General features: G+C 46.1%; 2 protein-coding genes across 2 annotated transcripts; one reads left to right on the top strand and one right to left on the bottom strand.

Annotated features, from left to right (window-relative positions):
* The first annotated feature begins 5534 nt into the window (after positions 1-5534).
* Positions 5535-19963, top strand: LOC147097514 (uncharacterized). The gene is made up of 2 exons (XM_085972476.1): positions 5535-6239; positions 15699-19963. The coding sequence occupies exons 1-2, from the start codon at positions 5879-5881 to the stop codon at positions 15878-15880; spliced, it is 543 nt and encodes a 180-aa protein (XP_085828602.1). The 5' UTR covers positions 5535-5878; the 3' UTR covers positions 15881-19963.
* A 27963-nt stretch (positions 19964-47926) lies between these two features.
* Positions 47927-221206, bottom strand: otud7a (OTU deubiquitinase 7A). Its single transcript, XM_085972475.1, has 15 exons — positions 221086-221206; positions 134368-134433; positions 134124-134249; positions 130002-130137; positions 121697-121851; positions 106899-107069; positions 103286-103504; positions 87765-87866; positions 87550-87677; positions 84091-84203; positions 67634-67761; positions 65646-65795; positions 61520-61634; positions 52627-52711; positions 47927-51647 (listed from the first exon to the last, which is right to left on the bottom strand). Exons 5-15 carry the CDS (start codon positions 121779-121781, stop codon positions 50265-50267), a joined length of 2679 nt encoding a protein of 892 aa, XP_085828601.1. The 5' UTR covers positions 121782-121851; positions 130002-130137; positions 134124-134249; positions 134368-134433; positions 221086-221206; the 3' UTR covers positions 47927-50264.
* Positions 221207-288358: the final 67152 nt, after the last annotated feature.

The following is a 288358-nucleotide window of genomic DNA, read 5'->3' as shown; positions in this document are numbered from 1 at the left end:
TCTGGGTCTGGGGGTCTGGGTCAGGCCGCTCTCTGGGTCTGGGGGTCTGGGTCAGGCCGCTCTCTGGGTCTGGGGGTCTGGGTCAGGCCGCTCTCTGGGTCTGGGGGTCTGGGTCAGGCCGCTCTCTGGGTCTGGGGGTCTGGGTCAGGCCGCTCTCTGGGTCTGGGGTCTGGGTCAGGCCGCTCTCTGGGTCTGGGGGTCTGGGTCAGGCCGCTCTCTGGGTCTGGGGGTCTGGGTCAGGCCGCTCTCTGGGTCTGGGGGTCTGGGTCAGGCCGCTCTCTGGGTCTGGGGGTCTGGGTCAGGCCGCTCTCTGGGTCTGGGGGTCTGGGTCAGGCCGCTCTCTGGGTCTGGGGGTCTGGGTCAGGCCGCTCTCTGGGTCTGGGGGTCTGGGTCAGGCCGCTCTCTGGGTCTGGGGGTCTGGGTCAGGCCGCTCTCTGGGTCTGGGGGTCTGGGTCAGGCCGCTCTCTGGGTCTGGGGGTCTGGGTCAGGCCGCTCTCTGGGTCTGGGGGTCTGGGTCAGGCCGCTCTCTGGGTCTGGGGGTCTGGGTCAGGCCGCTCTCTGGGTCTGGGGGTCTGGGTCAGGCCGCTCTCTGGGTCTGGGGGTCTGGGTCAGGCCGCTCTCTGGGTCTGGGTCAGGCCGCTCTCTGGGTCTGGGGGTCTGGGTCAGGCCGCTCTCTGGGTCTGCGGGTCTGGGTCAGGCCGCTCTCTGGGTCAGGCCGCTCCCTGGGTCTGGGGGGTCTGGGTCAGGCCACTCCCTGGGTCTGGGGGGTCTGGGTCAGGCCGCGCCCTGGGTCTGGGTCAGGCCGCTCCCTGGGTCTGGGGGGTCTGGGTCAGGCCGCTCTCTGGGTCTGGGGGTCTGGGTCAGGCCACTCCCTGGGTCTGGGTCAGGCCGCTCCCTGGGTCTGGGGGTCTGGGTCAGGCCGCTCCCTGGGTCTGGGGGTCTGGGTCAGGCCGCTCCCTGGGTCTGGGGGTCTGGGTCTGGGGAGTCTGGGTCAGGCCGCTCCCTGGGTCTGGGGGGTCTGGGTCAGGCCGCTCTCTGGGTCAGGGGGTCTGGGTCAGGCCGCTCTCTGGGTCTGGGGGTCTGGGTCAGGCCGCTCTCTGGGTCTGGGTCAGGCCGCTCCCTGGGTCTGGGGGTCTGGGTCAGGCCGCTCCCTGGGTCTGGGGGTCTGGGTCAGGCCGCTCCCTGGGTCTGGGGGTCTGGGTCAGGCCGCTCCCTGGGTCTGGGTCAGGCCGCTCCCTGGGTCTGGGGGTCTGGGTCAGGCCGCTCCCTGGGTCTGGGGGAGGCCGCTCTCTGAGTCTGGGGGTCTGGGTCAGGCCGCTCTCTGGGTCTGGGTCAGGCCGCTCTCTGGGTCTGGGGGTCTGGGTCAGGCCGCTCCCTGGGTCTGGGGGTCTGGGTCAGGCCGCTCCCTGGGTCTGGGGGTCTGGGTCAGGCCGCTCCCTGGGTCTGGGGGTCTGGGTCAGGCCGCTCCCTGGGTCTGGGGGTCTGGGTCAGGCCGCTCCCTGGGTCTGGGTCAGGCCGCTCCCTGGGTCTGGGTCAGGCCGCTCCCTGGGTCTGGGGGTCTGGGGGAGGCCGCTCCCTGGGTCTGGGGGTCTGGGGGAGGCCGCTCTCTGGGTCTGGGTCAGGCCGCGCCCTGGGTCTGGGGGTCTGGGTCAGGCCGCGACCTGGGTCTGGGGGTCTGGGTCAGGCCGCTCCCTGGGTCTGGGGGTCGCCGCTCTCTGGGTCTGGGGGTCTGGGTCAGGCCGCTCCCTGGGTCTGGGTCAGGCCGCTCTCTGGGTCTGGGGGTCTGGGTTAGGCCGCTCCCTGGGTCTGGGGGTCTGGGGGAGGCCGCTCTCTGGGTCTGGGGGTCTGGGTCAGGCCGCGCCCTGGGTCTGGGGGTCTGGGTCAGGCCGCTCTCTGGGTCTGGGGGAGGCCGCTCTCTGGGTCTGGGGGTCTGGGGGAGGCCGCGCCCTGGGTCTGGGGGTCTGGGGGAGGCCGCTCTCTGGGTCTGGGGGTCTGGGTCAGGCCGCGCCCTGGGTCTGGGGGTCTGGGGGAGGCCGCTCTCTGGGTCTGGGTCAGGCTGCTCTCTGGGTCTGGGGGTCTGGGTCAGGCCGCTCCCTGGGTCTGGGGGTCTGGGTCAGGCCGCTCTCTGGGTCTGGGGGAGGCCGCTCTCTGGGTCTGGGGGTCTAGGTCAGGCCGCGCCCTGGGTCTGGGGGTCTGGGTCAGGCCGCTCCCTGGGTCTGGGGGTCTGGGGGAGGCCGCTCTCTGGGTCTGGGGGTCTGGGTCAGGCCGCGCCCTGGGTCTGGGGGAGGCCGCTCCCTGGGTCTGGGGGTGGCCGCTCTCTGGGTCTGGGGGGTCTGGGGGAGGCCGCTCTCTGGGTCTGTCTCTGCCGGGTGCTCGTGTCTCTGGGCTGTTTTGGTGCCGGTCGCGAGTGTGTCTCTGCTCTTTCACAAAGCCCCAGTGACGCAGGAGTTATAAATAGTCCAGAACGAAATGTTCTCATATCAGTAAAAGGGTCAGAAAGGGCGAGTACAAACAATACAGGCGCTGAGAAAAACAGTCTGAACAGGAAAAAGAAGCCGAGAGTCAGTCTGTAACCACAGCGAGTCCCTGCCCTGAAATAACCAGCATTTAAATAGCGAGCGCCCCGGCGTGTTGTTGGCAGCGAGCCGCTCCCTCCCAGCCAGTGAGGGGCAGGAACTCCGGGAAACAGCCCAGGCTCCGGCCCCAAACCCCACAGTGGCCGCAGGGCTGGCTCACCAGCTGCTGTCTTCATTCACTGAAACCTTCATTACTGCCCCGGCTCGACCGCCTCCTCTCCAGAAAGCACCCACCCTGGGCCGGGGACACTTCGTCGGGCTCTGGGCGAGGCTCTTCATGTCGGCTATTCCACTGTGGTAGGCAACACCAACTGAGCTGCACCCAACGGGCTGATTTTCTGCTCCCTAACCCAGGGGACAATTGTAATCCCTTAATGCACTTGTAAAGCGCTTTGGGGCATCCAGAGGCTGTGAAAGGCACTATATAAATGCAAGTCTTTATTATTGAAGGTCTATGAATACCAGCAGAGGAGGTGAAGATCACACACTATTAAACCTTAGTATTTTCAGCAGATTCTCAAGAGTTTCTATGGAACACTGGTGAAAGAAATTGGATTCAAATTTCACCTGCTGTTAAATATTTCAGTTACTGCTCCACCCATCTCTTCTCAGATCATTCCTCCTCTTGATCCTCACCCTTAATCCTATTCACAGCTCCACAGTCTGGCAGTGAAATATCTGCATAGGAACAGAAGGAGGCCATTCAGCCCCTCCAGCCTGTTCCGCTATTCTACTGGATCATGGCTGATCTGTATCTCAACTCCATTTACCTGCCATTGCTCCATATTCCTCAATAGCCTTACCCAACTAAAATCTATCCATCTAAGTCTTGAAATTTCAATTGATCCCCAACATCCACAGCCTTTTGAGGGAGAGAGTTCCAGATTTCCACTACCCTTTGTGTGAAGACGTGCTTCCTGACATCACTCCTGAACGGCCTGGCTCTAATTTTCAGAATCAAATCCCTTAATCATTTTAAACACCTCGATTAGATCACCTCTCAAACTTCTAAACTCGGGGGAATACAAGCCATCTTTATGCAACCTGCCTTCAGCAATATAACTCGTTATCTCATGCCAGTATGTCGTACAATAACAGATTTATTTTCTCCAGAGCTACATTTACATTCAGTGTTTTGCTAGGACAGCTCCCTGTCATTATTCATTTCCCCATTGCTCCTCGATGACACACCAACTGCAGTGAAGGGAGCTTGGCTTCCACTCCACTCCGGCCCTCCCGTGCGCTGCTCTGAATCGGACCAGGAGTTGCAGAGGTCCAATCTCACAATGTTCCTGCCTCCCAGTGTCCAACCCACCTTGCCTTCTCTGCTTTCCTCCACCACAGGGAAATAGAAGTAAGATTCACCCCTAGGGCTGCGGGGGCTCCACATATTCACCCCCCAGGGCTGTGCGGGTTTCACAGATTCACCCCCAGGGCTGCGGGGGCGCCACAGATTCACCCCCAGGGCTGCGGGGGCTCCACAGATTCACCCCCAGGGCTGCGGGGGCGCCACAGATTCACCCCCAGGGCCGCGGGGGTTTCACAGATTCACCCCCAGGGCTGCGGGGGCGCCACAGATTCACCCCCAGGGCTGCGGGGGCGCCACAGATTCACCCCCAGGGCTGCGGGGGTTTCACAGATTCACCCCCAGGGCTGCGGGGGTTTCACAGATTCACCCCCAGGGCTGTGGGGGCGCCACAGATTCACCCCCAGGGCTGCGGGGGTTTCACAGATTCACCCCCAGGGCTGCGGGGGCGCCACAGATTCACCCCCAGGGCTGCGGGGGTTTCACAGATTCACCCCCAGGGCTGCGGGGACGCCACAGATTCACCCCCAGGGCTGCGGGGGCGCCACAGATTCACCCCCAGGGCTGCGGGGGTTTCACAGATTCACCCCCAGGGCTGCGGGGACGCCACAGATTCACCCCCAGGGCTGCGGGGGCGCCACAGATTCACCCCCAGGGCTGCGGGGGTTTCACAGATTCACCCCCAGGGCTGCGGGGGCGCCACAGATTCACCCCCAGAGCTGCGGGGGCGCCACAGATTCAGATCTATATATTCTGACATTTTATCTAACATTCAGATTCCTAGTTTGTGCTCATCGAGGGAAGGGCTGTTGTCAACAGGAAATGGAACACACAGCCACTCCCACCTCAGGTAAAGCTCCCCCTCATCAGGGTACGGGATAGATTGGGATTATGGACAGCTTCTAACCTGTGACTGGGGACTCGAGTGTGTAGCACCAGATTGAGCAATGTTATTGTAGTAAATCATTTGTAACGCCTCCATCCCCTCATCCCCTGCCCCCATACACACAGCAGCATTGTCCCCACTGACAATCCTCTCTTGTTAAGCCTGCGGTACACAAGCCCTCCGCTTGTTCTGCCTGCTGCTCTTCATCTCATGACTGCCGAACGCCACTGGAGAGTCGAGGCATCTCCGAGTTTGGGAAAAAGCAAACACTTGTCTTGCCAAGTGCCAAACTGGAACCGAACATGGCAGCGATTTAGAGTGCAGCCCTCACACTCCCCATACCTCCATATCTGGAATCCAACACCCAAACGGGGGAGTGAACTGATGCACTTGTCCCGGACACTGACAGAAAATAATTGAACGTTTTGTTAAATTACCCGAGCCCCTGCAATCCGGGTTACATATTGGCTGAATGGTGGGAAGCAGAATGTATGACCCAGGTCACACACTGACTCACTGGACAGGACAGGGTTAAGGGATAAACCTCGCTCCTCATCTTCCTGCGTTCTCTGAACAGCAGGAAAACAAATTGAAAGCTAGTAATGTGGGTGAGAATTTAAACAGGGAACATCTTGTCACGAGAGCTGGCGTGCGACAGGGCCATTAAACTTGCCTTGCCCCTGGTGATGTAGTTAATGATAGGGGACCTGCTCCACACCGACACTCTCTGACATGCAACCCCCTTTCCAGGGCAACAGAACCAATCAAAGTGCAGCCTGTGGGAGTGACGGCCACATCCCGCCCCTAACCTGAGACTCAAACTAATAAGGCAGATCCCATTTTTTTGATACAAGACAAAGGCTGGCAGATTATTTTTTCTTTTTTTTACAAAAAACCTTACAAACTAATTATATTTTATCTAAAAATTTGCCCCTAAATTGGCTTGGAGAGGGGTTCTTAACTTGGATGAGGCTGATTCTGGGTTTGTGCAGATATTTTTGTTTTGTGCATTGCAATATTTCCGGGAGTCTGGGCGTGTTCAGTCGGTGCATTGGGTCGGCTCTCGGCACTGAACAAAGGGGCTCGCTGCTGGGGGCTCTCGGATGAGGAATGGCGAGCGCAGCTTTCGATCGCTTCGCTGCCGAGTGCCTGGTCTCCATGTCCCGGACCGCGGTGGATCACAGCCCCGGCCAAGCAGCCAGTCCGCCGGGGGACAAAGGCAGCCTGGCCGCCGGGCTGGTGCTGGCCGGGGTGCCGAGCCAGCCCGGCCCCTCGGCTGATGTGAACCCGCAGGAGGTGGCGAGGATGGAAGGGAAGGGCAGCCCGGAGCCGGCCGGACAGAGGGGCCAGAGAGGCAAAGGGAGAAGCGGCCAGGAGCGGCGGCCCAGGAAGCACCGTTGTCGGTACGCGGGCTGCCAGAAGGTCTACGGCAAATCCTCGCACCTGAAGGCTCACTTCCGGACTCACACAGGTGAGTGAGTGCCGCCAGGCGCAGCTACCAGCGGAATCCGCGGGCAATTTTAACCCAGCCCAGGAACTGACGGGAAACGGGCACAACACTGGTTTACTCTCCACCCAAGTCAGTGGAGGCGAATATTGGGCGGGGCGTAAAACCCGGTGCTGCGCTCGATCCCGCGGGTTTCCCCCGCCCGCCGAGTTTGGTTAAAATTACGCCCATTTAATACTGGTTACAACCCCGTGTTGGACCGATTGTAAGCGCACGGGAGGGTATAGTAAATCCGCGCAACACCGGTACCCCAGCCTGAAACAGCGGCCCCGCTCACAGGGCACCTGCCGCTCCCCATTACTGATGAGATTTGTGATTTTAACAGAAAAATGGGGCAGAATTGCAAAAATACATTTAAAACAAAAGGTAAGAGAGACCTGGAATCGCTGTGATAAAAACGGAATTTAGTTCAGCCACTAAACAGGGGCCCTGATAGATTAGTCATTCAATTTATAAATCACAAACTCAGTTTATACAGTAAACAATCTAAAAATACGGTTCAGTAAATTAAACTCTTCAGGCAAATGTACAAGAAAGAGTGACGAAATGTTTGTTGCAAGACACCCATTTAATCCCCACCCACTCATCTCGCTCACTTCCCCTCCTCCTATCTCTCCCCCTCCCTATCCTCTCCCGCCCTTCCCTCTTTCTCCCTCCCTCCCAGAGACTGCCTTAGGGTTTGGGGCAGGGTTTTGTGATCTGGGGGCGGTGCCTTAGGCCCTCCAGGAGGTACCAGATTCCGCTGCCCAGGGGACCAATCCCATCTCTGCTGAGCTGGTAAATGGATATTCCTGCGTAATAGTCCTCTCACGCCCATTTACTAACTCGCCCCCTCTGCATTAGAGTGAATATACACATTCCTGTTACATAAACACGAGAGGAATTGCTGCAGGAAGTTTTTATTGATTCGGGAGCAGCAATTTCTAACATTTCAGATCACACCAGTGCTTTCAAATGCTGGAGTGTTTTGGGTTTATGTAAGGAAGGATAGTGAAAGGAGGGTATCTCCAGGTCTGGAGACACTGCCACCACCTGCTGGGGCACAGGTGAGTGTTCCTCCAACAGTTTGAACTTTTCCTCAGTCGATTGCTGAGCTGGGTGACACAAGAATGCCCTATACTCGCAGGCCCATGGTTACTGGAGTACATACAAACACGCTCAACAATTGATATAGATTTAAAGAAACACAAAATTGAGACTTTAGTGTTGAGCAAATACATCTGAGAAATATAAATAAATTCAGAGAGATGCTTAAAAAGTTGTGTGTTGGTCTAGCAGTTTGTAAATCAGACAAGGAGTGGGCAGGGGATGCACCAAACACTCAGACCTTGGGTTAAGTGCTCGTGGTTAACGGTTTAGATAAAACAGCAAGACACAGGCATTTTATCGACCTGAGCTAACCAGAGCACTCCGCTCTCCGTGCATCTTCAACCCTGCCTGCTTCCCAAGAAAGGGTTAAATCCTTTCGGGAAGAATTTGTCTCGCCAAAGGAAAACAACCACCGAGACAAAATGAAATTATAGATTCACACAAGAACACACTGAAATAATTTCCTGCTGTATTTAAAGAGAAAAAACGTGGCAAACGGTTTTCTTCTTTAGGAGGGACGTGAGCCAATGAGCTATTGCCATCACCGTGACATCACATGCGGGTGCTGGGATGACATATTTTGCTCTGGTTCTTTACAATCGTGTAGTGATGTCAAACTGGCAGGGGGATTGTGATATACTTCAACAAATTAGTATCAAGAGGGAGGAGGTATTAGCGGTTTTAGTGGGCATAAAAGTGGATAAATCCCCAGGCCGAGACGAGATGTATCCCAGGTTGCTGTGTGAGGCAAGGGAGGAGATTGCAGGGGCTCTGACACAAATTTTCAGATCCTCTCTGGCCACAGGGGAGGTGCCAGAGGACTGGAGGACAGCTAACGTAGTCCCATTATTCAAGAAGGGCAGTAGGGATAAACCAGGGAATTACAGGCCAGTGAGTCTTACATCAGCGGTAGGGAAATTATTGGAAAAAATTCTGAGGGACAGAATTAGTCTCCACTTGGAGAGGCAAGGATTAATCAAGGATAGTCAGCATAGCTTTGTCGGGGAGATCATGTCTAACCAATTTGATTGAATTTTGAGAGGGGGTGACTAGGTGTGTGGATGAGGGTAGTGCAGTTGATGTAGTCTACATGGACTTCAGTAAGGCTTTTGACAAAGTCCCACATGGGAGACTGGTCAAGAAGGTAAGAGCCCATGGGATCCAGGGCAATTTGGCACATTGGATCCAAAATTGGCTTAGTGGCAGGAGGCAGAGGGTGATGGTCGAAGGTTGTTTTTGTGACTGGAAGCCTGTGTCCAGTGGTGTACCGCAGGGATCGGTGCTGGGACCCTTGCTGTTTGTAGTGTACATTAATGATTTAGATATGAATGTAGGAGGTATGATCAGCAAGTTCGCAGATGACACGAAAATTGGTGGAGTGGTAAATAGCGAGGAGGGAAGCCTCAGGCTACAGGACGATATAGACGGGTTGGTTAGGTGGGCAGAACAGTGGCAAATGGAATTTAACCCTGAAAGATGTGAGGTGATGCATTTTGGGAGGACTAACAAGGCAAGGGAATACACAATGAATGGTAGGACCCTAGGAAGGACAGAGGATCAGAGGGACCTTGGTGTGCATGTACATAGATCCCTGAAGGCAACAGGACAGGTAGATAAGGTGGTTAAAAAGGCATATGGGATACTTGCCTTCATTAGCCGAGGCATAGAATATAAGAGAAGGGAGGTTATGATGGAGTTGTACAAAACGCTAGTTAGGCCACAGCTGGAGTACTGTGTGCAGTTCTGGTCGCCACACTATAGGAAGGATGTGATTGCATTGGAGAGGGTGCAGAGGAGATTCATCAGGATGTTACCTGGGCTGGAGCGCTTCAGCTATGAAGAGAGACTGGACAGGCTGGGGTTGTTTTCGTCAGAGCAGAGAAGGCTGAGGGGGGACCTGATTGAGGTGTACAAAACTATGAGGGGCATAGATAGGGTAGATAGAAAGGAACTTTTCCCCTTAGTAGAGGGGTCAATAACCAGGGGGCATAGATTCAAGGTAAGGGACAGGAGGTTTAGAGGGTATTTGAGGAAAATCTTTTTCACGCAGAGGGTGGTTGGAATCTGGAACTCACTGCCTGAAAGGGTGGTAGAGGCAGGAACCCGCACAACATTCAAGAAGCATTTAGGAAAATGGGATTAGAATAGACAGGGCTTGATGGCCAGCATGGACACGATGGGCCTCTTTCTGTGCTGTATAACTCTATGACTCTATAAAAGTTTGCAAAATCTTTTTTTTTATTTTTTAAAGAAGCTGGTTCCCCATTAAATTCCTGGTTTGGTGCAGTGCATAACCTCCCAGACCTTGTGGAGTTTTAACTCCCTCTCCTCCCCTCCTGTCTCTTCCAAAGACACAGACTCTCACTGGGTTACAGTTCAACGGGCACTGAGCCATTCCTTAGACAGGCCAAAGCAGCCCGCTTGATTGGCACCCCATCCACCACCTTAAACATCCACTCCCTCCACCACCGGCGCACCGTGACTGCAGTGTGTACCATCTACAAGATGCACTGCAGCAACTCGCCAAGGCTTCTTCGACAGCACCTCCCAAACCCGCGACCTCTTCCACCTAGAAGGACAAGGGCAGCAGGCGCATGGGAACACCACCCCCTCCAAGTTCCCCTCCAAGTCACACACCATCCTGACTTGGAAATATATTGCCGATCCTTCATGGTCGCTGGGTCGAAATCCTGGAACTCCCTCTCTAACAGCACTGTGGGAGTACTTTCACCACATGGACTGCAGCGGTTCAAGAAGGCGGCTCACCACCATATTTCTAGGGCAACGAGTAATCACAGAATCACAGAAACCCCACAGTGCAGATAGAGGCCATTTCGGCCCATCGAGCCTGCACCGACACATATCCCACCCGATCCCCGTAACCCCACATATTTTAATCCCCCTAACACTAAGGGTCAATTTATCATAGCCAATCAACCTAACCCGCACATCTTTGGACTGTGGGAGGAAACCGGAGCACCCGGAGGAAACCCACGCAAACACGGGGAGAATGTGTAAACTCCACACAGTCACCCGAGGCCGGATTCGAACCCGGGTCCCTGGCGCTGTGAGGCAACAGTGCTAACCACTATGCCACCGTGCTGCCCGAGTAATGGGCAATAAATGCTGGCCTTGCCAGCGACGCCCATATCCTGAGAATAAAGAAAAGGACAGTTGGCTGTTATTCGACCATGCAGGGCATCACACAGAGTTTGATCCTGCTCTCGCCCAATGTTCACACACACACACACACTTTCCAGCAAGTGATCAGGAACAGGAACCCTGGCCAATTTCCTCCTTTTAACTTAGTGGCACCGAGGCCAATTCTCACACTCCGTTGCTGCCCTGCTGCCTCAGCATAGACCAGGGATTGAACGTGGACCCTTCCCCGGTTTGTACCAGACCCAGCAGCAGAAGGGGTGGGTGGTTTCATTCTGTGAAGTTTCATCATCTTTAATATTTCCCCTCCTCTTGCATTTGTTGACCCTTGCCTCCTTAAGGTATAAAAATAGACAAAGGTCAACAATTCACACTGTACTTTTGTAAGTAAATTGTCAAATAATCAGTGACCTACCTGTCTGGTTCATCAAGGCACAGCTGAATTGAATTGCTTCTGTGCTCAGGTACTGGGAAGCCAGTGATGGCCTTTGTGTCTTCACATGATTCCTGTCATTCTGCAATGACATTTGTAATTAATAAAATTGCCAGACACTGTGTCCCGACGATGCTGCCCCTTTAAGAGGCTTGGTGATACCATTGGCTGATGACATTCTGTAACAATTCTGTAGCAAGTGTCAGCAAAAATTGGGGCAGATATTAATACTAAAATGGGATGAGAGTGAGTTGGTAAGATCAAATGGGCCGACAGGTCTTCTTCACCCAAACCCATCCTGCTCGCCTGGCCGGCCTCCCAACTCGCACCCTGCGTAAACATGAGCTCATCCAAAACTCTGCTGCCCGTGACCTAACTCACACCGAGTCCCGTACACCCATCACCCCCTGTCCTAACTCACACCGAGTCCCGTACACCCATCACCCCCTGTCCTAACTCGCACCGAGTCCCGTTAACCCATCACCCCCTGTCCTAACTCGCACCGAGTCCCATTCACCCATCACCCCCTGTCCTAACTCGCACCGAGTCCCGTACACCCATCACCCCCTGTCCTAACTCGCACCGAGTCCCGTACACCCATCACCCCCTGTCCTAACTCGCACCGAGTCCCGTACACCCATCACCCCCTGCCCTAACTCGCACCGAGTCCCGTACACCCATCACCCCGTCCTAACTCGCACCGAGTCCCATACACCCATCACCCCCTGTCCTGACTCGCACCGAGTCCCATACACCCATCACCCCCTGTCCTAACTCGCACCGAGTCCCGTACACCCATCGCCCCCTGTCCTAACTCGCACCGAGTCCCGTACACCCATCACCCCCTGTCCTAACTCGCACCGAGTCCCGTTCACCCATCACCCCCTGTCCTAACTCGCACCGAGTCCCGTACACCTATCACCCCCTGTCCTAACTCGCACCGAGTCCCGTTAACCCATCACCCCCTGTCCTAACTCGCACCGAGTCCCATTCACCCATCACCCCCTGTCCTAACTCGCACCGAGTCCCGTACACCCATCACCCCCTGTCCTAACTCGCACCGAGTCCCATACACCCATCACCCCCTGTCCTAACTCGCACCGAGTCCCGTTCACCCATCGCCCCTGTGCTCGCTGACCTACATTGGCTCCCAGTCCAGCAAAACCTCAATTTTTAAAATTTCATCCTTGTGTTAAAATTCCTCCTTGGCCTCACCCTCCCTAACCCTGAGATCTCTGCACGCCTCCAAATTTGGCCTTTTACGCATCCTCAATTTTAATCGCTCCAACTTTGGCACCTCTCTCTCCTCTTTTAAGACGCTCCTTAAAACCTACCTCTTTGACCAAGCTGTCAGTCACCTGTCCTAATATCTCTCTGTGCTTGGTGTGAAATTGTGTTTGCTAAAACTCCTTGGGCCGTTTTACTATGTTAAAGGCACTATATCAATGCAGGTTGTTGTTGTAACACAGTTCCCCACCCCCCCCGCCTTCCTGAATGTCAAAACGTATAAAAACACCACAGCCAGCAGGTGCGAGAGTCAGAATGATACTGGAATTACTGCCCCATCATTCTGCCTGCAGCACAAACAGAATCATTGGATAATATCCTGCTTTATTTACTCAGGCATCTCATGAAACCCAACGCTGTCAGTTAGCTAAAGTAACTCTGGTTTTTCATAATGTGAGGTGTCTGCTGTTGGTCATCAGACACTCCTCATTGTTTTGATGTCTGCCCCTCACTGAGGAGCTGGGCTCTTCCCGTGCTCCCTGCCCTTTAATTGAAGTAAATTATTTTTTGAGATAAAAAGACTCGACATTCCACAAGATGCCTGTAAAACCCTGATCAGTGTTACCAGGGCCAATTTAAACCTCATTTAAAATGCCTTGCATTTATACAGTGTTTTATCATGACTCAAAGCTTTACTTACATTGAATTACTTCGAAGTGTTGCCGCTGCAGTTTTGTTTTTATACTGTTTGGATCTTTTCAGATTGCAAAGTACCTCTGGGGGGGCAGGGAAAAGGGGGACAGCGCCTCCCAAAATGCTGTGGGTGACTTGTGCAGTTGGAGAGAGCCATTAGGATTTGGTGTCAGTGGCATTTTGTCCCTGCAGGGCAGGGAGTGACTTACTCACTGGAGTCAGTTCAACACATGGGATTAGGTGTCTGACTGGCTATGCTCATGAAGCATTGAGAAATCGGCCCAGAAATTCGTGTCGGGGGCCCCCGACCTACATTTACCTCGCTCGCCGACAGTTGAAGCCTGAGCCTGCGTGGATTTCCTGTCTGTGGCCCGGTTCAGCTCCCTGTGCTTGCGTGACCCAGCGGCGTACTTAGTGCGATGAGTCGGCTGGGATCACGTGAGCACTGGGCAACCAATCGGAGGATGCAAAAGTTCATTCATGAGTTTGACAGTAAGAACCGTCAAACTCATGAAAACTCCGGGCGCCCAAAACAGTACTTAAACTTGAAATAATTTTTTTTTTAAATCACACTATTTAAATGAACTTTCAATAACTTTAAATAACTATTTTAAACAATAATTTAAATTTTTGAAAAAAATAATTTTATAAAAAAATCGGGGCTAAAAATACACTTACCTTACTGTAAAGTATTTAAAAATAATAAACCTGTGGAAAAAAAATTCTAATTTTAATTAATAGACCACTTACCTTTTAAAATTAAGTCCTTACGTCTGCTTTTTTAAAGTGTAAAAAGTGGAGGCCTTCATGCACGGGCAAACCTGGGGGGAAAAAAGGAATTTCAGCGCGCACGCGCAGACTCCTGCATGCACGCGTTCGACCTCTGAACCCCTTGGTTCAGAGGATCGGAAATGCCGGTTTTCCGCGCATGCGCTGTGCATGCAGAAAACCGGCAATTCCATCGGTCCCACGCGTGAGTACACGGTGCTTACTCGCGCGTTGGGACACTAATTTCTGGGCCAACATAAACAAGTTGGTGCAATATATACTGAAATACCAGTTGTAGGACCACAGAGTGTGTAATTTTACCTCCCACCACCACCCCCACACAACAATCTTTTGTGCTGTACAACTATTTTTTACTCTGTATCTAACCCGTGCCGTACTTGCCCTGGGAGTGTTTGATGGGACAGTGTAGAGGGAGCTTTACTCTGTATCTAACCCGTGCCGTACTTGCCCTGGGAGTGTTTGATGGGACATTGTAGAGGGAGCTTTACTCTGTATCTAACCTGTGCTGTACCTGCCCTGGGAGTGTTTGATGGGGACAGTGTAGAGGGAGCTTTACTCTGTATCTAACCCGTGCTGTACCTGCCCTGGGAATGCTTAATACTGATACCTAGGGGGGAATTTAACCCCCAAAAATAGGTGGGTTGGAGTTGGGTGGGTGGTTAAAGAGTTAAGAAACGGAATTCCGACCCCAACTGCCCACTTCCGGTTTTAATGGAGGTGGGACAGCAGCCAACCCGTTCCCAGGAGGCCGTGCGCTGATTTAACTATTGCAGTGAGGCTCTGTGCCTCATGGTGATCCACCATTACAAATTTAACTCTGGCTGGTCAGGTTTCCCGGGCCTCGGGGAACCCACCAGCTAAAGGAAGGCAAGGACTGCAGGATCCAGGAGGTAAATGCATTTTCACTTATCTCCTTGATCCAGCGTCCCTGCCTCACCCACCCCCCCGGCGACCGGACACCTCCGGGGCCCCATCCCGAGGCCTACGATCTTCCCCCCACGAGGCCTCCAATCTAACCCCTTCAGCCCCGATGCTCCCTCTGGCCCTGATCATCCTCCGGCTCCCGACCAGCAATCTCTCCCTCCTCTCTGCAGCCTAGTGCCATAGACCTACCCGCCTGCAGCTAGCCAGCCTCTCCATCTGGCTGGCTGCGGGTGGGAAACAGAGCTTTCAAATGCTAATCAGGTCCTGCTGTTAAATTCGGCTGGGCCTGCGGGAAACCCGTTCTCCCGACCGCTTTCTAGCCCCCTGCTCCCGACCCATCTCCAGATTAAAATTCCGGCCATAGTGTCTGAAGTGGGAAATGTTCCATTCTCCACCACCAACAGCCCTTATGATGAGCGAAAATTTCACAAAAAAACCAAAATGGACGTTCGCCCTAATTTACCCCATCAGAGGCAGCCCTGATTCCATAACTGCACCGGGTGTACAAGTTTATCCTGAGCATGCACTGTGCTGTCAGATGGGCTGATGGTGATGGATTCTGGTAATTCAATGCTGAAGTGGTCAGACTCCCCTGGTGTGATACTTAGCCACACCGCCCACAAGGTCCCACGTTCCGTCCCTGGCCTGTGCTGAGTTTGGTGATGCCAGCCTGCAAAGTGATGGAGGCCACAAATAGCCTCAGCAGCCCTGGGTTTGGGGAGGGGTAGAATCAACAACTTGCAGTTATATGTAGGGAAACGGCCCAAGACGCTTCACAGGAGAGTAATCAGACAAAAAGTGACACCGAGACAAAGGAGATATTAGGACAGGTGACCAAACGCTTGCTCAAAAAGAGTTAGGTTTTAATCAGCCTGTGAGAGTGTCAGGGGAGAGTAGGATACAGCTTGGCTGTGATGTCCCAATGATAAAACAGCTTGGCCAGGCTCACATCTGGAAATTGGATGCTTGGGTGAGGTGCCGGGCACCTGTGGGACCTTTACCCCAGTGAGAATCAGTACTGGGGAGGGGCAACACCTGGGCTGTAGAGGTGGTGGGAGGAACCCGAACTTCACCGTCTCGATTATTAGATTTCTTTATTTAAATTCCAGGTGAGAAGCCTTTTGCGTGCACTTGGCCGGACTGCAACAAGAAGTTTGCCCGCTCCGATGAACTGGCACGACACTATCGCACCCACACGGGCGAGAAGCGGTTCAGCTGCCCCATCTGTGAGAAACGCTTCATGCGCAGCGACCACCTGATGAAGCACACCCGGCGCCACGCCAACTTCTAGCCCAGCATGCTGAAGAGAGCGCACAGCTCGCGACCCGGCTCGGTCAGTGATTACAGCCGATCGGACGCTTCCAGCCCAGTCCCGAGTCCCGCCAGCTCGCCCTAAACACATCTGTGCCCCGTGTCTGCCTCGCCTAACCTCCTGACAGTCGTACTTCGCTGTGAACGTGAAAAACAGAAGGGAAATGAAATTGGTTGATGTTGAAGAGGCAGCGTCACGGCTGCCGTATCTTTCAGAAAGAGCACGGCTTTTAAAAAAACACAAAACAACTACGTATTCACCTCAGGACAAGTTACTGTAAAAAAAAAAAAAAAAAAAAAAAAAAAAAAAATTAAGACTGCACAATAGAGAAAGCATTGTGTGGCTCAGATTTAACCTGGTTCAGTTTTTTCCCTCAGGGATGATTGCAAGTTTCTCCTGTACCACCGCCTTACCTTAAATATTTGCACTCTCTAATTACATCGTTTTCACATTAGATATGGGGGGTGGTGGGGGAGCTCGTAGCTGGACTTCTCTGCTGGAATCTGTTCTTTAAGTTTTAATGCTTCTAGCAGAAGTGTTTATCGTGGGCTGTTTTTACCTAAATGCTCTTCCAAGTTGCATCACCAGTTTCACCGGTGGCTGAGCAGAGAAGAGGGATTGCAGAGGCATTAAACGCCTAGTGACCCGTCGCCCCCCCAGTACCAAGCATATCACTTCCAGTAGGTAATTGCACAACAATGCACGAGGCGGCGAGATCAGATCTCTCCTCCTCTTGGGTTATGAAGTTACAAGCTGCCAGTGATGGTTGTTTTTCCTGCTACCCACACCCCTTCAACCCCCCCCCCCCCACCAAAAAAAAATTAGTCCGTAACATAGTTCATAACATTAAATCTCCAAGTGTTTGTACAAACAAAAACACAGAAGCCATTCAGAAAAGTTTTTTAAATATTTTAGAAAATAGTTTAAGTGCCGTCAGATGTAGCACATTGTATACTCCAGGTTATTGGTTGCTTTGTGGAGTGAATCTAAGTATATACATTCCAAAGGAATCCATGTGGACCTGCGTACGTACTTGCTTTGCATGGAAGCTGTCGTCTCCGGTCCCTTGTGTTTGTTGTGTTGATAGGGCCAGTGTAGCACAATAGGTACTTGATTCCGAGATCAGATAACTTTACTCCTGTACCTCTCACACACTCCGGTAGTAAATGTGTCTGAAACACAGATACTCGGAGGTAATTTGCTTTATTTATATTTGGGTTTCTATTTAACTGTAAAATGCAACAGGCTGGTCCTTTAATTATTAAAAAGAGGAAAATGTACGGTTAAGTTGAGTGGTAAAACATTTATTGTATGTGTATGATAGAAGTTGAATTAGTGTCACTGGCTTGTTATTTAAAAAAATGTAAACTGGTAAATGCAAGATTTACTTTTTAATTTGTGTTAAGCCACAAGAATTTACGGTTTCTTCTGAGATCTGTCCCTTTCCATTGAAGATTTTGTCTGCATAATTATCAAAACGCCTTTGGATTCTCTGAATTGTTCATTCACGTGATTTTTTGTTAACTTTCTCCTCTCCCCCTGAAGGTGCCGACTCTCGCTGGGGTACCGGTCACACGGGCACTGGCAGCCCTCCATTACCTCACTCACATGGCCATTCTTCGTGAACCTACACTGTCAACATCGGCAACTCTTTAACCATGAAGGGCACCACTACCAAATGCCCGCAAGCAGGGGTCATAGCAGAGTTATCAGGAACAGGAAATAATACCTTAACTGCCACTCCGGTCACACACCCGCTAACTCAGAACAGACTGGGGATTAAACGTGGGATTAAATTGGAACCCTGTTTGGCTTAGTATTATACTGGCCAGTGTATTAAACCCACTGAGAAATCTAATCACTTCAGATGTATGAATAATACCTTGTTATGCGGCTGTGGATTGTAACTGGATACAGACCAGTCGCTTTGTCACGTAACAGGTAGTGAGGTGAACTCCCAGGGCCACTGAACAGTCATGCTCGTGCCTCAGATAAGTGTCGGTTTTAGTTTTCAGTCCAGAGCATTGTAGGCTGGTTTCCTGCTAAAAATGGGCTCTGAGGAGACTGAAAGCCCCCAAGGTGGCCGACTGTGGGAGAGCACGCTGAGCTGGGAGCAGGCTCCCAGGTATACCCAGTATTGCCGTCACCTAGGAGGGAGTGCAACAGGATTAGAACAGGAGAGAAGTATTCTTTAAAATTTCTAAAACTAGACCAGGAGTGGGCTGGAGCAGTGGGATAGACAGTGCCCTTTCACCTCAGATTTGGTTCAAATCCAATTCAAACTGGGGTTAAAATCTCCGATCTGGTGGTTGGAAGCATTTTGAATGGAATGAGTTTCAGATTCTCAGTATAGTTCCTCGTGGCTGTGGACTAAGATTCCCAAACTCATTTCTGCTGCTTTATCACAAATTGGCAACCTCACTCCCAAATGGAAAAAATACAATAGTGTAGAAATCTAGAATTAGCTTTACTCTGTATCTAACCCGTGCTGTACCTGCCCTGGGAGTGTTTGATGGGACAGTGTAGAGGGAGCTTTACTCTGTATCTAACCCGTGCTGTACCTGCCCTGGGAGTGTTTGATGGGACAGTGTAGAGGGAGCTTTACTCTGTATCTAACCCTGTGCTGTACCTGCCCTGGGAGTGTTTGATGGGACAGTGTAGAGGGAGCTTTACTCTGTATCTAACCCGTGCTGTACCTGCCCCGGGAGTGTTTGATGGGACAGTGTAGAGGGAGCTTTACTCTGTATCTAACCTGTGCTGTACCTGCCCTGGGAGTGTTTGATGGGACAGTGTAGAGGGAGCTTTACTCTGTATCTAACCCGTGCTGTACCTGCCCTGGGAGTGTTTGATGGGACAGTGTAGAGGGAGCTTTACTCTGTATCTAACCCTGTGCTGTACCTGCCCTGGGAGTGTTTGATGGGACAGTGTAGAGGGAGCTTTACTCTGTATCTAACCCGTGCTGTACCTGCCCTGGGAGTGTTTGATGGGACAGTGTAGAGGGAGCTTTACTCTGTATCTAACCCGTGCTGTACCTGCCTGGGAGTGTTTGATGGGACAGTGTAGAGGGAGCTTTACTCTGTATCTAACCCGTGCTGTACCTGCCCTGGAAGTGTTTGATGGGACAGTGTAGAGGGAGCTTTACTCTGTATCTAACCCCGTGCTGTACCTGCCCTGGGAGTGTTTGATGGGACAGTGTAGAGGGAGCTTTACTCTGTATCTAACCCGTGCTGTACCTGCCCTGGGAGTGTTTGATGGGACTGTGTAGAGGGAGCTTTACTCTGTATCTAACCCCGTGCTGTACCTGCCCTGGGAGTGTTTGATGGGACAGTGTAGAGGGAGATTTACTCTGTATCTAACTCGTGCTGTACCTGCCCTGGGAGTGTTTGATGGGGACAGTGTAGAGGGAGCTTTACTCTGTATCTAACCCCGTGCTGTACCTGCCCTGGGAGTGTTTGATGATACCTGAATTGAGTAAGTCTTTGAGACAAAAAGACCACCGCCTCCCAATAAAGAAATGATCACCAGATTTCTGGAGAGTCAAAATTCTCTGTTTTATATATAAAAAAGAGAGTATCAGCCAACAGTAGCTGTACTGACATTAAGAGCTGAGCTGTGTATTTTAGCAAGTGTGATCCTTTGGTGCTTGTACTGCATATTGATGTTTTGGGGATCTGGAGCCTAGGATTCGATGAGAATCTCCCTCTCCAATCTGACGTTTATCTTTGAACTGACCAGTCGCCATCTGTTCAACTTTCCTCAGTGCCTCGTGTGCACATGGCGTGTAAATAATTCACTTTTATTTTCATTAAACCATATCCAACTAGAGAGAGCCATGCAGTGACTCACCGCACGGATCCAATCATTACGCAGGGAATCGCACTTCACGATGCCGGCGCTCACTGCTCTGTCGCTCTGCTTGTACGCTTTTTGTAATGTTACTTAGTAGATCCACTTTGTGATTATTGTCCTATGCAAAATTTAACGAGTAAAAATACATTTTCTTAATACATTATATGCATGGTTAGCGAGGGTTTCATTTGAATAAATTTGTAAATAAGGAGAGTTTCTGTCTGTCAGACCCATTTGTTATTGAGAACTACATCTTTGTGCGAGAGCAGTAACAGCAAATGGCCCCAGTTTGGCACCAGCTGCTTCTGACGTCACCACACTGTGGAAATGTCCCAAAAGCGGCGACTCTGACCAGAATTCAGGTTCCACGGGCACTCGGCACCCTCCAGTACCTCACCCCCGTGGCCATTCTTCATGTGAGCCCAGAGAGAGAATGTCCAAAAAGCTATTTAACTCAATCATAATCAACTTTATTGTCATTGTTAGTGCACAAGTGCAGTACAACGAAATGTAGGCTTGCGGCTACACTGCGGTGTCCATCACACCTCCCTATTCCAAGGGCACTGACGCAGATATAAAATCAGCCAAGTGTAATGCTGAGAGACAGGGCAGGGAGATAACAACAGAAGGGCAGTTGGAGAGATGAAAATAGAGATAGAAAGTACAAGAAGGACAAACAGATCAGAGAAAGAGAGGGAACTGAGAGCAGAAAGAGGAACAAAGACTCAAATACAATGCGTCATCTTTCAAATAAAATCTTGTAAAATAGGAAATGGACAGGGTGAATTCATGGATATACAGTACAAGAGGTCAGTGCCCATGGTATCCCCTTTCCTCTTTCTATACCGTTCACTTTCCGCACTGCATTTATATTCCTGATAATCCAGCATCAAATGATAATGGGAAAATAACAGAATATTTTCTGGTTTGAAACAATTTTACACTCAACAGCTCGCAAACTGCCATCTTGCAGACTGACTTCACTATCAGTACAAGAATGATACTAGAGTTAAGGGAACATCTCTACAACCTCCTATTTAAACTGATAGATAACTGAACTAATTCTGCATTTCTTGAATCTGAGGGTATAACATGTTAGTTTATCCCAGAACACGAGAAAAACATTTTAAAATAGAATGCTACCAGGTACATTGACAATTCTTCCTGGAATCATAAGGTCTTAAGAAAGCTTGGAATGTGAAATGGCCACTCAACCCATTAGACCCCTTATGTCCAATCTATGGTACCATGGACTCTACCCACCCAACTGATGTCCTTCCACAGCCCATGTAAAAACTGTACTGCAGTGACTTTGATCATTATTCTGTGTTCCTTTACTTCATTTTATCTCTTGCGTTCTTTGAAGCCCAGGATACAGAGTAAGATGGTAGGCCTGACCTGCCAGGTTGAAAGTAGATACCTGGCGTTTAGCAACTCTGGAGAAGGTAAAGAATCATGGGGTGAAAAGTAGGGGAGGGGTGCTCTTTGATTCCATAAATAAAACACCATTACAGCTTTAGCGTAGATGTTCTATAAACAATATCATTTTGAAGTATAAATAACACACAAGTGTTTATTAGCCATCCATCAGTTCTCTGTCTCCATGCTAGGCTTTGTATCTTGAAGCAAAAACAACAGAGTTCAAAATTATTTAATTGTGAACTTATTTGGAAAAAAATTGACAATTTATTCTGTAGTTTGTTTTCAAATCATTTGGAAAAACAAAATTGCTGAGCAATCCTTTTAGACAATGAAGAGACATAGCCTGGCACTTGTACAAATAAAATTCTACTTATACAAGCTGGGAAATTCTGCCACATTCCCTCCCAGCTCTTCCTGCTCACTGGTGCTCTGTGTTTCACCCAGTGATATACCCCGAGTCTCATTAAACTCATCCCAAATGGGTGTATCTGGGCTGCTACTTGAGTAAGTAAGGTGCCATGACAGAGTGGGTGAATCAGGTGCTAGAATGGGCACTGTGGAGCTGCCAGGCTGCTCATCAGATATTTCTTTAAATGTTCAGCGACTGTGAGGGGCACAAAGAACCTTTATTTTAGGAGGGTGCACTCTAATGTGCAAATCAGAAGCTGTGACTGAGCAATGAAGGAGAGCTTTCAAGTAATCAATGTCAACCCAGCAAAATCTCAGTACTGTAAGCAACCCATCCCATACCAAGCTCAACCTGACCACTCTCCTCCAATTTCTCCATCTCCCACTGCCTACCTGGTCTGTCTATCAAGGAGTTGTCGAGCTTCCTCCTCATGTCTACTGGAGTGCCTGATGCTGTTCTGCCACCCGTGGCTATGCTCAGCCTTGGATTGTGCGCATGCTTCTCCTTTGCAAAAGACACAAGGATTTAGACGTGCAACAGACTAATTCACAATTTAATTACACACAGATGTATCAGAAATTCCATTGTAATACAGTAAACTCTTGTTTAAACGGCACTTTATCATCCGGAATACTTTAATAACCGGCAAAATAGATAGGTCTCAATACAAAACAACACCTCAAATAACCGGTAATCTTGCCGAATCCATCCAGCACTCGTTTTGCCGAGTCCGAGTCTCCCGCGGTGGCAGAGTTGGTGATGGTGAGTGGAAAAGCAGCACCGTGGTGGGTATACCTCTCTGTTATCCAGAAGTTTTCATCAACCGGCACCATCCTGGTCCCATCGGTGCCAGATAAGAAAGAGTTTACTGTAATTCTTTCAAGTGCTGGCAATGTAGCAATCTCTTCACTCAAACACTGAAATGTGATAAAGGTGATTCGTGAGGGTATCTTATGCTTAATAACTACACTATCTCATTCATCTCTTTTACTCTGTATGGTCCTGGATGGTGTGGAGGCGAGTCATGCTTCCAGCAGTATTCCTTCTTCTTAGGCAGTCCCTCGGAACCGATGATGACTTGCTTCCACATTAAAAATGAGTTCTCAGGTGACTGATGAGTCCAATGCGGGACCTACAGTCTCTGTCACAGGTGGGGCAGACGGTGGTTGAAGGGGCGGGTGGGTGGGGTGCTTGGGTTGACGTGCGCTCCTTCCGCTGTTTGCGCTTGGCTTCCGATTGCTCCCAGCGAAGAGACTCGAGGTGTTCGGCACCTTCCTGGATGCTTCTCCTCCACTTTGTGCAATCTTGGGCCAGGAATTCCCAGGTGTTGGTGGGGATGTTGCACTTTTTCAAGGAGGCTTTGAGGGTGTCCTTGAAGCGTTTCCTCCGCCCACCTGGGGCTCTCTTGCCGTGCCGGAGCTCCGAGTAGAGCGCTTGTTTCGGGAGTCTCGTATCGGACATGTGGACAATGTGACCCGTCCATCGGAGCTGATAGAGCGTGGTCAAAGCTTTGATGCTGGCCTGAGGGAGGACACTGACGCTGGTGCGCCTATCCTGCCAATGGATTTGCAGGATCTTGCGAAGGCAGCGTTGGTGGTACCTCTCCAGTGCTTTAGCGACGTGCGTGGATTCTTCAGCGCAGTCAAGACCACCTACGGCCCAAGCACCCAAGGTCCTACCCCACTGCGGGCCAAGAACGGAGAAGTACTCATCAAGGACAGGGAGGCAGTCAGAGCCTGCTGGAAGGAGCACTTCGAAGATCTCCTTAACCGAGACTCTGTGTTCGACGTGAGTGTCCTCAACTCCATCCCATAGCATGCAGCAGTATTCCAGTAACTGAATGGGAACTCATGCTTTCACTTACCTTAGTGAACCTGGTGGGGTCATTGAATAGCCGTATATGGGGTGTTAAAATGGCATTGACTGCCTGAATCACCTCACTCCAAACTCCTGAACCTCCTTTTCCTGGGGCTTCCTTTCCTGGATGCCAATGAGCCTTGATCTTCTTTCCCTGATCTCTGCCAACAGCTTCAGACAATCTTGGGGCTTTGGCCGTTGTAGACCCTCTACTGCTGCTCCTCCTTCTGCCACTGCACTTGTAACTGGAGCTCCAGCTCTCTCCTAACTGCAATGTTTTGCTGCTGGCCCTTTCAGCTACAACAACCAATGTACTACTGCAATAACAACAGAAAACGCTGGGAAAACTCAGCAGGCCAGGCAACATCCATGGAGAGAGAAAGAGAGTCAACGTTTCAGGTCAAAACCCAGGCCTGCTGAGTTTTTTCCAGCGTTTTCTGTTGTTATTTTGGATTTCCAGCATCCGCAGTATTTTGCTATCGTATTAGTGTTTGGTTCACTGCCACCCCTCTTCTAGGAATGTACTACAGCAGTTCGACCCGTTTCCCCTCCCTCAGGCAGAGAACCCGTGAGTAAATCCATGAATATGTGGTTAGGTGCCTGCGACATCATGTGGGGGGATGGAAATCCTACCAACTCATCCTTTCCCTGTGGAATTCATCACCTCCCTCAGTCCCTTGCTCCTGCAATCTGCAGGATTTCAAAATCCAACTTCAGTTATCTCCGAGGGTTCCCTCTGTCATAGAGTTATACAGCACAGAAAGAGGCCCTTCGGCCCATCGCATCTGCGCCGGCCATCAGGCCCCGTCTAATCTAATCCCATTTTCCAGCACTTGGTCCGTAGCCTTGTATGCTATGGCATTTCAAGTGCTCATCCAAATGCTTCTTGAATGTTGTGAGGGTTCCTGCCTCTACCACCCTTTCAGGCAGTGAGTTCCAGATTCCAACCACCCTCTGGGTGAAAACGTTCTTCCTCAAATCCCATCTAAACCTCCTGCCCCTTACCTTGAATCTATGCCCCTTTGTTATTGACCCCTCTACTAAGGGAAAAAGTTCCTTTCTATCGACCCTATCTATGCCCCTCATAATTTTGTACACCTCAATCAGGTCCCCCCTCAGCCTTCTCTGCTCCAAGGAAAACAACCCCAGCCTGTCCAGTCTTTCTTCATAGCTGAAGCGCTCCAGCCCAGGTAACATCCTGGTGAATCTCCTCTGCACCCTCTCCAAAGAAATCACATCCTTCCTACAGTGTGGCAACCAGAACTGCGCACAGTATTCCAGCTGTGGCCTAACCAGCGTTTTGTACAGCTCCATCATAACCTCCCTGCTCTTATATTCTATGCCTCGGCTAATGAAGGCAAGAATCCCATATGCCTTTTTAACCACCTTATCCACCTGTTCTGCTGCCTTCAGGGATCTATGTACATGCACACCAAGGTCCCTCTGATCCTCTGTCTTTCCTAGGGTCTTACCATTCATTGTGTATTCCCTTGCCTTGTTAGTCCTCCCAAAATGCATCACCTTGTGGCGGATCGCCACCTAAACGGGCGCAATCCACTTTTCCGTCCGTGGACAATAAATCGGAGACCTTGCCTTTAAGAAGCATGCTGCCTTTAAGGCATGACAAAGGAGCGGGCGTCGCCCTCAGTGTGTACTCAAAAGCGCGGGCGTCGCCCTCATTGAGTTTTCAGGTTTAGCAGAGAGAAGAGCTGGGGCAGCCATCTCTCAAGAGAATGTAATAAAAGCCATGTGTTCCTCAGATCGGTTCGGCCTCCATCCGTGTTCCGCGGCAGCCTCAACATTGGTGACCCCGATGCTCAGAACGTATTCCGAGCACTGCAATGGCGGACACGAACGCAGTTTCCGTGAAACTGCCGGAGTTTTGGGAAAACCAGCCCGAAGCCTGGTTCCTCCAAGCTGAGTCCCGATTCCGGCTGCGACACATCACCACAGATGGGACGAAGTATGACTACCTCGTCGCATCACTCGGTAGCTCCACAGTCACGAAGGTCTGGATAGCGCTGCAGAACTCACCAGAGGAGGGCAAGTATGCACATCTTAAGGCTGCGCTCCTTAAAAAATTTACGACCTCGACATACCCGCGAAACTGCCGCCTCCTCAACCTTCCAGGCCTCGGTGACGCCTCACCGTCAGACCTCCTCTCTCACATGCTCTCACTCACCGACAAGAGCCCACCCGGGTCCCTCTTCCGCACGCTGTTCATCCGCCAGCTACCTCCCAGCATCCGCCCAGCGATCGTGGCGTCCGGCCTCACGGACATAGAAGCCCTGGCCGATGAGGCCGACAAGCTGCTGTCCGCTCACTCCAGCCGCGACGTCGCTCCGGACCTGGCAGCCACAGCCTGGGCGCGCCCCTCACCGGCCACCATGCGGCCACAAGGCCCAGCCACGGGGCCCACGCGCCCCACAAACCCGGGCTGTTACTACCACGCACGGTTCAGCGCCAGGGCACAACGGTGCACACCTCCCTGCTCCTTCAAGTCCGCCCCCGTAACAGCCCCCGCGATGACCGTGGGCCACGCGGGCTCCCTGCTGTACGTCACGGATGACAAAACCGGCCGCCGGTTCCTGTGCGACACTGGAGCTCAGCACAGCATCATCCCGGCCTCTGCCCTCGACATCCAAAAGGGCGAACGAGGACAGGCGCTGGCTGCCGCTAACGGCTCGGACATCCGGACGTACGGCACCCGCACAGTCACCCTCGACCTCGCTGGTCGCCGCTACCGATGGGAGTTCATCACTGCCAAGGTACTCTCCCCTCTCATCGGCGCAGACTTCCTGTGCGCCCACGGCCTACTGGTAGACATCCCTCGACACCGCCTCGTGGACATGAACACCATGTCCCCCATCCTGGGCGCCATGGCCCCCCATCAACATGGCGTCACAGTGCCACGCCCGTGCCACGGATGACTACTCGGCACTCCTGGCCGAATTCCCGGCCCTCACCAACCCGACCTTCTCCGCGGAGGTCGCCAAACACGGGGTGGAACACTTCATCCCCACCACAGGCCCCCCAGTGTACGCCCACGCCCGCAGGCTGGACCCGGCCAAACTGGAGATCACGCGGACCGAGTTTGCCACTATGGAACAGCTCGGCATCATCCGCCGCTCCAACAGTCCCTGGGCCTCCCCACTCCACATCGCCCCCAAACCAGGCGGGGGTTGGCGCCCCTGCGGGGATTACCGCCGCCTCAACGACGCCACCACCCCTGATCGGTACCCCGTGCCGCACATTCAGGACTTCTCGGCTAGACTGGCCGGCCGCTCAGTCTTTTCCAAAGTCGACCTGGTGCGCGGCTACCACCAAGTCCCCGTCCACCCCGCGGACGTCCCCAAGACGGCCGTAATCACCCACTTCGGGCTTTGAGTTCCTGCGGATGCCCTTCGGCCTCAAAAATGCGGCCCAGGCATTCCAACGGCTCATGGACTCAGTCCTTCGGGACCTGAAGTTCCTGTTCGTCTACCTGGACGACATCCTGGTAGCCAGTTCCTCCAAGCAGGAACACCTCGAACACCTTCGCATCCTGTTCGGGCGCCTCAGCGACCACGGGCTCATCCTCAGCCCAGCCAAGTGCCAGTTCAGCCTGGACAAGATCGACTTCCTCGGCCACCACATTACCCATGCTGGGGCCATTCCCCTGCCCACCAAGGTGCAGGCCGTCCAGCAATTTCCCCGCCCCACCACCATCAAAGGACTCCAGGAGTTCCTCGGGATGGTGAATTTCTACAACCGCTTCATCCCCAAAGCGGCGTCCCTCATGAGGCCCCTGTATGAAGCCCTCCGGGGCAGGAGCGGCAAGATGGCGGTCGAATGGACGGCAGACGTATCAGCCGCCTTCAACTCCACCAAGACCGCGCTCGCCGACGCCACCCTGCTCGCGCACCCACGGCCCAATGCCAGAGTAGCGCTCACCACGGACGCCTCCGACCACGCGGTCGGCGCCGTGTACGAGCAGTGGGTCGACGGTGCCTGGCAACCACTTGCCTTCTTCAGCCGGCAACTACGCCCCCCAGAGGTCAAGTACAGCACCTTCGACCGCGAGCTCCTCGCGCTGTACCTGGCGGTCCGCCATTTTCGGTTTTTGCTGGAGGGCCACCCCTTCACTGCGTTTGTCGACCACAAACCCCTGACATTCGCAATGGCAAAGACAACCGACCCCTGGTCCGCCAGGCAGCAGCGCCAGCTCGCGGCAGTGTCCGAGTTCACCACGGACATCCAACACGTCTCCGGCCGAGACAACGTGGTAGCCGACTGCCTCTCCCGCCCCGCCATCCACGCCGCACACCTGGCAGTCGACTACGCTCAACTCGCAGCAGACCAGCTCACGGACCCTGATCTGCTCTCCGCACCGACCAACCTACCAGGGCTACGCCTGGCCGACGTCGCCTGCGGCCCGACCGCAGTCACGGTCAAGTGCGACATATCCCTATCTCAACCTCGGCCCGTCGTCCCAGCGCCGCCGGGTATTCGAGATTCTCCACAACCTCTCCCACCCCGGCGCCCGCGCATCCATCAAATTGGTAGCCAACCGCTTTGTCTGGCGCAGCCTTCGCAAGGATGTGCGTACTTGGGCCAACTCCTACCTAGCCTGCCAACGGGCCAAGGTGCAGCAACACATGAAAGCACCCCTCGAGGAGTTCACCGTCCCTTCACGTAGATTCGACCACATCCACATGGACATCGTCGGGCCCCTGCCGCCGTCGCAAGGCCACACGCACTTGCTGACAATCGTCGACCGCACCACGCGCTGGCCCGAGGTAATTCCACTGACCTCTACCACCATCGCCGACATCGCCAGAGCCTTCGTCAGCACCTGGGTCGCACGGTTCGGTGTCCCCTCCGACATGACGTCGGACAGAGGTCCGCAATTTACCTCTGAACTCTGGACCGCCATCGCACGCAATCTCGGGGTGACCATTCACCGCACCACAGCGTACCACCCCCAAGCCAACGGACTGTGTGAGCGGTTCCACAGATCCTTGAAGGCATCTCTTCGAGCCAGCCTCCAGGACGGCGCCTGGACCGACCGACTCCCGTGGGTCCTCCTCGGCCTGCGCTCCGCGGTTAAAGAAGACCTCCACGCATCGGCAGCAGAGCTCGTGTACGGCCAGCCGCTGCGCGTACCCGGCGAGTTCCTGCCCACCGCCACGACACCCTGGTCAGCCGACCAGCAACGCCACGACTTCGCCTCACCGGCGCTACAGTTCACCCCGGTGCCCATTGCCCGGCACGGCGAATCCACCTCACACGTCCCGCTAAGCCTGCACCAGGCACGGTTCGTTTTCGTCCGGCACGACGCCCACCGCGGACCTCTTCAACCCCCGTACGACGGGCCCTACAAAGTGCTACAGGCTGGGGACAAATTTTTTGACCTACAAGTGGGCGACAGGACTGAAAAAGTGTCGGTTGACCGACTCAAGCCAGCACACTCAGAGCCCGGTGAGCAGGTCCCAGTAGCTCGTCCACCGCCACGCGGCCGACCTGCCCTCAAGCCAGTACACCCGGCTGCTCCACGCCCGGCCGTTCCACGTCCACCGGCGTCCTACAAGAGCCGCTCCGGCCGGCCCATCAGACCACCGCACCGTCTCGTCCACACCTCCTAAGCGGATTCTGGGGGTAGCTGTGTGGCGGATCGCCACCTAAACGGGCGCAATCCACTTTTCCGTCCGTGGACAATAAATCGGGCACCTTGCCTTTAAGAAGCATGCTGCCTTTAAGGCATGACAAAGGAGCGGGCGTCGCCCTCAGTGTGTACTCAAAAGCGCGGGTGTCGCCCTCATTGAGTTTTCAGGTTTAGCAGAGAGAAGAGCTGGAGCAGCCATCTCTCAAGAGAATGTAATAAAAGCCATGTGTTCCTCAGATCGGTTCGGCCTCCATCCGTGTTCCGCGGCAGCCTCAACAGCCTCACATTTTCAGGGTTAAATTCCATTTGCCACTGTTCCGCCCATCTGACCAACCCATCTATATCGTCCTGCAGACTGAGGCTACCCTCCTCGCTATTTACCACCTCACCAATTTTCGTGTCATCTGCGAACTCTGCTCTGCTGTATCATTGGTCACCTTTATCGCTGCTTTTCAATGTACCTCATCTTCTCTGTTGGTGGTGTCTGGGCCTTGGCCCTTCACCAGCAAAAGAATCTCCGAGACTAGGCAGCAGTTACTCACAGGTTCGCGGAAGGGCCACACTTGATGCGTTAACCTGTCTTTTCTCTTTCTGTGTATGTGCAACATTTTCGGTTTTATTTCAAGATCTGCAATATTTGTGGTTTTACTGCATATCTAAGGACATTGGAAGGTTTCCTGTTTGTAACAGAGCTAATACTGTTCTAGGCAGCGTCTGCAGTCAGACAGAAATTACTTGTAGTAATTCCAAAGCAATTTAAATATCAGAACAGTTTCAACATACTGTACAACAGCTTGAATTTAGCAATAATAATTAGTGAACACAAAAGGACCCTGCACAGGAAGTTAAGGAGGAAGTGAGTAGAGGCCTGACTGCACATACCCTGCTTGTTTTCTAGACAGGTCTCAAGCCCAGCACAGTTTAAAAAAAATTGTCCATGGCAGTTTGGTAAGGCAGCATTTGTTGTACATCCTTAGTTGCCCCGAGAGCACTAAATGTCAACCAGAGTGTGGAATGGAGTCACATGTAGGTCAGATTGGGTAGGGATGGATGGCAGGTTCCTTACCCGAACAGCAGTGAACCCGTTGGGATTTACAAAAATCTGGTCAGTTTTGGTCATCTGTCCTGGTGCCAGCCCATCAATTACCAGATTATTAAATTACATTTCGTTACTTACCATACATTAAACTCTCAATCTCTGGGTTGCTATTCTAGTACCATAGCCACTGCACTACCGTAACCAGTTTCTCTATGCTGTTGTCGTTCTTTAGTTGTGATGCATTTTCTGTGGCACTGAAATGCACTCAGTTGCTTCACGCGATCATGATCAACACTAGACAAAGGCCGGGTGTGAGATCTTCAGTTAAGAATCGTATGTCTGAGGCGTCGGGTTTCATCAGAAACAGAGATGGTTAAAAGCAGCAAGGTGTGTCCGAGCCATGGGTTGCTGGGGATGGCCAACAACTTGAATTGCTGGAGCGCTCCCCACATGCAGAGAGGGTTTGTAGGGCAACAGACAAACGGGACACTGAGCAAGGGAAACAAAAAGTCGGGGCGGTGAAGAGAAAGGTTTTGGGAGGTTTTTGAAAGCAGCAAGGGAGGTGACAATGTGGCGGGATGCTTCAGGTGCAGACACTGAATGAAGCAAGGGATAAGGAGTAAACCGGTTAGAAAAGCAAAGGGTGGATGGATGTAGCCGTGCACAGCTGGAGATTACTGAGCTAGGATGGGTGAAGCCATGGACAGATGCTTAAGTGATGATGAGGACCACAGAATTAATTTGCTAGGGCATAGGGACCCAGTGGAGCTTGGCAAAGACAAGGTGATGCAGGAGAATATGTGGGCTGTCTCATTCTGAATATCTGTGGAGAGTGGTGAGGAGACTGGCAGTGAGAACATTGAAGAGGCTGAACCTCGAGGTGATAAATACCTGGATTAGGGTTTCAACCGCATTGGGGTGGAGGCAGGTGATATTTCAGAGGTGGATCCTTAATCACGTAAATGATGTGACGGCCCTTGAGAAGCAACAGAGATAATTCCAGGTATAAAGATTCGTACCTCTGGGTAAAGGTTAAGGAAGGTGAATCAGCTTTACTTTGAAAAGAGAAGGCTTCAAGTTGGCATTGGAACTGTCCCACGTGGTACTGAGGTAGAGGCTGGAATAGAGGTATGACAGTGGACAGAGTCAGGTACAATTTCCCACCTTTTACACCATTTCTCTGGGGTTTCTGCTGATCTTTTGCTGAAGCCCCTTTAGTTTTGTCTGTAATAGAGAAAAAGGAACTTCCCGTTGAGTTGCTTTCACCCCAACCATCACAAGGTTTTCACTGTGATTTTGTAAGGAAATGAAGCTGGTCTTTTAGCAGCGTTAGGCAGACTCTAACCACACAACCAGGAACTAAATTATTCAATACTAAAAAAAAGTTCATTCTGTGACTTGTTCACGATATCTATTTAAAGGGAAATGTCAAACTCATGGAATCTTTGGGGCGGTTCAGTTGTGGAGTAGCCGGCAAGACTCATCTTGGCCAAAGTGGCGTAGACACAAGGTCTTACCACCGCGCTCTCTCTCTGCCAACTCAAGCTGCCCATGGGCACTCTTCCTGTTAAAGTAATTAGCATGAACTGATTAGCCAATAAAAGCTGTGCCTTCGAGTTACATAGCAACACTTCCTCAGTGTCACGTGTCTGATGTAGGTTCGGTCAATCTGGAGACTTCAGAACACTGATTAATAGACTGAAACCCCGATGCCGAGTTCTTCAGCCCCATCATAATATTACATTCAGAACATCATGGTCAATGGAACTGTGAGGGTGATTAAAGCAACCCCTGTGGAACATGCTTGTTCCTTTATCATCGATCTATCCCATTTATCCACCAATTCCCTCAATCCTTCCCTCTCTCCAAATGCATCAGTTGCTGCTTTTCAATCCTTCGCCATGTCCAACAAATTGCCGAAATCAGTTTGTTAATTCCCTCCATAACATCTTAAAAACTTCAATTAGACCATCTCAAATTCTCTTCAAACCTTCTTCAAACTCTTCTCCAAAGTAAACAGGCATAATTTCCTTAATTTTAAATTGCAGTTATCCAGAATCATCTTTGTTGACCCTCTATCCTCTCTCAAAGGCAATATTTTTTTATGATTAGATGCCAAGAACTGAACACAGTGCTCCAGACAGGCTCTGAACACCAAACACAGCAACAATACAATCCTCTTAAGCTTTGCAGTAATTATCATTTATTTTCTCTAAGTTTTGTGATTAATTTGAGGGACCTTAACACTAGTGAATTCAACACTTTCTATTTCAGGCACCCAATATTCGCAAACACTCCCAGGGCTGATACAGCACGGGTTAGATACAGAGTAAAACTCCCTCTACACTGTCCCATCAAACACTCCCAGGGCAGGTACAGCACAGGGTTAGATACAGAGTAAAGCTCCCTTTACGCTGTCCCATCAAACACTCCCAGGGCAGGTACAGCACGGGTTAGATACAGAGTAAAGCTCTCTCCACACTGTCCCATCAAACACTCCCAGGGCAGGTACAGCACAGGTTAGATACAGAGTAAAGCTCCCTTTACACTGTCCCATCAAACACTCCCAGGGCAGGTACAGCACGGGTTAGATACAGAGTAAAACTCCCTCCACACTGTCCCATCAAACATTCCCAGGGCAGGTACAGCACGGGTTAGATACAGAGTAAAGCTCCCTCTACACTGTCCCATCAAATACTCCCAGGGCAGGTACAGCACGGGTTAGATACAGAGTAAAGCTCCCTCTACACTGCCCCATCTAACACTCCCAGGGCAGGTACAGCACGGGGTAGATACAGAGTAAAGCTCCCTCTACACTGTCCCATCAAACACTCCCAGGGCAGGTACAGCACGGGTTAGATACAGAGTAAAGCTCCCTCTACACTGTCCCATCAAACACTCCCAGTGCAGGTACAGCACGGGTTAGATACAGAGTAAAGCTCCCTCTACACTGTCCCATCAAACATTCCCAGGGCAGGTACAGCACGGGTTAGATACAGAGTAAAGCTCCCTCTACACTGTCCCATCAAACATTCCCAGGGCAGGTACAGCACGGGTTAGATACAGAGTAAAGCTCCCTCTACACTGTCCCATCAAACACTCCCAGGGCAGGTACAGCACGGGTTAGATACAGAGTAAAGCTCCCTCTACACTGTCCCATCAAACACTCCCAGTGCAGGTACAGCACGGGTTAGATACAGAGTAAAGCTCCCTCTACACTGTCCCATCAAACACTCCCAGGGCAGGTACAGCACGGGTTAGATACAGAGTAAAGCTCCCTCTACACTGTCCCATCAAACATTCCCAGGGCAGGTACAGCATGGGTTAGTTGCAAAATGAAGCATCATCCCAGGCGAAGAAGAGCATCCCTACTGCAGTGATATTTTCCCCATTCCCATGGCTTCTCAGAGAGTTAGTTCTGGGTTAGGATTAGTTTGGTGCTGGATTCACACCTGTCAGGAACTGCCAATCTTATTTCACACAAGCAGCATTACAGCTAAATGGGGGAGGCAACGCCACATGCAGGCCCCTCAGTGTGAGGTGGAGTCATAAACATTCCTATTGATGCCTAAAGTACAATTTAATGAGTATAAATTACAACATAGCCCCTGGTAAGCTCCTGTGCTCCTCCAACAGTCTTATTCACACTATTCAGCACAATGTCTACAATCGCACTGTGATAAAGCGATACCCATGACAGACACATCAGCTGAATGAGGCTCTTCATCCTGAGGGTTAACAGTCTCTTAACAGACTTCACTACCAGATCCTGCAGGCTTTGATACAACTGATGTTTACAAATGCTCGCCCCTCCTCTCCTGAAGATGCTAACTCTTGCTAGGATATAGTTCCCCAGATGTCAACCCACTTCAACTTGTCAACTGGTCATTCTTCATGTGTAAGTCTTGATAGAAATTTTAAAAAACTATCAAACACACTCAAACTTTCAATTTTATTATTTCAAATATGAAATGCTGCCCCCACATTATATTCAACTGTAGGGGCATCACCCAATCCTGTCCTTCGCCCAATATCCACACAAGAGAACTGTTCTAAGGGATCATCAATTGTGATTAAGGATGAGTGGCCGGGCGCTACGATCAATGCCAGTGGCCAAGCTGGTCATCTTTCATCTGTAAGTCTTGATAGAAATTTTAAAAAAAAACTACCAAACACACTCAAACTTTCAACTTTATTATTTCAAATATGAAATGCTGTGCTGGCTGACATCAGCTAACCCCCGTTAACTCTGTTTCTTGCTGCACAGAGGCTGCCTGACCTGCTGAGTGTTTCCAGCATTTTCGCTTTTTGTATCAGCTAACTCAGCACTGACTGAGGGGTCTTTTGGTCTGTCTCGTGTAGTACTAGACAAAGCTGTGTCTTCACCCTCTTGGCCACCAGGAGAACTATAAGGGTATATTCTTGATTTGCAGTCACTGGATTATGAGGTTTAGTATGAAAGACACAAACTGAATGCTAAATAATTGGGAAAACTGACGCAAGGGTGAACTTCACGTTGTTTAATGCAGTGCCATCCAGTGTCTGACCAGATTAGATCAGCAGCCATCAGTGGGGATAGACAGGGATTACTGTTGATAGTTAAATGCAAAACCCGATAGAGAGAAAAGCCCCACAGTTGTAGCTGAGGAATTAAAAGCAAAATTGATTCTAGAAATCAAGCTTTACTATAACTCTGACTCCTCAGAGTCCAGGTTTCACAGTATTAATCTCTACTCCCTATTTTGCCCTGCTAATAATTAGTCGTACCAACCATCACTGGTTAACGTTTACTCCTCTTGTTTTTGAAAGCAGTTTTTCCTATTTTTTGGGTTTCCTTATCCCTTCCTCTCGTGTAATATACTACCAGCATCTATGGAGCAGTTCTGTGTTCCACCTCATTCTGGTGCAGTACACTTGTACATCAACAGATGGCACCATTGAGCCACCTTAAAGAAATTGGGCTAACGCTTAAATTAATAATCAGTCAATAAACTTCAGCAGGGCTCTCAACTGGGTTCACGGTCGGCCTTTAGAACTTTTACCACATAGCAACTAAATTTCATTTGATTTCAATTAAGGCTACATTTTTCATTTATTTTGTTTGAAATCAGTAGCACTCAGCAACATGTTCTTAAAATAACTTGCATTGATCTAGTACCTTTACCATAGTAAAACGTCTCAAAGCTCTTCGCAGGAGTGTTAGCAAACATAAATTGACACGGAGTCACATAAGGAGATATTAGGACAGGTCAAAGAGGTAAGTTTTAATGAGCATCTTAAAGGAGAGAGAGGCGGAGAGGTTTAGGGAGGGAATTCCAGAGCTTAGGGCCCAGGCAGCTGAAGGCACGGCCGCCAATGGTGGAGCGATGAAAATCGGGGATGCACAAGAGGCCAGAATTGCAGGGGCGCAGAGATCTCGGAGGGTTGTTGGGCTGGAGGTGGTTACAGAGATCGGGAGGGGCAAAGCCATGGAGGAACTTTAAAAAAAAATTCTCATCCTTGTGTTCAAGTGTTGCCGGACTGGGAGCCAATGTAGGTCAGCGAGCACAGGATTGATGGGTGAATGGGACCTGGTGCGAGTTAGGATACAGGCAGCAGAGTTTTGGATGAGCTTAAGTTTACGGAGGATGTAAGGTGAGAGGCCAGTCGGGAGAGAGTTGGAATAGTCTAGTCTAGAGGTAATAGAATAAAATAAGCACAATGCAATTTTATTGAGAGAGAGAGAGAGAGAGAGAGAGTGAAAAGGATAGAAAGATTACCTGGTTTGACGTATATGTAGCTCCAATCACATGCCAACGTGGTTGACTCTGAACTGTCCTCTGAGGAAGCTGAGCAAGCCACAGTTATATCAGACTGCAGTGGTTCAAGGTGGCCCACCCACCCCCTTCTCAGGGCAACTAGGGATGGGCAGTAAATGCCGACCTTGCAACGTTGCTCACATCCTCAGACTGGATTAAAAACCGGCAGGAAGGCATTTAAGTAATAAAGATATTGTTAAGGGACACTATCTGAGGGTCACTATGAAGTAGATTGTTTTTTATATTGGAGGAGGAATAGATTGATTGTGTAAAATGCTGTAATCTCCATCTTTGTTACTGTTCATCTATTTATGGTTATTAAATCCATTCTGAATATTTGTATCCCGAGCTGTGATCTGATGGTGTCTTGCTATACCACTAGATATTGGGTTTTTAAAGGCAGTCTCGTACAGGAGTGATCTTTGGCACTGAGCACAAGAGACATACACGAGTAAAGCCTCAAATAACAGTGAGGGACGATAGAATGATAGATAGATAGAAAAAAAAACTTTCATTTCTACAGCGCCTTTCATGACCTCTGGACGTCCCAAAGCGCTTTACAGCCAATGAAGTCATTGTTGTAATGTGGGAAACGCAGCAGCCAATTTGTGCACAGCAAGCTCCCACAAACAGCAATGTGATAATGACCAGATAATCTGTTTTAGTGATGTTGACTGAGGGATAAATAGTGGCCCCGGGACACCGGGGAGAACTCCCCTGCTCTTCTTCAAATAGCACCTTGGGAGCTTTATCAGCATATTGTCCAGATGAGGGTGTTTCCTCAAATGCTTTGCCCTATCTTGGACATAGCTGCTTGGGAGATATTTGTGCTTCATTTTGACTGTCCCAAAGGGAGTTTAGTCTGAACAGCACCTGGTGTTGACCAGCACTGGGGTTGATGCAATAGCTTTCAGGGTAGTCTGGAGACATCTGAGCAGAGATGTCCCTGCTCGAAAGGAATCTCACGTTACTCAGCTCATAGTTACAAGACTGATGGATAATTCCTTGTAGGGATCGGGTGTAGTATGATTTACAAAGAAATTGTTGATGAGCAGTGCCTTGGTACCGACATTCTCTTACGTGCTAGCGTTCTCTTAAGTGTAATTGAACAACTGCCGTTGAGGGTCACAAAAGGGTCCTTGGGGCGAACCACTTCAGGTAACGGTGTTTCCTCAGTGGCACTTGGTGTGGATGGGTATTCAGCAGCTGGGCATGACTGGATGTCTTGGGCTTACTGTGCTTCTCTATTTTGATCTGAATAAAGCAGGGAACCTGGTACAGTCATTTGTAAAAGGTGCGTGTTGTGAGCCTGAAGCAAATTTGACAAGCTGCAGTGCTATGTTTAAGTGACAAACATTTTATATAACATTAGCATCAGGAATTGTAAATGGATTTCTGCATTCTGCAGTTTTAAAGCCTTTGGCAAATAGCTCCCAGACCAACTCCTGACTGCCATGACTTGGATGAAAGAATAGAGTTGTACATCCAAGTTTTCAGATGACATTAAGTTAGGAGGAACAGTAAACTGTGTAAATGGGAACAGGAATTTATAAACAGACAGATTAAGTGAGTGGGAAAACTGTAGCAGATGGAGTTCAATGTGGGGAAGTGTGAGGTCATCCACTTTGGATCCAAGAAAGACATATCAGAATATTTTCTTAATGGCAAAAGACCAGGCACTTTGGAAGAGCGAAGGGATTTGGGTGTTCATGTACACAAATCATTCAAAGGCAGAGGAGCAAGAGCTCCACTTGCCCAAAAAAACAGCCACGGATGACTAGAGGTAAGACAGCATAAAACTAAAAGAAAAAGCATACAAAAATGCAAAGAATTGCACAGATCCTGGCGAATGGGAAAGATACAAAGAACAGCAAAGGGTCACAAAACAGATAGTAAGAGCTGCAAAAAGGGAGTAGGAAAAGAAACTTGCAAGGGATATCAAAATCAACACAAGAATTTTTGCTATTATATTAGGAAAAAGAGGGTAGTCAGGAATAACGTTGGCCCCTTAAAAACTGAAAGCGGTGATATTGTCAATGATAATAAGGAAATGGCGGACATGTTGAATAATTATAATAGCAAAATACTGCGGATGCTGGAAATCTGAAATAACAACAGAAAATGCTGGAAACACTCAGCAGGTCAGGCAGCATCCTTGGAGAGAGAAACAGAGTTAACGTTTCAGGTCTGTGAAACCTTTGTCAGAACTGGAAAAAGTTGGAGATGTAACAGATTTTAACCAGGCCCAGATGCAGAGGCAGGGAAAGGGGAGGGGAGGAAGGAACAAAAGGGACGGTCTGTGATAGGGCGGGAGGCAGGAGTGGTTAAATGCTGCAAATGGGAATGGCAGAATCATCAACAGCTGCTGCCTGAAAACAATAGGGGCAGAGGTTATGGTCTGAAATTGTTGAACCCTATGGTGGTTCTGGGAGGGAGGGAGGGAGAAAGGGTAAGAGCAGAAGTGCGGGAAATGGAACGGACACGGTCGAGGGCCGTGTCAACTACGGTAGAGGGGAATCCTCGGTTGAGGAAAAAGGAAGACATGTCAGAAGCACTAGTTTGGCATCGTCAGAACAGATGCGGCGGAGACGGAGAAACTGAGAGAATGGAAGAGAGTCATTGCAGGAAGCGGGGTGGGAGGAAGTGTAGTCCAGGTAGCTGTGGGAGTCAGTGGCTCCCAGAACCACGATAGGGTTCCCCTTTGTCCTCACCTTTCACCCCACCAGCCTCCACATTCAACGGATCATCCTCCGCCATCTCCAGCGTGAACCCCCCCCGCCCCAAACACATCTTCCCCTCCCCTTTCAGCATTCCGAAGGGACTGCTCTCTCTGCGACACCCTGGTCCACTCCTCAATCACCCCCCAACAGCCCCTCCCCACGGTCCCTTCACGTGCGAACGCAGGAGATGCAACACCTGCCCTTATACCTCCCCCCTTCCCACTGTCCAGGGCCCCAAACACTCCTTCCAGGTGAAACAGTGATTTACTTGTACTTCTTGCAATTTAGTATACTGTATTCGCCGCTCACGATCTGGTCTCCTCTACATTGGGGAGACCAAACGCAGATTGGGTGACTGCTTTGCGGAACACCTCCGTTCAATCCGTAAGGGTGACCCCGAGCTTCCGGTCGCCTGTCACTTTAATTCTCCACTCCACTCCCACTCTGACCTCGGCCTCTTTCACTGTTCCAATGAAGCTCAGTGTAAGCTCGAGGAACAGCATCTCATCTTTCGATTAGGCACTTTACAGCCTTCTGGACTCAACATTGAGTTCAACAATTTCAGACTATAACCTCTGCCCCTATTTTTTCAGGCGGCAGCTGATGATGATTCTGCCATTCCTATTTGCAGCCTTCCACCCAATCACAGGCTGTCCCTTTTGTTCTTTCCTCCCCTCCCCCCTTTCCCTGCCCCTGCACTTGCTTAAAATCTGTTACATCTCTAACTTTTTCCAGTTCTGACGAAGGGTCACAGACCTGAAACGTTAACTCTGTTTCTCTCTCCATGGATGCTGCCTGGCCTGCTGAGTGTTTCCAGTATGTTGAATAATTACCGTGTGTCAGTATTTACAGTAGAGGAAGAGGGTAGCATGCCAGAAATCCCAAGGAAACTAATACTGAATCAGGGACAGGGACTCAATAAAATTAACTTAAAATAACAGTAATGAAGAAAATAATCATAATCAACTTTATTGTCATTGTTAGTGCACAAGTGCAGTACAACGAAATGTAGGCTTGCGGCTCCCGAGAGTGTACATTTAGATTAAGACATTTAAACATTCAACATACATTTGGCTTGTAATACATTAACATAGACATAATAAAGTGCATTGGCAGATGTGCAGGCTTTAGAGTTTATTTGTGGAGTTCAGTAGGATGACAGCCCTGGGAAAGAAGCTGTTCCTAAATCTGGTTGTTCAGGTGCGAATGCATCTGTAGCGTCTCCCAGATGGCAGGAGGGTGAACAGACTGTGGCTGGGGTGGGTAGGGTCTTTGATGATGGACCGTGACCTCCGTAAACAGTGTTTCTGGTATATGTGCTCTATGGCCGGTAGCCGGGTGCCGGTAATGCGTTGGGCAGTTTTGACTACCCGCTGCAGGGCTTTCCGGTCATAGGAGCTACAGCTGCCATACCATACTGTGATACAGTTCGTCAGGATGCTCTCTATTGTGCAGCGGTAAAAGTTAGAGAGGATCAGGGGTGACAGGTTACATCCCTTCAGCCTCCTTAGGAAATATAGGCGCTGCTGGGCCTTCTTCACCAGAGAGGAGGTATTGAGGGCAATGGCAATAAAGAGTGACAAATCCGCAGGACCAGATGGTTTCCATCCCAGGGTTTTAAAGGAAGTAGTTGAGCACATTGCAAATGCCCTAACTATAATTTTCCAAAGTTCTCTCGATTCAGGAACCGTTCTTTTAGATTGGAAAATTGCGCATGTCACTCTGCTATTTAAGAATGGCAAGGGGGAAACCAGGGAATTATACACCAGTTAATCTAACATCTGTTGTTGGGAACTTACTAGAGTCTATAATTAAGGATAGGGTGACTAAACACCTCGAAAATTCGGAGTTGGTCAGAGAGCCAGCATGGATTTGTGAAAGGTATGTCATGCCTGACAAACCTGATTGAATTTTTTGAGGTGACTAAAGTAGTGGACAGGGGCATGTCTATGGATGTTATTTATATAATAAAGTCCCACATAAGAGACTGTTATCCAAGGTAGAAGCCCACGGAATTGAGGGCAAATTATTGACCTGGTTAGGAAATTGGCTGAGTGGCAGAAGACATAGAATAGGGATAATGGGTAGGTACTCAAATTGGCAGGCGGTGACTAATCGTGTCCCGCAGGGATCTGTGTTGGGGCCTCAACTATTCACAGTATTTATTAACGACTTAGATAATGACATAGAAAGTCAGATATCCAAATTTACCGATGACACAAAGATAGGCGGCACTGTAGGCAGGGTAGATGAAAGCATAAAATGACAAAGGGATATCGACAGATTAAGTGAATGGGCAAAACTGTGGCAAATGGATTTCATTGTAGGCAAATGTGAGGTCATCCACTTTGGATCTAAAAAGGATAGAACAGGGCACTTTCTAAATGGTGAAAGGCTAAAAACAGTGGAGGTCCAAAGGGATTTGGGGTCCAGGTACATAGATCATTAAAATGTCATGAGCAGGTACAGAAAATAATCAAAAAGGCTAATGGAATGCTGGCCTTTATATCTGGAGGACTAGAGTACAAGGGGGTAGAAGTTATGCTGCAGCTGTACAAAGCCCTGGTTAGACCACACCTGGAGTTCTGTGAGCAGTTCTGGGCACCACACCTTAGGAAGGATATATTGGCCTTGGAGGGAGTGCAGCGTAGGTTTACCAGAATGATACCTGGACTTCAAGGGTTCAGTTACGAGGAGAGATTACACAAACTAGGGTTGTATTCCCTAGAATTTAGAAGGTTAAGGGGTGATCTGATCAAAGTTATTATATTAAGGGGAACAGATAGGGTAGATAGAGAGAAACTATTCCCGCTGGTTGGGGAATCTAGGACTAGGGGACATCGTCTAAATATTAGAGCCAGACCTTTCAGGAATGAAATTAGGAAACACTTCTACACACAAAGCGTGGTAGAAGTTTGGAACTCTCTTCCGCAAATGGCAATTGATGCTAGAACAATTGTTAATTTTAAATCGGAGATTGATAGCTTTTTGTTAACCAAAGGTATTAAGGGATATAGGCCAAAGGCAGGTATATAGAATTAGATCGCAGTGGGGCTGGGGGGGGGGGGGGGGGTTTGCAGGCTCCTGAGAAACTTGACAGACTGAGTATTTGATACTATAATGTCTGCCTAAACTAACCAACTCCAACAGAGGCTGGAGGCTGTCCCAAAATTAGGCAACAAGATGCAGAATTCCTTTAGCTTGGGAAAAACAAAGTGGTGCAATGGCACAGCACAGAGCAGTATACAATGCAGGAGTTGATCAGGTGCAGGGGTGCCCATCTGTACTATCAATATGGACTCTTCATGTGCACTCAGCACAATTTCCCCAGAATCTATCGCACCAAGCTGTTCTCCTGGGGCGTGCAGAGGACTGGGGCATGATGAACAAATCTGTAACAAAATACAATGCCTTGGAAGTAAGTTTACAAATTCGGTTTTGAAATGAACCTGCAGGAAAGCTTAGCTTTGTGACGTTAAATTTCATTACACCAATCTGATTTATCTCAGACAACAGAAGATTTCGGAACAAATTCTGAATCTTAAAGAAAGTATGTGCAGCACTACAAACGGAGAAGCACAAAGGCTGCTGTCCCCAGAGACGGTCACTCTCCTTACATGGGTTCCTTGGAGCTGTAAGATTCGCGAAATTTTCATTAAATAATCACGTAGGAAAATAGGGTTAATAAAACAGCTTTATTGACCAAAAGAAGCTTATACAGAGAAACCTTTGATAAAAGGGCACACAAAATGGCCGCCAGACCTCGTGACCAGCTTCTGGGACCATTTGAATTTCTGTTACTGCAAGCCACAGGCTTGTGGATTGAGGGCATTAAAAGCCCGCGAAAACCAGTTTCGGGAAGCCGAAACTCATGGAACTGAGTATACATATTGATTAGATTATAAGTACAGGACAGATTTGGGTGGCAGGATGAGACCCATCAAGAAATGGGCGGACAATTGAACGAACGCTTTAACCCATTACACTGTACAAAGAGAAGCCGTTTAACAGCCATCCAGGGCAATCTCCAGACCGATCAATATACAAACCAAGTTACGGTAACAAAGCAAAGACATTATCGGCCCAGGAAGGCCAGTTCAGCTATTACCGACTCCCGTTATGAAGACAAAACACCCCTGCAGAGAGTTCTGCCCGCCAAAATTATTACAAAGACAGGACTATGATTTGGCGGGAGATAAGAATGTTCCAAAAAAAGTATAACTGTGGATTGAGTAAAATCCATCGGTACTTCGGTTCGGAACGTGTTCGGTTCGTGGTTCGGTAAACGGTGTCCAGTGGGGTGTTCAGCCGTGTGTTCCGCGACTTTGGGAGGTTCGGCCAGGCAAGGCCCGGCCACGACGAGAAGACGAGGAGAAGAATTCGGCTTGGAAGCCAGCTCGGCCAGGCAAGGCCCGGCCACGACGGGAAGATGACGAGGGAGGCCCGGGTACTTTTGTCGGGAGATCATCGACGACCCAGGCCGGAGAAGACGACACTCAGGTCCCGGAGTGTGCATCCAGTTCTTCAACATCACATCGGTAACAGATCCATCCGTGGCGAGTGCTCACCAAGGCTGTATCGGCTGCCTCCATCGCAGGAGAACCAAGAGGAAAACAAGCTGCGCCAGAAGCTTCCAAACCCACGTGACGACGGAAAGCTGTGTCGAAAGGCTGCAAAGCCTTTTTCGCAATTCTTAAAGTGGTGAGCATAATCCCGAGTCCCTCAAATCAAAACTTAGTTAGGTTTAGGGGAGGGGGTTAAGGGTAATTGTAATGTGTTACCCCTTTTACGATGTGCCGTGTGTTCCCCATTTCTATAGAGTTAAGTTTATAGATGTGTGCATGCTTGTAGTTGCTTTAATCTGTGCATATGACATGTATTTTATGATGCTGCAAACTGTTCAATAAAGGCATCCATTTCGTGCTATTCGACCTGGTCTATTGAGTTTCTCTGCACTACAGTTCCCTGCACCTAAGTCCAAGGTCGAGAACCGTAGGGGCGAGTGGGTCGAACCACTCATGGGTAATTATTGCAAGAAGCCTGGCAGGAGACCAGAGCAAGCAAGAGAAACCCCCTACAGAGCACTGTGGATTATAAAGGGGCTGCGGAAAGTTACACCACCCTCTCATCATTTATTGGGTCCAATTGCCCATTTGAGAGGTCATTTAATAAATCAGTCATAAAAAAAAAATGTCTGACAGCTACTCAAATCAAGCAGCGAATTATTTTTCTTCAAAAGAACCTTTGTAAGTTTCCAAATCCAGAGGACGATGGAAAGCCTGGCAATCTTTAGATTTTAACAGATGGTGAAAAGCGCAGTTGAGCCAATAAAGTAATTTTACGAGTGGCAAAATCACCACCAGCTCCCATCCATCTTAAAGGATAAAAATTATTATAATAAATAAATGATGCCCAAGTTTTTTTTTTTTCGAACAACAAAGGTCCATCCTTGTCGATGTATATTTCAGACATTGTACACCAGCAATATTGCAGGACTAACAGCCACATTTATATTGGAGGGGAGGGAAATTCCACAGCATTACAACAACCGAAAAACTGAGTGCACGAAGCAGTTCTCCAGTGTAAATGGGCCCTACCTGACCTGGGACTGCTTGATGCTGATTCTGGATTTAGAAAGGGGGAAGTGTTCCAATCTCCAGCACTGACACTCACCTTAAATGGGATAAATTAATAAATTAGCAAAGATAGGGTCTCATTTTTACAGTACAATTACAGTTTTGTTCAGAAATTTGACAGTTACTCAAGATTGAAGTGATGAATTTATTGCTGTTTTATTTTTTGGTTAGCCATACCTCTTTCAGATCTCTACCAGATAAGAAGCTGAACATCGAGCATGCTGTGCAGAGTACACAGCCTGCATTCACAACGATAAATGATCAGGGAGCAGAACCCCCAAACATTATGGGCTTGTTACAAAATGCTGCAGTGCTTGCATCTGAAAGTAGTTAGAAATAACATCAAAATATTCTGACTGTCAAACAGGCTAGTGCTTTTTCCTCCTCTCAAGGCACTGGCTCCTGCCATTGGAGTGCGGTTGCACCATACGCTTGGGTACATTGTGTATTAGCCTAGACACTGAGGCTGAGAATTTGCTCACCTCGGTGGGTCCGGGGCTGGTGACGTCGGTGGCGGGTCGCAGCCCCGCTGCTGGCGACGTCGGTGGCGGGTCGCAGCCCCGCTGCTGGCTCCATCCCGCTGCCTAAAATGAACTTACCTTAATACAAAAAGACTTGCATTTCTATAGCGCCTTTCATGGTCACCGAACGCCCCAAAGTGATTTACAGCCAATGAAGTACTTTTTGAAGTGTAGTCACTGTTGTAATGTAGGAAATGCGGCAGCCAATTTGCGCACAGCAAGCTCCCACAAACGGCAATGTGATAATGACCAGATAATCTGTTTTAGTGATGTTGGTTGAGGGATAAATATTGGCCAGGACACCGGGGAGAAACTCCCCCTGCTCTTCTTCGAAATAGTGCCATGGGATCATTTACATCCACCCGAGGGCAGGCGGGGCCTCGGTTTAATGTCTCATCCGAAAGACGGCACCTCCGACAGTGCAGCACTCCCTTGGAACTGTACTGAGTGTCAGCCTAGATTTCTGCACTCAAGTCCTGGAGTGGGACTTGAACCCACAACCTTATGACTCAGAGGCAAGGGTGCTACCAACTGAGCCACTGGCTGACACTTAATGGGGCTGGTTAAGCCCGCCCAGTGTGTTTCTCGGCCCAATGAGATGGAGCGGGTCTGGTGACGTCATTCATGACGCGTCTTGAGCCGGTTTCCTTAAAGGGACCATGGCCACCTTATTTTTCACGTTTGTGCTGTCAGTGTTCTACAGCATTGAGGTGCTGCAAACACTGAATCACTGCAGAGGTGCAGGGCTGCACCAGGTTCTCCCATGACTCCCTCCATATGCTTATGGAGGGACAATAGCAAAATACTGTAGATGCTCGAAATCTGAAATAGCAACAGAAAGTGGTGGAAACACTTAGCAGGTCAGGCAGCATCGAGGAGAGAGAAACAGAGTTAACGTCTCGGGTCGAACCCTTCGTTCTGATGGGTTCAACCCGAAACGTTGATTCTGTTTCTCTCTCCTCAATGCTGCCTGACCTGTTGAGCGTTTCCACCACTTTCTGTTGTTATTTCATGCTTATGGAGGGAGTCAGTGTACACAGGGAGGGGTCCTTTTCCCTTCTCATGGTCAGAAGAGACCTCCCCAGGGGACCAAAACAGCCTGGTTGCACACTGCACAAGCAGGGATGTCGTCAGGAGGACCTGGGTGCAGTGGCAGAAACCTTTCAATGATCTCATTAGATCACGAAACATTAGTACAAAGCCACACTCACCTTCATTCTCCTGGCCTTTCATCACAGCCCCATCATTCTGCCTTCCCTACCCTACCCCTGCACATATTTACTCACACCAACTTATCTTGTACCTCCACCCATCCCTCCTTCTCTATCTACATTATCACATCCCCATCTCACTAGCCATCCCTCACACTCACCCTCAACCTAGTGCAATCATACTAACTAACAATACACAAGGGTGTTTTATCCAATGTCCATGTAAAGTTTGTGTTATTGTGCTGTCAAACACCGAAACCTTGATTTTCAACACTTTGCGTTTTTGGACAGATTTGGAGGGGGCTTAGTGAGTTGCAGTGAATGGTGAAACATAACAATGGTGCGAAAGGAATGGATTGGACATTGTAGGGATGCTTTATGGTGTTGGTGTGGGGTGGTGCCAACCTGGCGCATCATGTGGCAGCCAGGGTGTACAGCGTCAAGTGAAGTAAATCTGGCCATGCTGAGGCCATACCTGGCCTCCCGGGCAGCAATGTGCTCAGGTGCTGATGCCCTCTGTCCTGTGTAGCATCAGGTGATTGCGGAGAAGGTTGGTGTTGTTGTTGGTGCTGATATTGGTCAGATTCTGAGGACCAAGGTGAGACAGTATAAAGGGCACCCATGTTGATGGAATAGATGGCAGGTGAAGTAGAGATGACAGAAGCATTCTGTCAATAGTGAGAGAGTTCTTCCAGTGAGGTGAGTGGATGGAGAGTGGAAAGCCTGCAGAATCTGTGCTGGAAATGGACCGAGAAACAGCTTGTGGCTGAGGAAAGTGATCATCTGTCAGGTGGGAGCTTTTACTGTACACCTGAAGCTATCAAGTAATCAGCCGGAGCAATGGCCATTCAACTCCCGCCTCAAGTTCACAGAGGTGGTCCCCGAGCAGCATGGACCCTGTGGGCGAGCAGTTAAAGTGAAAAGGTATGGTTAAAAGGATTATTAAGGGTCTGTGAACAACCCAATACAGGTAGACTACCCTTTATCCGAACTTCCGAAAACCGAAACCCTCCAAAAACCGAAGGTTTTTTCGTTCAGCGTAAGTCGTGCGCACGACTTACGCTGAACGAAAAAACCTTCGGTTTTTAGAGGGTTTCGGAAGTTCGGATAAAGGGTAAGTCGTGCGCACGACCCCCCGCCGACCCCGACGCCGACCCCGACCCCCCCCCCGCCGGCCCCGACCCCCGCCGACCCCGAACCCCCCCGCCGGCCCCGACCCCCGCCGATCCCCCCGACCCCGAACCCCCCCGCCGGCCCCGACCCCCCCGCCGACTTACGCTGAGCGGCAGCGTAAGTCGTGCGCACGACCCCCCCCGCAGACTCCCGCCGACCCCCCCGACCCACCTTCCGAAATCCGAAATTCTCCAAAAACCGAAACACGGCTGGTCCCGAGGTTTTCGGATAAAGAATAGTCTACCTATAGTTGGTTCAATTGGGTCGCCCACCTCTGCGGGTTGGATTGGATCGGAGATCACACATGCGCCATTGGGAAAGGCGCATTGCGGCAGGTCGACAGTGGGGTCCCGACCCGCTGCCAAAAAAAAAATCTAATTTCCCATCCGACCCGGCCGCTGATCCCCCGGAAAATTCCCCCGATTGTCAGCAGGCTACTCAAACATGGGAGAATACCACAGCAGAGCCTGATCCTGTCCTGACCAGACCGTCGCCTGTACTTTACAGCAGGGGTCAGTGGATGATGAGGAGCAGGAGGCCTCTATGATTTTTCCTCTCTGGCCCTAGGGTATTAGGCCAATATCAGTGGCCCAGGTGCTGCTGATCTGGCTGAGGTATCAGAGCGCGACAGCAACTCCCAACAGAACGTACAAGTCAGACAATTCGCTTAACAAACCTCACTTGAAACAATGACGCTTTCTCAATTCTAGAAAGGTACGGAAAACAAAACAGTGCAATGCAGAAAGTCAGAATAACATGGGTTTTAATTTTTCAGTGCAAGTTGGGTGACAAACATTTAAAACAACGTAGAATACCATGATCAAACAAGGAAGATAGTGTGTCTCCCATTGAATATCCTGTCTGATAACAGCACCTATCATATTAGCCTCAATCCATTATTTATCTTAACACATGACTTATGCCAGAGATCTGGTCTTTGCATTAGGTTTCAGCAGTTTCTTGAAAATGAGATTCTTGGGCTTCTCACTGTTTGGATAATCTTAGGATGATATAAAGAAAAAAATCCAGGAACAATCAATCAGAGTTAAACGAAAGCTACTATATTGTTCAATGTTTAAAAGGACCTTATCAAGTTTCCTGAACTCACTGGCATTCTCCACAAGTCAAAATGTTTTATCCTTTATTGAAATGTCAGCCACTCCCAAACTGGTTCCTTGTTCTGAAAACAGACAGGCAAAAATAAGGGTGAATTTTCTTTTTCTTTCTGGTTTTGTACTTCAAGGTTTTGGTGATGAAAGTCTTTGAACCCTTTCCTGGCCCTGAAAGTTCAAAATAATCAGTAAAATATTAAAAAGTTAACCCAAACTTCTCTGCTTAAATTTCCATGGGAGATTCCATCGCCTCCCTCCCTATCCCAGATGTAGGGGAAGTTCGACATCACACTCCCGGGGAAACAAGCCAGATCACCTTACTCCACTATGGAGCAGAAATGAGCATCTTCACACACACTGCTGGGGGTTGATATCCTGTCCGAGTGCAGCTTGGGAGAGCCGAGTCATTGAGTAATATAAACAGCAAAGTTAACACAGAATTCCCATGATGGCTTAAATGTGAGTTCACTGGTATTTATATTCTCCACTGCACTTTTTGGTTAATTAAATGGGCAGTGAAATAGACCCTGGGTATAACACTGCCAAATGGGAAACTTACATGAGTCCAACGATCATGGGAAGGAGCCAAGAGGAAACCCCATTGCCTCATTTTTGCTTTTGTCATTGTGTGCATAGTGCTAAGATTATTATGGAAAGAAATATTTCAATGAGTTTTATTTTCATACTAAAACAGAAAACACAAAATCATTGAAAATAAAAGCAGCACAGAAATAGTCTTCCATTATTAAAAGAACGCTAGTAGACGCTCCATGGCATGATTCACAGGAAGTCTGGTTCTGGAGCACTGTTGTGATGTTTAGCTACTAACCTAGTCTCCCTTTAAGGCCACTGCTCTAATACGCCCTGTTGGTACGTGGTAGGAAATGACAAATCCAGGCAGTTGCAACTGCTTGTGAATTTTTGACGTCAATCACAGGGCAAGTGTAACTGCTTTTAAATTTCTGGGTCCAGGTCAGAAGAACCCAGCAAATTGGCTTTCTTCCTCTTTTCTACAATTGCTTTGCATTTGTAACAAAGTGTGATGTCTGCAGTGTGACGGATGCACACAAGAGATACATAGATATAGTGTGCAGTCGGGCTTGAGAAATTCTAGGCTGAAACAGCAAAGCAAATGACCGCAGTCACTGCAAAGCGAAGCAACAGATGCTTCACAGCACAACAAAGGATCGAGGCCATATCGAAACATTGGAAACAAGCTCCGGAAAAACCCATTTCTCAAATGAAATTGCATGTTTACAAAGTATCAAAATGTATGAACGCGCGAGCCACTCCTCAAGTCCACTAGAGCTTATAAACACACATTACATTGCTCTACCGTATGCCTCTACTTAGTTTCTGCAATTAAATCATCTATTAAAGTGGCAACTGTGTTTTTTTTAATAAAAAGCGCAAAATATTGCTTTGCAGCACGTTTGTGAAAATAATATAAAAATAATTTCTATATTACAATTTTTTAACTTTTGCTTGTAAAGTTCCGTCGTAATGCATCTTCTAGTTCACAAACACATAAATAAACGGTTATTTTCTGCTATATGTCACCATATCACTTTTACATTGGTAACTAATGTGCAAATCATCTCCTGGCATTTACTTTGCAGTAGTGTAATTAAAAAAACATACATGTAGGAATATAATCAACTATTTGGTAACAGTCCATGGAGTAGCAACACGAAAAGGTCTCACATCGCCCCAGGATACCGGGCAGGAATTAGGGGCTGGAGCATCAATCCTGAAGCGACAGATTCATCAAAAGGGTTGAAAACCGTTCTAATATATCCGACTGCAGCACAGCTCCCGGACCCTCGAAATGTAATGAACAGACTTTCCTTCATGGTTTAAAGACTTATAAATAGACGCTCTACTTATTAAATTGCTCCATCAAAATATTTGTAATTATGGACTTGGTTAATACGGAAAAACTGGAACAAAATCTTCCATACAATCTTAATAGTCAAATAGACTTGTTTCCTCTTTCCCTGCGTTTGAGCTCCTCTTTGTAGCAGTAGGAGCAGTAAAACTCTGTCTCCGGGCGGCCGTAGAAGGGGCAGTTGTGCTGTTTGCATCGGTTTTGTTGTAGGGAATAAGGGGGAGCTGCCATGCTTCGCCCTTTGGTTTTCTCTCCGCTCTGCCACACTGAGGGTACGTCCTCATCTGCATATTCTAAGTAGTCACTAACATCACCGGTACCAAACCCATTGGTATATGTGTGACTTTTGTGTTCGGGGGGCAGCAAACACTTCAGAGGCTCCATGGTTTCCACAGTGGGGAACCCCGACAGACCCGCAGGGCAGTAACTTTGATAAGACAGCGAGCGATTATGCTGCGGGTAAGTTGCGCATGTTTTCAGAGAGCCGATGACGGGCGGCTGATTGTCAGCTTGGTAGCTCGATGGCTGAGACTTCACCTCCGACACGTGGATGACATGCCTCAACAAAGCTGGCGTGTGGGTGAAGTGGGCAGAGGCGAGTGTGCCAGTTTTGGGGGTTCCACTGCTGTGTGGTGAAATGATCTCGGTTGTCTGGTCACTCCTTTCCTGTGGTTTCGAGCCCAGCTGACCCGTATGGCTTTGAGAAGAGCCTTGAAGAGTGTCATCCTGAGAATTTGGTTCCGACTTGCTTCTCTGAGACGGTTCTTGCTCCACCTTTTTACATGTGGAGTTACTGGATGCTTTTTTCTCTGCCTCTTTGCGTTTTTGCTCCTGCTCTGCATTGAAGCGCTCCTGAGCGGTGGTCAAGTAATAATTGATCATCTCCTCGTGAAATTGGTGCCTATGGCTGGTCAACAGAAGACCGGCAAAAATGAACTTCCTCTCTCCTTGCATAGCAGCTCTCAGTATGTTGAGGCTGAGTTTAACATCAGTGCTGTACTTCCACTGGTCACCTTGTTTCTCTACCGGAGATTTAACTGAGACACTTGACTTGTCAGTCGGAGATGAACTCGCAGATTGTGAGGATGACTCCTCCTTACTTCCTTTACGAGATTTGCTGGATTCTTTCTTCTTGACTTTCTCTGCAGTCTCTCCATTCCGCCCGTTGCTGGAGTTTCCCCGACTGATCTTTCCATGTACCAGTCCTCCGAGCCCTCCCATGTTCTTCTTTATTTTAATCCCCAGGGTTTTGCTAAGGGTCCCAAGTTTGTTTGCAACAGAGTCCGTCCTGTTCTTTTCCTTGTCCTTCTTTTGTTTATCTCCTTTCTCCTTTTCTTTCTGGTTTTTGTTTCCATTCAGATTGGAGTTGCTGCAGATGGAGTCTCTGTCTGACTCCATCGAGTCAGCCAGTGAATGGACATCTTCCCCTGCTGAAGCGGTTGGTGATTCTGGCTGGGCCAAAGGTGCCTGTGAGTACAAACAATTCATAAATAAATTCAACAAAAGCTTATCTGACCCACACTACAAGACAAAACCATTTAGAAAAATAACTACATGATCTGTATATTACAACCTGACTGATGTAATAGTTTTCTTCCACAGTTTACGCAATATTTGGTAATATTACCAACTACCTCACCCAAAGTGGCACTCTGTGTGTAAGCTTAGACAGTAAGTGCCAGCAGGCTATATGACCACAGGCAGACTCACAACTGTGCTCACCTGGCATCTACACATGCACTGTCCATAGAAGTCACTGGTTAGTAATCAACAGCAGGATCCCTGGATGACTTTCCTTTCGCTAGCCCAAGGGTATAGAATCCCAACTGCTGCTGTGGCTGAGATGAGCTAACTCAGCAGAGACTGGGGATTGAACCTTCCTGCTCTGCGTGGCTCAGTTCTGCACTGTGAGGGGTCAATAGCCATTGAGCCATAAGCAGAGATCAGACTCCAGCATCTCTTTCACATCAGCAGATACCTGCTGCAAACCAGGTAAAGATTGTTTTAGCTAAAGTTGGTATTGTGGCGATAGGATGGGAGTGAAAGTTTATATCTACATATGTGCACACAGAAAATCACACTAACAGTAGTAAAATCATTTACGTAACATTAAAAACTAATAGCCTGGAAATGTCATCAAGTAAAATGGTACAAATGGTAAATGCAATCATAGCAAACTCTTTTGTTCACTCTATGGAGGCATTAACTCGCTGAAAATAAACAGGGCAACACCTCCATTGAAATAGCAGAGAAAGGAGTATCAAATGCATGAAGCGTTTTCACCATGATATTACTCAGGGTAATTTATGGTGTAATTCACAACAATCTTTCACATGGAGTAAAGAAATCTCTCTTGCACAGTATCACTGGAGCAATGTTATACGAGCCATATAAAATCAGAGCAAAAACCTCCGTCCCCTCCACCTTAGTGTGAGAAATACTTCACCCTTGTTTCAGCAGGAATACAAATCCAGGATACATTCATATAGCTGTGCAGTAGGTGAAGCTTCGCTTCCAGGGAAAGGATCAAACTGGAAGAAAAGAATACACTGTGACAAAACATCCACACGGAAAACAAATGGATTAAGCTTGAAAAGGAAAGCAACCGTCAGTGGTAAATCTAACAATCCCAATGACCAAGCTTTTTGGTCACTTACCCTAATTTATCCTTATGTGGCTCAGTGTCAATTTTTTTGTCTTACAATACTCCTATGCAGCGCCATGGAACATTTTACTATGTTAAAGGCGCTATATAAATACAAGTTGTTGTTGTTGTACAGGACTCCTTTCTAACCCAATATGTAACAAGTCCAACAAGGGAGGATTTGCTATTGGATCTAGTTATGGGGAATGAGCCAGAACAGATAAGAGAAGTAAAAGTTGGGGAACATATAGGCAATAGTGACCATAATATAATGTGCTTTAAGATGACAATAGGGAAGGACAGAAGAATTATAAAAACCAAGTTAATAGATTGGAGAAAGCTGATTTTGAGGGGCTGAGAATAGAACTTGGGAAGATAAAATGGGCAACAATATTGGCAAACAATGATGTAGAACGACAATGGGAAACATTTAAAACGGTGTTCAACGGAGTGCAGGAAAAATATATTCCACTAAAAGGAAAGAACAAACTAAACACTAATAAGACTCCATGGATGAATAACGATATAAGGAAACAACTACGGTTAAGGAAAGAGGCATACATTAAGTACATAAACAGCAGAGAAGTACACGATAAGAGAGAATACGAAGGGATTAGCTGAGAAGTCAAAAAAACAATTAGGAAGGCAAAGAGGAACTATGAAATTAAATTATCAAGGAACATAAAACAAAATAGTAAAATATTTTACAGACACATCAATAAAAAAAAAGGAAGGTTGGGATGGGAATAGGGCCATTAAGGGATGGACAGAACAATACCACAGGTAACGATAGGGAAATGGCAGAAATATTAAATCATGATTTCGCTTCTGTATTTACCAGGGAGATAGAATAGGTGGACATGACATTCGATGATGAGATGAGTAATGAAATAAGTGCATTTAAAATAAAAAAGGCGATATATTAAATAAACTAATCAAGCTCAAAGAGGATAAAACCCCTGGTCCAGATGGCTTGTATCCACGCATTTTAAAAGAATCTAGGGAAGAGATAGCAGAGGCATTATACACATATTTAACATTTCATTTGAAAAAGGTGTAGTGCCAGAGGACTGGCGGATACCTAACGTAATACCTATATTTAAGAAGGGGGATAGAGCATGTCCAGGAAATTATAGACCAGTCAGCTTAACATCGTTGGTAGGAAAAATAATGGAATCCCTACTAAAGGAGAGAATAGAAGAACATCTAGAAATGAAAAGTATAATAATGAATAGTTAGCATGGATTTCAAAAGGGAAATTCTGGCTTGATCAACCTTATTGAATTTTTAAAATTTGTTCCTGGGATGTGGGCGTCGCTGGCAAGGTCAGCATTTATTGCCCATCCCTAGTTGCCCTCGAGAAAGTGGTGGTGAGCCGCCTTCTTGAACCGCTGCAGTCCGTGTGGTGAAGGTACTCCCACAGTGCTGTTGGGTAGGGAGTTCCAGGATTTTGACCCAGCGACGATGAAGGATCGGCGATATACATCGAAGTCAGGATGGTGTGTGACTTGCAGGGGAACTTGGAGGTGGTGGTGTTCCCATGCGCCTGCTGCCCCTGTCCTTCTAGGTGGAAGAGGTCGCAGGTTTGGGAGGTGCTGCCAAAGAAGCCTTGGTGAGTTGCTGCAGTGCATCTTGTAGACGGTACACACTGCAGCCACGGTGCGCCAGTGGTGAAGCGAGTGAATGTTTAAGGTGGTAGATGGGGTGCCAATCAAGCGGGCTACTTTGTCCTGGATGGTGTCGAGCTTCTTGAGTGTTGTTGGAGCTGCACTCATCCAGGCAAGTGGAGAGTATTCCATCACACTCCTTACTTGTGCCTTGTAGATGGTGGAAAGGCTTTGGGGAGTCAGGAGGTAAGACACTCGCCGCAGAATACCTAGCCTCGTGACTGCTCTTGTTGCCACAATATTTATGTGGCTGGTCCAGTTATGTTTCTGGTCAATGGTGACCCCCAGGATGTTGATGGTGGGGGATTTGGCGATGGTAATGCCATTGAATGTCAAGGGGCGGTGGTTAGACGCTCGCTTGTTGGAGATAGTCATTGCCTGGCACTTCTGTGGCGCGAATGTTACCTGCCACTTATCAACCCAAGCCTGAACGTCGTCCAGGCCTTGTTGCATGCGGGTATGGACTGCTTCATTATCTGAGGAGTTGTGAATGGCACTGAACACTGTGCAGTCATCAGCGAATATCCCCATTTCTGACTTTATGTTGGAGGGAAGGTCATTGATGAAGCAGCTGAAGATGGTTGGGCCTAGGACACTGCCCTGAGGAACTCCTGCAGTGATGTCCTGGGGCTGTGATGATTGACCTTCAATCACCACAACCATCTTCCTTTGTGCTCGGTATGACTCCAGCCAGTGGAGAGTTTCCCCCCCCCCCCCCCCCCCGATTCCCATTGATTTCAGTTTTACAAGGGCTCCTTGATGCCACTCTCGGTCAAATGCTGCCTTTATGTCAAGGGCAGTCACTCTCACCTCACCTCTGGAATTCAGCTCCTTTGTCCATGTTTGAACCACGGCTGTAATGAGGTCGGGAGCAGATTGGTCTTGGCGGAACCCAAACTGGGCATCAGTGAGCAGGTTATTGGTAAGTGCCGCTTTATAGCACTGTCGATGACACCTTCCATCACTTTGCTGATGATTGAGAGTAGACTGATAGCCGGATTGGATTTGTCCTGCTTTTTGTGGACAGGACATACCTGGGCAGTTTTCCACATTGTTGGATAGATGCCAGTGTTGTAGCTGTACTGCAACAGCTTGGCTAGAGGCGCGGCTAGTTCTGGAGCACAAGTCTTCAGCTAGATAGCCGGGATGTTGTCAGGGCCCATAGCCTTTGCTGTATCCAGTGTGCTCAGCCGTTTCTTGATATCACGTGGAGTGAATCAAATTTGCTGAAGACTGGCTTCTGTGATGGTGGGGACCTCAGGAGGAGGCCGATATGGATCTTCTACTTGGCACTTCTGGCTGAAGATGGTTGCAAATGCTTCAGCCTTGTCTTTTGCACTCACGTGCTGGGCTCCACCATCATTGAGGATGGGGATATTCATGGAGCCTCCTCCTCCAGTTAGTTGTTTAATGGTCCACCACCATTCACGACTGGATGTGGCATGACTGCAGAACTTTGATCTGATCCATTGATTGTGGGATCGCTTAGCCCTGTCTATAGCATGCCGATCTGCTTTTTAGCATGCATGTAGTCCTGTGTTTCCCCAGGTTGGCACCTCATTTTTAGGTACGCCTGGTGCTGCTCCTGGCACGCTCTTCTACACTCCTTATTGAACCAGGGTTGGTCCCCTGGTTTGGTGGTAATGGGAGAGTGAGGGATATGCCGAGCCATGAGGTTACAGATTGTGGTGGAATACAATTCTGCTGCTGCTGATGGCCCACAGCGCCTCATGGATGCCCAGTTTTGAGCTGCTAGATCTGTTCTGAATCTATCTCATTTAGCACGGTGGTAGTGCCACACAACACGATGGAGGGTGTCCTCAGTGTGAAGACGGGACTTCGTCTTCACAATGACTGTGCGGTGGTCACTGCTACCAATACTGTCATGGACAGATGCATCTGCTACAGGTAGATTGGTGAGGACGAGGTCAAGTAGGTTTCTCCCCTCGTGTTGGTTCTCTCACCACGTGTCGCAGGCCCAGACTGGCAGTTATGTCCTGCAGGACTTGGCCAGCTCGGTCAGTAGTGGTGCTACCGAGCCACTCTTGGTGATGGATATTGAAGTCCCCCACCCAGAGTACATTCTGTGCCCTTGCTACTCTCAGTGCTTCTTCCAAGTGGTGTTCAACATGGAGGAGTACTGATTCATCAGCTGAGGGAGGGCGGTAGGTGGTAATCAGCAGGAGGTTTCCTTGCCCATGCTTGACCTGAAGCCATGAGACTTCATGGGGTCCGGAGTCAATGTTGAGGACTCCCAGGGCCACTCCTTCCTGACAGTATATCACTGTGCCGCCACCCCTGGTGGGTCTGTCCTGCTGGTGGGACAGGACATACCCAGGAATGGTGATGGAGGAGTTTGGGACATTGACTGAATGGTATGATTCTGTGAGTATGACTATGTCAAGCTGTTGCTTGACTAGTCTGTGGAACAGCTGTCCCAATTTTGGCACAAGTCCCCAGATGTTGGTGAGAAGGACTTTGCAGGGTTGACTGGGCTGGGCGTGCCGTTGCCGTGTCTGTAGCCGTTGCCGAGGTCAATGTCGGGTGGTCCGTCTGGTTTCATTCTTATTATTTTGTTTTGTAGCGGTTTGTTACAACCGAGTGGCTTGCTAGGCCATTAAGAGTCAACCACATTGCTGTGGGTCTGGAGTCACATATAGGCCAGACCAGGTAAGGAAGGCAGATTTCCTTCCCTAAAAGGACATTAGTGAACCAGATGGGTTTTTTCTACAATCCGATAAGTAGGGTTGCAAAGGGGTGGAAAGTTTCCGGTAAATTTCCGGAAATTTTCCACGGGAAGTTTAGCTTGGGAATTTTGCCCAAAAAAGCACATGCTAGCATAATATTGTTTTTTTTGTATTTCTTTCTTTTTTTTCTCCCCACAGGTCCTCTCTTAAAATTACTAACAGAGATGGAATCTTAATTATTAGGGAATTTCTTAATCAATATATGTTTATCTTCTTACTTGGCTTGTTTTAATAATTACAAGTTTTGTGTGCGACTGTGAACAAATGTGTCCTGATTGGTTGGATGAGTGGATGAGCGATTAGCTCCCTCTATTTGTAATATTTGCATATCGAATTGTGATTGGCCTGCAGGCATCTGTAAGACTGCTATAGTTTTTTTAAGATCCGGGTTAGGGGTCCTGAGGGAAGTCATTTTGTTTTCTGCTGATGTTGTGATGATGCAGTAAGTAAATCAGACTTTATACCAAATAAACCAGTTACTTGTTGAACTCTGTTGTCCTTCAATTTAAAATATACAAAATAATACACTATTGGTGATGTAGCGTTGTGTGTGTACAGGTCATGCTTCCATCACATGGAGCATCAGCAAAAATGTACTCACCCTGTTGCAATCGTGCTGATCGACCGCAGTTCGACACAGAGATGAATGCCCTTTATTTCTCTGCATAGAACAATGCCACGTTTACCGTCGGATGTGTGGAAGCATTTTACCCCAGGCATTAAAGATGGAAAGACTGTGTACATGTGGAAACACTGTAGAAAGCCATATGTAAAGAGTGCCACAAAGATGCAGCAGCATTTATCCAAATGCAACAACTTCACTCAAAGCTCACAGCAGTCAGCCCAGAGTTCCTCTGCTTCCATTCAAGAAGATGATGGTTCTCATTCAGCATCAGGCTCCTTATCATCAGCAACTCCTGGCCCACTTGGAAGGTTCTTTGATACAATGGATAACCATAGCCAGAAGAATGCAGATGAGTGCCTTGCTCGAGCTGTATATGCAACAGGCTCACCCCTCCTGCTCACAGCCAATGTGTACTGGAAGAGATTTTTCAATGTTATTCGCCCTGCATACTGTCCTCCCACCAGACATGCTTTGTCTACTTATTTGCTGGAGGCTGAGTATAACCGAGTCCAAGGAAAGCTCAAAGAAACGATAGCGATGGCAGACTGTGTTGCAGTTATCTCAGATGGGTGGTCAAATGTACGAGGGGAGGGCATCATAAACTACATCGTCTCCACTCCTCTCCCAGTGTTCTTCAAGAGCACAGACACGAAGGACAACAGACACACAGGCACATACATTGCTGATGAGCTGAAAGCGGTCATCAACGTTCTTGGATCACAAAACGTCTTTGCAGTAGTTACTGACAATGCTGCGAATATGAAGGCTGCTTGGGCTCAAGTGGAGGAGGCCTACCCTCATATTATGTCTATTGGGTGCGCAGTTCATGGGCTTAACCTGCTCCTCAAGGACATCATGGGTTTGAGAACCATGGAAGCACTGTACAAGAGAGCCAAGCAAGTTGTTAAGTATGTCAGGGGAAAACAGGTAGTTGCAGCAACCTACAACTCCAAGCAAATGACAAAGAACAAGAACACCACACTGAAGCTGCCCAACAACATTAGATGGGGTGGTGTTGTCATAATGTACAACAGCCTTCTGGAGGGTAAGGAGTCGCTGCAAGAAATGGCAATATCCCAGTCTGGGGAGATGGAAACCACCATCAAGAAAATACTGCTGGATGATGTGTTTTGGGAGAGAGTGGTTAGCAGCCTTAAACTACTCTCACCAGTAGCATCTGCAATTGCTCAGATTGAAGGAGATGACGCTGTCTTGTCAGATGTTCTCAGGCTTTTTACTGATTTAAAAGAACAAATCAGCATTGCTCTACCCACATCCCTGCTGCTCAAAGCAGAGGAGAAGGCAATTGTTCAATTCATACAGACGCGTCAAGAATTTTGTGTCAAGCCGATTCATGCTGCAGCATACATGCTGGACCCAAAGCATGTTGGGAGACCAATACTTTCTGGAGAACAGATCAACAGCGCTTACAGTGTGATTTCTACCCTCTCACACCATCTCAATCTGGATGTGGGCAAAGTTCTCTACCAAGCAAGGTCTTTGGAATGGGGATGGGATATGGGAATCATGCAAGCATATCCGTGCACATACCTGGTGGAAGGGACTTTGTGCATCTGAGGCCCTGTCACCTATTGCATCGGTGATACTCCAAATCCCACCTTCATCAGCAGCCTCTGAACGAAACTGGTCACTTTTTGGGAATACAGGTATGCATACAAAGGTGCGTAACAGGCTGACTAACAAGAGAGTGGAGAAACTGGTGGCTATCCGGGCGAACCTACAACTTATTGAGCCAGATACAGAAGTGTCCACCACACAGCTAGACACTGACACAGAGGAGGAAATGGACACGCCAGAGTCAGAGAATCAGGAGGAGCAATGAGGAGTAGAAGACTCAGAAGACTCATGAGTAGAAGACTCAAAGGGACAAAATAAGGACAAATTACAGGCTAAATAAGCTGACGCTCTTTTTATTTTATTTTAGATGGGTCTTTTTTGTGGGGGTTCAATAAAGTTCAAAATTATAACCTAAATAAAGTTTTGAAAGCCTGTTTTTATTTGTATGGAACAGTATGTCTATTTTGACGACAAAGATAATATAAGGGTCAGAGACAAAAACGATCAGTGTGCAAAAAAACTCAAAATTCCCATAAATTCCCCAAAATTCCCATGGAAAGTTTCCTCTTTTAAAAATTCCCAGAATTTTGCAACCCTAATGGTTACCATTACTGATTTTTTTATTCCATTGGATCATTAGTCCAGTGACATTACCACTATGCTACCGTTCCCATTGAAGAGGTAACAGAGAGAGTAGACAAGGGTAATGTAGTAGATGTAATTTATCTAGATTTTCAAAAGGCCTTTATAAGGTACCACATAGTAGACTAATGAATAAGGTCAGAGAATGCGGAGTCAGGGGACAAGTAGCAGAATGAATTGCTAGCTGGCTGCAAGACAGAACGCAGAGATGGGGGGTAAAGTTCACAGTGGCAGAAGGTGGGGTAGTGGTGTTCCACAAGGATCAGTGCTGGGACCACTGCTGTTCACAATTTACATTAACGATTTAGACTTTGGAATCAAAAACACAATTTCTAAATTTGCAGATGATACCAAATTGGGGGGATAGTCAACACTGAGGAGGACTGCAACAAATTACAGGAGGGCATTAATAAACTTGCAGAATGGGCAAATAATTGACAAATGAAGTTCAACACAGACAAATGTGAGGTATTACATTTTGGTAGGAAGAATAGGGAGGTAGGTCACTTATCACTTGGAGGGTGCGAGTCTAGGTGGGGTAGAGGAACAAAGGGAACTCGGAGTACAAATACACAAATCACTAAAGGTTGCGACGTAGGTTAGCAAGGTCATTAAAAATGCAAACCAAGCACTAGGGTTTATTTCTAGAGGTATAGAATTCAAAAGTAGGGAAGGTATGCTAAACCTGTATCGAACCTTGGTTAGACCACACTTGGAGTACTGTGTGCCGTTCTGGTCGCCATATTATAAAAAGGACTTAGAGGCACTGGAGAGGGTGCAGAGAAGATTTACAAGGATGATACCAGAAATGCGAGGGTATACATATCAGGAAACGAAGAACAGGCTGGGTCTCTTTTCTCTTGAAAAAAGGCTGAGGTGTGACCTAATAGAGGTCTTTAAAATTATGCAAGGTTTTAATAGAGTGAATAGAGAGAGAACGTTTCCACTTGTGGGGAAGAGCATAACTAGAGGCCATCAATATAAGATCGTCACCAAGAAAACCAATAGGGAGTTCAGAAGAAACTTCTTTACCCAAAGAGTGGTGAGAATGTGGAACTCGCTACCACAGGGAGTGGTTGAAGTGAATAGTATAGATGCATTTAAGGGGAGGCTGGACAAACATGAGGGAGAAGGGAACAGAGGGTTATGCTGATAGATTTAGATGAGGAAAGACGGGAGGAGGCTCGAGGGGAGCATGGTGTGGTTGGGCCGAATGGCCTGTTTCTGTGCCGTATATTCTATGTGATCCTAAATTGAAAGCGTCCACAACTTGTAAATGAACAATTACTCCATATAAAGTTATCACTGCATTCACTATTGGATTGCAGGGCTCAAAACTACACATATGTTTGGAATCATTATTAAATGATTTGTTATTCTCAGAGACAAAAGATGATGCTTTGAAATCAACATTATAGCCCATCAAATCCACTCACTTGGCCAGTTTGGTGTTGTCATTGTCATCCTTTCCCCATTCCCAATCTTTCTTGGGATCCATCACAAAGTGCAAAGGTAGCAGTTTGTGTTCTGAGTCAGTCAAGGGAATTGCCGCTAAATGACAAAAAGCATTAGCACATCATGTAGAATAAAACTGCCAATTTAAAGATTAGTAATTTCTCTTCAAGTTCAAGATAAGGCCATTTATCTGCAAGGAGATACTTTTTCCTACTGTCGATTTCCCTTTGCAATCTTCGAGGACCATTAAAATTACAATTGTGAAGGTGTAATCTTTTTTGAATGCATTTCATCTGTGTCTCTCAATGGCTACCACTCGATAGTGCAGACACACGACTTGCTTCCAGATTTGTGCCAAAGTCACATGCACGCAGATTCACAAGAGTGTGATCTGTATTCAGTTGCACACCAATTTCTTCCTCGAATGTGAGGACATTGAGCAGAAGCTATGCTGTTTACTCACAGGTGGGAATGGGGATCACCATGGACAAGATCAGGAACTTGCTGTGCATGGAATCATCTGTGGGACTCCAAACTCAGTCACACCAAATCAAACTGTGATCTATAAATGGTACACTCAAATCAATGCACTGGCTTCAGCAGACAGATACAACATTAGGTTGAGCAGGATCTCTGCCAACCAAATAAAGTATCTGTACAAACAGGAGGAGGCTCTGCATTCATTTCAAATGAGTTTAAACCACACATACACACACAGAAGGCACAGTAACAAATAGAAAGCAAAATGCTGCCAACACGCAGCAAGTCAGCCACCTTCTGCAGAGAGAAAAAGGCCAGGTTGAGGAAGGAACCGTATAAAACGGCAACCTGGCCTTTTGCTCTTTACAGATGCGGACTAGTCAGCTGTGTATTTCCAGCATCTTCTGTTTGCGTTTTCAACTTTATCCTTTGTTTGATCATTTTACCTGTATTGAACCTAGTTTTGAAAGAATGGTTTCAAACGACTAACTGAAGTGCTATTTTCCATTTTAAGACACTTAGAGCAGATTCCTCCACTCTCTTTTGTTGTACCAACGTCAATGTGCAAATTTATTCAGGAAAAACAAACTTCAGTTATACAGCGTCTTTCACTACCCGAGGATGTCCCAGCGCTTTACAGCCAATTAATTACTTTTGAAGTGTAGTCACTGTTGTAATGGCAGCCAAATTGCACACAGCACGATCCCACGAACAGCAATGTGATGACCAGATAATCTGATGTTGGTTGAGGGATAAATATTGGCCTGGATACTGGGAAGGACTCCCTTGCTCTTCTTTGAATAGTGCCATGGAATCTTTTACATCCACCTGAGGTTTCAGGTCAATCATCAGAACTCTGACGAAGGGTCATCGAAACGTTAACTCTGTTTCTCTCTCCACAGATGCTGCCTGACCTGCTGAGTATTTCTAGCATTTTCTGTTTTTATAATGTAAAGACACATTTGAAATGTTACATAAACTTCACCAGCAGATGGCGGCAGACACTAAATCATTCTAAATTGATGATCAAACTAAAACCGAGTGCTGAGTGACCTGCCCTGCTGAGGGTTTCCAGCATTTAATGTTTTTATAACTAAAACTGGAGCTAGACTGAAATTTCCATTAAGTCAAGTTAGATTTTACAGACTTTAAATAAAAGTGGAAAGTATTTTGTTTTTACACAAAATCTTTATAATAAAATCTCATGTCTGTTGTGTACACGCAAGTCGTGATCATTGAGTCTGTTTGTCAATTTCCATCTTCCTCACAGGTCTCTGCTTTTTCCGTTCTAATTGGCTATATTCTACTTTTATTATTCACCAGTCATATTGTGCAAAAACCTTTCACCCCATTACACTCCACCAAAAAATTCAATCACCTTGTGGCAAAAAGAAATTGCCCAGTCACAATGCAGCAAAACTGTTTTCTCCGGAGATACAGCTGCCACGACAGTCCTTTACAGCATTGGAGGAGAAATACAAAACTGAATGGTATTAAGGCCTGCGATGAGACAAGTTAGGTTTTAAAATAATTGATTTGACAGTAGTATTGCTTTAAATATTGCAATTCTGAGGTGAGTAGATCATATATTCCCAAGAATGAAATTGCATGGAGATGACAAACCTGCAACACAATATGTAAACACATCTGGGGCGCCACAAGCTTTGGACTTAATTTAGTAAGCCTCTGCCGCACTCTGTACCCACATTTCTTGTGTCTGGGCCTCCCTCTCAGGCCCCTCTATACTCCACTGTGTCTGGGCCTCCCTCTCAGGCCCCTCTATACTCCACTGTGTCTGGGCCTCCCTCTCAGGCCCCTCTATACTCCACTGTGTCTGGGCCTCCCGCTCAGGCCCCTCTATACTCCACTGTGTCTGGGCCTCCCTCTCAGGCCCCTCTATACTCCACTGTGTCTGGGCCTCCCTCTCAGGCCCCTCTATACTCCACTGTGCCATCCTGGCGATCCACCCACATTTTGCTCCAAGACTCCGTCCGTTCCCTGTTCTCGTATTCTGCCTCTGCTCTGCACCAGAGTTTAACTTGCATTTTATTTAATCCGTTTTCTACTTTAAATCAAGCCAGCTGTCCAACACTCAGCCCAGTTATTCAGACCTCAAACTTCAATCTGGCAGTCGCATGCACCGTAAGCTTTACCACTGGCCTCTGCTCATACCTGACCCGACCAGACATACTGCCTGACCTCCTCCTCAGCCCACAGAAAATGCTAACCCAGCTTAATACCTTGTGTTTGATGATGTTGCAGTTTGTGAGTATGCTGATGCTTGCAGTGAGAGAGCGAGTACTGTGCGTGTCCCAGCTGGCATTCTAAAACATTACCACATTCAGGCATCCATGCCATGGAATAATTCTATTCTATTGTTTCAGCTCAGACAACGTTTACTGAAAGCTATATATGACCAGAAAAGCAAAATGAGGCAGTTACTCGAACAGTAGCAGCAGCTGATCAACCAGCAGCAAATGCAGCCTGGGCTGTACCAGATAACAGGAAACTACAGGAGAAAAACTGGGACTGCTGGAAATGAGGGGAAAAACAGAACATGCTGGAAATGCACAGCAGATCCATCAGCATCTGAACTGAGAAAACACACAGGCTAATCTGTCTTTTCTCTTTCAGATGCTGGCACTTCCAGCATTTTCCTGTTCTTATAATTAAGGATAGCACCATGTACCGAGACTGTGCACAAACCATTACCCATTATTATTTAGTAATCACTTCAGGTTTTTAACAGTTCTTGTTTAGATCATTTATGAATTTGTTAATGTATATAATTTGAAATACTGTACTTTAGTTCCCAGCACAGAACTATAATGCCCTTATCTCATGAGACTTTTTCTGCACTTGAAGCTCATTTTCCACTATGTCCCACAAACAGACACACTGCGACTTCTCACCCTCTTCTTCAGAAAGCAAAGCTCTTCCTGTGGCTTGAACACATAACTTTGTCTCAGAGGTGGGAGTGCTACCACTCCGCCAATATAAATGAAACTACCACTCCGCCAATATAAATGAAACTACCACTCCGCCAATATAAATGAAACTACCACTCCGCCAATATAAATGAAACTACCACTCCGCCAATATAAATGAAACTACCACTCCGCCAATATAAATGAAACTACCACTCCGCCAATATAAATGAAACTACCACTCCGCCAATATAAATGAAACTACCACTCCGCCAATATAAATGAAACTACCACTCCGCCAATATAAATGAAACTACCACTCCGCCAATATAAATGAAACTACCACTCCGCCAATATAAATGAAACTACAACAGTCGGAAAGCAGACTCATGAGCTTGAATCTTTTTCTGACTTATTCTGTGAAAATTAGTTTATAACATTGAATAATTGGGAATTACCTGGCTTTGTCCAAGTTGAATTAATATTTAAGGCCTGGTGTTGAACTAAGAGCCTCCTTGGGTCTGCCTCTCCAAAATTCAAGGTTATTTTGAAAGTGGAAAGTGTGCTTGAATGATCATCATATAACCATTGTGTCGTACATTTGTGAAACTGCCCTATAATCTTGGTAGATTATAAATTGGTCAGTCGGGGTTTTGGGTATTGTATATTGGCATTAGACAAGAAAGTACAACTCCTTTACCTTGTTCCCTTTGTTGGTCATTCTGTTCCATAGACACCAGAGCAGAGAAATGGGCCTGATCATAGGCTAAGACTAAAGGTGAGCAGTGACATCTGTTAGCAGGTACTTCCAGAGGTAAGTAAATCCCTCCAAAAGGTATCGGTGCAAATGCTGCAACAACAAAAAAGTACAAACATTTCTTCAACAGACAGAAGAGTTTAATGTGAAAAGCAGAAACAGGAAATACCGGAACAGGCCCTGAAAGAGAAAGACAGGTTAATGTTTCAGGTGGGCTCTTCTTCACAACAGCCTGATGAAGGATCCCAGTTCAAACAGTAACCGAACGTTTCTCATTCAGGTACTGACTGGCCTGCTGTGTATTTACAGCACTTTGTGATTTAAGATAGTTTATTGACTGGAACACTGACCACAGCATTTGTTGCATTCTGCATTATAGACCTAAAGCACCATTTGCAGGCTGGATAAACAACCCAAAGTGCTAATATCAAATAATGATTTCCATTCTGTTGAAGAACTGAAACTTTTCCGGTCTAACTGGCTGCTCGAGTCTAACTGTGCCTGTAATAGTTTTAAATTACCTGCGCTTTAAGTAATTGGCTTGAATAACATCACTAGTATTGATTTTGACGGCTTCCACTCAGTTCCAAAATAATTAAAATATCATGCAGCTCAAATCTATGTAAAATAGCAGTGTAATGGTGAGAAGAACAAACCTATTGTGAAGTCGATGTTACTGTGTGATGACTGGAGGACGAGGAGAAGGAAGAAGCAGTGCAAAAATATGAACATGTCTCACAATGACGAGTCGTGAATCCATTTGATTTACACGTATATTTTGTTTAGTTCAACAAAGTATGGAGCCTTTTTAGTAGCTGGCAACGTGCTAAGCAGACCGATATCCTTTTTATACAAGGAATGGATTCAGTTGGTCAAACTGAGTTCTGAAAGAGCACCTTAATGTTGGGTAAGCTGAATGGCTTTTTCTTGTTCCTAATTTCTTAATTCTGATAACAATCTACTGATGGTTTTACACTGAACATTATTCTTGAGATGGACTAGCTCTTCTTCATTTTCTTGGAAGATGGATTGTCTTGGTATGTATTCCCTAATGTTTAAAGCTTATTGTCTCCCTCCCCTCACCTGGACAGGTACCAACTGTGGCCAAGAGTGCAGGTGGCATGCTCTTAGGCCTCCCATGCCATCTTACAACTGGTGGTAAACGTGTGGTTAACACCACAAGCAACTCCCCCTCTGATTTCACTCCTGCTGCATGGCAATGCCTGGCCTCTAACTCCATCTCCACATGCAGTGTGGCTCAGATTAGGAACTCGGAAGTGAGAGGCTGAATCTGTACCCCTTTATTCCAGCATGCTGCCCCTCAGGATTTAACCCCTCAGCTCCACCACCAGCTGGTGCACAATTTTGAGGTGCCTATGTACAGCTCAGTGTCAACAGTTCCTATTACTTAATATTTGACGCTACTGTTCCGCTTGTAGGGATGCTTAAGATTTTGTGCTTGACAGCACTTTCTTGTGAGCAGGTTAGTGATGGTGCAGGGCATGGGGAGACTCTAGAAAGCAAACAGAAAGGATGTTTTTATTTTTGGAAGGTACACATCCTTCTATGAAAACACACCATCTTTTTCCCCTTCCACTTTTGCCATCAGTGCTTTTCTGGACAATGCATCCGGGGAATGGGTAAAGTCCCCTCTCCCAGGCAAATGCTAATGACTGCGGAGAATGACCTGGTGAGACCAACCCCCACCCCCCTGCTTAATTTCACATGAAGAAGTGTCTAACCTTTGCTTGGTGCCTTCCCATGTGACATAGCTAGGGTTCCACGGGAACTCAGACAACGGGCCAATCTAACCTGCTCCATTCCACGGTGCTGCTTGGTGGAATACTGTGTCACCTGGGGAAAATTACCTTGAAAGAATAAAACAGAAACAGAAACCCACCATTGTGGCGAGGAAGAAAGGTCAGACTAACCTTCACCTCCTGAATCCCTTAGCATTGTATCCGCAACAACAACTATTGGTCTTCGTAATACGTGAGCCAAAACAAACACATGGAACTCCTCTAAACTTTCATAAACTGGATCCTCGGAGTTGTCCACACTGTGAATAAAAAGACCGATTACCCAACAGTTTTATACAATTCTCAACAATATCTTACAAATTCACGAGACAAGTCTTTTTTCTTCAAATTATATTTTACCTTTTTTGTTCCAGTCAAGACGAGGGATGTTACTGCTGGAGTAGAACATTTTCCCTTTCAGGAGCCAGTGCCAGCATCAAGCACACCCAAGTCTGGTATAGCACAGCCAGGTGCAGAGTAAAACTTGTTCTATCATGTCCCAACAAAGTGTCTCAGTCCCAACCTCAAGACATTTTTTCCATTTCAAACACCAACTATCCTTGTTAATTGGTGCCACATTAGGGGCAGTTTTGAGCTGTGGGCCTGTATCCACTGGGAACTGGGTTGAGACTGCTCAAACTCATTTCACATAAAACGCTTGCAGCTAGAACACAGAGCAAACTTTTCATCTCATCAGTCTGGGCAGGATTTGAACCTGAGCCCACAGGTCAATGGCCAGTGTTTAACCCAATGCACCACCTGATTCTCAAACAAGCATTTTCTATTAAAGATTTAAGGCTGCAAGCTTTTCTATAAGCAGTCTGTATTAACAGTAGGCAACTTCAAATGCTACAATTAGAAAATGCATTCTATTAGTTACCTATAACAGGATCATGAGCCCAAGTCTCACAATGGGCACTACATCTAATAGCACTAAATCTCTACATGAAGTATGCTTAATAAAACAAACCTGTAGACCTCCCTGAGTTGTAAGTTTCAAAACAATGCATATTCTGGAGTGCAGGTAGTGTGTTTTAAGTTCACTCATGCTTGAAGTATTGATGCACCCTTTTGTAGCCAGCTGAAGTGCTTTCCGTCCTGAGGGTGGGATATTACAGGTAATGAGATGTATTTTATTTTATTTCTTCTCCAATTCTAGTTTGCCCTCTCTCAGCATTCTGCACCATTTTGCCAGTGCAAGGTAACCTGACCAAGTGTTAATGCTACTCAGTACCCAGCTGTAGAGAGATGAGAAAGTGTGGTACAGGACAGCTCAACCTCCGATTCTCCTCCTTTCCCCAAGGGCTCAACCGGGACTCCACTCACGCACAGCCTCACCCTGATTGCCTAGCCATGATCAGAAATGAACTGTGTGGGGAAAGTTTAGGAGCAAACCAGCTGCAGCTAATGATCCTTAAATGAAAGCGGTTGCAGAATTTAGTAAGTTATTCTGCTCCATGTTTATGTCAGCAGGTTGACATTTTAACAGAACATACGACAGGGATTTTATGCTACCAAATACACCACTGAAAATTAGCTATCCTCCTCTAAAGGAAGAAGCATTAAGCCGCTAGGAGAATGGAGACCCTCTTAAGCAGGCTGTATTCTTACTGTGCAGAACAAGACTGTAACATCAAATAAGATTATGTGCACAATTCTGCTTGGATGGCATCCTGTTCAAGTCACAATCAGTTGCAGTCAAACATGATAGGAGCTGCTAGTTACTCCGAATCACCCAATGCAATAATCAGGCAGGCAACCAATATTCTGGTTCTTCTGTCAGTAGTAACTGGAATCAGATCAATTTTGTTATAGTCTGTCTTAGATCTTTGAGCGGAGTTGCAGGAAATTTGGCCTATAAAAAACATTAGCATAATGACCCTAGTTGCCCATTGGGTATTGGTTAAATAATAGCCCAATTTTGCTGTTGTGTATCTTATGACAACTAAGGATTGAGGAAGCCCTGTGACTGATAGTATGTACAGATGTGCCAGACTCAGCTGTCCTTCTATTGCACTGACTATAACTTAAAGCTCATTATTTAACACAAACCTGGCTTTGCTTCCTCTTGGATAATGAAGATGTCTACAATGTAGGTGCGGCAAATTGGCAAGTATGGTGCCCATCAGCAGATTGGCAAGTATGGTGCCCATCAGCAGATTGGCAAGTATGGTGCCCATCAGCAGATTGGCAAGTATGGTGCCCATCAGCAGATTGGCAAGTATGGTGCCCATCAGCAGACTGGCAAAGTTCAGAGGCCAGAACAATAAAGCACCGTGCTGCCCACCGACAGATCGCATGAATTTGTTTATTTTCTGGTGTTGTGGTAAACTTGTTGCACTTTGACAATGAATTGACCCAGTTTGCTGAGACTGATCAACTCCTTTGTAAGTCGTATAATCAATTGGTGTGACGGCAAAGAATAGATCAATTTTAAAAATACACATACATTCATTAACCCTTTCAGTTTCACAGACACCCATCCAAAACACCCAATATAAAGCTTCCTAACTAAAAGCATTGATATTTCCCTGGCTTTAAAAGACTGCACACTACTGTTGGAGGAGAGTGAGGATGAGTTGTCCCAGGTCCCGAACAGTTGTTTGGAAGAGCTGGAAAACAACCCAAGGTGATTTTTCCTTCAGTTTCCCTGTGGGAAAGTGCATAGGCTCTGCTCATTGTCTCCCAGGGTTAACTCTGGATCCTACAATGCATCAATAGTGCTACCGACGGTATTCCATACAAAGCCAATGACTATTGCTGGGTACTGTAAAGTCTGTGGTTTGTATTGTAAATAATACACAGACTCCAAGATTAACAAACAAAACAGGTCTTTACTATTCAGAGGTTCAGGCGATTCTGCCCTAGTTAACGTATCACAACCCTTATATACTGGTGTGGTCACTATCGGTATTACAGTATACATGAGCCAACAAATAGTGCCACACCTAAAGTAGTGCTCTTAATGGCGAACGGTTACATTCTATAGTTCCCTTAAAGGTAAACGGGTACATACACTACAATCCTCCCTTTTTAGCTTTTTACTTACAGAATCCCGTTAAACATACAATCTTCAACTTTATATAAACAGTTTGCAGATATACTCTCGATGGAGTCAACGTCATATAACAATTTACAGATATACTCTCGATGGAGTCAACGTCATATAACAGTTTACAAACATACTCTCAGTGGAAACAGTTTACAGGTTCAGTCTCTGTGGGAACAGTTCATAAATTCAGTCTCTGGTATTAATTCGTCCCAGACAGCATCTTTTTGGTGTAGCCGGTTCACATGGTAAACGTGACTCCTCCATAGCCTTTTTAACAGCTTGTACTTTCGTCCTGTTGAACCAGCAGTGCGGACTTATACAACCCACTGGCTGTCTTGATAATGTCCCCGGATTTTTTTTACAAATTTAGCACCTTTCGTAGTGTTCGGACTGAGGTAGTAGAAGTAATAATATTTTAAACAGTTATTATCTCCGGCTTCTTCTTTTTCTTTTCTGCCTTTTTGAAACTCTCGAAGCTCCTTTCTCGGCGGCCAGCTGTAGCGCCACCAACTCTCTATGTTCCTTAGACCTTAAGTGCTTCATCCGCATTTCAGCACTTTGGGAGTTTTCAATCACACTTTGGGCAGACCACCTCCTCGTAATATTCAGTGTCACTCAACAGGTCATGGTCACATTCGGGGTCATCCTGAGTTAGTCCATCGAGAGGCCCTTCTACTTCTTCCTTACCCAACTGGACGCTAGCCGACTGCTGTTCCTTCTCTATCTCTCTTTCTTTAAAAGACTTCCTCATGCGTTCATATTCATTCCACTCCTCCAGGGTTGTCTGCCATTCCTTCACTACTGACCTCAATACCTCCCCTTCCATCGAGGATTGAGTTATCAGGTGATTTAATCCTTCTATCGCAGCAGCTGTTTCCACATCCAGACATCTCTCCTGAAGAGACTTGTTCATGTGTTCAGCTTCCTCCAGCTTTTTCTGCTCCAAACCCCTCTCCTTTGACGATTTAAGCTCATGTTCAGGGCCCATTCTTACGATCTCTGTGTTTCTTACAGTTCCCTTTTCTTCCACTGAAAAGATTCCCAGTTGAATCTGTTCTTCAAGTCGTTGGACCTCGGCCATTGCCGCTTCATATTTATTTTGTGTTTCCTTTAATAATTTGACGAGTTCTTGGACATCCTGTATTCCCTGTTCTGTTATGTCTTCCACCACTAATTTTTCCTCTATGGATTGAATCCCTAACGATGAGTCAGCCTTGGCCTGGAGCTCATCAAACATCTCCTGCAGTCTTTGTAATTCTTGCTCCTGTTCAGACTTTTGTTGTTCATATGCTTCCAGTAAAACTAGCTTTTCGGAGGTTGCCAAGTTAACCCCTTCCAGGATTGTAGTCTGAGCCTGTTCATACTGTTCTTTCAACTCGTTACACTCTGCTTGCAACAAGTCGTAGAGATGAACTGGAATACCATCCTGACTTCCTGAAGATTCCTCTTCCTTTGGATCGTTCTGTGCATATTCTAGTTCCTGAACAGCCTCAGGGAGATGTGATTGGTACTTGGCCACGATGGCTCTATGGTCGCTCTCTGCTTGAGCTAGCTGTCTCTGTTGTCTTTCCAGGGTCTCCCATTCGGTGTCCCAGAACTTTTTCATCTTTTCCATCTCTTGTACGAGACGGGCACTCAACTGTTCTAATTGTCGTTGTACTTTGACATAAGTTTGGGACCGAGCTCGGTGTTCTTCCGTCGTGGATGAATCCTTAGCTTGAGCAGGCTCAGAATTCTCTGTCAACCTGGGGTTCTGCTCTACAGCTTGATTTTGCTTGGTAACATGGGTCTGCCTGCCTGTCTTCGATTCCTTTCCCCTCATCAGCAATTCCCTTTTTGCCTCGTCTTCCATGTTTACATTGGTCGTCACGTCATCCATTTCAGAATCTGAGCTGATAGCTTGCACCGAGTCCTCCTTCCCTATGGCTTTTAGGTAGTGCCATTCTATGTTTATTTTCTGCATCCACTCCCGCCCTAGGAGTGGTGGTCCTCCCTCAGGTAATACGTACAGATTCATTCGTGGGTGTTCTTTGCCCCTATCTCTCACTTTGACTCGTATTTTTCCCATGGGGTATACATTATGCCCCGTGTATGTCTGTAATACGAATTTAGTATTTCTTAAGGGTATGTGAGAGAATAGCCGGTGGTAGTCCTTTTGGTTGATGACTGATACAGCTGATCCCGTGTCCAGCTCCATTCGTACTTGGACTCCAGCTATTTTTAGTGTGACCCAGATCGTCTGTAGATCAGTTACTTTACCCACATTGTGGATTCTCAGACTATCCAGCTCCTGGCTGTTTGGGTCTGAGTCTGAATTTTGTTCGTCTGAACTCTTTTCAGCCACCTGATGCACCTTGTTGTACTTTTCTTGTGGTGGTGGCTTCCTTTGCTTGTTGGTCTTCTTTCCGGACCTGCATACCTTCGCGATGTGACCCAGTTTGCCACATTTCCTGCACTCTTGGTTCTTAAACCAGCACTGATTCTGGTCGTGCGTTGTCTTTCCACAACGGTAGCATTTGGAAGTGCTTGCAGTAATTTGGTCCACCCCGAGTGCCGCCGCCTTTAGCTGCATTTCCGCCGTTCCTTTCGCTGCAGCTTCGTGCGATGAAGCTATGAGGACAGCCCTGTCCAGTGTGAGGTCGTTTTCTTCCAGAAGTCGCTTCTGCGTTCCTTCTTTGGCCAAGCCGCATACGAACTTGTCCCGCAGCACCTCTGTCAAATTCCCTCCAAACTGGCAGTATTTCGCTAGCTTACGCAGTTCGACTAAGTATTCCGCATTGCTTTCATCTTTCCTCTGGGTTCTTGCGTAAAATTTAAATCGTTCAGCCAGCATCAACAGTGTGGGGTTCAAGTGATCCTTCAGCACTGCTACGATCTCTTCGAAGGTCTGGTCCACTGGTTTAACTGGTGCTATTAGATGTTTCAAAAGCCCGTATGTTTTTGCTCCCATCGAATTTAACAAAGTTATTGCCTTGTCGTCATCCTCAATTTCGTTGGCTTTGCAATATATTTCTATGCGTTCCACATACGTGGCCCAGTCCTCTATCTCAACATCAAAATCATTAATATTTCCTCGCTTAGGCATCTTCTCTTCTCGAGAACAACACAAGTATTTCTTTACTTATTATTGTTTTTCTAAGATGGCGGTTTCCCGCTTCTGTCTTCTTCCCCGGCGGTTTTCCCGCGGAAAATGGCGGCTTTCCCGCGCTTCTCGGCTCTCCCCGCCCACTTTAATGGCGGTTTTCCCCGCGCTCTTCTGTTCTCCCCGCCCACGGCAATGGCGGTTTCCCGCTTCTTCCCCTGGCAGGAGGGGTACACTTTCCCCCGCGGGCGATGGCCGCTGGCTACCGGTCCCCAGCCTGTGCGTCGGCTTCAGCGCTCTCCGCTGGCTTTCAGACCCCCAGCCCGCGCGTCGGCTTCAGCGCTCGCCGCTGGTTTTCAGATCCCCAGCCCGCGCGTCGGCTTCAGCGCTCTCCGCTGGCTTTCAGATCCACAGCCCGCGCGTCGGCTTCAGCGCTCTCCTTCCCGCGGCAGGCAACCGGCTCCGGGTACCCCCGATGACGGCGGACAGTTACAGCCTCTGAACTGGCTCTCGGCCAATTCCCGATTTCTCGGCTCTGTCTCACCCGGCCTGCTCCCGGTCTCGGCGCCTCTGGACCCGACTTTGTCTGGCTCCTTTCCCCCTCGACCGTGGTCGAGTGTACCGCCCTTATCCTCTGGTTTTACTCCTTCCTTATTTTCTTTTACTGTTCCCTTACTCACAGTCCGTGGCAGCCTTGACTCTCTTGTCGATCGGCTCGCTCCTCACTGTGGCAGAAGGGACCGTCAGTGCCTGTTGCAGATGGAAGTTTTCAATGCCAAAATCTTCCTCTTTGCTATCGCTGCAGCCTCGAGTTTTCACCCAGCAGAACGACGAGGGCGGGTGCCTCACTTCGACGCTCCTTAGTTGCTTAGGAACTACTGTTGCCGCAGGGTACGATCGGCCTCGTCGCCATTGTAAAGTCTGTGGTTTGTATTGTAAATAATACACAGACTCCAAGATTAACAAACAAAACAGGTCTTTACTATTCAGAGGTTCAGGCGATTCTGCCCTAGTTAACGTATCACAACCCTTATATACTGGTGTGGTCACTATCGGTATTACAGTATACATGAGCCAACAAATAGTGCCACACCTAAAGTAATGCTCTTAAAGGCGAACGGTTACATTCTATAGTTCCCTTAAAGGTAAACGGGTACATAAACTACAGGTACGATTCCATTGGTGCTGGCACCTCTGCTCCATATGCAAGCCTACAAAGTGATTGTACCAACCATGAAGAATCACAAAAGTTTACAGTATGCAAGGAAGACATTTGGCCCACTGTATCTGTGCCAGTTGTTTGCTTCAGCAATCCAAAACTAATCCCACAGGCTGTTCTCTTGGCATAGTCTTGTATCTTCCTCCACATCAAATGTTTATCTACTCTTCCCTTATAAGATGAGAGATCACAATGGAGCCAGATCCTGTTCTTACCTGACTGCACATACTCCCCTATCAGCTAGGGTTAGTGGAAAGTAATCGCGGGCAGGAACCCCGTCTGATCTTACCCATTTTGTAGACTGGGGCCCTGAGGTCACCTGTGGCACCATTATTGTTCCCAGACTGAGATCAGCAAACTCAGCACAAACCTGGGTTCCAATGTGCATGAATTAGTACTATACTGAACAGCACTAGGCCAATGGGGAAGCCCCATGTTATATGAGCAGTTACTCAGTATTTGAGCACGTTGCATCATATTCATGTGTCAGAGCTCTCCAAAAATCAGGACCAAAAGAAAACAATGATAACACCGACTGGGACATGGGAGACAGCCACCAGAGAAATAAACGACAGGCAAGTAGATTAGTGTCTGTTCCTTTAACCCAGGCCTCCTTCACTCCACCACTGGTGGCACAGCCTTCAGTCGCCTGGCTTCTACCCTCTCGAATTCCCTCCCCAAGACTCTGTGCCTTTCTCCTTGTAAAATCTTCTCCAAACCCAACCTTCAATCAAAAGTTTGATCCCCTACCTAACCTCTACCTTCCTGGCATGGTGTGCGGTTATGCCCAAGAATGGCTTTGGCTCATTGTTTACATTAAAGGAGCCATATTGTTCGAGTAAAGATTTTACTAAGGAATGCAGACAGATTTTACTCAATATCATAAATTTGTTTTCTTTATAAACAGTGGTCCTTGGAGTATTCTTTTGAATGAATTGGTAAAAATGACCAGAGGGTATATTTTAATAAGAAATAAGATAAAGCCAAAAGCAAACTTCCATCTCAACAGCACACCAAACGGCACTGAGGGATGAGGAGAATTGACAACAAGAAATCCATACAACAAAAATCCTAAACTCTTTCTTTTGTAGACTTCAAATTAGAATTAGAATTTTGTACTACAGTATATATCTATTCCCACCACATCGGTGTCAATTCTTGAAGCACAAAGGGTTTAATTTCTTAGGCACAGGTGAAAAACAGGTGAGCAGCAATTGAAAATCAGGTTGGTTGGGGGAGGGGGGGGGGGGGGGCGGGGTGGTACCTTGGCCGTCCCATTGGACTGACTGATAACATTTTCATGCAGGTCTGTAAAAAGAGCGAGCTGCCCCCCTGGCTAAACAGGCAGGAGGCTGCTTAAAAACCAAGGCCCTACGCTGGTTAAAGAACCCCGATTACAATTCTTAGGTACAAATGGACGAAGCGTCCATTCAGTGATCAGCCTAACCATTTGTCCTTAAAGGGACTGCTGGAGGCTTCTCAAAAAAGTGTTCAGGAAGTGCTTCTCCTTGGCCCACAAAAATAAAACTCCTGCCTACTGCCAGCGCATTCAAGGCTCCTCCCCTAGGATTGCCTTCCCCCCCATGCACCGCCTCCCCGACCTGCCTGCTGGCTCAGCGTGGGAGCTGACCAATTTCCTGCCCTCCCACAGCCGTTGAGCAGCAGTAGAGCACCCGCTTGGTGTCTGCAGCTCGCTGGCGGGATGTTACCGCCAACACCCACGGCCAGAAGTCAAAGATCGCTCCCATTTAACTTTCGATACACAAATCACTTAATCAATACTCAGAAGGTGTCAGCCGTGGCTCAGTGGTATCACTCTTGTCTCAGAAGGTTGTAGGTTCAGGTCCCACTCCAGCAGCTTCAGCACACAATTCAGGCGGACACTCCAGTGCAGTACTGAGGGAGTGCTGCACTGTTGGAAGTGCTGCCTTCGGATGAGATGTTAAACTGAGGCCCTCTTCTCTTTTAGGTAGATGCAAAAGATCCCAAGGCAACATCAATAAAAAACAGAAGAGCTGGTCAATGTTCCCTTTAATTTTTTTTGTACTGAGCAGGCCATGAACTCCTTTGAGCGCAACCGTTTCGTCTGTGAGCAAATTTTTACAACAACTTTTACAACAATGGCAGCAACAGCAAACACTTAAAAGCATATGTACAGTAATGCCATATTGCCACCCCACTGTCTCAAATCATGAGACAATCAGACAAGTTTCTATACAAGTTTAACATAACTTCTCTGCTTTTGAATTCTATAAATGAACCCCAGTGCTTTATTTACACTTTTATGGCTTTTTTAACCTGTGTTGCTACTTTTAATGATTTGCGAAGCTATACCCCTAGATCCCTTTGCACCTCTACCCCATTTAGACTCTTATTTTCCAAGGAGTAGGTCGCCTCCTTATTGCTCCCACCAAAATGCACCACCTCACACTTATCTATATTGAAATTCATTTGTCATTTACATGGCCATTCTACAAGTTTGTTTACGGTAGAATTAATTGAAAGCTTTTAGTTCATCATGTACAAACTCTATTTAAAAATAAATTACTTGTCAGAAGTGACTGGGATATAAAAGAACTGCATAATAATGCATTAATGCTTCAGAAACGTCACTCAGTTACACGGTTAGGCATCGACAAACAATCCAAAAGCCCAAGGTGAGCTGAAAGAGGCATATCTATTTGTGCAATTTGTATTCATTTTAAAGTTTTCAACATATTAGCCCATCCCCTCATGTCACTATAGCAATGACTGCACAAGCAGCAGAAGCAGTGGCTTTCCTGTGGCACTGTCGTGCTGTACATCCACAAAAGTAATTAGAATATTAAACACAATGCAACCAGACAACCAATAAATATGAAGTGCTGTAGTTTTTTAGTTCATAGTATTAAAAAAAGAATTGAACAAAAACGGGTATCTGTATTTTCAACTTCAATCACTTCCATTAATAAACGTGGTCTTGAATCAGCACACCCACCATGTAACATGTCAGAAATGCAGTGCAGAAAAACACATGCACAATTTGCATCACCGAATTAAAAACAAAAAGCAGGAAAAGCTATGATTTAACACAAATAAACATTCATCTTTCTTCTTGGACAGGAGAACCAATCAGACTGACTTGGAAATGTTTACTAATTTGTTGATGTAAAGAAGTTAATTTACAAATTTCGCTTCTGCTGTTTTTCTCTCAACCACTCTCCACAATATTAATCCCTGCTCTTATCACGAAAAGTGTTGAATTATTTTAGGCACTTCCCAATTAAACTAGTGGGAAACAAACTTCATTGTACTCTCAATTTTTAATCTCTTATTTCAAACATTTACACCAAATCAAAATTGTACATCAGGTTAATCAAAGTATTTTCCGTGTCTTTCTCAATAAACAAATAGTCGTTTCTTCTAAAGTAGCTTCCTGCAATTTTTATACATCATTACACAACTCGTTACTATTAATACTCCATTGAACTTTTAAGAGGAAATTTATATTTACATTATTCCTGGGAATTGTTCGGACTATAGAACGACAGACAAAATAAAATGGTATGTGTTTTTCCCCTTTTTTGGTTCTCTTCCTAAACATCTTAATGATATTTCTTTTTAAAGTCAATAAAAAGAAATATGTAACTCCTACAAATTCTCCCTTGCCCTCCCCCTCCTCAAAAGCATGGTTGCATGTTTGTGTAAAGCTACTCACTTCAGTCAATCATTCAAAATCAAATATTGAGAAATTTAAATTTTAAAATGTTTTAAGCAATTCAGACCCTCTTTAAAAGCGTTTGGACTTCAAGGTTGAAACTTGTTTAGATGAGAGGATAATTGATTTTTGTTTCTTCCAAAATCATATTCAAAACTTTGGGGGGAAAAAAGTGTTAACACTCATTTTTTGTGAAAAGTTCATAAAAAATCTTTAAATTCATTCAAGTCGCATTGCAGCTTTGACAGAAGATGTTGCTCCAAGTTTCTCTTTCCCTCTTCAACGCGGTCATTAAACATACAACAAAAAAATAACAAATAAACTCTAATTCGCTACCACAGGGAGTGGTTGAAGCGAATAGTATCGATGCATTTAAGGGGAGGCTGAACAAGCATATGAGGGAGAAGGGAATAGAGGGTTATGCTGATAGATTTAGATGAGGAAAGACGGGAGGAGGCTCGAGTGGAGCATAAACTGGTTGGGCCGAATGGTCTGTTTCTGTGCCGTATATCCTATGTAATCCTAATTCCAAGCAGCTCAAAGAAGAAAGTGAATAAAGCAGTTAAACTTCCTAAGAAGGCGGTGAGGTCATCTATCCTCGGCTTTGGCGATGAGTTGGGATCAGTTTGAGAAGTTGTTTCCTCTGTTTCTGCTGCCGTTCCCTCCGTCTCTCACAGACTCTGAGGTACAAACAGGGACACAAACTTTTCCCCCTCATAACACGATTTAAATAACCCTGATAGACTATCAAAAAGAGGACAACACCTGGCAAAATTTAACTGTAACTTACTGCGGGACATTCAACATCACTTTCCCATATTTATTTCCGGCTTTAAACAATTTTCTGAATTAAAAAAAAGTCATTTTTGTATCACTGGGGGCCTAAAACTTGTTTGCTTTAGCCTCCTTCCAGTGGCCATTCTACATGTGCTGTGCCTCCACCTGTGTTATTTCAAAGTGCGGCCGCCGCTCATTCCCCGGAAATGGACTACACGCGTCTGGACCCTCACCCCCTCTCTGCCCCGTCCCCCTCCCTCTCCCCAGTCTCTCCCCCCCCTCTGGTTTCTCTCTCTCTCTCCCCGGTCTCTTTCTCTCTCCCCGGTCTCTCTCTCTCTCTCTCTCTCCCTCCCTCCCCGGTCTCTCTCTCTCTCTCTCTCCTCCGGTATACCACAAGCCGGCACAGAAGGCTACAAAGGCAAATAATTATAGTGCGGGGGATTCTCCCGCTGTCCAGCTGAAAGTTCAAGGTGTAAGGGAGAAAACCAAACCCATGAACCATCGGAACACACACGTCAAGCGCTGCAATTGGGATCGGCTCGGAGGTCGCAAGACTCGCAAATGGGTCTGTCTGGCTTCCCGGGGCCAGTGTGTATTGGGCCCCTTCCCCACTCCAGCTGCTGTCCAGTTCTTTGCAGGGCCTTTCAAGTGAAGTGCACGGGAGCTCGGGGATCAGTGCGTGTGCGCAGCCGTGCACCTTAAAGGGAACAGTGGATCTGGTCATTTATCTCGCTGCTGTTTGCGGGAGCTTGCTGTGCACAAATTTGCTGCAGTGTTTTGCTACATTACAATAGTGACTACACTTCAAAAGTACTTCATTTGTCATGTGGGACGTCCCGAGGCTGTGAAAGGTGCTATAGAAATGCCAGTTCTATTTTCTGCATTCAAAAACCTAAATTGGGAAACTTAAAAGTGACTCATTTTTAGCCTTCACGCCAGCACAAGGCCTATACTTAGGTCTGATCATACTAAGGATATTATTAACCTGGGTTTTTGGTTCTGTTTGTTTTCCGTTAAATAAACCATGCAGTATTTTTTGAATTACGGCTTTCTCCAAAACAAAGAAGAAATAATCAATTAACAGATAAAAAGCAATAGAGGTGCCACAGAGATGAGAACATGTGTAGGACATTTTGTTCCATGTTTAAGAAAATATTGCAGAGCCGGATAGATCAAGCAGATCCCAGGTTCTACCTCCAAACTGTGCTGCTTTAGCTGATCAGCTGGGCCTGTGGGGAAGGCAGAGTGATTCTGGAGGAGAGGGAGAAATCAGCCAAAGCTCTCTTATCCTATGGAAAATGCATCAGCTAAGGACAAGAATAGGCTTGGCTATGTTGCCCTCTGTGGTCAAATCCTGTCTAGCCTGAAACATTAAGGCTGACTGGAGGGCAGCTGGCACCTGTGGACTGTAGGCCAGAATGAGTCGGCACCCTTAGGAGAGGAGAGGAAAGATTGGGAGGGGAGAAAACCAGAGATAATTGGGTAAAGAAAACAAAACACAAAAAGTAACTGACTGGATCTGCAAATAACAGTAACATATTGTATAAATTCAACTCTTCAACCCTTCAATCCTTTCAGTCCCAAAGAGGGAGTTGAGTGCAGAACTTGATGTGGTGAGTCTTGCAACAGCCAGCTACCCAGATAGGCAGGAGTATTTAAAAAAGTGAAATAAAAGTGGGTGATGCAAAATAAAACTTAATCTAATGAGTTTTGTTTACTTTCCCCCTGTGGTCTGCCACTATTGTCTGAACTCTGCAGCAGTACACAATAAGGTTCAGAATGCACTAACCACAGCTAACAAAGCACAGCATTAGCTTTTCCTGTTCATTTTGTATCCATTCCTGTTTGCTTATAAAGACAGTCTACTGTACAATCAGTGCTGGCAGAAATGCATTCCTTAGTTCAATAGTCTGACTCTTTAAATGGTGAGAAACTTTCAAATGTTGGTATTCAGAGAGATTTGGGTGCCTTCATGCAAGAAACACAGAAAGCTAGCATGCAGATACAGCAAGCAATAAGGAAGGCAAATGGCGTATTGGCCTTTATTGCAAGGGGGTTGGAGTATAAGAATAAGGAAGTCTTGCTACAAATGTAAAGGGCCTCAGTGAGACCACACCTGGAGTATTGTGCACAGTTTTGGTCTCCTTATCTAAGGAAGGATATACTTGCCTTGGAGGCGGTGCAACGAAGGTTCACTAGATTGATTCCTGGGATGAGAGGGCTGTCCTATGAGGAGAGATTGTGTAGAATGGGCCAATACTCTCTGGAGTTGAGAAGAATGAGAGGTGATCTCATTGAAACATGTAAGATTCTGAGGGGTATTGACAGGGTAGATGCTGAGAAGTTGTTTCCCCTGGATGGAGTGTCTAGAACTAGGGGGGCATTGTCTCAGGATAAGGGGTCGGCCATTTAAGACCGAGATGAGGAGGAATTTCTTCACTCAGAGGGTTGTGAATTTTTGGAATTCTCTGCCCCAGAGGGCTGTGAATGCGGAGTCTGAGAGTATATTCAAGGCTGAGATAGATAGATTTTTGGACTCTAGGGGGAATCAAGGAATATGGAGATCAGGCAGGAAAGTGGAGTTGAGGTTGATGATCAGCCATGATCTTGTTGAATGGCGGAGCAGGCTCGAGGGGCTGTATGGCCGACTCCTGCTCCTATTTCTTATGTTCTTATGTTCTCTGTCTAGGTTTACATGTGAAGAATGGTCATTAGGGTGAGGTATTGGAGGGCGACGGACTCCTGTGCAATCATAACCCAGCAAGAATCAGCAAGGAAAGAATTTGCAAACAAACAAACAAATAAATAAATAAATAAATAAATAAATAAAGAGACTCTCATCTACGGCAGTCTCGTTAGAATGCAACGTCATGAAATGAAATGTCACTTATTCAATCCCAGGTTTCAGTTCTGATTTATTGGCTGATGTTGTTGGGGACTGTTGGCCTTTCAACAGTAGCAGCTGATTAATGTATGACATCAGCTGTAGTGTGAGGAATATGGAAACACAATGATACCGCATTGCATTCTAACATCTCACATCTAGCAAACACTGGTGGAAAAGATTTATTACCACAATTACAAAAGGTCAGGTCAGTGAAGATCAAGTATTGAGGGGAGGGGAGAACAAATGTATGCAATTAAATTTAGCTGCAGTGTGCCACTGACCTTTTTGTCTGTTTCAGAACCAATAAGAACGGCACTACTAAACCTCCAATATTATGCAATTAGATTTACATACACAATTTAAAACCTTTTATAAATACAATTTTAATTCAATTTTTGTGGTAGACTGGCTGAGGAGGGAAAAGGCTGTTTTTTTTGTAAATTAAAAACAAGGCTATACAATTTTTTCATGGTAAACAGAGTTTCATTATTATGTTATATATATATATAACCATTATATTTAAACGGTGCAATCTGTGCCCCATGTATTCAGTCTATTTCACTGATTTTATGTAATGGAACCATACAATGGGTAGCACTGCCTGTTGAAGTGTTCCTTTGAACAGAATGGAAGTATTCTTGAGCTCCACTGTGCAAAGAGCAGAGACAAAGAATTCTGCAGAAAATAAACTTTGGAGAATTATAGATTTAAAAAGACTTGCATTTATATAGCACCTTTCATGACCTCAGGACATCCCAAAATGCTTTACAGTCAATTACATACTGTTGAAGTGTAGTCACTGTTGTAAGGCAGGGAAACGCAGCAGCCAATTTGTGCACAGCAAGCTCCCACAAACAGCAATGAGATAAATGATTAGACAATCTGTTTTAATGAGGTTGGTTGAGCGATAAATATCAGCCAGGACACCGGGAAGAACTCCCCTGCTCTTCTTTGAAATAGTACCATGGGTTCTTGTACATCCCGAGAGCGCATGTGGGGCCTCGGTTTAACGTCCCATCCAAAAGACGGCACCACCGACAGTGGTGAGGTGTCAGCCTAGATTATGTGCTCAAGTCTCTGGAGTGGGGCTTGAACCCATAACCTTCTGACTCCGAGGCAAGAGTTCCACCACTGATCCAAAGCTAACCTTCAGATTAACCACTTATAGGTCTGTGTCACTACTTGCTAAACTTCCCATTTCATTTTCTAATCTTTCATATACTTGCCCTCTTTTTTCCCCACTCTCTACATTAGGCTCCTGTATAAATGATCAGTACTCGGCATTTTCCATGTAGATGTGCATCAATGTCGGGTACAACACCCTTTATAGTGACATTATACGGCACAAAGATAACAATTTCAGTTTAAAACTGTTTAATATCAAATTTTGTTCCTCTTCCTCATTGCATTATGACTTGCCAATGGCTGCTATTCCACTGATGAGTGCAGCTGACGTTTCTGAAATAATCTTTCCCCACCACTAGATGCCCCTGGTTTCTGTTGTAAAAACACTACAGAATTTGATATAGTGACAGATTCAACCTGATCTGAGCTGCACTACAACCACCACCAAAAGCATTAAATCTGATACAGAAACAAGTCTGATGCCCTGCTCTAAACTGCAGTTTGGGTTTATATATTTGCTCATTAGTTACTAGTTGGTCACCATCTGTATGGCATAAATTGTGGTTTGAAAATAAGTGATTTACATTATGTAAAAAAGAACTGTGTGTGGTCCTTGTATTTAAACTGGATAACTACAAAAAACACAAGGTCAGAGATTGGAAGAAGAAACTCAAATAATTGGAATTTGTTGCAATCGCAGACATGCTAAAATTAGTATGAACAGTTAAAGTCACCAAAGTAGCCACTTACCCACCACAGGTGCCTGTATTCTTACTGTAGTGTGTGCGAGGCTCACTGGAAGCCAGTTTAAGCAGCTCATTCCACTCTCGCTCCCACTCCTCTTCAGTGTAAACCAAACCAGACTAGTTCGCCAAATGAGAAATAGACACATCATTTAAATTTGAGGCCACATTTTAAATGTGTTTACATAATTGAATATTTAAGTTGTTAGGAAAACTATGATTTAACAGATACATCATACCTTGTGCTGGCATGTCTACATTGCAGAATCACTGATATTCTGAATTCACCCATTTTACACGGTTAGGGGGCAATTAGATGCTGGCGGCAACATTGAAGCAACAGGTGCAAGACTGTGCCTGTACCGTGCGTGAAGCTGCTTCCAGACCCAGTTCTTTACTTCGCTGTATATGGAGCTGCCACAATGTTGGGAAAAGATCCATAAAGGCTAGCAATCCTGTTGCTATCTTGTACAATTGGGCCGACAGCTCAGCCGCAGCCAAAACAAAATAGTGCCCCCACAATGTCTAGCACTGTTAGTGGCAGAGATTTATGTTTTCTGATGTCGGTGCTTTGCCCCCAGAACAGTGAGAAATTATCTCTTGTGGCGGAGCAAGTCTTTGGCAGTGGAGACACTCGCATCACCTTGTTTATATTGCAATGCCGCCTTGGTGACATGGCTGTAATACAATTGACGTAAGAAAACTACTAGGCACTTGGTCTAAGTATTAAACAAGGCTTTCATCAATTGATTTTCAACATGGAGGTCTAGTTGTGTCCTTCGCTAGTTCCTGTTAAAGAATGTCCTCAGCAAGCTGGGCCCATGCCCAAGTATTTATACTCGCCCTGGACAGCGCCACCAGCAGGCCGCCCAGTATCATTTCATAAGTAATTTCCACATGAATGACAAGATTCATGTCAACAATCAACGTATTAGTGGACACGGGGACATTAGCAAAGTTATACTACATATGTATTTTTAGGGCTAGAACTGCAACTCCAAATATTTTAAATGTTGTTGAGTAAAACTGTGTAATGGAAACAACTGGCATTACACACCTATCTTATTTAAATAAAATCTCAGTGCAACAAGCTTGCCTAGTTTTAGTGACAAGTCCATTATACAAAAGCTATTTAACAGTCAAGATCGGAAAATCTTTCAACAAATTCTGAATTCTATTTGATAAGAAGTAGCTTAGACATGTGACAGGAAGTAGCTGTGTGTTCAGGTGGTGTTAACAAGTCAGGGAAACTAACCACATTTTGTTCATTGCAGACAAGTCGTCAGGTTTTCTAGCTTCATGCAAACAAGAGATGTTAGAAAACTTGAGATTTACTCAATAATGTAAGGCTTGTTAATGCATCAACGTCTTGACTATATACAAAGAAGCAAGCATAAAACTATGCTTAACGTAGTCCACAAATAAACAAGCTATCAACTTTATGTGAATAGGATCACTGAATCTATAAAAGATTACTGAAATGTACAAAATGTGGTTATCTCGTTCCATTACTTCTGGATATTAAATAAGATTAATGCTCAATTAAAATATGATTTTGAAAGGCAAATTCTCTCCCTCATCCCTCAGATTGGCATTTATAAGTCACAGAAGTGTTTGGGTGGCAAAATAACTTCTGAAATGAATGCAGCATCACCAGGCCGATTGCAACTCATCTTGTTCAGAATGCACTCAACTTACATTAAAAATTGATAAATTTGTCTGACCAATGTTATGTAGATAACGATACAAATGAAATAGTTTCCAAGTTGTCAGTTGTTCCAAAGTTAACCTTGACAGCAGTCTCATCACTTGGATATGGACTTGAACAGGATCACTGACGAGAGTTGTGGACATGTCTAAAAGTACCTTGCACGCTTACCTTACTGAGTGAATACGAATATGAATTTCAACATAGATAAGTGTGAGGTATTACATTTTGGCAAGAAGAATGAGGTCACATATTACTCAGAAAATAAGAATCGAAATGGGGTAGAGGAGCAAAGGGATCTGGGGGCATAAATATATAAATCACTAAAAGGTTAACAAGGCCATAAATAAAAGCAAACCAAGCACTCAGGTTTATTTCTAGCAGGACAGAGTTGAAAAGTAGAGAAGTTATGCTAAAGGTGTATCGAACCTTGGTTAGATCACACGTGCAGTATTACGTACAGTTCTGGTCGCCATATTATAAAAAGGGTATAGAGGCATTGGAGAGGGTGCAAAAAAGATTTACAAGGATGATACTAGAACTGCGAGTGTATACCCATCAGGAAGGGCTAAACAGGCTGGGTCTCTTTTCTCTTGATAAGAGAAGGCTAACCTAATAGAGGTCTATAAAATTATGAAAGGTTTTGATAGAGTAGACAGAGTATTTCCACTTGTGGGGAAGAGCAAAACTGGAGACCATCAATGTAAGAGTCACCAAGAAATCAAATAGGGAATTCAGAAAAAACTTCTTTACCCAGAAAGTGGTGAGAATGTGGAACTCACGACTACAGGGAGCGGTTGAGGCGAATAGTATAGATGCATTTAAGGGGAGGCTAGATAAGCATACGAGGGAAAAGGGAATAGAGGGTTATACTGATAGTTAAGAGGAGGAAGGATGGGAGGAGGCTCGAGTGGAGCATAAATGCTGGCATGGACTGGTTGGGCCGAATGGCCTGTTTTTGTGTTGTGTATTCTGTGTACTATGCCCTTTGGGCAGTCTCATGATCATTCAAATATGACTCAATTGGGTTCAAATTCAGAGATTGGGCAGATCACTACAGCGCACAGAAGGGTTTTAAAAGTTTCAACACATCAGCATGGGGAAAATATATTTGTTGTACAGTCTAGTTGCAGAAGTGGAATATGCAGCTTAGGACAATGTCCTTGTTAGCCTGTTTATCGCTATGAAATATGGGTCCCCCCATATCACAGCTGATCTGGAATCTAAGATAATGAGGATGTAGGTTTCCATAAATGTTATGGCAATACTGCAGTACAAAAAAGCCAGTGTAGAATATACTGCTAGCCACTCACAGATTCCATTCTGCAGAGAACTGAGACTTTAATCTCCATTTTCAGAAAAGATTCCGCATCACTATCCAAATATGCTCACTTACAGCTCATTGTAGCTAGCTACAAAGCTTAAAAAGACTAGTCACAACAATACCAAAGATCTGAAGAATGGATGGAAATATCAGCCGTATATATCTGAACTGGTGAAGTATGTGAACTGGAGCTATCTGACATTGTTAAAATCTATAATGCAAAAATATGCTGCATAAAAATTCAAATCATACCCGAGACCAAAAATATTAAAGTTCTGTGAGGAAAGTAGAATGCGTTACTACTCTACCATAAGCAAGGCTCATCCAACTGTGAGCTTTTTCCAAATGTCCCATTTTACTTTGTGCCTAATGGCTACACTGTCACTAAAATTACAAAGCCAAAAAAGACAGCAAGGTCCATTGTGCGCACCAACCTCCTTATTTTGCTGCGTCTGTTGCCACCTCCATCTTCTCTTCAATGCATCTCTTTCTGTGCCCTTTTTCATCATGGTATAAAGAGCTTTTCGAAGCATCAGGTCTCTATCATGGAAACCCCACATACCTTAAAACACAAATAAAAGCTTCTTTAAGTCAAGCCTCTGAGCAAACTGCAACAAAATAAATGGGATATACTTTATGTATATATTACCTAGAGAAGCTGCGTGTAAGAGACAGTTCCCATCCCCTGTTGTTGCTAATGGCAGAAGACGCTTGCAGCTTGAACAAACAACTGACCACCAATTTAGCCGACCTGTAAAAATAGAAAGGCAGTTCACAAGTAGCACAGCAGCATCGTTATCTGTTGAATTTTACACAGCTTGAGGCCTCACACTATTCGGCAGGGGTTCAAATTTATTTTATTTGGTGGCATACATAAAGTTAGTAGCAATAAATGAACATTCATCTCTTCACTTTAGTTGTTCACCATCACACATTTGTGGTAGCAACATTAATGGGCAGTGACAAAAAAGACATGCCTTAAGTTGTCAATTTAATGTGACATGGGTTGGAGAATTATAAAGCATTAAGATATCAAAAAGTCAAGTGATATCATAAACCACACTAGTGAAGATTGATCAGTGTCAATGTCATCTCAACAGGTTATATCCTTGAAACAGCCACGATATGCAATACTCTTTACAGAAGTTTGTATTAAAAATTAATTTCTGTAATTTTATTCCATTCTCTCCTGAAAACACCAATTCTTGTTGGAGTATGGATCCACAGCATGGTGAGGGAGTAGCCATCCTTCATTTATAAGCCTACAGAGTGAATATTAGCTGGCTATTGTGACTGTAAGAGCATCACAGCAGAGGCTGATCCTCCCCTCACCTCACAACCACACACAAACCCTTTCCAGCAGGGGTCAGTGGATAGCAGTTGTGAGCGGGAACCCGGACTGATTCCACCCCCCACACCCTTGTCCAGAGGGCTGAGGTGAACTGTAGAATCTCACTGCCACTCCAGTAAAGATCAGCTAACTAACCACACCCTGGATACTAACTTTGAGGTGTCTGGTCTGTACAGCTTAGATCTCCACTGATTGGTGCCTTTATCAAGCAGGCCATCACAGAAGCTATCCAATCAAGTCACATTACTTAAGGCCCAGACTGGCAGCTATGTCTTTCAGGACTCGGCCAGCAGTGGTGCTACCGAGCCACTCTTGGTGATGGACATTGAAGTCCCCCACCCAGAGTACATTCTGTGTCCTTGCTACTCTCAGTGCTTCTTCCAAGTGGTGTTCAACATGGAGGAGTAATGATTCATCAGCTGAAGGAGGCGGTTGGTAGTAATCAGCAGGAGGTTTCCTTGCCCATGCTTGACCTGAAGCCATGAGACTTCATGGGGTCCAGAATCAATGTTGAAGCCTCCCAAGGCCACTCGTTCCCGACTATATACCACTGTGCCACCACCCCTGGTGTGTCTGTTCTGCCGGTGGGATAGGACATACCCAGGGATGGTGATGGAGGAGTTTGGGACATTGAAAGGTATGATTCTGTGAGTATGACTATGTCAGGCTGTTGCTTGACTAGTCTGTGGGATAGCGCTCCCAATTTTAGCACAAGTCCCCAGATGTTGGCGAGGAGGATTTTGCAGGGTCGACTGGGCTGGGTGTGCCGTTGTTGTGTCCGTAGCCGGTGAGGAGGTTGATGCTGGGTGGTCCGTCCGGTTTCATTCTTATTGTTTTTCGTAGCGGTTTTTTACAATTGAGTGGCTTGCTAGGCCATTTCAGAGGGCAGTTAAAAGTCAACCACATTGCTGTGGGTCTGGAGTCACATAGGCCAGACCAGGTAAGGACGGCAGATTTCCTTCACTAATGGAGATTAGTGAACCAGATGGGTTTTTAAGACAATCTGATAGTTCCATGGTTACCATTACTGATACTAGCTTTTTATTCCAGATTTATTTCATTAACTGAATTGGATTTGAACTCACGTCTCCGGATCATTAGTCCAGGCCAGTAACATAACCACTATGCTACCGTTCCAGAAGCAAGATAATACATATGTAAAACTTGTGGCCCTTTATCAGAGCGATCATAATATGATCGAGCTCTCAGTCGAGATGGAGAGTGAGGAAATTGAATCAGAGACTAAGGTCCAGAACTTAAATAAAGGGAATTACGAGGGTATGAGACGGGAATTGGGTAAGATTGATTGGGTGGTGTTTCTGGGGGGATTGACAGTGGATAGACAATGGCAAGCATTCAAAGATAGAATGGAAGAATTCCAGAACATGTTTATACCGGTTTGGCATAAAAATAAACCTAAAAAGGTGACTCAACCGTGGATAACGAGGGAAATTAGGGACAGCATAAAATCAAAAAAAAGGGCATATCAACTGGCAAAAAAAGCACCAGACCGGAAGATTGGGGGCAGTACAGGATACAGCAGAAGAGGACAAAGGGATTAATCAGGAAGGGGAAAATAGAATACGAAAGTAAACTTGCAGCAAAAATAAAGACAGACTGCAAAAGCTTTTATCGGTATATCAGGAGGAAAAGACTGGTAAAATCCCAAGTCGGTCCCCTGCAGTCCGATTCGGGAGAATATATAATGGAGAATAAGGAAATGGCAGACCAATTAAACTCATACTTTGGTTCTGTATTCACAAAGGAGGACACAAATAACCTCCCAGGAATATCGGCAAACATAGGGACTAATGAGAGGGAGGAGCTGACAGAAATTAGTATCTCTAGGGATATGGTGTTGGGTAAGTTGAGGGGACTGAAGGCCGACAAATCCCCGGGGCCTGATAAACTACATCCTAGGGTACTTAAGGAGGTGGCCCTGGAGATAGCAGATGCTCTAAGGATCATCTTCCGGAACTCCATTGACTCGGGAACAGTACCCGTGGATTGGAGGGTAGCTAATGTTACCCCAATATTTAAAAAGGGGGGTAGAGAGAAAGCAGGGAATTATAGACCAGTAAGCCTTACATCGGTTGTGGGCAAAATGCTAGAGTCCATTATTAAGGATAAAATAGCGGAGCACTTGACAAATGGGGAAAGGATCGGACAGAGTCAACATGGATTTACAAAGGGTAAATCGTGTTTGACTAATCTGCTGGAATTTTTTGAGGAAGTAACTGGTAAAATAGATGGGGGAGAGCCAGTGGATGTGGTGTACCTTGACTTCCAGAAAGCCTTCGATAAGGTTCCACACAAAAGATTATCATGCAAAATTAAGGCTCATGGAATTGGGGGGCAAAGTATTAACGTGGATAGAGAACTGGCTGGCGGATAGAAAACAGAGAGTTGGAATAAACGGCTCGTTTTCGGAGTGGCAGGCAGTGACCAGCGGGGTGCCGCAAGGATCTGTCCTGGGACCCCAGCTGTTCACAATATATATAAATGATCTGGATCAGGGAATTGGATGCAATATTTCCAAATTCGCTGACGACACTAAACTAGGAGGAGGGGTGGGCTCTGACGAGGATGTCAGGAGGCTACAGTGCGATTTGGACAGGTTGGGGGAATGGGCGGATACGTGGCAGATGCACTATAATGTGGATAAATGCGAGGTTATCCACTTTGGGGGTAAAAACAGGAGGGTAGATTATTATCTAAATGGCAATAGATTGGGAGATGGGGAAGTGCAGAGGGACCTGGGTGTTCTTGTGCACCAGTCACTGAAGGAGAGCATGCAGGTGCAACAGGCGATCAAGAAGGCAAATGGTATGTTGGCCTTCATATCAAGGGGGTTCGAGTATAGGAATAGGGATACCTTACTACAGCTGTACAAGGTGCTGGTGAGACCGCATCTGGAGTATTGTGTACAGTTTTGGTCGCCCCATCTGCGGAAGGATGTTCTTGCCATGGAAAGAGTGCAACGGCGATTCACCAGGCTGATACCTGGAATGGCGGGAATGACCTACGAAGAGAGATTAAATAGTTTGGGCTTGTACTCACTGGAGTTTAGAAGATTGAGAGGGGATCTCATCGAAACATATAAAATTATGGCAGGCCTGGACAGGCTGAATTCAGAGAGAATGTTTCCAATGGCCGGGGAGCACAGAACCAGGGGCCACAGTCTAAAAATAGCGGGCAAATCATTTAAAACAGAGATGAGGAAGAATTTCTTCACTCAAAGAGTGGTGAGCCTGTGGAATTCCCTGCCACAGAGGGCTGTGAAGGCTAATTCAATAAATATTTTCAAGAGAGAATTGGATATATTTCTGAAGGCTAAGGGGATTAAGGGTTACGGAGAAAAGGCGGGGACGGGGTACTGAACTGGTAAGATCAGCTATGATCTCAGACGAGGATCAGCCATGATCTCATTGAATGGCGGAGCAGGCTCGAAGGGCCGAATGGCCTACTCCTGTTCCTATCTCTATGTTACTATGTTACAATTTCTTTCTCTGGCACTTGAGCTTTGAATGGTTGCCCACCCCCTGCACTATAGGGGGAAATTACACAAGCTGATGCACATCAATGTTGTGCTATATACAGTTTGAAATTTCTGCCACTGCTACTTTAACTATAACTACTGGTATTTACCTTTTATGTAAAATAGCTCCTAAACACAACACAAGGACAAAATGCACCATTTTACTACTGCCTTTTCTTGCAGTTGAAGTCGATAATGGCATCAAAATATGTTGATGGGGTGAGATGAAGTAAGGTGGGAGGAGGCTCGTGTGGAGCATAAACCCCAGCACAGACCTGTTGGGCCGAATGGCCTGTTTCTGCGCTGTAAATTCTTTGTAATTTTGAATCAAAATGCTATTGTTCCACATGATTTTGAAAGTTTGGTACAGTGTCAGTGACTCCACATGTGATTATATAGCATTAGTGCCATAACTGAAGCATTAATGATGTTTAGTAATGCATTCTAGCTGTATATTTCCAGTTTTCTTAAATTAATAGATATTTTTTCATGGCACGCTACAAATATCATTGCAAGGTCATGCTGTGATCCATATCAGCAATCAAGCTGGGAGATAAATTTTCTTCTTGAACTATTTGTCACAAGCTCACGTCAATGTTACATTAATTTTATGTCACATCCATCAATCTGTATCTATATATCTAATTGACAGTCAAGGTGGTAGATGCATTATACAAACTGTAATAAATATTACACCATATTTATTACTATTGAAAATTAATGGGCAAGATATCAACTAAACTGCACCAGTCTATTTCAGAACTCCTCGCTTATTACTGTCTATTCTGTCCTTTGGTAAAATGGACCTTAAACAAACAGATATATTATGATTTATTTAGACTCATATGAGAGATCTTTTTCCCCAATGGTCTCTATAAAGCTATTCATCACTTAGTAATGTCCTTGAATATATTCAATGTGATGAACAGTTGTGCATGGAGAATATCTAAAAATGCAGAATAAAGCTAGTTAATGTTGTGGCCTCTGCAATGCCAGTATTTGTCACCAAATTTAGTTTGGTTAAAACGATTCCAGATCAAAAAACCTAAAAGGGCAAATCTGATACCTGGAGCAGATCAATACCAAATGATGTACACATGTCCTGTGACCCTATGACATTACAATATTTTAAGTTTGGTAAGAAGATCAATATCACTCTTCCAAAGTCTTAAAAATAACTCTGTTTGAAGACTATGCATTCATTAAACTAATGTCCCTATCCTCGGAGCTAAACAGACTGTGATGAATCAGTGTTCTTCGTACTCTGAAGGATTAATTGTTTACCTGCTTGCTTTGCTCTGAAGTCAGTCAGTCAAAGTAAAGGAACTCATGATCAGCCTAACATCAGTAGTAGGGAAAATGCTAGAGTCTATTATAAAGGATGTGATAACAGAACACTTAGAAAATATCAACGGGATTAGACAAAGTCAACATGGATTTATGAAAGGGAAATCGTGTTTGACAAACCTACCGGAATTTTTTGAGGATGTACAGGAAACTTCACGATATCCGGCACCGACGGGACTGAGCTGCTGCCGATCTATCAAAACTTCTGGATAGACCAGCGCTAATGTTGAAGGATACGGAGGTTTTCATCTCCGTATCTGACAACAAACACTGTTGCTTAGCAACAGCTTGTAAACACTTGGCCTGTACCTTGGAAGCGTCTCTGAAGCTGTTGCTAAGCTACAGAGATGCTTTCCAGAGACTGACTGTTTAAAAAAAAAAAAAAAAAAACGCTAGAAGAAAAAAAAACCTAACCAAAACAGCTGCTGATTTCTGCCATTAGATCGAGGTTTCCGGACATACAACCTCCGGATAAACCAAAGTTTCCTGTAACTGGTAGAATAGATAAGGGAGAACTAGTGGATGTGGTGTATTTGGATTTTCAGAAGGCCTTTGATAAAGTCCCATATAAGAGGTTAGTGCGCAAAATTAAAGCACATGGGATTGGGGTAATATACTGGCCTGGATTGAAAATTGGTTAACAGACAGGAAACAGAGAGTAGGAATAAATAGATCTTTTTCGGGGTGGCAGGCGGTGACTAGTGGGGTATCGCAGGGATCAGTGCTTGGGCCCCAGCTATTCACAATATTTATCAATGATTTGGATGAGGGAACCAAATGTAATATGTCCAAGTTTGCTGACGACACAAAACTAGGTGGGATTGAGGGTTGTGAGGAGGATGCAAAGAAGCTTCAAGGCAATTTAGACAAGTTGAGTGAGTGGGTAAATACATGGCAGATGCAGTATAACGTGGATAAATGTGAAGTTATCCACTTCAGTAGGAAAAACAGAAAGGCAGAGTATTATTTAAATGGTGATAGATTGGGAAATGTTGATGTACAAAGAGACCTGGGTTTCCTTGTACACCAGTCACTGAAAGCAAACATGCAGGTGCAGCAAGCAGTTAGGAAGGCAAATGGTATGTTGGTCTTCATTGCAAGAGGATTTGAGTACAGGAGCAAGGATGTCTTACTACAGTTATACAGGGCCTTGGTCAGACCACACCTGGAGTATTGTGTGCAGTTTAGGTCTCCTTACCCAAGAAAGGATATACTTGCCACAGAGGGAGTGCAGCAAAGGTTCACCAGACTGATTCCTGGGACGACAGGACTGTCGTATGAGGAGAGATTGGGTCGACTAAACCTGTATTCACTAGAGTTTAGAAGAATGAGAGGGGATCTCATTGAAACGTATAACATTCTGACAGGGCTAGACAGACTGGATGCAGGGAGGATGTTTCCCCTGCCTGGGGGGTCTAGAACGAGGGGGTCACAGTCTCAGGATACAGGGTAGGACATTTAGGACTGAAATGAGGAGAAATTTCTTCACTCAGAGGGTGGTGAACCTGTGGAATTCTCTACCACAGAAGGCTGTGGAGGCCAAGTCACTGAATATATTTAAGAAGGAGATAGATAGATTTCTAGACACAAAAGGCATCAAGGGGTATGGGGAATATGTTATTGAGATAGAGGATCAGCCATGATCATATTGAATGGTGGAGCAGGCTCGAAGGGCCGAATGGCCTACTCCTGCTCCTATTTTTCTATGTCTATCAGATGCAAATGGACTTGTGTCTAGCACATATCATGTGGTTCAGGCCAGGGGCCATTTTACCTGCAGGATGCCCACTGACAGCCCAGATGCAGAGTTTCTCACAGCAGGGCGTGGTCCTCAAAGTGTCTTACAGAAGGAGTTGATGGACAGATAACTGCCCATAGGAATATATTTTGACAGCCTGATACAGCTCCTTAGGTGTTTCAGGGCCAGCTGAGATATATTTTACACCTTCAATCTTCATCGGGACAGATAATTCCTCACACACAAAAACAATAACTTATATTTACACAGTGCCTTTAACGTAGTAAAACGTCCCAAGGTGCTTCACAGGAGCGTTATCAAAAAAATTTGACACCGAGCCACATAAGGGGATAATAGGGTAGATAACCAAAAGCTTGGTCAAAGAGGTAGGTTTTATGGAGCATCTTAAAGGAGGAGTGAGAGAGAGAGAGAGAGAGAGAGAGAGAGGTTTATAGGGAGGGAATTCCAGAGCTTAGGGCCTTGGTAGCTGAAGACATGGCCACCAGTGATGGAGTGATTAAAATTGGGGATGCATAATGAATAATGGTCAACGTGTGCTATTATAGGAGTTAGTAAAGTGTTGTGCATTTTATTACTTTCGTATCAGAGAAATAGGCGCAATTTGAAGTTCTGTAAAAAAGTGAATTGGTTCATCTACAGAACTGGTCTTTGGTACAGAGCATGAGAAAAATATCTGGCGCCCAAATGGAACATGTCTTTAATACAAAGATTGAAGGTGGACAATGGATTCTTTTCCCAGAATCACCAAAATTATAATTGTGTCAAAAACAAGCTTCCTGCTCACCATGAATGAACCCTGTAATGGCGAATCAGAATACATCAAACAGTGAACACCCTTAAGCTGTTTAAATATACTGTATTGGGGAGAATCTGATACAGAACTATTATACTTTTGACAAACTCCACGCTGATCTGTTCAAAGTCGGAAAATATTCACCCTGGTCTCCTTCACTGATGCTTTGGTTTATAAAGGTGACAAATCTCAGTGGTGGAAAATGAATAATTACTTACTATAAGTAGAATCTTCTTCATTCTTCGATTGAAGTTCAACCTTCACAGGTAACTATTACTAGCCATCCACCGGGGAAATTGCCAGAGGACACTTCCCTTTACGAAATGTCCTTCCTTTGAAGATTATGCAACCTCTTTCTGCTCTATATAAAATGAGCCGCACTCAGAGACTCAGCACCAGCTCTTGTCCTAAAAGCAGCGTGCTGACCAAACCTTTAGTGGGACCACAAAAGCTTTGGTAAATCAGTATTAAGAAAGCTCCAAAATTCACCAGCTCAGGAGGAAGAGGTTCAAGATTCAGAGGGAATTCTGTACATGGAGGTTGAACTTCAATCTAAAGACTCAAAATATTCTATGCATCTATTATCCTTCATTTGTTCAACCTTCACAAAGTAGAAACATAGCAAAGTAGAACAGAGTCTTGTGGTGGGCTTCTTCGAAACTAAATTTTCAGGCCTGTTTAGAACATTGATACAGCAAAGTGCAAGGAAACACACCTCGTCATAGTCACTCAATGTTCTAACCTCTGCTTAATAATGAGTTTAACTAGGACTTTTCCCAAAACACACAAACAACTGCCTAACGCAACAAAACCTCTGTTTCGCCCACCGAAAATGTTAAACACTCTCCACAGTTCTGTTGGCAGCACTCTCATCTCCAAGTCAAAAGGCAGTGGGTTCAAGCCCCACTCCAGGACTTGAGCACATAATCAAGACTATTCAGTAGAAATACAATGAGACAAGTAGAACTCTGACACCATTATCTTCCAAGACAAATGAAATACAAACAATATGAATAGCAATATGTGGTTTGGTTAATGGATTGTGCATTCTCAGCTCCGAGTCAGATGGCTGTTGGTTCAATCCCAATATTTGAGCACATAATTGGATTGACTGTATGTAGGGCGTGGTGTATTACTGGGAGGTGCTGTCTTTCAGATGAGGCCCTGTGGTTTAGGTGGATGTTAAAAATTCCATTCCAGTATTTGATGAGGAGCAGGGAGGTTTCTCAGTGTTCTGGCCAACATTCTTACTTCAACCAACACCACCCAAAATAGATTAACTGGCCATTCATCTCATTGCTGAAAATATTTATTCATACCTCAGATTGAGACGACGTCATATTCTGAATGTGTTGGAGAAATGCAATCGGATTGCAGCGGGTATAACAACAGCCTCATTTTTAAGCTTGCACAGTTCTAATTTAATTACATCAGTTCTTCGGGGGAATGTTGAGAAAGCAGTTAAAAAAGCTTATGGGATCCTGGGCTTCATAACATAGAAAAATAGGAGCAGGAGTAGGCCATTTGGCCCTTCGAGCCTGTTCCGCCATTCAATCTGATCATGGCTGATCCTCTATCTCAATACCATAATCCCGCTCTCTCCCCATACCCCTTGATGCCTTGTGTCTAGAAATCTATCTATCTCCTTCTTAAATATATTCAGTGACTTGGCCTCCACAGCCTTCTGTGGTAGAGAATTCCACAGGTTCACCACCCTCTGAGTGAAGAAATTTCTCCTCATCTCAATCCTAAATGTCCTACCCCATATCCTGAGACCCCTCGTTCTAGACCCACCAACCAGGGGAAACATCCTCCCTGCATCCAGTCTGTCTAGCCCTGTCAGAATTCGATACGTTTCAATGAGATTCCCTCTCATTCTTCTAAATTCTAGTGAATACAGGCCTAGTCGACCCAATCTCTCCTCATACGACAGTCCTGCCATCCCAGGAATCAGTCTGGTGAACCTTCGCTGCACTCCCTCTATGGCAAGCATATCATTTCTTAGGTAAGGAGACCAAAACTGCACACAGTACTCCAGGTGTGGTCTCACCAAGGCCCTGTATAACTGTAGTAAGACGTCCTTGCTCCTGTACTCAAATCCTCTTGCAATGAAGGCCAACATACCATTTGCCTTCCTAACTGCTTGCTGCACCTAAATAGAGATATAGAGTACAAAAACGTGGAAATTATGATGAACCTGTATAAAACACTGGTTCGGCCCCAACTGGAGTATTGTGTCCAATTCTGGGCACCGCACTTTAGGAAAGATGTGAAAGCCTTAGAGAGGGTGCAGAAAAGATTTACGAGAATGATTCCAGGGATGAGGGACTTCAGTTACGTGGATAGACTGGAGAAGCTGGGGTTGTTCTCCTTAAACTAGAGGAGATTTGATAGAGGTGTTCAAAATCATGAGGGGTCTGGACAGAGTAGATAGAGAGAAACTGTTCCCATTGGCAGAAGGATCGAGAACCAGAGGACACAGATTTAAGGTGATTGGCAGAAGAACCAAAGGCAACATGAGGAAAAACTTTTTTACTCAGTTAGTGGTTAGGATCTGGAATGCACTGCCTGAAAGGGTGGTGGAGGCAGACTCAATCACAGCTTTCAAAAGTAGGTGGATAAGTACCTGAAGGAAAAAAAATGCAGGGCTATGGGAAAAGGGCATGGAAGTGGGACTAGGTGAAATGCTCTTGCAGAGAGCTGGCACGGGCTTGACGGGCCGAATGGCCTTCTTCCATGTTGTAACCATTCTATAATTCGATCATTCACATTTTACATATGGATGTGATTAAAATAATTTACCACTCCAAATGTTCTTTTTATGCAACTTCAAACCTTCGTGAAAGTCTGGTGATGCTATTATCTGAACTATGATGTACTTAGTGACAGCTTCTGTAATCTGTCACCTAGTACAGCCTATTAAATGGGTACACATAATAAATACCCGATTGATATAGCTCAGGCTTTGGATTAGATTCCTTGAGGGTCCAATGGGAGAGTTCCCCTGAAACAGTCGTTGTGGTCAAGTTTTGTGGGAAGGAAAGGAAGTTGTACAATTCGAGGGAATTAGTTCATGTTCTTTAGAGCTCTCTGGATTCTGGACTAATTACACACAAATTTAAGGGATGTTGGAATCAGACAAGTTCTCTTCTGCAAAAAAAAGTAACAAAGACTGTTAGCTGACCTTGGAATCACCAAGCCAATTGAAGATGCATTCACTCAAACCCCAAAAAAGCATGCGCACATACACAAACAAACTCAGACATGGAAAGAAAGTAATACAGGTACATGAAAGTATCACATTGAAGAAACTACCTCCTTTGAAGATATTTATACACTAATTCTTGGGAAAAATAAACAATACATCTTTCTTCTCACTTTCATTTTCTAGCTTTAACCTTTGTGGAGACACTGGTGTATCCTTTGGGGACGTGAGCACAGCTGCAGCATAGCCAGGGAATCCACCAGGAATTGCTGAGTCAGTTGACAAGATATCAAGGGACTTAATTTATTCGGAGTTACGGAACATTAACAACAGAATGTTAGGCCCTCAAGGAAAAGAAAGGGTCCTGTGAAGGATATGTGAGGCTAACGACAGGAGGGTTCAGGGAACAGATGGCACCAGAAGAAAATTAAGGACTCTGTGAGCCACCTGGCAATGGTTTTTGATAACTCAAGCTAGCATTCTGCATCAGTACGCTTTAGCTTTGGTCAAACTCAGTGAAAACACCGCTCCTGAGCAGCAGCTACCACTGCAAAGATCTGACTTGCACTACTGAAACACATTCAAAGACACAGAAAGGCCAACAGAATCCTTGGTTTTGTATCAAGAAGTATAGAATTTAGAAGCAAGGAGTTAACGTTGGAACTTGTACAAGACCCAAGTTTGGCTTCACTGGTAATAACACTGTGTACAGTTTTGGTTATATGAAAGATATAAAAGTAATGGGAAAGATCCAGAGGTCACTAGGCTGTTACCAAGGATGGAAGATTACAAGATTAAATTTATGAAGAGAGACTTAAGAAATTAAAGCTTTTTTCCACAGGAGTTGAAAAGATTAAGGGGTGATCAGATAGAAGGTAACCACAAACAGAATTGTAAGGGATATTAGAAAAACATTCTTGACACATTAGGCAGTTAGAATGTGGAATTCTTTGCTAAAATCATTGTTGAGGCAGTGTCCATACATTCTTTTAAAAAGAGATTAGACGTTTGAAAGGGAAACATTACAACAACAACCTGTATTTATATAGCGCCTTTAACGTAGTAAAACGTCCCAAGGCAGTTTACAGGAGAGAATATCGAACAAAATTTTACTGGTATAGGGAGTGAGTGGGATTAAACTAGGTGTCTGATGTGGAGAAAGACACGCAGACTTGATGGGTCGAGTGGTCTGTTCCTGTCTATTAACATTCTATGTTTCTATGATCATGAACTCACAAAAAAAATGGAAATACAGTGTTAAAACATCTGTAGATGCTAGAAATAACCAGGCAGGTACAAAGAACACCAGAATCACAAAAACAGTGGCTCTTTAATGGAATGAATATTTGAGCCTCAAGACAGATCTTCATCAACTGTCCAGATGTCAGTTACTCCAATCCAAACCATCACCAAGATAGAAATGCTTCACACTCAAAGACAGAAACACTTCCAAGACTGACTACATGACACCTCCCACTCCTCCAACTGGATTTGGAAGTAGCAACTAAATCAATTCCAGTTCCAGAGCATTCAAAAAACTGGAATCAGCTGTGGGAGAGGAGCCTAAGCAATTGTAATCCTTCATGTCAGGGACCCAACAATTTCAAATCAACTGCAGATACGGTGACCAACTACCTAATGTATTAATAACAACTGCATTCCAAGGCAGTGCAGTCACAGTTAAAGAATGTTTTCTCTTAATAAGAACCACCCCTCAGCTCAGGGGTGGAAAATTCCACTTATTAACTAAGGACTGAGTTATTTTCAGTTTTAGCAAGCTGACAAACAATGGAATATGCCAGTTTGCAAATTATAATAGTTTGCTTATCCTTCACCTGTAATCCTTCAACATTTGATTTCTGTTTTGTTGTCACATTCGATCCTTTGAGGCAGCTACTCCCTACACACTGACCAACCCAAAACCAAAGTATACTTTTAGAATTCAATTTTAGTTCCAAGTAACTGTCTTAAAGTGTGAAAAGTTTATTCAGGAAAAGGAAAACAAGTACTCACAAAGGTATTAAGAGTCTAGACAACTTTTCCCAAGCAATGCAATATGAAACTTGTTTTAGGAAATTTAGGGTTCCAAAATGTGTTGAGTGGGCAACACCAGGCTACACAATTGTCAATTTTATTCAAATTATTAAAGGTTACAACTGGGAAAAACAACAACTTGCATTTACATAGCACCTTTAACATAGGAAAACATCCTAAGGCGCTTCATAGGAGCGGAAATCAGACACAAATTTGACACTGAGCCAAAGGAGGTGATATTAGGGTGAGTGACTAAAAGCTTGGTCAAAGACGTAGGTTTTAAGGATGGTCTTAAAGGAGGAGGGGGAGTTGGAGGGATGGACCAGGCACTTTGTGTGTTTTTAAAAAAGAACTAAATGAGGAACACAATATAAATCACAAAGCATTGATTTTGAGGGATAGGCTGCATAGACCTGGCAAGCTGGTTGGGGTTTGATTTCTGACCTTAGTTTGAAGGTTTCTGGTAATTTTTTAATCTACAAATCATACCATTTGAAACTTACATTTTTTCCCCATTGTTTGATTTGGTGCTTTATTTTAACATGCGTAACTTCAGAAGTTGCACTGGGGACTGCAAATGCAAGACAAGCAAGATCCCTGATAAGACTTAAATGCTGCACAAAACTGATTGTGGAAATGGTACAATCCTGGACAAGGAAAATATTCAGTAACCAGTTAACTCCAGTGTCCAAGAAAATTCCCAACTCTTGACAAGGAAGCCTAGATATTTGATAAAAGTTTTTAATTCATTGCAAATGAGTTTTAAATGAGATATTAGACTTGGGATAGCTAACCGTTTACGTAGTTAGTGAAAAAGTCAGAGCAAATATTAAGCAGGCTTTTTCTTAATGAAAGGAGGTAAATATACTCCTATATCAGCAATTCAAAGAGTCCAGAAGTTACTTTGCTTTCTGTTAAGACATAAAAATGGAACATAATTTTTGTGCATTTTTCAGTTCTAACTTAAATTCTATCATTGAAAAGACAAATTATCTATCGCCAAACCCTTCTCCCAAAGGAACTATCTAAAAGATCTGAATATTTTGTTAATGTTATTTATCAAACATTTAGATATTCTTCTATCTGTGCAGTGATCTTGGTTGTACATAGAATTTACAGCACAGAAACATGCCATTTAGCTCAACTGGTCTATGTCGCTGTTTATACTCCACACAAGCCTCCTCCCACTCTAATTACCGCTTGCCGCCCTGCCCCCACATCCCTCTCTTCCCTTCTCCCTCATCTATGGATTAAGCCTACCCTTAAATGCATCAATGCTCTCTGCTTCAACCACTCCATGTGGCAGCGAGCTACACATTCTCACCACTCTGTCAGGAAACTCCTCAAATTCTTTATTTGATCTGATGATAGTGACTACCTTATATTTATGTCCCTTTGTTCTGGACTCACCCACAAGTAGAAACAGTTTCTCCACGTCCATCCTATGGAACCCCTTCATAATTCAGGTCTCCTCAGTCTTCTCTTTTTCAGAGAAAACCACCTCAGCCTGCTCAATCTTTCCTAATAGCTACATTCTCTCAATTCTGCTAACATCCTTGTAAATCTTTTCTGCACTTTCCCCAGTGATTCAATATCCTTTTTGTCATATGGAGACCAGAACTGTACACAGTACTCCAAGTGTGGTCTAACCAAGGTTTAATATAAATGTATTACCTCCCTGCTTTTGTTTTGAATCCTCTAGAAATGAACCCGTCCTTTGTACTCTTTTGTCGCCATATCAACTTGCATTGCTCCTTTTACTGATTTATATATCTGTATTTCCATATCTCTTTGCTCCTATACCGCATTTAGTTTCTTACTTTTCAAGTATGTGGCTTCCTTATTCGTCCTACCAAAATGAGCCACCTCACAATTCGCTACATTGAATTTAATTTGTCATTTCTCCACCCACTCTAAGTAGGTTTATGTCTTCCTGTATTTTAGTGCAGTCCCCCACATTAGCAGCTAAATACCAAATTAGGACACCCATACCGCTAATTTGAATCCAAATCATTTATGTATATGGTAAGCAGCAGCAGTACCAGCACCCTGTTATATCACTTTATGCACCAAAAATCACCAGCACCTCATGCCAGCTAATAAGAAATGTCCAAACACTTGACCTTTTAAGGCATTTTCTCACCTGCCTGTTCCAAGGCGACCATTGTCGACTGTTCAATCAAATCTCGTTCAATAAAGCTTCGGAAATCTTCACTGTATACATTTAAATCAGGCAGCTGGAATGTATAAATGGGCATCTCTAAAGGAAACTGCTCACTACTGCATTCATTTGCCACGTGTGATCGAGCGAGGGACACAATGGCCGAACTTGCATGAGAAATTCCTCGTGAGAGGCGTTTTTCTATATTGGATGGAAAAAAAATCAATTATAAAGTACTAAAAATGCAAATTCTGATTGGCTAGAAAATACCTAGAATCAGCAACTTGATTACAGTGGAAAGGTGCAAAAAATAGAAATACAATCTCAACTGCACAAGAGGATTCAAAACCACTTCCGCAGGGAGTTGCCATATAAAACCGATTGTTAAAAAATTCACTTTTCCCTTCACTTTTAGCAAAAAAATTTAAAACATCCACGATCATCCAAGGATGCAAACATTTTGATACCAATATTTGGATATAGATGGTTAATATGTTTTGTCAAAATGATACTGCTTAAGTCGGTAATTTATTTTAACAGAGCTGCCAAAATGCAACAATTTGTTAATATATAAAAAACTCAAAAGAGCAGCTTTCTTGTTTAGGTCCCGATTGAAAATGAGCTTGGCAGAATTAGAGCACACCATTATAATAATATACTGTTTAGCATGTTGTAATGAGGGCTGTTATACCCAGATCCACTGGGCATACATTATAAATGCTGGCATTAAAATCAATTTCACCAATGTTTTCATCATCAACATTTAGAACATCTGTACTTTCAGTACGAGCCAATTCAGAACCACATTATATCCCACTGTGCAACAGTGATTGTTTTAACGCGAGTAAGGCTGTACTTCAACACAAATACTTTGCTATCTGATCAAAAATGCTTTAGTTAGATAGGTGATGCAAACCTTACACAATCCCAAGAGTGGAATCAAACAAGACAAAAAAATCTCCGTCCATGAGCATTTAAAATTTGGTATCAAGGGAATACTAAAAAAAAAAATCAGGATGTATCCTGTTCACAATATAATACATGCATATTCAAACATCTCTCTTTGCACCTAGGCAAATTGAGAGAATACAAGAGAGAAATGGTTACACCACCACAGCGTTGTTAAACATTAAAAGTAAAATAAATCTGTACAGCACTCAAAGGAGAATTCATGTATGAAACTTGCATAAATTTTGAAGGGATATTAATTTTTCCTGGGACTTTCAGTTGCTATTTTCTGTTCTTAATGAAAAATGTGCACTCTCAATTCCCACGAGTCTCCTGGATCTAAAGTCAGAGTGACAAAGCAATCCATCATCTGTAACCAGGTTCTGTGTTAAACATGTTAGTTAAGCCACTGTGACCGGCAGTGGAGACTCTTGGTAATTCTGCAGGCCCCAGCACACACTCACAAATACAAAATGGCAGCACTGAAGAAAGATTTTTTTAAAGTTAAAAACAGTATTTTGTCAGCCGTTTGCGACAGAACTGCTGATCAGCAACTTTTAAAGCCATCAACTTACAAATGCATAGGGGAAAAAAACAAAGTGTTTGTTGTGACTGCAGTGTCTAGAAAAATTGGCAATGAGCCCTGTCCTGCTCCAGAGCAACATTCCCCGTCAGCCAATGCAGAGCAACATAGATGGCAGTGATGGAAAGTGCCCCGTCCTCAGTAACATAGGGTAGCATGGCTGAAAGTGGGTTGCGGCTGAAAACACAAGGGAAAGGAACTGAAATTAAAAAGTACATAAAAACAATAAAAATGATAGAAAGAAACAAGGAGTTAGCTCATTCAGCAGTTTAGCCCACACTAGCTGTTCAATAGCCTATTGTATTCAAGCCAATATGTACTGAAATAAGGGACAAGGTAATTTGTTCCAGATTTAAATACACCAGGATATTCATACTAGCTATTAATGATAGATGGGACTTTGATTTGAAATTTCACATATTCTTAGGCAGTGCTCCTAATCGATGTACAGTTGGAGACTAGCATGCAGTGCACCTGCTGATGCCAGGACATGATTGATGTAACAAAGGAGAAGTTCACACCTCCAGTAACATCCAGGGTCGAAGTTTTTACTTCACTTCCCGAGAGCGGCTGTTGGAGGTACAAAGTACGATCCTCCAATGGGAACCAGCAGCACACTTCCATAGGATCATAAGCAAGGATTAATCAAAGAGTTATTCATAGCTAGATGGTGCTAATTCTGCACTGTCAGCAGGGAAGCAGTGCTTGAAAGAAGTACGTTTTTGAGACAGGGCTATGACATTGCAGCCACATCTCCCCAGCATGCACTTTCTGCAAGTGCAGCTCCCCACTGGGAGTGCAGGATTAGCCCTATAGTTGGTTCAAATGGATAAAGTGACTTAACTTTGAGAAATGTATAATATAACTATCAGGATGCAAAATGGATAAATTACAGTAAAACTGAACTGTTATAATTGTTCATGGTGTAAAAACCTTTACAATAACTAGAATTATTGAAATGCAGAATTGCATTTTGAGAGACAGATTCTGCAGCATTTATGGGAAAAGCCATGAAGGAATTCAGCAGTTGGCTGGAGATTTTGTTCGCTGCAAAGATATGAAAAACACAATGAAAGCTGCAAATCAGAATACTGTAGCAACAGAAAATGCATGAAAGTACACAAAATTCCATCAACTACTAATATGAGGTACGGCAGCATAGTGGTAATGTTACTGGACTAGTAATCCAGAGGTCTGGAATAATTATCCGGAGAGGCAGCTGGGGAATTTAAATTCAGTTAATTAAATAAATCTGGAACAAAAAGTTAGTGTCAGTAATGGTGACCATGAAACTACCGGATTGTTGTAAAAACCCATCTGGTTCACTAATGTCCTTTAGGGAAGGAAATCTGCCGTCCTTACCCGGTCTGGCCTATATGTGACTCCAGACCCACAGCAATGTGGTTGACTCTTAACTGCCCTCTGAAATGGCGGCTCACCACCACTTTCTCAAGGGCAATTAGAGATGGGCAATAAATGCTGGCCTTGCCAGTGACACCCGCATCTCATGAACGAATATTTTTAAAAAAAAGTCCTTTTATACTGGTGCTTGTCTAGTTTGAATAATAGGAGAACAACACCTGTGCACAAGCTGTTGCGTTTACATTGCTAAAAGCAGGTCCTTTAACCATATTACCTAGAACAATGTTACCCTGCCTTTCCAAACAAGTTCACTCACACTTGTTCACCTGTTGGACAGTTCTTTTTCTTGCTGCTTGTAGAAGCTTCCTTCATTGAACACATGGGTCAGGTTCCTAGTGTAAACTTGCCTAAGTTGCTCAACGTCATGCAGAGCTGCACTCAACTCCCAGCTGGGGAACCAGAACACAGACACCACTCTCCCACGATGTGAACTAAACAATTACCAATGTAAAACAGCAAAGACAGGCTGTTTTGAGTAAAAATCTTTCTGATGCCAATAGGCCTACTGTGCATTTCCAGAATTTTCTGTTTCTATTTTGTAATTGCAGGTGTTCAGACACTACATTGTAAATGAAGCAAGATTGTTAAAATTATTCAAAATACCTGTAGGAACAATGGGTATTTACAGTTAAACCACATTACCTTGAGCAATCTCATCCTGTCTCTGCTCACACTTGTTCACCTGATTGGACAGTTCTTTCTCTTGTTGCTTGTAGAAGCTTCCTTCATTGAACACATGAGGCAAGTTCCCAGTGTGAACTTGCCTAAGTTGTTCAAAGTCATTCAGCGCTGCACTCAGATCCCAGTTTTTACCTACAAATATAAAATTGGTCCTTATTATCCAAATGTAATTGGTTTGCTATCCAGAGGGAAAAACATCAACTAGTTTCCTTCCTTGCTCCTTTATTTAAGATACAAACCCTTTGGGGACCAGGTTAGCATTTCTTGCTACTTTAAAACAAATTCAGAACCAACCAATGCAGAAATGTTTGTTCATTATGTTTCTAAGATGTCTATTTATAATAAATAGTTGTATACACACCTGTTATATGATCACTGATCAATAAAATTCTAAAAGTGCGCAACTCATTTATAAATATGTAATAAGTGATGCTAACTGTTTATCAAAGCAAATTAACAAGGTAACATAATGCATCAATATCACCATTGGGCAATGATTCACTGAGCACAGTATCAGTACTGTGCAGAACACTTGACATTCACAGTTCCCATATGTAGCCTTGGCTCAGTGGGGAGCACTCTTTCCTCTGAGGCAGAAGATTGTGAGTTCAAGACCCACTCCAGAGACTGGAGTGCATAATCTGGGCTGACACTTCAGTGCAGTACTGAGGGAGTTCTGCAATCTGTCAGAGGGATAGAATCATACTGCACAGGAGGCGGCCATTTGGTCCTTCGTGCATGTACCGGCTTTTTGAAAGCTATCCAATTAGTCCCACTCCCCTGCGTGCAAATTTTTCCTTTTCCAAGTAGTTATCCAATTTCCTTTTGAAAGTTACTAATTAATCTGCTTCCACCACCCTTTCAGGCAGCGCATTCCAGATCACAGCCACTCGTGTAAAAACAAATCTCCTCATCTCCCCCTCTGGTTCTTTGGCCAGTTATCTTAAAGGTGCGGTCTTTGAGAGGAGATGTGAAACCAAGGCCCTTCTGCCCTCTCAGGTGGACTTTAAAGATCTCATGGCACCTTTCAAAGAAGAGCAGGATAGTTCTCCCGCTGTCGTGGCCAATATTCATCACTCAAACAACATCACATTATCTGGTCATTAATCTCATTGCTGTTTATGGAACCTTGCTGTGCGCAAAATTACAACAGTGACTACACTTCAAAAGTATTTAATTGGCTGTGAAACGCTACAAGATATCCCAAAGTTGTGAAAGGCATGACATAAACACAAAAATACAAGATTGTTTTTCTTTCTCATCGACTCAGATGAAGGTTCTTCGGCCCATTTGATCTCATCCTTCCAAAATATCAACCCTACAGTTTCCCCATTACAGTAGTTCGCTGTTTCTTGCATCAGCCCAGTGTCCTGGCCTCAAGCACCTTTCCTTGAAACCTGTTCAGCTGTTGATCACTCTCCAGGTAAAGAAATACTTTCTGGCATCTGTCCTAAAGTTACTGTTCATAAACCTAAAACTACACTCGCTTGTGTACCTGCAATTATATGTTCATTCATTCTGGCTAGTACTGGCAATATCCTTCAGTTTGTATAATAATCATAGCTCATGGTATTAGAGGCAAGTTTAAGTTTTAAAGTATCTAGTAATGCTTCTGAAGATAAAGTCAATAGGTTGGGTTGCAATTCCGGTCAGGGCGGGTGAACCTTACATTCCCTTTTGTTGTAAACCTTTGCCACATTTACAAGTATGGAAAAGTTCTATTTTACACAGCTACTGTTGAAGTTACATCAGTGTTTCCATATAGTTTCTAACCCATAAAACTGAATTTGCTGTACGATACCAGTTAATGCTTTTGTAAAAATGTAATATGCACATGGTGAATTTCTAAACTTTAAGCACATCATCTTAACTAATTTACAATTTAGAATAAAAACAGGGGACAATCAATTGAAAACTTTACAAGGGAAAAATGAAGTTCTCAAATCTCTCCCATGAAGCCTGGAGTTTAGGGGTACAGTAGTGTAACATTTGTGCTACTGAACTAGCAGTCCAGAGGTTGTCAGTTGAAATCACACCATAACAAGTTATGAGAATGAATTCAATTAATCCGGTATATTGTAGGCTGGCGTCAGAAAAGATGGTGTGGAGATGTTGGACTGGGGTGGACAAATGTAAGAAGTCACACAACACCAGGTTATAGTCCAACAGCTTTATTTGAAATCACAAGCTTTCGGAGCGCTGCTCCTTCTTCAGGTGAAGTGGAGAAATGCATAAAGACACAGCTTATATAGTCAGAGAATCATGTCAGATGTTTACAGGTAACCTTTCCAACCTTTCCAAAGATGACAATGATAGCTGTTGTAAAATCCCAACTGATTAACTAATGTCTTTCAGGGAAGGGAATCTGCCACTCTCTACTCAGTCTGGCTTCCAGGTCACTACATAAGGAAAAAAAGCATAATCTGTAAACTGTTAAATAACTTCAGCACCCTTAACTTAACGATGTACAAAACATAGAAATAAGCATTTTTTGACACTTAATGTAAATATTTCTCAGCTGCGACTTGGGTAAAGGAATAATAAGTGAACAGAACTTCCTGGCAAGTATGAATACATTTTCATCTTATTAAACTGAGGAACACAGTAGATAAACTAATAAAGACTATGGACAGATGTGTAAGAATTCTGTATTATACATAAACATGGCTGTACACGTGTGGTGAGCTTTCCCCATGTTACATGCTTTGATTAACTATGTACTCATCAAACAGTGAGGTGTCAGTGTAGGTGCACAGAACACACTTCTATTGCCCCCATCCACCCCGTATCAGTATTAAGTATTTGCATGTAATGTACATAGGATATACGGCACAGAAACAGCCCATTCGCCCTAACCAGTCCATGCCAGTGTTTATGCTCCACTCGAGCCTCCTCCCGTCTTTCCTCATCTAAATCTATCAGCATAACCCTCTATTCCCATCTCCCTCATATGCATATCTAACCTCCCCTTAAATGCCTCTATACTATTCGCTTCAACCACTCCCTGTGGTAGCGAGTTCCACATTCTAACCACTCTCTGGGTAAAGAAGTTTCTTCTGAATTCCCTATTTGATTTCTTGGTGACTATCTTATATTGATGGCCTCTAGTTTTGCTCTTCCCCATAAGTGGAAACATTCTCTCTGTATCCACTCTATCAAAACCTTTCATGATTTTAAAGACCTCTATTAGTCACCCCTCAGCCTTCTCTTTTGAAGAGAAATGAGGCCCTGCCTGTTCATCCAATAGGGGTTCAATGTATAGGAAAACCTCATCTACTCTGCTCACACAATACGTCTGTACCTCAGAAGAGCGCTCCCTATTACTCTGCGTTTCCTGCCATAGCCATCCTGGTACTTGCGTCAGACTGCCAATCTGAATTAAGGGCAGTTTTGTGATGTGGACTTGTGTCTATTTCAAAGAGGTGGGAGGATCATTTAAATTGTGGTTGCAAAGGTGAAAAGACTGTACAACACCTAGCAGTTCCCTATAACCTTCCTCCAAAGTGAAACAGGAACAGGCATAGGTCATTCAGCACAGGAGGCGGCCATTTGGCCCATCGTGCCTGTGCCAGCTCTTTGGTAGAGCTATCCAATTAGTCCCACTCCCCTGCTCTTTCACCATAGCCCTATATTTTTTTTATCCCTTCAAGTATTTATCCAATCTGTTCCACTATTCAGTTAAATCCTGGCTGAGCTGTACCTCAACTTTTAATTATATATCAGCAGCCTCACGTTTGTGGGACATAGCAGAGCATCCTTCAGGTAAATAAAAGCAATTAGCAATTCTAACCTGAAGTTTAACCGGACTGCTTATTTCCAGTTAATTTCTATTCTAAGTAAATTGTTAATGTTGAAATTAATATTCAACATAAACATCAAGTTCAGTAACTACAACAAACATAGGTTTAGAGAAGTACAAGACCCTCGTGTTAATGATTAATTTTGTTTTAATTTAATATCAAATATACTGTAACTGTATGAGGTACTTGACGCACAGGTTTTAACACGACAGTGTTACAATGACAGCAAGGCGCTCAGCATTCAAAGCATATTTATATCATTCTGAACATGTGGATATGACAGAACCTTTGGCTGCGTGCCAAAGCAACCTGCCGAATCTTTTTCATTTGATGCACATACCAAAATATTTCTAATCTTCTGTACAATGTGATGCGTTATCAATATGTGATGTAAGTCTGGCATCTGAAAATCGCAGAAAGCCATGTAAATACACAGAAACTGAATTTAAGCTTCTTACTGGAACAATTCATCCTCGACTGTAAAATGGACCCTCAAGAACATGACTCGAAGACTTATCAGTAAAATGTTTGCATACCATATGATTCCAGTTTTTGCTTTACATTTCAGTTTTACAGCCGTTACTTTGCCCGTGTTGTCCAAGTTTATTCATCTCTTCAATGAGATTACTTAGGAAAAAGTAAAAAAGTGTTCTGATTTAAAACCTTATAATCAAGGTTCTACAAAAAACTAGTTCTTTGCAGATTTGATTGACTCTATCTATATTAATAAACAAGAAGAATAAAATATCCGGCATTAGAGAATGTTCCCTTAAACATGACAATGTTTGAGCAATCGAGCTTTGCTATCTTGAGGCAGCTTGTAGTAGGATTAGCATAAAGTTGGTTTACAAATGAGGCCGTAGGTTCCTTACAATGACACCCTTGCACCATTAGTGTCAGCTGTGGCTCAGTTGGTAGCACACTCGCCTCTGAGTCAGAAGGTTGTGGGTTCAAGTCCCACTCCAGGGACTTGGGCATATCATCTTCTTCTTAGGCAGTCCCTCGGAACCGAGGATGACTTGCTTCCAGGTGACTGATGAATCCAATGCGGGACCTACAGTCTCTGTCGTCACAGGTGGGGCAGACAGTGGTTGAAGGTCCATGTCTCTGAAGCATACAGCAGGGCAGGTATCACTACTGCTCTGTAGACCCTGAGCTTAGTGCTGGGTTTGAGGTCCTGGTCTTCAAACACTCTCTTCCTCAGGCGACCAAAGGCTGCACTGGCACACTGAAGGCGGTGTTGGACTTCGTCATTGACGTCTGCCCTTGTTGACAGTAGGCTCCCAAGGTATGGAAAGTGGTCCACGTTGTCCAAGGCCTCGTCATGGATTTTGATAATCGGGGAGCAGTACTGTGAGGCGGGGGCAGGTTGGTTGAGGACCTTTGTCTTACGGATGTTTAGTGTAAGGCCCATGCTCTTGTATGCTTCAGTAAAGGTGTTGACAATGGTTTGGAGTTGGCCTCAGAGTGTACGCAGACGCAAGCATCGTCTGCATACTGTAATTCGATGAGAGAGGATGGGACGACCTTGGATCTGGACTGGAGGCAACGGAGGTTGAACAGTTTCCCGTTGAGAAGAGCATTGGTGCGATGAGAGCCTTGCTTGACCATGGTCCGTACGTGAATTGGGCCTGTGGTGGATCCGTTGGTCAGGATCACGGCTTGCATGTTGTTGTGAAGCAGGCGGAGGATGATGACAAACTTTTGAGGGCAGCCGAATTTGAGGAGGACACTCCATAATCCCTCACGGTTGATGGTGTCAAAGGCCTTTGTGAGGTCAAAGGCGGCCATATACTGCATTTCTCTTGTAGTTGACGTGCGGTGAAGATCATGTCCATTGTGCCCCTTAGTGGATGAATCTGCATTGCGACTCTGGGAGGAGCTCTTCAACCACTGGGAGAAGGCGACTGAGGAGGATTCTTGCAATGACTTTCCCTGTGGCAGACAGCAGGGAGACTCCTCTGTAATTACCGCAATCGAACTTGTCACCTTTCTTGAAGATGGTCACGATTACAGCGTCTCTGAGATCCCCTGGCATGCTCTCCTCCTTCCAAATAAGAGAAACGAGTTCATGTATTCGCGCCAATAGTGCTTCTCTGCCATGTTTTAGCACCTCGGCGGGGATTCCATCTGCTCCTGAGGCCTTATTGTTCTTCAGTTGTTGGATGGCCTTTTCAACCTCGCTGGGCTGAAGTTGTGCTGAGATGGTGGCGGGTAGCATGCTGTGGGATGGAGTTGAGGACACTCGCATTGAAGACAGAGTCTCGGTTAAGGAGATCTTCGAAGTGCTCCTTTCAGCGGGCACGGACTGCCTCTCTGTCCTTGATGAGTACCTCTCCGTTCTTGGTCCGCAGTGGGGTAGGATCTTGGGTGCTTGGGCTGTAGGTGGTCAAGACCACTTGAGCACATAAAGCTAGGCTGACACTCCAGTGCAGTCCTGAGAGAGTTCTGCACTGTCAGAGGTGCCTTCTTTCGGATGAAACGTTAAACCGAGACCCTGTCTGCTGCTCTCTCAGGTGGATGTAAAAGATCCCAAGGCACTATTTCAAAGAAGAGCAGGGAGTAATCCCTGGTGTCCTGGCCTATATTTATCACTCAATCCACATAACAAAAACAGATTATCTGGTCACTTTCACATTGTTGTTTATGGGACCTTGCTGTGCGCAAACTGGCTGCCACGTTTCCCACATTACAACAGTGATTCCACTTCAAAACTACTTTTTGACTAATTGACTGTAAAGTGCTTTGAGACGTCCGGTGGTCATGAAAGGCACTATATAAATGCAAGTCTTTCCTTTATCTTTGAAACATCAAACTATTCCTATCTAGCTGAGAGAAACTGTTGCTAATATCTGAAGAGCAGTCAGTTTTATTATTTAGGGCTGTGCAGCAAATGCTTGTGTAAAGTTCATCTTATAGAAACTTACGGCTGTTGTCTTGAATCCCAATGTAATAAGCCACCCTCAAAACTACTGAGAGAAGTGCAAACACCCTATTGATACTAGGTGCTTTTGATAGGGTAGCTCCGTGTTAAACTATTGGCAATTTTCTGCCCATTGTACAGGTCTGCATAAAAGTGAATATTTTTTTTCTCCAAATGTAGCAGATGCACACTGCATGAAACAAAATTCAAACCCAGCTGTACTCTATTTAAAAAAAACTATTTCCTCTGGTGAAGGACTCTAGAAACAAAAGGGCATAATCTTAAAATTATGGATAGGCCATTTAGGAGTGAAATCAGGAAGCACCTTTTTACACATTGGGAAATCTGGCATCCAATTCCCAAAAGACTGTGGATGCTGGGGGGCCACTGAAATTTTCAAGACTAAGGTCGATAGATTTTTGCCAATCAGTGAAGTGATGGAAGGAGTCATTAATAGTGCCATCAAGCGACACTTCCCTCTCCTGCCACCTTTACTAACAAGGAGGACAGGAGCAGCAATGTCGCGGGAACACCATCACCTCCAAGTCACACAACATCCCGACTTGGATTCGCATCATCGATCCTTCATCATCACTGGATCAATATCCTGGAAGTCCCTACCCATTGTGGGTGCACCATCACCACAAGAAAAAAAGAGACGGCTGAGAGGTGACCTAATAGAGGTCTTTAAAATTATGAAAGGTTTTGACAGAGTAGACAGAGTGTGTTTCCACTTGTGGGGAAGAGCAAAACCAGAGGCCATCAGTACAAGATAGTCATCAAGAAATCCAATAGGGAATTCAGGAGAAATTTCTTTACCCAGAGAGTGGTTAGAATGTGGAACGCGCTACTATAGGGAGTAGTTGAGGCGAATAGTATAGGTGCATTTAAGGGGAGGCTAGATAACATATGAGGGAGAAAAGAATATAGGGTTATGCTGAGAGTGTTAGATGAGGAAGGATGGGAGGAGGCTTGAGTGGAGAATAAACACCGGCATGGACTGGTTGGGGCGAATGGCCTGTTTCTGTGCCGTATATCCTATTATTCTATTTAAGAACTGCAGCTGTTCAAGGAGAAGGTGCACCACCATCTTTTTGGGGCAACTAAGGATGGTCAATAACTGTGGCTTTGCGATTGTTGCCCACATTCCATAACATTTTTTTTTTAAACAATGAAGCCTCCCTTATCCAGCCTTACACGATACAGAAAGCTGAGACTCTAAAGAGTTCACAGTTATTACTGGGTGGGGGAGAGGGACAAGTATTTTAAAATTACTGCAAAATGCAATATCCGTCATGTTTTATCACACCACATGAGCTTATGTTACCTTGCCTACTGATTTCTACTGTAAATTCGGAGCAGCAGGGAGCAGCGAGGAGGAGCCCGGCTTAAAAACCGGCGGCAGTTGCGAGGCGTACCAAATCAACAGCAGAGGAGAGGGGTAAATAGTAATCAGTGTGTGACGTCACCAGGGAGCAGCTGGTGCAGTCGGGAGAGCAGGAGGCCAGTAACTCTTATATAGGTGGAGCTGTTGCTAAACCCGAAACACTACAGTGTAGTGTCTCCCACCCTTCCACCTCCTCTAACCTTTTAGGGGTTAGGGGAAGTTGAAAAGGTAGGTTCAATTTATTTTATTTCAGGAGCCTAACCTAGGTGGAAAAGGTTCCAGGACAGGAGGCGGCAGTGAAAATACAACACCAGAAAACAGGTAGGTGACTGGTTGGTGAGTACTTTCACAAACTTATTCTAAGTAGAATTCAATAATTAAGCTAAATCGTAGTAAATAAAAAGGTATTGTAAGGGTTAAGTCATGGAAGGGCAGCTCAGACCCGTGTCATGCTCTTCCTGTGCCATGTGGGAAATCAGGGACACTGTCCCTGACAACTGTGTGTGCAGGAAGTGTGTCCAGCTGCAGCTCCTAGCGGACCGCATGGCGGCGCTGGAGCTGCGAATGGACTCACTCTGGAGCATACGCGATGCTGAGGATGTTGTGGATAGCACATTCAGTGAGTTGGTCACACCGCAGGTAAAGGCTAGCTCAGACAGTAAATGGGTGACCAAAAGGCAGGGTAAAGGCAGGAAGGTAGTGCAGGAGTCACCTGCGGTCATCTCCCTCCAAAACAGGTTTACCGTTTTGGGTACTGTTGGGGGAGATGACTTATCAGGGGAAGGCACCAGCAGCCAGGTTCAGGGCACCATGACTGGCTCTGCTGCACAGAAGGGCGGGAAAAAGAGGGATAGGGCTATAGTGATAGGGGATTCAATTGTAAGGGGGATAGATAGGAGTTTCTGTGGCCGAGACCGAGACTCCAAGATGGTATGTTGCCTCCCTGGTGCAAGGGTCAAGGATGTCTCGGAGCGGGTGCAGAGCATTCTGAAGGGGGAGGGGGATCAGCCAGTTGTCGTGGTACATGTAGGTACCAACGATGTAGGTAAAAAGAGGGAGGAGGTCCTACAAGCTGAATTTAGGGAGTTAGGAGCTAAATTGAAAAATAGGACCTCAAAGGTAGTAATCTCTGGATTGCTACCAGTGCCACGAGCAAATAAGTTTAGAGAGAGTAAGATAGATAAGCTAAATACGTGGCTTGAGCAGTGGTGCAAGGGAGAGGGATTTAAATTCTTGAGGCATTGGAACCAGTTCTTGGGGAGGAGTGACCTGTACCAAGGGGACGGTCTACACCTGAACTGTGAGGGAGCCGATGTCCTCGGGGTAATATTTTCTAGGGCGGTTCGGGAGGATTTAAACTAATTTGGCAGGGGGATGGGAACCTAGGTAGTGGAAAAGAGGGAAGTCATATGAAGTCAGAAATAGATGGTAGAAAGGTGAGAAGCAATAAGCAAAGGAGAGAAACACAAAGGGCCAAACTAATTCATAATGAGAGTGTGAAAAAAGCAAGCCTGAAGGCTTTGTATCTTAATGCTAGAAGCATTAGGAACAAGGTGGATGAATTAGTTGTGGAAATAGAGGTAAACAAGTATGATTTGATTGGGATTACAGAAACGTGGCTGCAGGGTGGGCAAGGCTGGGAACTTAACATCCAGGGATATACAATATTTAGGAAGGATCGGCAAAAAGGTAGGGGAGGTGGGGTAGCATTGCTGGTAAAGGAGGGGATTAATGCAATGGAAAGGAAGGATATTAACTCGGATGAAACGGAATCTGTATGGGTAGAAATGAGAAATAGCAAGGGGAGGAAAACGTTAGTGGGTGTGATATATAGGCCTCCAAATAGTAATATGGAGGTGAGGGAAGGCATAAAAAGGGAAATTAGAGAAGCGTGCGATAAGAGCACAGCTGTCATCATGGGTGACTTTAATTTACATATTGATTGGACTACCCAAATTAGTAAAAATTCTGAGGAGGAGGAATTCCTGGAATGTTTTCGGGACGGTTATCTGGACCAATATGTCGAGGAGCCGACTCTAGATCAGGCCATTTTAGACTGGGTATTGTGCAATGAGAAGGGACTTATCAGCAATCTTCTTGTACGAGGCCCCTTGGGTCAGAGCGATCATAATATGATCGAGCTCTCAGTCGAGATGGAGAGTGAGGAAATTGAATCAGAGACTAAAGTCCAGAACTTAAATAAAGGGAATTACGAGGGTATGAGACGGGAATTGGGTAAGATTGATTGGGTGGTGTTTCTGGGGGGATTGACAGTGGAGAGACAATGGCAAGCATTCAAAGATAGAATGGAAGAATTCCAGAACATGTTTATACCGGTTTGGCATAAAAATAAACCTAAAAAGGTGACTCAACCGTGGATAACGAGGGAAATTAGGGACAGCATAAAATCAAAAAAAAGGGCATATCAACTGGCAAAAAAAAGCACCAGACCGGAAGATTGGGGGCAGTACAGGATACAGCAAAAGAGGACAAAGGGATTAATCAGGAAGGGGAAAATAGAATACGAAAGTAAACTTGCAGCAAACATAAAGACAGACTGCAAAAGCTTTTATCGGTATATCAGGAGGAAAAGACTGGTAAAATCCCAAGTCGGTCCCTTGCAGTCCGATTCGGGAGAATATATAATGGAGAATAAGGAAATGGCAGACCAATTAAACTCATACTTTGGTTCTGTATTCACAAAGGAGGACACAAATAACCTCCCAGGAATATCGGCAAACATAGGGACTAATGAGAGGGAGGAGCTGACAGAAATTAGTATCTCTAGGGATATGGTGTTGGGTAAGTTGAGGGGACTGAAGGCCGACAAATCCCCGGGGCCTGATAAACTACATCCTAGGGTACTTAAGGAGGTGGCCCTGGAGATAGCAGATGCTCTAAGGATCATCTTCCGGAACTCCATTGACTCGGGAACAGTACCCGTGGATTGGAGGGTAGCTAATGTTACCCCAATATTTAAAAAGGGGGGTAGAGAGAAAGCAGGGAATTATAGACCAGTAAGCCTTACATCGGTTGTGGGCAAAATGCTAGAGTCCATTATAAAGGATAAAATAGCGGAGCACTTGACAAATGGGGAAAGGATCGGACAGAGTCAACATGGATTTACAAAGGGTAAATCGTGTTTGACTAATCTGCTGGAATTTTTTGAGGAAGTAACTGGTAAAATAGATGGGGGAGAGCCAGTGGATGTGGTGTACCTTGACTTCCAGAAAGCCTTCGATAAGGTTCCACACAAAAGATTATCATGCAAAATTAAGGCTCATGGAATTGGGGGGCAAAGTATTAACGTGGATAGAGAACTGGCTGGCGGATAGAAAACAGAGAGTTGGAATAAACGGCTCGTTTTCGGAGTGGCAGGCAGTGACCAGCGGGGTGCCGCAAGGATCTGTCCTGGGACCCCAGCTGTTCACAATATATATAAATGATCTGGATCAGGGAATTGGATGCAATATTTCCAAATTCGCTGACGACACTAAACTAGGAGGAGGGGTGGGCTCTGACGAGGATGTCAGGAGGCTACAGTGCGATTTGGACAGGTTGGGGGAATGGGCGGATACGTGGCAGATGCACTATAATGTGGATAAATGCGAGGTTATCCACTTTGGGGGTAAAAACAGGAGGGTAGATTATTATCTAAATGGCAATAGATTGGGAGATGGGGAAGTGCAGAGGGACCTGGGTGTTCTTGTGCACCAGTCACTGAAGGAGAGCATGCAGGTGCAACAGGCGATCAAGAAGGCAAATGGTATGTTGGCCTTCATATCAAGGGGGTTCGAGTATAGGAATAGGGATACCTTACTACAGCTGTACAAGGTGCTGGTGAGACCGCATCTGGAGTATTGTGTACAGTTTTGGTCGCCCCATCTGCGGAAGGATGTTCTTGCCATGGAAAGAGTGCAACGGCGATTCACCAGGCTGATACCTGGAATGGCGGGAATGACCTACGAAGAGAGATTAAATAGTTTGGGCTTGTACTCACTGGAGTTTAGAAGATTGAGAGGGGATCTCATCGAAACATATAAAATTATGGCAGGCCTGGACAGGCTGAATTCAGAGAGAATGTTTCCAATGGCCGGGGAGCACAGAACCAGGGGCCACAGTCTAAAAATAGCGGGCAAATCATTTAAAACAGAGATGAGGAAGAATTTCTTCACTCAAAGAGTGGTGAGCCTGTGGAATTCCCTGCCACAGAGGGCTGTGAAGGCTAATTCAATAAATATTTTCAAGAGAGAATTGGATATATTTCTGAAGGCTAAGGGGATTAAGGGTTACGGAGAAAAGGCGGGGACGGGGTACTGAACTGGTAAGATCAGCTATGATCTCAGACGAAGATCAGCCATGATCTCATTGAATGGCCTACTCCTGTTCCTATCTCTATGAAATCAGTCAATTACATGAACATTCAGGAAATTTTGTATTGCTGAACGTTACTTAGAAAAGGATATGCAGCACATGATGCTTACGATTTCACACCAGTACGCTGAGGCCTCAGCAGATTCTGGGAGTGAGTAACTGAGCAGAGAAGGAATGTGTCAGGTTTGAACCCTCCCCCCACTCCATGCCAAGTTGGCCGATCTCAAGCAGGGCAGCTGTTAGGACATGAAAACTGGCCTCAGTAACACTGAGCTAAAGGGGGGAGAGAGAGAGAGAGAGAGAGGGAAGCATTCAGGAATCCAGCTCCTGACTGACCTCCAGTGACTCCTGCTGGAAGATGCATGCATGTGGATGCTGGGGAGAAAGGGATCAGGCTGGACTATGATGCACACATAACCACGTTGAATGCCAGCACTCAATGCCCAGGCTTACACAAAGTTTGGCCACTGAAGCAAGGTACCAGAAAGCTGTCAGTGCTTATGACACCATACTCCAGCAGATGCTGATGTCTTCATGACAGAAGAGGAGAGGGGAAAGCTAAATAAAACAAGCACAATGTACAATTTTTTGTTGACACATTTGACAGTTCAGCGCTCAAGGGTGTCAGAGTATTAGCACTCTTGTTATACAATCCTGATACATATTGAGCTACATTTTATTAGGCACCCAAGGAATTTCAGACATGTGTATAAACCAATATTATTTAGATGGAATAGGAATCATCCCAGCACTATTTCCATCTACTTATCAAAGCTCAACTCTGCTACGATTCTTTATAACCTTAATATGAATTAATTTTGATGAAATTCAGTTGATAGTAGCAATATAAAGACAAGGAATCTTACAAAATTCACTTTGTATGGTTCAGAGTAATTTTACAGACAAAGAAAACTAAGTGAAGTACTATTTTTGTGTTATTCATTTTCCAGAATCCTGTTTTTAAAAAAATAATAAATCTGTATCCAGGACCACCTGCATGCATACTGTAGTCAGTCAAAGGATCACTTGTTACGTTATCACCCATGGGCTCACCAGACTGCAGTACAAGCTGTTAAAAGCATTGGCTCACTACAATACTCTCTTTGGTACAACAGGAATGTCAACAAATCTCCTGTCGCCAAGCAGATGGAGAAGGCAGCCTGCTGCAGGTCAATTTGATGGCTGCTAGATGATGATCAATAGCAGCCCAGTGAAGTCTACCCATCTGATTTCCCTTCCTGCCCTCGTAAAAGGAGGTGCCAAGGTGTCTTCCCACAGCAGCCAGGCTGAGATCAGACTTCTGCAGTGGGCGATCAAGTTGCATGTTACCACTTTGTTATATAGATCATTTGTGTTCCCACGTCTTTGCAGTATCCCAAACGCTTGTATATACACAATTTTTTTTTAATGTAAACTGTATGACATAATAACTCTTTTTCAAGATCATTAGAATTCTCCTTCATTTTCACATCACACTAGCCCCAAGATCAATGTTATTCTGATTACATATATCCAGAAGCACAATAGGTGGTGTAAAGAATGTATTACTGCTCTGATTGGCAAGGCGACAGCTCCCCCCAATCTAATTTCCCAAGAGCCCACTCAAAATCATTACTTCATGCTAGTTGAACAGGGCTGGAGCTCTCAGAGTATCGAGTGATTATAGGAACAACAAAGTAATTTTGTGTCAATCAGATGGACAAGAAACCCTCAGGGTCGATGTCTTTGTCAATAATATGGCCCCCAATATCATTCTGCCAGCATATGCTCTTCCCCCAAGAGAGGTTGGATGAAGGCCCCTGGCGTGAATATGCAAACCACATGCTCATAAACCGACTTCTGCTGTGAAGACATCAATATCTTCAAGTGGAAACAAGAATGGGACCAAGATTAAACATTTAATTTAAAAGCTACATATACACGTACACATATATACACACACAAATTCTGACCACAGTGAAGTAAGGCAGTTTCAAAGATTAAATTTATTTTATACTTTTGCAGAATATGAACAACTAGTGTGAGAAGCAATATTCTGCATTGTAACACACGTTAATGTGGCAGCATAGTAAGCAAATCTGCCTATAGCCAACCAGAAAACCACACTCCGGAACAATACAGTTAGGTTAAGAAATTCTAAACATTGGAAATAATATATATGGCAAAGGAAATTGAAAAAAATGTACAACATAAAAATATTCTACCCTTCTTCATTAAAGATTACACAGCCAACAATGAACAGTTAACAATATTTGTTCTTCAGTATTGAACTCACCTTCCAGCAGGTCTCTTGCCAGACCAGGTTCTGCCCCCGTGGACCGAACAAAGTCTGACAGGACCGCATCCATATCAAGAGTCATGTGATCATGTAGATGCACTACCTGACCCACAGCAGAACTGGTTTTGGTCGCCAGGCTTTTAGTCGGTCATCTGTTGAAAAAAAAATAAAGAAAATAAGAACAGTTTCCAGGGCATAAAAAACAAACTTTGCATCAATCCAGGAGGAGTTCATGACTACTTCCCACTGACTGCTGCAGTCAGTCAGAGAAATATAGCATCCCTCACAGAATTACTTGCTTGTTTTCTGCTGCTGCGAAGTAATATGAATGCAGCAGCTCACTCCTAACTGTTTGTACCATCCAGTAGCTGTGAAAGTAACAACCCCACCAGTGTGTGACAATGACTCATATCTGAGGAACTAAAAGAATAAAGAAAACAATCCACAACTGCAAACAGCATACAGCATAAAGTTAATGACTGCTCCATTTCACCGGAATAAGTAATTAAGAACCAGAATTAAAATCCAAAGCAACTGTTTCATAGCCATTAAAAGCATGCCTGTATCACACATACAAAGGCAACATATTGCAAATGCTGGAAATCTGAAATATAAACAGAAAATGCTGAAAATACTCAGCAGGTCAGGCAGCATCTGCGGAGAGAGAAACAGAGTTAACGTTTCAGGTCAGTGACCTGACGAAAGGTCATCAACCTGAAACGTTAACTCTGTTTCTCTCTCCGCAGATGCTGCCTGACCTGCTGAGTATTTCCAGCATTTTCTGTTTATATGCCTGTATCAGATATTCAGTACTGATTGTTTAAGCAGATGAGAGTGTAAACCAAGCTATTTGATAGGGCTCTTATTTCAAGAGCACGAGCAACTGCATAACTTGCACACGAATAAGTCACCAGTGATTTACATGACTCAGTCACAGCAGATTAACTTCTTAAAAACAGAATTTGATTTCCAGGATTCTACCTAAACAAATTTAATGAAGGAAGCTCAAACTTCACTGACATAAGCTCTATACAGAAGATCTGCTTTGCTGTTCCCAAGTCTGTAATAAGGTTTGATTCCATTTCTAAAACTGCTGCCTGTTGTTTTTTGTTCAGCTACTGGAAGACTCAGTTGTACAGCCAAATGTGAAGAGGTGCTATAATGGGCCACAATTTTTGTGGATGTGACATTATTCAGAATTCAAGACAAAATGTACTAGCGAAAGCTAGCCCTATGCCAAAGGACAAAAATGTAGATAAGGAAGAGAAAGGGCAGAGGACAGATCCTTGGTGGACCCTGAAGGTGTCAGTGCAGGGAGAGGGAAGAGAAGACATTGCAAGAGATGCACACTGCGTTCAAATAGGAACCATGCAAAGGTGGTCCCATGGAGCTGGGGAAAGAGGTATTGGAGGTGGATGGCATGGTTCACCATAACGAGAGCACGAAAGAAAGAAAGAAATGCATTTATATAGTGCCTTTCATGACCACCGAACGTCTCAAAACACTTTACAGCCAATGAAGTACTTTTTTTTAAATTTTTTTATATAAAGTGTAGTCACGGTTGTAATGTGGGAAACGCAGCAGCCAATTTGCGCACAGCAAGCTCCCACAAACAGCAATGTGATAATGACCAGATAATCTGTTTTTGTTATGTTGGTTGAGGGATAAGTATTGGCCAGGACACTGGGGATAACTCCCCTGCGCTTCATCGAAATAATGCCATGGAATCTTATACGTCCACCTGAGAGAGCAGACGGGGCCTCTGTTTAATGTCTCATCTGAAAGACAACACCTCCAACAGTGCTGCATTCCCTCAGCACTGCACTGGAGTGTTAGCCTCACTTTATGTGCTCAAGTCCCTGGACTGGGACTTGAACCCACAACCTGCTGACTCAGAGGCTAGTGGGCTACCAACTGAGCCACAGCCGAAGAGAGATAAAGCACCATGATCATAGTGACAGAAGATGTCATTCAGGACTTTAGCTAGGGCCATTTTAGTGCTGTGTAAAGGGTGCAAGCCAGACTGCAGAGATTCAAACAAGGAATTTCAGGTGAAATGGGTATGGAGCTTATATGCAACAGCATATTCAAGGAACTTAAAAATAAAATGGAGGTTGGAGATGATTCAGTAGCTGGAGAGGACAGATAGTGCAAGTGAATTTTTAAGGGGAGTGAGACAGCGCCTGAGAAAAAGGGAACATTGACAACGTCAGACAGCATGGGGAACTAAAAATGGGGGTTGAGGCATGGCGTTAATCTTTACCTTCTAGTATGATCCTGGAGGAACAGGTGGTTTCAGCAGTAGTGAGTGAAGCACAGTAGCACTTAATGTGGTCAAGCCAGATCTGGTGATTGATTACTAGGCCAGTTGTACATCTCGTACATTCGAGTTTATACCCCTGACTTGTGGAAGCAAAAAGGGGGGATGTAGCAGAAGGAATGACCGGCCAGAAGGAGATGGTGCTTGAACTACAGGGCACGAGGGTATCAAAGGCAAAAACAAGGAGGCAATTAAGCAGGCTAACAGAGCAGAGGTGCTATGACAAATGACAGGCCAAGGGCAAGGAAATTGGGAATTTCTATATGAGTTTGTTATGGAAATGGGCAGTTGTTTCCATGGGTGAATGTTGAGAATAGTGGGGATTAAAGGAGGGTAGGAAGATGTGGGCAGTAAAAGTGAAGTGGTTAGAGATTGCTTCAGCAATCCAAATCTTTGGTGCAGAGAGCCAAAGGTGATGATGAAGTCAAGGAGGTGCCCAAGTATGAGTGGGGGAGTTTAAATAGAGGGTGAGATTGAGGGGGGAAAGGAGGATGATGACGTCAGAACAGAGGAGGCAGAAGCAGTTGTGCTGTGGTTATGGTATCACTGAGGGTGAGGAGTCACCTAGTGCAGAGGCTGAGGGAAGAGAGAGGTAGGTTGACATCTTAGTACAGCTTAGGAGCAGTGGAAAAAAAAAAAGATTTTAGAGCGGGACGTGAAGGATAGAAAAAGATTTCGAAAGAGAAGGTGCCATGCTAACATGCATGCTAAAAAGCGGAAGCAGCATGCTATAGACAGGGCTAAGCGATCCCACAATCAACGGATCAGATCAAAGCTCTGCAGTCCTACCACATCCAGTTGTAAATGGTGGTAGACCATTAAACAATAAATGGGAGGAGGAAGCTGCATGAATATTCCCAACCTCGATGATGGTGCAAAACACAAGGCTGAAGCGTTTGCAAACATCTTCAGCCAGAAGTGCCGAGTTGATGATCCATATCGGCCTCCTCCGGAGGTCCCCACCATCACAGAAGCCAGTCTTCAGCCAATTCGATTCACTCCACGTGATATCAAGAAATGGCTGAGCACACCAGATACAGCAAAGGCTATGGGCCCCGACAACATCCGGTTGTCGTGAAGATTTGTGCTCCAGAACTAGCCGCAACTCTAGCCAAGCTGTTCCAGTATAGCTACAACACTGGCATCTATCCAACAATGTGGAAAACTGCCCAGGTATGTCCTGTCCACAAAAAGCAGGACAAATCTAACCCGGCCAATTACTGCCCCATCAGTCTACTCTCAATCATCAGCAAAGTGTTGGAAGGTGTCATTGACTGTGCTATCAAGCGGCACTTACTCACCAATAACCTGCTCACTGATGCCCAGTTTGGGTTCCGTCAAGACCACTCGGCCCCCAACCTCATTACAGCCTTGGTCCAAACATGGACAAAGGAGCTGAATTCCAGAGGTGAGGTGGGAGTGACTGCCCTTGACATCAAAGCAGCATTTGACCGAGTGTGGCATCAAGGAGCCCTAGTAAAACTGAAGTCAATGGGAATCGGGGGGAAAACTCTCAACTGGCTGGAGTCATACCTAGCACAAAGGAAGATGGTTGTGGTGGTTGAAGGTCAATCATCACAGCCCCAGAACATCACTGCAGGAGTTCCTCAGGGCAATGGCCTAGGCCCAACCATCTTCAGCTGCTTCATCAATGACCTTCCCTCCAATATAAGGTCAGAAATGGGGATATTTGCTGATGACTGCACAGTGTTCAGTGCCATTCACAACTCCTCAGATAATGAAGCAGTCCATGCCCGCATGCAACAAGACCTGGACGACGTTCAGGCTTGGGCTGATGTGTGGCGCGAATATTACCTGCCACTTAAGTACCAGGCAATGACCATCTCCAACAAGCGAGAGTCTAACCACTGCCCCTTGACATTCAATGGCATTACCATCGCCGAATCCCCCACCATCAACATCCTGGGGGTCACCATTGACCAGAAACTTAACTGGACCAGCCACATAAATACTGTGGCAAAAAGAGGTCAGAGGCTGGGTATTCTGCGGCGAGTGTCTCACTTCCTGACTCCCCAAAGCCTTTCCACCATCTACAAGTCACAAGTAAGGAGTGTGATAGAATACTCGCCACTTGCCTGGATGAGTGCAGCTCCAACAACACTCAAGAAGCTCGACACCATTCAGGATAAAGCAGCCCGCTTGATTGGCACCCCATCCACCACCTTAAACATTCACTCCCTCCACCACCGGTGTACTGTGGCTGCAGTGTGTACCATCTACAAGATGCACTGCAGTAACTCGCCAAGGCTTCTTCCACCTCCCAAACCCGCGACCTCTTCCACCTAGAAGGACAAGGGCAGCAGGCACATGGGAACACCACCACCGCCAAGTTCCCCTCCAAGTCACACACCATCCTGACTTAGAAGTATATCACCGTTCCTTCATCATCGCTGGGTCAAAATCCTGGAACTCCCTACCTAACAGCACTGTGGGAGTACCTTCACCACACAGACTGCAGCGGTTCAAGAAGGCGGCTCACCACCACCTTCGCAAGGGCAATTAGGGATGGGTAATAAATGTTGGCTTTGTCAGGGACGCCCACATCCCATGAACAAATTTTTAAAAAGTAGGTGGAGGGGCTAAATTCAGATGCGGTAATGAAGGCCAGGCCACTACCAGTTCTGACCAAGGGTCTTCGACCTGAAACGTTAACTCTTTCTCTCTCCATGGATGCTGCCCAACCTGCTGAGTTTTTCCAGCGTTTTCTGTTGTTATTTCGGATTTCCAGCATCCGCAGTATTTTGCTATCGCACTACCATGACAGTTTGGATAAGGCTGGTGGTAGAATGTATAGACAGGTGGAAAGGGGAAAAAGTTGCTGGACAAGAGGCATATCTCTGTCAGTGCCAGGATGTCAAGGAATTACTGTATCTGGAATAAGGTCATGAATGGCAAGGATCTTTTTCACGAATAAGTGAACATTTTGGAGGGATATATGAAGGCAGTGGTTGGAGAGATTAGTTCTGGAGGAGCATGCACAGTGAGGTGATTGCTGGGAGCCAAGGTTGGGGCAATTTGAATTGATGCTCTTGAACAGCCACTGATGGGTCCTGGGGTGCACCTTTTAAAAAATACCAAGGAAAGTAGAGAAAAGCTGTGAGTTCATTCAGGAGGGATTCAAGATTGGGACAATGTTATGAAAGAAAGAATTGCTGTCGAGTCATGAAGGATGGAATGAAGGTGTGGGGGGAGATGAGGAGGCCATGGTCATGGCGAAGGGGGATACAAAAGGTAGCATAGCCGGGTGAGAGGAAGAGGAGGAGAAAGGAGAGCTGGATCCAGGAGGGCGGAAAGGAAAAACAGGAGTAATGGGCTTGGGTCCAGAGTAGCAGCCAAGATATGTACACAAATGGACACAGGAAAACCTGAGGTACAGGAACATGTTGGAGATCTAGGATGAGGGCAGAGAGGATAGGACATAGGATGAGGACAGAGAGGAGAGGAGAGGACATAATCAGTTCAGCTCTGAGGTCCTATTGAACCAGGAGGCAGTGGTGCAATGAGGTCTGGTTGTAAACAAGCAATGCGTGAGGAGGAGGTAGAGAGGGAAGGGGATTACAGCAGCCACTAGCCAGCTAAGAGGAGAAGCATGGTGTGGTAAACCACTGTTTGTATTCCTGTTTGTATTCCACTGTGTACATGCCTGGACATGCCTCGGCTGACTCCTCCCACAGGTCCTAGTATAAAGGTGACTGCTCCCCAGCCCTTAGTATCCTGGACCGGTCGACCACTCGAGGCAGACCTCCATTCTGTTGTTAATAAAAGCCTTTGGTTACTCTTCTAACTCTCAGTCTTTTATGAGTAATTGATAGCGCATCAATTTTATTAACAACATTTTTATAATGGAGAAGATCCTCACACCAGCATGCCTGGACTTAGATCATCGGGAGGCAGACTCATCCACCAAGTTTACTCACTGGCTTAAGTGTTTCGAAAAATTCCTGACCGTCTCCGAAGCAATCAAATCGGACGAGGACAAACTGGATGTCCTGACCTCCAAAGTGAACCACCGAGTGTACTCGGTCATCCAAGACGCGACCTCGTACGCGGATGCTATCAAGCTCCTCAAGGACCAGTACACGCGCCCAGTGAACGAAGTGTACGCCAGGCACCTCCTGGGGAGTCGTAAACAACAACCTGGGGAATCGACCGTGGAATACCTTCAGGCACTGTCTGTGCTTGGCCGGGCCTGTGGTTGTAAGGATGTAAAGGCCGCCGTGTACACAGAGGAACTTATCCGGGACGCTTTTGTAGCGGGCCACAGATCCAATTACACCCGACAGCGACTGTTGGAGCAGAGTAACCTCGACCTCAACAAGGCCTCTGAACTCGCACTATCGTTGGATGCAGCCTACCAGGGCATGGATGCCTACTCCTCTGCACCGTGGACGCCGCGGGGAATGACAGCCTGGGACACGGTAGGACCGCCTCATAGCGCCGTGCCACCCCAGCCACACCCCAACAACGGCCCAACTACCGCAGCAGTGTCCCAAGGCCAGACAGCAGTGCCCCAAGGCCAGAAATGCTACTTCTGTGGCCAGGCAAAACACCCCAGAGCGCGCTGCCCGGCGAAAAACGCGATCTGCTCGGGCTGCGGGAAGAAGGGACACTACGCTAGCGTCTGCAGGGCCAAAGCCACCCCTCATGAGAAAATGTTTGTCTTCCCAAGGAAGTCCACATCAGGGACATCGCTACCGCCATGGCTGACGTCCCCAGGGCCGGTCCTACTGAGAAGACACGTGAGGGCCCATAAAACGGACCCCCTGGTCGAGAGGGTCGACCTCCTCCACGCCAACCCCCAGTATGCTTACATCGCATACCCGGACGGGCGGGAGGACACAGTCTCCATAAGAGACCTTGCACCCTCGGGGACCACAGTAACCCACTACCCACTACCACCCCCCCCCACGATCCGATATCCAGCCCCAGCAGACGGCAGGCCTGGGCCCCGCGACCCGCTCGACATCTACGAGGACGACACGCCTGTGCCACAGCCTACGCTGGACTCGACGCCGGAAGCTTCACTACCCCTGCCGTCGCCACGCCGATCACAGCGGCAGACAAGACCTCCGGAGAGACTCCAATACACTAACTTTTAATACACTTCACCCCGCCGGACTCAATTTTAAACAAGGGGTGAATGTGGTAAACCACTGTTTGTATTCCTGTTTGTCCTGTTTGTATTCCACTGTGTACATGCCTGGACATGCCTCGGCTGACTCCTCCCACAGGTCCTAGTATAAAGGTGACTGCTCCCCAGCCCTTTGTATCCTGGACCGGTCGACCACTCGAGGCAGACCTCCATTCTGTTGTTAATAAAAGCCTTTAGTTACTCTTCTAACTCTCAGTCTTTTATGAGTAATTGATAGCGCATCACATGGTACTAGGCAAACATGGCCATTAAATTATTATTGGATACACATATAAACGCATGAGGAAATGTGCACACCAAGACCTGTCCAAATGGGGAGAAGGACAAGAATTATAATCATGCCAGACTGCACATTGTTTCAGCCACCAAAGCAAGTACTTCATTCACCTGGCAGGTAACATAGGAAATATGAACACCAAAACCAGATAGATTTTCCAAGATCCCAATATGTATTCTGCAGCAGCCAGAGATTCAGACATGAGATATATGACTTTGTCTAATGACAGATTCAGATCAAAAGCTGGAGTGACAAGTTTGAAGTGTGGTCCTCCCTGATCCAGACACATATGTACAAGTCTTTTCCAATTACAGTTATGTAGCTTTTATGAAGAAGGAGGCTTGTGACAGGCTACAATCATAGCAAAGACCCAAGTCGAGTAACTCCTGAGCAGTCAGTCTGTTCCTCTCGACAGCCAGACCTTTAGCCATACGCTGACCAGAGCTGGGTGCCAGAATTCCCATTGTTTCTGGGACAGCTTTCAGCATTGTAAGGAAAATGGTGGAATCTCCAAAAAGTGTGAAAAACATACCTGTCTGAGTTAGTAAGGGCCCCAGTGACATCATCCGCAGGCATGAGATCAGTTTCCGTATATTAGCTGATGATAGCAAACTCTACGTCTCCACCACGTCCTTCGATCCACGACCACAACTGTGCTGTCAAACTACCTGTCCGATGCAAGTCATGTATTAGTCAAAATTTCCTCCAACTGACCAGGAAGACCAAAGTCATCATTTTCAGTTCCCCCAAGACACTGCACTCCTTTAATATGGAGTGTACCCGCCCCTGCAGCCTGAACCAAGCCATGGAAAATCTTGGCACCCTAATCAACGCAGAGTTGAGGTTCAAACTCCATATCCTGTCCCTCACCAATACCACTTACTTTCACCTCTGCAACATCGACCATTTCCACTCCTACCTCACTTCTACTGCCGCCAAAATTGTAATCTACTGTGTCATCTCTATACTTGATTTCGCCAATGTTCTCCTAGCCACCTCTCACCCTCTGCCTTGTACTTGTTCAAAAATCAGCCATCGGCATCCTGCCCCGCAATTAATCTCATTCACCCATCTGCATCTTTGCTGACCTACACTGGCTCAGTCCCCAATTTAGTAGCATGTTAACATTTCAGGCAGGAGAACATTTCCGTCCACACAGCTTATCTTTCCAGACCGCCCATCAGATTCCTTACTGTGATTTCGGGATTATTAGCAGGAATCTACCTGGTCTCTTTAAACCCTGCCTGTACCACCAACCCTCCTGGCAATCAGTTCCATAATTCTATTTCCCTCTTCCTAAAAACAGAGAGGCTGCAGAGGAGATTTAGTAGAATGATACCAGGGATGAGGGACTTCAGTTATGTGGCTGGACTAGAGCAGCTGGGACGGTTCTCCTTGCAGCAGAGAAGGTTATGGGGAGATTTAATGGTGGTGTTCCAGATAATGAGGGGTTTTGATAGAGCAAATGAGGAGAAACTGTTTCCACTGGCAGGATGGTCAGTAACCAGAGGACACAGATTTAAGATAATTAGCAAAAGAACCAGAGGGGAGATGAGGAGAATTGCTATGATGATCTGGAATGCACTGCCTGAAAGGGCAGTGGAAGCAGATTCAATAGTAACTTGCAAAAGGGAATTGGATATATAATTGAAAAGGAAAAATTTGCAGAGCTATGGGGGAAAGAGCCGGGGAGTGGGACTAATTGGAGAGCTCTATCAAAGAGCGAGCACAGGCACGATGGGCCAAATGGCCCCTTCACACAGAATCCCCACAGTGCAGATAGAGGCCATTTCGGCCCATCGAGCCTGCACCGACACATATCCCACCCTATCCCCGTAACCCCACGTATTTAATCCCCTAACACTAAGGGTCAATTTATCATAGCCAAATCAACCTAACCTGCACATCTTTGGACTGTGGGAGGAAACCGGAGCACCCGGAGGAAACCCACGCAGACACAGGGAGAATGTGCAAACTCCACACAGACAGTCGCCCGAGGCCAGATTTGAACCCGGGTCCCTGGCGCTGTGAGGCAACAGTGCTAACCACTATGCCACCGTGCCCCCCTTCCGTGCTGTAAAATTGTATTATTGTGAATATTACCACAGAAGATCCACTAATCTATACAAAACGTTGAGGCTCCATAACCAAATAACATTACTGTGCTCCCATGTACTCATTTATCAATCGCTGATTCTATTGTCCCTCATCACTCTTTCTATAGAAAATGCTAGCATCAACAAACAAGACTTCAATTCAATCATTTTATTATGACTGCCAAGTAGTTTGAATGGATAACAAAAATACGTGAAGTATAACAACTTTAATATCAGGGTTTGTTCTGCAGAAATGTCTCCTACACACCAATTACCAGTGTTTATTCAGTGCTGGAGCTATTTATTACCCTTCAGTGTAGATAACTTAAATAAAGCCAGAGGAAAAACTCAGTATGGGGGCAGGGGTACCTTGCAAACATAAATAGAAAAAAGGTTTAACTCCTTCCTCAACACAAATGTGGACTGTGTCATGCTCCAGATGGGATTTAATTATATTTCTGTTTGACCAAACCGGAAAATATCATACCTGCCAGATAACAGCAATGGAGAATGTATTCCATTATCCACTCAGTCAGCTGTTTGAAAGGAGCCTTAGTCATAACCTGAGGATCCCAGGCTATGGAAATTGTTGAGACTTCTGAAATGCCTCCTATTTAGATCCATTTAATTAAAAAGTCAATGCTGTTCTCAATAAATAGTAAGGCAGAAAAAGGACGGGACAACCAACTCTTGCTACAAGTGAAAGTGTGAAACCACCTTTAGAGAACCTAGAATGGGTCTGACAACTGCCTGATTCCTACCAAATTAGTTCAACAGCTCACTGACCCACCAGACCCAAACACAGCCACTAGCATAGTGGTTTTAGAAGATAAAAATTTGAGCTTGCTTAACTGATACACAAAGGCAAGATATTAGTTTATAAAGAACTAAACTTAAGTTCCATTAGAGGGATCCAGATTTCAGACCCTTTTTATAAACAGACATCAAATCAGAGGGAAGATAGTTCAATTGCTATGGCACGAACTTTCAGCCGGAGTGATGGAAAATGTTCAAAATACTCCAGAACCGGAAAACATCAAATTAAAAAAAGCGGACGTGTTTAGAGATTCACTTAATGTTATTTGCCCTTTTTCCTGAAAAGTTCCTTAAGAACAAGTATCTACCACAATCAAAGAAAGTGTCTTTACCAGGAAACATTTCCACTCAACAGCCAAGCCATTAAATGGAAACTCACCTTTCCACAGATGAGACTTGATTGGATAACTGAAAGAGGATGGTCCTTCTATGGGGCACCAAAACTAGTGATTTAGTTCCAGGATGCCGGAAGACAATGGGTCAATTAACATCACTTCTCTAGTCATGTCTGAAGAACCGGGAGAACAGGGAAAACAGAAGAAATGGATACAGAAATATCCATTTCCAAGAAAAGAAGATAGTCTGATCTCATGCAAAATCAGGAGGATTTGTGCTTTGCCCATGTTGTAAAGAAACTCAACTGACGAGTAACTCCATGTCCTGAAAATTCAGCAGACTACCTACTGGTAGATCATCTATTCACGAGGGTGAGCCATAGGAAACTCGATTCACTGAGTGCCACATTGTTCATCCCAACTATAAGATGAACCAGGTGTGTCCCACATCTTTGCTGCACCAGTGAATAATCAGTGTTGCATCCTGCCAGATGGACGGAGTCTGTATATACAGACTAATGTTGTGTTCTTGATCCAGTGACTGTTCTATGCCAGGGCCTGAATATGAACCCGAGCAAACACTTCCAAGTTTGAGTCTGTTGATAATGGCAAGTGGACTTGTGTTGTTCCTTCTGTTCTTAGTGGAGGGATTTAATGATCAAGTTGTGTGTTGCACGATACACAGTCTCTACAGTATCTGTTCTACCAGATCATTCAGTGAACCGTTTTGTAAAGGGAACAATATACTGTAAACAGATTGGATAGCTGGATTTATGGGATATGGGAACAGGGTGGGTAAAGGTGCTGTTGTGGAGGGTAAACGCCGACACAGACTGATTGGGCCAAATGGCCTGTTTGTATTGTCATTTCTATGTATAAAGTAAAAGCGTGATGATTTTTTTCATTAGAAATCAAAAACATCCCTTCAGTGGTTGGAGGACCTAAATTTGTAACATTTCTTAATGATTGTTTTTGAGTTTCAGTTAGATTGGCAGTGCATTTGGTACAACCATGGTGAAAAGTAGTTTGAGGAGAAAATACAACAAGATCACAGGGAAGTGAAACAAACGCCTAATTGGGCTGTAATTTTTTTTTAATGATTAGTGATAGAATTGTGAGCTAGAACTTAAAAAATACTCCACCGCATGCCCATAACTCCCCGACAGTAAGTTGCAACTACAGACTGGGAAGTCTTGTTATTTTTCTTTTTAAACATCGCACATTTTAAATTTAATTTAGAAATCAAATGCGCTCGGGTAAGATTGAGGTGTTTTATATTTATTCATTTTCATAGCCAGGTTTGACCGTTGTTCTACATCTACAGAAATATATTTCAAATTAACTCAAGTGCATTTATTTGAAGTCCAACCTCATGATCCGAGTGGAGTTACTAAACGTCTCACTTACTGTTGTAAAGCGTTGCAGAGCTGGGTCACTGCGAGGTGCAGGGAGGTGCCTTTATGAACATTGTAAAGCCACTTCATCAACAGACACTTTCACTAACAGTTTCGATTTGGTCCGTATCCTTAAAACCTGAAGGCAATAGTCAAACGACCGTTTAACATTCAAATAGATCCTTATCTAATGTTGCATCAAAGGTATTCTACTGAAATACAACTTCTGTTTCACAAGATCAAAACTTCAAACTAACCTATGCAATGTCTTTCAGCATCTTCATCAAAGGCTTTGTCTTTGTAATTATTCAGCTGTGCAGAATCTGGGAAGATAAATATTAGACATGTATAATTATACATACACACAGTCTAAACTGATGTAAAAGTTATGGACAGAAACACAATTTAAGATAGATTAAATCTGCTAACTTCCCACACAGGTAAATGTGTTAATGTTTGCACAACAAAATATGGTAGGAAGTACTTTCAAAAGCAGCAAATAATTGCAAGTTCAACAACAAATAGAGGGCAAAATATTCATTCTGGTCAGCTAAATTCTCAGCGTATGTACGGACAATGCCTTATTCATCCCATTCTCATGTACAGGAAACTCTCGTTTAAACGGCACCTAAATATCCGGAATTCTCTATTAACCGGCAAAATTCTCACTCCGAAAACACCTCAATAACCGGCAATGTTGCCGAGTCCGAGTCTCCCGCGGTGGCCGAGTTAGTCAGTGGGGGTAGTTCGCCAAACTGCCACTACTCGGCTTCTTGGCTCTGTTGGAAGTCCGAACACCTCAATAACAGGAGTCTGACTCTTTGTTAAAAATAGCCTCGGTAGATAACCCTCTCTGTCATCCGGAATTTTTAATCAACCGGCACCATCCCGGTCCCGTCGGTGCCGGATACCAAAGAGTTTCCTGTACATATCGTCATTACAGCAGCAGTAAACTACCTCCTCTGCTCACAGATAATTTTCCTTTATTTCCAACAGGGAGAAAGGATGAATTCTGGATATTCTCCAAGGGAGAGAAGAACAGACAAAATAATATCCTAACCATGTATTTTAGAAACCCTAGAGGGCAAGTTAATCTGAACCTTCTGGCAGCCAATATAACATTAGCAGGTGCTTAAGCAGTGGTGCAGAAGACTCAAAGCTGCTTCCACATTGCTCTTCAGCAGCCAGCTGCCTTGGCATTGGTCTCCTGCAGTCGTGGCCACAGCAAGGTAAACCTGCTAGAATTTTTCATACTGGTGATCATGAAGATATGTCTTCCCCTACCTCTTCCTGGCTGTCACCAGTCCAACTGGGGCTAGTGAACGTGCGGCTGTAATGTTGCGACACAGAAATCTTTGCTATTATCTGTGTGCGCGTGGACTGTTAGGCCCCACAGTGCAGCCAACCACACATGCAAAGTAAATGCAGAACAGCAGTTGTTGGCTCGCTCTCAAGACCTAGGCTGTAATGCAAAAACAGCTCAAGAATAAAAACAGAACTAAAGCATTGATAAAAGTATACACCAATTAAACATCAAGAATTCGATCTCTCTGACTTGGAAATGTTTTTGTTTCTTACTTGTACCAAATGGTTCAGAAGAGACACTATTAAAAGTAACTACAGACCTTGTTGATTTTCACTTGCTGAGGGAATGTCTAACACAGCAGAATGATTCCCGATCCAGATCACAAAGTTTGGGACTGGAGACGTTGCCAACTCCCTGGAGCAATGACAAATGATTCCCGATCCAGATCACAAAGTTTGGTCCTGGAGATGTTGCCAACTCCCTGGAGCAATGACAAATGATTCCCGATCCAGATCACAAAGTTTGGTCCTGGAGACGTTGCCAACTCCCTGGAGCAATGACAAATGATTCCCGATCCAGATCACAAAGTTTGGTCCTGGAGATGTTGCCAACTCCCTGGAGCAATGACAAATGATTCCCGATCCAGATCACAAAGTTTGGGACTGGAGACGTTGCCAACTCCCTGGAGCAATGACAAATGATTCCCGATCCAGATCACAAAGTTTGGTCCTGGAGACGTTGCCAACTCCCTGGAGCAATGACAAATGATTCCCGATCCAGATCACAAAGTTTGGTCCTGGAGACGTTGCCAACTCCCTGGAGCAAGGGCTTTTAAATGCAGACAGGAACTGAAAAATCGGCACAAACTTTCAGTTTTAACGAACAAAATGACGAATGTATTTTCCATAATGCTGCTGGTACCACACACCAGGAAACTAATACACCAGAAATCAGCACAGTGGAAAGATGAAGTCAACAAAGAAAGAATGATTCAGTTTTCAAAGAAACAGACGTACACAAACTGTGACAAAGAAACCAGTCAAAGATTAAACAGGTAAAGCTGCTGAGCATACAGTTCAACTTATTGTATACGCAATACTGTTTTTAATTGTCAAATAGTAAAACAACTGCTGCCATCATCAGCTGCAATGCATGCCGGAGAAGTCAGCTATTTGTAGAACAATATGGCTTGGTTAACTACATTATACTGTAATTAGAAACATTATTAAAGGCTTTGGAGCATACATGCAGACTGGGAGGGTCCCAGGTTCAACACCTGATCTGTGCAGATTTAGCAGACTTCAGCCAGGATGGCAGTACAATGGGCTCTGCTCCTCTGGGTTAAAGAAGAAGAAAAATCAGCCAGCGTTCCCACTTCTGATGTCTATCCAATGATGCCCAATGGACAATGTGTGTATGGATCAGACAAGAACAGAATTGGACAATGTATTTTCTAACTTCTCTGTATCCTTCTACTCCACTGTGGGCTGCTTTGCATTTCCTCCTATTTATACAAGAATTTTTCTGTCCACTTTAGTTCGAGGTTCCCGTCTCCAGCATTCAACCCACCTTCACTATGTTCTGTTCATCTCCAGTTTTGTTAAACATCTGGAAATACCGAGGCTTTTTTGAACAAAACTGATACAAATGCCACCTTATACTATGGGGATGATTTTCATTCAGGAGTGGGGTTGGAGGCGGGACTACAACTTTCGGGGTTGTAGTCCCGCCTCCATCGAGATGCGGCCAATCCACACGATTTTAACTTGATTGACCTTGTTGAGCCCGCCTAGTGGGCTCAACAGGCCAATTAAGGGCCACCCGGCAACAGGTGACATCACAGACTGAAATTTCATCTGTCAAGACGTTTTGGCAGATGAAATATCAGTGTTGCACAGCTGTTTGAAGCTGTCAAACACTGACAGTCTTACTTCTAACCTGAGTCCTTCTACACAGACTCAGTTAGAAATCTCACCGGCACAGAAAGCTGCAGGCTGTCACTTTTGACAGATCGCAGCCATTTGACTTTCTGTGCCGGTTAGATGATGGACTTCCGAAACCCAGAGGAAGGAAGGCTGAAAAAGTAAGTACAGGTAATTTAATCTTCTTTACACACTTTAGACACACCAATCACACTTACCTTTGCACTCATGCACACATCACTCACCTGAACACGGACATCTCGACCCCTCCAAGTCCGTCAACCCAACGGCCCGCCTCCTCTAACTTGGCGTGGTTTGGAGCCGTCGGGAATCCCACACTTCAAGCTTTAAAATAGGGATTAGGCTAAAAACTGCCTGTTACCGACCTGTTAACAGGCAGTTAATTGGCACTAATCCCTTCCCGCCTTGGGTAGGCAGGTCCCAGTGCGGGGTGGGTATCCGCCTCCTTTGAAACTTACATGGAGGCGGGTTGGGGGCGGGATGGTGTGGGGACCCCCGAATTCGGGAATTTAACCCCCCGCACGCCTCCAATCCCGACTCCACGGGTCAATGAAAATCAACCCATATGAGTTTCAACCCAAATTTACACTGTAAGCACAATGCAACAATCACAGTATAAAACTAGGAATTTCACCCTGCGGCAGGTTATTCAAATCCTACCCAGATTGACAATTTAAAAATCTCTCTCCTCTGATGAGGTAATGGATGGTGTCAATGGTCAGTATTAGGGTTGCAAAGGGGTGGAAAGTTTCCGGTAAATTTCCAGAAATTTTCCACGGGAATTTTAGCTTGGGAATTTTGCCCAAAAAAGCACATGCTAGCATAATATTTTTTTTGTATTTCTTTCTTTTTTTTCCCCACAGGTCCTCTCTTAAAATTACTAACAGAGATGGAATCTTAATTATTAAGGAATTTTTTAATCAATATATGTTTATCTTCTTACTTGGCTTGTTTTAATAATTACAAGTTTTGTGTGTGACTGTGAACAAATGTGTCCTGATTGGTTGGATGAGTGGATGAGCGATTAGCTCCCTCTAGTTGTAATATTTGCATATCGAATTGTGATTGGCCTGCAGGCATCTGTAAGACTGCTATAGTTTTTTTAAGATCCAGGTTAGGGGTCCTGAGGGAAGTCATTTTGTTTTCTGCTGATGTTGTGATGATGCAGTAAGTAAATCAGACTTTATACCAAATAAACCAGTTACTTGTTGAACTCTGTTGTCCTTCAATTTAAAATATACAAAATAATACACTATTGGTGATGTAGCGTCGTGTGTGTACAGGTCATGCTTCCATCACATGGAGCATCAGCAAAAATGTACTCACCCTGTTGCAATCGTGCTGACCGACCGCAGTTCGACACAGAGATGAATGCCCTTTATTTCTCTGCATAGAACAATGCCACGTTTACCGTCGGATGTGTGGAAGCATTTTACCCCAGGCATTAAAGATGGAAAGACTGTGTACATGTGCAAACACTGTAGAAAGCCATATGTAAAGAATGCCACAAAGATGCAGCAGCATTTATCCAAATGCAACAACTTCACTCAAAGCTCACAGCAGTCAGCCCAGAGTTCCTCTGCTTCCATTCAAGAAGATGATGGTTCTCATTCAGCATCAGGCTCCTTATCATCAGCAACTCCTGGCCCACTTGGAAGGTTCTTTGATACAGTGGATAACCATAGCCAGAAGAATGCAGATGAGTGCCTTGCTCGAGCTGTATATGCAACAGGCTCACCCCTCCTGCTCACAGCCAATGTGTACTGGAAGAGATTTTTCAATGTTATTCGCCCTGCATACTGTCCTCCCACCAGACATGCTTTGTCTACTTATTTGCTGGAGGCTGAGTATAACAGAGTCCAAGGAAAGCTCAAAGAAACGATAGCGATGGCAGACTGTGTTGCAGTTATCTCAGATGGGTGGTCAAATGTACGAGGGGAGGGCATCATAAACTACATCGTCTCCACTCCTCTCCCAGTGTTCTTCAAGAGCACAGACACGAAGGACAACAGACACACAGGCACATACATTGCTGATGAGCTGAAAGCGGTCATCAACGATCTTGGATCACAAAACGTCTTTGCAGTAGTTACTGACAATGCTGCGAATATGAAGGCTGCTTGGGCTCAAGTGGAGGAGGCCTACCCTCATATTACGTCTATTGGGTGCGCAGCTCATGGGCTTAACCTGCTCCTCAAGGACATCATGGGTTTGAGAACCATGGAAGCACTGTACAAGAGAGCCAAGCAAGTTGTTAAGTATGTCAGGGGAAAACAGGTAGTTGCAGCAACCTACAACTCCAAGCAAATGACAAAGAACAAGAACACCACACTGAAGCTGCCCAACAACATTAGATGGGGTGGTGTTGTCATAATGTACAACAGCCTTCTGGAGGGTAAGGAGTCGCTGCAAGAAATGGCAATATCCCAGTCTGGGGAGATGGAAACCACCATCAAGAAAATACTGCTGGATGATGTGTTTTGGGAGAGAGTGGTTAGCAGCCTTAAACTACTCTCACCAGTAGCATCTGCAATTGCTCAGATTGAAGGAGATGACGCTGTCTTGTCAGATGTTCTCAGGCTTTTTACTGATTTAAAAGAACAAATCAGCATTGCTCTACCCACATCCCTGCTGCTCAAAGCAGAGGAGAAGGCAATTGTTCAATTCATACAGACGCGTCAAGAATTTTGTGTCAAGCCGATTCATGCTGCAGCATACATGCTGGACCCAAAGCATGTTGGGAGACCAATACTTTCTGGAGAACAGATCAACAGCGCTTACAGTGTGATTTCTACCCTCTCACACCATCTCAATCTGGATGTGGGCAAAGTTCTCTACCAAGCAAGGTCTTTGGAATGGGGATGGGATATGGGAATCATGCAAGCATATCCGTGCACATACCTGGTGGAAGGGACTTTGTGCATCTGAGGCCCTGTCACCTATTGCATCGGTGATACTCCAAATCCCACCTTCATCAGCAGCCTCTGAACGAAACTGGTCACTTTTTGGGAATACAGGTATGCATACAAAGGTGCGTAACAGGCTGACTAACAAGAGAGTGGAGAAGCTGGTGGCTATCCGGGCGAACCTACAACTTATTGAGCCAGATACAGAAGTGTCCACCACACAGCTAGACACTGACACAGAGGAGGAAATGGACACGTCAGAGCCAGAGTCAGAGAATCAGGAGGAGCAATGAGGAGTAGAAGACTCAGAAGACTCATGAGTAGAAGACTCAAAGGGACAAAATAAGGACAAATTACAGGCTAAATAAGCTGACGCTCTTTTTATTTTATTTTAGATGGGTCTTTTTTGTGGGGGTTCAATAAAGTTCAAAATTATAACCTAAATAAAGTTTTGAAAGCCTGTTTTTATTTGTATGGAACAGTATGTCTATTTTGACGACAAAGATAATATAAGGGTCAGAGACAAAAACGATCAGTGTGCAAAAAAACTCAAAATTCCCATAAATTCCCAAAAATTCCCATGGAAAGTTTCCTCTTTTAAAAATTCCCAGAATTTTGTAACCCTAGTCAGTATATTGTCCTTTCACCTTTGAGATCTAGGTTAAAATCTCAGACTGATGGGATGAACATTTGCTCTCTCTCATCTGCCTCAGTTTCAACCCATTCCCTACAGGATTTCAGTTTGTGGCACAGGACAGTCCATAATTTGGCACTAACCTGGCATCTCAATCGGAGGTGCAATAAGGATGGTTAGTATGTGTAGAGGAAACATTCACAATGTTGTATAAATGGGATACTCTTCTTAAGAGGTTTTCTTATTGCACTAAGACCCACGATAATGGTGCCATTTCTCAAAGCACAAGTCTTGCACAACTGTTTGCAACCTAAAAATAAATGATCCAAGATTCACTAAGGCAAGGGGCGTGGAGGAATCACACACCGGCCACCCACAGGAACAGAAATAAAATAACCTGTAAAGTGCTTAGGTGGAAAACAGGAGATAGTTCAATGGCAGAAGTGATATGTGTAGGAGACAAAAGGAGGCACAATGAGAGAAATCAAAGAAATAAAAGACATTTACAAAACAGAGTGCGAGATAGGCAAGTAGAATGAGAAGCATGAAAAAGTGGCATGGTGGAGCAGGCTTCAATGGCCCAGGAGTCTGGTGGAATGGGTTCAGACCACCCACCAGCATAGTGCCCGCTCCACTCCACCTCTGTTCTTAACATCTTGACAGACCAAACAGCATAACAAAGCGCACTTTTATTCTCTAACTTTTCTAATCGTTTTAAAACTGTTAGAACTTTTCTAAGTTCCAGTTTCTCGCTATCCACTCAGCTTTTTTGCAAATTTTATGCAACAGCTTCAAAGGGAATGGTGCTCATCAGTAAAACACTTGTCACTTGAAAACCTGCCAGCTCCCTTTGAAAATCAGAAGGTGCCTGAACTAATTATCACAATCGACTGGTGACACAGCAATGTTCTGGTTCCAAACCTCAGGCAATGAAGAACTCTCAGTTGTGCCAACCACAGAATGTGTTAATTGGATTAATTTCTTTAAATACACACGACAGCAATCTGCTTCAACTTTTTACTATTGCAGCCGGGTACATTTCAACATTATCATTGGAGAGAAACTTGGAGTGGGAGGGGGAGAATCCAGTTGTCATGGTTCACGTAGGCACCAATGACATAGGTAGGACAAAGAAAGAGGTTCTGCTGAGAGAGCATGAGCAGCTAGGGGCTAAATTAAAAAGCAGAACCACAAAGGTAATAATCTCTGGATTATTACCTGAGCCACGAGCGAATTTGCATAGGGTAAATAAGATCAGAGAAATGAACGAGTGGCTCAAAGACTGGTGTGGGAGAAATGGGTTTCGATTTGTGGGACACTGGCACCAGTACTGGGATAAGAGGGAGCTGTTCCGTTTGGACGGGCTTCACTTGAACCATGCTGGGGCTAGAGTCCTGGCGAATCGAATAACTAGGGCAGTAGAGAGGGCTTTAAACTAAATAGTGGGGGCGGGGGGGGGTGGGGGAGGATCCAGGTGAGCGGGAATTTAAAAAGTCAATGAGAAAGCAATAGAGCAGGATAGAGATGGGGGAAATAATAACTAGAGTGTGACAGGAAGTGACAGAATGTTTAAAAATAAGAGTGCAACAAAAAATGGGGCCAAAACAAGGAGGAATGGTAAAAAGACAAAGTTAAAAGCTCTATATCTGAATGCACACAGCATTTGTAACAAGATAGATGAGTTGACGGCACAAATAGATACAAATGGGTATGATCTGATCGCCATTACAGAGACGTAGTTGCAAGGTGATCAGGGCTGGGAACTGAATATTCCAGGGTATTTGACAATTCGGAAGGATGGACAGAAAGGAAAGGGAGGTGGGGTGGCTTTGTTGGTAAAAGATGGGATCAGTGCAGTGGTGAGAAGTGATATTGCTCAGAAGATCAAGATGTAGATAAAAAATAATAAAAGTAAAAAGTCTCTGGTGGGCGTAGTCTACAGGCCCCCGAACAGTAGCAATACTGTTGGACAGAGTATAAATCAACAAATAATGGAGGCCTGTAAAAAAGGTACGGTAATAATCATGGGTGATTTTAATCTCCATATTGATTGGACAAATCAAATTGGCCTTGGTAGCCTTGAGGAGGAGTTCATAGAGTGCATCCGGGATGCTCTCCTAGAACAGTATGTAATGGAACCAACCAGGGAGCAGGCTATCTTGGATCTGGTACTATGTAATGAGATAGAATTAGTAAATGATCTCACAGTAAAGGATCCTCTAGGAAAGAGTGATCATAGCATGGTTGAATTTCAAATTCAGTTGGAAGGTGAGAAATTTGTATCTCAAACCAGTGTCCTGATCTTAAACAAAGGCAATTACAGTGGCATGGGGGCAGAACTGGCTAAAGTGGACTGGAAAAATAAATTAAAGGGTAAGACAGTTGAAATGCAGTGGCGGACATTTAAGGAGATATTTCATAACTCTCAACAAAAATATATTCCAGTGAGAAAGATTTTAAGAGAAGGGAGCACCATCCGTGGCTAACTAAGGAAGTAAAGGATGGTATCAATTGAAAACAAAGGCATACAATGTTGCCAAGATTGGTGGGAGACCAGAGGATTGGGAAATTTTTAAAAACCAGCAAAGGATGACTAAAAAAATAAAGAGAGAGAAGATGAATTGAGAGTAAACTGGCAAGAAAGATTAAAACAGATAGTAAGAGCTTCTACAGGTATATAAAAAGGAAGAGGGTAGCTAAAGTAAACGTTGGTCCATTAGAGGATGAGACTGGGGAATTAATAATGGGGAATGGGGAAATGGCAGAGACAAATATTTTGTATCTGTCTTCACGGTAGAAGACACTAACAACATCCCAATAATGGATAATCAAGGGGCCGCAGGGAGGGGGGAAATGAAAGACAATCACTATCACTAAGGAAATAGTACTTGGTAAAATAATGGGATGACAAGTCATAGAAACATAGAAGGTCGGAGCAGGAGTAGGCCATTCGGCCCCTCGAGCCTGCTCCGCCATTCAATGAGATCATGGCTGATCATCCAAATTCAGTACCCTGTCCCTGCTTTCTCCCCATATCCCTTGATCCCTTTAGCCTTAAGGAATATATCCAACTCCTTCTTGAATATATTTAATGAATTGGCCTCTACTGCCTTCTGTGGTAGAGAATTCCACAGGTTCACCGCTCTCTGGGTGAAGAAATTCCTCCTCATCTCTGTCCTAAATGGCTTACCCCTTATCCTTAGACTGTGACCCCTGGTTCTGGACTCGCCGACCATCGGGAACATCCTTCCAGCATCTAGTCTGTCTAGTCCTGTTAGAATTTTATAAGTTTCGATGAGATCCCCTCTCATTCTTCTAAGCTCCAGCGAGTACAAGCCCAATCGACCCAATCTCTCCTCATACGTCATTCCTGCCATCCCAGGTATCAGTCTGGTGAATCTTCGCTGAACTCCTTCCATAGCAAGAACATCCTTCCTCAGATAAGGCGACCAAAACTGCACACAATACTCAAGATGTGGCCTCACCAAGGCCCTGTACAACTGCAGCAAGACATCCTTGTTCCTGTACTCAAACCCTCTCGCTACGAAGGCCAACATACCATTTTGCCTTCTTAACCGCCTGCTGCACCTGCATGCTTACTTTCAGCGACTGGTGCACAAGGACGCCCAGGTCACTTCCCCTTCTCCCAATCTATTGCCATTTAGATAATAATCTGCCTTCCTGTTTTTGACACCAAAGTGGATAACCTCGCATTTATCCACGTTATATTGCATCTGCCATGCTTCTGCCCAATCACCCAACCTGTCCAAATCATACCGGAGTTTCTCGGCATCCTCCTCACAGCACACACGCCCACCCAGCTTTGTGTCATCTGCAAACTTGGAGATATTACATCTAGTTCCCTCGTCCAGATCATTAATATATATTGTGAATAGCTGGGGTCCAAGGACCGATCCCTGCGGTACCCCACTAGTCACTGCCTGGCACTCGGAAAGAGTCCCCTGGACCAGATGGCCTGCATCCCAGGGTCTTAAAAGAAGTGGCTGCAGAGATAGTGGATGCATTGGTTGCAATATACCAACATTTCCTGGACTCTGGAGAGGTCCCAGCGGATTGGAAAACCGCAAATGTAACACCCCTATTTAAGAAAGGAGGGAGACAGAAAGCAGGAAACTATAGACCAGCTAGCCTAACATCTGTCATTGGGAAAATGCTGGAGTCCTTTATTAAGGAAGCAGTAGCAGGGCATTTGGAAAATCATAATGCAGTCAAGCAGAGTCAGCATGGTTTTATGAAAGGGAAATCATGTTTAACAAACTTGCTGGAGTTCTTTGAGGTAACGAGCAGGGTGGACAAAGACAAACCAGTGGATGTGGTGTATTTAGATTTCCAGAAGGCATTCGATAAGGTGCCACATAAAAGGTTACTGCATAAGATAAGAGCTCACGGAATTGGGGGCAATATATTAGCATGGATAGAGAATTGGCTAACTAACAGAAAGCAGAGAGTCGGGGTAAATGGGTCATTTTCCGGTTAGCAAATGGTGACTAGTGGGGTGCCACAGGGATCGGTGCTGGGGCCACAACTATTTACAATCTACATTAATAACTTGGATGAAGGGACTGAGTGTAATGTAGCCGAGTTTGTGGATGATACAAAGATGGGTGGGAAAGCAAGTTGTGCAAAGGACTCAAAGAACCTGCAAAGGGATATAGACAGGTTAAGTGAGTGGGCAAATATTTGGCAGATGGCGTATAATGTGGGAAAGTGCAAGGTTATACACTTTGGCAGGAAAAATAAAAAAGCAAATTATTATTTAAATGGAGAGAGATTACAAAATGCTACAGTTCAGAGGGACCTGGGGGTCCTTGTGCATGAAACACAAAAAGTTAGCATGCAGGTACAGCAAGTAATCAAAAAGGCAAATGGAATGTTGGCCTTTATTTCAAAGGGGTTGGAGTATAAAAGCAGGGAAGTCCTGCTACAACTGTACAGGGTATTGGTGAGACCACACCTTGAGTACTGCGTACAGTTTTGGTCTCCTTATTTAAGGAAGGATATACTTGCATTGGAGGCAGTTCAGAGATGATTTCACTCGGTTAATTCCAGAGATGAGGGGGTTGACTTATGAGGAAAGGTTGAGCAGGCTGGGCCTATACTCACTGGAATTTAGAAGAATGAGAGGTGATCTTATTGAAACATATGATACTGAGGGGGCTCGACAAGGTAGACGCAGAGAGGATGTTTCTCCTCGTGGCGAAATCCAGAATGCAGGGGCACAGTTTTAGAATAAAGGGTTGCCCTTTTAGAACTGAGATGAGGAGGAATTTCTTCTCTTAGAGGGTTGTAAATCTGTGGAATTCTCTGCCCCAGGAGAGCCGTGGAGGCTGGGTCATTAAATACATTTAAGGCGGAGATAGGCAAATTTTTGCAAGATAAGGGAGTGAAGGGTTATGGGGAGCGGGCGGGGACGTGGCTTTGAGCCCAAGATCAGCCATGATCTTACTGAATGGCGGAGCAGGCTTGAGGGGCCAAGTGGCCTATTCCTGCTCCTATTTCTTATGTTCTTATTTGGGAAGCTAATGGATATTTTGTATAGTAGCCATGTTCATGCACATGAAAATTGCCATTGTTCAGTTAGAAGTGAAATTAAATGTCTATACAATCCCCTCCCCCCATTTTATTTACATAATACATCAACTGGAATAATCAAAATGATTACATCCTACATGAGTTCTGCAACTCTTGCACCGAGGGTCCATCACTCGTACTGTCTGACCACATGTAGTACCACAGCGCTAATGGGAACAAGGCCAGGTTTCGAAACACTGCTGCAAATGGGAACCATTTTTAGTGAACAAAATGAAAGGATCTGGAATACCACAGCAGATGCCACTTTTTAACTACAAGTAAGATGAGGAAAGCAAGATGCACAAAGACTGAACTGAATGCAAGCAGAATGGATTAAGACCAGCACTCTAATCTGTCATAATCTACCACATCTTTATATAGGGATAGGGTTTTCTCATTGAGAACAACCCATGTTCATCCTATTTTTTTGTAACTTAGATCCGGCAATTATTTGAAAGTAACATTATTTTCAAACTGAAGAATCAGAAGTTCATAAATTCCCGATTTATACAATAAATCTAACTTTAAGTTCAGATCTCAGGGCTGAAGGGACAAGATATCACTTCATCAAAATTTTGATCAATATAAAGTTACTGCCCAAAACAGGCACTGTACTGGGTGGGAGGGCTTTCAAATTCTGACATTGATCCACTACTGATTCAAAACATCTGGTACAAGGTTGGGATTTTCACTTCCCAGCAAGTGCAAAGTAAACAATTCTGCATCATTTGGTTATACTGAGAACAGCAACATAATTCAGTACCAAATGGAATTAACAGCTGCTGTGCAAACCAGGGTACAAGAAAGTAAACTACAGCATCAGCCAATTCAGTGCATTGCAGATGTAAGCACGTAGACAGTACTTCTTTTTGTGGCCTACTTGTATCCGTTTTCTACTGGCATTTGGAGGTCAGATCAGACGTTAAGTCGGCAGAAACCTGACCTCTGTTTGACAATATAAATTGCGCACATTATAAACAATGACAATTTTAAGAGACCCAAATCAGGGTTAGGTTTCATACTGATACTGATTCAAACAGTATGAACTGTGGGTAGAATTGTGGCTGCACATGCTCCATACTGCCTGCTGTTTCTTGTGCTCGCCCTGTAATAACCCTCTTCCCAGGAAAGCGGCATTGGTCCATACAAAGCAGGACACAATTAAACTATATTTTTGGTGAAATGTTTTTGTATGCACATCAGTGTTGGTTTTGTCCAAGAAACAATATTGATTTTACTTTTAGTCTTGTCTCTGAACTTTGAGTTTTAATCTTATTTTATTTCTAGTCTTTGGAAGAAATTTAGCCCTAGCCTTTGTTTAATTTTGTGCCTAAATATTGGAAAAAATAAGTAGTCAGCAGTTTTTGCTTTCCATATATATTTTGTTCTTGTATTTTCAGGAATCTTTTCCAAAATGTGTAGTTCAAAAAATTTTGATTATTGTTTAACTTCTCACACAATTCACCAGGCTCACAAGAAATGCTAAGAAATAATTATCGTGAATGACAAATGAGACTTTATTCGTCCGTTTCAGTTTACAACACCTGTTCCAAAAGTTGTGGGCTACTTTGTGTGTTAGCTTTAGTCTCCGTGTGAATTTTATTCTTGTTTGAGTCTCAGCCTTCATAAGAAATTTAGTGGATGCGAACAATACTTTTCTCTTCACTAAAAGAGTGGGTGCACATTAAGCAGAGGAAAGTTTACATTCAAGAAATGTTTCACTCTTCCAATCAACATGAAGTTTCCCAGAAAACATGTACATAATGAATGAATGGGTGTCCATTAGCAAAGGTGAAAAATAAAAAAGTCAAGTGTAGCTATTAGTAGAACAAGTGCTTTGCCTTGCCAGAAATCAAGGGGATGATTGTAGCATCTGTCAGGCTACATTTAAGTTTGCAGCTTGCTGTGTTTATGTCACTTCTCTCCACCATTTTCTATGCTTGCTTTTCTCCCCTATTCACTTTTGGTCTACCTAGCTCAGCCCATGACTCTACATGCACTCTTTCTCCTTTAGCCCCGTGGTGCTGCATCCTTGTTGCTGTTCATACTCCCGAGATGCAGGTCCCCATATGTCCCACTTAGTTCCGTCACTGTAAGGTAACGAGCAGAGATTGGTGGGGTGCAGCTTCAGACAGAATGGGAACCACTGGCCAGAAACAGGTATTTTCACTACTTTCAGATCTTTATCAAAAAAATCTCAGCTAGCAAATAACACTACGTGTGTGAAGTACAGAAATCTGGGATTTCTAATGGGATGTTATGCCATAATGGCCCAGAAATTTGGGTCCCAACGCGTGAGTACGCGCTGGCCCAACGAAAGTGCCAGACTCGTGCATGCACTGCGCATGCGCGGGAAACCGGCACTTCCGTTCCCCTGAAAGAAGGGGTTGACAGGTGGAACGCGTGCGCCGGAGAGGCAGCACTTACGCATCGAACTTACGTTTATTTTTGCAGCGTTCTCCGGGAGGGTAAGTCTCCAGCAGTTACACTTTTAAAAAGCAGGCGCAAGGCCTGCTTTTAACAAGGTAAGTGGTGAATTAATTAAAATTAAAACATTTTTCCCCACAGGTTTATTATTTTTAAATACTTTAAAGGGTAAGTTTATTTTTTAGCCCCATTAGAAAATGTAATTAATTTTTTCAAAAATTTAAATTGTTTAAAAGTTATTTCATGTAATTTATAGTTATTTTAAAAATGTGATTAAAAAAAAAAAATATTTGACGTTTTAGTGATGTTTTGGGGCTTATAGTATTTATAGGTTTGACAGCTCTTCCTGTCAAACTTATGAATGAAGCATTCCCTGCTACCATTGGATCTCCATGGCCCACGTGATCCCAGGGGACGCATCAAACTAACTGCGCCCCTGGGATACGCAAGCACTGCGCGCCGGCAGTTGGCGGAGGCCCAGGATCGGAATCCCATGCAGGCCCACAGCTCAACGGCCGGCGCACTAGGTGAGTGCAGGTCAGAGGATTGCACCCGCGGGGAAGCCCCCGACCCGAATTTCTGGGCCAATGAAATAATTTGCCCTCATTATCCTCCCATTCATTCAATCATCCAAACAATGTGAATGTGCAATCTGAAAGGTTAAATCAAATCCCGAGGATGTTTATCGAAGGTATTTGCCCTGGTGAGACCACACCTAGAGTACTGTGTACAGTTTTGGTCTCCTTACCTAAGGAAGGATATACTTGCCATAGAGGGAGAGCAACAAAGGTTCACCAGACTGATTCCTGGGATGGGGGGGATTGTCCTATGAGGAGAGATTGAGTAGACTAGGCCTATATTCTCTGGGGTTCAGAAGAATGAGAGGTGATCTCATTGAAACATACAAAATTCTTACAGGGCTTGACAGGGTAGATGCAGGGAGGATGTTTCCCCTGGCTGGGGAGTCTAGAACCAGGGGTCACAGTCTCAGAAAAAGGGGTCGGCCATTTAGGACTGAGATGAGGAGAAATTTCTTCACTCAGAGGGTGGCGAATCTTTGGAATTTTCTACCCCAGAGGGCTGTGGAGGCTCAGTCATTGAGTATATTCAAGACAGAGATCAAAAGATTTTTGGATATTAAGGGAATCAAGGGAGATGGAGATAGTGCAGGAAATTGTAGTTGAGGTAGAAGACCAGCCATGATCGTATTGAATGGCGGAGCAGGCTCGAATGGCCTACTCCTATTTCTTATGTTATTATAAATTAAAAACTAGTTATTTCAACTTTGTGCAGATTATTGGCGATATCAAATTTAGAACATGGTGTGTAATTTTGAGCATTCTACCTTCAGGAAGACGCTGATACTTTAGAAAGCATTTAATTAAAAAACAATAGCCATAATTCTGGATTTAAGTCTCTGCGTTATTAACAGATACTCTCGGAACAGACGTTGCTTTTATTCAGTACATGATCCAGGGTTATAAAGTGTTAAGGTGTAAGCAGGTTATTGTAGCCTGATTGTAGAACTAGATCAAGTGGATAAAATCAAGAAACTTCAGGCAAAGCTCATGATTAGAAGATTTGTCCCTCTCCATTCAGAGAGTAGAGGATATGTGGAATCAACTCCCAGCTAAAGATGTTAATGCCATGCTGATTAAGAAATTTAAGAACTTGCATTTATATAGCACCTTTCATGTCCTCAGGACGTCCCAAAGCGCCTCACAGCCAATGAAGTTCTTTTGAAGTGTACAGTACTTATGTTGGGAAAGGCGGCAGCCAATTTGCACACAGCAAGGTCCCACAAACAGAAATTAGATAAATGACCAGATAACCTGTTTTCATGGTGTTGGTTGTGGGATAAATGATTACCTGGACACCAGGAGAAATCCCCTGCTCTTCTTCAAATAGTGCCATGGAAGATAATGGCACCCGAGCTGCTGCGAGCACAGAAAGGCAACATGATGTGTGGAATGCAATTAGTTAGAGTTGGCTAATGAAGGTTGGAATACTGGATGAATGTCCTGGAGTTTGAACAGATTACATTACTTATGGAAAAATTTCATAAAGCTTCATCGTCTTTTTATTTTTCATGCTCAGTCAGGAGATTATTAGTAAATTAAATAAAGTCCACAATAAAGAAAACTGTCTGTGGAAGGAAAAGCTTTGGTGGGTCAAAATGGCCGTTTCCTTGTTCCAAACCTCCTGTGATGTACTGCTTTTAAAAGTACAAACCTGGGAAACTCACATAAGTGTGTGTATATAGTAGACAGAAAAAACTGCAGCATTCATTCAGAAAATCATTAACTTAAGCAAATCATGTAGCAAAACTCAGTGTGTGGGTGTTTGTGTGAAAGTTTCTCCAGAAGCAAAAGAGAAAAAAGGATCAATTGCTATTGTTGCACTTTTGAGGAAGGAAGTCTTTTGATAAATAGACTGCATGGAGCAAGAAAAATGGGGTTGAATTTAAACTCCCACTGCTCCCACCACCACCACCACCTACCAGGAACAGTGCCAGGTTTAAAATAACACAAAACGCCGGAAAAACTCAGCAGGCCAGGCAGCATCGGTGGAGAGAGAAACAGAGTCAGCGTTTCAGGTCGAAGACCTTTCGTCAGAACTGGAAAAAAGCAGGAAATGGAAAGCAAGTTTAGGGGCTGGGAAAAGGGGGAGGGGATGAAAGAACAAAAGGGAAGGTCAGTGATAGGATAGAAAGCAGGAGAGATTGAGAGACATTAAGAGATATTCAAGACAAGAGGAGGTGGTAATGAGACAGGTTAAGGAACAAAGGATGGCTCTAGATGAAGTGTGAATTGTGCTGGCAGAATGAAGGACAGCTGCCCTGTGGGAGGGAAGAAAAAGGGGTCAAACAAAAAGTGTGGATAAAAAACAGAAAATATATATGTGATAGGGGCTGAGGATTTGATCTGAAACTGTTGAACTCTATGTTGAGTCCAGAAGGCTGCAGAGTGCCTAATCGAAAAATGAGGTGCTGTTCCTCGAGCTTACGCTGAGCTTCCGTGGAACAATGCAAGAGGCCGAGGATGGTGAGGTCCGAGTGGGAATGGAGCGGTGAATTAAAGTGACAGGCGACCGGGAGCTCGGGGTCCCCCTTACGGATTGAACGGAGGTGTTCCGCAAAGCAGTCACCCAATCTGCGTTTGGTCTCCCCAATGTAGAGGAGACCACATCGTGAGCAGCGATTACAGTATACTAGATTGCAGGAAGTACAAGTAAATCGCTGTTTCACCTGGAAGGGGTGTTTGGGGCCCTGGACAGTGGAAAGGGGGGAGGTATAAAGGCATGTGTTGCATCTCCTGCGCTTGCACGGGAAGGTGCCGGGCGAAGGGGAAGGGGTGCTGGGGGTGGTAAAATTGGCTAGTCCACTTTCTGGCCCGATGTAGTACTGTTTCCACATGGCAGGGTTTTATCTTCCCCGACAGAGGTCGGCTGAGGCTCCCGCTGCCAACAGGGGGCCTAATTGAAATATAAAATTCAATGATGATGACATTATCGGTGCCATGACGTGAATTTAGCAAAGACTCAGGGAAAGGTCCATGTTGTGTCAACCCTTCCATCGAAACCTGGCGAGATGCAGGAGAGTGGCCAAAAGAGGCCAAATTAAGCAACTTTTGATTCCTCGGTTGGATTCCTTGGGGATAGGAGGAATCAGGAGTTATTTTCTGGACCAGAGGGAATGCCGAGGCCTCCCCTGCCCCAGCCCTCCCTACACTGGTATCTTTTTGGACATCACGCCTGCCCCCTCCCCCACCCTCCGCAAGCATTTTCATTAACCCGGGGACCATTTATTTGGTCCCCCGGCAGTGGCCCCCTCCCGCCCCGATTCTCATTCCCTCCCACCAGCCAGCCAGCCTAGACACCATTCCCGCCAGCTTCGGGTGGGAGGCCAATTTCAGATATTAAAATCATCCGGCCTCATGATCCTGCAGACCTGTGCGGGTGCTGCTCATTTCCTGCTTCCCACGCATGAGCTCACCAATCGACCCCAATATGACCAATAGCTACTGAACATTCTAATCAATTTCCATGCTTATACCATGTTGTAACAGATGTTGTCCAGAAACATGAACCTAAATACTTGTGATTACTGAGAAATGTCTCAGTACTCCAGGCCAAAATCTCAAGATCACTGGATGTCACCAAAATGTATGAAGAGTCTTTATCAATAATTAAACTGGAGCCTTTGCCCACAGTGTAAGAGGAAATCATATATGTAACAGCGACTGAGCTTTAAAAAGTAATCCTTTGCTGAAAAGTGCTTTGGGATGTCCTGTGGATGTGATAAATTGCTATATAAATGCAAGTCCTTTTCCCTTTCTTTCTGCCTTAGATAAGCACATGGGGTAAAGTGAAAACATTGATTTTCTCTATTTTGACCACAGATGGAGGTTGAGTGTACATCTTCGACCACACACCCTACCAAACACCAACTGCTCCACTGAAAGTAGAGATAAATGGGAAGGCATTTTTCTAGTTTAGAGATTAAGGCTGTTGTAGGGTCTCATCCTGCAATATACCTTTCAGCACACTACTCGAAATGTTCATGAATCATAATTAAATGCCATTATTCAGTTACCATCAGCAAAGCACAGAATATCGATTTAAAATACTTTAAGGGTTTTGAGAGGGACTGCCGGAATGTACGCTCATGGTTGCATTTCTCAGTTCCTTAACCTTTGAACACAGCAGTTCACTAGCCTCCACTTGCACTTACGACTAGAAAGAGAGAAATGTCCTCGAGTACTGAAGCTCGAGGAGCAAGGTGAAAGAAATGGAGCAAATTATCATTGATTTCAGGAGGGCGATGGGGAACGATGCGCTGGCCTGTTTTGATTTATGAAGAGAAATGGTTTTCAATCTCATTGGTCAGCAGATCACTCGTTCTTATCCAGGCTGGAACACCATTTGCCCATGCTCTCATGTGCATACTTAAACTCAGCAACCTTGTCCTGAAGGTCTTCTTTCCCCTTTCCAGAAAGGCCTTTAAAAATATCAGAGGCAGATTAATCCAGAATTGCTACTTTGCACTTGTATGTGAAAAAAAAACCTCTTCCAGTTGTTGGAATGTTTTAATTCACCCATGCAGTCACTATATCGTCTCCTAATTACAGTGCTCACGTGACTATAGAGTCCAATCCACAGCAACGTGGAGCAACTGACTTAAAATTACACTTACAGGAATACAACTTACATCTAGACAGGTAATACAATTCAAAATAAATAAATAATGTTCTTCATTTAAAACCCTCCACTCTTAAATCAATAGCTTACTTTGTTCCTTTTACGATAATCATGGTTTTTTAAAGGAGGATACTTCATTTACTATACACATCTCATTGAGATGTTGCTGATGAGATCATCCCGTCAATATATTTTCAGCATGCATTTACTTGCTAGATACTATGGCGTTTATAAGTAAGTTAATATATACAAAGAGTGTGGGAAATGAATATAAATCCTTTTTCTAAATGCCTGAGCAGGTATAGTACATACTGGACTGGAACAAATGCAGCAAAAGCCAGTTTAACATTTCAGTACCCTAGTTAATGTAGTACAGCTACTGGTTTCATTTTGAAATATATAGCCTACCTGTCCTAAGAATAATTTACAGCTGTTGAAAGCCTGTTCAACAGCCATTTCAAGCAAGCATTCTGGAATGTTTCAGCACACTACTCGAAATGTTCATGAATCATAATTAAATGCCATTATTCAGTTACCATCAGCAAGCGCAGAATATCGATTTAAAATACTGAGCTACAGCTTCCAATGAGAACAAGGTTATCTCCCGACAACGGCTTCATTTTTATTTTATGAATGAACCTATAGATGAGGGTGAAGCTGTAAGTAAATTTAATTCTATCGGCTATCTTCAGTTAGTAGCAGGAGGCTGCTGTAATAAACATAAGAAATAGGAGCAGGAGTCGGCCATTTGGCCTTTCGAGCCTGCTCTGCCATTCAATAAGATCATGGCTGATCTTCTACCTCATCTCCACCTTCCCGCACTATCTCCATATACCTTGATTCCCTTAATATTCAAAAATCTTTTGATCTCTGTCTTGAATATACTCAACGACTGAGCCTCCACAGCCCTCTGGGGTAGAGAATTCCAAAGATTCACCACCCTCTGAGTGAAGAAATTTCTCCTCATCTCAGTCCTAAATGGCCGACCCCTTATTCTGAGACTGTGACCCCTGCTTCTAGACTCCCCAGCCAGGGGAAACATCCTCCCTGCATCTACCCTGTCAAACCCTGTAAGAATTTTGTATGTTTCAATGAGATCACCTCTCATTCTTCTAAACTCCAGAGAATACAGGCCTAGTCTACTCAATCTCTCCTCATAGGACAATCCCCCCATAGAAACATAGAAGATAGGAGCAGGAGTAGACCATTCGGCCCCTCGAGCCTGCTCCGCCATTTAATGAGATCATGGCTGATCATCCAAATTCAGTACCCTGTCCCTGCTTTCTCCCCATATCCCTTGATCCCTTTAGCCTTAAGAAATACATCCAACTCCTTCTTGAATATATTTAATGAATTGGCCTCAACTGCCTTGTGTGGTAGAGAATTCCACAGGTTCACCACTTTCTGGGTGAAGAAATTCCTCCTCATCTCTGCCCTAAATGGCTTACCCATTATCTTTAGACTGTGACCCCTGGTTCTGGACTCCCCCGCCATCGGGAACATCCTTCCTGCATCTAGTCTGTCTACTTCTGTTAGAATTTTATAAATTTCAATCAGATCCCCTCTCATTCTTCTAAACTCCAGCGAGTATAAGCCCAATCGACCCAATCTCTCCTCATACATCATTCCTGCTATCCCAGGTATCAGTCTGGTGAATCTTCGCTACGCTCCCTCCATGGCAAGAACATCCTTCCTCAGATAAGGCGACTAAAACTGCACACAATAATCAAGGTGTGGTCTCACCAAGGCCCTGTACAACGGCAGCAAGACATCCTTGCTCCTGTACTCGAATCCTCTCACTATGAAGGCCAACATACCATTTGCCTTCTTAACCGCCTGCTGCACCTGCATGCTTACCTTCAGCGACTGGTGCATAAGGACACCCAGGTCTCGTTGCACTTCCCCTTCTCCCAATCTATTTCCATTCAGATAATATGGCTTCCTGTTTTTGCCACCAAAGTGGATAACCTCGCATTTATCCACATTATACTGCATCTGCCCAATCACCCAACCTGTCCAAATCATACTGGAGTTTTTCGGCATCCTCCTCACAGCACACACGCCCACCCAGCTTTGTGTTGTCTGCAAACTTGGAGATATTACATCTAGTTCCCTCGACTAGATCATTATCATCCCAGGAATCAGTCTGGTGAACCTTTGTTGCACTCCCTCTATGGCAAGTATATCCTTCCTTAGGTAAGGAGACCAAAACTGTACACAATACTCCAGGTGTGGTCTCACCAGGGCCCTATATAATTGTAGCAAGACGTCTTTACTCTTATACTCAAATCATCTTGTGATAAAGGCCAACATACCATTTGCTTTTCTAACTGCTTGCTGTACCTGCATCTTAGACTGGGTATTATGCAACGAGAAAGGATTAATTAGCAATCTTGTTGTGCAAGGCCCCTTCGGTCAGAGCGATCATAATATGATAGAATTCTTCATTAAGATGGAGAGTGAAATAGTTGACTCAGAGACTAGGGTCCTGAATTTAAATAAAGGAGACTACGATGGTATGAGGTGCGAGTTGGGTAGGATTGATTGGGGAATGACACTCAAAAGGGTTGACGGTGGACATTCAAGGATCGCATGGATGAACTACAGAATTTGTTCATCCCAATTTGGCATAAAAATAAAACAAAAAAAGGTGACTCAACCGTGGCTAACAAGGGAAATTAGGGATAGCATAAGATCCAAGGAGAGGACATATAAATTGGCCAGAAAAAGCAGTAAACCTGAGGATTGGGAGCAGTTTAGGATTCAACAAAGGAGGACAAAGGGATTAATTAAGAGGGGGAAAATAGAGTATGAGAGTAAGCTTGCAGGGAACATAAAAACTGACTGTAAAAGCTTTTATAGATATGTGAAGAGAAAAAGATTGGTGAAGTCAAGCGTAGGTCCCTTGCAGTCAGAATCAGGGGAATTTATAATGGGGAACAAAGAAATGGCAGACCAATTAAATACATACTTTGGTTCTGTCTTCACAAAGGAGGACACAAATAACCTCCCAAAGATGTTGCGGAACATAGGGTCTAATGAAAGGAGGAACTGACAGAAATCAGTATTTGTAGGGAATGGTGTTAGGGGAATTGATGGGATTGAGGGCCGATAAATCCCCAGGGCCTGATAATCTACATCCTATGGTACTTAAGGAAGTGGCCCTAGAAATAGTAGATGCATTGCTGGTCATCTTCCAAAATTCGATAGACTCGAACAGTACCCATGGATTGGCGGGCAGCTAATGTTACCACACTATTTAAAAAAGGTGGTAGAGAGAAAATGGGGAATTACAGACCGGTAAGCCTGACATCGGTAGTGGGGAAAATGCTAGAGTCCATTATAAAGGATGTAATAGCGGAGCACTTGGAAAACAGTGACCGGATCGGACAAAGTCAACATGGATTTGCAAAAGGTAAATCGTGCTTGACTAATCTACTGGAATTTTTTGAGGATGTAACTGGTAAAATAGATAGGGGAGAACCAGTGGATGTGGTGTATTTGGATTTTCAAAAGGCTTTCGATAAGGTGCCGCTTAAGAGATTAGCGTGTAAAATTAAGGCACATGGGATTGGGGGCAAGGTACTGACTTGGATAGAGAACTGGTTGGCAGACAGAAAGCAAAGAGTTGGAATAAATGGCTCTTTTTCCAAGTGGCAGGCTGTGACTAATGGGATACCGCAGGGATCGGTCCTTGGACCCCAGCTATTCACAATATATATTAATGATCTGGACGAGGGAACTAGATGTAATATCGCCAAGTTTGCTGACGACACAAAGCTGGGTGGGCGTGTGTACTGTGAGGAGGATACCAAGAAACTCCAGTATGATTTGGACAGCTTGGGTGATTGGGCAGAAGCATGGCAGATGCAGTATAACGTGGATAAATGCGAGGTTATCCACTTTGGTGGCAAAAACAGGAAGGCAGATTATTATCTGAATGGCAATAGATTGGGAGAAGGGGAAGTGCAACGAGACCTGGGCGTCCTTGTGCACCAGTCGCTGAAAGTAAGCATGCAGGTGCAGCAGGTGGTTAAGAAGGCAAATGGTATGTTGGCCTTCGTAGCGAGAGGGTTTGAGTACAGGAACAAGGATGTCTTGCTGCAGTTGTACAGGGCCTTGGTGAGACCACACCTTGAGTATTGTGTGCAGTTTTGGTCGCCTTATCTGAGGAAGGATGTTCTTGCCATGGAAGGAGTGCAGTGAAGATTCACCAGGCTGATACCTGGGATGGCAGGAATGACGTATGAGCAGAGATTGGGTCGATTGGGCTTGTACTCGCTGGAGTTTAGAAGAATGAGAGGGGATCTCATCGAAACTTATAAAATTCGAACAGGACTAGACTGACTAGATGCTGGAAGGATGTTCCCGATGGTCGGGGAGTCCAAAACCAGAGGTCACAGTCTAAGGATAAGGGGTAAGCCATTTAGGACAGAGATGAGGAGGAATTTCTTCACCCAGAGAGTGGTGAACCTGTGGAATTCTCTACCACAGAAGGCAGTAGAGGCCAATTCATTAAATATATTCAAGAAGGAGTTGGATATATTTCTTAAGGCTAAAGGGATCAAGGGTTATGGAGAGAAGGCAGGAACAGGGTATTTGGATGATCAGCCATGATCTCATTGAATGGGGGAGCAAGCTCGAGGGGCCGAATGGCCTACTCCTATCTTCTATGTTTCTATGTTAGTCCCGCCTCCATCGAGATGTGGCCAATCCACGCAATTTTAACTTGATTGATCTTGTTCAGCCCGCCCAGCAGGCTCAGCAAGCCAATTAAGGGCCACCTGGCAACAGGTGACGTCACAGACTGAAATTTCATCTGTCAAGAGGTTTTGACAGATGAAATATCAGCATTTCACAGCTGTTTGAAGCTGTCAAACACTGACAGTCTTACTTCTAACCTCAGTCCTTCTCCACAGACTTGGTTAGCAATCTCTCCTGCACAGAAAGCTGAAGTCTGTCACTTTTGACAGTTCGCAGCCTTTCTGCTTTCTGTGCCCGTGAGATGAGGGACTCCCGAGACCTAAAGGAAGGAAGGCTGAAAAGGTAAGAAAAGGTAATTTAAACTTCTTCAATCACTTTAGACACACCAAACAGACTTACATAGAAACATAGAAGATAGGAGCAGGAGTCGGCCATTCGGCCCCTCGAGCCTGCTCCGCCATTCAATGAGATCATGGCTGATCATCCAAATTCAGTACCCTGTCCCTGCCTTCTCCCCATATCCCTTTAGCCTTAAGAAATATATCTAACTCCTTCTTGAATATATTTAATGAATTGGCCTCACCTGCCTTCTGTGGTAGAGAATTCCACAGGTTCACCACTCTCTGGGTGAAGAAATTCCTCCTCATCTCTGTCCTAAATGGCTTACCCCTTATCCTTAGACTGTGACACCTGGTTCTGGACTCCCCGGCCATCAGGAACATCCTTCCTGCATTTAGTCTGTCTAGTCCTGTTAGAATTTTATAAGTTTCAATGAGATCCCCTCTCATTCTTCTAAACTCCAGCGAGTATAAGCCCAATCGACCCAATCTCTCCTCATACATCATTCCTGCCATCCCAGCTATCAGTCTGGTGAATCTTCGCTGCACTCCCTCCATGGCAAGAACATCCTTCCTCAGATAAGGCGACCAAAACTGCACACAATACTCAAGGTGTGGTCTCACCAAGGCCCTGTACAACTGCAGCAAGACATCCTTGTTCCTGTACTCAAACCCTCTCGCTACGAAGGCCAACATATCATTTGCCACCTTAACCGCCTGCTGCACCTGCATGCTTACCTTCAGCGACTGGTGCACAAGGACACCAAGGTCTCGTTGCACTTCCCCTTCTCCCAATCTATTGCCATTCAGATAATAATCTGCCTTCCTGTTTTTGCCACCAAAGTAGATAACCTCGCATTTATCCACATTATACTGCATCTGCCATGCATCTGCCCAATCACCCAACCTGTCCAAATCATACTGGAGTTTTTTGGCATCCTCCTCACAGCACACACGCCCACCCAGCTTTGTGTCATCGGCAAACTTGGAGACATTACATCTAGTTCCCTCGTCTAGATCATTTATATATATTGTGAATAGCTGGGGTCCTAGGACCGATCCCTGCGGTACCCCACTAGTCACTGCCTGCCACTCGGAAAAAGACCCGTTTATTCCAACTCTTTGCTTCCTGTCTGCCAACCAGTTCTCTATCCAAGTCAGTACCTTGCCCCCAATCCCATGTGCCTTAACTTTACACTTAATCTCTTATGCGGCACCTTATCGAAAGCCTTCTGAAAGTCCAAATACACCACATCCACTGGTTCTCCCTTATCTATTCTACCAGTTGCATCCTCAAAAAATTCCAGTCGATTAGTCAAGCATGATTTACCTTTTGTAAATCCATGTTGACTTTGTCCGATCCTGTCACTGTTTTCCAAGTGCTCTGCTATTACATCTTTTATAATGGACTCTAGCATTTTCCCCACTACTGAAGTCAGGCTTACCGGTCTATAATTCCCCGTTTTCTCTACCACCTTTTTTGAATAGTGGGGTAACATTAGCTACCCTCCAATCCATTATAACTGTTCCAAAGTCCATAGAATTTTGGAAGATGACTCATGCACACATCACTCACCTGAACACCGACATCTCGACCCCTCCAAGTCCATCAACCAGACGACCCGCCTCGCAAACTTAGCGTGGTTTGGAGCTGTCAGGAATCCCACACTTCAGCATTAAAAATAGGGATTAGGCTAAAAGCTGCCCCGTTAACTACCTGTTAACAGGCAGTTAATTGGCACTAATCCCTTCCCGCCTCGGGTAGGCGGGTCCCGGTGCGGGGCAGGTACCCGCCTCCTTTGAAACTGGCATGGAGGCGGGTTGGGGTCGGGACCCCTGTTTTCAGGATTTTAACCCCCCACACGCCTCCAATCCCGACTCCACGGCCCAATGAAAATCCTGCCCTAGGACTTTATGACATTCACTGGTTCCACCTTATCTATTCTGCTATTTACAACCTCAAAAAATTCTAACAGATTTATCAAACACGATTTCCCTTTCATAAATCCGTGTTGACTCTGCCCAATCCTATTTTTATTTTCTAAATGCCTTGTTACTGCATCCTTAATAATAGATTCTAGCATTATCCCTGTCAGGCTAACTGGTCTGTCGTTCCCCGTTTTCTCTCTCCCTCCTTTCTTAAATAGTGGGGTTACATTTGCTACCTTCCAATCCACGGGAACCGTTCTCGAATCGATGGATCAACTTCACCAAGATATCGATGAGGAGTCTCCTGGCAAGTTGCAGTTGTGCCATCTATTGCTGCAATGAGTGGAGCTTGCAAAAATAGGTGAAGAACTTTGGCTGCATTTGAAATTCACAGTTAATGAAAATCACTGGATGGAAATAATTGCTAAAGATGCATGAACCTCAAAAAAAAGGACAGTGCCAATGTTGTGATATCATGACAAGGAAAGATTAAGAATACAAGAATATCAATTCATTCCGCATGAATGGCTCAAGAAACAAACAATAAAAAAAGCAAGATAGACTCTTTTAATGCTCTTGAAATGCACTCAAACATTTGGATGAAACAGGACTGTAGGCTATCTGAAATAGAGAACCGAGCAGAGACTGAGGCTATGGGGGAACTTAAGTGGCAGGAGAGAGCAATTAGTGGCTTGAACATCGGAGGGGAGGCAATCTGAATATCTGCTTTAAACCACTTCAGCTCGTGGACTTTCAATGCAGGCATACACATGGTTTTTGTTATTTTCATTTTGGAAATGGTAATTCAGATAATTAATGTTAAGTTTCCTAAAATGTTTTGTTTTATAACGCTCCTGTGAAGCGCCTTACGATGTTTTACTACATTAAAGGCGCTAAACAAGTAGAATAGCAAAATACTGTGGATATTCAGGTAACTACTTTTGACAAAAGGAAGAGAGAATATTTCATTATCTTTTGGTATATATGGCTAGTACATCTCTCTTAGCATTGTTCACAGGAAGTTGATTAAATGTTGAGTACTGATGCATTTCTGTTGCCAACACTATCCCTTCCCATCACCACCCCCTCTCATTCGAGCATCACTCCTATTACAACCCCTTTACGGTACTCTCTTACCCTATATCCAGCATTCTACCTCAATCCCCATCCCCTCACACCCTATCATCACATCATTTACTTGCCATGTGAATCATTCTGTATCCCCCATATCCTCACTATTTGCCCTCTCCGATTAACCTTATGCACTCCTCTGTTTGGCTGAAGTGCCCCACCCCCCCTGCGGCTATCCCTCTATTCCCCACCACCCTGCTGATCACACTATTCCCCCCCCCCCCGCCCCCCGCCGGCTGATCCCTCTATTCCCCCCCACCCCTCCCCGGCTGATCCCTCTATTCCCCCCCGCCCCGGCTGATCCCTCTATTCCCCCCCCCCCCGGCTGATCCCTCTATTCTCCCCCCCCCCCCCGGCTGATCCCTCTATTCCACCCCCCCCCCCCCCCCCGGCTGATCCCTCTTTTCCACCCCCCCCCCCCCCGGCTGATCCCTCTATTCCACCCCCCCCCCCCCGGCTGATCCCTCTATTCCACCCCCCCCCCCCGGCTGATCCCTCTATTCCCCCCCCCCCGGCTGATCCCTCTATTTCTCCCCCCCCCCCCCCGGCTGATCCATCTATCCCCCCCCCTCCGGCTGATCCATCTATTCCCCCGCCTCCGGCTGATCCACCCATTCCCCCCTCCGGCTGATCCACCCATTCTCCCCTCCGGCTGATCCACCCATTCCCCTCTCTGGGTAACCCACCCTATTGCTGTTTCTGGCTGAACCCCTTATATCTGCCTCACTACTTTAGCTTCCCAATCACCTCTAGTTTAGCACCCAAAAAGTGAACTCAATCCTACCACGTTTAAATAACAAATTCAGGTCTTTTTGTTTAAATGCTATAGGGCTATAAATAGATTATAAGCACTTTAAAGAAGAAATTGCTCTATTCAACAACAAAGAAATAGTAGTGGGAATGTAATGATGGACAGGTATGTCCCTTGAGCGAGTGAGTGCGTGGCAGGGCAATGGGATAAGGATAGGGACAGCGGCAGCAGTCAAAGAAGTGGAGATACAGCAAGATGGAGCAGGATGGCTTGCTCAGCAAAGAAGCAGGATGAACTAAGATAGCAATGAACAAAGCATCAACAGGAGGTGCACTCGTGGGCGAAGGAATAAGGCCATGGGGATAGAAAATGGGATGGCAAACTATTGGGAGAAGGCCTAGGTGTGGGCAAAGAAAGATGAGGCATTAGGGAGGGGCGAGGAGATGCAAGGGCTATCAAAACTGGGAAATTTAAAACAGTTAAGGAAAAATGTTTGAGTTAAAAAACTTACTTAAAGAATAATAAAAAAGCTAATAGCTTGAACTAAAGTTAAAGAATGGCTTACTTCAAGGAGAAAAACAAGATGGCGACAGATGTGGAAGAAAGACTTGAAATTTGCTCCACAGAGCCACCTATTGCCCAGAGCCTGTAATTACATTGTGACAGTTGATATAGAAAATTTGAATGGGAAATGTTGGCATACCAATTTGCAATGAGAAAAATTGATGCACAATGTGAGCAAAAATCTGACAATAGGAAGTAAGGTTTGTGGACTGAAAGTGTATCCACTGTGAAAGATATTTATAAATAATAAAATACATTATTCATGTACAAGGGTAGAATCTTTATGGATGTCATTCCAAATGTTTCTTACCACCCATTACTATAACAAAAGATGCTACAGGAAGTTACTTATCAAGTTCTATGAAATTCGATGTTTTTGTTTTGAAGTTATTTGGCGACAACTCACTTTGTCCAGTGGACAGAGGGCAATCTGTTGTATTTTTGCAAGTGAGCGAGCTGTGCATTGCTTGATGCATTCGACCGCAAGTGCCATTCCCAGATTCAGCGAACAGCAAGTACTGTATTGGGCACTATATCTGACAGAATGGTAGCTTTCCACCCTGGAGCTGGAATGTCCCGCCTTCTGTTCAGTTGCAACTAGGTTTTTTGCCACTGAAATTAGGAATTGGTTGGAATTTAAGAATGAAGATACTGGGATGGCAGAGCTAGCAGCTGCTTCTTGCTCCCGATGGTTGACTGGCGGTTGGGGTGGTGGGGGGGGGGGGGGGGTGTGGGGGGGGCAGGTTCTGCAGAACTCCCAGCAGCTGTAGTTCCTCATAATGCCTGGCAGTCTTCAGTTTGTATTGCTTGTTTTTGAGCAATTCAATTTGAAAATTAATTACGAGACACAATTTATGGTAATTTTATTAAACTTTATGTATGAACTTTGCAAGTGCTCTTTACAATGAATTTTTGTTTTACATCCATTCTAAAATAGACATTGTGTTCATTATTCCTCAACACAACTCCCAATTGCTATTTATAAATCACTTCTACAACAATCAATAAAATAGAGGTAAAAAAAACAGAAAAGTATGAAAAGTCATATCAAAAAGTATTTTTCTCTTTCAAATGCTGATCAACATTTTTTTGTTTCATTTCATATTTCCAGTTATTTGTGGTTTTCTTTTTATCTACAAGGAAAAAGGTGACAAAACTACAGTCACATTCGAATTTTATCCAGCTTCAGCGCTTGTTTATGCTGGCATCTTCTGTTTAGTGCTTTAGATTCATTGCCAGATATTGGTTATTCTTTATAATATGTAGAATTTTTATATAACTGCTGTGTGTTGGAGGCAGGATGCTTCAGGTGAAAAGATATAGAAGCCACATTAATTCTGAAGGCAATGGCATCATATGACAAGATGAAACAGCATCAACCCTTTTCCTCTTCTCTTCTTCAAAAAGGAAGAAATACCAGTAATTGTTTATTTTGCAAGAGGCAACAAAAATGCTTGTAGCAATTTCTTGTGTTACCTTCCCAAAGTAAACAATTCTCAAAGAAATGGCAAGTGAGTGGAGCCATACCACTTCTGGATCTGCTCTCTCAACTTGTCTTTTTTTTGGACAAATAATAAACACTAATAAACCAGAGGTGGAGTTATGCAAACAAACCAAGACTCAACTTTTCAGGTCACACACAGATGTTGAATCTGTACTTTCCCCCTCATTTGTCGATGAAACACAATAGCTACTCAAATCTACGCAAATCTCTCAAAAGAACGTGTAAATTGGATACTTCATGAGCATCTTTGAAGCAGTGTGGTAAAACACCTCTCGATATACTGCTGATTAACCATCTGGCAGCCTTGAGTGCTTAATCTGGAACACTACCATTCACGCAGCGACTTTAAGTGTCAAGTTTAATGTTTGTGTGATACAAGACATTACAGTCATCTATCTACATTTCACACCTCTAGTTCTACTTATAAAACCAAAATCAAGCTTCTATCCCCACTCTAACGGTACCTTCTAAAATGCAGTCATATTACTCGTGAACGTCTGAAATAAATTCTCAGCATCGATCACTAAAATAAAATAGGCGCACACAATAAGAAACATTGCTATACCAGACTTATTCTCCTCTCCTGGCCCAGTTATCCACCTTCATTGTAGCTGCTCACCTTCTTGCACCCTTTTTTTTGTTACCAAGCCAGTGAGCTGTGCATCCCTTTATGTATTCTAACGCCAGTGCCATTACAGGGCTCAGCCACAGGAAGTACTGGATCTGACAAAGCAGTAGCTTTGCAGCTTGGAGCTCAAATGTGCCACCTCCTGGCGTGGCTAAAAACTGAACTAAAAAAACACACAGACTTTCAGATTCTGCAGCAGCCACTAGTGGAGCGGAGCATGTACTCAGGGCCACAGTGATGCAGCAAGAAAACACTCGAGGATTGTAGCCAAATATTGCTTCAATCCACTATCTGTACTGCGTGGTCAATGTGTGCTTTTCCTGGTCATTTTGTCCCATCTGCTGTTGGGCTGCAATCTGATGGGCTGGCTTGGGTTCTTTTATGGCAGCAACGTCAATGCCATTTCATACTGGATAACAATTCCAATTTTATAGGTTGGAATCCATCACTGCCCGAATAACCTCTATTTAAAGAGGTAGATGCCGAGAGGTTGTTTCCCCTGGCTGGAGTGTCTAGAACTAGGGGGCACAGTCTCAGGATAAGGGGTCAGCGTTTAGGACTGAGATGAGGAGGAATTTCTTCACTCAGAGGGTTGTGAATCTTTGGAATTCTCTGCCCCAGAGGGCTGTGAATGCTGAGTCTTTGCGTATATTCAAGGCTGAGATCGATAGACTTTTGGACTCTAGGGGAATCAAGTCATATGGGGATCGGGCGGGAAAGTGGAGTTGAGGTCGATGATCAGCCATGATCTTATTGAATGGTGGAGCAGGCTCGAGGGGCCGTATGGCCGACTCCTGCTCCTATTTCTTATGTTCTTATGTTAAAGCCCAGCTGAATAGTCAGAAATCTTTCCACTGGGGATAACTGTTTGTGTGTTTGAATTAACAACTTGTATTTATATAGCACCTTTAACGTAGTAAAACGTCCCAAGGCGCTTCACAGGAGCGTTCGCAGACAAAATGTGACACCGAGCCACATGAGATATTATGACAGGAGACCAAAAGCTTGGTTAAAGAGGTCGGTTTTAAGGATCGTCTTAACAGCGGAGTGGTTTCGGGAGGGAATTCCAGAGCTTAGGGCCTAGACAGCTGAAGGCACGGCCACCAATGGTGAAGCAATGAAAATCGGGGATGTGCAGAGGCCAGAATGGGAGGAGTGCAGAGATCTCGGAGGGTTGTCGGGCTGGAGTAGGTTAGAGATAGGGAGGGGCGAAGCCACGCAGGGATTTGAAAATAAGGATAACAATTTTTAAATTGAGGCTTTGCTGGACTGGGAGCCAATGTCGGTCAGCGAGAATAGGAATTACGGGGACTTGGTGCGAGTTAGGATATGGGCAGCAGAGTTTTGGATGAGCTCAAGTTTATGGCGGGTGAAAGTTGGGGGCTGGCCAGGAGAGAGTCAAGTCTAGTGGTAAAAAAAGGCATGGATGTGGGTTTCAGCAGATGAGCTGAGGCAGGGTCGGAGTCAGGCGATGTTACGGATGTGGAAGCAGGCGGACTTGGTGATGGCGCGAGTGTTAGAAGCTCATCTCGGGGTCAAATACAACACCAAGGTTGCGCAGAGTCTGGTTCAGCCTCAGACAGTTGCCAGGGAGATGGATGCAGTCTGTGGCTAGGGAACGGTGTTTGTGGCAAGGACTGAAGACAATGGCTTCAGTCTTCCCAATATTTAGTTGGAGGAAATTTCTGCTCATCCAGTACTGGATGTCGGACAAGCTGTCTAACTGTGACAAATTAGAACAGTGAAGGGTCGAGAGAGGTGGTGGTGAGGTAGAGCTGGGTGTCGTCAGTGTACATGTGGAACCTGATGATGTGCTTTCGGTGATGTCGGCGAGGGGCAGCACGTAGATGAGAAATAAGCGGGGCCAAGAATAGATCCTTGGGGGATTTCCGAGATAACCTGCAGGAGCGGGAACAGAAGCCATTGCAGGGGATTCTCTGGCTACAACTGGACAGATAAGAATGGAACCAGGCGAGCGCAGTCCCACCTAGTCTGTGTCCCTTAGACCTAAAGGAGTGGAGATGAAGACCATACCAGGGGGAATGACCAGCAGGATAATTTACCATGGTCACATAGGATGTCATTTGCAACTTTGATGAGGAATATTTCAGTACTGTGGCAGGGGTGGAAACCTAATTGTAAGGATTCAAACATGGAGTTCCGGGAAAGATGGGCACAGATTTGGGAGGTGACAGCACATTCAAGGACTATTAACAGTATCAGCTAACATGGGGGCCAGGAAGGGAAGTTGGATGGTCAGCAGTTCAATGGGAGCAGGGTCGAGGGAGCAGGAGGTGGGTCTCATGGACAACGTGAGCTCGAAGAGGACATGAGGGATGATAGGAGAGAAACTAGAGAAAGATGCGGGTCCAGGGTGGAGGCCTTAGGGGAAGTTTGGCCCGGTGAGCATGGGGACGAAACAAAAGGGAGGGTGGGCAGCAAAGGGGCAGAGGTCTTAATCTTAGTGACAAAGAAGTCCACTAGCTCCTCGCACTGGGAGGTGAGGGTGGAGGAGGCGTGGACCCTTCGTCAGAATCGTTCAAACCTGAAATGTTGACTCTGCTCTCTCCACAGATGCTGACTGACCTGCTGTATGTTTCCAGCAATATTTTTGCTTCAGATGTCCAGAATCTGCCATTTTTGCTTTTTGATTATTCAATGGGGTATGGTGTGTGTCCATGCTCATCCATTTTATGCTGAGTTTTGATGCTCACTATACTACTTTAAAAAGGAGTTCTTGGTATTTGCTGTCTGCCTAAGGAAAGGCGAAAACCTGCAACACTGTTGTCAAATGACCATCTAGTAACCATCCTCATTGGGGTGAGAAGTAACTGGGATCTCTGGTATCAAGTTAGCCACAAAATGACATGCCCAACAATGGAAGGATGCAACAGCAAACCATCGGTGAGGACTCAGTAATCCGATACCCAAGCCTGATCCGCAGTACTCCAATAGACCACCCAGCCCGTCTCATTAATGGGACCTGGAAGGGTAGACCAATTAATGGGTCTGTTATTCTTCTCATTTCAGCTCTAGAGAACCTGCAAGCTAGTGGCCCAACAAGTAGGGTTGTCCTATCTGGGAAAGCAGGAGAAAAGCTTACTGCTGCTCTGTGCTGGGAAGCTGCACCAGCTTAGTTGGTAAAATTCCAGCCATGTCCCTGAGCACACTCAAGTCCCCAAGCCGAGGTTGTTGCCAAATAGAGCATAAATTGTCTGGATTAGATAAATGGGGCAAGTACCTTTACGGAGAGAGTCTGTACTCCATATTGGGCAAACAGAAATTCGACTTGTGTGGGCTTCTCATTATTTGGTTTGGAGACTCTTGAACAAAGATGGTTATGACACAAAACTGTATCCATTTTATACTATAGAGGCTTCTTTCACATTTATACAAGAGCGATACTACCTGAAGCAGCTATTCATATTTTTGGCTGCCAACCCTGTGGAATCCACTCTGTTTACACTGTGGGCCAGATTCAACAGCACCAAGAGTCTGGGGAAGGTCTGTACAGTCAGCAAGCAGGAAATCACACTGCTAGCCTCTGTAGGCAGGCTTACCATTCAGCTTGCCATAAAAAATGGCAGTCAATTACATTCCTGCTCCAGCTCTACTGCATCTGGAGGAGTGTTGGAAAGTCAGCTCTTTGAATGGGTCTTGGTACCTCCAGCACTGCTGCCAAAGTCTATACTGCTTTTGGCAGCAGCACTGTTTTTTTTTTTTTTTTATTCGTTTATGGGATGTGGGTGTCGCTGGCAAGGCCAGCATTTATTGCCCATCCCTAATTGCCCTCGAGAAGCTGGTGGTGAGCCACCTTCTTGAACCACTGCAGTCCGTGTGGCGAGGGTGTTCCACAGTGCTGTTAGGGAGGGAGATCCAGGATTTTGACCCAGCGACGATGAAGGATCGGCGATATACTTCTAAGTCAGGATGGTGTGTGACTTGGAAGGGAACTTGGAGGTGGTGGTGTTCCCATGCGTCTGCTGCCCTTGTCCTTCTAGGTGGAAGAGGTCGCAGGTTTGGGAGATGCTGCCAAAGAAGCCTTGGCGAGTTGCTGCAGTGCATCTTGTGGTACACACTGCAGCCACGGTACGCCGGTGGTGGAGGGAGTAAATGTTTAATGTGGTGGATGGGGTGCCAATCAAGCGGGCTGCTTTGTCCTGGATAGTGTCGAGCTTCTTGAGTGTTGTTGCAGCTGCACTCATCCAGGCAAGTGGAGGGTATTCCATCACACTCCTTACTTGTGCCTTGTAGATGATGGAAAGACTTTGGGGGGGGGGGGGGGTGGTCAGGTGGTGAGACACTCGCCGCAGAATACCTAGCCTCTGACCTGCTCTTGTTGCCACAGTATTTATGTGCAACTGGTCCAGTTAAGTTTCTGGTCAATGGTGACCCCCAGAATGTTGATGGTGGGGGATTCGGCAATGGTAATGCGTTGAATGTCAAGGGGCGGTGGTTAGACTCTCGCTTGTTGGAGATAGTCATTGCCTGGCACTTCTGTGGTGTGAATGTTACCTGCCACTTATCAGCCCAAGCCTGAACGTTGTCCAGGTCTTGTTGCATGTGCGCATGGACTGCATCATTTTCTGAGGATTTGTGAATGGCGCTGAACACTATGTAGTCATCAGCGAACATCCCCATTTCTGACCTTATGTTGTGGGGGGGGAAAAAGAGAACTGGTTGGCAGACAGGAAGCAAAGAGTTGGAATAAACGGGTCTTTTTCCGAGTGGCAGGCAGTGACTAGTGGGGTACCGCAGGGATCGGTGCTAGGACCCTAGCTATTCACAATATATATTAATGATCTAGACGAGGGAACTAGATGTAATATCTCCAAGTTTGCAGACGACACAAAGCTGGGTGGGCGTGTGTGCTGTGAGGAGGATGCCGAGAAACTCCAGTATGATTTGGACAGGTTGGGTGATTGGGCAGAAGCATGGCAGATGCAATATAATGTGGATAAATGCGAGGTTATCCACTTTGGTGGCAAAAACAGGAAGGCAGATTATTATCTGAATGGCAATAGATTGGGAGAAGGGGAAGTGCAACGAGACCTGGGTGTCCTTGTGCACCAGTCGCTGAAGGTAAGCATGCAGGTGCAGCAGGCAGTTAAGAAGGCAAATGGTATGTTGGCCTTCGTAGCGAGAGGGTTTGAGTACAGGAACAAGGATGTCTTGCTGCAGTTGTACAGGGCCTTGGTGAGACCACACCTTGAGTATTGTGTGCAGTTTTGGTTGCCTTATCTGAGGAAGGATGTTCTTGCCATGGAGGGAGTGCAGCGAAGATTCACCAGACTGATACCTGGGATGGCAGGAATGACGTATGAGGAGAAATTGGGTCAATTGGGCTGATATTCACTGGAGTTTAGAAGAATGAGGGGGGATCTCATTGAAACTTATAAAATTCTAACAGGACTAGACAGACTAGATGCAGGAAGGATGTTCCCAATGGCAGGGGAGCCCAGAACCAGGGGTCACAGTCTAAGGATAAGGATAAGGGGTAAGCCATTTAGGACAAAGATGAGGAGGAATTTCTTCACCCAGAGAGTGGTGAACCTGTGGAATTCTCTACCACAGAAGGCAGTTGAGGCCAATTCATTAAATGTATTCAAGAAGGAGTTAGATATATTTCTTAAGGCTAAAGGGATCAAGGGATATGGGGAGAAGGCAGGGTACTGAGTTTGGATGATCAGCCATGATCTCATTGAATGGCGGAGCAGGCTCGAGGGGCTGAATGGCCTACTCCTGCTCCTATCTTCTATGTTTCTATCCACTCGGCACTTCTGGCTGAAGATGGTTGCAAACGCTTCAGCCTTGTCTTTTGCACTCGCGTGCTGGGCTCCACCATCATTGAGGATATTCCGTGGTGGGATTTGAACTCATGTCTCTGGATCATTAGTCCAGGCCTCTGGATTACTAGCCCAGTGACAATACCACTATGCTACTGTTCCCATGTAAAGTACATGGAGTATTAAATAGTATTTATCAGGGTGTAACAGTGTGCATATTAAAATATACTAATGCATTTCAAGTGAATTGTTAATCCCAGCCCAAATAAAACTCCATGACGCCGGTGCAAAATTATGAAGTTATTAAGTCACCGACATAATTTTTGGACTAGTCTTCATAACATCATTTCAGTTTAGCATGCCGGTCAAGCTCTAAACTCAGGAGTTAAGTGAATTAAACTGGAAGAAATGCAGCAAGAACTAGAAATGGAGGAGCGATATTGTCAGAGCATGGAGGGCATGGTTACAGTACTGAGATTTAGAATAAGGGACTGAAACGTTTCCCCCCTGTATTCAAACAATGCTACAATATTCTCAAATCAATAATGGAAAACAAATCGTCACTTCCATTTTGGCCAACACATAACTAGAATTTCTATGTAATCATGAAGAACACAATTCTCAAAGCATTCTCAAATGTGGGAAGTAACATTACAGCCATGACCTCCACAGCACTTTAATCAGAATTTTAAATAAAAGCTCTCAGCAAAAATGCAATGATTTGAGGCAAAACAATGCAATAGGTTTAAAAAGGGCAATAATAATATAACTTTACAGCCAACAAACCGAAAATTCTTACTTTTATTAAATCAGACTGATGCATGTTGAATCTATTACTTAGAGACAGCCCTGTGAAGTGAAGATAACACAATGAAAAGTTAAGGACTGCCCACTCCAACTACATACACAATGACTTAGGCTATGATTTCAGCACGGTCTCCATTATAAGGATTACAACATTTTGTATGTTGGCACGCTCCAAACAGACCATACTAGCCAATTATATAAACAACTAACTGCAGTGTTACAAAGAGTATTTATTGAACAGGAAGATAATGTTGAGAATAAAGATACGTCACTTTATTATTCCAACTGTGGCCTACATCTGAAATTTGAGGCGGTAAATCTTGATAAGCTATCTAAAAACCACTTCCTTTCCTTTTTAGTATGCTTGTTGTGTTGAAATGCCTAGCTATTTTTAACTATTACATTTGTGCAGATGCCATCAGAGGATTTTTTCCCCATGTGGGAGTTTGTGTGGATGAATCATATCTGCCACTGTTCTAGTGAGTAATGTCTGGTTAAGAGTAGCCTAGCTCAAATGTATTTTTGAGTTACTTTCCAATGATTTCCTACATTTCATATTTTATGTGCACTCCTAAGAGATTACTTATCTTAATTGACTAACATATAGAGTCCTCCTCATTCTGGCTAAATCCCAGTTAGCAATGGGGAGAATCATCATGTAGTCCCCTTTTAAAAGACTGATGGCAACCATTATCCAAATGCCTGTATGTAACACTCCTTTTTTGTGCTGTGTAAAGGGGCTGATGCATCAGTTTTTTATCCAAAGGAAGCATAAAGTACATTATATACTGACCAAATGCAATATATTAACTAACTATATATAAATAATCGCCATGAAGCACACGCGTGTTGGATGGGAAGGAGGTCAGTACATCAAGATTAATTTCTTTCAAAACTGGAAGAAGATCCAACAATCTAAATGGTCAATATTTCTTTCCTCTTCACAACCAAGAAGTTACAACCCCAAAATGGGACAAAATACCTACAGCCAGAACTGGCCTGCCACACTGCTGGTCATCTTTAGCTAATAATACAAGCAATGCTTGGAATAAATACAAGGAAGGCTCTAAGTGGCATTGCTGAAGATGTTGTTTCGAGTGAAATTAACATTAAGCCATGATTTATCAGAGTGGAAAAGTTTTGTCCAAAGTGATAAAGATGTAAAAACAGAATTCAATTAACCATTTTGCCAATTCTCAGTGCCAAGAGTTGACCCAAGTGTATCCCCCTGCTGTAACCTTTGGGTTTTGTGCTAAATATATACTTTGAGTTCAGCATCACTGGTCACTCATGTACACAAAGCTTGCATACTCTACAATTCGATGTACATCTTCAACTGTCCAATATCTAGTTAAACGATAATGTGACTGGGGATTGGTAATATAAAAGCCTTGTTCAATATCCCGGCCACTCAAATGTTGCACTTGCCACTATGTGCAATGCGCTATCTCTGTGGTGGATGAAATTCTGTCGAGATGAGTGACAACTGCAAACCAACAAACTAGTTTATTTTACATAAAATAAATGGAGAATACAGTTTTCATAGTCAGAAGTTACTTTCCTATGCTCTTTTATCATGAAAAATAACAGACACAACTTTACTGACCCTGTAGACATAGGCAACTTTCAAGCTAAACCATTCCAAACCTGGCTGGTTCAGACTTTTTGGTAACTGGCTAAGGCTCAGTTACCCACCCCACGTGCGAGTGAGATATTGAACTCTCCTCAAGATCATCAGATCAGAGGTTTGTCCCACCGACCTGTCAATCACAGACGTCTTCAGATTATACCCACCCTTAGAACTATGCATAAACAGCATATTTCTCATTCTTTAATTAACTCAGAATAACTGGCTATCAATATTGAATATAAACTATTTTTGTTGATAGCTTAAGATGCTCAATGACTCGTCATTTCAACTGATATTTCGGGCTCAATTCATCGTGCCTATGCCAGTGCTAATTTTACTAAGTTCTATGTACCCATTTCCCTGCTCTCTAATATTTTTCTTCGAATGCCAACCTAATACCTTTTTCAATATCAAGATAGACGCAGCTTTGATAACTATTTGTGGCAATGCAATCCATATTCTAACAACCCTTCTAATCCATTTGCCTTTAAGTTTCTAGTACTAATCCTCTATTTCTGCCCACTTTGTTACTGATTAATCAGCAGAAAAAAATAACTATTTACCCACAGACGCCCTTTCACGATTTCAAATATTTGTATGTGGTACGAGAAATAATTTTTATATTTAAAGAATAAGGATAGAATTTTACAACACAGAGGCCGTTCAGCCTGTCATGCAGCATCATCTCTCAAAGAGCTGTTCACTTTATGTCTTATTTCCCTGCCTTGTCCCCATGTTCTTTAAAATTTTTCGATTTCAACTATTTATCTACTGTACTCCCTTTTTAAAAGCTATTCTACATTCTGTTTCCATCACTGTTTCTGGTAGAGCATTATATCTCCCAACAATCCTCTGGTCAAAGAAAAGTCTCCCAGCATCTCACTTGTTGATGGTCTTAAATTTATGCTTTCTAGTTACCAACTCAACGTTCAGTGGAAATTGTTTTTCCCGAAATCCCTCTTAATTTTAAAAACCTCATCAGACCTTCTCTTAGCCTTTCCTGTTCCAATGAAAAGAACCCCCGTCTCTAATCTCTCCTCATATACTAAGCCTCTCATCCCTCATATCATCTTAGTAAATCTTTTCTATACCCCACTCATTACCTTTACATCCTTCTTAAACTAGGGCACCCAATCTTGGACACAGTATTCTAACTGCAGCCTAACTAATGATTTATATATGTTTAGAAGTGCCTATTGGCCTCTGTACTCTATGTCCTACTTAAAGAATCTAGAACCCCATGTGCTTTTATTTTTAATAACTTATCCTCCTTTTAAAAAAAAAAGTGCTGTGTATCTGAACCTCCAAGCTTCTCTGTGTCAGCTGTGGCTCAGTGGGTAACACTCTCACCTGAGTCAGAAGGCTGTGGGTGCAAGTCCCACTCCAGGGACTCGAGCACAAAAATCTAGGCTGACACTCCAGTGCAGTGCGGAGGGAGTGCTGCACTGTCGGAGGTGCCGTCTTTCAGATGAGGCATTAAACCGAGGCTCCGTCTGCTCTATCAGGTGGACGTAAAAGCTCCCATGGCACTATTTCGAAGAAGAGCAGGGGAGTCCTCCGCGGTGTCCTGGCCAATATTTATCCCTCAATCAACATCTAAACAACAGATTATCTGGTCATTTTCACATTGCTGTTTGTGGGAGCTTGCTGTGTGCAAATTGGCTGCTGCGTTTCCTACATTACAACAGTGACTACACTTCAAAAAGTAATTCATTGGCTGTAAAGTGTTTTAGGTCATCCGGTGGATGTGAAAGGCACTATATAAATGCAAGTCTCTCTTTTTTTTCCACTGCTCTTCTACGCCTTTTAAAGTTTTACCACTTCCTCCAATTTCTCCACATCAAATTTAGTCTGATGTTGACCAGCCAAATCTACCAATCTGTCCTCCTGAAGTCACTTACAATCCACTTCAATTAATCCCGTCACCATTTTCTGTGACATCTACAAATCTTGGTATTGTACTTACAATGCCAGAGTCTAAATCATTTATATTAACAATAGTCCTCCAACACTCGATTGTGTCTTTTTGCCAATTTCTTATCCAGGCTACCACATTTCCCTTAATAACATGTGCATTACTTTTATCAACAACCTTCCTATGTGGCAGCTTAGCCAACTTCCTTTGAAAATCCATAAATACAACATCCACTGGATAGGTAGCCATGAAAAGACATCAACATGGATTGATAAAACATAGCTTCATCATTGCACAAAGAAACCACAGACAGAAAGAACCACAGATGAAATACAGAAAGCAGTAAATTATGCTATTCTCAAAGCTTAAAGAAAATATTCAATTTCCAAAAAAAACTCGTTGTGTAGATAAAGGAAACAATGGTGCAGGAAATGACTTTTATTAAAGATGCTATTTGTTTATTGGCAGGTTCCCTATCTGTTCAATTGGGATTCACTGTTGTTTGATCAATATAATCATATTTAAGCGAATCAGTTCAAGTGTGACACACAATGCCTTTCTTGGAAATCGATTTTGTTTTTAAACTAAAGTATGATTTTATTTTTAAATTTTGATAAAAGTATAATTTATTGCTGTCATTAGATGCGAAATATAACTACCAGCTGATCTCCCACAGCATTAATCATAATAAATCAGAGGAGATGTTGTTTTATAATGACAGGAGGACTATACCATTCAATGCACATTGTCCTATTATAGTCAGGGCAAATAATTTATTATCCAATGACAAATCCTGAGCCCGCTTTTCCCCTTCAGCTTCTCTACTCACTGGCATTTTCACTTTAAAATCAGTCGTATGGTTTAAAGTGCCAGTGTTTCGCTTCTCTCAACTTGCCCAAGAGCGAAGGAAGTTGCCAGCTTGGTTACTCTATATTACTCTGACAAATGCTTGTACCATTGGCACATGCGTCACTTACCGGCAATTTAACCAAGCCTAATTTGAAACTGTGCTGGTGTTACAGTAATCAGCTAGAAACTTCCTTTAGCCCTTAGATGGGCTGAGACAGACAGAACATGGGCTTTTTAAAGAATACTCCTAGTTACAGTGCCAAGGGGAAAAAATTGATTTGGATTGTAAGAAAAGTATTCTCCCACAATTGCTTAAGATTTTAGCCATTTTCCCCTAACTGCCCAGCAATTTGTGTCACATCAAATCACTCAGCGTAACTGTCGTTGATCTCCAGTAACATTGCTCCTGAACAAAGATAGAAGAGGAGTTTCTTTCTCTCTGTATTTTGATATCTCCCTTTGTTCCTCTTCTTCTGTCAGTAAATAAACAATCTTGGAAAATAGTTTTCCTTTTGACACAGGTCAAAATGCTTTACATTTTGTGTTGAAGATTTTAGGAAAAACAAACTCAATTACTGTTCAGAGCCTTTCTTTCTTCAGGCATTGAGTACTGCAGATTTTTAGCAAAGGCAGATGCATGCTGACAGTTTTCTTAATAGTGTACGGACTCAGGCTGAGGTAGTCTGAGAATTGTAGGCACAGGTGCTTGCTGAAGGCTGTATTTGTTAAGTCCTAAAGATGGCTCTAATAGTCCCATGAACTTCAGCCCTGGGCTTTTCAGAAAGGCTGAGGCCTCAGAAGATAAAAATATATACTCATTTTAAGCACAGAAATTTTGTAAGTTTTGTGTCTGTTATATTACAAACCTTATTTCCACTACTAAGCACATCAGGTAGTGAGTGCTCAAGATGACTGTCAAAGGCAATTTCAAAAAATTATTAGATTACTAGGTCTATTTCTTTTACTGGGAGAGGTGGTTGTTTGCCCTTTTTCATTTGTAGTTTTTATAGATTGCCTCCAAAGTTAGCAAATGATTGTTAGAAAGTAAAAAGTAAAAGAGAGTTTGATGAAACCTTTAAATCAGCTTTCTAACAATATTAGGTGCCACATTGCAATCTGTGATTACTCCTCAACAATAAGTCACATACATATTTTATAGAAGTGCACTTAAAGCACAACTGAAAGAAAAGCATTGCCACCTTCTGAAATGTAACTGTACATGTGGCTAACTAATGCTCAACTTTTTTGCCAAGGTTATTATTATGTAGTGCATTGAACCTGCAGAGGTTGGGCATTCAGATTTTTTTTCCAGAATTTAGGAAATTTAGATTCAGAATTTTAGACTTGCAAATCTAAAACAGGATTCTGAGCCTTATATTAAAAACTACTGCCGATAAATCCCGAGACCACCAGACGATTAGTGCATCCAACCTTAGGGAGATTAACAAATTGAAGCGCACAGCCCATTGTGTTTCCCATCACATGGAATCCACATTGAGACATGTAGATACACTGAATATCAGCACATCAAGTGGCAACGTGGTGCTGAGCATGGACAGAATGGAGCAATATGCTGCCACAAATCACAGAACAGGCAAAATGTTACCAAGATCCACAAAGCAACTGAACCAATTAAATTGGACCAAAATTCTAAATTGTATGAAGCAATCTCATTTATTAAATTGGAATGAATCCAATTTTTGTTAAATTGGTTCACCACTGCTCCCAAATAACTGGTTTTGTAATATATACAAGTCAGAGGGCTTTCTCCAATTTAGAAAATCAGAAAAAGATGTCTAAATATTGACCATAATTTAATATTTAGGCACTTCTTCCACACTATACACAAGTCAGATTTGCCACACTTACTAAAGTAAATCGAGTCATCATTTCAAAAAAGTGGAAAAGCTGATGACGCACAGAACACTACATTAGCACTCGATTCCCTGACTAGCCTCAATAGCCTGTGCTGTGATACAAGTGCTGCAGTGTCCGAAGCATTCCTTCACACTACAAATTCAATGGAGTGTAAACCCATTTTTAAGAGTCAGAAGAATACCTGAGATACCAAAACCAGTCAGTTCAATACCTCTTTTCAAAGGCTTAAAAATACACATTGGCCACCTCCTTGAAATAGCCCAATAATTCTGGACCACATACAGTATTGTATTTCCAGGCAAATTAAAGCCATCATTAAAATTCAGAACAGCACAGTTCAGAATTCTATCAAATAATACAAAAATGTGTTCAAACTGAAAATGTATTTTGCACAACTTGTTCATACCCTTGAAGAGAGGGTGGCCATCCAAGCATAGATATTTTAGATAGCATAACTAGTGATGCCAAAAATCTGCAATTAAAAACTGACTACATCTGTTAACACAATTACTTCGACTGCATTGCACGAACTGTTTCAGACTGTTCTTTTACCAGAATTAATGTACAAACAGACACACATTCCCCCACATCAACACTGCTATTAAATATTTTATAATGTTATGCAACAGATAATGGTACTCTTGGACCCCGTGGCAGGCTTTATTGTAAGGCGCCTCCTGATCAGTCAAGACATCGGAACTGCTAGAAAAAGAATGAATGTGAATTTATATAGTGCCTTTCACGACCGCAGGACATCCCAAAGCACTTCATAGCCAATTAAGTACTTCAAAAAAAAAATGTAGTCACTGTTGTAATGCAGGCAAACGCAGCTGCCAATTTGCAGACAGCAAGGTCAACTGCTGCTTAAAAATGGCAACAGTTTGCTCAATAATGAAACAAAAACAAAATGGAACTACACAGCAGATCATTCACTCGAAACATGAACTTGCCTTTTCTCTTTACAAATGCTCACTGATCTGCTGTGTAGTTCCATCATTTACAGCTTCTTTATTTTGATATATGTTCTATGATAGCTACATGGACCTTAGATTTGCACTCTGCTTCTGTCAATGGCTGGTGCAAGGAGGTAATTAATCAGGGCACAAGTGGGCAACCTCGGTCTCGGAGGAGCCATTCTTGCAAGCTGCTTTCACTCTCAAAGAAAAAGATGGCACAAATAACTGTCTTAGAATGAAAGTACTGCGACTGCTGCTTGGGGAGCACACATTGCTTTGATAATCCAGAGTTGACTGATGATGTACATGTCCCTGTACTAATCTGCAAGCAGCCAGAGGTATAAAAATTAAGTGAGGAAGTAATCTTAATTGCTACTGGCAGTGCTGTCCCTTTGATACACAGGTTTTCTGCAGATGTCCTTATAGCAGACGGCAGTGCTCTGCAACTACCTCTGTGCTGACCCAGAGCCTGCAGAGGAAGCTGTTCTTCGCCACTGGCAGATAAGTGTTTCAGGGCCTACAGAGACAGTCTGTGGCATAATGACATTCTTGCTCTGGTGCCAGCTCATCTCCCTGGCATGCTGCCTTTGATCTTCTGGCCATTCAAGCACTAAAGCTTTGAAAGTAAATCCCATATTTAAGGCACAATTGTCATTCACAAAGAATCAAAGACGTCCCTTCCCCATGAGCAAGAATGCAGCTCGCCTTTTTCGTCCAGTTTGAATGGATGGATTTAATGCTGGGCAGGGCACCCACCTGACAAATGGAGTCCTGAATATCAGTGCTCTCATTTGCATCAGCCATGGCTCTCTCATCCAAGTCAGGTGGTCATGATTTCGAGCTCTATTCCAGACTGACTCTTCAGTACAGTATTGAATGAGTGTTGCACATATCAAAGGTGCAGTCTTTTGGGTGAAACATTAAACTGAAGCCCCATCTGCCCTCCAATAGCAATATTCGAAAAAGAACAGGAGAGTTTTCCGGTGTCCTGGCCAATATTTATCCCTCAACCAACATCATTAAAACAGATTATTTGCTCATTGATTTCATTGCCGCTTGTGGAATCTTTGTGCATAAATTGGCTGCCACACTTCAAAAGTACTTCATTGGCTGTAAATTAATTTGAGACATCGAGATCATGAATGGTGCTACATAAATACAAATTCTTTCTTTACATTAACATAGGCTGAATCTTTTAGACTCTCACAAATGGTCCAGTGCATAAAAGGATAAGGAACCTAGCGAGTTTAGGAATTGCTGATTTTGTGGACCCGGTTCACAAGATTTATGCCATTAGGACTTTTCCTGCATATTGGAATGTCTAACCTTGTAAGGGTTAACTTACCAATGACATATACCATATGTAGGTGTTTTCCAGTTCATTAATGACTAAAATCTCTGGCATCATTTAAGAGTAAGTTGGATACTGGAATGGTGTGGGGACTACAGAGACTTTCTGGATGGATGAACTAATGTGGACAGCATAACCTTTCTCATCTGTATCTAACCTTTTGAACTTGCAAAAGGAATCAAGACTCAAGGAAAGGGAAGAATCTGTATCAATTGATATACCTATCAATTCATTCCATGAAAAGCGACGAGTTAAGATAGTAACTATAGGTTTTTATTGGCTAAATAACAGAGCCCACCCTCGTGGGTGATCGGTTCCAACAAGGAAGAATACTAGCCAAGCGGTCACCTTTATACCTGGGCAAGCAGGCGGAGCCATGGGCGGAGTCAGCTGAGGTATGCCTAGGTATAACAGCGTGCGTGGCAAGAGGTAACCTTGTGTAGTGATAACAACAGTGTAAACAGTGATAACAACAGTGTAACAATAGTGAACGGTTGTGAACGGTAACAGTGGTTTACCACATTCACCCCTTGTTTAAAATCGAGTCCGGCGGGGTGAAGTGTACTACCAGTTCGTGTATGTCAGTCTCTCGGAGGCCTCGTAAGCCTTTCTGATCGGCGCAGCAGCGGCGGCGGTGGTGCAGTATCCGATGTTAATGCTGGTGTCTGCGTGGTCGACGAAGGCTCCTGGGGTTCCGGCATGCCGTCTACAGGAGCTGGATTTGGGGGAGTGGTGAGGGATAACGGTGGTATCTCAGGGGTGCCCGAGGGTGCAAGATCTCGCAAGGAGACTGTGTCCTCCCGCCCGTCTGGGTATGCCACATAGGCGTACTGGGGGTTGGCGTGCAGGAGGTCCACCCTCTCGACCAGGGGGTCCATTTTATGGGTCCTCACGTGCTTCTGCAGCAGGACGGGCCCCGGAGAAGTCAGCCATGTTGGTAGCGAGGTTCCCGTAGTCAACTTCCTGGGGAAAACAAACATTCGTTCATGGGGGGTGGCGTTAATGGCAGTGCAAAGCAGTGACCGGATGGAGTGGAGCGCTGCCGGGAGGACATCCTGCCAGCGAGAGGTTGGGAGGCCCTTAGACTTTAGGGCTAAGAGGACGGCCTTCCAAACTGTCGCGTTTTCTCTTTCCACCTGGCCGTTCCCCCGGGGGTTGTAGCTGGTGGTCCTGCTCGCAGCAATGCCTCTCGCGAGCAGGAACTGGCGAAGTTCCTCGCTCATGAAGGATGCGCCCCGGTCGCTATGTATATAGTTCGGGAACCCGAACAAGGCGAAGAGGTCGTTCAGGCATTTGATGACCGTGGTACTGGTCATGTCTGGGCAGGGGATGGCAAAGGGGAAACGGGAGTACTCGTCAATAATGTTGAGGAAGTACACATTACGGTCAGAGGACGGGAGGGGCCCCTTAAAAATCGATGCTCAAGCGCTCGAAGGGGCGGGTGGCCTTGATCAGGCTTGCTCTGTCCGGCCTATAGAAATGCGGTTTGCATTCGGCACAGGTTTGGCAGTTCCTGGTCATGGTCCTGACCTCCTCGATGGAGTAGGGCAGGTTGCGGGCCTTAATGAAGTGGTAAAGTCTGGTGACCCCGGGGTGGCAGAGGTCGTTGTGGAGGGTCCGCAGTCTATCAACTTGCGCGTTGGCGCATGTACTTCGTGATAGAGCATCTGGGGGGTCGTTGAGTTTACCAGGCCGGTACAAGATATCGTAATCGTAGGTGGAGAGCTCAATTCTCCACCTCAAGATCTTGTCGTTCTTGATTTTGCCCTTCAGCTTGTTATTAAACATAAAAGCAACCGAACGCTGGTCGGTGAGGAGGGTAAATCGTTTGCCTGCCAGGTAATGCCTCCAGCGTCGTACTGCCTCCACAATCGCCTGGGCCTCCTTCTCGACAGAAGAGTGTCGGATCTCAGGACCCTGGCGGGTCCTTGAGAAGAAGGCCACAGGTCTCCCCGCCTGGTTAAGGGTTGCAGCTAGGGCGAAGTCGGATGCATCGCTTTCCACTTGGAAAGGGATGGACTCATCCACTGTGTGCATTGTGGCCTTCGCAATGTCTCCTTTTATGAGGGAGAAGGCTGCGCCTGCTTCTGTCAGGGGGAAGGAGGTGGACTTCATGAGGGGTCTGGCTTTGTCCGCATAATTGGGCACCCATTGGGCGTAGTAAGCGAAGAGCCCCAGGGTTCTCTTCAGCGCCTTTGGACAGTGGGGGAGGGGAAGCTCCATGAGGGGGCGCATTCTTTCGGGGTCGGGGCCGATGACTCCGTTCTCTACTACGCAGCCGAGGATGGCAAGGCGCGAGGTGTTAAACACACATTTCTCCTCCGTACGGAGGAATTTCTCCAGATTAACATCGTGGTCCTGCTGGTCGCGGCCGCAGATGGTGACGTTATCTAGATAAGGGAACGTGGCCTGCAGCGCGTTCTGGTCAACCATCCGGTCCATCTCCCTTTGGAAGACCGAAACCCCGTTGGTGACGCCGAAGGGAACCCTAAGGAAGTGGTAGAGGCGGCCATTCGCCTCGAAGGCGGTATACTGGCGGTCCTCAGGGTGGATAGGGAGTTGGTGATAGGCCGACTTGAGGTCGATGGTGGAGAATACCCGGTACTGTGCAATCTGGTTGACCATATCAGATATGCAGGGAAGGGGGTATGCGTCCAGCTGGGTGTACCGGTTTATGGTTTGGCTGTAGTCGATGACCAGGCGGTGTTTATCGCCGGTCTTAACGACTACGACCTGGGCACGCCAGGGGCTGGTGCTCCCCTCGATGATGCTCTCTTTCAGGAGTCGCTGCACCTCAGAGCTAATAAAAGCTCTGTCCCCGGCGCTGTACCGCCTGCTCTTGGTAGCGACGGGTTTACAGTCACGGGTGAGGTTAGCGAACAAGGAGGGGGGCGGGACTTTGAGGGTGGAGAGGCCGCAGGTGGTACGCGGCGGGCGGTTTAAATTTTGCTGGTTGCAGACTGAGAGTGGGGGGAGGGATCCACCGTAAGCCAAAGTGACACTTTGAAGGTGGCTTTGGAAATCCAGCCCTAGTAGGACGGCAGCACAGAGCTGGGGCAGGACGAGAAGTTTAAAGTTTTTATATTCCGTGCCCCTAACCGACAGGGTCACCACACAGTAGCCGCTGATGTCTGTTGAATGGGACTTCGCCGCCATCGAGATCCGATGGCGCGTTGGCCGGACAGTGAGGGAGTAGCAGCTCACCGTGTCTGGGTGAATAAAACTCTCCGTGCTTCAGCTGTCGAACAGGCAGGTCGTGGCGTGGCCGTTTACTTCGATGTCCATCATGGACTTGGACAGATGATGCGGGAGAGCTTGGTCAAGCGTGACGGAGGCCAGTGTATGGCTGAGTGAGCTGCTGTAGTCTGCAGGTGAGGCGGTGGTCGGGTCTGGAGACAAAACGGCGGCCGAGTGCGGCGAACAAAATGGCGGCGCCCATGACGCGGATCCCCACGAAGTTGGACAAAATGGCGGAGAAGATGGCCGCCCCCACAACTCACATGACGCAATGCTGGCATCTGTGGCCTTGATCAAAGATGGCCGCCCCTACAACTCACATGAGGCACTGCTGGCGTCTGTGGCTTTCCCCCTGCAGGCGTTTACGAAGTGGCCTTTCTTTTTGCAGCCGGAGCAGGTCGCGTTCCTTGCAAGGCAGCGCGCCCTTTGATGTCTCACCTGGCCACAGAAGAAGCAGCTGGCGGCCCGATCGCGGAGGTCCGCTGCCGCAACAGGTCCTGGGGGTGGCGGTCCCGATCGATTCCGGGACACCGACGCCGTAGTAGGTCCCAGGGGCGGCGGCGGTGAGGGGTATTGCGGCCGGAGTCGGGCCCGAGTCCCAGGGTCGCGCAGCACTGTACCTGGAGTACGCCTCGAGGTCCCGATGGGCCACTTCCAGGGAGCGAGCGAGGGCTGCAGCTGTTTTCAATTCGAGGTCCTTTGATTCGAGCAGTCTTTGCTGTGAGTAGTCGGACCGAAGGCCTTTCACGAAGGCATCGCGGATATTTCCTTCAGTATTTTCTGCAGCCGTTACAGCTTTAAAGTCACAGTCCCTGCCGAGTGTTTGTAGCGCCCGTAAAAATTCATCTACAGACTCTCCTGGCTGTTGTGAGCGGGATCTTAGGAGATGTCTGGCATACATTGAATTTACTGGGCTCCGGTACTGCTCTTTTCGCAGGTTGAGGGCGTCCTCGTATGTAGCAAGGTCCCAGATGAGTGCAAATACTTTAGGGCTCACCTGGGCGGTCAGGACTCTGTTTGGATTCCGGAGGCACGCCAGAGGCTCCCAGGTAGGATTCGAAACAGCTCAGCCAGTGTTCGAAGTCGAGGGCTGAATTCGCTGCCTGTGGGTTTAGATCCAGGTACGGCGGTCGGAGGGCTCGCAGCCAGGTCGGCTGCTGGGGCTGTTGTAGCTGGCCGTTTGGCTGGTCGTTTGGCTGCTCCGATCCCTCATTTCAAAATTTAGCCAATAAAATTGATATACCTATCAATTCATTCCATGAAAAGCGACGAGTTAAGATAGTAACTATAGGTTTTTATTGGCTAAATAACAGAGCCCACCCTCGTGGGTGATCGGTTCCAACAAGGAAGAATACTAGCCAAGCGGTCACCTTTATACCTGGGCAAGCAGGCGGAGCCATGGGCGGAGTCAGCTGAGGTATGCCTAGGTATAACAGCGTGCGTGGCAAGAGGTAACCTTGTGTAGTGATAACAACAGTGTAAACAGTGATAACAACAGTGTAACAATAGTGAACGGTTGTGAACGGTAACAGTGGTTTACCACATCAATCATGACTAAATTCCAATAAAATGCTAACTTAAGGCATCAAGTTAGTGCTCAAGTACATTTACAAATATGTGACTCGCTACAATAATGGGTCCCTAACCTATACGCTTAAACAAAAGCCTGGCTAAGCAGTGTAAGTCATTGGTCAAGTTTAGTAAAAATCTAGAAATTAGTTTTGTTATTCTGGTAATATTTGACATCAATTCTCACACATGTACAAAGATGACCAATAAAAGAAGTAGAGTTCTGAGGAAGAATGTTAGACCCAAAACGTTAACCTGTCTTTTCTCTTTACAGATGTTGAGTGATCTTCTAAATATTTCTAGTATTTCCTGTTTGTACAAACAGGACATATGGATAGTTCAAAGTATGTCTCTTTGCTAGAGAATTGTCTGGACACTTGTGAAGTAAGGTGCATTTTGAAATTTTTAAGATGAAAAGTCAGTGCATTCAGCAGCATCACACAGAAAAAAGAGTGGACCAGTTGAAAAGAAAAGGTTAAAAATGAAAACTCCACAAATAGGTAGGGATTATAGAATGTGGTTTGAAATTAATGAATGGAGTCTTACAGATGTGAACAAAATATATATATAATTATGTTTTATATACTGAGTCCTGTAAGAGTTTAAAATATACAAATGAATATCTGGGTGAATTATTTTATTTGTTTAAAGGAGTTAACTGTACGAGATATTTTTCATGATCAGAACAGTATTTTCTTGTAAACACAGCCTTATTTGGCTGTTCTCAGTACTGCAGGTATTTGCCTCTGAAAAAATAATTGCTTTTTGCTGCAGTGCATGACTGATAAATGGCCTTTTCGGCGACTCACATAAAACTCTCCTACTCAGTAGCCCTGTTGGTGCAGTTATCCATTCAAACTGAATAGATAATCATCAGGGCCACTAAGTAAGCATCCCATGAGAAATACACATATCTCTTACTACCAATCTAAACAAATTAAATGTCATAAGAAAATACAAAGCAGTTTGCAGTAAAACAATAGTTTGGCTGAGGTTTTCCGCTCAGCTGCTGTGCCAGAAGTGAGGCAGGTGGGCCTATGAGATGCTGCACTCAGCTCAGCTGTTTATCCAGCCCCAGGTTCATTTAGATAGGTGAGGCAGACTTCCCAGCCTCCATCAGGAAATCATACCAAATGGAGACCACAAAGTTAGAAATGCAGTTGTGGACCTCGGGAGCATGCTGCAAGGAGGGAAAAGGCACGCTCCAAAATGAAGGGCTTTTTCTTAACAATATTTTGCTCGCTGATCCTGATGCCTGTGCAGGGCAACAGTACAACCGAGAGCCGGAGAGCGGCTGATCGGGGAGATGTGAGCGGAAAAAAGGGTTATTTCAGTCGCATCGATAGCTTTTCATGAGTGATATATTGTTCATCGTCATCGCACCAACGCTCTTCTCGATCTTCTTGGCTGCAATGCTCCATCTCACCCTCAGTAAGCTCCCCACTGGGTGGAGCTACTCTACAGAACAAACGGGAAACTGTTCAACCTTCGTCGTCTCCAGTCCAGATCCAAGGTCGTCCCATCCTCTGTCGTCGAATTACAGTATGCAGACGACGCTTGCATCTGCACTCACTCGGAAGTCGAACTCCAAACCATCGTCGACACCTTCACCGAAGCGTACAAGAGCATGGGCCTTACACTAAACATCCGTAAGACAAAGGTCCTCTACCAACCTGCCCCCGCCACACAGTACTGCCCCCCGATTATCAAAATCCACGACAAGGCCTTGGACAACGTGGACCATTTTCCATACCTCGGGAGCCTACTGTCAACAACGAAGTCCAACACCGCCTTCAGTGTGCCAGTGCAGCCTTCGGTCGCCTGAGGAAGAGAGTGTTTGAAGACCAGGACCTAAAACCCGGCACTAAGCTCAGGGTCTACAGAGCAGCAGTGATACCCGCCCTGCTGTATGCCTCAGAGACATGGACCATGTACAGCAGGCACCTCAAAGCACTGGAGAAGTACCATCAACGCTGCCTCCACAAGATCCTGCAAATCCATTGGCAGGATAGGCGCACCGTCAGTGTTCTCGCTCAGGCCAACATCCCCAGCATCGAAGCTTTGACCACGCTCGATCAGCTCCGATGGACGGGTCACATCGTCCGCATGCCCGATACGAGACTCCCAAAACAAGCGCTCTACTCGGAGCTCCGACACGGCAAGAGAGCCCCAGGTGGGCAGAGGAAACGCTTCAAGGACACCCTCAAAGCCTCCTTGAAAAAGTGTAACATCCCCACCGACACCTGGGAATCCCTGGCCCAAGACCATACAAAGTGGAGGAGAAGCATCCAGGAAGGCGCCAAACACCGAGTCTCTTCGCCGGGAGCAAGTGGAAGCCAAGCGCAGGCAGCGCACGTCAACCCAAGCACCCCACCCACCCGCCCCTTCAACCACCGTCTGCCCCACCTGTGACAGAGACTGTGGGTCCCGCATTGGACTCATCAGTCACCTGCAAACTCATTTTTAATGTGGAAGCAAGTCATCCTCGGTTCCCGAGGGACTGCCTAAGATTGTTCAAAACTGGGTCACATTTTCCTTCTCAATGTAACTTGCTTACTGTGCTTGTAGTTAAAGGTTTAGGTGATAGTGAGTTGTGATTAAGGCTGGCCAGCACAGATCAGCTGGGTGTCTCCAAAGATGGTGTGGAAAATCATGGACACAACTAAAGACGTTTGCCCTCAGTAGCTCAGCCTGTTATTGCGCCATCGTTTCCATTGAGGCTGGGCTGGAGGGTGAATCAGCAGGGAGAATCAGCAGGGAGCACTCTAGTGCGGAACAGCCGACAGCAGGTAGTCAACCCTCTTGACTGATCGGGGGCCAGAAGCAGCATGGGGGGGCCGGAACGGCTGATGGGCGGGCCGGACCAGCATGGGGGTGGGGGGAGGTAGGCCTCATGGGAGGGATCGGAGGCCTGGGGTGGTGGGGGGAGAAATTGGAGGTCTGAGGGGAGTGGAGCATAACATAAATGCCAGCATAGGCTGGTTGGGCCGAATGGGCTGTTTCTGTGCTGTATATTCCAAGAAATTCTATGTAAAAAAAATCCCTCGACACTTCAAAGCTAAACAGAGATTCTTCTGGTATCCTGACCAGCATTCCTCCCTCAACCGACACTACCAAAAACAGACTAATTGATCATTCATCTCATTTGCTGTTTGTGCAGCTTCCAGTGTACAAATTGACTGCCATGTTTGCCTACATATAAATGACTGCACTTTTTAAAGAAAGTAATTCATGGATTGTGAACCATTTGGGGATGACCTGACAATGTCATAAGGTACAATATAAAAGACAAATCCTTTCTTGTATAGATGAAATTGAGTGGAATATATTATTGTAGATACACGCAGTGTTTTTTAAAAAAAAAAGTAAAGTCCAGAACTAGTAAGTGGACAAAATTATCAAACTTGAAATTAGGAGGAATTTTTTCCTCTATAATGTAATGGATTGGTGGTACATACTGCCAGCTAAAGAAAATTAATAGTTGTCGACTAAAACCTTGTACATGGCAATGACTTAATGCTGTGTAGCCTAAGCTGAGAAACAGTTGTGCCAGGAAATACTGGTCAAGGATGAATTAAGTAGGATGAGAGACGAGATAAGTAATCTGGAGTTTTACTAGATTTACATTTGGGTAGCAGGGGGTAACTTTGCTGAGAATTTCTGCAGATGAAATGGTTGGGCCACAATGGATTCAATCTGTCCTGTAAAGGGAACTGGTTTGTTGGGCCTAATCGTTTCCTAGTACAGATTTTATGTTCTTAGCCACGCAAGGGTTCAAAACATTATTATTCAGACCCAAGTGCAAATCTTAGAAACCACCCATAGAACAAAATGCTATATCTTCAAGATGATTTCATAAATTGGGCATCATCGATACAGTATCCAGCAGAAGGAGGCAACATGCAGAAATACCAACATGGACTCAGTGTTTGGAGTGACCCCCCCTCATAAGAACTTAAGAATTAGGAGGAGAAGTAGGCCATACGGCCCCTTGAGCCTGCTCCGCCGTTCAATAAGTTCATGGCTGATCTTCGACCTCAATTCCACTTTCCTGCCCTATCCCCATATCCCTCAATTCTTCTAGAGTCCAAACCCAATTGAATTTTTTGAGGAGGCGACTAAAGTCGTGGACAGGGGAATGTCTATGATGTTATTTATATGGACTTCCAGAAGGCATCTGATAAAGTCCCACATAGGAGACTGTTAACTAAGGTAGAAGCCCACGGAATTGAGGGCAAATTATTTACCTGGTTAGGAAATTGGCTGAGCGGCAGGAGACAGGCAATAGGGATAATGGGTAGGTACTCAAATTGGAAGGATGTGACTAGTGGTGCCCCACAGGGATCTGTGTAGTGGTCTCAACTATTCACAGTATTTTTTTTTATTCGCTATGGGATCTGGGCATCGCTGGCAAGGCCAGCATTTATTGCCCATCCCTAATTGCCCTCGAGAAGGTGGTGGTGAGCCGCCTTCTTGAACCACTGCAGTCCATGCAGTGAAGGTACTCCCACAGTGCTGTTAGGTAGGGAGTTCCAGGATTTTGACCCAGCGACGATGAAGGATCGGCGATATACTTCTAAGTCAGGATGGTATGTGACTTGGAGGTGGTGGTGTTCCCATGCGCTTGCTGCCCTTGTCCTTCTAGGTGGAAGAGGTCGCGGGTTTGGGAGGTGCTACTGAAGAAGCCTTGGCGAGTTGCTCCAGTGCATCTTGTACATGGTACACACTGCAGCCACGGTACACCGGTGGTGGAGGGAGTGAAGGTTTAAGGTGGTGGATGGGGTGCCAATCAAACGGGCTGCTTTGTCCTGGATGGCGTCGAGCTTCTTGAGTGTTGTTGCAGCTGCACTCATCCAGGCAAGTGGAGAGTATTTCATCACACTCCTTACTTGTGCCTTGTAGATGGTGGAAAGGCTTTGGGGAGTCAGGAGGTGAGACACTCGCCACATAATACCTAACCTCTGACCTGCTCTTGTTGCCACAGTATTTATGTGGCTGGTCCAGTTAAGTTTCTGGTCAATGGTGACCCCCCCAGGATGTTGATGGTGGGGGATTCGGCGATGGTAATGCTGTTGAATGTCAAGGGGAGGTGGTTAGATTCTCGCTTATTGCAGATAGTCATTACCTGGCATTTCTGTGGCGCGAATGTTACCTGCCACTTATCAGCCCAAGCCTGAACATCGTCCAGGTCTTGTTGCATGCAGGCATGGACTGCTTCATTATCTGAGGAGTTGTGAATGGCGCTGAACACTGTGCAGTCATCAGCGAACATCCCCATTTCTGAGCTTATGTTGGAGGGAAGGTCATTGATGAAGCAGCTGAAGATGGTTGGGCCTAGGACACTGCCCTATTAACGACTTAGATGATGGCATATATAGAAAGTCATACATCCAAATTTGCCAATGACACAAAGATAGGCGGCACTGTAGATGAAAGTATAAAATTACAAAGGGATATTGATAGATTAAGTGAATGGGCAAAACTATGGCAAATGGATTTCAATGCAAGCAAATGTGAAGTCATCCACTTTGGACCTAAAAAGGATAGAACAGGGTACTTTCTAAATGGTGGAAAGCTAAAAGCAGTGGAGGTCCAAAAAGACTTGGAGGTCCAGGTACATAGCTTATTAAAATGTCATGAACAGGTACAGAAAATAATCAAAAAGGCTAATGGAATGCTGGCCATTATACCTAGAGGACTCTCTCTTCTTCTTAGGCAGTCCCTCGGGACCGAGGATGACTTGCTTCCACATTAAAAATGAGTTCTCAGGTGACTGATGAGTCCAACGTGGGACCTACAGTCTCTGTCACAGGTGGGGCAGATGGTGGTTGAAGGGGTGGGTGGGTGGGGTGCTTGGGTTGACGGCGCTCCTTGCGCTTAGCTTCCGCTTGCTCCTGGCAAAGAGGCTCGAGGTGTTCGACGCCTTCCCGGATGCTTCTCCTCCACTTTGTGCGGTCTTGGGCCAGGGATTCCCAGGTGTCAGTGGGAATGTTGCACTTTTTCAAGGAGGCTTTGAGGGTGTCTTTTCAGGATTAGAATACAAGGGGGTAGGAGGTTATGCTGCGGCTATACAAAGGCCTGGTTAGACCACACCTGGAGTACTGTGAGCGGCACCACACCTTCACAGAGAAATCACAGAAACCCCACAGTGCAGATAGAGGCCATTTCGGCCTATCGAGCCTGCACCGACACATATCCCACCCGATCCCCGTAACCCCTACACCAACACATATCCCACCCTATCCCCGTAACCCCACATATTTTAATCCCCCTAACACTAAGGGTCAATTTATCATAGCCAATCAACCTAACCTGCACATCTTTGGACTGTGGGAAGAAACCGGAGCACCCCGAGAAAACCCATGCAAACACGGGGAGAATGTGCAAACTCCACACAGACAGTCACCCGAGGCTGGATTCGAACCCGGGTCCCTGGCGCTGTGAGGCAACAGTGCTAACCACTATGCCACCATGCTGCCCTTATATTGGCCTTGGAGGGAGTGCAGCGTAGGTTTACCAGAATGATACCCGGACTTCAAGGGTTAAGTTACGAGGAGAGATTACACAAATTAGGGTTGTGTGCCCTAGAATTTAGAAGGTTAAGGGGTGATCTGATCTGATTGAAATTTATCAAGATATTAAGGGGAACAGATAGAGAGAAACTATTTCTGCTGGTTGGGAATTCTAGGACTGGGGGCATAGTCTAAAAATTAGAGCCAGACCTTTCAGGAGTGAAATTAGGAAACACTTCTAAACACAAAGGGTGGTGAAGTTTGGAACTCTCTTCCGCAAACGGCAGTTGATGCTAGATCAATTGTTAATTTTAAATCTGAGATTGAAAGCTTTTTGTTAACCAAAGGTATTAAGGGATATGGGCCAAAGGCGGGTAGATGGAGTTAGGTCACAGATCAGCCATGATCTCATTGAATGGCAGAACAGGCTCGAGGGGTTGAATGGCCTCCTCCTGTTCCCATGTTCCTTCCTTCCTCTATCTATCTCAGCCTTGAATATACTCAACGGCTGAGCATCCATTGCTCTTTGTGGCAGAGAATTCAAAAGGTTCATAACCCTCATCCTGCAGACCTGCAAATACAAAAAGAATCATTGGCACATCATATCTCAGTGGGCTGAAGCCATGGTTACACCACACTGGGCAACATATTTCCACTCAGAATAGCAAGTCTTTAGTGTAAAGGTTTTCCAACAAGCCAGCAGCTTTGTCACTACTAATTACTGGATTTGCAGCTCCATTAAACCATCGCTTTCAGGAATCTCTGGAGCCTCAGAAAGTGTACAAGGACACTCGAGACTGAACACCTATCCACAACACAGCCAGCAGTAAATATACATGATTACTCACCACACTAGATCTTCTTTGATGCAAACTTTAAGATAATTTATGTAACTGGGGAGTGTTAATTTACCTTATATTCTGAAAGTTGTAATCAGTAGCTATTTTATATTGTTAATATTCGCAGAACAAGGTTTGTTTAAAAAAAAACACAAGCAGCCTTTTCACCTGTAGAAGTTTACAACACAAAAGGAAGCCATTCAGCCCATTGAGTCTGTGTGGGCTCTTTGCTAGAGCAACCCACTGCACCTGCTTTCTCTTATTACTGTATACCTTCCTCTGCTTCAAATATTTATACCATTTTCTCTTAAAAGATGCAATGGTCTACAATTCAACCACTCCCTGTGGAAAAGCACTCCATGCTCCAACACAGCCCTCTGTATAAAGACATTTCTCTTAGCCTCTCAGTGACCATTTTAAATAGATGGTCCCTCATCGCCCCAACCTAGTCACTATCAAAACCCTTCACAATTTTAAAAACTTTTATTAAGTCTTCTCTTAGCCTTCACTGCTCCAGTGGAAATAGTCCCAGTATCCCGAGTGGACCCAGTGGGGTACACACTTCCAACATCCTCAATTTGAGCAGCACTCATTTACCCTAACACTTTGCTTCTAGTCCGTCAACCAACTTTCTATCCATGGTGCTACATTTTTTCTTATTCTGTAAGGAAAGGGTTAATCAGATTGTCCTGAAGTCTACTAATGACTTTTCTTTATATTGTAGTAATGTTAACCTTTAGCCTTTGCCTGTTAAACAGGGACATTTAAGTCCGTTTCAAGTACCACTGGGCTAGTGAGCCAGGGCTGACCCTGCAGCAATGGTCAGTTTCAGGATGAAGTAATAAGAGACTCAGAGATTGCCACTGAATCATTTGATAACAGTCTGGAAAAAGTTAGTCCTGCAAAGGAAAAAGTCTGGGTGCACATCATCCTTTTTAACTAGGGTTTCTATAGAAGCAGGACATTGACTGGTATGGAATGGTACCAAATCAAAGGCGGACTTGTAATTAAAAGTTTCACTTGGTGGAATAGCAATTATATGTGACGAGTGAAACTATCGATAAGATAACAAATTAAGCGAGTTGTACTGGTCTGTGGAAAGAAAGAGCTCCTTAAGTAAGGAAAACTAAAGATAGTGGATGCGTTGGTTGTAATCTTCCAAAATTCCCTAAATTCTGGAAAGGTCCCAGCGGATTGGAAAACCGCAAATGTAACGCCCCTATTTAAGAAAGGAGGGAGACAGAAAGCAGGAAACTACAGGCCAGTTAGCCTAACATCTGTCATTGGGAAAATGCTGGAATCTATTATTAAGGAAGTAGTAACAGGACATTTAGAAAATCATAATAAAACCATGTTGACTCTGCTTGATTGTATGGAAGGGAAATCATGTTTGACAAATTTATTAGAAACATAGAAGATAGGAGCAGGAGTAGGACATTCAACCCCTCGAGCCTGCTCCGCCATTTAATGAGATCATGGCTGATCATCCAAATTCAGTACCCTGTCCCTGCTTTCTCCCCATATCCCTTGATCCCTTTAGCCTTAAGAAATATATCTAACTCCTTCTTGAATATATTTAATGAATTGGCCTCAACTGCCTTTTGTGGGAGAGAATTCCACAGGTTCACCACTCTCGGGGTGAAGAAATTCCTCCTCATCTCTGTCCTAAATGGCTTACCCCTTATCCTTAGACTGTGACCCCTGGTTCTGGACTCCCCGGCCATCAGGAACATCCTTCCTGCATTTAGTCTGTCTAGTCCTGTTAGAATTTTATAAGTTTCAATGAGATCCCCTCTCATTCTTCTAAACTCCAGCGAGTATAAGCCCAATTGACCCAGTCTCTCCTCGTACGTCATTCCTGCCATCCCAGGTATCAGTCTGGTGAATCTTCGCTGCACTCTCTCCAGGGCAAGAACATCCTTCCTCAGATAAGGCGACCAAAACTGCACACAATACTCAAGGTGTGGTCTCACCAAGGCCCTGTACAACTGCAGCAAGACATCCTTGTTCCTGTACTCGAATCCTCTCGCTATGAAGGTCAACATACCATTTGCCTTCTGAACCGCCTGCTGCACCTGCATGCTTACCTTCAGCGACAGGACGCCCAGGTCTCGTTGCACTTCCCCTTCTCCCAATCTATTGCCGTTCAGATAATAATCTGCCTTCCTGTTTTTGCCACCAAAGTGGATAACCTCGCATTTATCCACATTATACTGCATCTGCCATGCATCTGCCCAATCACCCAACCTGTCCAAATATTATTGGGGTTTCTCTGCATCCTCCTCACAGCACACACGCCTACCCAGCTTTGTGTCATCTGCAAACTTGGAGATATTATATCTAGTTCCCTCGTCTAGATCATTAATATATATTGTGAATAGCTGGGGTCCTAGCACCGATCCTTGCGGTACCCCACTAGTCACTGCCTGCCACTCGGAAAAAGACCCGTTTATTCCAACTCTTTGCTTCCTGTCTGCCAACCAGTTCTCTATCCAAGTCAGTACCTTACCCCCAATCCCATGTGCTTTAACTTTACACGCTAATCTCTTATGCGGGACCTTATCGAAAGCCTTCTGAAAGTCCAAATACACCACATCCACTGGTTCTCCCTTATCTATTCTACCAGTTACATCCTCAAAAAATTCCAGTAGATTAGTCAAGCACGATTTACCTTTTGTAAATCCATGTTGACTTTGTCCGATCCCGTCACTGTTTTCCAAGTGCTCTGCTATTACATCTTTTATAATGGACTCTAGCATTTTCCCCACTACCAATGTCAGGCTTACCGGTCTATAATTCCCCGTTTTCTCTCTACCACCTTTTTTGAATAGTGGGGTTACATTAGCAAGTAGTGAGTGAGGAGGACATAAAAAATCTGCAAAGGGATATAGACAGGCAAAGTAAATGGGCAGAGATTTGGCAGATGGAATATAATACTGGAAAGTGTGAGGTTATGCACTTTGGCAGGAAAAATCATAGAGCAAGTTATTATCTTAATGGCAAGAAACTGGAAAGTACTGCAGTACAAAGGGATCTGGGGGTCCTGGTGCACGAAACACAAAAAGTTAGTATGCAGGTACAGCAGGTGATCAAGAAGGCCAATGGAATGTTGGCTTTTATTGCTAGGGGGATGGAATATAAAAATAGGGAGGTATTGCTGCAGTTGTACAAGTTGTGAAGGGGCTTGATCGGGTGGATGCGGTGAGGATGTTCCCAATGATGGGTGAAACTAGAACTAGGGGGCATAATCTTAGAATAAGGGGCTGCTCTTTCAAAACTGAGATGAGGAGAAACTTCTTTACTCAGAGGGTGGTAGGTCTGTGGAATTTGCTGCCCCAGAGAGCTGTGGAAGCTACATCATTAAATAAATTTAAAACAGAAATATAGACAGTTTCCTAGAAGTAAGGGGAATAAGGGGTTATGGGGAGCGGGCAGGAAATCGGACATGAGGCTAGGTTCGGATCGGTCATGGCCCTGTGGGTGGCGGAGCGGGCCCAGGGGCCGTGTAGCCTGGTCCTGCTCCTACTTCTTGTGTTCTAATTCTGTGTTAGATTTCAGGAGATGGTTCTATTCACAGGGATTAGTGGAGACCTCGGGAACCGGCTGCCAGATAGGAGTCCTTCAAGAGTAAATTGGGCCTGTTCCTGGCTGGGGTGGAGATCACCTCTTACAGAAGGTAAGTACTGTAGGAAATACAGGGAGAGTGATCTCCTGGATGAGTTTCGATCGCCTAGAGGGGTCGGAGAGGAATTTCCCAAATTTTTTCTCCCAAATTGGCCATTGCGTTTTTTATCTGGTTTTTCGCCTCTCCCGGGAGATCACATGGGTTCGGGTGGGATGAAGAGTGAAAGTAGATTTGAGGTTAGGATCAGATCAGCCATGATCTTATTGAATGGCGGAGCAGGCTCGAGGGGCCGATTGGCCTACTCCTGCTCCTATTTCTTATGTTCTGATGTAGCTACCCTCCAATCCATGGGAACTATTCCAGAGTCTATAGAATTTTGGAAGATGACCAGCAATGCATCTACTATTTCTAGGGTCACTTCCTTAAGTACCCTAGGATGTAGATTATCAGACCCTGGGGATTTATTGGCCTTCAATCCCGTCAATTTCCCTAACACTATTTCCCTACAAATACTGATTTCATTCAGTTCCTCCCTCTCATTAGACCCTATGTTCCCCTACATCTCTGGGAGGTTATTTGTGAAGACAGAACCAAAGTATGTATTTAATTGGTCTGCCATTTCCTTGTTCCCCATGATAAATTCCCCTGATTCTGACTGCAAGGGACCTACGCTTGACTTCACCAATCTTTTTCTCTTCACATATCTATAGAGTTCTTTGAGGATGTAAAGGGGAACCAGTAGATGTAGTGTATTTGGATTTCCAAAAGGCATTCGATAAGGTGCCATATAAAAGGTTACTGCACAAGAGCTCATGGTGTTGGGGGTAATATATTAGCATGGATAGAGGATTGGCTAACTAACAGAGAGTCGGGATAAATGGGTCATTTTCAGGTTGGCAAACTGTAACTAGTGGGGTGCCACAGAGATCAGTGCTAGGGCCTCAACTATTTACAATCTATATTAATGACTTGGATGAAGGGACCGAGTGTACTGTAGCCAAATTTGCTGATGATACAAAGCTAGGTGGGAACGCAAGTTGTGAGGAGGTCACAGAGTCTGCAAAGGGATAAAGATAGGTTAAGTGAGGGGGCAAAAATTTGGCAGATGGAGTAGAACGTGGGAAAATGTGAGGTTATCCACTTTGGTAGGAAGAATAGAGAAACAAAATAATATTTAAATGGAGGGAGACTACAGAATGCTGTGGTACAAAGGCGATCTGGATGTCCTCGTACATGAAACACAAAAAGTTAGCATGCAGGTACAGCAAGTAATTAGGAAGGCAAATGGAGCGTTGGCCTTTATTGCAAGGGGGATGGAGTATAAAAGTAGGGAAGTCTTGCTACAACTGTACAGGATGTTGGCGAGACCACACCTAGAGTACTGCGTACAGTTTTGGTCTCTTTATTTAAGGAGGGATATACTTGCATTGGAGGCAGTTCAGAGAAGGTTCACGAGGTTGATTCCTGGGATGGAAGCGTTGTCTTATGAGGAAAGGTTGCACATGCAAAGGAGTGATACTCCTTCATTTATTCAAAAACTTCTACAAAATTTGTGAAAGTAGTATTTTGTGATTATAGAATCACAGAATGGTTACATAATGGAAGGAGGGCATTCAGCGCCCGTCGTGCCTGTGCCGGCTCTCTGCAAGAGCACTTCGGATAGTCCCATTCCCCCGACCTTTCCCCGTAGCCCTGCAATTCGTTTTCCTTCAGGTACTTATCCAACTCCCTTTTGAAAGCGGTGATCGAGTCTGCCTCCACCAACCTCTAAGGCATTGCATTCCAGAGCCTAACCACTTGCCAAGACAAAAGTTTTTCATGTCGCCTTTGGTTCTTCGCCAATCACCTTAAATCTGTCCCCTCTGGTTCTTGACCCTTTTTCCAATGGGAACAGGTTCTCTCTATCTACTCGGTCGAGATTCCTCATGATTTTGAACACCTCTATCAAATCTCCTCCTAATCTTCTCTGCTCGAAGGAGAACAATCCCAGCTCCTCCAGTCTATCCACGTAACTGAAGTCCCTCATCCCTGGAATCATTCTCGTGAATCTTTTCTGCACCCTCTCTAAAGCCTTCACATCCTTCCTGAAGTGCGGTGTCCAGAATTGAACACAATGCTCCAATTGAGGCTGAACCAGTGTTTTATACAGCTTCATCATAATTTCCACGCTTTTGTACTCTATACCTCTATTCATGAAGCCCAGGATCTCGTAAGCTTTTTTAACTGTTTTCTCAACCTGCCCTGCCACCTTCAACGATTTGTGCACACATACCCCCAGGTCTCTCTGTTCATGCACCCCCTTTTAGGATTGTACAATTTAGTTTATATTTCCTCTCTTCATTCTTTCTACCAAAATGTATCACTTCGCACTTTTCTGCATTAAATTTCATCTGCCACGTGTCCACCCATTCCACCAGCCTGTCTATGTCCTCTTGAAGTCTGTCACTCTCCTCCTCACTGTTCACTATACTTCCAAGTTTTGTCTCATCTGCAAATTTTGAAATTAGAACATAAGAACATAAGTAAGAACAGGAGTAGGCCATACGGCCGCTCCGCCATTCAACAAGATCATAGCTGATCATCAACCTCAACTCCACTTTCCCGCCCGATCCCCATATCCCTTGATTCCCCTAGAGTCCAAAAATCTATCGATCTCAGCCTTGAATATACTCAAAGACTGAGCATCCACAGCCCTCTGGGGCAGAGAATTCCAAAGATTCACAACCCTCTGAGTGAAGGAATTCCTCCTCATCTCAGTCCTAAATGGCCTACCCCTTATCCTGAGACTATGCCCCCAAGTTCTAGACACTCCAGCCAGGGGAATCAACCTCTCAGCATTTACCGTCAATCCCTCTCAGAATCTTGTATGTTTCAATGAGATCACCTCTCATTCTTCTAAACTCCAGAGAGTATCGGCCCATTCTACACAATCTCTCATCATAGGACAGCCCTCTCATCCCAGGAATCAATCTAGTGAACCTTCGTTGCACCGCCTCCAAGGCAAGTATATCCTTCCTCAGATAAGGAGACCAGAACTATGTACAGTACTCCAGGTGTGGTCTCACCAAGGCCCTGTACAATTGTAGCAAGACTTCCTTACTCTTATACTCCAACCCCCGTGCAATAAAGGCCAACATGCCATTTCATTTGCCTTCCTTATTGCTTGCTGGACCTGCATGCTAGCTTTGTGTTTCTTGCACAAGCACACCCAAATCTCTCTGAACACCAACATTTGAAAGTTTCTCACCATTTAAAAATATTGTTTTTCTATTCTTCCTACCAAAATGATTAACCTCACATTTCCCAACATTATACTCCATCTGCCACCTTACTGCTCACTCACTTAGTCTATCTATATCCCTTTGCAGAATCTTGTGTTCTCGTCACAGCTTACTGTCCCACCTAGCTTTGTATCATCAGCAAACTTGGATACATTACACTCGGTCCCTTCATCATATAGATTGTAAATAGCTGAGGCCCCAACACTGATCCTTGCGGCATCCCACTAGTTACAGCCTGCCATCCTGAAAAAGGTCCGTTTATCCCTACTCTCTGTTTTCTGTCCGTTGACCAATCCTCTATCCATACTACTATATTACCCCCAACCCCATGAGCCCTAATCTTGTGTAATAATCTTTTATGTGGTACATTATCGAATGCCTTTTGGAAATCCAAATATACTACATCCGCTGGTTCTCCCCTTTATCTACCCTGCTCATTACAGCCTCAAAAAACTCTAATAAATTTGTCAAACACGATTTCCCTTTCATAAAACCATGTTGACTCTGCCTAATCATGTTATGATTTTCTAAGTGACTTGATACCACTTCCTTAACAATGGATTCCAGCATTTTCCCGACGACTGATGTCAGGCTAACTTCTCTGTTTTTTCTCTCCCTCCTTTCTTGTGCCCTGTACACCCACTTCCAAGTCATTAATATATATCAAGAAAAGCAGTGGTCCTAGAACCGACCCCTGGGGAACACCACTGTATATCTTCCTCCAGTCCAAAAAACAACCGTTCACCACTACTCGGTTTCCTGTCACTTAGCCAATTTTGTATCCATGCTGCCACTGTCACTTTTATTCCATGGGCTTCAACTTTGCTGGCAAGCCTATTATGTGGCACTTTGTCGAAAGCCTTTTGGAAATCCATGTACACCACGTCAACCACATTGCCCTCATCAACCCTCTCTGTTACCTCATCAAAAAACTCAATTAAGTTGGTTAAACACGATTTGCCTTCAACAAATATGTGCTGTGCTGTGCTTAATTAATCTATACTTGTCCAAGTGACTGTTAATTTTGTCCCTGATTATTGTTTCTAAAAGCTTCCCCACTGCCGAGGTTAAACTGACTGGCCTGTAGTTGCTTGGTTTATCTTTACACCCTTTTTTGAACAAGGGTGTAACATTTGCAATTCTCCAATCCTCTGGCACCACCCCCGTTTCCAAGGAGGATTGGAAGATTATGGCCAGTACCTCCGTGATTTCTTCCTTCACTTCCCTCAGTGTCCTCGGATGCATCCCATCTGGGCCTGGTGACTCATCTACTTTAAGCACAGCCAGCTTTTCTGGTACTTTATCAATTTTTATCCCATCCAGTATTGCCTCTACCTCCTCCTTCACTGTGTCTATGGCAGCATCTTCTTCCTTGGTGAAGACAGATGCAATGTACTCATTTAGCACCTCAGCCATACCCTCTGCCTCCATGTGTAGGTCTCCTTTTTCGGCCCCACCCCTCCTCTTACTACCCGTTTACTATTTATATGCCCATAGAAGACTTTTGGATTACCTTTTATTTTAGCTGCCATTCTATTCTCATACCCTCTCTTTGCCCCTCTTATTTTCCTTTTCACTTCTCCTCTGAACTTTCTATATTTAGCCTGATTCTCAGATGTATTCTCAACCTGACTTCTGTCATACGTGCTCTTTTTATGCTTCATCTTACTCTCTATCGTCATCCAGGGAGCTCTGACTTTAGTTGCCCTACTTTTCCCCACAGTATTACATTCAACAGAAAAGCCTTCAACAGTTTACTGAGGATACACTCTAAGGATTTATTGAGCCTCTGTCTCTAGAGATAATGAATAAGAAGGGAGTGCATTACTAAAGGTTACAATGAAGTAATATTATGACAGCAAAGTTCAGACACTTTGTGTTATCAGAATCTAAGGATTATGATGCACTGTGTGAATACACACTGCACACAATGTAGAAAATTTGCTCTCATTTTCTTAAACGGTAATGTTGAATCTGACGCTAAAGTTATGTATTCCCAGACAATTTTATTTTCTTGCTGCAGAATGTTTTCTCCTTCTCTAATGGCCAGAAATCAGGTCAGTACAGTAGCTTCAGTTGACATTTTTACTTGCTGTAGCAGTTTGACTTATAACAAAGTAAAGGAAATGCAGTCTGAAACATCACATACTGGAATTGTCTGTTACTTCCCTCCACAGCCTCCAACCTCTATAGTTCCCCAACCCCAACCCCGCACACTCTGCTTTTACCTCTCCAAGATTTACAAACACAACTGTCCCTGTAGCCTGATTGTTTCAGCCTGCTACTGCCCCACCAAACTAATGACCTCTTATCTTGACTCTACTTCCCTCCACTTTTGTCCAGTCTCTTCCCTCCTACGTTGCTGACACTTCCAATACCTTCTGCAACCGGTTTTCTGGCCCTACTTTTACTACGGACACACAGTCACATTACATCTCAATCCCACCAGGACGGCCTGCAAGTCCACCTCTTCTTCCTCGAACACCGCCCCAAGCAGGCCCCATGGGACAGATTGAGTCGACTGGGCCTATATTCTCTGGGGTTTAGAAGAATGAGAGGTGATCTCATTGAAACATACAAAATTCTTACAAGGCTTGACAGGGTAGATGCAGGAAGGATGTTTCCCCAGGCTGGGGAGTCTAGAACCAGGGGTCACAGTCTCAGAATAAGGGGTTGGCCATTCAGGACTGAGAGGAGGAGAAATTTCTTCACTCGGAGGGTGGTGAATCTTTGGAATTCTCTACCCCAGAGGGCTGTGGAGGCTCAGTCCGAGTATATTCAAGACAAGGATCGATAGATTTTTGAATATTACGGGAATATGGGGATAGTGCAGGAAAGTGGAGATGAGGTAGAAGATCAGCCATGATCTTATTGAATGGCGGAGCAGGCTCGAGGGGCCGAATGGCCGACTCCTGCCCCTATTTCTTATGTTCTTATTATGTTCTTATGCTCATCCACCACCACCCTCCTCCTCCACCGAGCTGAACTTGTTCTCACCTTGAGCAACGTTTCCTTACACTTCACTCACTTCTTCACTCACTGTGGGAACCCACGGGTCCTAGCTATGTCTGTCTTTTGTAGGATATGTTGAACACTCTTTGTTCCAGTCATACTCAGGTCCCCTCCTTAACCTTTTTGTCCCATTACATTATGTCAGTGCTGTTTCCTGTTCTTGCCCTGATATATAAAATTTTATTAACGATATATAAAATTTCCACAATACAAAAGCAAAATACTGCGGATGCTGGAAATCTGAAATAAAATGCTGGAAATACTCAGCAGGTCAGGCAGCAGCTGTGAAGAGAGAAACAGAGTTAATGTTTCAGGTCAATGACCTTTTGTCAGACCTGGAAAAGGTTAGAGATGTAACAAATTTTATTATGTTCTTATTTCTTATGTAAGTGCAGGGGCGGGGAAAGGAAAGAACAAAAGGGAAGGTCTGTGATTGGGTGGAAGGCAGGAGTGACTAAATGACAAAAGGTATGGGGAAAAATATAGTAAATGCGGTGTACATGGACTTCCAGAACATAAGAATTAGGAGCAGGAGCAAGCCATACAGCCCCTCGAGTACGCTCCGCCATTCAATATGGTCATGGCTGATCATCGACCTCAACTCCACTTTCCCGCCTGATTCTCAAATCCCTTGATTCCTCTAGAGTCCAAACTTGATTGAATTTTTTGACAAGTTGACTAAAAGAGCAGACAGGGGAATGTCTGTGGATGTTATTTATATGGACCTCCAGAAGGCATTTGATAAAATCCTACATAAGAGACTGTTAACTAAGGTAGAAGCCCACAGAACTGAGGGCAAATTATTGACCTGGTTAGGAAATTGGCTGAGCAGCAGGATACAGAGAGTCAGGATAATGTCCAATGTCCCAAACTCCTCCATCACCATCCCTGGGTATGTCCTGTCCCACCAGCAGGATAGACCCACCAGGGGTGGTGGCACAGTGGTATACAGTCGGGAAAGAGTGGCCCCAGGAGTTCTCAACATTGAATCCGGACCCCATGAAGTCTCATGGCTTCAGGTCAAGCATGGACAAGGAAACCTCCTGCTGATTACCACCTACCGCCCTCCCTCAGCTGATGAATCATTACTCCTCCATGTTGAACACCACTTGGAAGAAGCACTGAGAGTAGCAAGGGCACAGAATGTACTCTGGGTGGGGGACTTCAATGTCCATCACCAAGAGTGGCTCGGTAGCACCACTACTGACCGAGCTGGCCGAGTCCTGAAGGACATAACTGCCAGTCTGGGTCTGCGACACGTGGCGAGAGAACCAACACGAGGGAAAAACCTACTTGGCCCCGTCCTCACCAATCTACCTGTAGCAGATGCATCTGTCCATGACAGTATTGGTAGCAGTGACCACCACACAGTCGTTGTAAAGACGAAGTCTCGTCTTCACACCGAGGACATCCTCCATCATGTTGTGTGGCACTACCACCGTGCTAAACGGGATAGATTCAGAACAGATCTAGCAGCTCAAAACTGGGCAACCATGAGGCGCTGTGGGCCATCAGCAGCAGCAGAATTGTATTTCACCACAATCTGCAACCTCATGGCTCGGCATATCCCTCACTCTCCCATTACCACCAAGCCAGGGGACCAACCCTGGTTCAACAACGAGTGTAGAAGAGCATGCCAGGAGCAGCACCAGGCGTACCTAAAAATGAGGTGCCAACCTGGGGAAGCTGCAACACAGGACTACATGCATGCTAAAAAGCAGAAGCAGCATGCTATAAACAGGGCTAAGCGAGCCCACTATCAATGGATCAGATCAAATCTCTGCAGTCCTGTCACATCCAGTCATGAATGGTGGTAGACCATTAAACAAACAACTAACAGGAGGAGAAGGCTCCATGAATTTCCCCATCCTCAATGATGGTGGAGCTCAGCAAGTGAGTGCAAAAGACAAGACAAGACAAGACATCACAGAAGCTAATCTTCTGCCAATTCGATTCACTCCACGTGATATCAAGAAACAGCTGAGCGCACTGGATACAGCAAAGGCTATGGGCCCCGACAACATCACAGCTATCCTGCTGAAGACTTGTGCTCCAGAACTAGCCATGCCTCTAGCCAAGCTGTTCCAGTACAGCTACAACACTGGCATCTATCCGACAATGTGGAAAACCGCCCAGGTACGTCAAATCCAACCCGGGCAATTACCGCCCCATCAGTCTACTCTCAATCATCAGCAAAAAGATGGAAGGGGTCATCGAAAGTGCTATCAAACATAGAAACATAGAAGATAGGAGCAGGAGTAGGCCATTCGGCCCTTCGAGCCTGCTCCGCCATTCAACGAGATCATGGCTGATCATCCAAACCCTAGCACCCGGTCCCTACACCGACAGCCATCCCACGCAAGCCCTATCCCCGTAACCCCGTAACCCCACGTATTTAATCCCCCCTAACACTAAGGGCCAATTTTTTTTATCATGGCCAATCAACCTAACCCGCACATCTTTGGACTGTGGGAGGAAACCGGAGCACCTGGAGGAAACCCACGCAAACACGGGGAGAATGTGCAAACTCCACACAGACAGTCACCCGAGGCCGGATTTGAACCCGGGTCCCTGGCGCTGTGAGGCAACAGTGTTAACCACTATGCCACCGTGCTGCCCACCAAGCAGCACTTACTCACCAAAAACCTGCTCACTGATGCCCAATTTGGGATCAGCCAAGACCACTCGGCTCCCGACCTCATTACAGCCTTGGTCCAAACATGGACAAAAGAGCTGAATTCCAGAAGTGAGGCGAGAGTGACTGCCCTGGACATCAAGGCAGCATTTGACCGAGTGTGGCATCAAGGAGCCCTAGTAAAACTGAAGTCAATGGGAATCAGTGGGAAAGCGCACCACTGGCTGGAGTCATACCTAGCACAAAGGAAGATGGTTGTGGTGGTTGAAGGTCAATCATCACAGCCCCAGGACATCGCTGCAGGAGTTCCTCAGGGCAGTATCCTAGGCCCAACCATCTTCAGCTGCTTTATCAATGACCTTCCCTCCAACATAAGGTCAGAAATGGGGATGTTCGCTGATGACTGCACAGTGTTCAGTGCCATTCACAACTCCTCAAATAATGAAGCAGTCCATGCCCGCATATAACAAGACCTGGACGACGTTCAGGGTTTTGCTGATAAGTGGCAGGTAACATTCGCGCCACAGAAGTGCCAGGCAATGACTATCTCCAACAAGCGAGAGTCTAACCTCTGCCCCTTGACATTCAACAGCATTACCATCGCCAAATCCCCCACCATCAACATCCTGGGGGTCATCATTGAACAGAAACTGAACTGGACCAGCCATATAAATACTGTGGTAACAAGAGCAGGTCAGAGGCTAGGTATTCTGCAGCGAGTGTCTCACTTCCTGACTCCCCAAAGCCTTTCCACCATCTACAAGGCACAAGTAAGGAGTGTGATGGAATACTCTCCACTTGCCTGGATGAGTACAGCTTTTTGTTAACCAAAGGTATTAAGGGATATGGGCCAAAGGCATGTATCTGGACTTGGGTCACAGATCATCCATGCTCTCACTGAATGGCAGAACAGCCTCGAGGGGCTGAATGGCCTACTCCTGTTCCTATGTTCCTTCCTTCCTAAATCTATCAATCTCAGCCTTGAATATACCTTCATCCAGGTCATTGATATATATGGTGAAAAGCAGAAGCCCCAGAACAGATCCCTGGGGAGCACCACTCGTCTCATCCCGCCAATTAGAGAATGAACCCTTTACCCCTACCGTCTGTCAACCAATTACAAACCCATGTCGCAACGTTAGCTCCAATTCCCTGCACTTTTATTTTTGCTGCTAATCTGTTGTGCGGAACTTTATCAAATGCCTTCAAGAAAGTCCAGAGACAACATCCATAGACACTGATACAATAGCAAAATACTGCGGATGCTGGAAATCTGAAACAACAATAGAAAACGCTGAAAAAACTCAGCAGGCCAGGGCAGCATCTGTTGTTGATCCACAGACACTGCCCTGTCCATCATGTTAGTGACCTACTCAAAAAATTCAACTCGATTGCTCAGACATGACCTACTCTTTAGAAATCCTTGCAGACTCTCTTTGATCAGCTGACACATGTTCAAGTGCTCAGTCCCTCTGTCCCTGATGATAGATTCCAGGAACAACCCTGGCTGTTTCCCCTCATCCCCATCGTTCCTTTTTTGAAAAATTAGAGTTAAGCATCAGCAGGGTTATTTTACACTAAGATACTGAAGATTCAGTGCAAGGTAAGAATTGACCAGTCAGTTCAGTTATTCATTTGAGTTCATTGATTATGGTAAAAAAAAACACCAAAGTACAGCAGTATCAGTTAGGTTTCTTCTTCTGATGGAACTGCTTTATGTGGCATTCATGCCACTTAATCTTATTTTACAATAAAGATAACTCAGAATCATATAATGCAGCACAGTACTAATCTCTCCACTGTCTGGTGGTAGTCTGCAACAGTAATGTACATGGATGCTTATAATTAGAACTGCACTTAAGAATGACCAAGTACAACTGATGTTACTTTTTGAGCTGTCAAGCGAACAGTGCTGTAAATCAGTTGGCTGCCCAAGGGTCATTCAATAGTTTTGCATAAGTAGCACCAATTTTTTATCCAAATATGTGCATGATTAGACAAATGGTTAGGGAATGTTATGTTTGTACTTAGGTAGCAGTAATAATCTGCAATCTAACAAAAACAAAATTAACTACATGCATGGAAATCAATCAATTCTACACAACAGACATGTTCTCATATCGTATCACCCCCTCCTAACTCAGTACCACAGAACTATCTGGAACTAATTTCTTCTCATGTTATTCACCAAACTGTACTGTTGTCTGCCATCCACTGGCAGATCAGAGGAACACAAATGGATCTTGTGTGTAATACAACAAATCGCATTTATATAGTACCTTTACATAAGTAAAACATCCCGAGATGCTTCACAGGAGCATAATCAGACAAAAATTGACACCAAGCCAAAGAAGGAGACAATAGGACAGGTGATCAAAAGCTTACAATTCTTTCCTGCACCAGTGCTCATCAACACTGAGGTTACTGCATATTAATTCATAGGAACATAGGAACAGGAGGAGGCCGGTCAGCCCCTTGAGCCGTTCAATGAGATCATGGCTGATCTGCGACCTAACTATCTCCCCACCTTGGCTCTATATTCCTTAATATCCTTGGCTAGCAAAAATCTATCAATCTCAAATTTTAAATTGTTAATTGAGCTAGCATCTACTGCTTTTCTTTTGGGGGGGGGGCGGGGTTAGGGGGTTCCTACCACCCTTTGTGTGAAGAAGTATTTCCTAACTTCTCTTCTTAAAATCAGAGCCAGCCCATTTAGGTTATATCCCCTTGTCCTAGACTCCCCCATTAGCGGAAAAAGTTTCTCTCTATCTATATCAATTCCTTTCAAAATCCTAAAAACCTTAATCAAATCACCTTAACCTTCTGTATACCAGGGAATACAAGCCTAGTTTATGTAATATCTCATGATCTAACCCTTGGAGCCCTGGTAACATTCTGGTGAATCTGCGATGTACTCCTTCCAAGATGCAGTGCCCAGAACTGCACTCAGTACTCTAGATGTGGTCTAACCAGGGCTTTGTAGAGCTGTAGCAAAACTTCCTCCCCTTTATATTCTAGCACTCTCGATATAATGGCCCAGAAATTCCGTTCGCAGGCGGAGAGCTGCGATCTGGAAAAATCTGCGCCTGGACCGGAGGGCTCCCGGAAGGCGCAGAGTTCCGTTGCTGGGCCTCTCCAAACTGCCGGTGTGCACGTATCCCAGAGGCGCAGGCAGTTCGCAGCGTCCCTGGGATCACGTGGGCCATGGGGAGCCAATCAGATAAGGGAATCTCCATTCATACATTTGACAGGAAGACCTGTCAAATATATGAATAGAGATCACCCCCAAAAACAAATAATTTTTTTATTTTTTATTTATTTTTTTTTTTTTAAGAACATCACATTTTTAAAATGACTTTAAATTACATAAACTAAGTATTTTAAACAAAAAATTGTTTTTAATTAAAGTTTTTAACGGGGCTAAAAATAAACTTAGCTTTCTTTAAAGTATTTTTAAATGATAAATCAGTGGAAATATTTTTTTTTACTTCAAACTCTTATACTGGTAAAAGCAGGCCTTGCGCCTGCTTTTACCAGGCGCAAGAATTGTAAGTGTTTTCTGCGGGCGGAGGATCTCCAAAAAACAGAACTATCCGCCCACAGAGGCCCTGCTCCAGTGCAGCCAGAGGATCTGTCAGGAGCTTTCTTGACAGATCGGAAATGCCGGTTTCCAGCACATGCGCAGTGCATGCCTAAAACCGGCATTTCCGTTGGCCCTACGGGTGAGTACACAGCCGTAGGGACCGGAATTTCTGCCTCAATGACTAACATTCCATTAGCCTTTTTGGTTTTTTTTGTACCTGACTGCTACATTTTAATGATCTACATACATGGACCCCTAAATCTCTGAACTGTATGTAACACATTACGCTTGGCAGTGCGCATTTAATACTGTTCAAACTCAATTCTTTAATCTGAGGAGAAGTTAATAAAACTGGTGCCTTGCTGAGCCTCCCATGGACTTAGCCAGCGAATTCTGTACATCGACAGCTTCTGCAAACTGTGATAGAGTCCACACTATGAGTCAAGAGGAAACATGAACTGCAGTGAGGCTGATCTGTTCTTCCCCGTTAACGTGCACTTGTCAGGCTCTGTAGGCTCTTATTATGTGAAGAGCACTTGGGGAAAAAAAGATAAAGTGAAAGTATTTCTTCTTACAGTACTGTTGTTCAAGGGATTTAAATTTATTTGGAATGCTTCTAACCGTAGATTCGGAGCTATTTATTTCTTTTTTGCGACATAGTTTCAGTTTGTTGCACAGTGTCACTTGAGGATAACCTGCTCCACATTCCAACTGATACCAGTTCAAATCGCTACAGACTATTGGGTTTGAACAGGTCTTTAGTAGTCCCTACAGGGATTTCGAGCCAAGTTTTAAATTATGTCAACTGCCAATCAGAATAGTCTACTTTATGAGGTGTAATGGGGCTGTCCCAAATCAACCTCTATTCAAGGACAAAGCTACTAGGTACCAACATGTTAGGACCATTATTATAAATCTGGATTAGTAATCAAGTTATTTTAATAGTATTCACTTCCAAGTGGCCATTCTTCACGTGAGCTCAAGATAGTGAGTTTGACTATGGAGAACATCACAGCCAACTCCAATCGTCCGGCAACCACAACTGTACACTTTCCACCAGCACTCACTACATAGAGATCAAGAAGTGGGAATCCTAGCAAAAGGGTAATATAGCCATAGAATGGTTACAGCATGGAAGGCGGCCATTCGGCCCGCCAAGCCCGTGCCGACTCTCTGCGAGAGCACCTCAGCTAGTCCTACTCCCCCACCCTTTCCCCGTAGCCCTGCAAATGTTTCTCTTTCAGGTACTTATCCAACTCCCTTTTGAAAGCCGTGATTGAGTCTGCCTCCACCACCCTTTCAGGCAGGGACAGAGAGTTTAATGGTAGCAGTGCAGCAGAGAATAAGGTCAAAGCAGGGAATAATGGTAAAAAATTTAAATTAAAGGCTCTTTATCTGAATGCATGAAGCATTCGTAACAAGATAGATGAACTAGTGGCACAAATAGAGATAAATGGGTTTGATCTAATAGCCATTACAGAGACATGGTTGCAAGGTGACCAAGGCTGGGAACTAAATGTTCCAGGGTACCTGACATTTCGAAAAGACAGGCAGAATGGAAAAGGAGGGGGAGGGTAGCCCTGATAATAAAGGATAACATAAGGACAGTAGAGAGAAAGGATCTGGGCTCGGAAGATCAGGAAGTAGAATCAGTATGGGTGGAGATAAGGAATAACAAGGGGCAGAAAACACTGGTGGGAGTAGTATACCGGCCCCCTAACAGTAGCTATACCGTTGGACAGAATATTAATCAAGAAATAGTAGGAGCTTGTAACAAAGGTAATGCAATAATCGTGGGGGACTTTAATCTTCATATAGACTGGACAAATCAAATTGGCAAAGGTAGTCTGGAGGACGAGTTCATGGAATGCATTCAGGACAGTTTCCTAGAACAATACGTCATGGAACCAACCAGAGAACAGGCTATTTTAGATCTTGTATTGTGTAATGAGACAGGGCTAATTAGCAATCTCATAGTAAAGGAACCTCTGGGGCAGAGAGATCATAATATGATAGAATTTCACAGTAAGTTTGAGAGTGACTTACCAAAGTCCAAAACTAGAGTCTTAAACTTAAATTAAGCCAATTACATAGGTATGAGGGGCGAGTTGCCTCAGGTAGATTGGAAAAATAGATTCAAAGGTATGGCGGTAGATAAGCAGTGGCTAGCATTTAAAGAAATATTTCATAATTCTCAACAAAAATACGTTCCATTGAGAAACAAAAACTCCACAGGAAAAGTGATCTACCCGTGGCTAACTAAAGAAGTTAAGGATAGCATTAGATTGAAAGAAGAAACTTATAATGTTGCAAAGAATAGTAGGATTGGGAGTGTTTCAGAAACCAGCAAAGGATGGCCAAAAAATTGATAAAGGGAAAAAAATAGAATGTGAGAAAACTAGCAAGAAATATAAAAACAGATTGTAAGAGCTTCTACAAGTATGTAAAAATAGAGTATCAAAAGTAAACGTTGGTCCCTTAGAGGCTGACAGGAGAAATTATTATGGGGAATAAGGAAATGGCAGAAACGTTAAACAAATATTTTGTATCTGTCTTCACAGTAGAAGACACAAAAAGCATACCAAAAATGGTGGGGAACCAAGGGTCTAATGAGGGTGAGGAACTTAACGTAATTAATATAAGTAGAGAAAAAGTACTAGAGAAACTAATGGGACTAAAAGCCAACAAATCCCCTGGACCAGATGGCCTACATCCTAGGGTTTTAAAAGAGGTGGCTGCAGAGATAGTGGATGCATTGGTTGTGATCTTCCAAAATTCCCTAGATTCTAGAACGGTCCCAACGGATTGGAATTAGCAAATGTAACACCGCTATTCAAGAAAGGAGGGAGAGAGAAAACGGAACTGCAGGCCAGTTAGCCTGACATCAGTCATCAGGAAAATGCTGGGAATCCATTGTTAAGTGGTATCGGGGCACTTAAAAAATAACAGAATTAGGCAGAGTCAACATGGTTTTATGAAAGGGAAATCGTGTTTGACAAATTTATTAGAGTTTTTGAGGATGTAAATAGCAGGGTAGATAAAGGGGAACCAGTGGATGTAGTATATTTGGATTTCCAAAAGGCATTCGACAAGGTGCCACATAAAAGGTTCTTAGACAAGACAAGGGCTCATGGGATTGGGAGTAATATAATAGCATGGATAGAGGATTGGTTAACGGACAGAAAACAGAGAGTAGGGATAAACGGATCTTTTTCAGGTTGGCAAGCTGTAATTAGTGGGATGCCACAAGGATCAGTGCTGGGGCCTCAGCTATTTAAAATCTATATTAATGACCAAGATGAAGGGACCGAATGTAACGTATCCAAGTTTGCTGACGATACAAAGCTAGGTGGGACAGTAAGCTGTGAGGAGAACACAGAGTCTGCAAAGGGATATAGATAGACTGAGTGATTGGGCAATAAGGTGGCAGTTGGAGGCAGTGCAACAAAGGTTCACTAGATTGATTCTTGGGATGAGAGGACAGTCCTATGATGAGAGATTGTGTAGATTGGGCCTATACTCTCTGCAGTTTAGAAGAATGAGAGGCGATCTCATTGAAACACACAAGATTCTGAAGGAGATTGACAGAGAGGTTGTTTCCCCTGGCTAGAGTGTCTAGAACTAGGGGGTAGGCCATTTAAGACTGAGATGAGGAGAAATTTCTTCACTCAGAGGGTTGTGAATCTTTGGAATTCTCTGCCCCAGAGGGCAGTGGATGCTGAGTCTTTGAGTATATTCAAGGCTGAGATAGATAGATTTTTGGACTCATGGGGAATAAAGGGATATGGAGATCGGGCGGGAAAGTGGAGTTGAGGTCGATGATCAGCCATGATCTTATTGAATGACGGAGCAGGCTCGAGGGGCCATATGGCCTACCTGCTTCTATTTCTTATGTTCTTATCTAACCAATTGGAAAAGGCCCAAAACAGCTAACTGTGGAAGGAAAAGTAATTTAGCAGGCATTCAAGGGGCCCCATAGGGCAGGGGGAAGTGGCAGGGTTAGTTTGTAGAATCGATCTGTAGGAGAAAAAACTCAGAAAAGTTTCATGAATCATTTACTTAAACATAAAAAGTGGAGAAACTGAAGCAAAGGGCAGTAGAAAATGGTGCAGCAACTCACCAAGGTTACTTCGACAGCACCTCCCTCTCCTGCAATTTCTACCACTGAGCCGGTCAAGAGCAACAATGTTGTGGAAACACCATCACTTACAAGTTCCCTCCAAGTCACACACCATCCTAATTTAGACATCTCTCACTTCATTGCCACTGGGTCAGAATCCTCAAATTCCCTATCTAAAACGACTGTGGAAGCACCATCACCACAAGGACTGCAGTAGTTCAAGGAGAAGCCCCACCACCACCTTCTCAGGGCAACAAGGGATGATTACCAGCATCACCCACATCCCGAGAACAAATTTAAAAAAAAAGGTTGTTCTAAACATATTATCCAAGAAGTGTTGTGGAACTCTACGGTTGTCTGGATAGTTCTGCTGTCGGTATACATATGGGGATGTGCAGCTTCTGAAGCCCCATCCATTGGTAGAAGCATGCCACTGCAGGCGTGACTGCATGGCACAGAATGGTGATGCCCAAATAAAGAGTGCACGACAGTCAAAGAAAATGTAATATATTGTGGATTTTATGTTATGTCCTTAACAGAAGAAATGTAAGTTATCCATCACTGTTGATCAATGTTAAATCAACTTGCAAAAGAAACAGTGAGCAACTTGCATTTATATAGCCTTTAACGTAGCAAAACAGCCCAAGGCACTCAATATGTGTTAAAGTTTAGATGCAATACAGATATTGCAACAAAACTCAGGGTTAACTAGCTACAGTAATATCTTAAGGAATTTACATGGTAATTAAGAACAATAAAGATTCCCCAGTGGAGGAAGCATCCTGACACACCATTTTACAAACCGAGCAACAGACATTTGACACAACGCATTCTAAACTGAGAAAATTCTAATCACCTCAATCTTAAATTCCTGCCATTTAAATTGACCAAGAGCCTGAGCAATGAAATAAAACCAAAAAAAAATTCCATGAAATCATGCACTGGCGAGATTGAAAGTCATTCGGTGTCCTGACTCTGAATACAAGGTGTCTATGAAGTCACTACATGTTATGCATAAATTTAGATGGTGTTGAATTAAATTCTTCCATTTTTACAGTGTACTAGTCACTTGATGACTATTATATGAGCTTGCTGATCTTCTGAAGCTGCTTAGACAGGCAGCTCCTGCAGGGAAGAGATATCAACATTTATAAAAATGGCCAAAAATGTTTAAATCTCATTTATACTGGGAATTTTTAAAAAATACAAGAAAGGATCAGAAAGAAAAATACTGCAGATGTTGGAAATTAAAAGTAAAACAGAAAACTCAGCAGGTCGAGGAAGGATCCGAGAACTGAAACATCGACTGACTGACTGGTTTCCCACAGATGCTGCCCAACCTGCACAGTATTTCCACCATTTTCTGCTACAAAAAAGAAAACTGTGTAATTTGAGTCTAAATCCAGCCTTGAAGATACATTTGCCTATCCTTGTGCTTTCTTCACATTCTCAAATCTGCCAATTTAAACCTATATCTATACCTCTACCTCACCATCACCTCTCTCCACCCCTCCACTGCCGCTGGATTGCCAGACTACCTGTCCGACAAGCCACAATTTCCTCCAATTAAAGATTAGGAAGACCGAAGCCATTGTCTCTGGCCCCCACCACAAACTACGTTCCCTAGCCATTGATTCCATTCCTCTCCCTGGTCACTGTCTCAGGCTGAACCAGGCTGTTTGCAATCTCGGTGTCCTATCTGACCTTGAGCTGAGCGGAGCTTCCAACCCCATATCTCTCCATCACAAAGACCACCTACTTTCACCGTCGTACGATCCCTGGTCTCCACATCAGCCCATCTGCTGCTGAAACCCACATCTATGCTTCTGTTGCCTCCAGACTGGACTACTCCAATAGTCTCCTGGCCGACCTCCTATCTTCCACCCTCCATAAACATAAGCTCATCCAAAATTCTGCTGCCCATATCCTAACTTGCACGAAGTCCCTCTCACCCATCACCACTGTGCTCTCTGACCTAAATTGGCTCCTGGTCTGCCAACGTCTCAATTTTAAAATTTGCCCCTCAATATCTCTGTAACCTCCTCCAGCCCTACATGAACTCTGCATTCCTCCAGCTCTGGCCTCTTGTGCATCTGCCACTACCTTCGCCCCATCATTGGCAGCTGTGCCATCAGCCATCTAAGCCCCAAGTTCTGAAATTCCCTTCCTAAACCTCTCCACCTCTGTCCTCCTTCAAGACGCTCCTTAAAAACTACCTCTTTGTCCAAGCTTTTAGTCGCTCTTCCCAATATCTCCTTCTTTGGCTCGGTGTCAATTTTTATCCGATTATGCTCCTGTGAAGCACCTTGGGACGGTTTCCTATGTTAAAAATGCTATATAAATGCACATTATCGTTGATGACAGACATACTGCATGAAATTGTAAGAGACCCACAAGATTTAGGGGACTCATGCCCAATATACCCAACCAATGCAGAGCAGCAATCAATAAAGCAAATAGATTGTTAAACTATATTGACAAAATGGTAGAATATGAGTCAGAGGAAATCATGATCAAACGACAGTATATAGCACCCTGGTCAGACCATACCTTGAGTACTGTGTCCAGTTCTGGTCACAGACATTCAAGCACTGAAAGCAGTGCAGAGAAGAGTCACAAGGCTGAACCCTAGAGTCAGGATCAGGATATGAGGAAAGACTGGAAACACTTGGGGGTTTTTTAACCTTGAAAGGAGATGTACGAGAGAACAAGTGGTGTGGGAAAGGTAAATCCAAAAAATTACTTAACCAAATTGTTGAGAGTATGACAAAGGTACACAGGTTCAAACTAGTACAAGACTGATAAAAGGAAGTTGTTCTTAGCACAAATAGTGATCAATACATGGAATGGACTCCCAGATAGAGTAGTGGAGGCAAAAACCTCATTTCAGAAGACATTTCAGAACCAATTGGATGCTTCAGTGGGGTGATTTTAGGGTCTTCCTGAATGGATGAACTAAGATGTGCTAAATATCCATCATTTCTAATTATCTGGTGAGAGAAATGTTATAGTTAGACATGTACTAGCTCGAGTAGCAATAGGCTGCTTCAGCTGGCCTCAGAGGTCATTGGTTATGAAGCAGAAATTATGTCCAAAGACATCATGTCTTTGGATGATGTTGCCAAGAGGCAGCATGTAGATGAGAAAAAGGAAGGGGCCAATGATAGATCCTTGAGGGACTCCAGAGACAATGGTTCGGGGGCAGGAAGAAAAGCCATTGCAGGAGATTCTCTAGTTACAACTCGATAGGCAAGAATGAATCCAGGTGAGGGTAGTCCCACTCAGCTGGACAACGGAGGCATTAGACGAGGATGGCGTGGTCTTCTGTGTCAAAGGCTACAGAGAGGTCAAGAAGGATGAGAAGGAATAGTGCACCATGGTCATAGTCACAGAGATTGTCATCTACGACTTTAATTAGTGCTGTGGTAGGGGTGGAAACCTGATTGGAGAGATTCAAACATGAAATTGTGGGAAAGATGGGCATGGATTTGGGAGGCAACAATACTTTAAAGAACTTTGGAGATAAAAGGTAAGGTTGGAGATGGGGTGGTAGTTTGCAAGATCATAGGGTTCAAGGGTGGAGTTTCTTTTTGAGCAGAGGGATAATGCCGTCAGATTTGAAAGGGAGGGAGACGGTATCGGATGTCAGCTAGCTTAGAAGTTAGGTGGTCAGCAATTTTGTGGGAATATAGTCGCGAGAACAGGAGATGGGCCTCATGGACAAGATGAGCATGAGGGGAGATAGGAGAGAAACTGGAGAAAGATGTGGGTTCAGGCCCAGGGTAGGGGGGAAACATAGAAGATCGTCATCCGGCCCATCATTCCTTGGGGGAAGCTAGGCATGGTGGGCAACGGGAAGGGGTGGATGCATCAGAGGTAGCTGAATGGGTGGTCCCAATCTTAGCGACAAAGAAGTCCCTGAGCTCTTCACACATAATTAGAGGTGAGGATATCGGGGGCAGGGAGTGGGGCTTAGGAGACGCTTGGTAGTGGAGAAAAAACAGCCAGGGGTTATCTTTGCATTCCAGGAAGATCCTGGAGTAGGGAGCAGTTTTGGCAGATGAGAGCATGGCCCAATAGAGCGTGATGTGATCCAGCAACGAATGCCTAAACCAGTTGTGCGCCATATACGTTCATCTTTGCGCCCCTTGGACTTAAGGAAGCGAAGGTGGTGGGGGGGCCGTACCAGGGAGAACGACCAGGGTTTGAGAGAGCAAGGGTTTTACTGGAGAATGGGCATCAAAGGCAGGGGTGAGGAAGTGACTGAGCAGATCGACAGCTGCAGAAGTATCATGGCAAACTGAGAACCAAAGGCTAAACCGTTTAGGAGTTTGAAAGTGCCATTGTAAGTGACTTGGGAGAGAGGTTTTTTCCAGGGGCGGATGCAGAGGAAGATGCCCCTTTCGTAGAATGCCGAGAGAGGCACAGAGGGAAGTTGAGGGCTTATCAAAGAGGGTGTCCCTGCGAATGGATACAGAGGAAATTCAGGTTACATAGGCATGGCAAAGATTAGGATAGATATATCCAGGTTGTAAACAGGGGATGGGGAAAAGACAGAGTCCAAAGTTAAAATCATGCCTATTTTTCCTTCTCATGAGCAGTACTTTACACTTAAATTTCATCTGCCATTGTTCTGCCCAATTAATATGTTGTCCAACTCATTTTGTAGATTCTGAGCTGCCTCCTCCAATTCCATAACATTCGTAATTTATAGAGTTTCTGAATTCAAATCATTAACTTAAAATTAAAAAATCAGATCAGCCATGATCTCATTAAATGGTGGAACAGGCTCAAGGGGCCGAATGGCCTACTCCTGCTCCTATCTTCTATGTTTCTAAGCCCTGGAGTGCCCCACTCAGTACTCCCCACCCCAACATAACTCCTCTAACATGTACTCATTTCCTCACCTTTAGCCAATGTCTCTACCTTGGATTCCTGCAGTTTTGAGCTTAACAAACAGCCTTTCACATGGAACCTTGCGAAATACCTTTTGGAGGTCTAGGTACACCATGTCGTCGAGCTTGCCATCAGTTCCTCAGGAGTAATCGAGGAGATTGGTCAGGCAGGATCTCTCCTTATCGGAATTCACGTTGACTACTCTTTACCAAATTATGATTATATACAGATAATCCTCAGTTTACTCCTGATAATTGATTCTATTATTTTTACATAGAACTGAAGTAAGACTAATGAGGCGGTCGTTGTCTGTGCCCATTTAGTTACCCTTTCTAAATTCGGACATCACATTATCCTGTTCCCAACACCGCTAAGATTTTTTTTTTAATTAGCTTTCTTCAATCTGTATCCTTCTGAGACAATACTATTTTTAAGATTTTTCTCAGGGAAATTATCCCCAGCCAGAAATCACAATCCAAAGATTTTACCACAGTAAAAGATTTGTTCCATTTTAGAAACCAGATGGGAAGAGCCACAAGAAATGTGCTGTCAGCTCTTCCCCTCACTCAGCCCAAGAATTAAAAATGGCAGCTCTAGCAGAGATTAATGCAATGGTCCCATCAATGTCCGATTATCATGGGTTAAAATATCACAATCAAATGAAATAGGTTTGGAAGGGCTTTAGTATCGCTTTGAAAATCACAATATATTAATTACACGGGCCAAAATTTCAACAGAACCACGAGTAAAGTGTCTGACATAAAAATCAGAGTTAAAAAGAACCTTAGAATATGCTAGGAGCACAAGTATGAAACGCAAGGTGAAGAGGCAGCATAAAGTCTTACTGCTACATTATCTTTTACTTTCATACCAATTAAAATACAGCCATTTACACAAAATAATGAATTGCTAATGACAGAATTACAAGCATTTCTAGTTTTTTTTAAACTATGAAATGAGCCAAATGGTTTAGTTCATTTTCACTAGCCATTCCTCACACTCACATCCAGTTAACTCGGTCTCAAATTAATTAACCCTGCTCCAAGCACTAGCGTTCATAGCATAGCATGCTTTTGGTTACTGAGACACTCAGGACCTACACATAGAGACAAGCATAATCACAAAAAGAGGGCCAGGTTTTCCAGCCACTGGTGATGTTCAATGTCATCTTATTACATATTAACCTTTACATATACATGTAGGCATTACTGTATCAATTCAAATCTCTTATGAAACAGAATATATTCCTATACTACCCATACCACTTAGCTAAATTATTTTTCCCCTTTAAAAAAATATTGTATTATTAAGCAAATTGAAGGGTTATATACGCCAATAGTAAAACAGATTTCAATCTGTATAACTAATGCCATGTATGTGCTAACAAATATATACATCTATTGATAACAAATATATAAAACTCCATATATAAAATTGATAGTAAGCCATTAAAGCTATTCAGCTATTCCGCTTACAAACTCCTCCATTTTACATGCTTGCCATTATAATGAATAGACTGTTTTTTAACAGAGACAAAATTACAAAACACTGCACACAATTTATCAGTAATAGGTGCAATACAAGCTAAATACAATCAACGCACACCGTATGAACTTGTTTAATCACAGCAGTGATCTGCATCCCAGATGGCAATGTTTTGCTGCCCTTGCAGCCCGAGCAAACCCGTTGCCTGAAAGCTATTTTCCCAATACTACAAGCCACAAAGCATTCCACAGTTTAGAAAATACACATCAATAATATATGTACAGTCACAACCATTTAATCAAATGGAAGAGGTTGCCAGATTAAGAGGAGATCTGATATTGTGATTCAGGAAATACAACAATCTGGAAGTGGCTAATGCATAACATACTGTAACAGAGGGCAGGCCGTAAAGTTTGTCTGGTTGAATGCTTCCACCTGATTTGGCACAGTGATATTTTTACACATAGGATTATATTTATTGCTGAAGACCCAGGATATAGCATTTCACCAGACCACCAATATGAAATTCATATATTAAAAAAGTGTTTGTTCCATAATTTCACAACTGAAGAAAAAATAAACCATAATTTTCTTTAGATTAAACCAAACTGTGCACATTTTGCTCTGAATTTATTTTAGCTATCAAGGCAATTGCATCAGTGAGAGTTACTGCAGTTGTGAATTTTAAGATATCATAAAATGCAATTAATTGGAAAGTTGACATCAAGGAAACATTCAATGGTTTTATACCCAGGACCATTGAATAGTGTCTTAATCGGTGTTGCAGCAAAATCTCTCATTTACGCCTGGATGAAAATCCATCAGTCATTTTAATACTTTCAGTACTAGAATTAAATACATTGCCAGAGTTGCCATTAGCAATAAAACATTTTTTTTTATTTTCTCTAATAAAGTAAAACTCATTTATATTAAATCAGTAATTAAATACTTGACAATCAACAGAAAATGTAAATGCAATGAGGGAAGTACTGTAATATAATCAACAGCAATAAAAAATACTAGTCTCGTCCTCTGAATTAATGCACAGCAAGACTGTGCAGTAAGACACTGGGCTTTAGATTTTAATCATGAATAATTGTGCTTTAATTACCACCCCCAACCCAACTACCTTCAGATGCCATTTTATCCAAATGGGAATTTTTCAAAATATGTACTTAATTGAAAATATATAAATACATAATTGTATATAATAAAAATAAAATCTGCTGCAATGCCTGGTGTAGTCTGCACATTCCCCGAGAGACAGAAACTAAATGGCCTAAAAAATCACTGACCTGTTTCCATGAAGACAAGAGACAATCAGGGAAAACGTGATATAAAATAAAAAGACTTTACCTCACTGCACCTGAGCACAAGAGCAGTGTGCCCACCAAAAAAAAAATAACAAGACTTCAACTGGGATTGAAGTGCTCGGGTGATATTTGGGTCTTACCTGTGCCCCTCGCTGTGCAGGTGTGGGTTTGTTGGATGGGTACGGCTGCCTACTGCCAACGATGCCGCTCCGCTCACACTCCACCTCAGCCGCTCCCTCACTCCTCACTCCTCTCTCCCTCTCTCCCTCACCGGCGGACGCACTCTGGCTGCGCGCGCACTCCGGCTCCGCCGCCCTGTCACTCCCGCGGCTGCTCGGACGCGGCCCCGCCCCCTTTCCTTACGCACGCCTTTCAGCGGCCGGTTCAAATCCCGCCGCCTCGCGGCGCGTGCCTGTTCCGGCAATGGGCGTCTGCTGCTCCTCGCGCGGCTCAAGCTGGTGTTCAGGTGAATGATGATGAAGTAAACTTCATTCTGCTGCCTGGCCTGCTGAGTATTTCCAGCATTTTCTGTTGTTATTTCAGATTTCCAGCATCCGCAGTATTTTGCTATTATAAACTTCATTCTAGGTTGTTTAAAAAAAAATCGTGATTGTCACAATTGTACAAATTTGAAATCAATTTAATGGATGCGGTTGTTTGTCAGCCTGTTGGCAATGCCACTGTTTGTCGTGTTGAATGGCCGGAGGCTGGGTGCAGAGCCGCCCCTTGGCCGGCTTTCGGTCCCACACTCGGATTGTTTCTGACATGGGCTCTCTGGCAATTTCTGGTGTCAACCTTGGCACAGTGGGAAGCACTCTCGCGTCTGGGTTCAAACCCCACTCCAGGGATTTGGGAACAAAATTCAAGCCGACACTCCCAGTGCAGTACTGAGGGAGCGCCGCACTGTCGGAGGGGCAGTACTGAGGGAGCGCCGCACTGTCGGAGGGTCAGTACTGAGGGAGCGCCGCACTGTCGGAGGGTCGGTACTGAGGGAGCGCCGCACTGTCGGAGGGGCGGTACTGAGGGAGCGCCGCACTGTCGGAGGGGCGGTACTGAGGGAGCGCCGCACTGTCGGAGGGGCGGTACTGAGGGAGCGCCGCACTGTCGGAGGGGCGGTACTGAGGGAGCGCCGCACTGTCGGAGGGGCGGTACTGAGGGAGCGCCGCACTGTCGGAGGGGCGGTACTGAGGGAGCGCCGCACTGTCGGAGGGGCGGTACTGAGGGAGCGCCGCACTGTCGGAGGGTCGGTACTGAGGGAGCGCCGCACTGTCGGAGGGGCGGTACTGAGGGAGCGCCGCACTGTCGGAGGGGCGGTACTGAGGGAGCGCCGCACTGTCGGAGGGGCGGTACTGAGGGAGCGCCGCACTGTCGGAGGGGCAGTACTGAGGGGGCGCCGCACTGTCTGAGGTGCCATCTTTCTGTTGAGCCATTAAACTGAGGCCCTGTCTGTCCTTGAGTGGGTGAAAAAGATTCCGCGACACTATTTCGCCGAAGAGCAGGGGAGTTCGCCCCGGTGTCCTCAGCAAGATTTATCCCTCCACTAACATCATTAATATAGATTATCTGGTCATGTATCTCTTTGCTGTTTGTGGAATCTTGCTTTGTACATTTTGGTAGTAATTGTGACTTTATCACGATGCAGGACAGTCAATAGTTACTGTGAAAATAAAACCAAATAATGCACAACGCAAGTCATGGAGTCATAATGGCACAGAAGGAGGCCATTCGGCCCATCGAGTCCATGCTGGCTCTCTCTAGAGCAATCCAGTCAGTCCCATTCCCCCCGCTCTATCCCCGTAGCCCTGCAAGTCTATTTCCCTCAAGTGCCTATTCAGTTTCCCCTTGAAAATATCGAGTGTCTCCGATTCCACCACTTCCGTTGGCAGCGAGTTCCAGGTCATCACCACTCGCTGCGTAAAAAATGTTTTCCTCACATCCCCCCTGTATCTCTTGCCCAAAACCTTAAATCTGTGTCCCCTAGTCCCTGTACCGTCAACTAGTGGGAACAGCCTTTCCTCATCTAGCCTATCCAAACCCGTCCTAATCTTACACACCTCTATCAAGTCACCCCTCAACCTCCTTTGCTCTAATGAAAACAAATCCAGCTTCTCCAACCTGTCCTTGTAGCTAAGATCCCCCATCCCTGGAACCATTCTGGTAAATCCCTGCACCCTCTCAAGGGCCTTCACATCCTTCCTAAAGTGTGGTGACCAGAACAGGTTCAGCATAACTTCTCTAGTTTTGTACTCAATACCTCTATTTATGAAGCCCAAGATCCCATATGCTTTGCTAACCACTCTCTCAATATGTCCTGCCACCTTCAGGGACCTATGCGCATTAATTCCCAGGTCCCTCTGTCCCTGCGCACTCTTTAAAACTGTGCCAATAAGTGTATATTGCCTCTCCCTGTTCCTTCTGCCAAAATGCATCACCTCACACTTCTCTGTATTAAATTCCACCTGCCACTTGTCTGCCCATTCTGCTAGCCTTTCTATGTCCTGTTGCAGTCGATTGGTATCGTCCTCAATGTTTGCCACACCCCCAAGTTTGGTGTCATCGGCAAATTTAGAAATTCTATTCTGTATTCCAATATCCAGGTTATATATAGCCACAGCTATATAGCCAACGACATAGGTAAAAAGAGGGATGAGGTCCTGCAGCAAGAATTTAGGGAGCTAGGTGAAGGATTAAAGAGCAGGACCTCAAAGGTTGTAATCTCTGGATTACTCCCGGTGCCACGTGCTAGTGAGTATAGGAATGGGAAGATAGAACAGATGAATGCGTGGCTAAAGGGATGGTGCAGGAGGGAGGGCTTTAGTTTCCTGGATCACTGGGTCTGCTTCTGGGAAAGGTGGGACTTCTACAAGTCGGACGGTTTACACCTGAACCAGAGGGGAACCAATATCCTTGCGGGGAGGTTTGCTAGCACTGCTGGGGGGGGTTTAAACTAACTTGGCAGGGGGATGGGGTACAGAGTGGAGCTATAGCAGGGGGTGATTTACAGCCAAGTACAGAGAAAAAAAACAAGGCAGAGCAAATATGCGAAGGCAAAAGGGAATATGGCAGGGCTGGAAGGCATTTATTTTAATGCAAGGAGTCTTGCAAATAAGGTGGACGAACTGAAGTTGTTGTTGAACACATGGGAGTACGATATTGTTGCTATCACGGAGACATGGTTGAGGGAGGGTCAGGACTGGCAGCTCAATATTCCGGGGTATAGAATCTTCAGGCGAGACAGAGGGGGGTGTAAAAGGGGAGGGGGTGTTGCAATATTAATTAAGGAGTCAATTACTGCTGTAAGGAGGGATGATATATTAGCGGGTTCCTCTAATGAGGCCATATGGGTAGAACTTAAAAACAAAAAGGGGGCAAGCACTTTGCTGGGAGTGTACTATAGGCCCCCAAACAGTCAGGGGGAGATAGAGGAACAGATATGTAGGCAAATCTCAGAAAAGTGCGAAAATAATAGGGTAATAATAGTGGGGGATTTCAACTTCCCTAATATAAATTGGGATAGTCAGAGTGTGAAAGGCTTAGAGGGTGCAGAATTCTTAAAGTGCATCCAGGAGAGCTTTTTGAGCCAACATGTAGAAAGTCCTACAAGAGAGGGGGCGATACTGGACCTAATTCTGGGGAATGTAGCCGGGCAAGTGGTGGAAGTGTCAGTAGGAGAGCATTTTGGCGACAGTGACCATAATTCGGTGAGATTTAAGGTGGTCATGGAAAAAGACAAAGACGGCCCGGAAATAAGGGTTCTAAATTGGGGGAAGGCCGATTTTAATATGATAAGGCAGGATCTGGCCAAAGTGGACTGGGAGCAGCTACTTATAGGAAAATCCACATCAAGACAGTGGGAGACTTTCAGAAGGGAAATAGAGAGAGTACAACGCCAACATGTTCCTGTAAAGGTCAAGGGTGGGACCAACAAGCAAAGGGAACCTTGGATGACAAGGGATATACAAAAATGCATTAGAAATAAAAGGGGGGCTTTTGGCAGTTACAAAAGACTAAAGACGGAAGAAGCCCTAGAGGAGTATAAAAAGTGCAGGGGCATACTGAAAAAAGAAATTAGGAGGGCGAGGAGGGGCCATGAAATAACACTGGCGAGCAAAATAAAGGAAAATCCTAAGATGTTTTATAAGTATATTAAGGGCAAGAGGATAACCAGGGAAAGGGTAGGGCCCATTAGGGACCAAAGTGGCAATCTGTGTGTAGAGCCAGATGATGTAGGCGGGGTTTTAAATGAATTTTTTGCATCTGTGTTCCCTATGGAGAGAGACGATGCAGACATAGAAATCGGGCAAGGGGACTGTGACATACTTGAACATATTAGCATCGAGAGGGAGGAGGTGCTAGCGGTTTTAGCAGGCCAAAAACTGGATAAATCCCCAGGCCCGGACGAGATGTATCCCAGGCTGCTGTGGGAGGCAAAGGAGGAGATTGCAGGGGCTCTGACACAAATTTTCAGAACCTCTCTGGCCACAGGGGATGTACCAGAGGACTGGAGAACAGCTAATGTAGTACCACTATACAAGAAGGGTAGCAGGGATAAACCAGGGAATTACAGGCCAGTGAGCCTAACATCTGTGGTAGGGAAATTATTGGAAAAAATTCTGAGGGACAAAATTAATCTCCACTTGGAGAGGCAAGGATTAATCGGGGATAGTCAGCATGGCTTTGTCAAGGGTAAATCATGTCTGACAAATCTGATTGAATTTTTCGAGGGGGTGACTAGGGGGGTGGATGAGGGAAATGCTGTGGATGTGGTTTACATGGACTTCAGTAAAGCTTTTGACAAAGTCCCGCATAGGAGACTGGTCAAGAAGGTAAGAGCCCATGGGATCCAGGGTGCCTTGGCGCGTTGGATCCTAAACTGGCTTAGTGGCAGGAGGCAGAGGGTGATGGTCGAAGGATGCTTTTGTGACTGGAAGCCTGTGTCCAGTGGGGTACCTCAGGGATCGGTGCTGGGTCCCTTGTTGTTTGTGATCTACATAAATGATTTGGATGAGAATGTAAAAGGTATGATCAGTAAGTTCGCAGATGACACGAAAATTGGTGGGGTGGTAAATTGCGAGGAGGAAAGCCTCAGGCTACAGGACGATATAAACGGGTTGGTCAGATGGGCGGAAAAGTGGCAAATGGAATTTAACCCTGAAAAGTGCGAGGTGATGCATTTTGGACGGACAAATAAGGCAAGGGAATACACAATGAGTGGTAGGACCCTAGGAAGTACAGAGGGTCAGAGGGACCTTGGTGTACATGTACATAGATCTCTGAAGGCAGCGGAACAAGTAGATAAGGTGGTTAAAAAGGCATATGGGATACTTGCCTTCATTAGCCGAGGCATAGAATATAAGAGCAGGGAGGTTATGATGGAGCTGTACAAAACGCTGGTGAGGCCACAGCTGGAGTACTGTGTGCAGTTCTGGTCGCCTCACTATAGGAAGGATGTGATTGCTTTGGAGAGGGTGCAGAGAAGATTCACCAGGATGTTACCTGGGATGGAGCAAAGAAGGCTGAGGGGGGACCTGATTGAGGTGTACAAAATGATGAGGGGCATAGATAGGGTAGATAAAGAGGAACTTTTCCCCTTAGTAGGGGGGTCAATAACAAGGGGGCATAGATTCAGGGTAAGGGGCAGGAGATTTAGAGGAGATTTGAGGAGGAACTTTTTCACCCAGAGGGTGGTTGGAATCTGGAACTCACTGCCTGAAAGGGTGGTAGAGGCAGGAACCCTCACAACATTCAAGAAGCATTTGGATGAGCACTTGAAATGCCATTGCATACAAGGCTATGGCCCAAATGCTGGAAAATGGGATTAGACAGGACAGGGGTGGATGGGCGGCGCGGACACGATGGGCCGAAGGGCCTCTTTCTGTGCTGTAAAACTCTATGACTCTATGACAGCACAGACCCTTGGGGAACACCACTGTCTACCATCCTCCAGTCTGAAAAACAGCAATTTACCACAACTCGCTGTTTTCTGTCCTTAAGCCAATTCCTTATCCAAGCTGCCACTGACTCACCTTTTCCATGAGCCTCAATTTTGTTAACCAGCCTTCTATGTGGTACTTTGTCAAACGCCTTCCTAAAATCCATGTAGACAACATCCATTGCATTCCCTTCATCAATCCTCCCTGTTACTTCTTCAAAAAAATTAGTCAAACACGATCTGCCTTTTACAAATCCGTGTTGGCTCTCCTTAATTAGCTTAAACCTCTCCACATGCCTGTTAATTTTTCCCTTGGTTATAGTATAGCGAACAAGGCAGATGAGCTGAAGGCACAGGTAGATACTTGGGACTATGATATTATAGCTATTACAGAGATGTGGCTGAAAGAGGGGCAGGTATGGCAGCTCAACATTCCTGGTTACAGGATTTTCAGACGGGATAGAGGGAGGTTAAAAGGGAAGGGGGGTTGCGGTGTTGATTAAAAAAACTATTACAGCTGTGAGGGTGGATGATATGTTGGAGGGATCATCAAACAAGGCCATATGGGTCGAATTGAAAAACAAAAAAGGGGCGATCACACTGCAGGGAGTGTACTATAGACCCCAAATAGTGAGAGGGAGACAGAAGAACAAATATGTAGACAAATTTCTGAGAAGTGCAAAAACTATAGGGCACTAATAGTAGGGATTTCAACTACCCCAATATTAACTGGGATAAAATGTAGTGTGAAGGGTATAGAGTGTGCAGAATTCCTAAAATGCATCCAGGAGAACTTTTTTAGCCAGTATGTAGCAAGCCCAACAAGGGAGGGGGTGGTTCTGGACTTAGTTTTAGGGAATGAAGCTGGGCAGGTAGAAGGCGTATCAGTGGGGGAGCATTTTGGTGCTAGTGACCATAATTCAGTTAGATTTAAGGTAGTTATGGAAAAGGACAAGGATAGACCAGGAATAAAAATTCTGAATTGGGGGGAAAAGCAAATTTTGCTCGGCTCAGAGGGGATTTAGCCTTAGTGGACTGGAAACAGCTACTTGAAGGTAAATCAGTGTCGGAGTAGTGGGAGGCATTCAAGGAAGAGATCCGGAGGGTTCAGATCAAATATGTGCCCTTAAAGAAAAAAGGTGGGACTAACAAATCTAGAGCTCCCTAGATGTCTAGGGACGTACAGGGAAGGATAAGGGGGAAAAAAAGGGAGGCGTATGACAGATACCGAGGGCTAAATAGTGCAGAATCTTTAGAGGAGTACAGAAAGTGCTGGGGTGCAATTAAAAATGATATTAGGAAAGCAAAGAGAGAGCATGAAAAATTCTTGGCAAGTAAAATCAAGGCAAACCCAAAGATGTTTTATAAATATATTAAGAGTAAGATGATAACTAAAGAAAGGGTAGGGCCTATTAGAGATCATAAGGGCAATCTGTGTGTGGAGGTGGGAGACGTAGGGAGGGTTCTTAATGAATACTTTGCGTCTGTTTTCACAAAGGAGAGGGGCGAAGCAGACATTGATATCGAGGAGGAGTGTGAAATATTAGATGAAATAAACATAGTGAGAGAGGAAGCATTAAGGGGTTTAGCAGCTTTAAAAGTGGATAAATCCCCAGGCCTGGATGAAATGTATCCCAGGCTGTTAAGCGAAGGAGGACACAAATAACCTCCCAGAGATGTCGGGGGAATATAGGGTCCAATGAGAGGGAGGAACTGAATGAAATCAGTATTTGTCGGGAAATCGTGTTAGGGAAATTGATGGGATTGAAGGCCGATAAATCCCCAGGGCCTGATAATCTACATCCTAGGGTACTTAAGGAAGTGGCCCTAGAAATAGTAGATGCATTGCTGGTCATCTTCCAAAATTCTATAGACTCTGGAACAGTTCCCATGGATTGGAGGGTAGCTAATGTAACCTCACTATTTTAAAAAGGGTGGTATAGAGAAAACGGGGAATTATAGACCGGTAAGCCTGACATCGGTAGTGGGGAAAATGCTAGAGTCCATTATAAAAGATGTAATAACAGAGCACTTGGACAACAGTGACAGGATTGGACAAAGTCAACATGGATTTACAAAAGGTAAATCGTGCTTGACTAATCTACTGGAATTTTTTGAGGATGTAACTGGTAGAATAGATAAGGGAGAACCAGTGGATGTGGTGTATTTGGACTTTCAGAAGGCTTTCGATAAGGTCCCGCATAAGAGATTAGCGTGTAAAGTTAAAGCACATGGGATTGGGGGTAAGGTACTGACTTGGATAGAGAACTGGTTGGCAGACAGGAAGCAAAGAGTTGGAATAAACGGGTCTTTTTCCAGGTGGCAGGCAGTGACTAGTGGGGTACCGCAGGGATTGGTCCTAGGACTCCAACTATTCACAATATATATAAATGATCTAGACGAGGGAACTAGATGTAATATCTCCAAGTTTGCAGACAACACAAAGCTGGGTGGGCGTGTGTGCTGTGAGGAGGATGCAAAGAAACTCCAGTATGATTTGGGCAGATGCATGGCAGATGCAGTATAATGTGGATAAATGCGAGGTTATCCACTTTGGTGGCAAAAACAGGAAGGCAGATTATTATCTGAACGGCAATAGATTGGGAGAAGGGGAAGTACAACGAGACCTGGGCGTCCTTGTGCACCAGTCGCTGAAGGTAAGCATGCAGGTGCAGCAGGCGGTTAAGAAGGCAAATGGTATGTTTGCCTTCGTAGCAAGAGGGTTTGAGTACAGGAGCAAGGATGTCTTGCTGCAGATGTCTTGGTGAGACCACACCTTGAGTATTGTGTGCAGTTTTGGTCACCTTATCTGAGGAAGGATGTTCTTGCCATGGAGGGAGTGCAGCGAAGATGCACCAGACTGATACCTGGGATGGCAGGAATGACGTACGAGGAGAGATTGGGTCGATTGGGCTTGTACTCGCTGGAGTTTAGAAGAATGAGAGGGGATCTCATTGAAACTTATAAAATTCTAACAGGACTAGATGCAGGAAGGATGTTCCCGATGGCCGGGGAGTCCAGAGCCAGAGGTCACAGTCTAAGGATAAGGGGAAAGCCATTTAGGACAGAGATGAGGTGAACCTGTGGAATTCTCCACCACAGAAGGCAGTGGCGGCCAATTCATTAAATTAAATATATTCAAGAAGGAGTTGGATATATTTCTTAAGGCTAAAGGGATCAAGGGATATGGGGAGAAGGCAGGGACAGGGTACTGAGTTTGGATGATCAGCCATGATCTCATTAAATGGCGGAGCAGGCTCGAGGGGCCGAATGGCCTACTCCTGCTCCTATCTTCTATGTTTCTAGGTCCGAGCTTGCCATGGGCTGATCCAGGAACCATATCCTCTGCATCAGATTGCAGCACGAAATTGGAGAGCGAAGGCAGCTAACAGGTTCCTGGGAAAGAAATAGGGGTGTTGATCAATCTCAATGTTTTGAGGGGTCATAACCCCCTGACACCCCTCCCCAGCTGGGCCATTGGGTTCACTGGTGAATTCATTTTCCAGCCCTGTAGCTTTCGTGACGTAGAATGACAGATCTGAATCCCTTATTGATTCACAGCTGAACTTATTTTATTTTGAGACACAAGTTTCACTCATCCTTGGCCTGGCCACAAGGGTGCGGTGTTGGTTGATCGGTGCGGTCCTGCAGAAGGGTGACTGCCATCTGGTGACCAAATACAGAATGGCACCACTGGCAGGTGTGTCAAGCCTGGACCATCCCCAGCTGAAGGGCCCAGTTTAATATTTGAGGCCCTAAAAGTGTCAAAACCTACTCATCATGTTATTAAAACTAACATAAAATGGCCCGTATTTTGCGGCCCCTATGGGTGCGTATACGCCCGTAAGGGCCACGCAAGTTCCGGGTTTTTGTGCGTAAAGCGCATGGACGAAAACCCGCAACTTGACAGATCGTCCACATCCCCAGGAAAAGGTCATCCGCTGGCAGAGAGTTGGGCCATTCTGCCCAGCAAATGCCCGTGAAATTCTTGCGCCTGGTAACCTGCCGACCTGCCCAAAATGGCAGCTGCCACAGAACCCACCGGAAGCGAATTGGCCGCCATTTCTTCTTCAAAATGGGCCTTAACAGCCGGCGCTAAACCCCCGAATTTCATGGCCAATGTGTCCAAATAAGATGAGGTGCAGCTACTTTTGTTTTTTGCACAACACCAGAATGCCTTTCGGTCATTGCTGCAGCCCCATCAGTGTTGACCCCAGTGCAATTTGTCCAGCTGAATATCGTCTGACTTTGTTGTTGTCTTGAACTCCTTGCAAGTCTTTTATTTCCTTATTCCACACAGACCGAACATAGGCGAGTAAATGAGACATTTTAGAAATGCCTGTGGATTCATCAAGTTGTATAGCAAAGTCATTGTCACGCAGCCGATCAACGCACTGCAAAATTATATCTTCTGACAGTAAACCAATCCGTCGTTTGACTGTCATTTGATAACAGTATTTTTTCCAGTTCCTTGGCTTTCTGCTATCCAAACAGGCTTGTTTTGTCCCCACTGGGTCAAACTGGACTAAAGTTTCAGGTTCACATCCTCCATTTCAGAAACAGAACTTCCCTCTTATTTCGATACAAACCCAACGCGGCGGTGAAAGCCAGCAACTTGAATTAACAGTACCAGTATTGGCTGAGCCGGATGGCACATGAGAGAAATGGAGAAATAAACAAGGCCCAGAGCGACTTTACCCACCCAGCCTCATTGCCATAAATCCTTTCCTCCTCCCCAACCCTTTCGCAAATAGCCAGCGGTATCTCAAAGGACACGAGCGCCCAGACTAGGTCTATTTGTCCATCAGAGACGCGCATGGCCATGAATATAAAGCTCCCAGTCCGAGGTACAAGGAAAATCATGATAATACCTTCAGCTATTTTATTAACTCAGACTGAAGACATTGAAGGAGAGTGTCACACTGGATCCTGATTATTACGGCCTTGTGCAGACCCAGAGACTGGAAAGTCTTTTTCTGTCCCCCGTCCAAGGCCACGATTCACGCGCACGCTCTCTACTGAGGGCACTCCCTCCCCACTCAAACACCAGGAAAAATACAGTCTCTTTTCAAGCATGCAAGCAGCTTCCAACCAAAACTGGTCTTTTTCAGGTTGGCAGGCTGTGACTAGTGGGGTACCACTGTGAAGGAATAAGCCACATTCAGAAAAATACACCATTCTACAAAAGAATTCTGGCCTTTGTAACATGACAAACTGGGCTTGAAAATCTAAAAACCTAACAATGGAGAAGCTGTAAACAGCATATAGGCTATTGAGATAAGATGAGTTGTTGACACTGAATCAATAGCCTTATTGAAACAGGAGGTTGGAGGTTCCTGAAAGTCTAAAGCCTTGGGGGGGAAAAGACAATGGTACACCCTGTTAAAGTGTTCTAAAGTACATTTCATAAACAGGCACATGAAAGAAGAAGAAACATATGCCTTCGTAAAAGATGACATCAAGTAAAAGAAACACCTGCCGTCAAATCTATGGACAGGAGACACGATTCCGTGTTGCAACCAGCTGAGGTAAATAAGAATTGCATAGATCACCCTAGTTGAGGTGTTTTTAATTTACACGCTGTAAAAAGATACAAACAGAAGACCTTGGTAAGAATGACATCAAATAGATGCACCTGCTCCACACCGTTTTTTATGATGAGCTTTGAACACCTAAAGGTAGAGACATAATTCTTAATGCTACCAGCTGATCTAACTCTAAAAATAGCAGGGGTCAGCAGAAAAATGACTAGAGATAATTAGCTTACATCAGCAGAAAACTTCAAAGGAAATACCACTGCAAAAGGGTATAAAAATTGAACTTTCAAATGGGATGATAGCTTCGCTGTAAAGGGGCAAAGCGATTCTCAGGCTTCAGAGGCAAGCTCTGTAAGTCTTCAAATCTTTGTATCTTGGGGATCAAGGTATTGTATTTGATTTTGGTGGATATCCTGGAATAAGACTAAGAAATGTAAAAATGTAACGAAGTTAAGATTTGAGAATAAGGATCTCTGATAATAGAATTGTAAGATTTCTGTTTTTGGAACTGTTAATGTTGCGATTGAATCACCAACTGTAAATTACATGTCGGTTCTTCAATAAATCTATATATTAGAATTGTCTCACATAGTACTTCTGTATCAAACTCACAAACTCAATCTCTACGCTCTTTGGTGAGGAGTTGCAGAATTCTGGGGATGTTTTCCGGACCCTCATAATATCCAGAATGTTACAGTCTAGCTAAACTTATTAAAAGTGCTATCTGGAGGACGGTAACATCCTCAGGTTGTTCCTTTCCTTTTGGGAGAGCTAGTCTGGACCTTTAGATCCAATTAAGCGTCTTTAGGATTCGGCTACCTTAAACTTTTTAGTTGAAAGTGAACGTCTGGGGAATACGCCTGATCCAGGGTAGCTCTAAAGGGGCTAGGACTAGTAATAATCCCTTCAGCGCAAGGATCGATGCTTGGGCCCCAGCTATTCACAATCCATATCAATATTTTGGATGAGGGGACTAAATGTAACATTTCCAAATTTGCTGATGATACAAAGCTAGGTGGCAGTGTCAGTTGTGAAGAAGCTTCAAGGGGATCTCGACAGGCTCAGTGAGTGGGCGAGAACATGGCAGATGGAATATAATTGGATAAATGTGAAGTTATCCACTTTGGTAGAAAAAACAGAAAGGCAGAGTATTTCCTAAATGGTGAAAGATTGGGGAATGCAGATGCTCAAAGGGACCTGGGTGTCCTTGTACATGAGTCACTGAAAGTGCAGCAAGCCATTAGGAAGGCAAATGGTATGCTGGCCTTCATTGCAAGAGTATTTGAGTACAGGAGTAAAGAAGTCTTACTCCAATTATATAGGGCCTTGGTGAGACCACACCTGGAGTACTGTGTACAATTTTGGTCTCCTTACCTAAGGAAGGATATACTTTCCATAGAGGGAGTGCAACAAAGGTTCACGAGGTTGATTCCTGGGATGGCAGGACTGTCGTATGGGAAGAGATTGAGTAAACTAGGCCTGTATTCTCTTGAATTCAGAAGAATGAGAGGGGATCTCATTGAAGCATACAAAATTATTACAGGGCTTGATAGGGTGGATACTGGGAGAACGTTTCCCTTGGCTGGGGAGTCTAAAACCAGGGGCCACAGCCTCCAGATAAAGGGTAGGCCATTCAGGACTGAGATGAGAAGAAATTTCTTCACACAAAGGTTGGTGAATTTTTGGAATTCTCTACCCCAGAGGGCTGTGGAGGCTCAGTCATTGGGTATATTCAAAACAGAAGTCGATAGATTTCTGACTAGTAAGGGCATCAAGGGATATGGTGATAGGGCCGGTGAATGGCGTTGAGACAGAAGATCAGCTGTAGGAATTCGGGTTGACCTCAGCAGGTATTGAACGAATGCCTACTAAATAATCGAGTTCGACTTCAGGAGAACAATCTAGAAGTTGTTTATTTACAAGAACAGACGAAATACAGCAGGTAAGGCGGCTGGATGCAGGAGCACTGTGAAGTAGGTCTTTCCCCAGCAGGAACGCCACGAGGACTGAGTCCGCAGTCCTGTGGAGAGCGTAATGACGTCATCACGCTCGGCTGTGTTTTCCCGCGCTTCGGGTGTCACGTGACCGTGACGTTAGTGCGTTCGCCCGCGCTTGGGGCGGTCATGTGACCCGCGCTGATACGTCGGCGCGTTTACCCGGCACTGAGGCTGGCTGTTGAGGCCGAAGTCACGAGAGCGGGAGCTGGAGGCCGAGCTGGGCCGGCGCTTGCCGCGGGAGATCGCGTCGCTCACGTCGGCTGGCCAATGCGGCCGAAGTCGCGGTAGGCCGGGCTGTGCCGGCGGCCGCCATGGAAGGCCGGGCCCGTGGCCGGCGCGCGTGCTTCACGTGATGCGTGACATCAGCGCGTTAGGTCGCCTCTTAAAGGGGCAACGGCCCAACAGGTAAGTTAAAGGGGCAACGGCCCAAACAGGTAAGTTACATACAAACTAGTTAGGTTAAAGTGAATTATGTACATAGTTAGTAAGGGACACCCGGTGGAACCGCCACACAGCCATGATTTCATTGAATGGCCTACTCCTGTTTCTATTTCTTATGTTCTTATGACACAGGGTAGCTCTGTGCAAGGGGAAAGAAAAGGGTTGAAAGGAAGGTTCGCGCTACCTCAGCCCACGCAATACCGGACTAACTCACGGATTTCCCCACACCTAACTCAGGTTTTACTACCCCTGAACAGAAGTTACAACTCCCACTATTTTATTTAATAGTTAAAAGTCGTGAGTGATGTGGTAAACCACTGTTTGTATTCCACTGTGTACATGTCTGTACATGCCTCGGCTGACTCCTCCCACGAGTCCAGGTATAAAGGTGACTGCTCCACAGTCCCTCTGTATTCTGGAATGGTCGACCATTCGAGGCACACCTTCATTCTCTTGTTAATAAAAGCCTGTTAGTTACTCGCTTAACCTCAGTCTTTTGAGTAATTAATAGCGCATCAATTTTATTAACAAGATTTTTTTATAATGGAGAAGATCCTCACACCAGCATGCCTGGACTTAGACCATCGGGAGGCGGACGCATCCACCAAGTTTGCTCACTGGCTTAAGTGCTTCGAAAAATTCCTGATCGCCTCCGCCGCAACGGTCAAATCGGATGAGGACAAACTGGATGTCCTGATCTCCAAAGTGAACCACCGAGCGTACTCGGTCATCCAGGACGCGACCTCGTACACGGCTGCTCTCAAGCTCCTCAAGGACCAGTACACGCGCCCAGTGAACGAGGTGTACGCCAGGCACCTCCTGGGGAGTCGTAAACAACAACCTGGGGAATCGACCGAGGAATACCTTCAGGCACTGTCTGTGCTTGGCCAGGCCTGTGGTTGTAAGGATGTAAAGGCCGCCGTGTACACAGAGGAACTTATCCGGGACGCTTTTGTGGCGGGCCACAGGTCCAATTACACCCGACAGCGACTGTTGGAGCAGAGTGACCTCGACCTCAACAAGGCCTCTGAACTCGCACTATCATTGGACGCAGCCTACCGGGGCATGGATGCCTACTCCTCTGCACCGTGGACGCCGCGGGGAACGACAGCCTGGGACACGGAAGGACCGTCTCATAGCGCCGTGCCACCCCAGCCACATCCCAGCAACGGCCCAACTACCGCAGCAGTGTCCCAAGGCCAGAAATGCTACTTCTGTGGCCAGGCCAAACACCCCAGAGCGCGCTGCCCGGCGAAAAATGCGATCTGCTCGGGCTGCGGGAAGAAGGGACACTACGCCAGCGTCTGCAGGGCCAAAGCCACCCCGAACCCCAGCAGCGCCGCGTGTGGGCCGTGCGGGCCGCCATCTTGGGCCTCCCCAGCCATGTGCGAACCACCGGAACAGCAGCCATTTTGGACGCCTCCAGCCACATGGGGATCATTGACGCCGCCATCTTGGACGCCAGCCGCCATCTTGGCCCCCAACACCGCCTCATCTGATACCCGCAACGACACACCGACCCCTACGCTGGCCTCCGTTACGCTGGACCAAGCGACACCGCACCAACTGGCCCGGTCCACAATGGACATTAAGGTAAATGGTCACGAAACAATCTGCCTTTTTGACTCTGGGAGCACGGAGAGCTTCATCCACCCCGACACGGTGCGGCGTTGCTCTCTCCCAGTCCTGCCTGCGCACCAGCGGATTTCTATGGCCTCCGAGTCCCAGTCGGCGGACATTGGCGGCTACTGCGTGGTGACACTCTTAGTAGACGGGACCGTGTACGATAATTTTAAACTTCTGGTCCTGCCCCACCTCTGCGCTGCCGTCCTACTGGGGTTAGATTTTCAGTGCCATCTTAAAAGTGTTACGATGGCGTACGGTGGACCCCTCCCCCCACTCGCAGCCAGCAGCTTCCAAATTGCCCGCCGCGCACCAGGTGCAACCTCTCCACACTGAGTCACCCCCCCCCCCCCCACTGTTTGCTAACCTCACCCCCGACTGTAAGCCCATCGCCACAAAGAGCAGGCGATACAGTGCCGGGGACAGGGTTTTCATTAAAACCGAAGTGGAACGGCTCCTGAAGGAGGGGATTATTGAGGGCAGCACCAGCCCCTGGCGAGCCCAGGTTGTGGTCGTTAAGACCGGCGAGAAGCAGCGCCTGGTCATCGACTACAGCCAGACAATAAATCGCTACACCCTGCTGGACGCTTACCCACTCCTCCGCATAGCTGATATGGTCAACCAGATCGCGCAGTACCGCGTCTTCGCGACCATTGACCTGAAATCAGCGTACCACCAGCTCCCTATCCGCCCTGAGGACCGCCAGTATACTGCCTTTGAGGCAAACGGCCACCTCTATCACTTCCTTAGGGTCCCCTTTGGCGTCACCAACGGGGTCTCCGTCTTCCAAAGGGAGATGGACCGGATGGTCGATCAAAATGCGTTGCAGGCCACTTTCCCATATCTGGACAATGTGACCATCTGCGGCCATGACTTGCAGGACCATGACGCAAACCTCGAAAAATTCCTCTGCACCGCCCAACTCCTGAACCTGACGTATAACAAGGAGAAGTGCATATTCCGCACAACCCGCCTCGCCATCCTTGGCTGTGTTGTGGAACACGGAGTCATCGGTCCCGACCCCGACCGGATGCGTCCCCTTATGGAACTCCCACTGCCTCAAGGCCCTGAAGAGGTGCCTAGGGTTTTTCTCCTATTACACCCAGTGGGTCCCCTACTATGCGGACAAGGCCCGCCCGCTGATCAAGTCCACCTCTTTTCCCTTGACGGCAGAGGCCGGCTTAGCCTTCCACCGTATCAAGGAAAACATGCCAAAGCCACCATGCACGCAGTGGACGAATCCATCCCCTTCCAAGTGGAAAGCGACGCGTCCGACTTTGCCCTGGCCGCTACCCTTAATCAGGCGGGGAGACCCGTGGCCTTCTTTTCACGAACCCTCCAGGGCCCGGAGACCAGACACTCCGCTGTTGAGAAGGAGGCCCAGGCTATTGTGGAGGCTGTGCGTCATTGGAGGCACTACCTGGCCGGAAAACGATTTACCCTGCTCACTGACCAGCATTCAGTTGCTTTTATGTTTAACAACAAGCAGAGGGGCAAAATCAAAAACGACAAGATCTTGAGGTGGAGAATCGAACTTTCCACCTACAATTACGAGATCTTGTACCGGCCTGGGAAGCTCAATGAACCCCCGGATGCTCTATCGCGTGGCGCCAGCGCGCAGATCGATAGACTGCGGGCCCTCCACAATGACCTCTGCCACCCGGGGGTCACCAGGTTCTTCCACTTCATCAAGGCCCGCAACCTGCCTTACTCCATTGAGGAGGTCAGGACCATGACCAGGAACTGCCAAGTCTGCGCTGAGTGCAAACCGCACTTTTATAGACCAGACAGGACTCACCTGATAAAAGCCACTCGCCCCTTCGAGCGCCTGAGCGTTGATTTTAAAGGGCCTCTCCCCTCCTCCGACCGCAATGTGTACTTCCTCAACATTATTGATGAGTACTCCCGTTTCCCGTTCGCCATCCCCTGCCCGGACATGACCAGTGCCATGGTCATTAAATGTCTGAACGACCTCTTCACCCTGTTCGGTTTCCCCAGCTATATCCATAGCGACCGGGGCTCATCGTTTATGAGGGACGAACTCCGCCAGTACCTGCTCGCTAGGGGTATTGCCACAAGCAGGACCACCAGTTACAACCCCCGGGGGAACGGACAGGTGGAAAGAGAGAATGCAACAGTTTGGAAGGCCGCCCTGCTAGCCTTAAAGTCTAGGGGCCTTCCGACCTCCCGCTGGCAGGATGTGCTCCCCGATGCGCTCCACTCTATTCGGTCACTGCTCTGCACTGCCACTAACGCCACCCCTCATGAGAAAATGTTTGTCTTCCCAAGGAAGTCCACATCGGGGACATCGCTACCACCATGGCTGACGTCCCCAGGGCCGGTCCTACTGAGAAGACACGTGAGGACCCATAAAACGGACCCCCTGGTCGAGAGGGTCGACCTCCTCCACGCCAACCCCCAGTATGCTTACATTGCATACCCGGACGGGCGGGAGGACACAGTCTCCATAAGAGACCTTGCACCCTCGGGGGGCCGCAGTAACCCACTACCCACTACCACCCCCCCCCCCACGATCCGATATCCAGCCCCAGCAGACGGCAGGCCTGGGCCCCGCGACCCGCTCGACATCTACGAGGACGACACGCCTGTGCCACAGCCTACGCTGGACTCGACGCCGGAAACTTCACTACACCTGCCGTCGCCACGCAGATCACAGCGGCAGACAAGACCTCCGGAGAGACTCCAATACACTAACTTTTAATACACTTCACCCCGCCGGACTCAATTTTAAACAAGGGGTGAATGTGGTAAACCACTGTTTGTATTCCTGTTTGTCCTGTTTGTATTCCACTGTGTACATGCCTGGACATGCCTCGGCTGACTCCTCCCACAGGTCCTAGTATAAAGGTGACTGCTCCCCAGCCCTTAGTATCATGGACCGGTCGACCACGCGAGGCAGACCTCCATTCTGCTGTTAATAAAAGCCTTTAGTTACTCTTCTAACTCTCAGTCTTTTATGAGTAATTGATAGCGCATCAGTTGTCCACTTCCTAATCTTCTGCTTCTAAGTGCCGCATCAAGGGGAGAAGCAAGTGTGATATCATGCTGCTGCTCCTCAGTGGGAACCCTGTAAATTCCTCAGGGGGGCGGGGTCGTATGAGGGGGTGCTACGACCCATGACCGCAGGGACATCCTTCTGATTGACTGGTATCTCGTCCATCAGGTCGTCAGCCCTTCCCGCAGGGCGACATTGTGCAGTGTGCATTGGACCTTCACAATCCTCGCCCCTTTGCTAGGTGAGTACCATAAATACTTCTCCCCCACCGCCACCGCCCCCCCCCCCCCCCCCCCAACAACCCCGACCAGTCCAGGCCACCGAAAGCATGAGTTCAGCTACCCGATTGTTCTCTTCACCACACGGACACGCGCACACGGTTGTACCATTCCTGTGCTGCATTGTTGATGTGAAAGGGTGTCATCAGCCATGGCTTCAGTAGGTAGGACTTGTCACCTCCTTGACCCTCCCTGCTGAACAAGTCATGAATGTTGCAGTGACAAAGAACACGGGCATCAGGAGCAGTTCCCTGAGGCTCTGCGTTAACATGCAGGACGTGGTTTGGCATAGCAGACTATCCTCACATTCAGTGAATGGTAACCATTCCTATTTATGAACGTGGCAGGTTCCTCGGGTGGAGCCTTCAGCGGCATGTGGGTCCCATCGATTGCCCTGCACTCTGGAAGCCAATGGACCAACTTCCTTTGCTGGGGACATGTTATACATGATAGAAACATAGAAGATAGCACCAGGAGTAGGCCATTCGGCCCCTCGAGCCCACTCTGCCATTTAATGAGATCATGGCTGATCATCCAAATTCAGTACCCTGTCCCTGCTTTCTCCCCATATCCCTTTAGCCTCAAGAAATATATCTAACTCCTTCTTGTATATATTTAATGAATTGGCCTCAACTGCCCTGTGTGGCAGAGAATTCCACAGGTTCACCACTCTCTGGGTGAAGAAATTCCTCCTCATCTCTGTCCTAAATGGCTTACCCCTTATCCTTGGACTGTGACCCCTGGTTCTGGACTCCCCGACCATCGGGAACATCCTTCCAGCGTCTAGTCCTGTTAGAATTTTATAAGTTTCAATGCGATCCCCTCTCATTCTTCTAAACTCTAGTGAATATAAGCCTAATTGACCCAATCTCTCCTCATACGTCATTCCTGCCATCCCAGGTATCAGTCTGGTGAATCTTCGCTGCACTCCCTCCATGGCAAGAACATCCTTCCTCAGATAAGGTGACCAAAACTGCACACAATACTCAAGGTGTGGTCTCACCAAGGCCCTGTACAACTGCAGCAAGACATCCTTGCTCCTGTACTCAAATCCTCTCGCTATGAAGGCCAACATACCATTTGCCTTCTTAACCGCCTGCTGCACCTGCATGCTTACCTTCAGCGACTGGTGCACAAGGACACCCAGGTCTTGTTGCACTTCCCCTTTTCCCAATCTATTGCCATTCAGATAATAATCTGTCTTCCTGTTTTTGCCACCGAAGTGGATAACCTCGCATTTATCCACATTGGGCAGATGCATGGCAAATGCAGTATAATCACCAAACCTGTCCAAATCGTACTGGAGTTTCTCTGCATCCTCCTCGCAGCAGACACGCCCACCCAGCTTTGTGTCATCTGCAAACTTGGAGATATTACATCTAGTTCCCTTGTCTAGATCATTTATGTATACAGTATATTGTGAACAGCTGGGGTCCTAGGACCCATCCCTGCGGTACCCCACTAGTCACTGCCTGCCATTCAAAAAGACCCGTTTATTCCAACTCTTTGCTTCCTGTCTGCCAACCAGTTCTCTATCCAAGACAGTACCTTACCCCAATCCCATGTGCTTTAACTTTACACGCTAATCTCTTATGCGGGACCTTATCGAAAGCCTTCTGAAAGTCCAAATACACCACATCCACTGGTTCTCCCTTATCTATTCTACCAGTTACAGCCTCAAAAAATTCCAGTAGATTAGTCAAGCACGATTTACCTTTTGTAAATCCATGTTGACTTTGTCCGATCCTGTCACTGTTTTCCAAGTGCTCTGCTATTACATCTTTTATAATGGACTCTAGCATTTTCCCCACTACCGATGTCCAGCTTACCGGTCTATAATTCCCCGTTTTCTCTCTACCACCTTTTTAATAGTGGGGTAACATTAGCTACCCTCCAATCCATGGGAACTGTTCGAGTCTATAGAATTTTGGAAGATGATCAGCAATGCATCTACTATTTCTAGGGCCACTTCCTTAAGTACCCTAGGATGTAGATTATCAGGCCCTGGGGATTTATTGGCCTTCAATCCCGTCAATTTCCCTAACACCATTTCCCTACAAATACTGATTTCATTCAGTTCCTCCCTCTCATTAGACCCTATGTTCCCCGACATCTCTGGGAGGTTATTTGTGTCCTCCTTTGTGAAGACAGAACCAAAGTATGTATTTAATTGGTCTGCCATTTCTTTGTTCCCCATTATAAATTCCCCTGATTCTGACTGCAAGGGACCTATGCTTGACTTCACCAATCTTTTTCTCTTCACATATCTATAGAAGCTTTTACAGTAAGTTTTTATGATCCCTGCAAGCTTACACTCATAATCTATTTTCCCCCTCTTAATTAATCCCTTTGACCTCCTTTGCTGAATCCTAAACTGCTCCCAATCCTCAGGTTTGCTGCTTTTTCTGGCCAAATTATATATCCTCTGCTTGGCTCTTATGCTATCCCTAATTTCCCTTGTTAGCCACAGTTGAGTCACCTTTTTTGTTTTATTTTTATGCCAAACAGGGATGAACAAATTTTGTAGTTCATCCATGCGATCTTTAAATGTTTGCCATTGCCTATCCACCGTCAACCCTTTAAGTAACATTCCCCAATCCATCCTAGCCAACTCATGCTTCATACCATCGTAGTTTTCTTTATTTAAATTCAAGACCCTAGTCTCTGATGAAGTCAGATGCCCTGAGGAATAGGGCACACGTGACCTGTTGAATGCAGACCCTCGCCTGCCCTGGGTAATGTTGCAGACCGGCCAAACGGGTCGTTTTCCGAGTGGCAGGCAGTGACTAGTGGGGTACCACAGGGATCGGTTCTAGGACCCCAGCTGTTCACGATATATATATATATATATATTTTTTTTAATGATTGATGGGATGTGGGCGTCGCTGGCTAGGCCTGCATTTAGTGCCCATCCCTAATTGATCTTGAGAAGATGGTGGCGAGCCACCTTCTTGAACCGCTGCAGTCCATATGGTGTAGGTACACCCACAATGCTGTTAGGAAGGGAGTTCCAGGATTTTGGCCCAGCGACAGTGAAGGAACGGCGATACAGGTCTGTGGTAAACCACTGTTTGTATTCCTGTTTGTCCTGTTTGTATTCCACTGTGTACATGCCTGAACATGCCTCGGCTGACTCCTCCCACAGGTCCTAGTATAAAGGTGACTGCTCCCCAGCCCTTGTATCCTGGACCGGTCGACCACTCGAGGCAGACCTCCATTCTGTTGTTAATAAAAGCCTTTGGTTACTCTTCTAACTCTCAGTCTTTTATGAGTAATTGATAGCGCATCAATTTTATTAACAACATTTTTATAATGGAGAAGATCCTCACACCAGCATGCCTGGACTTAGATCATCGGGAGGCGGACTCATCCACCAAGTTTACTCACTGGCTTAAGTGTTTCGAAAAATTCCTGACCGCCTCCGAAGCAATCAAATCGGACGAGGACAAACTGGATGTCCTGACCTCCAAAGTGAACCACCGAGTGTACTCGGTCATCCAAGACGCGACCTCGTACGCGGACGCTATCAAGCTCCTCAAGGACCAGTACACGCGCCCAGTGAACGAAGTGTACGCCAGGCACCTCCTGGGGAGTCGTAAACAACAACCTGGGGAATCGACCGTGGAATACCTTCAGGCACTGTCTGTGCTTGGCCGGGCCTGTGGTTGTAAGGATGTAAAGGCCGCCGTGTACACAGAGGAACTTATCCGGGACGCTTTTGTAGCGGGCCACAGATCCAATTACACCCGACAGCGACTGTTGGAGCAGAGTAACCTCGACCTCAACAAGGCCTCTGAACTCGCACTATCGTTGGATGCAGCCTACCAGGGCATGGATGCCTACTCCTCTGCACCGTGGACGCCGCGGGGAATGACAGCCTGGGACACGGTAGGACCGCCTCATAGCGCCGTGCCACCCCAGCCACACCCCAACAACGGCCCAACTACCGCAGCAGTGTCCCAAGGCCAGACAGCAGTGCCCCAAGGCCAGAAATGCTACTTCTGTGGCCAGGCAAAACACCCCAGAGCGCGCTGCCCGGCGAAAAACGCGATCTGCTCGGGCTGCGGGAAGAAGGGACACTACACTAGCGTCTGCAGGGCCAAAGCCACCCCGAACCCCAGCAGCGCCGCGTGTGGGCCATGCGGGCCGCCATCTTGGACCTCCCCGGCCATGTGCGAATCACCGGTACAGCAGCCATTTTGGACGCCTCCAGCCACATGGGGATCATGGACGCCGCCATCTTGGACGACAGCCGGGACGCAGCAGGCCCCCGACACCGCCTCATCTGATACCCGCAGCGACACACCGACCCCTACGCTGGCATCCGTTACACTGGACCAAGCGAGACCGCACCAACTGGCCAGTTCCACAATGGACATTAAGGTAAATGGTCACGATACAATCTGCCTTTTTGACTCTGGGAGCACGGAGAGCTTCATCCACCCCGACACGGTGCGGCGTTGCTCTCTCCCAGTCCTGCCTGCGCAGCAGCGGATTTCTATGGCCTCCGAGTCCCAGTCGGCGGACATCGGCGGCTACTGCGTGGTGACACTCGTAGTAGACGGGACCGTGTACGATCATTTTAAACTTCTGGTCCTGCCTGACCTCTGCGCTGCCGTCCTGCTGGGGTTAGATTTTCAGTGCCACCTTAAAAGTGTTACGATGGCGTACGGTGGACCCCTACCCCCACTCACAGTCCGCAGCCAGCAGCTTCCAAACTGCCCGCCGCGCACCAGGTGCAACCTCTCCACACTCAGAGTCACCCCCCCCCCAACTGTTTGCTAACCTCACCCCCGACTGTAAGCCCATCGCCACAAAGAGCAGGCGATACAGTGCCGGGGACAGGGTTTTCATTAAAACCGAAGTGGAGCGGCTCCTGAAAGAAGGGATTATTGAGGGCAGCACCAGCCCCTGGCGAGCCCAGGTTGTGGTCGTTAAGACCGGCGAGAAGCAGCGCCTGGTCATCGACTACAGCCAGACAATAAATCGCTACACCCTGCTGGACGCCTACCCACTCCCCCGTATAGCTGATATGGTCAACCAGATCGCGCAGTACCGCGTCTTCTCGACCATTGACCTGAAATCAGCGTACCACCAGCTCCCCATCCGCCCTGAGGACCGCCAGTACACTGCCTTTGAGGCAAACGGCCGCCTCTATCACTTCCTTAGGGTTCCCTTTGGCGTCACCAACGGGGTCTCCGTCTTCCAAAGGGAGATGGACCGGATGGTAGATCAAAATGCGTTGCAGGCCACTTTCCCATATCTGGACAATGTGACCATCTGCGGCCGTGACTTGCAGGACCATGACGCAAACCTCGAAAAATTCCTCCGCACCGCCCAACTCCTAAACCTGACATATAACAAGGAGAAGTGCATATTCCGCACAAACCGCCTCGCCATCCTTGGCTGTGTTGTGGAACACGGAGTCATCGGCCCCGACCCCGACCGGATGCGTCCCCTTATGGAACTTCCACTGCCCCACTGCCTCAAGGCCCTGAAGAGGTGCCTAGGGTTTTTCTCCTATTACGCCCAGTGGGTCCCCTACTATGCGGACAAGGCCCGTCCGCTGATCAAGTCCACCTCTTTTCCCTTGACGGCAGAGGCCCGCTTAGCCTTCCACCGTATCAAGGAGGACATTGCCAAAGCCACCATGCACACAGTGGACGAATCCATCCCCTTCCAGGTGGAAAGCGACGCGTCTGACTTTGCCCTGGCCGCTACCCTCAATCAGGCGGGGAGACCCGTGGCCTTCTTTTCACGAACCCTCCAAGGCCCGGAGACCAGACACTCCGCTGTTGAGAAGGAGGCCCAGGCGATTGTGGAGGCTGTGCGTCATTGGAGGCACTACCTGGCCGGAAAACGATTTACCCTGCTCACTGACCAGCGTTCAGTTGCTTTTATGTTTAACAACAAGCAGAGGGGCAAAATCAAAAATGACAAGATCTTGAGGTGGAGAATCGAACTTTCCACCTACAACTACGAGATCTTGTACCGGCCCGGGAAGCTAAATGAACCCCCGGATGCGCTATCGCGTGGCACCTGCGCCAGCGCGCAGATCGATAGACTGCGGGCCCTCCACAATGACCTCTGCCACCCGGGGGTCACCAGGTTCTTCCACTTCATCAAGGCCCGCAACCTGCCTTACTCTATTGAGGAGGTCAGGACCATGACCAGGAACTGCCAAGTCTGCGCTGAGTGCAAACCGCACTTTTATAGACCAGACAGGGCCCACCTGATAAAAGCCACTCGCCCCTTCGAGCGCCTGAGCGTCGATTTTAAAGGGCCTCTCCCCTCCTCCGACCGCAATGTGTACTTCCTCAATATTATTGATGAGTACTCCCGTTTCCCGTTCGCCTTCCCCTGCCCGGACATGACCAGTGCCACGGTCATTAAATGTCTGAACAACCTCTTCACCCTGTTCGGCTTCCCCAGCTTTATCCATAGCGACCGGGGCTCATCGTTTATGAGCGACGAACTCCGTCAGTACCTGCTAACTAGGGGTATTGCCACAAGCAGGACCACCAGTTACAACCCCCGGGGGAACGGACAGGTGGAAAGAGAAAATGCGACAGTTTGGAAGGCCGCCCTGCTAGCCTTAAAGTCTAGGGGCCTTCCGACCTCCCGCTGGCAGGGTGTGCTCCCCGATGCGCTCCACTCTATTCGGTCACTGCTCTGCACTGCCACTAACGCCACCCCTCATGAGAAAATGTTTGTCTTCCCAAGGAAGTCCACATCGGGGACGTCGCTACCGCCATGGCTGACGTCCCCAGGGCCAGTCCAACTGAGAAGACACATGAGGACCCATAAAACGGACCCCCTGGTCGAGAGGGTCGACCTCCTCCACGCCAACCCCCAGTACGCTTACATTGCGTACCCGGACGGGCGGAATTGATGCGCTATCAATCACTCAAAAGACTGAGGTTAAGCGAGTAACTAACGGGCTTTTATTAACAAGAGAATGAAGGTGTGCCTCGAGTGGTCGACCAGTCCAGAATACAGAGGGACTGTGGAGCAGTCACCTTTATACCTGGACTCGTGGGAGGAGTCAGCCGAGGCATGTACAGACATGTACACAGTGGAATACAAACAGTGGTTTACCACAAGTGATTTCTGAATGTGGAAGCGAATAGGGCTGGATCAAGAAAAATGTTACAAGATAAATACTGTTGTAAAAGTCAGTGACACGCAAAGGGACTTGTCTAACTGTACAAATGGTATCCATCAGTAAGAACCTGAATTGATTGTGCATGCATAGTGTTTGTATTGCTGAGACTATTCTACTCATCTTAATATACAGGGGAATCTACTGATGTTTATGGGACAGCCCAATTGGCGGACCCCTTTAAATCCCCAGTTGAGAACCTCTGATCTAAGTCATTAATATAAATTGTAAATAGCTGAGGCCCAAGCACTGATCCTTGCGGTACCCCACTAGTTGCAGCTTGCCAACCTGAAAATGACCCGTTTATCCCTACTCTGTTTTCTGTCCATAACCAATCCTCTATCCATGCTAATATATTACCCCCAATCCCATGAGCCCTAATCTTGTATAACAACACCTTGTGTGGCACCTTATCGAATGCCTTCTGAAAATCCAAATATACTACATCCACTGGTCCCCTCTTATCTACCCTGCTAATTATACCCTTAAACTCTGATAGATTTGTCACACATGATTTCCCTTTCATAAAACTATGTTGACTCTGTGTAGGGGGTTTCTCTTGCTTGCTCTGGTCTCCTGCCAGGCTTCTTGCAATAATTACCCGTGAGTGGTTCGACCCACTCGCCCCTACGGTTCTAGACCTTGGACGTGGTGCAGGGAGCTGTAGTGCAGAAAAACTCAATAGACCAGGTCGAATAGCACGAAATGGATGCCTTTATTGAACAGTTTGCAGCATCATAAAATACATGTCATATGCACAGATTAAAGCAACTACAAGCATGCACACATCTATAAACTTAACTCTATAGAAATGGGGAACACACGGCACATCGTAAAAGGGGTAACACATTACAATTACCCTTAACCCCCTCCCCTATAACCTAACTAAGTTTTGATTTGAGGGACTCGGGATCATGCTCACCACTTTAAGAATTGCGAAAAAGGCTTTGCAGCCTTTCGACACAGCTTTCCGTCGTCACGTGGGTTTGGAAGCTTCTGGCGCAGCTTGTTTTCCTCTTGGTTCTCCTGCGATGAGCACTCGCCGATGTGATGTTGAAGAACTGGGGTACCGGGCCCTGAGTGTCGTTTTGTCCGGCCTGGGTCGTCGATGATCTCCCGATGGTCTTCCCCAGGGCGGGGCGCTGGTTCCGAAATGACTCTTTATACAGTCATAATTGTCCTTCTGATTTCTCCAACGGTGGAGGAGAACTGGAGTACCTGGGCCCTGAGTGTCTTCTTCTCCGGCCTGGGTCGTCGATGATCTCCCGACAAAAGTACCCGGGCCTCCCTCGTTGTCTTCCCGTCGTGGCCGGGCCGAGCTGGCTTCCAAGCCAAACTCTTCTCGTCGTGGCCGGGCCTTGCCTGGCCGAACACCGAACACGTTCCAAACCGAAGTTGTTTAGTTCCGATGGAGTCTGTCCCGAAGCGTACCGATGGAGAACTCACTGATGGACTTTATTCAATCCACAGTTATACCTTTTGGGACATTCTTATCTCCCGCCAAATCATAGTCCTGTCTTTGTAATAATTTTGGCGGGCAGAACTCTCTGCAGGGGTGCTTTGTCTTCATAACGGGAGTCGGTGATAGCTGAACTGGCCTTCCTGGGCCGATAATGTCTTTGCTTTGTTACCGTAACTTGGTTTGTATATTGATCGGTCTGGAGATTGCCCTGGATGGCTGTTAAACGGCTTCTCTTTGTACAGTGTTATGGGTTAAAGCGTTCGTTCAATTGTCCGCCCATTTCTTGATGGGTCTCATCCTGCCACCCAAATCTGTCCAGTACTTATAATCTAATCAATATGTATACTCAGTTCCATGAGTTTCGGCTTCCCGAAACTGGTTTTCGCGGGCTTTTAATGTCCTCAATCCACAAGCCTGTCTGGCTTGCAGTAACAGAAATTCAAAAGGTCCCAGAAGCTGGTCACGAGGTCTGGCGGCCATTTTGTGTGCCCTTTTATCAAAGGTTTCTCTGTATAAGCTTCTTTTGGTCAATAAAGCTGTTTTATTAACCCTACTTTCCTACGTGATTATTTAATGAAAATTTCGCGAACTTTACACTCTGCCTAATCATCTGGTGATTTTCCAAGTGCCCTTTTACCATGTCCCTAATAGTAGTTTCTAGCATTTTCCTGATGACTGATGTCAGGCTAACTGACCTTTAGTTCCCTGTTTTCTCTCTCCCTCCTTTCTTGAACAGCGGGTTTACATTTGCTACCTTCCAATCTGCGGGACCATTCTAGAATCTGGGGAATTCTGGAAGATCAAAACCACTGCAGCCACTATCTCTGTAGCCACCTTTTTTAAAACCCTAGGATGTAGGGCATCTGGTCCAGGGGATTTGTGGGCTTTTAGTCCCATTAATTTAACAGTTATTAATATTAATTACTTTTATCCGCTGAAGGGTGCTGGAAAAAAGTCTAACTAATGCCGTGCACCTTGAGATACGCCACTCCAGCACGTTCTGAACCATTAACCCACCGTCCCTTTCTCTCCACAAATGCTGCCTGATCATCTGAGTATTTCCAATATTTTCTGTTTTTATTTTAGATTTCCAGCGTCTGCAGTATTTTGCTTTTTATAATTAATTTGCATTAACACATGGAAACTGTTAAAATACAGGTGATATTGCAACACCCACAGAAGTGCAAACCCATTTTTATAGAAGTGATGTTGAAATTCACTAACTGTCCTTTGCCTACACACTAAGGAAATGTTTGTTAAGGGAGTCGTCTGCAATGTCAGTCTTTCCTCATGACGCACCTGGTATTAGCCAACAGCTCCTGCACTTTAAGAGTAGGTGTTCAAATAAGAGATGCCTCAATAAATGTAGGTAGGTCTTCAATATTTGAAGCAAAATTGTGCCCCTCCCAGCACATCTGTTTTAAACTCCTGAAATTGCCTGCTGTTTCCTGATGGGTTGTAAAAAGTAAAATAGAGAACAGCCATTTTCTGCATCAATATTGGCTTCCCTGGTGCTTTCCCTTGATGATCGTGATGGTATGTGTTGTTGTGGTAAACCACTGTTTGTATTCCTGTTTGTCCTGTTTGTATTCCACTGTGTACATGCCTGGACATGCCTCGGCTGATTCCTCCCACAGGTCCTAGTATAAAGGTGACTGCTCCCCAGCCCTTAGTATCATGGACCGGTCGACCACGCGAGGCAGACCTCCATTCTGTTGTTAATAAAAGCCTTTAGTTACTCTTCTAACTCTCAGTCTTTTATGAGTAATTGATAGCGCATCAGTTGTCCACTTCCTAATCTTCTGCTTCTAAGTGCCGCATCAAGGGGAGAAGCAAGTGTGATATCATGCTGCTGCTCCTCAGTGGGAACCCTGTAAATTCCTCAGGGGGGCGGGGTCGTATGAGGGGGTGCTACGACCCATGACCGCAGGGACATCCTTCTGATTGACTGGTATCTCGTCCATCAGGTCGTCAGCCCTTCCCGCAGGGCGACATTGTGCAGTGTGCATTGGACCTTCACAATCCTCGCCCCTTTGCTAGGTGAGTACCATAAATACTTCTCCCCCACCGCCACCGCCCCCCCCCCAACAACCCCGACCAGTCCAGGCCACCGAAAGCATGAGTTCAGCTACCCGATTGTTCTCTTCACCACACGGACACGCGCACACGGTTGTACCATTCCTGTGCTGCATTGTTGATGTGAAAGGGTGTCATCAGCCATGGCTTCAGTAGGTAGGACTTGTCACCTCCTTGACCCTCCCTGCTGAACAAGTCATGAATGTTGCAGTGACAAAGAACACGGGCATCAGGAGCAGTTCCCTGAGGCTCTGCGTTAACATGCAGGACGTGGTTTGGCATAGCAGACTATCCTCACATTCAGTGAATGGTAACCATTCCTATTTATGAACGTGGCAGGTTCCTCGGGTGGAGCCTTCAGCGGCATGTGGGTCCCATCGATTGCCCTGCACTCTGGAAGCCAATGGACCAACTTCCTTTGCTGGGGACATGTTATACATGATAGAAACATAGAAGATAGCACCAGGAGTAGGCCATTCGGCCCCTCGAGCCCACTCTGCCATTTAATGAGATCATGGCTGATCATCCAAATTCAGTACCCTGTCCCTGCTTTCTCCCCATATCCCTTTAGCCTCAAGAAATATATCTAACTCCTTCTTGTATATATTTAATGAATTGGCCTCAACTGCCCTGTGTGGCAGAGAATTCCACAGGTTCACCACTCTCTGGGTGAAGAAATTCCTCCTCATCTCTGTCCTAAATGGCTTACCCCTTATCCTTGGACTGTGACCCCTGGTTCTGGACTCCCCGACCATCGGGAACATCCTTCCAGCGTCTAGTCCTGTTAGAATTTTATAAGTTTCAATGCGATCCCCTCTCATTCTTCTAAACTCTAGTGAATATAAGCCTAATTGACCCAATCTCTCCTCATACGTCATTCCTGCCATCCCAGGTATCAGTCTGGTGAATCTTCGCTGCACTCCCTCCATGGCAAGAACATCCTTCCTCAGATAAGGTGACCAAAACTGCACACAATACTCAAGGTGTGGTCTCACCAAGGCCCTGTACAACTGCAGCAAGACATCCTTGCTCCTGTACTCAAATCCTCTCGCTATGAAGGCCAACATACCATTTGCCTTCTTAACCGCCTGCTGCACCTGCATGCTTACCTTCAGCGACTGGTGCACAAGGACACCCAGGTCTTGTTGCACTTCCCCTTTTCCCAATCTATTGCCATTCAGATAATAATCTGTCTTCCTGTTTTTGCCACCGAAGTGGATAACCTCGCATTTATCCACATTGGGCAGATGCATGGCAAATGCAGTATAATCACCAAACCTGTCCAAATCGTACTGGAGTTTCTCTGCATCCTCCTCGCAGCAGACACGCCCACCCAGCTTTGTGTCATCTGCAAACTTGGAGATATTACATCTAGTTCCCTTGTCTAGATCATTTATGTATACAGTATATTGTGAACAGCTGGGGTCCTAGGACCCATCCCTGCGGTACCCCACTAGTCACTGCCTGCCATTCAAAAAGACCCGTTTATTCCAACTCTTTGCTTCCTGTCTGCCAACCAGTTCTCTATCCAAGACAGTACCTTACCCCAATCCCATGTGCTTTAACTTTACACGCTAATCTCTTATGCGGGACCTTATCGAAAGCCTTCTGAAAGTCCAAATACACCACATCCACTGGTTCTCCCTTATCTATTCTACCAGTTACAGCCTCAAAAAATTCCAGTAGATTAGTCAAGCACGATTTACCTTTTGTAAATCCATGTTGACTTTGTCCGATCCTGTCACTGTTTTCCAAGTGCTCTGCTATTACATCTTTTATAATGGACTCTAGCATTTTCCCCACTACCGATGTCCAGCTTACCGGTCTATAATTCCCCGTTTTCTCTCTACCACCTTTTTAATAGTGGGGTAACATTAGCTACCCTCCAATCCATGGGAACTGTTCGAGTCTATAGAATTTTGGAAGATGATCAGCAATGCATCTACTATTTCTAGGGCCACTTCCTTAAGTACCCTAGGATGTAGATTATCAGGCCCTGGGGATTTATTGGCCTTCAATCCCGTCAATTTCCCTAACACCATTTCCCTACAAATACTGATTTCATTCAGTTCCTCCCTCTCATTAGACCCTATGTTCCCCGACATCTCTGGGAGGTTATTTGTGTCCTCCTTTGTGAAGACAGAACCAAAGTATGTATTTAATTGGTCTGCCATTTCTTTGTTCCCCATTATAAATTCCCCTGATTCTGACTGCAAGGGACCTATGCTTGACTTCACCAATCTTTTTCTCTTCACATATCTATAGAAGCTTTTACAGTAAGTTTTTATGATCCCTGCAAGCTTACACTCATAATCTATTTTCCCCCTCTTAATTAATCCCTTTGACCTCCTTTGCTGAATCCTAAACTGCTCCCAATCCTCAGGTTTGCTGCTTTTTCTGGCCAAATTATATATCCTCTGCTTGGCTCTTATGCTATCCCTAATTTCCCTTGTTAGCCACAGTTGAGTCACCTTTTTTGTTTTATTTTTATGCCAAACAGGGATGAACAAATTTTGTAGTTCATCCATGCGATCTTTAAATGTTTGCCATTGCCTATCCACCGTCAACCCTTTAAGTAACATTCCCCAATCCATCCTAGCCAACTCATGCTTCATACCATCGTAGTTTTCTTTATTTAAATTCAAGACCCTAGTCTCTGATGAAGTCAGATGCCCTGAGGAATAGGGCACACGTGACCTGTTGAATGCAGACCCTCGCCTGCCCTGGGTAATGTTGCAGACCGGCCAAACGGGTCGTTTTCCGAGTGGCAGGCAGTGACTAGTGGGGTACCACAGGGATCGGTTCTAGGACCCCAGCTGTTCACGATATATATATATATATATATTTTTTTTAATGATTGATGGGATGTGGGCGTCGCTGGCTAGGCCTGCATTTAGTGCCCATCCCTAATTGATCTTGAGAAGATGGTGGCGAGCCACCTTCTTGAACCGCTGCAGTCCATATGGTGTAGGTACACCCACAATGCTGTTAGGAAGGGAGTTCCAGGATTTTGGCCCAGCGACAGTGAAGGAACGGCGATACAGGTCTGTGGTAAACCACTGTTTGTATTCCTGTTTGTCCTGTTTGTATTCCACTGTGTACATGCCTGAACATGCCTCGGCTGACTCCTCCCACAGGTCCTAGTATAAAGGTGACTGCTCCCCAGCCCTTGTATCCTGGACCGGTCGACCACTCGAGGCAGACCTCCATTCTGTTGTTAATAAAAGCCTTTGGTTACTCTTCTAACTCTCAGTCTTTTATGAGTAATTGATAGCGCATCAATTTTATTAACAACATTTTTATAATGGAGAAGATCCTCACACCAGCATGCCTGGACTTAGATCATCGGGAGGCGGACTCATCCACCAAGTTTACTCACTGGCTTAAGTGTTTCGAAAAATTCCTGACCGCCTCCGAAGCAATCAAATCGGACGAGGACAAACTGGATGTCCTGACCTCCAAAGTGAACCACCGAGTGTACTCGGTCATCCAAGACGCGACCTCGTACGCGGACGCTATCAAGCTCCTCAAGGACCAGTACACGCGCCCAGTGAACGAAGTGTACGCCAGGCACCTCCTGGGGAGTCGTAAACAACAACCTGGGGAATCGACCGTGGAATACCTTCAGGCACTGTCTGTGCTTGGCCGGGCCTGTGGTTGTAAGGATGTAAAGGCCGCCGTGTACACAGAGGAACTTATCCGGGACGCTTTTGTAGCGGGCCACAGATCCAATTACACCCGACAGCGACTGTTGGAGCAGAGTAACCTCGACCTCAACAAGGCCTCTGAACTCGCACTATCGTTGGATGCAGCCTACCAGGGCATGGATGCCTACTCCTCTGCACCGTGGACGCCGCGGGGAATGACAGCCTGGGACACGGTAGGACCGCCTCATAGCGCCGTGCCACCCCAGCCACACCCCAACAACGGCCCAACTACCGCAGCAGTGTCCCAAGGCCAGACAGCAGTGCCCCAAGGCCAGAAATGCTACTTCTGTGGCCAGGCAAAACACCCCAGAGCGCGCTGCCCGGCGAAAAACGCGATCTGCTCGGGCTGCGGGAAGAAGGGACACTACACTAGCGTCTGCAGGGCCAAAGCCACCCCGAACCCCAGCAGCGCCGCGTGTGGGCCATGCGGGCCGCCATCTTGGACCTCCCCGGCCATGTGCGAATCACCGGTACAGCAGCCATTTTGGACGCCTCCAGCCACATGGGGATCATGGACGCCGCCATCTTGGACGACAGCCGGGACGCAGCAGGCCCCCGACACCGCCTCATCTGATACCCGCAGCGACACACCGACCCCTACGCTGGCATCCGTTACACTGGACCAAGCGAGACCGCACCAACTGGCCAGTTCCACAATGGACATTAAGGTAAATGGTCACGATACAATCTGCCTTTTTGACTCTGGGAGCACGGAGAGCTTCATCCACCCCGACACGGTGCGGCGTTGCTCTCTCCCAGTCCTGCCTGCGCAGCAGCGGATTTCTATGGCCTCCGAGTCCCAGTCGGCGGACATCGGCGGCTACTGCGTGGTGACACTCGTAGTAGACGGGACCGTGTACGATCATTTTAAACTTCTGGTCCTGCCTGACCTCTGCGCTGCCGTCCTGCTGGGGTTAGATTTTCAGTGCCACCTTAAAAGTGTTACGATGGCGTACGGTGGACCCCTACCCCCACTCACAGTCCGCAGCCAGCAGCTTCCAAACTGCCCGCCGCGCACCAGGTGCAACCTCTCCACACTCAGAGTCACCCCCCCCCCAACTGTTTGCTAACCTCACCCCCGACTGTAAGCCCATCGCCACAAAGAGCAGGCGATACAGTGCCGGGGACAGGGTTTTCATTAAAACCGAAGTGGAGCGGCTCCTGAAAGAAGGGATTATTGAGGGCAGCACCAGCCCCTGGCGAGCCCAGGTTGTGGTCGTTAAGACCGGCGAGAAGCAGCGCCTGGTCATCGACTACAGCCAGACAATAAATCGCTACACCCTGCTGGACGCCTACCCACTCCCCCGTATAGCTGATATGGTCAACCAGATCGCGCAGTACCGCGTCTTCTCGACCATTGACCTGAAATCAGCGTACCACCAGCTCCCCATCCGCCCTGAGGACCGCCAGTACACTGCCTTTGAGGCAAACGGCCGCCTCTATCACTTCCTTAGGGTTCCCTTTGGCGTCACCAACGGGGTCTCCGTCTTCCAAAGGGAGATGGACCGGATGGTAGATCAAAATGCGTTGCAGGCCACTTTCCCATATCTGGACAATGTGACCATCTGCGGCCGTGACTTGCAGGACCATGACGCAAACCTCGAAAAATTCCTCCGCACCGCCCAACTCCTAAACCTGACATATAACAAGGAGAAGTGCATATTCCGCACAAACCGCCTCGCCATCCTTGGCTGTGTTGTGGAACACGGAGTCATCGGCCCCGACCCCGACCGGATGCGTCCCCTTATGGAACTTCCACTGCCCCACTGCCTCAAGGCCCTGAAGAGGTGCCTAGGGTTTTTCTCCTATTACGCCCAGTGGGTCCCCTACTATGCGGACAAGGCCCGTCCGCTGATCAAGTCCACCTCTTTTCCCTTGACGGCAGAGGCCCGCTTAGCCTTCCACCGTATCAAGGAGGACATTGCCAAAGCCACCATGCACACAGTGGACGAATCCATCCCCTTCCAGGTGGAAAGCGACGCGTCTGACTTTGCCCTGGCCGCTACCCTCAATCAGGCGGGGAGACCCGTGGCCTTCTTTTCACGAACCCTCCAAGGCCCGGAGACCAGACACTCCGCTGTTGAGAAGGAGGCCCAGGCGATTGTGGAGGCTGTGCGTCATTGGAGGCACTACCTGGCCGGAAAACGATTTACCCTGCTCACTGACCAGCGTTCAGTTGCTTTTATGTTTAACAACAAGCAGAGGGGCAAAATCAAAAATGACAAGATCTTGAGGTGGAGAATCGAACTTTCCACCTACAACTACGAGATCTTGTACCGGCCCGGGAAGCTAAATGAACCCCCGGATGCGCTATCGCGTGGCACCTGCGCCAGCGCGCAGATCGATAGACTGCGGGCCCTCCACAATGACCTCTGCCACCCGGGGGTCACCAGGTTCTTCCACTTCATCAAGGCCCGCAACCTGCCTTACTCTATTGAGGAGGTCAGGACCATGACCAGGAACTGCCAAGTCTGCGCTGAGTGCAAACCGCACTTTTATAGACCAGACAGGGCCCACCTGATAAAAGCCACTCGCCCCTTCGAGCGCCTGAGCGTCGATTTTAAAGGGCCTCTCCCCTCCTCCGACCGCAATGTGTACTTCCTCAATATTATTGATGAGTACTCCCGTTTCCCGTTCGCCTTCCCCTGCCCGGACATGACCAGTGCCACGGTCATTAAATGTCTGAACAACCTCTTCACCCTGTTCGGCTTCCCCAGCTTTATCCATAGCGACCGGGGCTCATCGTTTATGAGCGACGAACTCCGTCAGTACCTGCTAACTAGGGGTATTGCCACAAGCAGGACCACCAGTTACAACCCCCGGGGGAACGGACAGGTGGAAAGAGAAAATGCGACAGTTTGGAAGGCCGCCCTGCTAGCCTTAAAGTCTAGGGGCCTTCCGACCTCCCGCTGGCAGGGTGTGCTCCCCGATGCGCTCCACTCTATTCGGTCACTGCTCTGCACTGCCACTAACGCCACCCCTCATGAGAAAATGTTTGTCTTCCCAAGGAAGTCCACATCGGGGACGTCGCTACCGCCATGGCTGACGTCCCCAGGGCCAGTCCAACTGAGAAGACACATGAGGACCCATAAAACGGACCCCCTGGTCGAGAGGGTCGACCTCCTCCACGCCAACCCCCAGTACGCTTACATTGCGTACCCGGACGGGCGGAATTGATGCGCTATCAATCACTCAAAAGACTGAGGTTAAGCGAGTAACTAACGGGCTTTTATTAACAAGAGAATGAAGGTGTGCCTCGAGTGGTCGACCAGTCCAGAATACAGAGGGACTGTGGAGCAGTCACCTTTATACCTGGACTCGTGGGAGGAGTCAGCCGAGGCATGTACAGACATGTACACAGTGGAATACAAACAGTGGTTTACCACAAGTGATTTCTGAATGTGGAAGCGAATAGGGCTGGATCAAGAAAAATGTTACAAGATAAATACTGTTGTAAAAGTCAGTGACACGCAAAGGGACTTGTCTAACTGTACAAATGGTATCCATCAGTAAGAACCTGAATTGATTGTGCATGCATAGTGTTTGTATTGCTGAGACTATTCTACTCATCTTAATATACAGGGGAATCTACTGATGTTTATGGGACAGCCCAATTGGCGGACCCCTTTAAATCCCCAGTTGAGAACCTCTGATCTAAGTCATTAATATAAATTGTAAATAGCTGAGGCCCAAGCACTGATCCTTGCGGTACCCCACTAGTTGCAGCTTGCCAACCTGAAAATGACCCGTTTATCCCTACTCTGTTTTCTGTCCATAACCAATCCTCTATCCATGCTAATATATTACCCCCAATCCCATGAGCCCTAATCTTGTATAACAACACCTTGTGTGGCACCTTATCGAATGCCTTCTGAAAATCCAAATATACTACATCCACTGGTCCCCTCTTATCTACCCTGCTAATTATACCCTTAAACTCTGATAGATTTGTCACACATGATTTCCCTTTCATAAAACTATGTTGACTCTGTGTAGGGGGTTTCTCTTGCTTGCTCTGGTCTCCTGCCAGGCTTCTTGCAATAATTACCCGTGAGTGGTTCGACCCACTCGCCCCTACGGTTCTAGACCTTGGACGTGGTGCAGGGAGCTGTAGTGCAGAAAAACTCAATAGACCAGGTCGAATAGCACGAAATGGATGCCTTTATTGAACAGTTTGCAGCATCATAAAATACATGTCATATGCACAGATTAAAGCAACTACAAGCATGCACACATCTATAAACTTAACTCTATAGAAATGGGGAACACACGGCACATCGTAAAAGGGGTAACACATTACAATTACCCTTAACCCCCTCCCCTATAACCTAACTAAGTTTTGATTTGAGGGACTCGGGATCATGCTCACCACTTTAAGAATTGCGAAAAAGGCTTTGCAGCCTTTCGACACAGCTTTCCGTCGTCACGTGGGTTTGGAAGCTTCTGGCGCAGCTTGTTTTCCTCTTGGTTCTCCTGCGATGAGCACTCGCCGATGTGATGTTGAAGAACTGGGGTACCGGGCCCTGAGTGTCGTTTTGTCCGGCCTGGGTCGTCGATGATCTCCCGATGGTCTTCCCCAGGGCGGGGCGCTGGTTCCGAAATGACTCTTTATACAGTCATAATTGTCCTTCTGATTTCTCCAACGGTGGAGGAGAACTGGAGTACCTGGGCCCTGAGTGTCTTCTTCTCCGGCCTGGGTCGTCGATGATCTCCCGACAAAAGTACCCGGGCCTCCCTCGTTGTCTTCCCGTCGTGGCCGGGCCGAGCTGGCTTCCAAGCCAAACTCTTCTCGTCGTGGCCGGGCCTTGCCTGGCCGAACACCGAACACGTTCCAAACCGAAGTTGTTTAGTTCCGATGGAGTCTGTCCCGAAGCGTACCGATGGAGAACTCACTGATGGACTTTATTCAATCCACAGTTATACCTTTTGGGACATTCTTATCTCCCGCCAAATCATAGTCCTGTCTTTGTAATAATTTTGGCGGGCAGAACTCTCTGCAGGGGTGCTTTGTCTTCATAACGGGAGTCGGTGATAGCTGAACTGGCCTTCCTGGGCCGATAATGTCTTTGCTTTGTTACCGTAACTTGGTTTGTATATTGATCGGTCTGGAGATTGCCCTGGATGGCTGTTAAACGGCTTCTCTTTGTACAGTGTTATGGGTTAAAGCGTTCGTTCAATTGTCCGCCCATTTCTTGATGGGTCTCATCCTGCCACCCAAATCTGTCCAGTACTTATAATCTAATCAATATGTATACTCAGTTCCATGAGTTTCGGCTTCCCGAAACTGGTTTTCGCGGGCTTTTAATGTCCTCAATCCACAAGCCTGTCTGGCTTGCAGTAACAGAAATTCAAAAGGTCCCAGAAGCTGGTCACGAGGTCTGGCGGCCATTTTGTGTGCCCTTTTATCAAAGGTTTCTCTGTATAAGCTTCTTTTGGTCAATAAAGCTGTTTTATTAACCCTACTTTCCTACGTGATTATTTAATGAAAATTTCGCGAACTTTACACTCTGCCTAATCATCTGGTGATTTTCCAAGTGCCCTTTTACCATGTCCCTAATAGTAGTTTCTAGCATTTTCCTGATGACTGATGTCAGGCTAACTGACCTTTAGTTCCCTGTTTTCTCTCTCCCTCCTTTCTTGAACAGCGGGTTTACATTTGCTACCTTCCAATCTGCGGGACCATTCTAGAATCTGGGGAATTCTGGAAGATCAAAACCACTGCAGCCACTATCTCTGTAGCCACCTTTTTTAAAACCCTAGGATGTAGGGCATCTGGTCCAGGGGATTTGTGGGCTTTTAGTCCCATTAATTTAACAGTTATTAATATTAATTACTTTTATCCGCTGAAGGGTGCTGGAAAAAAGTCTAACTAATGCCGTGCACCTTGAGATACGCCACTCCAGCACGTTCTGAACCATTAACCCACCGTCCCTTTCTCTCCACAAATGCTGCCTGATCATCTGAGTATTTCCAATATTTTCTGTTTTTATTTTAGATTTCCAGCGTCTGCAGTATTTTGCTTTTTATAATTAATTTGCATTAACACATGGAAACTGTTAAAATACAGGTGATATTGCAACACCCACAGAAGTGCAAACCCATTTTTATAGAAGTGATGTTGAAATTCACTAACTGTCCTTTGCCTACACACTAAGGAAATGTTTGTTAAGGGAGTCGTCTGCAATGTCAGTCTTTCCTCATGACGCACCTGGTATTAGCCAACAGCTCCTGCACTTTAAGAGTAGGTGTTCAAATAAGAGATGCCTCAATAAATGTAGGTAGGTCTTCAATATTTGAAGCAAAATTGTGCCCCTCCCAGCACATCTGTTTTAAACTCCTGAAATTGCCTGCTGTTTCCTGATGGGTTGTAAAAAGTAAAATAGAGAACAGCCATTTTCTGCATCAATATTGGCTTCCCTGGTGCTTTCCCTTGATGATCGTGATGGTATGTGTTGTTGTGGTAAACCACTGTTTGTATTCCTGTTTGTCCTGTTTGTATTCCACTGTGTACATGCCTGGACATGCCTCGGCTGATTCCTCCCACAGGTCCTAGTATAAAGGTGACTGCTCCCCAGCCCTTAGTATCATGGACCGGTCGACCACGCGAGGCAGACCTCCATTCTGTTGTTAATAAAAGCCTTTAGTTACTCTTCTAACTCTCAGTCTTTTATGAGTAATTGATAGCGCATCAGTTGTCCACTTCCTAATCTTCTGCTTCTAAGTGCCGCATCAAGGGGAGAAGCAAGTGTGATATCATGCTGCTGCTCCTCAGTGGGAACCCTGTAAATTCCTCAGGGGGGCGGGGTCGTATGAGGGGGTGCTACGACCCATGACCGCAGGGACATCCTTCTGATTGACTGGTATCTCGTCCATCAGGTCGTCAGCCCTTCCCGCAGGGCGACATTGTGCAGTGTGCATTGGACCTTCACAATCCTCGCCCCTTTGCTAGGTGAGTACCATAAATACTTCTCCCCCACCGCCACCGCCCCCCCCCCAACAACCCCGACCAGTCCAGGCCACCGAAAGCATGAGTTCAGCTACCCGATTGTTCTCTTCACCACACGGACACGCGCACACGGTTGTACCATTCCTGTGCTGCATTGTTGATGTGAAAGGGTGTCATCAGCCATGGCTTCAGTAGGTAGGACTTGTCACCTCCTTGACCCTCCCTGCTGAACAAGTCATGAATGTTGCAGTGACAAAGAACACGGGCATCAGGAGCAGTTCCCTGAGGCTCTGCGTTAACATGCAGGACGTGGTTTGGCATAGCAGACTATCCTCACATTCAGTGAATGGTAACCATTCCTATTTATGAACGTGGCAGGTTCCTCGGGTGGAGCCTTCAGCGGCATGTGGGTCCCATCGATTGCCCTGCACTCTGGAAGCCAATGGACCAACTTCCTTTGCTGGGGACATGTTATACATGATAGAAACATAGAAGATAGCACCAGGAGTAGGCCATTCGGCCCCTCGAGCCCACTCTGCCATTTAATGAGATCATGGCTGATCATCCAAATTCAGTACCCTGTCCCTGCTTTCTCCCCATATCCCTTTAGCCTCAAGAAATATATCTAACTCCTTCTTGTATATATTTAATGAATTGGCCTCAACTGCCCTGTGTGGCAGAGAATTCCACAGGTTCACCACTCTCTGGGTGAAGAAATTCCTCCTCATCTCTGTCCTAAATGGCTTACCCCTTATCCTTGGACTGTGACCCCTGGTTCTGGACTCCCCGACCATCGGGAACATCCTTCCAGCGTCTAGTCCTGTTAGAATTTTATAAGTTTCAATGCGATCCCCTCTCATTCTTCTAAACTCTAGTGAATATAAGCCTAATTGACCCAATCTCTCCTCATACGTCATTCCTGCCATCCCAGGTATCAGTCTGGTGAATCTTCGCTGCACTCCCTCCATGGCAAGAACATCCTTCCTCAGATAAGGTGACCAAAACTGCACACAATACTCAAGGTGTGGTCTCACCAAGGCCCTGTACAACTGCAGCAAGACATCCTTGCTCCTGTACTCAAATCCTCTCGCTATGAAGGCCAACATACCATTTGCCTTCTTAACCGCCTGCTGCACCTGCATGCTTACCTTCAGCGACTGGTGCACAAGGACACCCAGGTCTTGTTGCACTTCCCCTTTTCCCAATCTATTGCCATTCAGATAATAATCTGTCTTCCTGTTTTTGCCACCGAAGTGGATAACCTCGCATTTATCCACATTGGGCAGATGCATGGCAAATGCAGTATAATCACCAAACCTGTCCAAATCGTACTGGAGTTTCTCTGCATCCTCCTCGCAGCAGACACGCCCACCCAGCTTTGTGTCATCTGCAAACTTGGAGATATTACATCTAGTTCCCTTGTCTAGATCATTTATGTATACAGTATATTGTGAACAGCTGGGGTCCTAGGACCCATCCCTGCGGTACCCCACTAGTCACTGCCTGCCATTCAAAAAGACCCGTTTATTCCAACTCTTTGCTTCCTGTCTGCCAACCAGTTCTCTATCCAAGACAGTACCTTACCCCAATCCCATGTGCTTTAACTTTACACGCTAATCTCTTATGCGGGACCTTATCGAAAGCCTTCTGAAAGTCCAAATACACCACATCCACTGGTTCTCCCTTATCTATTCTACCAGTTACAGCCTCAAAAAATTCCAGTAGATTAGTCAAGCACGATTTACCTTTTGTAAATCCATGTTGACTTTGTCCGATCCTGTCACTGTTTTCCAAGTGCTCTGCTATTACATCTTTTATAATGGACTCTAGCATTTTCCCCACTACCGATGTCCAGCTTACCGGTCTATAATTCCCCGTTTTCTCTCTACCACCTTTTTAATAGTGGGGTAACATTAGCTACCCTCCAATCCATGGGAACTGTTCGAGTCTATAGAATTTTGGAAGATGATCAGCAATGCATCTACTATTTCTAGGGCCACTTCCTTAAGTACCCTAGGATGTAGATTATCAGGCCCTGGGGATTTATTGGCCTTCAATCCCGTCAATTTCCCTAACACCATTTCCCTACAAATACTGATTTCATTCAGTTCCTCCCTCTCATTAGACCCTATGTTCCCCGACATCTCTGGGAGGTTATTTGTGTCCTCCTTTGTGAAGACAGAACCAAAGTATGTATTTAATTGGTCTGCCATTTCTTTGTTCCCCATTATAAATTCCCCTGATTCTGACTGCAAGGGACCTATGCTTGACTTCACCAATCTTTTTCTCTTCACATATCTATAGAAGCTTTTACAGTAAGTTTTTATGATCCCTGCAAGCTTACACTCATAATCTATTTTCCCCCTCTTAAGTAATCCCTTTGACCTCCTTTGCTGAATCCTAAACTGCTCCCAATCCTCAGGTTTGCTGCTTTTTCTGGCCAAATTATATATCCTCTGCTTGGCTCTTATGCTATCCCTAATTTCCCTTGTTAGCCACAGTTGAGTCACCTTTTTTGTTTTATTTTTATGCCAAACAGGGATGAACAAATTTTGTAGTTCATCCATGCGATCTTTAAATGTTTGCCATTGCCTATCCACCGTCAACCCTTTAAGTAACATTCCCCAATCCATCCTAGCCAACTCATGCTTCATACCATCGTAGTTTTCTTTATTTAAATTCAAGACCCTAGTCTCTGATGAAGTCAGATGCCCTGAGGAATAGGGCACACGTGACCTGTTGAATGCAGACCCTCGCCTGCCCTGGGTAATGTTGCAGACCGGCCAAACGGGTCGTTTTCCGAGTGGCAGGCAGTGACTAGTGGGGTACCACAGGGATCGGTTCTAGGACCCCAGCTGTTCACGATATATATATATATATATTTTTTTTTTAATGATTGATGGGATGTGGGCGTCGCTGGCTAGGCCTGCATTTAGTGCCCATCCCTAATTGATCTTGAGAAGATGGTGGCGAGCCACCTTCTTGAACCGCTGCAGTCCATATGGTGTAGGTACACCCACAATGCTGTTAGGAAGGGAGTTCCAGGATTTTGGCCCAGCGACAGTGAAGGAACGGCGATACAGGTCTGTGGTAAACCACTGTTTGTATTCCTGTTTGTCCTGTTTGTATTCCACTGTGTACATGCCTGAACATGCCTCGGCTGACTCCTCCCACAGGTCCTAGTATAAAGGTGACTGCTCCCCAGCCCTTGTATCCTGGACCGGTCGACCACTCGAGGCAGACCTCCATTCTGTTGTTAATAAAAGCCTTTGGTTACTCTTCTAACTCTCAGTCTTTTATGAGTAATTGATAGCGCATCAATTTTATTAACAACATTTTTATAATGGAGAAGATCCTCACACCAGCATGCCTGGACTTAGATCATCGGGAGGCGGACTCATCCACCAAGTTTACTCACTGGCTTAAGTGTTTCGAAAAATTCCTGACCGCCTCCGAAGCAATCAAATCGGACGAGGACAAACTGGATGTCCTGACCTCCAAAGTGAACCACCGAGTGTACTCGGTCATCCAAGACGCGACCTCGTACGCGGACGCTATCAAGCTCCTCAAGGACCAGTACACGCGCCCAGTGAACGAAGTGTACGCCAGGCACCTCCTGGGGAGTCGTAAACAACAACCTGGGGAATCGACCGTGGAATACCTTCAGGCACTGTCTGTGCTTGGCCGGGCCTGTGGTTGTAAGGATGTAAAGGCCGCCGTGTACACAGAGGAACTTATCCGGGACGCTTTTGTAGCGGGCCACAGATCCAATTACACCCGACAGCGACTGTTGGAGCAGAGTAACCTCGACCTCAACAAGGCCTCTGAACTCGCACTATCGTTGGATGCAGCCTACCAGGGCATGGATGCCTACTCCTCTGCACCGTGGACGCCGCGGGGAATGACAGCCTGGGACACGGTAGGACCGCCTCATAGCGCCGTGCCACCCCAGCCACACCCCAACAACGGCCCAACTACCGCAGCAGTGTCCCAAGGCCAGACAGCAGTGCCCCAAGGCCAGAAATGCTACTTCTGTGGCCAGGCAAAACACCCCAGAGCGCGCTGCCCGGCGAAAAACGCGATCTGCTCGGGCTGCGGGAAGAAGGGACACTACGCTAGCGTCTGCAGGGCCAAAGCCACCCCGAACCCCAGCAGCGCCGCGTGTGGGCCATGCGGGCCGCCATCTTGGACCTCCCCGGCCATGTGCGAATCACCGGTACAGCAGCCATTTTGGACGCCTCCAGCCACATGGGGATCATGGACGCCGCCATCTTGGACGACAGCCGGGACGCAGCAGGCCCCCGACACCGCCTCATCTGATACCCGCAGCGACACACCGACCCCTACGCTGGCATCCGTTACACTGGACCAAGCGAGACCGCACCAACTGGCCAGTTCCACAATGGACATTAAGGTAAATGGTCACGATACAATCTGCCTTTTTGACTCTGGGAGCACGGAGAGCTTCATCCACCCCGACACGGTGCGGCGTTGCTCTCTCCCAGTCCTGCCTGCGCAACAGCGGATTTCTATGGCCTCCGAGTCCCAGTCGGCGGACATCGGCGGCTACTGCGTGGTGACACTCGTAGTAGACGGGACCGTGTACGATCATTTTAAACTTCTGGTCCTGCCTGACCTCTGCGCTGCCGTCCTGCTGGGGTTAGATTTTCAGTGCCACCTTAAAAGTGTTACGATGGCGTACGGTGGACCCCTACCCCCACTCACAGTCCGCAGCCAGCAGCTTCCAAACTGCCCGCCGCGCACCAGGTGCAACCTCTCCACACTCAGAGTCACCCCCCCCCCAACTGTTTGCTAACCTCACCCCCGACTGTAAGCCCATCGCCACAAAGAGCAGGCGATACAGTGCCGGGGACAGGGTTTTCATTAAAACCGAAGTGGAGCGGCTCCTGAAAGAAGGGATTATTGAGGGCAGCACCAGCCCCTGGCGAGCCCAGGTTGTGGTCGTTAAGACCGGCGAGAAGCAGCGCCTGGTCATCGACTACAGCCAGACAATAAATCGCTACACCCTGCTGGACGCCTACCCACTCCCCCGTATAGCTGATATGGTCAACCAGATCGCGCAGTACCGCGTCTTCTCGACCATTGACCTGAAATCAGCGTACCACCAGCTCCCCATCCGCCCTGAGGACCGCCAGTACACTGCCTTTGAGGCAAACGGCCGCCTCTATCACTTCCTTAGGGTTCCCTTTGGCGTCACCAACGGGGTCTCCGTCTTCCAAAGGGAGATGGACCGGATGGTAGATCAAAATGCGTTGCAGGCCACTTTCCCATATCTGGACAATGTGACCATCTGCGGCCGTGACTTGCAGGACCATGACGCAAACCTCGAAAAATTCCTCCGCACCGCCCAACTCCTAAACCTGACATATAACAAGGAGAAGTGCACATTCCGCACAAACCGCCTCGCCATCCTTGGCTGTGTTGTGGAACACGGAGTCATCGGCCCCGACCCCGACCGGATGCGTCCCCTTATGGAACTTCCACTGCCCCACTGCCTCAAGGCCCTGAAGAGGTGCCTAGGGTTTTTCTCCTATTACGCCCAGTGGGTCCCCTACTATGCGGACAAGGCCCGTCCGCTGATCAAGTCCACCTCTTTTCCCTTGACGGCAGAGGCCCGCTTAGCCTTCCACCGTATCAAGGAGGACATTGCCAAAGCCACCATGCACACAGTGGACGAATCCATCCCCTTCCAGGTGGAAAGCGACGCGTCTGACTTTGCCCTGGCCGCTACCCTCAATCAGGCGGGGAGACCCGTGGCCTTCTTTTCACGAACCCTCCAAGGCCCGGAGACCAGACACTCCGCTGTTGAGAAGGAGGCCCAGGCGATTGTGGAGGCTGTGCGTCATTGGAGGCACTACCTGGCCGGAAAACGATTTACCCTGCTCACTGACCAGCGTTCAGTTGCTTTTATGTTTAACAACAAGCAGAGGGGCAAAATCAAAAATGACAAGATCTTGAGGTGGAGAATCGAACTTTCCACCTACAACTACGAGATCTTGTACCGGCCCGGGAAGCTAAATGAACCCCCGGATGCGCTATCGCGTGGCACCTGCGCCAGCGCGCAGATCGATAGACTGCGGGCCCTCCACAATGACCTCTGCCACCCGGGGGTCACCAGGTTCTTCCACTTCATCAAGGCCCGCAACCTGCCTTACTCTATTGAGGAGGTCAGGACCATGACCAGGAACTGCCAAGTCTGCGCTGAGTGCAAACCGCACTTTTATAGACCAGACAGGGCCCACCTGATAAAAGCCACTCGCCCCTTCGAGCGCCTGAGCGTCGATTTTAAAGGGCCTCTCCCCTCCTCCGACCGCAATGTGTACTTCCTCAATATTATTGATGAGTACTCCCGTTTCCCGTTCGCCTTCCCCTGCCCGGACATGACCAGTGCCACGGTCATTAAATGTCTGAACAACCTCTTCACCCTGTTCGGCTTCCCCAGCTTTATCCATAGCGACCGGGGCTCATCGTTTATGAGCGACGAACTCCGTCAGTACCTGCTAACTAGGGGTATTGCCACAAGCAGGACCACCAGTTACAACCCCCGGGGGAACGGACAGGTGGAAAGAGAAAATGCGACAGTTTGGAAGGCCGCCCTGCTAGCCTTAAAGTCTAGGGGCCTTCCGACCTCCCGCTGGCAGGGTGTGCTCCCCGATGCGCTCCACTCTATTCGGTCACTGCTCTGCACTGCCACTAACGCCACCCCTCATGAGAAAATGTTTGTCTTCCCAAGGAAGTCCACATCGGGGACGTCGCTACCGCCATGGCTGACGTCCCCAGGGCCAGTCCAACTGAGAAGACACATGAGGACCCATAAAACGGACCCCCTGGTCGAGAGGGTCGACCTCCTCCACGCCAACCCCCAGTACGCTTACATTGCGTACCCGGACGGGCGGAATTGATGCGCTATCAATCACTCAAAAGACTGAGGTTAAGCGAGTAACTAACGGGCTTTTATTAACAAGAGAATGAAGGTGTGCCTCGAGTGGTCGACCAGTCCAGAATACAGAGGGACTGTGGAGCAGTCACCTTTATACCTGGACTCGTGGGAGGAGTCAGCCGAGGCATGTACAGACATGTACACAGTGGAATACAAACAGTGGTTTACCACAAGTGATTTCTGAATGTGGAAGCGAATAGGGCTGGATCAAGAAAAATGTTACAAGATAAATACTGTTGTAAAAGTCAGTGACACGCAAAGGGACTTGTCTAACTGTACAAATGGTATCCATCAGTAAGAACCTGAATTGATTGTGCATGCATAGTGTTTGTATTGCTGAGACTATTCTACTCATCTTAATATACAGGGGAATCTACTGATGTTTATGGGACAGCCCAATTGGCGGACCCCTTTAAATCCCCAGTTGAGAACCTCTGATCTAAGTCATTAATATAAATTGTAAATAGCTGAGGCCCAAGCACTGATCCTTGCGGTACCCCACTAGTTGCAGCTTGCCAACCTGAAAATGACCCGTTTATCCCTACTCTGTTTTCTGTCCATAACCAATCCTCTATCCATGCTAATATATTACCCCCAATCCCATGAGCCCTAATCTTGTATAACAACACCTTGTGTGGCACCTTATCGAATGCCTTCTGAAAATCCAAATATACTACATCCACTGGTCCCCTCTTATCTACCCTGCTAATTATACCCTTAAACTCTGATAGATTTGTCACACATGATTTCCCTTTCATAAAACTATGTTGACTCTGTGTAGGGGGTTTCTCTTGCTTGCTCTGGTCTCCTGCCAGGCTTCTTGCAATAATTACCCGTGAGTGGTTCGACCCACTCGCCCCTACGGTTCTAGACCTTGGACGTGGTGCAGGGAGCTGTAGTGCAGAAAAACTCAATAGACCAGGTCGAATAGCACGAAATGGATGCCTTTATTGAACAGTTTGCAGCATCATAAAATACATGTCATATGCACAGATTAAAGCAACTACAAGCATGCACACATCTATAAACTTAACTCTATAGAAATGGGGAACACACGGCACATCGTAAAAGGGGTAACACATTACAATTACCCTTAACCCCCTCCCCTATAACCTAACTAAGTTTTGATTTGAGGGACTCGGGATCATGCTCACCACTTTAAGAATTGCGAAAAAGGCTTTGCAGCCTTTCGACACAGCTTTCCGTCGTCACGTGGGTTTGGAAGCTTCTGGCGCAGCTTGTTTTCCTCTTGGTTCTCCTGCGATGAGCACTCGCCGATGTGATGTTGAAGAACTGGGGTACCGGGCCCTGAGTGTCGTTTTGTCCGGCCTGGGTCGTCGATGATCTCCCGATGGTCTTCCCCAGGGCGGGGCGCTGGTTCCGAAATGACACTTTATACAGTCATAATTGTCCTTCTGATTTCTCCAACGGTGGAGGAGAACTGGAGTACCTGGGCCCTGAGTGTCTTCTTCTCCGGCCTGGGTCGTCGATGATCTCCCGACAAAAGTACCCGGGCCTCCCTCGTTGTCTTCCCGTCGTGGCCGGGCCGAGCTGGCTTCCAAGCCAAACTCTTCTCGTCGTGGCCGGGCCTTGCCTGGCCGAACACCGAACACGTTCCAAACCGAAGTTGTTTAGTTCCGATGGAGTCTGTCCCGAAGCGTACCGATGGAGAACTCACTGATGGACTTTATTCAATCCACAGTTATACCTTTTGGGACATTCTTATCTCCCGCCAAATCATAGTCCTGTCTTTGTAATAATTTTGGCGGGCAGAACTCTCTGCAGGGGTGCTTTGTCTTCATAACGGGAGTCGGTGATAGCTGAACTGGCCTTCCTGGGCCGATAATGTCTTTGCTTTGTTACCGTAACTTGGTTTGTATATTGATCGGTCTGGAGATTGCCCTGGATGGCTGTTAAACGGCTTCTCTTTGTACAGTGTTATGGGTTAAAGCGTTCGTTCAATTGTCCGCCCATTTCTTGATGGGTCTCATCCTGCCACCCAAATCTGTCCAGTACTTATAATCTAATCAATATGTATACTCAGTTCCATGAGTTTCGGCTTCCCGAAACTGGTTTTCGCAGGCTTTTAATGTCCTCAATCCACAAGCCTGTCTGGCTTGCAGTAACAGAAATTCAAAAGGTCCCAGAAGCTGGTCACGAGGTCTGGCGGCCATTTTGTGTGCCCTTTTATCAAAGGTTTCTCTGTATAAGCTTCTTTTGGTCAATAAAGCTGTTTTATTAACCCTACTTTCCTACGTGATTATTTAATGAAAATTTCGCGAACTTTACACTCTGCCTAATCATCTGGTGATTTTCCAAGTGCCCTTTTACCATGTCCCTAATAGTAGTTTCTAGCATTTTCCTGATGACTGATGTCAGGCTAACTGACCTTTAGTTCCCTGTTTTCTCTCTCCCTCCTTTCTTGAACAGCGGGTTTACATTTGCTACCTTCCAATCTGCGGGACCATTCTAGAATCTGGGGAATTCTGGAAGATCAAAACCACTGCAGCCACTATCTCTGTAGCCACCTTTTTTAAAACCCTAGGATGTAGGGCATCTGGTCCAGGGGATTTGTGGGCTTTTAGTCCCATTAATTTAACAGTTATTAATATTAATTACTTTTATCCGCTGAAGGGTGCTGGAAAAAAGTCTAACTAATGCCGTGCACCTTGAGATACGCCACTCCAGCACGTTCTGAACCATTAACCCACCGTCCCTTTCTCTCCACAAATGCTGCCTGATCATCTGAGTATTTCCAATATTTTCTGTTTTTATTTTAGATTTCCAGCGTCTGCAGTATTTTGCTTTTTATAATTAATTTGCATTAACACATGGAAACTGTTAAAATACAGGTGATATTGCAACACCCACAGAAGTGCAAACCCATTTTTATAGAAGTGATGTTGAAATTCACTAACTGTCCTTTGCCTACACACTAAGGAAATGTTTGTTAAGGGAGTCGTCTGCAATGTCAGTCTTTCCTCATGACGCACCTGGTATTAGCCAACAGCTCCTGCACTTTAAGAGTAGGTGTTCAAATAAGAGATGCCTCAATAAATGTAGGTAGGTCTTCAATATTTGAAGCAAAATTGTGCCCCTCCCAGCACATCTGTTTTAAACTCCTGAAATTGCCTGCTGTTTCCTGATGGGTTGTAAAAAGTAAAATAGAGAACAGCCATTTTCTGCATCAATATTGGCTTCCCTGGTGCTTTCCCTTGATGATCGTGATGGTATGTGTTGTTGTGGTAAACCACTGTTTGTATTCCTGTTTGTCCTGTTTGTATTCCACTGTGTACATGCCTGGACATGCCTCGGCTGATTCCTCCCACAGGTCCTAGTATAAAGGTGACTGCTCCCCAGCCCTTAGTATCATGGACCGGTCGACCACGCGAGGCAGACCTCCATTCTGTTGTTAATAAAAGCCTTTAGTTACTCTTCTAACTCTCAGTCTTTTATGAGTAATTGATAGCGCATCAGTTGTCCACTTCCTAATCTTCTGCTTCTAAGTGCCGCATCAAGGGGAGAAGCAAGTGTGATATCATGCTGCTGCTCCTCAGTGGGAACCCTGTAAATTCCTCAGGGGGGCGGGGTCGTATGAGGGGGTGCTACGACCCATGACCGCAGGGACATCCTTCTGATTGACTGGTATCTCGTCCATCAGGTCGTCAGCCCTTCCCGCAGGGCGACATTGTGCAGTGTGCATTGGACCTTCACAATCCTCGCCCCTTTGCTAGGTGAGTACCATAAATACTTCTCCCCCACCGCCACCGCCCCCCCCCCAACAACCCCGACCAGTCCAGGCCACCGAAAGCATGAGTTCAGCTACCCGATTGTTCTCTTCACCACACGGACACGCGCACACGGTTGTACCATTCCTGTGCTGCATTGTTGATGTGAAAGGGTGTCATCAGCCATGGCTTCAGTAGGTAGGACTTGTCACCTCCTTGACCCTCCCTGCTGAACAAGTCATGAATGTTGCAGTGACAAAGAACACGGGCATCAGGAGCAGTTCCCTGAGGCTCTGCGTTAACATGCAGGACGTGGTTTGGCATAGCAGACTATCCTCACATTCAGTGAATGGTAACCATTCCTATTTATGAACGTGGCAGGTTCCTCGGGTGGAGCCTTCAGCGGCATGTGGGTCCCATCGATTGCCCTGCACTCTGGAAGCCAATGGACCAACTTCCTTTGCTGGGGACATGTTATACATGATAGAAACATAGAAGATAGCACCAGGAGTAGGCCATTCGGCCCCTCGAGCCCACTCTGCCATTTAATGAGATCATGGCTGATCATCCAAATTCAGTACCCTGTCCCTGCTTTCTCCCCATATCCCTTTAGCCTCAAGAAATATATCTAACTCCTTCTTGTATATATTTAATGAATTGGCCTCAACTGCCCTGTGTGGCAGAGAATTCCACAGGTTCACCACTCTCTGGGTGAAGAAATTCCTCCTCATCTCTGTCCTAAATGGCTTACCCCTTATCCTTGGACTGTGACCCCTGGTTCTGGACTCCCCGACCATCGGGAACATCCTTCCAGCGTCTAGTCCTGTTAGAATTTTATAAGTTTCAATGCGATCCCCTCTCATTCTTCTAAACTCTAGTGAATATAAGCCTAATTGACCCAATCTCTCCTCATACGTCATTCCTGCCATCCCAGGTATCAGTCTGGTGAATCTTCGCTGCACTCCCTCCATGGCAAGAACATCCTTCCTCAGATAAGGTGACCAAAACTGCACACAATACTCAAGGTGTGGTCTCACCAAGGCCCTGTACAACTGCAGCAAGACATCCTTGCTCCTGTACTCAAATCCTCTCGCTATGAAGGCCAACATACCATTTGCCTTCTTAACCGCCTGCTGCACCTGCATGCTTACCTTCAGCGACTGGTGCACAAGGACACCCAGGTCTTGTTGCACTTCCCCTTTTCCCAATCTATTGCCATTCAGATAATAATCTGTCTTCCTGTTTTTGCCACCGAAGTGGATAACCTCGCATTTATCCACATTGGGCAGATGCATGGCAAATGCAGTATAATCACCAAACCTGTCCAAATCGTACTGGAGTTTCTCTGCATCCTCCTCGCAGCAGACACGCCCACCCAGCTTTGTGTCATCTGCAAACTTGGAGATATTACATCTAGTTCCCTTGTCTAGATCATTTATGTATACAGTATATTGTGAACAGCTGGGGTCCTAGGACCCATCCCTGCGGTACCCCACTAGTCACTGCCTGCCATTCAAAAAGACCCGTTTATTCCAACTCTTTGCTTCCTGTCTGCCAACCAGTTCTCTATCCAAGACAGTACCTTACCCCAATCCCATGTGCTTTAACTTTACACGCTAATCTCTTATGCGGGACCTTATCGAAAGCCTTCTGAAAGTCCAAATACACCACATCCACTGGTTCTCCCTTATCTATTCTACCAGTTACAGCCTCAAAAAATTCCAGTAGATTAGTCAAGCACGATTTACCTTTTGTAAATCCATGTTGACTTTGTCCGATCCTGTCACTGTTTTCCAAGTGCTCTGCTATTACATCTTTTATAATGGACTCTAGCATTTTCCCCACTACCGATGTCCAGCTTACCGGTCTATAATTCCCCGTTTTCTCTCTACCACCTTTTTAATAGTGGGGTAACATTAGCTACCCTCCAATCCATGGGAACTGTTCGAGTCTATAGAATTTTGGAAGATGATCAGCAATGCATCTACTATTTCTAGGGCCACTTCCTTAAGTACCCTAGGATGTAGATTATCAGGCCCTGGGGATTTATTGGCCTTCAATCCCGTCAATTTCCCTAACACCATTTCCCTACAAATACTGATTTCATTCAGTTCCTCCCTCTCATTAGACCCTATGTTCCCCGACATCTCTGGGAGGTTATTTGTGTCCTCCTTTGTGAAGACAGAACCAAAGTATGTATTTAATTGGTCTGCCATTTCTTTGTTCCCCATTATAAATTCCCCTGATTCTGACTGCAAGGGACCTATGCTTGACTTCACCAATCTTTTTCTCTTCACATATCTATAGAAGCTTTTACAGTAAGTTTTTATGATCCCTGCAAGCTTACACTCATAATCTATTTTCCCCCTCTTAAGTAATCCCTTTGACCTCCTTTGCTGAATCCTAAACTGCTCCCAATCCTCAGGTTTGCTGCTTTTTCTGGCCAAATTATATATCCTCTGCTTGGCTCTTATGCTATCCCTAATTTCCCTTGTTAGCCACAGTTGAGTCACCTTTTTTGTTTTATTTTTATGCCAAACAGGGATGAACAAATTTTGTAGTTCATCCATGCGATCTTTAAATGTTTGCCATTGCCTATCCACCGTCAACCCTTTAAGTAACATTCCCCAATCCATCCTAGCCAACTCATGCTTCATACCATCGTAGTTTTCTTTATTTAAATTCAAGACCCTAGTCTCTGATGAAGTCAGATGCCCTGAGGAATAGGGCACACGTGACCTGTTGAATGCAGACCCTCGCCTGCCCTGGGTAATGTTGCAGACCGGCCAAACGGGTCGTTTTCCGAGTGGCAGGCAGTGACTAGTGGGGTACCACAGGGATCGGTTCTAGGACCCCAGCTGTTCACGATATATATATATATATATTTTTTTTTTAATGATTGATGGGATGTGGGCGTCGCTGGCTAGGCCTGCATTTAGTGCCCATCCCTAATTGATCTTGAGAAGATGGTGGCGAGCCACCTTCTTGAACCGCTGCAGTCCATATGGTGTAGGTACACCCACAATGCTGTTAGGAAGGGAGTTCCAGGATTTTGGCCCAGCGACAGTGAAGGAACGGCGATACAGGTCTGTGGTAAACCACTGTTTGTATTCCTGTTTGTCCTGTTTGTATTCCACTGTGTACATGCCTGAACATGCCTCGGCTGACTCCTCCCACAGGTCCTAGTATAAAGGTGACTGCTCCCCAGCCCTTGTATCCTGGACCGGTCGACCACTCGAGGCAGACCTCCATTCTGTTGTTAATAAAAGCCTTTGGTTACTCTTCTAACTCTCAGTCTTTTATGAGTAATTGATAGCGCATCAATTTTATTAACAACATTTTTATAATGGAGAAGATCCTCACACCAGCATGCCTGGACTTAGATCATCGGGAGGCGGACTCATCCACCAAGTTTACTCACTGGCTTAAGTGTTTCGAAAAATTCCTGACCGCCTCCGAAGCAATCAAATCGGACGAGGACAAACTGGATGTCCTGACCTCCAAAGTGAACCACCGAGTGTACTCGGTCATCCAAGACGCGACCTCGTACGCGGACGCTATCAAGCTCCTCAAGGACCAGTACACGCGCCCAGTGAACGAAGTGTACGCCAGGCACCTCCTGGGGAGTCGTAAACAACAACCTGGGGAATCGACCGTGGAATACCTTCAGGCACTGTCTGTGCTTGGCCGGGCCTGTGGTTGTAAGGATGTAAAGGCCGCCGTGTACACAGAGGAACTTATCCGGGACGCTTTTGTAGCGGGCCACAGATCCAATTACACCCGACAGCGACTGTTGGAGCAGAGTAACCTCGACCTCAACAAGGCCTCTGAACTCGCACTATCGTTGGATGCAGCCTACCAGGGCATGGATGCCTACTCCTCTGCACCGTGGACGCCGCGGGGAATGACAGCCTGGGACACGGTAGGACCGCCTCATAGCGCCGTGCCACCCCAGCCACACCCCAACAACGGCCCAACTACCGCAGCAGTGTCCCAAGGCCAGACAGCAGTGCCCCAAGGCCAGAAATGCTACTTCTGTGGCCAGGCAAAACACCCCAGAGCGCGCTGCCCGGCGAAAAACGCGATCTGCTCGGGCTGCGGGAAGAAGGGACACTACGCTAGCGTCTGCAGGGCCAAAGCCACCCCGAACCCCAGCAGCGCCGCGTGTGGGCCATGCGGGCCGCCATCTTGGACCTCCCCGGCCATGTGCGAATCACCGGTACAGCAGCCATTTTGGACGCCTCCAGCCACATGGGGATCATGGACGCCGCCATCTTGGACGACAGCCGGGACGCAGCAGGCCCCCGACACCGCCTCATCTGATACCCGCAGCGACACACCGACCCCTACGCTGGCATCCGTTACACTGGACCAAGCGAGACCGCACCAACTGGCCAGTTCCACAATGGACATTAAGGTAAATGGTCACGATACAATCTGCCTTTTTGACTCTGGGAGCACGGAGAGCTTCATCCACCCCGACACGGTGCGGCGTTGCTCTCTCCCAGTCCTGCCTGCGCAACAGCGGATTTCTATGGCCTCCGAGTCCCAGTCGGCGGACATCGGCGGCTACTGCGTGGTGACACTCGTAGTAGACGGGACCGTGTACGATCATTTTAAACTTCTGGTCCTGCCTGACCTCTGCGCTGCCGTCCTGCTGGGGTTAGATTTTCAGTGCCACCTTAAAAGTGTTACGATGGCGTACGGTGGACCCCTACCCCCACTCACAGTCCGCAGCCAGCAGCTTCCAAACTGCCCGCCGCGCACCAGGTGCAACCTCTCCACACTCAGAGTCACCCCCCCCCCAACTGTTTGCTAACCTCACCCCCGACTGTAAGCCCATCGCCACAAAGAGCAGGCGATACAGTGCCGGGGACAGGGTTTTCATTAAAACCGAAGTGGAGCGGCTCCTGAAAGAAGGGATTATTGAGGGCAGCACCAGCCCCTGGCGAGCCCAGGTTGTGGTCGTTAAGACCGGCGAGAAGCAGCGCCTGGTCATCGACTACAGCCAGACAATAAATCGCTACACCCTGCTGGACGCCTACCCACTCCCCCGTATAGCTGATATGGTCAACCAGATCGCGCAGTACCGCGTCTTCTCGACCATTGACCTGAAATCAGCGTACCACCAGCTCCCCATCCGCCCTGAGGACCGCCAGTACACTGCCTTTGAGGCAAACGGCCGCCTCTATCACTTCCTTAGGGTTCCCTTTGGCGTCACCAACGGGGTCTCCGTCTTCCAAAGGGAGATGGACCGGATGGTAGATCAAAATGCGTTGCAGGCCACTTTCCCATATCTGGACAATGTGACCATCTGCGGCCGTGACTTGCAGGACCATGACGCAAACCTCGAAAAATTCCTCCGCACCGCCCAACTCCTAAACCTGACATATAACAAGGAGAAGTGCACATTCCGCACAAACCGCCTCTCCATCCTTGGCTGTGTTGTGGAACACGGAGTCATCGGCCCCGACCCCGACCGGATGCGTCCCCTTATGGAACTTCCACTGCCCCACTGCCTCAAGGCCCTGAAGAGGTGCCTAGGGTTTTTCTCCTATTACGCCCAGTGGGTCCCCTACTATGCGGACAAGGCCCGTCCGCTGATCAAGTCCACCTCTTTTCCCTTGACGGCAGAGGCCCGCTTAGCCTTCCACCGTATCAAGGAGGACATTGCCAAAGCCACCATGCACACAGTGGACGAATCCATCCCCTTCCAGGTGGAAAGCGACGCGTCTGACTTTGCCCTGGCCGCTACCCTCAATCAGGCGGGGAGACCCGTGGCCTTCTTTTCACGAACCCTCCAAGGCCCGGAGACCAGACACTCCGCTGTTGAGAAGGAGGCCCAGGCGATTGTGGAGGCTGTGCGTCATTGGAGGCACTACCTGGCCGGAAAACGATTTACCCTGCTCACTGACCAGCGTTCAGTTGCTTTTATGTTTAACAACAAGCAGAGGGGCAAAATCAAAAATGACAAGATCTTGAGGTGGAGAATCGAACTTTCCACCTACAACTACGAGATCTTGTACCGGCCCGGGAAGCTAAATGAACCCCCGGATGCGCTATCGCGTGGCACCTGCGCCAGCGCGCAGATCGATAGACTGCGGGCCCTCCACAATGACCTCTGCCACCCGGGGGTCACCAGGTTCTTCCACTTCATCAAGGCCCGCAACCTGCCTTACTCTATTGAGGAGGTCAGGACCATGACCAGGAACTGCCAAGTCTGCGCTGAGTGCAAACCGCACTTTTATAGACCAGACAGGGCCCACCTGATAAAAGCCACTCGCCCCTTCGAGCGCCTGAGCGTCGATTTTAAAGGGCCTCTCCCCTCCTCCGACCGCAATGTGTACTTCCTCAATATTATTGATGAGTACTCCCGTTTCCCGTTCGCCTTCCCCTGCCCGGACATGACCAGTGCCACGGTCATTAAATGTCTGAACAACCTCTTCACCCTGTTCGGCTTCCCCAGCTTTATCCATAGCGACCGGGGCTCATCGTTTATGAGCGACGAACTCCGTCAGTACCTGCTAACTAGGGGTATTGCCACAAGCAGGACCACCAGTTACAACCCCCGGGGGAACGGACAGGTGGAAAGAGAAAATGCGACAGTTTGGAAGGCCGCCCTGCTAGCCTTAAAGTCTAGGGGCCTTCCGACCTCCCGCTGGCAGGGTGTGCTCCCCGATGCGCTCCACTCTATTCGGTCACTGCTCTGCACTGCCACTAACGCCACCCCTCATGAGAAAATGTTTGTCTTCCCAAGGAAGTCCACATCGGGGACGTCGCTACCGCCATGGCTGACGTCCCCAGGGCCAGTCCAACTGAGAAGACACATGAGGACCCATAAAACGGACCCCCTGGTCGAGAGGGTCGACCTCCTCCACGCCAACCCCCAGTACGCTTACATTGCGTACCCGGACGGGCGGAATTGATGCGCTATCAATCACTCAAAAGACTGAGGTTAAGCGAGTAACTAACGGGCTTTTATTAACAAGAGAATGAAGGTGTGCCTCGAGTGGTCGACCAGTCCAGAATACAGAGGGACTGTGGAGCAGTCACCTTTATACCTGGACTCGTGGGAGGAGTCAGCCGAGGCATGTACAGACATGTACACAGTGGAATACAAACAGTGGTTTACCACAAGTGATTTCTGAATGTGGAAGCGAATAGGGCTGGATCAAGAAAAATGTTACAAGATAAATACTGTTGTAAAAGTCAGTGACACGCAAAGGGACTTGTCTAACTGTACAAATGGTATCCATCAGTAAGAACCTGAATTGATTGTGCATGCATAGTGTTTGTATTGCTGAGACTATTCTACTCATCTTAATATACAGGGGAATCTACTGATGTTTATGGGACAGCCCAATTGGCGGACCCCTTTAAATCCCCAGTTGAGAACCTCTGATCTAAGTCATTAATATAAATTGTAAATAGCTGAGGCCCAAGCACTGATCCTTGCGGTACCCCACTAGTTGCAGCTTGCCAACCTGAAAATGACCCGTTTATCCCTACTCTGTTTTCTGTCCATAACCAATCCTCTATCCATGCTAATATATTACCCCCAATCCCATGAGCCCTAATCTTGTATAACAACACCTTGTGTGGCACCTTATCGAATGCCTTCTGAAAATCCAAATATACTACATCCACTGGTCCCCTCTTATCTACCCTGCTAATTATACCCTTAAACTCTGATAGATTTGTCACACATGATTTCCCTTTCATAAAACTATGTTGACTCTGTGTAGGGGGTTTCTCTTGCTTGCTCTGGTCTCCTGCCAGGCTTCTTGCAATAATTACCCGTGAGTGGTTCGACCCACTCGCCCCTACGGTTCTAGACCTTGGACGTGGTGCAGGGAGCTGTAGTGCAGAAAAACTCAATAGACCAGGTCGAATAGCACGAAATGGATGCCTTTATTGAACAGTTTGCAGCATCATAAAATACATGTCATATGCACAGATTAAAGCAACTACAAGCATGCACACATCTATAAACTTAACTCTATAGAAATGGGGAACACACGGCACATCGTAAAAGGGGTAACACATTACAATTACCCTTAACCCCCTCCCCTATAACCTAACTAAGTTTTGATTTGAGGGACTCGGGATCATGCTCACCACTTTAAGAATTGCGAAAAAGGCTTTGCAGCCTTTCGACACAGCTTTCCGTCGTCACGTGGGTTTGGAAGCTTCTGGCGCAGCTTGTTTTCCTCTTGGTTCTCCTGCGATGAGCACTCGCCGATGTGATGTTGAAGAACTGGGGTACCGGGCCCTGAGTGTCGTTTTGTCCGGCCTGGGTCGTCGATGATCTCCCGATGGTCTTCCCCAGGGCGGGGCGCTGGTTCCGAAATGACTCTTTATACAGTCATAATTGTCCTTCTGATTTCTCCAACGGTGGAGGAGAACTGGAGTACCTGGGCCCTGAGTGTCTTCTTCTCCGGCCTGGGTCGTCGATGATCTCCCGACAAAAGTACCCGGGCCTCCCTCGTTGTCTTCCCGTCGTGGCCGGGCCGAGCTGGCTTCCAAGCCAAACTCTTCTCGTCGTGGCCGGGCCTTGCCTGGCCGAACACCGAACACGTTCCAAACCGAAGTTGTTTAGTTCCGATGGAGTCTGTCCCGAAGCGTACCGATGGAGAACTCACTGATGGACTTTATTCAATCCACAGTTATACCTTTTGGGACATTCTTATCTCCCGCCAAATCATAGTCCTGTCTTTGTAATAATTTTGGCGGGCAGAACTCTCTGCAGGGGTGCTTTGTCTTCATAACGGGAGTCGGTGATAGCTGAACTGGCCTTCCTGGGCCGATAATGTCTTTGCTTTGTTACCGTAACTTGGTTTGTATATTGATCGGTCTGGAGATTGCCCTGGATGGCTGTTAAACGGCTTCTCTTTGTACAGTGTTATGGGTTAAAGCGTTCGTTCAATTGTCCGCCCATTTCTTGATGGGTCTCATCCTGCCACCCAAATCTGTCCAGTACTTATAATCTAATCAATATGTATACTCAGTTCCATGAGTTTCGGCTTCCCGAAACTGGTTTTCGCGGGCTTTTAATGTCCTCAATCCACAAGCCTGTCTGGCTTGCAGTAACAGAAATTCAAAAGGTCCCAGAAGCTGGTCACGAGGTCTGGCGGCCATTTTGTGTGCCCTTTTATCAAAGGTTTCTCTGTATAAGCTTCTTTTGGTCAATAAAGCTGTTTTATTAACCCTACTTTCCTACGTGATTATTTAATGAAAATTTCGCGAACTTTACACTCTGCCTAATCATCTGGTGATTTTCCAAGTGCCCTTTTACCATGTCCCTAATAGTAGTTTCTAGCATTTTCCTGATGACTGATGTCAGGCTAACTGACCTTTAGTTCCCTGTTTTCTCTCTCCCTCCTTTCTTGAACAGCGGGTTTACATTTGCTACCTTCCAATCTGCGGGACCATTCTAGAATCTGGGGAATTCTGGAAGATCAAAACCACTGCAGCCACTATCTCTGTAGCCACCTTTTTTAAAACCCTAGGATGTAGGGCATCCGGTCCAGGGGATTTGTGGGCTTTTAGTCCCATTAATTTAACAGTTATTAATATTAATTACTTTTATCCGCTGAAGGGTGCTGGAAAAAAGTCTAACTAATGCCGTGCACCTTGAGATACGCCACTCCAGCACGTTCTGAACCATTAACCCACCGTCCCTTTCTCTCCACAAATGCTGCCTGATCATCTGAGTATTTCCAATATTTTCTGTTTTTATTTTAGATTTCCAGCGTCTGCAGTATTTTGCTTTTTATAATTAATTTGCATTAACACATGGAAACTGTTAAAATACAGGTGATATTGCAACACCCACAGAAGTGCAAACCCATTTTTATAGAAGTGATGTTGAAATTCACTAACTGTCCTTTGCCTACACACTAAGGAAATGTTTGTTAAGGGAGTCGTCTGCAATGTCAGTCTTTCCTCATGACGCACCTGGTATTAGCCAACAGCTCCTGCACTTTAAGAGTAGGTGTTCAAATAAGAGATGCCTCAATAAATGTAGGTAGGTCTTCAATATTTGAAGCAAAATTGTGCCCCTCCCAGCACATCTGTTTTAAACTCCTGAAATTGCCTGCTGTTTCCTGATGGGTTGTAAAAAGTAAAATAGAGAACAGCCATTTTCTGCATCAATATTGGCTTCCCTGGTGCTTTCCCTTGATGATCGTGATGGTATGTGTTGTTGTGGTAAACCACTGTTTGTATTCCTGTTTGTCCTGTTTGTATTCCACTGTGTACATGCCTGGACATGCCTCGGCTGATTCCTCCCACAGGTCCTAGTATAAAGGTGACTGCTCCCCAGCCCTTAGTATCATGGACCGGTCGACCACGCGAGGCAGACCTCCATTCTGTTGTTAATAAAAGCCTTTAGTTACTCTTCTAACTCTCAGTCTTTTATGAGTAATTGATAGCGCATCAGTTGTCCACTTCCTAATCTTCTGCTTCTAAGTGCCGCATCAAGGGGAGAAGCAAGTGTGATATCATGCTGCTGCTCCTCAGTGGGAACCCTGTAAATTCCTCAGGGGGGCGGGGTCGTATGAGGGGGTGCTACGACCCATGACCGCAGGGACATCCTTCTGATTGACTGGTATCTCGTCCATCAGGTCGTCAGCCCTTCCCGCAGGGCGACATTGTGCAGTGTGCATTGGACCTTCACAATCCTCGCCCCTTTGCTAGGTGAGTACCATAAATACTTCTCCCCCACCGCCACCGCCCCCCCCCCCCCCCAACAACCCCGACCAGTCCAGGCCACCGAAAGCATGAGTTCAGCTACCCGATTGTTCTCTTCACCACACGGACACGCGCACACGGTTGTACCATTCCTGTGCTGCATTGTTGATGTGAAAGGGTGTCATCAGCCATGGCTTCAGTAGGTAGGACTTGTCACCTCCTTGACCCTCCCTGCTGAACAAGTCATGAATGTTGCAGTGACAAAGAACACGGGCATCAGGAGCAGTTCCCTGAGGCTCTGCGTTAACATGCAGGACGTGGTTTGGCATAGCAGACTATCCTCACATTCAGTGAATGGTAACCATTCCTATTTATGAACGTGGCAGGTTCCTCGGGTGGAGCCTTCAGCGGCATGTGGGTCCCATCGATTGCCCTGCACTCTGGAAGCCAATGGACCAACTTCCTTTGCTGGGGACATGTTATACATGATAGAAACATAGAAGATAGCACCAGGAGTAGGCCATTCGGCCCCTCGAGCCCACTCTGCCATTTAATGAGATCATGGCTGATCATCCAAATTCAGTACCCTGTCCCTGCTTTCTCCCCATATCCCTTTAGCCTCAAGAAATATATCTAACTCCTTCTTGTATATATTTAATGAATTGGCCTCAACTGCCCTGTGTGGCAGAGAATTCCACAGGTTCACCACTCTCTGGGTGAAGAAATTCCTCCTCATCTCTGTCCTAAATGGCTTACCCCTTATCCTTGGACTGTGACCCCTGGTTCTGGACTCCCCGACCATCGGGAACATCCTTCCAGCGTCTAGTCCTGTTAGAATTTTATAAGTTTCAATGCGATCCCCTCTCATTCTTCTAAACTCTAGTGAATATAAGCCTAATTGACCCAATCTCTCCTCATACGTCATTCCTGCCATCCCAGGTATCAGTCTGGTGAATCTTCGCTGCACTCCCTCCATGGCAAGAACATCCTTCCTCAGATAAGGTGACCAAAACTGCACACAATACTCAAGGTGTGGTCTCACCAAGGCCCTGTACAACTGCAGCAAGACATCCTTGCTCCTGTACTCAAATCCTCTCGCTATGAAGGCCAACATACCATTTGCCTTCTTAACCGCCTGCTGCACCTGCATGCTTACCTTCAGCGACTGGTGCACAAGGACACCCAGGTCTTGTTGCACTTCCCCTTTTCCCAATCTATTGCCATTCAGATAATAATCTGTCTTCCTGTTTTTGCCACCGAAGTGGATAACCTCGCATTTATCCACATTGGGCAGATGCATGGCAAATGCAGTATAATCACCAAACCTGTCCAAATCGTACTGGAGTTTCTCTGCATCCTCCTCGCAGCAGACACGCCCACCCAGCTTTGTGTCATCTGCAAACTTGGAGATATTACATCTAGTTCCCTTGTCTAGATCATTTATGTATACAGTATATTGTGAACAGCTGGGGTCCTAGGACCCATCCCTGCGGTACCCCACTAGTCACTGCCTGCCATTCAAAAAGACCCGTTTATTCCAACTCTTTGCTTCCTGTCTGCCAACCAGTTCTCTATCCAAGACAGTACCTTACCCCAATCCCATGTGCTTTAACTTTACACGCTAATCTCTTATGCGGGACCTTATCAAAAGCCTTCTGAAAGTCCAAATACACCACATCCACTGGTTCTCCCTTATCTATTCTACCAGTTACAGCCTCAAAAAATTCCAGTAGATTAGTCAAGCACGATTTACCTTTTGTAAATCCATGTTGACTTTGTCCGATCCTGTCACTGTTTTCCAAGTGCTCTGCTATTACATCTTTTATAATGGACTCTAGCATTTTCCCCACTACCGATGTCCAGCTTACCGGTCTATAATTCCCCGTTTTCTCTCTACCACCTTTTTAATAGTGGGGTAACATTAGCTACCCTCCAATCCATGGGAACTGTTCGAGTCTATAGAATTTTGGAAGATGATCAGCAATGCATCTACTATTTCTAGGGCCACTTCCTTAAGTACCCTAGGATGTAGATTATCAGGCCCTGGGGATTTATTGGCCTTCAATCCCGTCAATTTCCCTAACACCATTTCCCTACAAATACTGATTTCATTCAGTTCCTCCCTCTCATTAGACCCTATGTTCCCCGACATCTCTGGGAGGTTATTTGTGTCCTCCTTTGTGAAGACAGAACCAAAGTATGTATTTAATTGGTCTGCCATTTCTTTGTTCCCCATTATAAATTCCCCTGATTCTGACTGCAAGGGACCTATGCTTGACTTCACCAATCTTTTTCTCTTCACATATCTATAGAAGCTTTTACAGTAAGTTTTTATGATCCCTGCAAGCTTACACTCATAATCTATTTTCCCCCTCTTAAGTAATCCCTTTGACCTCCTTTGCTGAATCCTAAACTGCTCCCAATCCTCAGGTTTGCTGCTTTTTCTGGCCAAATTATATATCCTCTGCTTGGCTCTTATGCTATCCCTAATTTCCCTTGTTAGCCACAGTTGAGTCACCTTTTTTGTTTTATTTTTATGCCAAACAGGGATGAACAAATTTTGTAGTTCATCCATGCGATCTTTAAATGTTTGCCATTGCCTATCCACCGTCAACCCTTTAAGTAACATTCCCCAATCCATCCTAGCCAACTCATGCTTCATACCATCGTAGTTTTCTTTATTTAAATTCAAGACCCTAGTCTCTGATGAAGTCAGATGCCCTGAGGAATAGGGCACACGTGACCTGTTGAATGCAGACCCTCGCCTGCCCTGGGTAATGTTGCAGACCGGCCAAACGGGTCGTTTTCCGAGTGGCAGGCAGTGACTAGTGGGGTACCACAGGGATCGGTTCTAGGACCCCAGCTGTTCACGATATATATATATATATATATTTTTTTTTTTTAATGATTGATGGGATGTGGGCGTCGCTGGCTAGGCCTGCATTTAGTGCCCATCCCTAATTGATCTTGAGAAGATGGTGGCGAGCCACCTTCTTGAACCGCTGCAGTCCATATGGTGTAGGTACACCCACAATGCTGTTAGGAAGGGAGTTCCAGGATTTTGGCCCAGCGACAGTGAAGGAACGGCGATACAGGTCTGTGGTAAACCACTGTTTGTATTCCTGTTTGTCCTGTTTGTATTCCACTGTGTACATGCCTGAACATGCCTCGGCTGACTCCTCCCACAGGTCCTAGTATAAAGGTGACTGCTCCCCAGCCCTTGTATCCTGGACCGGTCGACCACTCGAGGCAGACCTCCATTCTGTTGTTAATAAAAGCCTTTGGTTACTCTTCTAACTCTCAGTCTTTTATGAGTAATTGATAGCGCATCAATTTTATTAACAACATTTTTATAATGGAGAAGATCCTCACACCAGCATGCCTGGACTTAGATCATCGGGAGGCGGACTCATCCACCAAGTTTACTCACTGGCTTAAGTGTTTCGAAAAATTCCTGACCGCCTCCGAAGCAATCAAATCGGACGAGGACAAACTGGATGTCCTGACCTCCAAAGTGAACCACCGAGTGTACTCGGTCATCCAAGACGCGACCTCGTACGCGGACGCTATCAAGCTCCTCAAGGACCAGTACACGCGCCCAGTGAACGAAGTGTACGCCAGGCACCTCCTGGGGAGTCGTAAACAACAACCTGGGGAATCGACCGTGGAATACCTTCAGGCACTGTCTGTGCTTGGCCGGGCCTGTGGTTGTAAGGATGTAAAGGCCGCCGTGTACACAGAGGAACTTATCCGGGACGCTTTTGTAGCGGGCCACAGATCCAATTACACCCGACAGCGACTGTTGGAGCAGAGTAACCTCGACCTCAACAAGGCCTCTGAACTCGCACTATCGTTGGATGCAGCCTACCAGGGCATGGATGCCTACTCCTCTGCACCGTGGACGCCGCGGGGAATGACAGCCTGGGACACGGTAGGACCGCCTCATAGCGCCGTGCCACCCCAGCCACACCCCAACAACGGCCCAACTACCGCAGCAGTGTCCCAAGGCCAGACAGCAGTGCCCCAAGGCCAGAAATGCTACTTCTGTGGCCAGGCAAAACACCCCAGAGCGCGCTGCCCGGCGAAAAACGCGATCTGCTCGGGCTGCGGGAAGAAGGGACACTACGCTAGCGTCTGCAGGGCCAAAGCCACCCCGAACCCCAGCAGCGCCGCGTGTGGGCCATGCGGGCCGCCATCTTGGACCTCCCCGGCCATGTGCGAATCACCGGTACAGCAGCCATTTTGGACGCCTCCAGCCACATGGGGATCATGGACGCCGCCATCTTGGACGACAGCCGGGACGCAGCAGGCCCCCGACACCGCCTCATCTGATACCCGCAGCGACACACCGACCCCTACGCTGGCATCCGTTACACTGGACCAAGCGAGACCGCACCAACTGGCCAGTTCCACAATGGACATTAAGGTAAATGGTCACGATACAATCTGCCTTTTTGACTCTGGGAGCACGGAGAGCTTCATCCACCCCGACACGGTGCGGCGTTGCTCTCTCCCAGTCCTGCCTGCGCAACAGCGGATTTCTATGGCCTCCGAGTCCCAGTCGGCGGACATCGGCGGCTACTGCGTGGTGACACTCGTAGTAGACGGGACCGTGTACGATCATTTTAAACTTCTGGTCCTGCCTGACCTCTGCGCTGCCGTCCTGCTGGGGTTAGATTTTCAGTGCCACCTTAAAAGTGTTACGATGGCGTACGGTGGACCCCTACCCCCACTCACAGTCCGCAGCCAGCAGCTTCCAAACTGCCCGCCGCGCACCAGGTGCAACCTCTCCACACTCAGAGTCACCCCCCCCCCAACTGTTTGCTAACCTCACCCCCGACTGTAAGCCCATCGCCACAAAGAGCAGGCGATACAGTGCCGGGGACAGGGTTTTCATTAAAACCGAAGTGGAGCGGCTCCTGAAAGAAGGGATTATTGAGGGCAGCACCAGCCCCTGGCGAGCCCAGGTTGTGGTCGTTAAGACCGGCGAGAAGCAGCGCCTGGTCATCGACTACAGCCAGACAATAAATCGCTACACCCTGCTGGACGCCTACCCACTCCCCCGTATAGCTGATATGGTCAACCAGATCGCGCAGTACCGCGTCTTCTCGACCATTGACCTGAAATCAGCGTACCACCAGCTCCCCATCCGCCCTGAGGACCGCCAGTACACTGCCTTTGAGGCAAACGGCCGCCTCTATCACTTCCTTAGGGTTCCCTTTGGCGTCACCAACGGGGTCTCCGTCTTCCAAAGGGAGATGGACCGGATGGTAGATCAAAATGCGTTGCAGGCCACTTTCCCATATCTGGACAATGTGACCATCTGCGGCCGTGACTTGCAGGACCATGACGCAAACCTCGAAAAATTCCTCCGCACCGCCCAACTCCTAAACCTGACATATAACAAGGAGAAGTGCATATTCCGCACAAACCGCCTCGCCATCCTTGGCTGTGTTGTGGAACACGGAGTCATCGGCCCCGACCCCGACCGGATGCGTCCCCTTATGGAACTTCCACTGCCCCACTGCCTCAAGGCCCTGAAGAGGTGCCTAGGGTTTTTCTCCTATTACGCCCAGTGGGTCCCCTACTATGCGGACAAGGCCCGTCCGCTGATCAAGTCCACCTCTTTTCCCTTGACGGCAGAGGCCCGCTTAGCCTTCCACCGTATCAAGGAGGACATTGCCAAAGCCACCATGCACACAGTGGACGAATCCATCCCCTTCCAGGTGGAAAGCGACGCGTCTGACTTTGCCCTGGCCGCTACCCTCAATCAGGCGGGGAGACCCGTGGCCTTCTTTTCACGAACCCTCCAAGGCCCGGAGACCAGACACTCCGCTGTTGAGAAGGAGGCCCAG

This window comes from Somniosus microcephalus, chromosome 32, assembly GCF_052327205.1.
Source record: "Somniosus microcephalus isolate GS21.2 chromosome 32, FLI_Smic_1.0, whole genome shotgun sequence".
NCBI classification, from domain to species: domain Eukaryota; kingdom Metazoa; phylum Chordata; class Chondrichthyes; order Squaliformes; family Somniosidae; genus Somniosus; species Somniosus microcephalus.
Note: the sequence above shows the minus strand (reverse complement) of the source record. Positions and strands in the feature narration are given on the sequence as shown.

Bases quoted from the DNA above. Each gene is read 5' to 3' on its own strand.
- LOC147097514 (XM_085972476.1), top strand. From the start codon at position 5,879: ATGGCGAGCGCAGCTTTCGATCGCTTCGCTGCCGAGTGCCTGGTCTCC. The intron at 6,240-15,698 runs GTGAGTGAGTGC...TTTAAATTCCAG, and splicing joins TCACTTCCGGACTCACACAG to GTGAGAAGCCTTTTGCGTGC.
- otud7a (XM_085972475.1), bottom strand. From the start codon at position 121,781: ATGACTCTTGATATGGATGCGGTCCTGTCAGACTTTGTTCGGTCCACG. The intron at 84,204-87,549 runs GTTGGTGCGCAC...TTGGCGAACTAG, and splicing joins AGACGCAGCAAAATAAGGAG to TCTGGTTTGGTTTACACTGA. The intron at 52,712-61,519 runs GTGAGTGGATTT...CTTTTCTTCCAG, and splicing joins GACAACACCAAACTGGCCAA to TTTGATCCTTTCCCTGGAAG.